Here is a 274,260-nt window from a genome sequence, read left to right as displayed (position 1 = left end):
GAACAGGGGAGGGGCAGAGAGAGAGGGAGACACAGAATCTGAAACAGGTTCCAGGCTCTGAGCGGTCAGCACAGAGCCCGATGCAGGGCTTGAACTCACGGACCGTGAGATCATGACCTGAGCCGAAGTCGGACGCTTAACCCACCGAGCCACCCAGGCGCCCCAAGATTTTTATTTTAAATACAATCTATACCCCAATGTGGGGTGCGAACTCATGACCCCAAGATCAAGAGTCAGTCACATGCTCTACTGACTGAGCCAGCCAGGCACCCCTGTTTTTAAAAGAAATGTTTTGGGGCGCCTGGGTGGCTCAGTCGGTTACGTGTCCGACTTCGGCTCAGGTCACGATCTCACAGTTCGTGGATTCAAGCCCTGCGTTGGGCTCTGTGCTGACAGTTCAGAGCCTGGCACCTGCTTCGAATTCTGTGTCTCTCTCCTCCTCCTCCTCCAGCTCCTCCTCCTCCTCCTCCTCCTCCTCCTCCTCCTCCTCCTCCTCTTCCTCCTCTTCTCCCTCTCTCTCTCTCTCTCTCACACACACACACACACACAAATAAATTCTAAAAAAAGTTTTTTTAAAGATATGTTTTAATAAGTATGATATTCTGGGTTGTCACATTTTTTCTTTTACTCACTCCCTGTTGCATTGTTTCCAACAAGAAATCTGACGTCCTTATTTTTGCATAACGTGTCTTCCTTTCCCTCCCCTGTCCCGGCTGCTTTTAAGATTCTGTAGTAGTTCTGGGCAGTTTAATTATGATGTCCCTTGGTATAGCTTTCCTCATGTTTCTTGTGCTCAGGGTTTATTGAGATTCTTGGATTTGTAGGTTTATAGTTTTCGTTGTTAATTTTTAGCCATTATTTATTCATATATTTTTTCTGTCCACTCCCATCTCCTTTCTCTGAGGGACTCCAGTTACCTGTATATTAGACTGCTTAAAGTTGTCCCCTAGTCCCCTGATACTCTTCTTTTTCATTCTTTTTTCTGTCTTTTTTTTTTTTAAGTTTTTTTAAGTTTGTTTATTTTTTGAGAGAGAGAGAGAGAGAGAATGAGCAGGGGAGGGGCAGTGAGAAAGGGAGACAGGGGATCTGAAGCAGGCTCTGTGCTGACAGCAGAGAGCCTGATGTGGGACTCGAATTCATGAACCATGAGATCATGACCTGGGCCGAAGTGGGACGCTTAACTGAATGAGGCACCCAGAAGCCCCTTATTCTTTATCTGTCTTTGATTTGGGGTGATTTTTATTACTAGGTCTTCTAGTTGATTAAATCTTTTTTCTCTAGTAACTAATCTATTAATATCATCCATTGTGTTTTTTAACATCTTTATTGAGGTACATTTTACCTGCCACAAAATTCACCTATTTCGAGTGTACAATTTAATGGTTTTAGTATATTCAGAGTTGTGCAGCTATCCCCACAGTCTAAGATTAGAACATTTCATCACTCCCAAAAGAAACCCTTGACCCATAAGGAGACATTCCCCATTTTGACCCTCTCTTCAGCTCTAGGCAGCCACTAGTCTTTCAATTTGCATAGATTTGCCTAGCCTGGATTTTTCATGTAAATGGAATCATACAATATATGGCCTTTTGTGACTGACTTCCTTCACTTAGGTAATGTTTTCAAGGTTCATGTATGTTGTAATTCTTCTTTTCTTTTCTTTTTTTTTTTTTTTTTAATGTTTATTTTTGAGGGAGAGAGAAAGCAGAGTGTAAGCAGGGGCGGGGAGGGGCAGAGAGAAAGAGGGAGACACAGAATCCGAAGCAGGCTCCAGGCTCTGAGCTGTCAGCACAGAGCCCGATGCGGGGCTCGAACTCACGGACCGTGAGATCATGACCTGAGCCAAAGTCGGACGCTCAACTGACTGAGCCACCCAGGCGCCCCGTAATTCTTCCTTTTCTTTTTCAACTTTATTTATTTATTTTGAGAGAGCAAGCACTAGTGGGGGAGGGGCAGAAAAAGAGAGGCAGAGACAGTGAATCCCAAGCAGGCTCCATCCACACTGTTAGCATAGAGCCTGATGTGGGGTTCAGACTCACAAATTGTGAGATCATGACCTGAGCCAAAGTCCGTCAGATGCTTAACTGACTGAGCCTCCCAGGTGCCCCTTTATGTTATAATTCTTTTTTTTTTTTTTAAATGTTTATTTATTTTTGAGACAGAGCATGAACGGGGGAGGGTCAGAGAGAGGGAGACACAGACTCTGAAACAGGCTCCAGGCTCTGAGCCGTCAGCACAGAGCCCGACGCGGGGCTCGAACTCACAGACCGCGAGATCGTGACCTGAGCCGAAGTCGGCCGCTTAACCGACTGAGCCACCCAGGCGCCCCTTATAATTCTTACCAGTACTTCATTCCTTTTTGTGGCTGTGTAATATTCCATCGTACAGATCTACCATATTTTGTCACTGGGTGGGCATTTGGGTTGTTTCCATTTTTCAGCTATTATGAATAATGCTGCTGTGAACATTGATGCACAGATTTTTGCGTGGAAATAATGTTTTCAGTCCTCTTGGGTGTATACCTAGCAGTGGAATTTGTGGGTCATTGGTAACTGTACATTTAACTTTAGGAGGAACTGCCAAGTTCTTTGCCAAAGTGATTGTGCTGTTTCACATTCCCACCAACAGTGTGTGAAGATCCCACTTTCTCTATGTGTTCCCAGCACTTACTTTTTTGTGACAGCCATCTTTCTGCAGCTTCACCTCTGTGGTCCTCTGCCCTTCTTGCAATCTAGCTGCCTTTGTCTCACTGCACCTGCGTCTCCATTACTTCAGCTTACAAGATGCCTCGCTCTGCCTCAGGTCCCCCTGCCTGTACCATGTGCTTGAAACTCTCAAGACAAGAAATGAGGGCAGTTGGCGAGCTCACCTCATTTGCTTCTGGCTCCTGTGGGATCCTGCCTTTGTTGCCTGATGTCCAGTGTCTTGAAAACCCTCATTTTGTGTATTTTGCTGGGGGGGTGCGGGGTGGTGGGATTTGTTATTTCAGGTGGGAAGTTAAATCTAGCCAGCCGTGTTAACGCCATCTTGGCCAGACGTGGGCTTGGCATCATTAAATATCAGCATATTGATGCCTAATTGTTGAACTGGAGAATGGGTCACTAATCTTTATATTTTTCTTGTGGTGTTCCACAGCAGTTAAATAAACTAGAGCTTCGTGCATTCACTTGGATAAATTTTAAATATTAAAAAAAACTGAATATTGAATAGCAAATGAAAAAGATATGTACAAGCACTACTTTTTTTTAAGTTTATTTTGAGGGAGAGAGTGAAAGTGAGGGAGGGGCAGAGAGAGAGAGAGAGAGAGAGAGAGAGAGGATCCCAAGCAAGCTCCACACCATCAGCACAGAGCCCAGCATGGGGCTCAAACCCACGAACCGCGAGATCATAACCTGAGCCGAAGTCAGGAGTCCAGCCCTTAACCGACTGAGCCACCCAGGTGGCTTAACCGACCGAGCCACCCAGGTGCCCCTACAAGAGCTACTTTTTAAACTATAAAAACTCACAAACTATACTGTATATTATTTAAGGATATATATAGCAATAATCTTATAAAAATGTTCATAGAAATGATAAATCCATCATAATGCCCCTGGGGAGAGAAGGAGAAGAGAGGGTAGAGAATGGTTTGGACATGAAGTTACACAAAGTGCTTCGACTGTATCTGTAGTGTTGAATTTCTCTCTTTGCCCTCCCCTGCTCTTGCTCTCGCTCTCTCTCTCAAAATAAATAAATAAATTTTAACAAAAAATGGGGAAAAGACAAGAACAGAGAGTTTTCACAAAGGAGGATTTACATATGGCAGATAAACACATAAAGAGATAATCAACATCATTAGCCATTAGAGAAATGCATGTGAAAACTGTAGTGAGATACCACTCCAGAACTCTCAGAGTGGCTGAAATAAAGAATGAGGGTAGCATCAAATGCTGGTGAGGATGTGGAGAAACTCAACTTCTCAACCACTGCTTACGGGGACATGTGACGATGTAACTACACTGGAAAACGCATTAGTGGTTTCTTCTGAAACTAAACATTGGGGCAGGTTAGGCATTCAAGTCTTGATTTCGGCTCAGGTCATGATCTCGTAGTTCATGAGTTCAAGCCCCGCATTGGGCTCAGGCCTGCTTGGGATTTTCTCTCGTTCTCTCTCCCTCTCTCTCTGCCCTTTCCCTACTCATTCTCTCTAAATAAATAAACTTTAAAAATTTTTTAATTAAACAGTAATCTGCCATATTACTGAGTAGCCACTCTCTTAAGCATTTACCCCAGAAAAATGAAAGCTTACGTTTCTGCAAAAACTTGTGTATGAATGTCCATCACAGCTTTATTTGTTATAGCAAAAAAAACAAAAACAAAAACAAACTAGAAACAACTCTGTTGTCCTTAAGCAGGTGAATAAATAATGGTACATTCATATATCATGGACTACTAGTCAGCAATAAAAAGAAACAAACTGTTGGTATGTGCAACAACTTGGATGAATCTCAAGAGAATTATACTAAAAGCCATTTTTAAAAAGCCAACCTCAGGGGCACCTGGGTGCCTCAGTCAGTTAAGCATCCAAGTCCCGATCTCTGCTTAGGTCTTGATCTCAGGGTCGTGAGTTCAAGCCCCATGTTGGTTTCCATACTGGGCATGGAGCCTACTTAATTAATTAAAAAAACAAAACCAAAAACAAAACCAACCTCCGAGTTGTATACTGTGTGGTTCCCATTATATCTGTGAAAAGATGAAATTTTCGGTATGGAAAACAGATTGGTGGTCATCAGGGTTTGGGATGTGGTTTGGAGGTGGTAAAAGGGTGGATATGGTTATCAAGTGGCAGCAGGAGGGGCCCTTGAGATGATGGAAGTGTTGACTCTAATGGATAAATGCACCTACAAATGTTGGTAACATTGTGTAGAATGAAATAAGCACAAGTGAATCCAAGTAAACCTGGAGAAGATGTATAGATTAAATGGGACTCCTGGGTGACTCAGTCGGTTAAGCGTCCGACTTCAGCTCAGGTCACGATCTCACAGTTCGTGAGTTCGAGCCCCACATTGGGCTCTGTGCTGACAGCTCAGAGCCTGGAGCCTGCTTTAGATTCTTCTCTCCCTCTCTCTCTCTGCCCTTCCCCCACTCATGCTCTGTCTCTCTCTCAAAAATAAACATTAGAAAAAAATTTTTTTAGGGGTGCCTGGGTGGCTCAGTCAGTTGAGCATCAGGCTTCGGCTCAGGTCATGATCTCACAGTTTGTGGGTTCGAGCCCTGCATCAGGCTCTGTGCTGACAACTTAGAGCCTGGAGCCTGCTTCTGATTCTGTGTCTCCCTCTCTCTCTCTGCTCCTTCCCCACTCATGCTCTGTCTCTCTCTTTCTCCTTCAAAAATAAACAAAAACATTAAAAAAAATTACAAAAAAAATTTTTTTTAAATAAAAAGTCTTTAGATTTGGGGGTACCTGGCATATGACTCTTGATCTCAGGGTTGTGAATTCAAGCCCTGTGTTGGGTGTGGAGATTACTAAAAAAAATTAAGTTAAAGTCTTCAGATTAAGGCAAGTATTAGAATTCATGAGAAGGGTATATTTATTTTATATACAGTAAAACCCCGGATTGCGAGTAACTTGTTCTGTGAGTGTTCCGCAAGACGAGCCAACATTTCTAATAAATTTTAACTTGATAAATGAGCGATGTCTTGCCCTATGAGTAGTATGTCACACCAAATGTCACATGATCACAACTAATGGCCCCCTTGCAGAAAAGCTTTGAAAAGAAAGGCAGTGAGAAGGAGATGATTATGGTGGAAGTTAAGGAAATCATCAAGAAGTCCAAACAAGGTATACAAGTGACCAAAATTGCAAGATTTTATAAGAAGTCGATGTCAACCATTTGGACAGTATTAAAGAAGAAATAGGGAGCCAAGTGCAGCAAAAGGAGTCACGAGATTATCAAAGCAACGGCCAGGTGTTCTGGAAGATGTAGAAAAGTTGCTTCTGATTTTGATAAATGAGAAGCAACTAGCAGGTGACACTGTGACCGAGAACTTTTATCTGTGAGAAGGCAAAGGCCTTGTACACCGACCTCATAAAGTAAACTGCCAGGTACGTCAACAGTAAACAAAGAAGCCTTCAAAGCAAGCAGGCGATGGTTTGATAACTTTAAGTGGCATCTCTAGTGTTGTGAGGCACACAGAGACTTGAGTTTGGACACTAAGGCAGCTGAGGTGTTCGCTACCGAGTTCCAGAAGCTCACAGCTTCTGAGTGTTACCTGCCAGAGCAAGTTTTTAACTGTGATGAGATGGGGCTTTTTTGGAAAGAGATGCCAAAGAGGACGTACATTACAGAAGAAGAGAATGTAATGTCCGTCACAAGCCCGTGAAAGACCGTCTCGCTCTCTTGTTTTGTCCTAATGCAAGTGGGGATTTCAAAGTCCCATCCCAAGAATCCACAAGCTTTCAAGAAATGCAAGGTGCAGAAGAACCAGTTAAATGTTCTGTGTGGGTCCAACAGCAAGGCTTGGGTCACTCGTATGTTGTTCGTTGAGTGGATCGATGAGGGCTTCGGTCCTGCAGTGAAGAAATACCTTTTAGAAAAGAATCTGCCACCCAAAGCCTTGCTGGTTATGGGCAGTACTCATACTCAGCCTCCAGGCTTTGAGGACGACTTACTGGAGGAATTCGAGTTCATTAAGGTCAAGTTCCTTCCTCCCAACACCATTCCAGTCCTCCAGCCCATGGATCAGCAAGTCATTTCAAACTTTAAAAAGCTTTACACCACAGCACTACTTCAGGGATGCTTCAAGGTGACTGAAGGAACAAACCTTACCCTCCGAGAGTTTGGGAAAAATCGTTTCCACATGGTGAACTGCCTGAAGATCATGGATAAAGCCTGGGATGGGGTCACCAAGAGAACCCTCAGTTCTGCTTGGAGAAAATTGTGGCCTGGTTGTGTTCTTGGACTTGACTTAGAGGGGTTTGCTCGTGAACAGCAGCCGCCAGTTGTCGATGAAACTGTGTCCTTGGGGAAGACCAGGGGACTGGAGGTGAATGAGGACGACGGTCGGGAGCTGGTGGAAGAGCATGGCCAGGAGCCGACACCGACAAACTGATGGGTCTGCATCGCGAGCAGCAGCAAGAGGTTATGGGGGAGATCTCGTCTGCAGGGGAGGAGGAGAAAAAGGCCGAGGAATCCCTCACTTCAGATGAGATTAGGGAGATGTGTAAAATGTGGGGAACAGTGAAACATTCTGTAGAAAAGCACCACCCAAATAAGGCTGCAGCCGTGCGAGCGATGAATCTGTTTAATGACAACGCAATGTCCCATTTCCGTGAAATCCTCAAAAGGATGCAAAAGTAAGTGTCATTGGATAGGTTCCTTGTTAAAGGTGCACGAAAAGAAAAGGATTCTGTTCAGCCAACAGATAGGAATTCCACTAGTGATAGTGAAAGTCTTCCTACCCAATAACCCTCCTCTCTCTCTTGTCTCCTTCACACCAGCCATGAAGGTTTTCAAAGGTAAGTGTAGGTTAATTTGTTCATTTTTCTTTATATTTTGTATTTTCTTTATTATTTTGTATTACAGTATTGTAATCATTTTTATATGAATATTTTTTGGTTGTGGAACAAATCATCTGAGTTTCCATTATTTCTAATGTGGAAATTTGCTTTGATATACAAATGCTTTGGATTACAGGCATGTTTCTAGAATGAGTTATGCTCGCAAACCAAGGTTTCACTGTATATCTTACACATACGTGTGTATTATATATAATATATAAAATATATATTATGTATAAATATATAAAATATATAAGAATGAGTATATATATGGGTGTATAATATTTTAAGTGAAATATTTTCATTTCTACTTAGAATTTTTCAACCAAAGTATTTTATTTATATTAATTTTTTTATGTTTACTTACATTTGCGAGAGAGAGCACATGCATGCATGGGCCAGGGACAGAGAGAGAGGGAAAGAGAGAATGCCAAGTAGACTCTGCACTTTCAGCGCAGAGCCCAACATGGAACTCAAACTACCGAACCGTGAGATCATGACCTGAGCCAAAATCAAGGGCTGGTCGCTTAACTGACAGCCACCCAGATGCCCTCAAAATATTTTTAACTTTTTTTTTTAAGGGATACCTGGTTGCCCCAGTTGGATAACCATGTGACTCATGATCCTCTGGGTCGTGAGTTCAAGCCCCATGTTGGGTGTAGAGGTTTTTTGTTTTGTTTGTTTTTTTTTTTTTTTTAAATAAGTTCTGCATCCAACATGGGGCTTGAACTCATGGCCCTGAGATTAAGAGTTGCATGCTTCACTGACTGAGCTAGCCAGATGCCCCAGAACAACTTATTTTTATGTGTTAAAGAAATACTGTTTTACTTTTATATAACTACAGGCTTAAGTTTTATCAGTTTTGAAAATTGGGGTTTTTCTAACTTAACTGACAAAAGTTTTCTGTTATCCTGTGATGTGATTTAGTGCGAGAGCAAATAGAAAGGGCTTATGCATTGCCTAGTGCGCAGCAGGCATTCGGTAGATGTTAATTCGGTTTGCTCATCCCTCCAGCCTCTTTTCTCTCAGGCTCCTCTGAGTCTTTGCTGCAGACCTGGATTCTGGTTTGGCGTTAACAGTAAGATGGAAGCGTGACAAGCGTGGGTCTAGAGCTGTGTTACCATCTGGCCATTCTTGTTTTCTATAACAGCAGCAGATTTAAAGCTGGGCATTTTTGAGGGCACCTGGGTGGCTCAGTCAGTTAAAGTGTCAGACTCTTGATTTCAGCTCAGGTCAGGATCTCACGGTCATGCAGTCGACCCCCACATTGGACTCCAAGCTGGGTGTGGATCCTGTTTAAGATTCTCTCTCTCTCCCTTTGCACCCCCTACCCTGCCCCTTGCACGCGTTCTCTCTTGCACTCTCTCTCTCTCTCTCTCTCAAAAGATAAATAAAATAAAGCTGGGCATTTTTGTGCTATAATTGTTGGACATAATTAACTACTGTCTTCCTGGAACTCTCCTTTAGTTTGTTGATATGTCTGGTTTTCCTGGTTTTCCCCCAGCCCTCTGGCTATTTCTTAGTTTCCTCTGACCAACCAACCCTTAAATGTAGGTATTGCCTAAGGTTCTATCCTTGGCCCTCTTTTCGAGTGATTATATATTAATTTTTTTTCTGGGCAGTTTCACTTACTGCCCATACATTACTTCCATTACCTCCTCTACCTGTCCAAATATTTATCTCCGCTCTGGCCCAAGCGCTGGCTCTTCTGTTTGTTTGCCATGTATCCACCTGTTTTTTGGGTGTGTCCACCTTGATTTCACATGGCACTTCTGACAGTTTTCCATTACGATATTTTCAGTTTAGGTAACAGAACAGAAAACCTAGCTTATACTGGCTTAAACATTAAGGGAGTTTATTGGTCTGTGTAACTGGAATCCAGAAAGTAGCTTCAGGGCAGTGTGATGTGGCTCAGCTGTGTGATCAGCTCCCATCTCGGTGTCTGCTGTGCGCAGTGTCTGCTTTATCTGCAGGCTGCCTGCCTTCCCTCATGGTCACAAGATGGCTGCCAGCAGCAACATGCCAGGACTGCATATGTTCACACTCACATTCTGGAGAAGAGACTATAGGAGCTGGGGACTGAGATTTAAAAGTCAGGGACGATTCCCAGACTTCTGACTTTTGCATCTAGAGGAACTCAGTCCTCTTCATTGAAACATAAAGGCAGAGAAGATGGATTTCTGAGAACATCCAAATCCTTACTTCAGTTACATGCACATCTGTCTCCTGTTGGGATGAAATTGTTAAAAGACAGTGACCTAATCCTTTTTCACTTCAATTCCTAACAGCTTAACAGCTAACCCTATACCTGGCACATAGTATATATACATAGTATTTGTGGGGGATGATAGACGGATATGCACGTTCACGAATACCCAACCTTGCTTCTCAAAATTATCCAGCTCTGATACATCCCTCTGTATAATGGATTCTTGAAGTGAGCTACACCTGCATTGGGATTCCACATTCACTCTGTCTAAAGCTTTGCAGTCTTGGGATACTTGATTTAACATTTTCCCAGCTGTAAAGTAAGGCTAATACCACTTGCTCAGTAACTTGTTAAGGAAATTTAAATAACACATGGTAAGTGCCTAGTAGTGTGTTTGGCTTTTAAGTAGGTACTTAAGAAAGATTAGCTGTTATCATTAGCAGCCCAGAAGAAACAAACAAAAAAACTGGGTACACATTAAACGGCAAAATACAACATTTATTTTACAGGAAATTACTTTTTACTTTATTTTAAGTGGGCTCCATGCTAAATGTGGGGCTTGAGCTCACAACCCTGAGATTAAGCATTGCACTCTCCACTGACTGAGCCAGCCAGGCGCCCCTATTTTATAGAATTTTTGTTTGGCTTTTTGGATAGGAATTTTTGTGTGACAAGTTTACATTGAATATTATTTTCACAGCTTTATGGAGTAGAATTTAAGTTTATGGTTTAGTGATTCTTTTTTTTTTTTTTTAGTAAGTATACAGAGTTGTAAAGCTATTACCACAATCCAGGTTTAGAACATTTCCATAACCCAAAAGGATCTCTTGTGCCATTTTTTTTTTTTTTAATTTTTTTTTTTTTCAACGTTTTTTTTTTTTTTATTTATTTTTGGGACAGAGAGAGACAGAGCATGAATGGGGGAGGGGCAGAGAGAGAGGGAGACACAGAATCGGAAACAGGCTCCAGGCTCCGAGCCATCAGCCCAGAGCCTGACGCGGGGCTCGAACTCACGGACCGCGAGATCGTGACCTGGCTGAAGTCGGACGCTCAACCGACTGCGCCACCCAGGCGCCCCTCTTGTGCCATTTTTAATTTGTCTGTTACATTGGATTTTTTTTCATTGTGGCAAAATATACGTAACAAAATTTACCATTTCCCCCCTTTTTTCCCTTTTTGTTTTCCTTTTCCTTTTTAATTTTTTCCCAAAATTTAACATTTTAACCATTTTTAACTATATAATTCAGTGGCTTTAAGTACATTCACATTGTTGTGAAATCGTCACCACTGTCCATTTTAAGAACTTTTTCTTCACCCCGGAGACTCTGTTCCTGTTAAATCTTAGCTCCTCATTGCCCTTTTGCCACCCCCAGTCATGGGTAGTCTCTGATCTACTTTCTGTCTCTCTGAATTTGCCTATTCTAGGTACCTTATATAAGTGGAACCATAAAATATCTGTCCTTCTGTATTTGGCTTACTTCACTTTGCATGATGTTTTCAAGATTCATCCATGTTTCATTGGATTTTGAGACAGGCCCAGCTATGAACACATAAAGTTGGAGCTTACAATAAGATCAGTAAAGTCAAGAATGGGCAAGGAAAATTTGATCAGAGTTCTCAAACCATCTCTTGGGAAAGATTAATTACCTTAGACAATCAAATATCTGGTTCTGGTTTCTTCCAACTTTCAGTATATCCATTTATTTCATTAGAGTATGATAAAAGGGAATTATCTGAGCAGTATTCAACTGTTTGTATAACCGTTCGAGAAGCCAGGATAATGATGCCTTCCCAAACTTCATTCAACTCTAGGTTATTGAGTTTTGTTGCTTTGTCTTCTGATTTCAGTGCTCACAAATATAATTTGTCTCAAAACTTAGAACACAGTACCATATTAATTTGCATTTGTATATCTTGCTGTGTGCTTTTCTGGGGTATTTTTTGCATCTAGGTGTATGATCAGTTGAGTAACAGACTTTTCCCACCTACAACTCCCCATGAGATTCTTAGTGGTGCTCTCAGTATGAGGTGTCAATCAAGTTACCTGGAACACTGTTACTGTGGAGTTAGAGCCTAACTCTTGCTGTTCTGTAGTACTGAGCTTTCCAGTTTCCACCTGGGGGTATTTTTCAGAGGTATACCACTTTAGAAATAACACATACCATGGGGCGCCTGGGTGGCTCATTCGGTTAAGCACCAGACTCTTGATTTCAGTTCAGGTCATGATCTCACCGTTCCTGGGATCAAGCCCCAAGTCGGGCTCTGCAGTGACAGCGTGGAGCCTGCTTGGGATTCTTTCTCTCCCCCTCTCTCTGCCCCTCCCCCGCTTGTGAGCACACACATGCACTCACTAAATAAACATCTGTCTCTTTCTCTAAATAATAAACATTAAACAAAGAAATAACACAGATCTTTAGGGGGACCTGTAGCTACAGAATGTATGTTCTATAACATGTCTGTCTGAAGCTGTTAGAACAAAGAGGATATGGAGAAGTTGGAACCCTCCCCCCCACGCTGCTGGCAGTGACACAGAATGGTGCTGCTGCTTTGGAAAGCAGCCTAACGCTTCTTAATGTTGAACAAAGAGCTGCCACAGGGCCCAACAGTTCGCTCCTAAGTGTACACCCAAGAGAACTGAAAACATGTTCACACGAAAACGTGTACACAAAAGTTCATAACAGCTTTGTTCATAATAGCAAAAAGGGGGGAAAATCAAATGTCCACCAACTGATAAGTGGATAAACAAGTAGATTATCATTTGGCCATGAAAAGATACCAAGTACAAACACAGGCTTCAAACATGAATGAACCTTAAAAACATGATGCTCAATGAAGGAAGCCAGTCACAAAAGATCATATATATATTGTATGACTTCATTTAAATGAAAAGTCCAAAACAGGCAAATTAGGAACAAAAAGTAAATTAGTTGGGGGCAGAGAGACTGCTAATGGATATGGGTTTTCTAGGGGGGAGATGATAAAAATGTTCTAATATTGATTGTGGCAGTGGTTACACAACTCTGAATCAAAACCACTGAAGTATGCACTTTAAAAAGGTGGATTATGTGATGTGTGAATTATGTCTCAATAAGCCTGAGCTTTTAAAAAGAATTAGGGGCGCCTGGGTGGCTCAGTCGGTTAAGTGTCCTACTTTTGACTCAGGCCATGATCTCACGGTTCATGGGTTTGAGCCCCACGTTGGGCTCCGTGCTGACAGCTCGGAGCCTGGAGCCTGCTTCGGATTCTGTGTCTCCCTCTCTCTCTGCCCTTCCCCTGCTTGCGCTCTGTCGCTGTCCCAAAAATAAATAAACATCAAAAAACGACTTTTTTAAGAGAGAATTAAGAAACATTACCGAAAAACTCAGAGATATCTAGCTTCTGATTTTTTTTTTTCTGATCTCCAAAATGTCTGTTTCCTTTTGTTGAATATTCTTTTATTGGCTACTCTTCTTTTTTTTTTTTTTTTTTTTGTCATACCCAGAAAAGGATCAAATAGCTCTTATTTTACTCCTCACTGCAAGAAGGAAGACGCTTCAGAGGGCGCATGGGTGGCTCAGTCGGTTAGGCATCTGACCTCGGCTCAGGTTGTGATCTCACGGTTTGTGGGTTCGGGCCCCACGTCCAGCTTTGTGCAGGCGGCTCAGAGCCTGGAGCCTGCTTCAGATTCTGTGTCTCCCCCTCTCTCTGCCCCTCCCATGCTCATGCTCTGTCTCTCAATAATAAATAAATGTTAAAAAAATTTTAAAAAAAGGAAGATGCCTCAAGCACATACATATTTTTCTTTTCAAGAGCACCAGTTAACATTTATAGTGTTCTCTGTCCTGCTACTTAAGTCTGTGAATCATTGGGCCTCATGTCGTATCTTCAAGTATAGAGGAGGTCATAACCCTAGGGCATAGAAATTAAATTTTGTTGAGCATCTTCATGGGGTATCTTCAAGCCCCACGTCAGGCTCTGCTGGCAGTTCAGAGCCTGCTTGGGATTCTGTCTCTCTCTCTGTCCCTCCCCTGCTTGCTGTTTGTCTCTCTCTCAAATAAAAATAAAACTTAAAAAAAAAACAAAACAGTTAAATTTTGTTGAGCACCTTCTAAGTACCCACTTTTACAGATAAGATTGAGATTTAGGGAGGTAAAGTAACTTATTAAATATTTGATCTTATAAATGTAATTAGCAGTTTGAGCCTATGTTTCTAGACTCAAAAAATTTTCTTTCCAGTGCCTCGTTGCTATTTCCTACCAGGAAAACAGCCCTGGATTTTAAAGTGTGGAAGAAGTTCTGTATTTAGATTTTGTTAGTGTAAAAAAATCAAAGTGAGAAGGGAAAATGATAATTTTCTTGCCTTTAAGCTGCATAAATAGAGAAAGTATTCCCTCCTATCAGCCTAAACACCTGAGTCTTTCATTAAAGCCAGGTATCTTAAGATACGGAATCTATCTGTATAGCCTTGAGGCGGGTAACCGTGGGCCCTTCTGATTCTTGCTGCTTGCAGACGGTCGAGGCTGCCCATTAAACGCTCTTTGTTTCGTTCAGCTTTCTCTTTTGTCTCCAATGAGATAAGCCAATGAAAGATATGCCTGAGTGGCCCGAGGAACTTCCCTGTCCACGAAAGAGGTCTTTTCCAGGAGAAGAATTTGGTGTGAGAGGTAAAACCAGTGCGGGTGGTTTGAGCATACAGGCACCGAAAAGCAGTCACAAAAGAATGTTTATTTTCTGAGAGATGTAGGCTCTTAATGGACCATCCAGGTGAGTAGCGCGGTGATATAGTCAGGACCTCAACAACTAGAAAACACTTGAGGCTTACTTTCCACTGCTGAAGTTGAGTGGAGAAATCTCCTTTAATACAGGTGTTCTGGGAAGATGGAGTGTTGATATTTACCTCAGTGATTTTTGTTGTTATTGTTTTTAATTTTTTTTAATGGTTTTATTTAATCTTTAGAGAGGTAGAGTGTGAGCAGGGAAGGAGCAGACAGAGAGGGAGACAGAATCCGAAGCAGGCTCCGGGCTCTGAGCCGTCAGCACAGAGCCCGACGCGGGGCTCAAACTCGTGACCTGTTGAGATCGTAACCCGAGCCGAGGTCGGACGCTCAACCGACTGAGCCACCCAGGTGCCCCTGGCTCAGTGATCTTTGAACTTCCATGTAACGATGATTCTTTTTTGGTAAGATCGACACCACGTGGGGCTCACGCTCACGGCCCTAGATCCAGAGTCACATGCTCTACCGACTCGGCCAGCCAGGCGCTCTTGTGATTCTTCCGAATCCTCTTTGCCTCCCATCCTCTTTCTTCACGGACCGTTGAAGGGATTGTGTTCCGGTCTCACTTGTATTCTCCTTCCCACAGGATGGATAGGATGACAGAAGATGCTCTTCGCCTGAACCTGTTGAAGCGGAGCTTGGACCCGGCAGATGAGCGAGACGATGTCCTGGCTAAGCGACTCAAGATGGAGGGGCACGAGGCCATGGAACGCCTGAAGATGCTGGCGCTGCTCAAACGGAAGGATCTGGCGAATCTCGACGTGCCACACGAGCTGCCCACCAAACAGGACGGCAGTGGTGTCAAGGGCTATGAGGAGAAACTCAATGGGAATCTCAGGCCTCATGGCGACACCAGGACTGCTGGAAGGCCAGGCAAAGAAAACATCAGCGATGAGCCTGTGGATATGAGTGCCAGGCGGAGGTATGGCTCAGGTCGGCTGCCTCCGGCAATAGGGTCTTCTCATAAACGATGGAAATGGAGTGGAAAAGGAAAGAATTCCAATGAGAGGAGGTGTTTTTCATCCTAAACCTTCTTGAGAGAAAATGTATGTGTGCCATCTGGCCTGACCGTAAATTCCTCTCATTTCCAGATGAGACTCGGTGCCTCGTGTATCTGCTTAGCATGCAGAGAATCCTATAGCTTGTGCCCTTAAGATAAAGTGGTCGTCTCTGGATGAAGGAGGCACCACAAAGCTGGGAATGGCAGTGGGAAGTGAGAGAACGCGCGCTCCACTCTGACCTTACGGCCATTTTAGGAGGGCCTCAGTCTTTTCTTCAGGCCATGCTGAGAGGTTTAGAATGTTTGTTAGGGAGTCCCAGCTTCTAGTACGTCCAGAAGCATGGGGCTGGCTTTTCTCGTGTGAACAGGGCAGTCGTCTTCCTGTGGCAGTCCTCTCCGTTCTTGCTTTGCGTGCGTACCGCCCTCCGCGGGCTCCACGCACGCATAAGCGTTCGTCGCGGTTCACACGCTCAACTCCCGTGCGCCCGCTCTCACACGCACACACCTGCACGGGGCCTCTCTCGGGCATCTGTCAAGGTTGAGTACTTGAAACGGTGGAGCACGTGCTGGGAAGAGGTGCCGGCCGAGCCAGTCATACGTCGTGAGAAGACTCACGACTTCGAGCCAGTGAGTCACAGTGAGACCACGTTCGCTCTCAGAACGTCCGGTTCGTTAACTGTTCGGATACAGCTGACAGGGCGTGGGAAGTCATCTTTAGTGTCCACTTGCCCTCCCGCTGACCCTGCTGAATCTGTCTTAGGACTGAAGGAGGAGGGAACAGTTACAGCCTCGCCTGCGTTTCTTTTCTCCAGATTGTTTGTTTGTTTGTTTTTTCCTTTTTTTTGTGTAAGCAGGCTTCATGCCCAATGCAGAGCCCAACACGGGGCTTGAACTCACGACCCTGAGATCAAGACCTGAGCTGAGGGGCGCCGGGGTGGCTCGGTCAGTTAAGCGTCCGACTTTGGCTTACGTCATAATCTCACAGTTCATGTGTTCGAGCCCCACATCAGGCTCTGTGCTGACAGCTCAGAGCTTGCTTGGGATTCTCTCTCTTCCTCTTTCTCTCTGCCCCTCCCTGACTCGTGCTTTCTGTCTCCCTCAAAAATAAACATTAAGACCTGAGCTGAGATCAAGAGTCCGACGCTTAACTGACTGAACCACCCAGGCGCCCCCACTTTCTCTAGCTTCTAATGTATACTTTTAAGTACTATCCCAGGATTATTTTTTTAAGCCACACCCAGTGAGGGGACATTATTCTTGGTAATAGCATTTAAAACCCTTAGGAAACTTTAGATAAATTCCCTATTGGCCATAAAATAGGAGAAAAATCCTCAGATAGCTTGGAAGCTATATGTAGTGTGAGCTGAATATTATGAAAGTAGATTAATCCTTAGATCCTTTGGGGGGAAAAAAAGAAAGTAGATGAATGAGATCATGCCCCTGAGCAACCCACTTGCCCCATAACTACCCTCCCCGCTCTGGAGCAAGTAACTGATCCTACTTGAATGGGGAGGAGGAAGAGGAGAAATGTCGGACGGATTCCTCACATCCCAAATTGGCCCTGAAAGTGCATTTTTCATAGAAGCACTGTCACACATTTTCGTGAGATCTCACTAGTGCTATTATTGGTATTGTACTAAATAAATAAAGTCTGTATTAAAAAGTCAGACTACCTTGAAAACCCTACCATTGCATTTAATTTTATTTTAGAGGAATGAGCTTTTGAAACTTGAGCCTCTGGAAACTGGGAGCTGTTTTTAATGGTCTCCAGGAGGGGCTCCTGGGTGGCTCAGTTGGTTGAGTGTCCGACTTCGGCTCAGGTCATGATCTCGCGGTCTGTAGGTTCGAGCCCCGCGTCGGGCTCTGTGCTGACAGCTCGGAGCCCGGAGCCTGCTTCGGATCTGTCTGTCTGTCTGTCTGTCTGTCTCTCTCTCTCTCTCTCTCTGCCCCTCCCCCACTCATGCTCTGTCTCTCTCTGTCAAAAATAAATAAGCATTAAAAAAATAATAATTAAAAAAAATAATAATAATGGTCTCCAGGAAAAGGGGGTTGATGTAAACAATCTAGATCCCCATTCTACATGGAAAACTAGGCCCTACTGGCCTCTGTCACTCTTCTCCCCTTTCCTCAGATACACTGACAGTTATTTCTACTTAGCCCCAAGCTTTTTCTAAGAATGAATGGGATTGATAGATTGTTCAGCAAGGAGAGCAACAGTTTCTTTGATATGGACAAAAGGAGAGAATTTAAAAGCAGAAATAATGAAGAGCCCGTGGTATCAGTGATAGCCATATCATAATTGTCATCAGTTGGACAGGTTACAAACTATATGAAATCAGGTGTATGTGAAACCAGCGTTTGCTTATGTTTTGGAATGCTAGAAAAACACAGCAGTTTTCTTTCTATTTAGTTGTTTTTACTACCAGAAGGAGGATCAGGAGGTACACAGCTTTTGGGAACCTGCCAGTCTGAGTCGTGAGTGACGTCAGCAACAAGTCAGGCTTTTAGTAATCTCTCTCCGATGGCTAGAGTTTCATACTTAAGAACGTCAAATGATGTAAATCACATACATGTTTGGGAAAGTGGAAAAATCATTTCTGTTCCTGGAAAGTTTAATAAATGAGACCAGAATCCCAGGTCACAAGTAAAAAAACAAACAAACAAAAAACTTGAAGAATGGGACAAAACCTGGGCCTCACCTGGCCTGTGCTGCACCTGATGTGGGTCTGATCACATCCAGGAGTACAATCTCAGGGTTGTTCTCAGAGACAGCTTCCCAGCAAATGCCGCTCATTTCCACAGCCTCCATCCAGGAATGGCTCTGCCTGTCTTGTTGCTGAGCCACCCCGAAGCGGCAGGAGGCACTCATTTGAGCAAGGAGGAGTCCCTTAGCTTCGAGATAGTCTTGATGTGTGTATCCAGCCCTGAACAGAGTAGAAGGAGATTGGGACTGTTGGTGTGAATAAACATTGGAGAACCAAGTGAAAGTAGAAATCTACCAGATCTCAAAATCATTCACCCATGTTGGTGTCAGGGATGGGGGGGGGGGGGGGGGGCAAGGATGAAGGAATGTAGAAATGAGAAAATCACCAGAAAATGAATTCAGGTCAGCTTGACCGTTACTCCAGCATTGTGGGGTTAGGGAAAGAAAGGCTCTTCTCCCTCTAGTGGCTTCTTTTTCTGTGAACCCCACACGCTCAGCTGCCTGGGACCAGTGCTTGTAGAGCAATTCAGACAAACCTAATGGTTTCCAAGACAGTCGTGTGTGTCATTCTGTGCCTCTGTTTTATGTTCTCAGCTAAATTTGGTTTATTTTATTTTACTTTTTTTTTTTTTTTTTTAATTTTAGAGAGCGTATGAGCGGGGGAGAAGGGCAGAGGGGGAGAGAGAGAATCCCAAGCAGGCTCCGTGCTTAGTTTGGAGCAGAACCCAACAAGGAGCTTGGTCCCATGACCCCGGGATCATGACCCGATCTGAGATCAAGTCAGATGCTCAACCAACTGAGCCTTCCAGATGCCCCAAATTTGGTTGATTTTAGTAATTCAGCCCAGTTGAGAAATTGAATGCCTAACCCAACTATCCAGGGTATTTTGTTCAAAGCCCCTGGGCATCCATGTCCCAACAGCAGCTGAGACAAGAGACCCAGAGAAATGGTAGAAAGGCTCTCAGGACTAAAGGTCTGTGGGTGTTAAGGATTTGGGTTTCATGTTTAAGTAAGAACTAAAACACATTGCTTTTAAGTCTGTGTATTCCTAACTGTACTGAAGAACTCAAGGAAGTGGGGTCTGGGAAGATATCTTTGAGTTAAGAAATCAGAGTTAGGGGGTACCTGGGTGACTCAGTCGGTTAATCCAGCACAGGTCATGATCTCACGGTTCGTGAGTTCAAGACCCATGTCAGGCTGTGTGCTGACAGCCCAGAGCCTGGAGCCTGCTTCACATTCTGTGTTTCTCTCTCTGCCCCTCCCCAGCTTGCACTCTGTCTCTGTCTCTCTGAAAAATAAATAGACATTAATTTTTGTTTTGTTTTTTGTTTTTAAGAAATCAGAGAGCTAAAAGATGTGGTCATTGGTTTGGGAAGCTGAGGCATTCGGAATTTCCAGAATTCTGGTCATCCAGCTCTTAGGGAGTGCCATTTTTATCATCTTAGAGAAATAAGTATGATGCTTTTAACTAGCCCCAAAAGACCAAAACCACAATTGTCTAATAAGCGAGAATTGAAATACGGGGGAGCCAATGAGGAGGATTTAAGATTTCAAAGTCGTTTCTGGAGAGTTTATTTTTGAGGGAAGATGCTGAGTACAAATCTGGTCAGTAGATACAGGTTCCAGAGATGCGGTTTAGGAGTTTCGGTCTGCCAGAAGCTGTAGACTTGGCCCGGTCCTTCCCCTCAGGCAGCTGGCACAGTACCTTCTGGTGTCTTAACTTGGGACTGCCGCTGGGGTTGTCCTGTAAGCTCCTCTCTGTCAACCCTCAGGCAGCCAGGGCCGCGCGGTGCAGGGCCGACCGAGCTGCCTCCACGGCAGCGGGCGTTCCGTACCTAAGCTCTGCCCTTGCCCTTCTTCCTCCGCCAGGCTGGCTGTTCCCTGCTTGAGCCTCTGCGTGACTAATGAGACAACCCAAAGGGAAGTGAGATACAGGGGAAGCGTTTAGAGTTTTGATTCAAATGGATGTGATCAGAACACTCACCTCTCACTCCCATTTCTGAAGCCAGTCACCGTGTGTCTGGTCCGTGCACAAGGAATTCAGATGGAGTGCACACTTGCTGAGGATTTGTCACCACTCACATCTTGGTGTCGTCTGTGTCCTAAGATTTGAATCTCCTGAGTGAACTGAGACAGACTTAAGTTCCCTTGGATTTCTTTGTTCAGCGTGCAAAAGAAGTTTTCTTAATTGTTGAAATACCTTAATTTTTTCCTTTCTTATCTAGTGAGCCAGACCGTGGGAGGCTGACTCCCTCCCCAGACATCATTGTTTTATCTGATAATGAGGCTTCCAGTCCCCGCTCCAGCTCCCGAATGGAAGAAAGACTCAAAGCAGCCAACCTAGAGATGTTTAAGGTAAAAAAACAGAGAAGAAAGATAAAATGATTTCTTTCCTCATTTTTGCTCCTGTTTAGTTCCCTAAGAGGCCCAGTAATGTTTTTTTTATAATTTACTTTTTTTTAATTTACCATCTTAATAATTTATGTATTTTTGAGAGCGAGAGAGTGTGAGCAAGCAGGGGAGTTGCAGAGAGAGAAGGAGAGAGAAAAAATCCCAAGCAAACTCCATGCTGCCAGGGTACAGCCCGACACGGGGCTCGAACCCATGAACCATGAGATCATGACCCAAGCTGAAATCAAGAGTCAGATACTTGATCGACTGAGCCACCCAGGTGCCCCTGTAGTTTACTTTTTGAATCTAAATAACTACCCACAGGGGTGCCTGGGTGGCTCAGTCAGTTAAGCGTCCGACTTCGGCTCAGGTCATGATCTCGCAGTCTGTGAGTTCGAGCCCCATGTCAGGCTCTGTGCTTACAACTTGGAGCCTGGAGCCTGCTTCAGATTCTGTGTCTCCCTCTCTCTCTGCCCCTCCCCTGCTCACATTTTGTCTCTCTTTCTTTCTCTCAAAAATAAATTTTTTCTTAAATAAATAAATAACCTGTTGATGAAACTTTTTATAAATAATTCTTAACTTCAAGGGCATTTTATTTATTTACTTTTTACTGTTTTTTTGTTTGTTTTTTTGAAAGAGAGCACGTGCACAGGGGAGGGACAGAGGGAGAGAGAGAGTCTTAAGCAGGCTGCACAACCAGTGCAGAGCCTGATGTGGGGTTTCATCTCAGAACCCTGGGGTCACGATTGGAGCCTAAATCAAGAGTCAGGTGCTCAACTCACTGAGCCACTTAGGTGCTACTATTTTTTTTTTCAAGATTATATTTTTGGGGTGCCTGAGTAGCTCAATCGGTTAAGCATCCGACTTCAACTCAGGTCATGATCTTACAGTTCATGGGTTTGAGCCCGTGTCAGGCTCTGCACTGGTGGTGCGGAGCCTGCTTGGGATTCTCTTTCTCTCTGCCCCTCCCCCACGAATGCTCGCGCGCGCTCTCTCTCTCTCTCTCTCTCAAAAATGAATACATAAACGTTAAAAAATATATATATATATTTTATTTTTAAGTAATCTCTACATCCAACATGGGGCTCAAACCCACAACCCTAAGATTAAAAGTCTTGGGTTCCACTGACTGAGCCACCAGCCAGGTGCCCTGAGGGCATGCCCTTTTAGAGGGCACTATGAGAATCAAGTGAAGAAGATAGTGTGACAAAGCATATTCAGTATAATTTATCTTTGGAAAGTCAAAACTCAGTAAGTCACAGAAATAAACTCTTGGCTGGAACCACTGTACCCTGGTTCTCATGATGTGGAGAAACTCCTAAGTTTTTATGTGTATCTAGAAGAAACTTGGCTTTTAATAAGTTCCAGAAACAGTGTTTAAAAATTTTTTATGTTTTATTTATTTTTGAGAGAGACAGACAGAGCGCGAGCAGGGGAGGGGCAAAGAGAGAGGGAGACACAGAATCCGAAGCAGGCTCCAGGCTCCGAGCTGCCAGCACAGAGCCCAACGGGGGGCTTGAACTCACAGACCATGAGGTCATGACCAGAACTGAAGTCAGTGCTTAACCGCCTTAGCCCCCCAGGCACCCCTGGAAACAGTGTTTTCAAGAACAGTTCCCTTTGCATCTCCCTTTGCCCCGTCTTCTATTTTGCCAGGAATCTGGTTGATTAGCATTTATGTTCTGTAAGCATCTTCTGAGCACCTGCTGAATCCCTAGCCCTGAGCTAGATCCAGGGACACAGAGACAGTAATCCCCATTACTACTTCTGCTTCGTGTGCAAGATCCAGAGCTCAGCCCTGGAAGAAGAGACCATCTCGCAGGAAGGGGGACTCTGGGTGCCTGCTCCCATAGCTGAGGGACCTCGTGTTTCCTTAGGGGAAAGGCATTGAGGAGCGGCAGCAGCTCATCAAGCAGCTGAGGGACGAGCTGCGACTGGAAGAAGCCCGGCTGGTGCTGCTAAAGAAGCTGAGGCAGAGCCAGCTCCAGAAGGAGAACGTAGTCCAGAAGGTACTGACTGTGCCCTGGAAGTAAGGGGCTGGGTCTGACAGTGGCCTCACCCAGGTAGGTTCAACTGGGTGACCCATTCTTGTCCAGTTCCGTGCTTTTTAGTTTCTAAGAAGAGTGATTTCTTTTTTTTTTTTTTTTTTAATTGTAGGCCCTAATCAAGAAAACCTTGATTCCATTTTTCTCGGTTTTCCTTCTGGTCAACAGAAGCTTCACACTGACTGGGGATTTTTAAAGTCCAGGAGTGTACCAGACTTCTGCCTCTGTTTCTTCATTCTGTCTTCTCTCCCCCAGACCCCGGTTGTGCAGAACGCGGCATCCATCGTGCAGCCATCTCCTGCCCATGGGGGACAGCAGGGCCTGTCCAAGCTTCCCTCCCGGCCTGGGGCCCAAGGGGTGGAACCACAGAGTCTGAGAACATTACAGGTGCGTAACCTGCCTTGGGGCCCCGTGTATCCCAGCTCTGGTTTGGGACTTCTGTGACGATCGTAGAAGAACCTGGCCGTGGTAGAGGTGCTGGTGCTGCACACAGTCCCGTTGGTCCCTCCTCGCTGCCTGGCTGTGTGTTACTGGGTGGCACAGTGGGACAAGTAATCCTCCTCTTCCCGCTGTGGTTTTTCTTCTCTGGAGGTTTCTAGCTTAGCCCTTTTTCGTCTAGGAGTAGACAGAATTCCTGACTCTCGCTGTGTTTCTGTTTTTCCACTCAGCTGTGTGTTATAGGCAGTGTTCTCTCTCCAGCATGTTGGTGGAGCGTTTTACCACCTATGACTGCTTCTTTTCCTCTTCTTCCCCCTCAGGGTCACAGTGTCATCCGCTCCGCGACCAGTACCACCCTCCCACATATGTTGATGTCCCAACGTGTTATTGCACCAAACCCAGCCCAGCTACAGGGTCAACGGGGCCCACCTAAGCCTGGCCTTGTACGCACCACAACACCCAACATGAATCCTGCCATCAATTACCAACCGGTGAGAAAGTCCTAATATGGAAACAGAGAAGTCTTTTCTTTGCTTTCCCTGTTGAAAGGACCACAGACCGTACGGTTTGGGACATAGAGAAGCTCTAGGACAGCCAGGGTAATTGTGGTAGAGCTTGTATCGATCGTAGTGCCCAGGGTGGAAGCTGGAGGGACTCCCTGGGAGTAGGAGCGGAGAAGGGAGGCTGTACACGGCAGAGCGGCAGCAGGCTCATACCCGCCTGGAGGAAAGCAGCGGGGGTCAGGGGAAGAAGAGGCCTGAGGATGTGGGCCAGAGAGCATCCCCCGTGCTTGTGTTCCTCCGCCTCCTAGCCTCTGTCGTTCTCTTTTCCCGTGTGCTGGAGTTCTTCTTCATTGAGGTTGGACACCTCGTCCTTTTTTCTGAGTTTCGGGAAAGCTAAGTTGTCCCAACTCGGCTCAGGTAGTGTTTTCTGCCACTGAAGCAAGAATTCGTCCTTCCCCCGCACCCCGCCACTGACCCTGTGCCCCCTCCATTCCAGCAGTCGAGTTCTTCCGTTCCCTGCCAGCGCACAACATCCTCTGCCATCTATATGAACCTCGCCTCCCACATGCAGCCGGGGACTGTGAACAGGGTGTCCTCCCCCCTGCCGAGCCCCAGCGCCATGACCGATGCCGCCAACTCCCAGGCTGCCGCCAAACTGGCTCTTCGCAAACAGCTGGAAAAGACCCTCCTGGAGATTCCGCCGCCTAAACCTCCTGCTCCCCTGCTTCACTTCCTGCCTAGCGCGGCCAATAGCGAGTTCATCTACATGGTGGGCTTGGAAGAAGTAGTACAGAGTGTCATCGACAGCCAAGGTGAGGCTGTTTTATGTGGTCAGTCTTTTATCTACGCAGGAGGTTGCCAAGCCTGATTGACCTGGGCCGCGTATCCCAGGGCGCTGTGTGACGTCAAGTAACCTGTTCTTAACTGTTGTCAGACCACCTCCCGTTCGTTACTCGGAAATGCCTCTTGTATGTCTGTATATCTTAGGCTTAACGTTTGTATTGTATTTTGTAGACCGTGTATATTTTTGGCAGGATATTGTTTGGTCCTTTTCAGTGGTGCCCAGCACGATGTATACGCAGTTTGGTGACTAGAACACTTACGTGTAACGTCAGCGCTTGTGTGGCATTGCGCTGCGTTGTTACGTTCAGTCCCTGCCACTTGAGGACTTACAGGTGGGAAAGTAGGTGTACTGACTGAGTAGGTGACCGTGACCACGTGGAAGCTGTGAACCAGAGCTGACCCAGACTGTGAAGCATTGGCACTAACGGAAGTTATTAAGCCTGAGTTTCCAGACACGTGGACTTAGGGGAACAGCTGACGGTGGAGGAAAGTGCCTGAAGGGCTCAGCATTGACTCTAAACAGGTCTGATTTGGACACTGGCAACTAAACGGTGGAAATGTGACAGTGCGGTCTGAGGTAAAAACGTGCTAAGGAGCACGTGTCGCGGACCCAGGTGGAGTCTGCCGCCCTGTGAGTTAGCACGCTTCCTTCTTGCTGTACTAAAAGTCCGCAAAGCCGGGTTCTTGTCTCAGCTTTGCCCTCGGGAGCTCTGTTTCTTCGTGTCCTCCTCTGTAAGTGGGGACGGTACCGTCTGAATTCCCTAAAGTGACGTTGTTACAGTCGAATGAAATAAAAGTTATTTTCTAAACTGCAGAGTACTCTTCTCGTAGAGTCTCTTTCTGAATTCAGCGGAGTAACCTCCTGAAAAATTCATTTGGTGAAGAGAATCGGGAGATGGGGAGATGCGAAGGCCCTGATTGCTCTCTCTGTTGGCATCTAGGCAAAAGCTGTGCCTCACTCCTGCGGGTCGAACCCTTTGTTTGCGCCCAGTGCCGCACAGATTTCACCCCTCACTGGAAGCAAGAGAAGAATGGTAAGATTCTGTGCGAGCAGTGTATGACCTCCAACCAGAAGAAGGCTCTAAAGGCCGAACACACCAACCGGCTGAAAAATGCTTTTGTTAAAGCCCTACAGCAGGAACAGGTAAGAACCCTGATGTCTCCCCAACCACCTGCTCAGGTTGGGTTTTCCCAAAAGGTAGCTCCTTCTGGTTTTTAGAGGATTTGTCTGTGCGATCCCCACAGTCCTGACGGCCTGGAGGCCCGGGTTCCCTGTCCCTCCCCGTACCGATCTGTCTGCTGATCTCCACGTGACTGTCTCTGGCGGGGCAAGCGCGTGAATGACAGTGTGGTCCGGGGTGGGGACAGACAGGAGGCACACATGTGGCCTTCCCCGGTGGCGGCCGAAGAAATCCCTCAACTTCTTGTCCTCCTCAAACAGATGGATTTTGGTGGGAGGGATTATATTTGTACTGGAAATCTCTCAGAGAGACCGAATTCTCTGCGGTCCGTATCTGACAAGGGAATGACCCAGGAGAGAGTGGGCTGTAATGTGGCCCGGCCAAGAGGAACGGCAAGGAGGGAGCGGGCGTGCCCTGCGGACTGGGCGAGGGGAAGATGTGTTGGGAAGCTTGGACCCTTCCCCTCAATCCTGCTTCCACCCCACCACCCATCAGACCCCTTTGGGTGGCGTCCAGGGACCTTCTGGAAAGCAGGTAGACGGGAGTCAAAAATAAAACCTCCGTAAACTCCTCACCATCACGTCCGTCAGCTGGTTGCCACCACCCAGGCGTCTCCTGCCAGCATCTGAGCGCCGGCTTTTCCTGGACAGACGGACCCCTTAATCAGCAAAGCAGGGCTAGCTCCTTGTGCCCAGAGCCCCAGCTTGCCTTCTCCACATGCCTCCTACTTGTCGTGTTGGCAGCAGTAGAAATAGGAGGAGCCCTGGGTTTCCCGGGTAGGAAATCGGGTGCTGTCCTGCCAAGTTGACCTGCTGACTCCCGACAGGAAATCGAACAGCGACTACAGCAGCAGGCAGCCCTTTCCCCCACTGCGGCTCCGGCCGTGTCCAGTGTCAGTAAACAAGAGACCATCATGAGACATCACACGCTTCGGCAGGTGAGGCCGTCTGGGGTGGTTTGCCAGCCGTGGATCCCAGCGTGTCCGCCTTTGCTGGGAAGTCCTTCTTCCCGGACCCCTACCCCCCCCCCCCCCACCCCTTCCATCACGGCCACCTAGCGACCCACCGTCTGCTCCCTGTCACAGGCTCCACAGCCCCAGAGCGGCCTCCAGCGCGGCATACCCACATCTGCCCGTTCCATGCTCTCCAACTTCGCGCAGGCGCCGCAGCTGTCTGTGCCTGGTGGCCTCCTTGGGATGCCAGGTAAGAAGCAGCGATGGGGGGGCCTTCAGGCTAGCAGGCCGCTCTTCCGCTTCTGCGCTTTCTTCAGGCCTTCCTCCCTTCACTCTGGGCACTTAGCGTGTTTGCTAGCTTCGTGGTCCGTGCCGAGCACAGCGCGATAGGGTTCTGGTGGTGAAAACAGCACGGTCCCTGCCCTCGTCTGTTCACTGTCTGGTGGCCCCGTTGGTGGGTGTGTGGTCACTGACCTCGATGGCAAGAGCAGGGTCAGCTGTCCCCACCCTGTTTGAATGGTGGAGGGCTGCTGCTTCACAGAAATCCGAAACGTATTCCATGAGTGCATCCCTGTGTCTTCAATGCTCTCCTCTGTTTCTCTGACTCGCCCATCCGGTCAAGACCGTGTTTGTTCTGTTCCTGGTAGGACTGAAGTTTCGAGAGGACCCCTTTCCCTAAACGTGGGGTGCAGAGGGGCAGTTGGCTGCTGACATAACACTTACCTAAGTCTGGACAGATGCACGCAACCTCTGGTGCCCCCGCCCCACCTCCAAGTCCACGCCCCCGGGTCCTCCCAGGTCATACCTGGGACGGTCGCCGGGTCGTGCAGTCAAGAAGATGCTGCTTCCTCTTCTAACGCCTGCCCCTCCACCCCTCCCCCCCACCCCCGCTTTTGTCTCCTGGGTCCAGGTGTCAACATTGCATACTTGAACACCGGCATCGGAGGACACAAAGCTCCCAGTTTGGCAGACAGACAGCGGGAGTACCTTTTAGACATGATCCCTCCCCGGTCTATAGCGCAGTCCATCAGCGGGCAGAAATAACGCCTGTCCACGTGCACTGCCCCAGCCTTGAACCCTTTACCCCTCCTCTCCCATTGCCCCCAACTTCCGTCGCATGCAGTGCCTGTACTGGTGCCTACCATACACGGAAAACAAAACAGAAAACAGAAGACAAACCTAGAAATCAACAGGAAAACGCGCCTGCCCTGCCCGCCACCCCTCTCTCACTGCTGCGATTCTGCCGCTCTTGTCTTCTCTCCGGTTTTCTTTCACAGTGAGGTGCTCTTCACCTCGGATGAGGTCAGAGTGAGGTCCTGGGGAGAGAGAAATCTAAGCCCTCTGACGTGTGTTTCTAAAGTTTTTATGCTCTAATTATTATCATTTTTAATGATGTTGTGTGTCCTCCCCTTTGTTCAGTGGACGGTTAAACCTTTTTATTTTCTCAATATTTTCCTTTTTCTCTTTTTTTTTTTTCTTTTTTGTAAACACAGATGACATTCAGATAAATGACAGGAGCATTGCAGGGGGTCCCCAAGCAGATATGACTGGCAACGTTGGGGGCAGAAGTTTTTAATGCACTTAACCTGGGGGTGGGGCAAGGTGATGGCATCAGATAGGGAGGACATCAGCCCTTGGTGTCTCTGGGCTGGACAGTCTGGGAGGTGGTGTTTTGTACTGAAGTTGGGCTCTAAGAATGAGGGGAATGAGCCTGGAGGGAGAAGCTTTAAAATGTAACCACCACGGAATTGACCCACAGAGAAAGGGGAGAGGGACATGGGGACAAGTATAGTGCTGAGCCAAGGAGGACGGAGGCTGGTGTTGGCCTCTTGGATGCTCTCCTGGTCCCAGTGGAGATAGAAGTCTATTCCAGGTCAACTAGCCCAAAATTATTTCACCTTACTTTCTTTGTAAAATACCCCCCCCCCCCACCTTTTTAATCCTGATCTGCTCCTGGTAAACTCAGTCCCCCAAGTCCCGTCTATAATCCAGCCTGACTTAGCCAGTGTCCTGGGAGCTGGGCGGGACATGCTGAGTGAGACAGAGAAGGGAAGAGAGAAGGGCTTTCTCTCCCAGCAGGTGAGACCCCATCTGTCTGTCCCACCCTCCAGCCAGGAGGAGGGAACAGGGATGCCTCACCAGCTTGGAGTCCTGCCCTGGTCTGCTGTCCTGAGTGCAGAACCCACTGCTCAGAGCCACACAACTCTGGTCAAAGCCAGCTCTGAGTCTCGGCTGCAAAAGTAGTTGTGGTGCCCCCTCCCCAACCCATCTCCAGAAATCTATTAATTTTCCTTTTTTGTTGTTTTCAGCTTTTTCTTAAGCGCTACTAATGTAGGGAATGAACTGAATTGTGCAATGTTGCTGTTCTGGGGATAAGAGAGGTTGGCACCCCATCTGCCCACACCGTGGGGGAAGCAAGAGGGGGACCAGGCTGTCTCTGAGGTAAAGGAAGCCCCTAAAAGGCAGGGGTTTCTGCTCTCCCGTAACACTCACCTGCCTCTCCAGCTCTAGAAGCTGCCAGAGTACAGGAAAGGGATACACTGAGCAGAGACGTGTGAAGAGGAGTTCAGAATTTTGTCCTTGAAAGCCACCTGGGAAAGTTCCCCCACTTTTATTTTAAAAAATTAAATAATGTTTTTAAAGTAAGAAGGCACTTTTAAAATTAACACACACACAAACTGCACATCTTGCCCATAAAGTTTGTGAGTCAGTGGGGAGAAGGAGCTGGAATCAGGCTCAGTCCCCCCCTCCCCATACCCCAGAGCCACTGTGGGTTACTCTACTGGCCCTACGGGCCTTCCTGGATTTTTTCTTTCCTCCCTTCCCCCAAATTCTTGAGCACTTAATAAAGGAGCAGAGATACAGCCTGTGTCTGGGCTCCCCCAGTGGTGAAGTGATCTGAAGCTAGATGCTAGTAACAGATAGTGATGGGGCTGTTTGGAGTTTGTTTTCTGGGGCCTGTGGTGCCCCTGACTGTAAGTGGGGGAGAAGGGGGATTATGAAACTGGGTCTGGGGTTATTTTAAAATTATATATATATACATATATATATATAAAAAGATATATTCTTACATCTTTGCTTTGCCCTCTGTGCTTTGAAAGCACTGGATAAATCGTTTGGTTTTGCTTTTCTCTCTTCCACGAAATTGGAAGCTTTTTTATTATTTTTTTTTCTTTTTGTTTTTTGTTGTTTTTTAAATTTTCCCTGCAAATCACCTTGCCTTGTGGCATGTCTGTCTAGCCTCTTCCGCCCGGCCCGCCATGACAAAGTGCCATTTCTGTCATGTCTCCCCTCCCCCAGCTCGGAGGTACCAGGTGCCCAAGTTTGTCAGTTGAGATTAAAAGTAAGGAACAGAGAATGTGCAATACCGTCTGGTTGGGGGCCATCCCTGCCCTGAGCTGAGTCTCCTCCCTGGGAGCCAGGCCACCTGTGATGGGGTTTGGAAGTAGGAAGTGTAGACGAGGTGGGGAGCTGGGAGCCATGGGGAACGCCCAGCCTAGTGCCTGGCGGGGTGCTGAGGCGGTGGGGGGGACGGTGGGGGTGGGCTGGGGGTGGGCAGAGCGGGAGCCTTCCCAGAGTTTCTCCCCTCAGGCTCAGTCACGTAGAGGCTGCTCAACGACTAGTTTAGCTCCATGACCCTTTGCTCCATCGCTGGTGTTTGATTTCTCACTTCTCCCCATTTCCATACCCTTCCCTGGGATTAGCGATGGGGGTGAGTTTTCCTTAATCATGGTGTAGTACCAGCCTTTCACCTCCTCTTGCTCCCGCCCTGTCCTGTCTTCCTTACTTCTTGAGTTTTTCATCACTGATCACCTTGTGTCCCTCCCAGTCTCTTGTCGCTGTCCATCCCCAGGCCGAGCCCATACACACTAACCCTCGTGCCTAAAGATAGGAAGAAAGGCGACCTCCTGTTCAGAGCGGTCCTCCACCCCAGTGCTCTGAAGCTCAGGGGGATGGCTAGAGCGAGGGCCCCCGCTGGCTCTGCCTGCCCCCCCCCCCCCCCCCCCCCCGCATCCAGAGGCTCTGAAAGTAGTCGCTTGTGGCCGGTGGCTTCCTCCCTAGACGCCTGAAACGGGTAGATGAGCGGTGGGGGGCGGGGGGGGGGCGGTAAGGCTGAGGGACAGGGGTCCTCCTCATTTGTAGATTATTTTTTTTTTTTAATTTTTATTTGCTATTTTTGTCATTCGACCACAGCATCTGGACTTTCTCCATCCCTGGAATAAGTATTTTTTCCACATTTTTGGATGTATGTATGGTAGACAATTTTTTTTAAGACACAAAGATAAATGTTTTCCTGCTTTGGTTACCTTTCCTTTCCCCCTTTAAAAGGAATTAGCTATAGAACTGCTTTGTAAAGATGCTTCTTGGTATTTTACTTTTGTTCCTTTCCCCAACCACTCCTTCCCCCAGACCCCTGCAGAAGGCATAACCCTTCTCTCCACACCCCACCCACCCAGCCCTAGGCTCCCCTGCCCTCCAACAAGACTTTCATTAGCTTATGATACTTGCTGCCGAGATGTTATAACAAGGACTCATTCGTGTATATAAGCTATTTCTTGATCCATTTAAAAGGAATTGTACATTGTGTAGAAAAAAAAAAAAAAACTGAAAAAGAGAAAAAAAAGCCCTCGCCATGGATATTGTGAAACTGTGTTACGTCGTTTTGTAATGTGCCCGTTTGTGTATGATCCGTGTGCAAAAGGGTTTCTGGGGAAGGGGCGGGGGTAGGGAGGCAGGGCTGTGGAGGCCGGGGCGGGGAGCGGGCCGGGCCCAGCACGCGGAGACTGGCAGCTGCCCCCACCCCATCCCTCCCGAGAGACGCCACCTCCCCCACCACCCACCCCGATTTGTGCCTTGCCCCCCGCCCTGGAGTAGCCCCTCCGGGTCACCAGCACTGCCTTGGCAGAGCCCACCCCCGACCCTAAGCCGCCCGCCCCCCCGCCCCCAGCATTCGGCGGATACTGCGGGGAGGTGCTGGGGGCTGGGGGGCAGCCGGGGAGCGGGGCAGCTCCCGGGGGCATTGAAACCAAGTATTCTTATGAATTGTAATTGTATTTGCACTGTTTTTTTCCTCTGACTGCATCAGCATATATACAATATACCTATATAACAAAATTCAGTGTCAAGCTTTCTTATGCAAGGGATTTCCCCCACCCCACCTTGAGCGTAGATGACCAGGGGTGATAGGGTCTCAGCAAAGTCACCCCAAGAAAGCCTCACGTATCACGTGCGTCTACACGTGGTTTTAGGCTTCGTCACGGGGGTGAGGCTGGGCCACTGTGAAAGCTGGGGTTCCCGGCCCGTGCTGTCGAGAGTGGAGAGCCACAGCACACAGGGTGGGGTGGCAGTGACCTGGGGTCCTGCCCCAGGCTTTCCCACTAACTTGCTACGTGCCCTTCGGGAGGGTTCATTTTCTGGGTCTCTGTTTTCTTGTCTGTGAAGCGACAGGGGAGATCACCTGGCCACGAAGTGTAAGGTTCCGTTCCATGCTTCTTTCCTCACCTGCAAGACAACAGCTGGAGGTGGGGAGTGTGGTGGGGCCCCAGATGCAGGGAGGGCACCTAAGTGCTGCGGTGGCTGCGTGCGTGGCCCGGCCCGGCCCCGCCATTACTTGGGTTTCGGGAAGGGCAGCAGAGTGAGGTCGAGGTGTCGGCAGAGCTGTGGCCGCTTTGCCCTCGGGCCCCCGGGGTGCTGGGGGCAGTGGTGCCCAGGCTTCTGGTCTGGCGGCCTGCGTTCTTGGTGAGCCGCAGGGTGACGGCGGCGTGGCGGAGCTCAGATGTACCCACTTCTCGTCTCCCTCCCTCAGACCTCATCTGAGCCCTTGCAGGCGGCTCCCCACAGCCCGGTCCTGGGCTCCCACATTCGAGGCCCCCCTTTCTCCCTCCCACCCGCCCCCCCCCCACCCCAGGAAGCCTGGAGAGGGTCTGGGACGGTGAGTGAGGCCTGAAGGTTGGGCAGCGTGGGGGTGGGGTGGGGGGCGGGGCTGGGGCGGGACCGGCCTCTCTGAATGGGGGTTGGGGGGCAGGACCCTTTTGCACAGGCTCTAAGTTTCCTTTTTTTTTTTTTTTAAACCTCATTCTGATTTTCTGCATTGTGTTTGGAAATTAAAATGAAAAAACTAAGACCAACAGAAACTGGTTTTCAAAAAGGCAAATACACTCCCATCCGTTTCAGATGCTGCTGAGTACTTCAGCAACAGATTCAAATAATAAGCTAATTTTTGGAGAAAGGATTAAAAGAAAAAAAAACTTTGTAATATTTATCACTTGCAAGCTATGTTTAATAAAGAAAGGAATGGTTTCTAAACTTTCCTGTGCCTCGTGCTTTGGTCCATTTAGGGGCGATCGGAAGACGAGCTGTCGCCTGTGCTCCCTGCGGCTACGGGGCAGCTTCGGGTCATGCCCCTTCTGTCCACCACGATGGTTCTTGAGAGCCTGTGCCCACTGTGTGTTCTTGTACCTCCACCCTTATGTGGCGCCCGAGCTCTGGAGGCCACCGACCTCCCATTTCGGGTCAAGAGCGCAGGGGAGGAGGCAGCACTGAGCAGAGGCTGGGCCCCCAGCCGTCCTGGCCTCCCCTCCCATCATAACCGCTCTGGTCTCCAGTGACACGAGGCTTCTAGAGACGGCAGCCTTGGAGCCACAGCTCGCTCTGCCCTGCTGGCCCTCAGTCTGCGTGCGGCACCCGGAGACACCGGAACCCTCCTGCCACCTCACCCTGCTCCCCCAAGTGTTCCTTACGACCCAGAACATGAACCGGGTCCTAATTTATTATGTCCATTTTCATTATTTCCAACAACGCACTTAGATCGGGTCCACCCAGGGGACAGGATGTTGTTTCCTCAAGGACCGGAAGTTTGGGGCTGTTTTTAACCCTTCGGTCCCGGCCACATTTCATGCTGTAGGGGCAGGGCCCGGCCTCACCGGGGTCTTGTCATTGGCACCAGCGTCATTCCAGGAGCACAGAGAAGACCCTGTTGGGGGTCCCCCTCCAAACCTGGGGTTTTTCGGGGTGCCTGGGTGGCTCATTGGTTGACCATCTGACTTCGGCTCAGGTCATGATCTCACTGTTCGTGAGTTCAAGCCCCACGTTGGGCTCTCTGCTGTCAGTGCAGAGCCTCTTGTCTCCCTCACTCTCTGTCCCTCCCCCGCTCACACTCTCAATAAATAAATAAGATAAATAAACCCTGGGTTTTTCTTCCTCCAAAGTCTTCCCTCCTTTGGTACAATACAGGACAGCCCTTGGAGGGACAGTGGGGCCCTGGGTGCCATGGGCTGGCAGAGGGAGGAGGAATCGAGGGCACGGACGGGGTGCCCCATGCCTCTGCAAAGGATTCACAGCCACCAAACCCCAACTCTGTCTCCTTTCAAAAAGAGCAGTCAGATGGGGAGGGATGCCCCTGAAGAGGGGCCAGTGCTTTGGGTCTGAAAAGGGGGGAGATGGCCATATGGCGGCTCAGAGAAGCAGCTCGTATCAGTTCAGCTGTTCAGGACTCATGTTAGGACCAAGGGGCAGGGAGGGGCTCCTTTGCCCACCTGCCTCCCTGCCTCAGGACCCCACTCACCAGGGGTGGCCAGGGGCACCTCACGCAGGGAGACAAAGCGGGAGCTGCTGTTAACCATCCCCAAGGTCCTTGGACGCCTGCAGTTTGATCTGGTACAGGGCGGCCGGCTCTGCGGGGAGCACTGAAGGCTCAGTGCCTGGGGAGAGACCCTGAGAAGAGGGCAGGGGAGCCATAAGGAGGGTCAGGGCCTCGCCCAGATCTGTGTAGAGGAAGGAGCTGACGCTTCCGGGCAGGAGCAGAGGCCCCTCAAAACGAGCAGCCGGCAGCTTGCGGTGAGAGTTGGAAGCCATGGACTGGCCCCAGGAGGCCTGCACGGAGGTGGTGTTGAGCACTTTGGTGGAGAAGCCAACCCCAGGGTGGCTGGAGTTGCAGAGGAGATGGTGTGAGGCTGACTGCCCTGCCCCCCGTGGTGGAGGCGGCAATGGAGGCAGAGTCCCGGCCGGCACCCCCTGCCGCAGATGGAGTGGGCCTTGGCCGTGGCCGGAGCCAGGTGGGAGAAGGCATGCTCAAAGCAGCCCTCTACCCTCGGCCTCTTGGAGCTCGGGGCCAGCTGCCTCTGAGGAGCAAAGCAGTCTGGCAGCCTCGCACCCATCTTGACCCCCTTCACCCCACAAAGGGGGCACCCGGTGCTCGGCTGTGCGTGCCAGGCCCCCACACAGCAGGGAGGGGGCTACAGAAGTTGGAGCCAGGAAGGGAAAGGGCAGGAGGCCGTGGGGAGACACCAGAGGGCCACAGACCCCGAGGCCCAGCAAGAGTCCGGACAGGGCTGGGGGGCACGAGGAGTGGGGGGAACTGGCCCGGGGCCCCACCCATCAGGTACAGGGGTGTCGGTCCACACCCACCCTCCCAAGGAGGCTCGGCACGTAGCCAATGCGGTCCCCGCTGGAGGCAGGTGGTTCCCAGGACATTCGAATGGCAGAGGTGGAGAGAGGGCCATGGTCCACAGGCCTCCTGGGGCAGGGGGTCGCTCTGGGTCGCCTGTCACAGCCAGGCGGGCACTGGCCTCCTGCATCCGGCGTTGTTCTCTGCCACACATTGGTAGGTGGCCTCGTCCTCCCCTGAGAGCTGCACCGGGGTCAACGTGCTGGGGAGACACACAGCTGCTGGGGGCTCCTTCCTACCAAGCTCCAAGGTGGCTCTAAAGGAGGGGGCTGTCTCCAAGACCACAGACCCAGTGTACCCACCCCCTGTGTGGGGGCGTGACCTACAGTGAGGCAGGTGGAGCGGAGCCGCGGGGGGGCTGGGGGGGCAGTTGCCATGTGGACTTTAGATACAGGCGGTGTGTTCTGTGTAGGTGGGCACGAGTGCCTGGGGTGGCAGGAGGGAGAGGTTGGGACCCAGGAACTGGGGGTACCTGTTGCTGTGGGTCAGCTGAACGTTATCCCCAGGACTCGGCACCTTCCCATTCTTCAGCCAGACCAGACGGGGCTCACGGACACATTGGGCCATGCTGGTGAAGGTGGCACTGCCGCCTGGAGGCCGGGACAAGGACTGTGGCCACTGGACAGACTCCGGGGGAGCCGGGCCGACGTGGAAGGGTCCTGAGGCCCGTACGTCCTGTCCCCTCCTGCCCCTCCGTCTCCCCACACAGTCTCCCGTGGGGGAAGAGGGAGCCCCAGGGCACCCCCACCCGGCTCACCCTGCACCAGCAGGACACCTTGCGCCATGTGCCAGACCCAGTGCCCCACTGAAAGCACGGACACCAGAACTTGGATGCCCTCCACACCGATGAGCGGCCGTCGGCGGGGAGGCCAGGGGTCGGGGCTGGGAGGGAGCCACGGGGTGGGGCTGGGGCTCCAGCAGGCAGGGCTGGGCAGCCGTGTCCCCAGGTGGCTCCAGGAGACCAGCGGCCACAGGTGGCCGCTGTCTGGTGCGCTGTGAGCGTCAGGCTCTGGGGCCCTGCAGCCTCCGCGGGGATCCCGCTGTGGGATGGAAACAGGGAGGCGAACCGTGCCCCTCCTGCCGCACACCGCTCCTCTCCCAGGGCACAGGTGAACAGGCCCCGGGGCGCGCTGGGCAGCTGCTAGTTCATTCCCGGTTTACGGACGGATACGGCAGATGGCTCCCCCAAGGGCTGTGCCAGTAAACCTCAGGGCTAAGGCACCGAGCGGCCCCGGGTTACACCGGTGGGGAGGGGAGACGAAAGCCGCAGTCAGAACAGGTGCGTGCCAGCCCCACCCCCACCCCGGCCTGGAAGCAAGGAAGGGGCAGGGGCCAACACTTAAGTCCCGGCAAACCAGGCGGGAGATCCTCCCCCAGAAAAGAAGCCAGCCCGGCTGAGAACTCAGGGCATCTCAGCTGCTCAGGAAGGATGTAAATGTGTTTTGAAATTCACTACTATTTGGGTTTAAACCAAATCTGCATTTATGCCACCTTCTCCCATCTTATTAGGTGACTCAACAAATCATCAGTGGGGGCTGGCCAGTGCCAGGCACCGACCTCATCCGGGGGTACAACTGTGAACTTGGGGAAAAACGTACCTTTGTTGCCCCTTATCTGGCTACTTTGTATTTTATGCAACTTTGTAACAGATCTTAAATCCTTTCAAAAATGTTCTTTATTAAGAATCTCTGGGGCAGCCTGGGTGGCTGAGTCGGTTAAGCGTCCAGCTTGGGCTCAGGTCATGATCTCACGGTTTGTGAGTTCAAGCCCCGCGTCCGGCTCTGTGCTGACAGCTCAGAGCCTGGAGCCTGTTTCAGATTCCGTGTCTCCCTCTCTCTCTGCCCCTCCCCCGTTCATGCTCTGTCTCTCTCTGTCTCAAAAATAAATAAACGTTAAAAAAAATTTGTTAAAAAAATAAATAAAAAGCTAAGAAAGAAAAAAGAAACTGGGGTACTTGGGTGGCCCAGTGGGTTGAGCTCAGAGCCTGGAGCCTGCTTCGGATTCTGCGTCTCCCTCTCTCTCTCTGCCCCTCCCCTACTTGTGCTCTCTCTCTCTCAAAAATAAACACAAATTTAAAAAAAAACAAAACAAAACCTCTCATACAAAATTTTGTCTCAAGACCCTAGAATAGTTTCCCTTTTTTCCTTTTTCCCTCCCTCCCTCTCTGTCCTTCCTTTTTTTAAAAAACATTTTTTAAAGACTTTTTTTTGTTGTTGTTAAGTTTATTTATTCTGAGAGAGAGACAGAGAGCTGGGGAGCGGCAGAGGGAGAGAATCCCAAGCAGCCTCCACAGTGTCAGCTCAGAGCCCAAAGTGGGCTCGATCCCACAGCTGAGCCGTGACATCCCGACCTGAGCCAAGATCAGGAGTCGGACCCTCAACTGACGTCAACTACTGGGCGCCCCTTACAGACCCCAAGCAATGTCCGCGCCCTGCGAGGGCCTTAAACCAACCCTGGGCCGAGTCACCCGCTCCATCAACTGGGCCAGCCAGGTGGCTGCCTGCCTGTTCCTTCATCCACCAACCTCACAAACATATACGGGGGACTGACTTCGGCCGGGCGCCCGTCAAATTGCAAGCGCTTCGACTTCTCCGAGCTTACACAGGAGAGGCCGAGCATCGGAGAGGGAAGGCAGCTAGTCCAGGTCGGAGGAGCGAGCAGGAAGGGGAGGAGGCTGGGCCCGGACGCGCACGCCGCCGGCAGCTCAGTCCCCCGCCACCCCGAGCTCCCGGGGGGGGGGGGGGGGGGGGTTCGGAAGTCCGCGTCCCTGGTGCCTCTCCGAGGGGAAAGGCCTGCCCCAGGGGCGAGCGCACGGCCGGGGCCTCGGCCCCCCGGCCCCCCGGCCCCCCAGCCCCCGCCCCCGGCGCAGTCCACACCGGCCGCGGCTCCTTTCCCGCGTTTCCCCGCAGGTGCCTCCTCCTCCTGGAAGCGCTCGGCTTCCGCCCCCAAATCTGGAAGCGCGGCGACGGCTCTGCCCTCCCGCCCCAGACGCTCGGCCAGCAGGAAACGGGAACCCCACCCGGGCCTCCTTCTGGCCCCGGGGGAGCTCCTGACCCCCGCCCTTTGCTCGCCGCTCCCCAGTGGGCTCCGGACCAGGGACCCAGCTCCCCCCGCCCTCTCCTCGGCGCCTCCCTCGGCGAAGGGTCGGGACGCGGACACAAAGGCGCCACGCGCCGCCCCGGGCCCCTGCTGGCTGCACTCGGGGGCCCCCTAGTGGACCCCGCGCGCCCCGGCCTCCGGCTCCTCGCGGGCTCTGCGGCCCCCCGGCCCCCGCACAGGCACCGAGCCGCGCCCTTCTGCGCCCCGGGGACGAGGAGGCGTGCGCACCCCGCACGCACACGCACCGACCGAGTCCCGCCGAGGCCCACGCGGACTCTGCCCCCCAGACCCGCCAGGGGTCCCACGGTCCCCCGCGTCGGGCCCCAACCGCTCGTCACGCGGGCCCCTCCTCCATCACGTCGCCTGCGGCCGGCAGGTGGGACCCGCCTCCGCGCACCGCGTGCTCGCCCCTGTGCTGCGGGGGCCGCCGCGCCCGGACCCGGGCTCCCTCTGCCGCGCTCTCGCTGCCGAAGCCCCGCGCACCCCTGCCCCAGCTCCCACACCCCTCGGCGCCCGCGCTGGCCGCCCGGTGTCAGCTGCGCACCCCGGCGGTGGGGGCGGGTGCCCGCGCCGGTCACGTGGAGGCCGCCGCCGGCAGCGGTGTGACCCTGAGGGTGGCCGAGGGCAGGGCCGCCCCGGGAGCTGTGCCCCCAGGAGGGCTCTGGGACCCCCTGCATCGGGCGCACACCACCACCCCCCGCGCTCCGCCTCCGGGATTCTGGGTGCTCGTGGGAGCGGGACAGACCTGGGGCACCGGGCCGCCTCAGCCCCCAGCCCGGCGACCCTCCGGAGGCCGTGTCCTGCCTGTGCGTGAGCCGGCGCTTTGCCGTCCCGCATAAAAATCGTTTAAGATTGGATTTTGTAGGGGACACCGGCCGGCTCAGGAGGTGCCGCTCGCGACTCTCGCATTCGGTCGTGAGTTCAAGCCCCACATTGGGCAGAAAATTACTTAAAGTATACATACAGGGGCGTCTGTCTGGGTGGCTGAGCCGGTTGAGCGTCTGACTTTGGCTCGGGTCATGATCTCAAGGTTCGTGGACTCAAGCCCCGTGTCAGGCTCTGTGCTGACAGCTCAGAGCCTGGAGCTGCATTGCATTCTGGCTCTTCCTCGGTCTCCGCCCCTCCCCTGCTCGCTTTCTGTCTCCCAAAAATAAACATTAAAAAATACTATATATATAATGTTTTATTTATTTTGAGAGAGAGTGAGCACAAGCAGGGGAGGGACAGAGAGAGAGAGAGAAAGAGAGAGAGAGAGAGTCCCAAGCAGGCTCCACACTGTCAGTGCAGAGCCTGACTCCGGGCTCGGGGCTCAAACTCATGAAATCCTGAGATCGTTTCCTCATCAAGAGTCAGATGCTTAACTGACTGAGTCCCCCAGGCGCCCCCGTAAATTGTAAATTGTATTTGATAATTGCATTGGTATAAAGACAAATACAATCCATTTTCATATATTCAGTATTATATTCATTGTTGTCTTCTGGCTTTAAGGAAATTTAGAAGAGAACATCTCTGTGGCCCCTGAAAGGCACTGTGCACGCTGTGTGACAGCTACGTTAGCCCCGTGGGTGCCCCCGTGCCCTCTCATCCCCTGCCCCCAGCAGGAGCCCAGTCACCTCCTTGCCAGCCGTATGGGGCCTGCCGGCTCACCGGCACCCAGAGCGGTTCCCGGCCCCGAGGTGGTGCTGGTGGACTTGGGAAGGGGGGGGGGGGGAGGGAGGGGCCCACGTGAGGGCAGGGCGACCAGATGCAGGGAGCCGTCCTGGCATCAGGGAGGCACTACCGTCACTGGCCGGGACCGGCCGGTCCCACTGCCCCGACATGGGCACGGGTGGCTCCCCCTCCACCCGGCAGGGCAGCGGCGGTGCTCCCACACGGCCACCACGTCCCCCGGCTCCGAGCCTGCCGAGTGGCCTGTGGGGACAGTGGGAGAGGCCTGGACATGGTGGCCTCCCGGGGCCCACCGCCTCTGGCCTGGGGGAAGGGAGAGGAGGCAGGACTTTATGTTGGGGGCCTTGGGGCAGCAAAGGGGGGGTGGGGAGCAGGGCCGGGCCAGCTGCTGTGCAGCTGTCAGCGAGGCCCCGGCCTGGCGGGCCACCGTGATTGATGGTCCCGGCAACGGAGAGGGGCTGGGGCGGGCGCCGTGCTGAGGTCAGGGGCCCCGGCGGGGATATTGTGCTCCCCCTGCCCCCGCCTCCCCTTCTCCCCTTCTCCCCTTCTGCCCACAGAGTCAGCTTCCCAGGACTCCCGGCTCCCTGCCCCCTTCCCCTCCCACTGCCCCGACCCTGGCCCCCAAACAGGGAGAAACACGCACTCACACACACTCACAGACACACACACTTGGACTAAAGACCCCAACCTCACAGACCACTCCGTGCTCTAGACACAGGTTCCGTCCCAGACGCATACTCCCACAGAGGGCACGAACGCAGGTCACGTTGATAGATGTCCCTACAGACGGTCACAAACACACAAGCACAGAGCAACAGTCAGGGGCTCAGAACATGAGCAGAGCCGTGAACCCACATGCATAGACCCCCTGACCCCACACGCCTGCGAATGTGACTCGGCCCACGAGGCCGGGTGAAGACCTGCCAAGCACATGGGGGTGGAGAGGCAGGCAGACCCAGGGTTCAGCCAGCCTCGTGCCCTCAGAGACCTGTGCAGTGGGGAATCTCTTGGTCCCTGACTCTCCAAGCCCCTCTGCCTAGGAGCTGCTCCTAACCACTGGCCTGCACGACCCCAGCTCCCCTTCCTCCAGTAGCCCCAGGACTGGAGCTGAAGTCCCTGTTCCCCGGAGGCCCTGCCTGCACACAGCTGTCCATACAGCCGCCCCCCGCACTGACCCCTGCTGTCCTCTGCCCCTCAGTCCTCTTGCATCGCCCTCACCCCCTTTCCCAGCCTTGGAGCAGCAGGAGCAGTTGAAGGACCCGAGTCCTCGATGGCCCGGACCCTCAGCCTCTGGTACTCCCCAGGCAGCCCTGGTCTTCCGTCTTCAGCCTGGGGGCCCCCCTGGCTTGTGGGCATCCCCTACCCCATCCTGGAGGGCATGCTGGGGCGGGGGGGGGGGGCTCTGGCCTTGCTTTGGAAGCCTGGGATCTGGGGGGATCTAGGGAGCCGGGGGTCGGGGAAACAGGCCGGAGGCTGCTGCCCTCGCTAGATCTGCCCCGGAGCTGGGTCTCTGTTCTTCCAGCCTGAGCCCCCTCCCCTCTCCCATCCGCAACGTCCCCTCCTCCCAGGGCCAGGACCTAGACACCGAGACGACTGGGGCAGGGAAAGGAGAGGGGAGGGGGCCAGTGACAGAAGGGCAAAGTTGGGGGGTCAAGTCTGCCCCTTTCCCTGGCCTCCAGAATCCTCTCCCCGTCTGTTAGGCCCACTCCCTTTCTCCCTCCCCAGCTTCAGTGAATGATCCTCAAGTTCCAGGAAGTTGGGGCCTCTGCCCCACTAAGCCATCTCTGGGGACCCAGTGCCCAAACAGGGGTGTTTAGGAGTCTGATTTGGGGTTCTGGGGAGGGGTTCAAGGTTCCACCCTCCCAGCAGAGTGCTGTCCCAGGTTGAGCCAGGGTCCAGCATGGGGGGGGCTCATCCCATTAGTGTGGTCACACCCCCTGTCCTCTCTGGTCACCGTGTCACTTTCCAAAGCTGTTCTCTCTGTTCTTGTTGGAACAATGGATTGAGGCCAGGCTCCACTGCCCCGCTCTAAAGAGAAAAGAGAGGTCAGACCCTCTCTTTGCCCAGCTGACCATCTACACCATGCAAAAACTGGGGCCACCCTTCTGCCAAAGGACCCAGAAAGGGGCTGTTTCTGCAGCACGTCCCTCCCCTAAAATGCAGCCTCCCCAAAAAAAGCAGAGCTTCTGGGAGGGTGGCAGAAGGAGGGGGGAGTCTCTGTGAGAGAGGTTGAGGAGAAGAAGTGGGGGCGGGGAAACCAGGTTGGGGCAGAACTCAGCCCCAGAAGCTCCAGCCGATCCTGGGCCCCTTCCCCTCACCGTGTCCCTCCTCCTCTGGCGCCTGGCGCGCCAGAGGCTGGTCCCCTGTCCTGCACAAGCCTCCTCTGGCGCCTGGCCGGCCGTAGGCTGGTCCCCTGTCCTGCACAAGCCCCCCATCCACAGACTTCAAAAGCCGAGCAGCCATTTCTTCCTCTCCTCCTTCCCCTTCTCCTGTCAAGTAATCTCCACGCCCAACGTGGGGCTGGAACTCACAACCCTGAGATCGAGAGTCACAGCTCCACTGACTGAGCCGCCCGGGCGCCCCTCCCCTTCTGCCTTTTAAGATTCGGCGACTGAGAGACGGCCCCCGCCGCCCGCGCGCGGCTCACCTGTCCCAGCCGTGCGGCTCAGTGGCCTTGCCGTTGTTAGAGCACCACCGCCATCTGCGTGGAGTATTCTCATCACCCGCCAGAGAATCATACCCATTAACAGTCACTCCCCATCGGCACCGCTGGCCCCAGGCAGCCGCTCGTCTACCTTCTGGTTTCGCTTATTCTGGAACCTTCTCTCAAGCAGTCATGCAGCCCGGTCCTGTGCGTCGGGCTGCTTTTGCTCAGCTCGGCGTTTTCAAGGTCCGTGCGCGGAGCACTGCGCACCAGTGCTGTATTCCTTTTTCTGGCCGCGTCCTGCCAAGGACGGGCCACGCCAGCCTGCTCGTCCAGCCGCGGGGGCCCGGCGGGGGCGGGGGGCGGTCACCGGCTGGCTCCACGGTTTGGCTGCTGGTAATAATGCTGCTGGGAACATTCGCGTGTGAGTTTTTGCGTGGAGACACGTTTTCGGTTCTCCTGGGTGTAAACCTGGGGATGGAATAAAGTGAAGTGACCTCCCCGGTGGCCTGAGGCTTCGAGAGCTCATCTATGGGTCCCACGCCCCTTTGAGAGTCTGAGGAGCCTTCCTCCGAGCCCTCCGGGGAGGTAGGCACACGTTCCTGCCAACTCGGGCGACTTTTGCACCAGCCCCCGGGTGGGAAGCGCTGTCCCAGGGTGGGCTTCCCACAAGCCGCCCCTCCTGTCTTCCCTCCCCAACAAGTAACAGGGCCCGGCCCTGAAGCCTGGGCTTCTCTGAGCCGAGTTCCCTGGAGCGGGTCCCTCGCAGGTGCCCCTGCAGGGCACCGGGACGTCCCTCCTCCCCCTTCCCTCGGGTCTCTCCCCTCAGCCGGACCTCTGTCCCTCCCGGGGCCCTGTGCCTGCCCTGCTTTCTCGGCCTCCCCATCTGTGGCCGCAGCGGTACTAGACCCTGAAGAGATCGGTGTCCTAATCCCGGGAAGCTCCGAATCCGTTAGGTGACGCGGCGAGGGCGAATTCAGGTTGTCGAAGAAACGACGGTGACGAATCCCTGACCTGAAAGTGACACGACTATCCCGGATGATGCCGGCGGGCCCCATGTGAGCGCCGGCGTCCTGAGGCGTGGACGAGGCTGGCAGAGGGCGGAGGGAAACGGAGGCCAGAGTGAGGTGAAGCCGGAAGGACCTCACCTGATGTGGCCTCGAAGAAGGGCTCAGAGAGCCCCAGACCCCCGGGGACTTCTGGAAACCGGAAAAGACCAGGGACAGATCCTCCTCTGGAGCCTCCCGAAGGGACGCAGCCCTGTCAGCACCTTGAGTTTGGCCCAGGGGACCTGCGTGTGACGTCCGTCCTACACAATCAGTTGTGATGTTCACACCGCTACCTTTGTGGGAATTTGTTACAGCAGCCCCGAGGACTCTGCAGGATTTCTGCCTGTTGTGTTCTGACATTGCCACGCATGGCCTTTCATTTCACGTCCGCCTGCTTTGCTTTTGTGTCTCCGCCACCGAGGGAGAGTTCCACGAGGCCTGGGACCTTGCCCACAGCCCGGAGCGCAGGGCCAGCTCTCCGTCCGCATTTGTTCAGGGGAACGCGGAAGCTGAGCCCGGCAGCCTTGAAAACCCAAGCCCAGAACTTCCTCAGGCCGGACCGCCTCCCTTCTCAGGGCCTCGGGGCCGCTGCCCCAGCCGGGCCTCCTTCCTACAGGCCCCGGAAGGTGCCAGGCTCCCGGTGCCCTCGGGGTGATGTCCCAACGCTGGGCGTTCCTTCCGAGGGTCTGCAGGTCCCGGTCCTGGCCATTCCCGTGGCTCCCTGGGGGGGCTCCCGTCGCCCTGGGCCTCACCACTTACTGGGGCTTCGCAGGCTCTGTCCCCCTGCTCAGCACACCTCACCTCTGCCTTTTTGCTTTGCTGAAGCATTTTCAAATTAAAAAAAAAATTTTTTAATGTTTATCTATTTTTTGAGAGAGAGAGAGAGAGAGAGAGAGCGAGCGCATGAGTAGGGGAGGGGCAGAGAGAGAAGGAGACACAGAATCTGAAGCAGGCTCCCGGCTTCAGGCTGTCAGCACAGAGCCCGACGCGGGGCTCGAACTCACGAACCGTGAGATCATGACCTGAGCCGAAGTCAGATGCTTAACAGACTGAGTCATGCAGGCACCCTACTGTCATATCTAATAAAGGTAATAATTTCTTTTTATTTTGTTTTGTTTTATTTTATTTTATTTTATCTTACTTTATTTTAAGTAAACTCTACCCCAATGTGGAGCTGAACTCACAACCCTGAGATCAAGAGTCCCATGCTCTACCAACTGAGCCAGTCAGGCGCCCCAGTTATTAAGTCTGTAAGGATCTAATCGAAAGCACACCATGTCCCCAAGCCCCCTGCCGTATATCACTGAGTTGTTTGTTTTCCAATAGAATTAGCTATAGTCTGGCTCAGTTTGATGTCTTTGGTGTCATTGGCTATATTCTTCTACAAATGTTGACTCTGGAAGCTCAGTTAGATTCGGTCTCCACTTTTAGGGAAGAAAAGTGAGCAGGCGGTGCTGTATGTGACATGTTGCAGCTCTTCCGAGGTTTGCATGCCTGGTGGTCCCACGTCTAGTGATTCTATCAGTGACTAGGGGCTTCAGAAGGTAACAAGGTAACAACCTGATCCCCCCCATGGTAAATTCCCAGCAACAGCCCTGTTACTTTGTTGAGAGTTGCAAAATGGTGATTTTCCAGTTCTATCATTCCTTCCTCATTGATTTATTTTTATTTTAGAGAGAGAGTGGGAGTGTGTGCATGAGTGGGGGAGGGCAGGGAGGGAGAGATAGGTTCTTAAGCAGACTCTTTGCTTATGGAAGAGGAGGAGGAGGAGGAGGAGGAAGAGGAGGAAGGAGGAAGGAGGAAGAGAGGGAAGGAGGAGGAGGAGGAGTAAGAGGAGGAAGGAGGAGGAAGGGGGAAGAGGAGGAGGAGGAGGAAGGAGGAAGGAGGAAGAGAGGGAAGGAGGAGGAGGAGGAGGAAGAGGAGGAAGGAGGAGGAAGGGGGAAGAGGAAGGAGGAGGAGGAAGAGGAAGGAGGAGGAAGGAGGAAGAGAGGGAAGGAGGAGGAGGAGGAGGAAGAGGAGGAAGGAGGAGGAAGGGGGAAGAGGAAGGAGGAGGAGGAAGGGCGGGGAGGGGTTCTATCCCAAGACCCTGGTGTCATGACCTGAGCTGAATTCAAGAGTGCGATGCTCAATCCACTGAGCCACCCCGGTGCCCCCCTTTCTCGTTTATTAACTGGAAGTTCTTTGAAAGAAGACCTTTCCCTCACCAACTATGACAATTTGGTAACCCTGTGATACAATTCACACAGGGAAGATTTACGCAGGAAACAGAACTGACACAGGGACAGATGCGTAGTTAGTCGCCGATTTTCAGAGTAAGGAGTTGTATCCAGTGTGTTTCTCTCCCTTTATCCTCGCACCCAGTTGCCTGTCACTGAATATTTTGTATGTTCAAGGTTTCACGTGCATTCGTGCGTCTCTGTGACATCCAGATTGCCCTGTTTTAGGCAGTGGGAGCTCTGTGTTCTTTTGCTGTTGTCCTATGCTCCGACATCTTTGCTTTCCAGAACAAGATGCCCCAGAGCCTGTTCTGGGTATTTCCTGCTCCAGCCTGGAATCAACCTTTTCTCCAGGGAGCTGGGCACCAGATCTCATAGCTGTCAGATCGTCCATTGCTTCTAGGCTCTTTCAGTAATGTTACAAGATTTTTTCTTCACTTATTTTATACTCGCACGTTTCCTCTCTTGCTCTGGAAGCAGGGACTCCTAGTGTGTGTGTTATTATACAATACGCCATAAAATAGTTCTAGAGAGTAACACCAAAGCTACTATGAACGAGTACACTACCACGTGAAACGTAACCTAACTTTATTTGTCCTTAGGGAAAAATGAACTCTTGCAATATTATTTCTGTACAAAAAATAGATAAATTGTACTTCATCAAAGTTTAAAACCTTTGTGTTTTAAAGGACAGTATCAAGGAAGTGAAAAAACAATCCACAGAATGAGAGAAAATATTTGCAAACTATATATCTGACAGGGAACTTGAGTCCAAAACATATACCAAAACATATCACAACTTAACAATAAAAAGATAAATAGCTCAATTATAAAATAAGGAAAGATTTTGAATAGGCATTTCTTGAAAGAAAATACACAAATCGTACGTGTGTGAAAAGATGCTCGACGACATTGGCCATCGGGAAAGCGCGACCAAAGCCACAATAAGATACCACATCACACCTATTAGGATTGTTACAGTCAAAAGACAAGCAATAAGTGTTATTGAGAAGGCAGAAAAATTGGAACGCTCGTACACTGCTGGTGGGAATGTAAAATGGTTCAGCTACTGTGGAAAAGTTTGGGGGTTCCTCACAAAGTTAAACATAGAGTTTCTATGAGACCCAGAAATACCATTCAAAATCCACACAGAAGAATTGAAAATGTAAGTGCGCTCAAAAACTTGTACACAAATGCTTATCGTAGTATCATTCAAATAGCTTAAAAGTGGAAGCTGTCTAATTCCATCGACTGATGAATGGATACACAAATTGTGTGTGTGTGTGTGTGTGTGTGTGTGTATTTTTTAAGTTTATTTATTTTGAGAGACAGAGAGAGCGAGAGAGCATGAGTGGGAGTGGGGGTGGGGGCAGAGAGAGAGAGAGAGAGAGAGAGAGAGAGAGAGAGAATCCCAAGTAGGTTCCACGCTGTCAGTGAGCATAGAGCCTGACTCGGGGCTCGATCTCATGAACCAACAGATCATAACCTGAGCTGAAATCAAGAGTCACTTAACTGAGCCACCCAGGTGCTCCTTTTTAAACTGGGAGGTTTTTTTTTTTTTCTTTCCAAGTTTTTATTGAAATTTCAGTTAGTTAACTGTACACTGTAATATTAGTTTCAGCTGTAGAATTTTTTTTCAGTCTATCAATCTATCTGCGACCTCTGCCCCTAACTCGGGGCTCAAGCTCACAATCCCAAGAACAAGAGTAGCATGCTTTATTGAGTGAGCCAGTCAGGTGCCCCCCACCCAGGTGTAGGATTTAGTGATGCATCACACATACAACACCTGGTGCTCATGAAAGTGCCCTTCTTAATACGCATCACCTATTATACATCCAATTGAATGTTAATTGGCCATAAAAAAGGATTAAGTACTGGTACCTACCACAATGGCCACGAACCACAAAAACCTTATGCCATCAAAGTCACCGTACACAACAGGTCAAATATTGTATGATTCCATTTCAATGAACTATCCAGACTAGATAAATCTATAGGGACAGAATGCAGATTGGTGGTTGCGGACGGTTGAGGGGCAGGTAGCAATAGAAACCGCTGAATAGGTGAAGGCTTTCCCTTTGGGATGATGGAAGTGTTTTGGAAGCAGGGATAGTGGTGCACGACCCTGTGACTGTACTCAAGGCCACTGAATTGTTTACTTCAAAACGGTTCATTGTATGTTATATGAGTTTTACCACAATAAATTATTAAATTATTTAAAAAGTAGTCATGAGGGACGCCTGCGTGGCTCAGGCGGTTAAGCGTCTGGCTTTGGCTCAGGTCATCGTTCCTCGGTTCTTGGGTTCGAGCCCCGTGTGGGGCTCACTGCGTCAGCGCGGACCCCCTTCGGATCCTCTGCCTCTCTCTGCCCCTCCCCGCTCCAGCTCTCTCTCTCTCTCTCTTAAAAATAAACATTTTTTTAACAAAGCAATAAAGTATCAATACATGTTACAGCATGGATGAAGCTTGAAAACTTGATGCTAAGGGAAAGAAGCCACATGAAAAAGCCGCATACTGTGTGAGTGCATTAATGTGAGTGTCCAGAAGAGGCCGATCCAGAGACACAGAAAGCAGTTTAGTGGCTGCCAGGGACTGGGGTGAGGGGAATGGAGAGAGGTTGCTAATGGGATTTCTTTTGGGGGTGATGAAAATTTTCTAAATTATCTAAATTATCAGCTATGGCTGCTCAAATTTATGAATAGAGTAACCCCCCCTGAACTTTACACTTGAAAAAGGTGAATTTAATGGCATATCCTAACTAAGCTTTTTATATCTTAACGAACTTAACTAAAATTTTTCCCTCATAGAGTGTTAACTGCTCGTTACCAGAGGGGAGAGGAGTCGGGGGATGGGGCAAACAGGTGATGGGGAGGAGGGAGTGCCTGTCTTGAGCACCGGCTGATGCCCGCAAGTGGTGAATCACTGTATTGTACACCTGAAACTAATATTACACTCACTGTATGTTAACTGGAATTAAAGCCAAAATTTTTTTTAAATGCGGCAGATAATAAAGACAATTTATATCTAAAACAAATCTCTCCCCGCTTCTGCCCCCTAGAGGCCGAAAATACAAACCGCAGGCACACTTTCAGCTTCACCGGGAGAGCAGGCATCCCCTGGTGCGCAGGCGCCTCTCAGCGTCTAAAGGCGCCGAGCGACTCGCCCCGCCCACTCAGAAGCTTCCTCCCACGTGCCGGGCAAGCTCCGTTCGCGCATGCGCCGCGAGGCCGGAGGCTCCCGGGGAACCTGCGGGCCGGCGCCCGGAAATGGTCGCGTCGGCGGAGCTTCCGGCCACGGGGTGGTGGGAGGCGTCCGCGGGCGGGGAGCTCGGCGCCGACCTTCGCGGGAGCGGCGCCCCGAAGCCAGCGCCGCTTGGTGGGCCTCCTGCCAGGTGGGCCCGGCGGCGGACGCTGGTGCCGGGGCCCAAGGAGTAGGTACCTTAGGCCGTGCGGGCCTCGCGGTCTGTCACGACGGCTCGCCTCGCCTCCGTGGACCCCGGGATCCCACGTAGTCTTCACACGTCATGAAATATTTAATCTCTTCAATCACATAAATGCAAAATCCACGCTGAGCCCGCTGGTTGTACAACCCCAGGGACCACGGTTTGCGGCCGCCTGGCCAGTGCTGGGCCTGCCTTCGTGGGGCCGCGCGGCCGGAACCCCGAGCGCCTGGGCGCACAGCGCAAGTAAAAACCATTTACTTTAATTTTTTTTTTTTTTTAAAGGAAAACCAAATTCTTTTAAGATTTATTTTTAATTGTGCTAAGTGGGAAACAACTCTTTTGGATCTAAAGCGTGGCTTTTTGCAGCTGTCAATTTCTGCTGTCAGTGATCACCTTTGTACTGAGGCTGCGGCTTGAAGACGAAGACCAGCCCCGTTCACCTGCTCTGAGCCTGGGAACAGAACTCCCTCCTCTTGCTGTCTTTGCCAAAGTGCCTTGGCTCAAGGGCATGCACCTCCCAGATCCCACTGACATGTTACACTTGGTATTTGTGGGATTGCAGAATGAGGCGTGGGGACAGGACTTAGGCCAGGCAGCTACTGTTCGTTGGCAACGCGTGGCTCATACGTAATTTAAAATTTGCTAGTAGCCACATTTACAAAAGTAAAACAAGTGGATTTTTATATAGTTCCTTTAACCCAATACATCAAAAAAATACTATTTCAACGTATAAGTAATATAAAATATAATAAAAATGCGGTTTTTTTAGTGCTAAGTCTTTGAAACCTGGTGTGTATTTTACACCTACGGCACATCTCAGACTCGGGGCATTCAAGCACTCAGTAGACACCTGTGGCTAGTGGCCACCATATTGGACAATGCAGATTTAGGCCAAATGAAACGGATCGTGGGGGGCGGGAAATGTGTGGGGTTCGTGGTGGAGGAGACAGCTGCTCAGCTCATCGTCCTGGAAGCGGGCTGGGTTAAGGATCTTTTTTTTTTTTTTTTTTTTTTTTTTTTAATTTATTTTTGGCACAGAGAGAGACAGAGCATGAACGGGGGAGGGGCAGAGAGAGAGGGAGACACAGAATCGGAAACAGGCTCCAGGCTCCGAGCCATCAGCCCAGAGCCTGACTCGGGGCTCGAACTCACGGGCCGTGAGATCGTGACCTGAGCTGAAGTCAGACGCTTAGCCGACTGCGCCACCCAGGCGCCCCTGGGTTAAGGATCTTAAAGGGAGCAGCTGCAGGACATGGCCCCTGTCAGCCAAGAGACACCTGCCGACTCCCCCCCGCCCCCGCCCCAACTTGCACTCTTTCTGGGTTGAATTACAGGTGAGCTGAATGAGCTAAATCCCTCACTTATTGGTCAGTTTGAGAAGTCACCTACACCTGAGTGTGCACCTCAAGTCTGTTAGTGATGCTGAACTGGGTTTGCTGGTGGAGGGTGGGGGCCAGGTGTATACTTTGGAACAGGAATTAGCTGAGGTTATTGGTGAGGCCCATCCCCTGAACTCTCATGTTGGGGAGAGGAGTGGGAACAGGAAAGATAATCCAAGGGAAAGTAGCAGAAACCTCGAGGACCACAGCTCAAAACAGGGGGCCTTATTTATTTTCTATTTTTTTTTTTAAAGTAAACTCTACACACAGTGTGGGGCTTGAACTCACAGCCCCAAGATCAAGAGTTGTACGCTCTACCGACTGAGTGAGCCAGCCGGGGCCCTGACGGGTGGGACTTTAGTTCTAGGAGAAGCGTGAGTTCCATCATTGCAAGCTTTTAGATGATGAGCTTTTCTGATGCTTCATTTGGGGGCCTCTCTCCTTTCGTTTCCCCAATTGCTCTTGCTGCCACAGGCGCACGAGCGCTCTGAGCCCTGCTCCAAGGAAAGGCTTCCAAGGCTCCTCAGAACCCAGGGGGCCCCAACCCTGGGCTGCTTCTTCTGGGAGCGTTCGATTAGGATTTAATAAAGTTAGAATCGTCCGAACTAGGGGGCCGAGTGGCCCCACCCTTTCCCCTCACTAAGAGAAGTGTCTAGGGCATCCTTGTCCGCAAAATCAAACCTGTTTTCCCTGGTTGGCTCTGTTCAGCCCAGCCACACCCGTGCCTGTGGAGACGCGGGGGGGGGGGGGGGGGCAGCGTTTCTATCTCTGCCCACCCCTGCTGCGCCACAGCCCCCAGGGAGTGAAGCTGGGAGGGGACACACAGCACAGGGAGACATCATCTGCCAGGGACTCCCCGAGGACAAGGATCACATGGGGTCACCTGAGAGGAAAAGGCCCAGGTCCAGACATGGAGCTCGGGCCTGTGTGAAGTCAGGGCAGAGACGTACGTGGCTCTGTGCCAGGGGAAAACGTGGAGCGAAAAGCGGTTCCACCGACAGGGAAGACGGACGCCACAGATCAGAGATTGGCCCTGGCCCCATTTATTACAAAATAATGATTACAAATCTGGTATAAAAAAGACCCCGGGGGAACCCTGGCGCACCTGCCACACCCCCACCCCACAAAGCCGCTCCCTGACACCTTGGCGGGGAGGGCTCTCAGATGCGAAGGTCCCCAGCCAGGAGGGCACTGTACCGGGCAGGTGTGAGGGGCAGGTAGGCACCCCCAGCCCGGTCCAGAACGTAGAGGGGGTCAGACAGTGCGCTCGGGTTAAAACCCTCCTTTGTCATCCGAACCTTCTGCTGCTTGAAGGTTTCTGTGGTGGCCAGAGACTCCTGGAAGGGGTGTCAAAAGGGGTTGAAGGAAGGAAGGAAGGGGTACTTTGCCTGAATTCTGTCAAGGGGCAGGTCCCGGGAAAGGAGGCACGAGGTCAGGGTTTGGGATAGGGGGTCACAGAGAAGGAGCCAAGCCCGGGGGGGGGGGCGTGAATGACGGACAGAGTGCACATCCAGGAAGGAGCTGTTCTTTCCCGCCAGGGACGGAGCTGCACAAGGACCCCCGCGTGGGGTTTGGAAGCCGTTGGCCGCCGCGGGTGCAGGAGCTGAGAGGTGGGAGCAGGGGGACTCGATTACCTGGAGCCTTAGGAATCGAGGCCAGGCGTAAGGCGGCAGGTTCTCAGAAACGTGGCTGTAGAGCTGCTCAAGGTCCAGGGAGTGGGGGGGACGCAGAACCAGGGCCGCCATGCCAGCCCTACCTTCGTGCCCTGGTGGTGTCGGGGGAAAGGGCAGCTGTTGTGGTGAGCCGCTCTGAGGCCTCGTGTTCCCTGTGCCCTGTGCCACCAGTCCAGGGTGGCAGGCCGGCTGCCCTCCACCTCCCGTGTCTTGGCACCTGGCACGGTAACTCCGTAGACGTTCACCTCCTGAACAAAATCCAGGGACTCCAAGGCCTCCGCCACTTCGGTCGTGGCCACGTTCTCCCCTTTCCACCTGCAAGAGGGCAGAGAGTCGGGGCCTTATGGGGGTGTGGGGAGGACGCAGTCGGGGCGCCAGACGGTCACAGGGAACAAGGTCTGAGAGGAGAGCTCGGGTGAGTGGCTGGGTTTGGGTGGGAGTTAGGGAGTTAGGTTTAGGGGGTTTGGGTCACAGAGGTCAAATGTCCAGGATAGGAATCAGGGTGTCCTGGACAGATACCTGAAGGTGTCTCCAGTACGATCATGGAAGCGAAGAAAGCCTTGGTCATCGCAGACCAGCAGGTCCCCAGTGTTGAAGAAAACATCTCCAGGCCGGAAGACGTCCTTCAGCAGCTTCCCGCGGTCCAGCTCTGGTCCCCCAGCATAGCCGAGGAAGGGGGACTGTTGGCTCACCGGGGCCACCAGCAGCCCAGGCTCACCTGCAGAGCCGCTGGGGTCAGGGGGAGCTGTCCACCTCGCCCAGAGCTTCCTGGCCCCTCACCCCACTCTCCTCCCAACCCTCTGCCGGCTGCACCCCCCCCCCCCACCAACCTGAGCACCAACCTGGAGATGTGGCCACACAGTGCCCCTGGGTGTCCCGAACCGGCTCCCCTGTGGTGACATCATAGCGAATCAAAGAGAAGGGGAAGACATGCTGGGGGAAGGGAGACCCCGGCACTGGGTCATTTCAGTTGCACGAGCCCCTCCCTGCCAGCCCCACCTTCCACGGGGTCTCCAGCTCCTCCCCCACCCCTTACCTTGTAAAGCCAGGAAGCACGCCCCACAGCACCTGGCTGGCCCGTGTAGTTGAAAGTGGCAACATTGCCCTCCGTTAGGCCATACGTCTCCAGCACCTGCAGCGGCCCGAAGCGCCGCACAAAACGCTCCCAGGTGTCCGGGCGCAGCCCGCTGCCCACCACCAGTCGGACCTTATGCCCCCGTTCCGCCTGGCTCTGAGATGAGGGGAGATGGGCAGAAGGTTCAACAGCAAGATGCCAGCTCCCAAAAGGGAAGCCCCGGCATCCCAGGCCCCTCACCCCACCCTGCCTGCCGTTCTCGTCCAGCCCCCAGGCAGGCGTCCCAATGTCTCCTGCCAGCTGCCCATCTCCCTGCCCGGTGGCGGCAGCTCTGCCCAGGATGTGCCCACGCACCGGGGGCTGGTTGACAAGGTATCGGCACAGCTCCCCGATGTACTGGAACACCGTCACCCCGTGCTGCTGGCAGTCGTCCCAGAACTGGCCAGCTGAGAACTTGGACTTGAGCACCACTGTGGCCCCTGCCAGAGGTGGGGAGAGAAGGGAGGAAGGAAGGTGAGACTGAGGGCTGTGGGGGGACACCAGCCTTCACTGCAGTGTCCTTCCGGGAAGGCCCTGCTGGGACGGTCAACAGCAGCCCAAGGTGGCCCTCCTGCTTTCCCTCCGGTGCCCCAGAGAGGTTAATGCCCTTTCCCTGCTTCCTGTCCCCAAACAGTGCATCCTGTATGCCTAGGTCCCCAAGTCCCAACCTTCTTCTCCATTTGCTTCTCCCTGGGCTGACATGCTCGGCCCTTAACCCCCCTTCCCCCACGTGGAGTCTGGAGGCCTCCCTAGTTCCTCAGTGTCTAGGTTGTGCGGGTGATGCTTCTCCATTGTAGCAGGAGCTCTTGGAGAGGAGACCTCTGCCTCCTCCCTCGTCTGGAAGTGTCCCCAGGTGAGCGTACCACAACAGGTACTTAAATAAACGTTTGCTAGGAAAAAAAAAAGTTTGCTGGACGACTGAAGTTTGGGGAGGGTCGAGGTGGGAGTGGGAGAGACTGACCAATGCCCAGGCAGCCCACGATGCCCAACAGGGAGCCAGACATGTGGTAGAGCGGGAGGGCAAGGTAGATCACATCCTCCTGGTGGGCACCGCACAGCTGGTAGAAACCCTGGCACTGCAAGATCTTCAGGTGGCTGATCCGTGCAGCCTTGGGGAGGCCTGTGGGTGATGGGGGAGGTGGGTGGAACGGTCTGAGCTCCAGGCCCCGCCTCCCTCAGCCCCTGCTGGGTAAAGAGGCAAGGCTGAAGCTGATGCCAAGCTGTCCTGGAAATGGCGGGAAGTTCAGGGAGGTGGAGAAATGAGGAAGCGCGGCAGAAGCGAACGCAGTCGTGGTTGGGATCTTGGGATGGGCCCGGGGAGGGGGGTGGAGGAGTGGCCTGGGAGTTGAGGCCACGGTTCCTGTTCCCAGTGTCTTGCCTTTCTCTGCCTTAGTTTCTGGCAGGGGAGTCTGGTGTCCCGTGCTCACCCGTGGTGCCGGAGGTGAAGATGTACAGGCACGTGTCCATTACGCTCTGGGGGGCAGATAGGTACCCGGGCACCGGCTCATCCGCTTCGGCTGAGGCCTCCGCCAGCACATCGCTGATTCCGGCCAGACGGGTTTCGGGGCCTGCAGCCCAAAGATGGAGCCCCATGGCTCTCAGGGCCGGCAGGTCAGGCTCCAGGGACTCCAGGAGCTCTGGATGGGGTGGGAAGGCAAAGCTCGGCGGCCCAGAATGCCTCCCCACCCCACAGCCCACTTGCGCCGCCCTCGCCCCTCCCCACCACCTCACTCCTCCGGGCGAAGGGTGCGCATCCTCCGTCACCGTTCTGGGAACCGAAGACGCAGCCCCGTCGCTTCGCAAAGCCGAAGCCTCATATCCCCAAGCACCCTTTCCAAGCCCCTGCGAGCCAGCTGGGCCCCTTCTGCAGTCCCGGCCTCACCTGGCGCCAGCACCAGCGCGCGCGCGCCGCAGCTGCGGAGGCAGTGCAGGAGGGGACCCCGGCGCAGGGCGGCGGGCACAAAGGCCGCGCGCAGGCCGGCCTTGGCCAGCCCGAACCAGAGCCACAGGAACTCCGGGCAGGCGGGGAGCAGCAGCGCCACGGTGGCCCCGGGGGCCAGAGGGGCCGCGGCGCCGGCCCGCTCGTTCCCCGCGCCGCCGCCCGGCCCCGCGTCCCAGCCCCGCGCGCGCAAGAAAGCGCGCGCAGCCCGGTTGCTCTGACGCTCGGCCTCCGCGTAGCTAAAGCGTCGCGCGCCGTGAATGAGGAAGACGTGCGCGGGGCGCTGCCGGGCCAGCTGCGCGAGGCGCCAGGCCAGGCTGCAGCCCCCCTCGGGGCCCCTCGGGTCGGCGGCGGCCGCGGCCAGGGCGCGCGCCCGGAGAGCCCGATTGCAGCGCAGGACGCGCACCGCGAAGGCCAAGTCCGCCGCTAGCCAGCGCAGCCGCGGCCAGATGTGCAGCGTCCGCAGCAGCAGCAGCAGCAGCGGCGGCAGCAGCAGCAGCGGCGGCAGCAGCAGGAGCCCGGCCATGACGCCCTCGTCCTCCGCTCGGCGCCGCCGCTCCCTCCCGAAAACTGGGGCCGCTCGCTTTTGCGCGGAGACCTCGCCTTCCCGGGAGCGCGCGTGCGCAGGCACACGCCCCTTTCCCACCCGCTCCCGCCCCCCCACCCCCACCACGGGCGCGGAGCCGAGGCCGGGAGGTGCGTGGGGGGCGGCCCCGCGCTCGCTCCCCGACGGCCGGGAACCCACACCCTCCCGGGGCCGGGTTTTCTCCCACAGAGCGTCCCGGCCCGAGGCCGCCCCAGCGTCTCCCCAGACACACCGAGGAACTCGGGCCTCCGGGCCTGACCCGAGCCCTCCCCCGGCGCCTGCAGCGGCGTCAGGGGATGGCTGGGGGCCCGGACGGCCCGCGCTCTGGAGGGGCGACGGCGGAGGCCCCTCCCTTCGGGCAAGGGCGCCAGTAACTGGGGCCAGTGAATGCTTTCCATCCAGGTTTTAATTGGGGAGGAGGAAACGGGAAGGATGGGGGGCGGGGGTGGAGAGGCCGGAGTAGTTAGCTTTGAGGGAGGGGAGACTGGATTGGTAACAGACCAGTTTGAAGGCGGGATCTGTCCTCCACCCAGACGTCACTCCTCCCTCCTCAGTCTGCCTCCCGGCCAGCCAAGGGGCTCTCTTCTGCGGGGACACACGGATGGGCAAGTGGCCAGACCGTGGAACAAAGAGGGTCCTTTCTCTCTGGGATGTGAGTGCTGTCACTAGGCACACTTCGGTCCTTCATTATCCGAGTTGGGGCACCCCTCACCCCCCAGCCGTCCTCCGGTACTTGGTGACCACATAGACCTACTCAACCGGACAAATACTTGTGCCGAGGAGAGAGGCGCAGGGAGGGGCGGAGTTCAGCAGGTAGGGAGATGGTACCCCGACAGGTCAGGGCCCGGCTCACAGCCCACGTCAGCAGGGAGAATGGGCAGGTGGGCAGTGTAGAAGCCAGAACTCCTCTTGCTCCAGACAAAGGGGTGGGCAGGAAGGCAAGAGGGGACCTTGCGGGGCCACAAAGGAGAGGGACGCCCTGTAGGTGCGCAGGGTAAGTGGGGGCAGCTACTCCAGCACAAATGAGGTTCTGGCTTGTTTTATTGTCATTTAAAAACTTTTAAAACGCGATTATCTCTGCCAACAAAACAAAACAAAACAGACAGAGCCAAGGAAATAGGACCATTTGACAGTTCTGTGGACATGGCTCCCTCTAGGGAGTCCCAGGGCTCTGGCCCCGCCTGGGGTGCCAACATCAGGTCAACACAAGCTTCTAGGCCGGTAGGGCCGCGGCCTCCCTCTCTGGTCCCCGCCTGAACTCTTGCGGCACCTGCCCCATGTTAAGAACAGGCAGGTGGACCATGTCACTGACGAAATGCCCACTGCACACAGGAGGACAGAGGGCAACTATGAAATGCGTGTTCAGGGCAAACCAGGGCCTGATGGGTAGCGTGGGAAGGGGCACCCACACACCTTTCTTCATTCCCATACCTGGCCTCTCTGGCCAGCAGCCCCATCTGCCATTTCTCTTCTCTTTGGGAGGCTGGGGAGGGGCAGGGGTGGAAGACCCGCACGGGCCAGGTTTCCCGCAGCCTCTGGCTTCAGCGGGATGTGAGTGGATAGGAGCAGCAGTGTGATGGGACCGGAGGCCCCTGGAGAGGAAGGGGGCAGGGGCTGGGGCTGCACGGCGGCTTCTCAAGGCTGAGCCAGAGGAGGCAGCGCGTCCTTCCCACCAGGTGAACTTTGGGCTGGGGGACAGAGCGTCTCCCCACCATCTCCCCAGCCCTTATTAACCTCTGAATCACCAAGGGGAGGAGGGCAGTCTGACCAGGGGTGGGATGGGGGACACAGGGCCTCAGTCACTGTCAGACCCCACTGCAGAGGACCCTTTCCGTTTCCGCTTGGTGGGCTTCGGTTTTGCGTCTTCTTCCTCCTGAAAGAGATTTCAGGGGTGGGGGGTGTCGTTAGCCTGGGCAGCTGCTGGCCCCAACCGCACCTGCTCCCACTGTGGCTGCTGTGCACGGTGGCGGGGGTGCTCACGGAGGCACTGCTGGAGCCGGACTCTTCCTCGGCGTTGGGCGGCTGGGTGGCGTTCTTGCGGCTGCGGGGGCTGGACAGAGCTGCTTTCCTCCGGCTCTTGGGTGGCTTGGTGGACGAGTCCTCGTATTCCTCAGCCAGGGAGAAGAGATCGCTGAACCTGAGGGAAAGAAGAAGGCGCCCTCAAGCACACTCCTCCCAGCCTCTTTTCCTGCCCCCTGCCCGGGCCTGTTGCCCTCGCTGGTCACTGAATCTTCATCCCCAGCAGGCTTCCTCCCCTGGGCCTCCCACCGCCTCCCGAGGCCAGAAGTGCCAGGAGCCTTACTTCATCTTGTGGGCCTCATCACAGCTTGCCTGCACGTGCTGCAGGGCCTGCAGAATCGGGGTCTGGCTAAAAACTGGAGGGAAGAGGGAGAGCAGGGACGGAGGGGCAGTGAGAGGGCCGGAGCTCATTCGGCTCTCCGGCCCCCACCCCCACCCGTTCGAGGGCCTTCGAGGGCCGGCCCGAGCCAGGGCAGTGCCATGCACGATAGGCTCGGGGGTCTGTGGTGCATACAGTTCTGCTTGGTGTTGGTCAGGTTGAGACGAAGGTTGTCTAAGTGCTCCAGGATCTGCTCCAGGGTCAGCTGGGCCAGCTTGCTGCTGGAGCTCCTCAGGCTGCAGGAAGTGGCGCGGCCAGAGTCTGAGCTCGAGGGGAGTGGGACACCCTCTCCACCCCGCCACCCCGAGGCAGCCCCTAAGGGGCAGGCCGGAGCAGAACAGGGGCCAAGCGGGGAAGGGGCCGTCCTGGACCATGCAGCTCCAGGCCGCCAGGTGTCACCCCTAGCCAGGCGGACGGCAGGCCCGGGCCCTACCTCTGCCTCTTGCGTGGGAGGCTGTTGTTCTTGATGAGCAGGGACTTGATGTGCTCAGCCAGCAGCTCATCATGCTTCATGCACCAGTGCCGCAGGATGCTGGTGGTGAACTGGTCGTCCGGGTGGCACGGCCTACTCAGCACCATCTTCACCATCTCCTCGCTGGGCCTGGGTGCGCAAGAGGGGTGGGTGGGGGGTGCTCAGGAACCCCTGCTCTCTCCTGCCTACTTATTCCCCAAGCCTCAGCCCTCAAACCCCACCCGAGTCTGCAGCTTCCTGCTCCCACGCCCTCTCCCTCTTCTCTCTGGGCCCAGGAATGCTGGTTCCGTGCTTTGCCGAGCCAGGACACAGACGTGATTCTGCGGTTTCTGTGGTGGTAGCTGGCACGTGCTGGGGAAGCGGCTCACCGAGTCCCCCCCACCTTGCCCAGAACAGTCGGGAAACGGGCCAGGGAAGCCAAAGGACAGAACGGTATTCAGCCCGACAAGGCGCTGGGGAGAGGCTGGCGAGCCACAGCCCCCAACCTGCCCACTTCCCGAAGGACATTCCGTACCACCTCTAATCTCTCAGGACAGAGCAGAGAAGGTGGAAGGTGGGCAAGAGATAGGAGGGAACGGACCCACAGCTGCTGGGAAAGCGCCAGCACTGGAGGGTGGAGGGGCCTCCTCCACGGGGCCTCAGGAGAGGGGGGGATGGGGAGCAGGAAACAGGGATGTCCGGTCCCCACCCCACCCCCTCCTCCCAGGGCAGCTCCTGGTGGGCAGGGGTGCAAAGTCGAGAGGAAGCCCGGATCCCAGGGGAGCTGCTTGGTTGTAAATCATTGTGGGGGAAGGGCAGAACAGCAGATGTCCACAACAGGAAGAAGTGTGGCCGGCTTCCTGAAGGAGCAGGACAGGAGCCCGTTGCAGGGGGGCTATCTTTTGGGACACTGTGACTGGGAGCTAGAGTCCCCGCGAGTAGAACTCACTTCTCTCTTCGGAGCTGAAGCAACAGGCAAGACAGGGCCTCTGGGTGCTCTGTGGGGTGGGGTGGGGGGCAGAGGCTGTTGAGAGGGCGGCAGAATTCCAGGGAGAGTCCTAGCACGTCTCCCATCCCCCAATCCACAGCCACTCAAAGAAGCAAGGATGGTCTTCCAGGGTAGAACAACCCGTCCCTGCTCCCGAGCCCCTGGCTCCTGCCTGGCACGGCGTGGGCCGGCTTGCAGGACACCCCTGAAGAGCGGAGGTGACCGACAGGGAGCCTGGCCTTCAGCACTTCGCCTTCTGGAGGGGCAGCGGTGGGGCCCCAGCCTTGCCCCGTCCCTCCCCCAGTTCTCCCTGCCCGCGACCCTACTCACCTTTGTATTTGAGGTGCTGCAGGATGGGGATTATGGTCTCCAGGGGGATGTTGTGGGCCAGGAAGAGCTGCCAGGCACAGTACTGCTCAAAGGTCTCCCAGTCCAGGCTCTGGACTGCAGGGGACAGAGAAAGGGGTGCGTTCTCTCTCTCATTAGCACACACACACAGGGCTAATCCACAGACTACCAGCATCCCAAGGAGGGCTGGTACGCAGGTGAGGACAGTGACCCTGACGCTGCAGTTAGTCTCCCTTTCCACACAAAGTGTTATTTTCAAAGACTTCATATCGCTTCTGTATTCCCACAGCCTAAGCAAGAAACAGATCCAGAGACACTGCCCAAGACCACACAGCAGGGCACAGTGATGGTCCACCCCATCCACAGCCCCAGAGTCAGCTCCGCTGTTACTAGGAAATACCCAGGGCTGCCACGCCTCTCTCCCCCAGGTGTCTGAAGGGGTCTGCTCACTTACTGAGAATATTGAGGACTGAGTCCTTTCGAAACATAACCAGGTTCCCCATCATCACATGGCAGACCAGCTCCTGGAGCTAAGGACGGGGAGGAAGAAGGCAAAACCCATTGGTTCTAAAAGAGGCCAGGAAGCTAGTACGGAGGGAGAAGCAAGAGGCCTCACACAGGGAAAAACCAGGGGAAATGAAAACCTAGTTTAAAGGGCTGGGGATGAATGATGGATGCTGGGGTATCTGAAGGATAAAGGGGCTGGTAAAGAGCAATAGGCCTGTTTGGAGGCAAAACATTAAAAAACAAACAAACAAACACACAAACAAACAAACCATTAAAGTGGTTTCCACGCCCAGATAACAGAGGGAGAAGGGCAACTTGTCTCCCTGGCTCCTGGGCCCCTGGGCCCCGACCCATCCCAGCCTGTGCCTGGGGAGGAGGGAAGGGCTGGGAGGCAGAACTGTGGGACAGAGTGTAGCTAGGAGAAAGGCAAAGAAAGAAGGGCTCTTCTCTCCTGAATGGGGCAAGTGAGTGGCGACGAGGGGCAGAAATGGACCCGAGCTCAGTATGAGAACGCATTAGCAAAGCTGCAATCTCCCGGGGTCTGTGCACAGTGGAAGGCCAACGGCCTGATTATTTGCACCCTGCGCCAAGGGGAAGGCCAGCTGAGAGCGAAGGAAGAAACAAACAAACAAACAAACAAACAAAAAACACCACCTTCTCACTTTCCTTGTGGAACTGGAGTGTCCAGATAATACAGAGAATGAGCCCAGCCTGCCTCCCAGGGGGGTCCCCTTCCCTGCTAGCCGCCCCCCCCCCCCCACCCGGCCTGAAGTGCACACAGGTGCAAGCCAAGGCCTTGGCTCCCGTCAGCTGGCTTCCCACGATGAGAGCTTCTTGTGCACCTGCGCAGAGTCAATAACAGCCACGATCATGTTCAGCAGCTCGCCGCTCCGCAAGGTCTCATCTGGAAACTGGACAGAAAAAGACAGAAGCTGGGGCAGGAGTCCAGGGTGCCCCCGTTGGCTTGTACCTCATAATCCACCCCCTTTCTTCCCGCATGCTCAGGGGATGGCAGGGTTAAGCAGGATGGTGGGGTCCTAACACGAGTCCCTAAACAAAGATCCAACAGCTGTGAAGCCAGGACTCTAACCCTTTAAGAACTGAAATTTGTTCTCTTTGTGTCTGTGTGTGTGTCAGGAAAGGAATGGGGAACCGTCTAGAGATGAAACCAGAACCTGAAAGGAGTGGACGTGACGGTGAGTGCCAAGCTGCAGCGGTGACAAAATAAACGTTCCTGTCTGGCAATAAACACAAACCCGCTCTATGCTAGCCCTCAGGCACAGAAGGGAAGGTGCGGAGTGTGTTTGGGGTGTACGAGGGGCAAGAGGCTTCCCTTCTTGAGAGGGAGCAGAGGAGGAAACTGCCACGTGCTGGTCATGCCCCCTTCTTCCGCCCCTGCAACTTCTGGGGAGATCACAGTTCCTCCTGTTGCGCCCACACCCTGTTTCCTGATGTCCCTGCGCCTGGGAACTTCACCCAGAGGAGGAAGAGAGGGTGTCCCTCTCTTCCGATGTCCCAGTTCCTAGAGAAGACAGTGAGTGAACAAGGAAACGCAAGTCTCCACCACAAAGGCTGTGGTCCTTGGGAGCCACTAGAGAGAAACTGAGGGTGAGCCATCAGATGGCAGGAGGGCCTGTAGTGTGTGTGTGTGGTTGCGGCTGGGGGACCTGTGCTGGGTCCAGAGGGTGTGGCCGGAGCTGGGAAGCCAAGTGTACAGGCCCAGACCACATCTCACACCACAAGGCACAGAAGAGGAGACATTTTGTAACTTTTAACAGCGGGAGGCCCATCGAGCCAGCAGGGGTGGGTGAAGTAGGGTCAGGGTCGTATGCAATGAGGCACATGGTGTCGTGAGCCTGCCCTGCGCAGCCGCGCCCAGAGCCCAGCAGACACTGACCTCTGTGTAGATGGAGGGTGTGAGGTGGCACAGCAGCCGCACGTCGTCCTCCTGACAGGCCTTCATGTCCATCATCAGGCAGGTGTGCAGGTCGCCCAGCTGGGTGGCCTGGGCAAAGGACTCATACAGGTTCATCTTCCCAGCAGCGGCTTTGCTGCAAGACCAGTTGGGCCTGAGCCAGCAGCCCGTCCCCTCAGTCGCACCCCCCACCCCGCCCCGGAACCCCTCTGCTGCCCCTGATGCTCTGGGCAAGTCTGTCTCGTGGCCCTCTCCTGCCTTCCTCAGTGCTCCCGACAGGGCGCTGACCACACACAGTGAAGCTGCCAACTGGTGACCGTCGAACACAGGACAGGGCTCAGATGAGGCCAGAAAGCCGAGCAATGAAGGCAGGAACACAGGCAGGCCCCCACCTCACATCACATACGAGCAATTGAGAAGAGGTTATAGGCCTGAACATAAGAACTGAAAACCACAGTCTTGGAAGAAAACACAGGAGTAAATCTGCAAGATACCACAAGCCCAAGTGACAGAAAAAAAAATAAACATGACTCAACAACACGTAAAACTTCTGTGTCTCAAAGGGTGCCATCAAGGGAGTGAAAAAGACAACCTGCAGAATGAGAACATATTTGCAAACCAGATGTTTCATGAGGGACTCGTATCCATAGTATTAAAAAACAAAAACAAAAAAACCCCCCAAAAAACAAAAACTCTTTAAAAAATCAACAATAAACAGATGAATAACTCAATTAAAAAAATAGGAAAGGAAGCGACACCTGGGTGGCTCACTCAGTTAAGCATCCTACTTGGCTCAGGCTCACAGTTTGTGAGTTCAGGCCCCATATCGAGCTCTCTGCTCTCCACACACAGTCTGCTTAGGATCCTGTCTCTCTTCCTCTCTCTCTGCCCCTCCCCCACTCATGCTCGCTCTCTCTCTCTCTCTCTCTCTCTCTCAAAAATAAACATTAAAAAAAAATGGGAGAGGATCTGAAGAGACATTTCTCCGAAGAAAATATGCAAATGGCTAATAACAAGCACACAAAAAGATGCTCAGCATCATCAACCATCAGGAAAATGCAAATCAGAACCACAACAAGACATCACTTCACACCCATCAGGACGGCTGTGACCGAAAAGCCAGATAACAACAAGTATTGGGGTGCACGTGAAACACTGGAACTCGGTTGCTGTCAGGCAATTCCTCACAAATTTAAAATTAGGGGTGGCGTTTGACCCACAGTTCCACTCTTACACTCCGGGAAACTGAAAACACATGTCTAGGTAAAAACGTGTCCGTGAATGCTCAGAGCGTCTCTATTCACAACAGACAAAAAGGCAGAAACCAACCAACGTCCGCTGACAGGTGAATGGATAGACCGTGGTGTGTCTATGCAGAGGAACAGTATTTGGTCACAAACAGAAATGAAGTACCGATCCGTGCTACGAAGGGGATAACCCTCTAAAACGTTACACTAAGTGAAAAAAGCCAGTCACGAAAAATCACACGTTGTAGGATTCCATTTATAAGAAATACACAGAAAAAGTAAATCTATAAAGACAAAAAGCAGAGCAGTGATAAACAGGGGTGAGGCGAAAGGGACAATGGAAAGGTAACTGCTAAGTGGGACACACATTTGTCTTGGGGGTGACGAAAGTGTTCTAAAGTAACCAATAGCAATAGTAGGACTTTGCAAATATACTTAAACCCACGGAATGATGTACTTTAAAGCTGTTATCAGAGAACACCCAAACACACAGAAGGCCCCGGTGATGACGGCTGCGGCGGGGGAGTCAGCGCACCCAGGGGAGGCCCCTACCCACCTGGCCCTCAGGTAGTACAGCAGGTGGTAGCCAATCTTGGGCTGTTTCTGATACAGCTCGGAGAGGAGGTCCAGAAGCAGAGAGAAGCTGCTGTTGTCCTCCTGCATCTGGCACAGGTTCCTGGATGTGACAGACGGGAGGGAAGGACAGAACTTGACGTGGGCAGACTCTCCTGTGGAACTTCTGGAGAGGCGTGTCTGTGCCCCCTGCAAACCCCTTCCTTCTGGAAAGGGAGACCCATTACCCCAGGACAGAGGCATATGCCTGGTGAAGAGGGATGGCAGCACGGCAGTGCCCCCGACGGCTGGGTCCTTACCTAAATATTAGGTAGAGAGGCTTTCCCACAGACTCCTCCAGGGACCTGCAGGAGGGGGGTGACATCTAAGGGTCCACGCGAGTGGAGAAGGTGGGCTGCAGGCAGATGTTATGGAGGCTAGATGCCAGCCCGCTCCTGTCCTGACCAAAGGTTAACTTCCTACTGCTACAGAGAAAACAGGTTCCTAACAAGCACCACAGTCTGCGTTGTGGCTGTCATTGAAAATGTGATTTCTGGGGCACCTGAGTGGCTCAGGCGATTAAACGTCCAACTCTGGCTCAGGTCGTGATCTCACAGTTTGTGGGTTCAAGCCCTGCATTGGGCTCACTGCTGTCCCCCTCTCTCTGCCCCTCCCTGGTTTGTGCTCTCTCTCAGATATAAATGAACATAAGAAAGAAAAAAAAAAAAAAAAGAGATTCCTGCCCTTCAGGGAAGACCCAGGCAAGGGTCCAATCCCACCTAAAGCAGCAAGGGCTGGGGCCCCTGGGCTCAGTAGCAGCAGCAGGGCACCCAGGAAAAGGCGCTAGAGGCCACTGTCCCGTGCTCTGCATTCAGCAGGCAAAAAGAAATCCTTAAGTGAACGGGCACACGTTGAGACTAAAAATAAGTGAAGAGAGGGACGTCTGGCTGACTTGGTCGGCAGAGCACATGATTCTTGGGCTTGGGGTTTTAAGTTTGAGCCCCACACAGGGGTGTAGAGATTACTTGAAAATAAAATTTAAAAACGAACAAACAAAACAAGTGAAGAGATGGTTTCTCTCAAGTCCACAGCAAGATGCCTCCTGGACTGGGGCTCCAAGAGCACACTTCTGGCTCCCAGAAGCCTGTGGGTGGTGGAGGGGTCAGGAGAGAGATGCCTTACTCCTCAGTGATCTCCTCAGGCAACACCTCCCCTCGGAAGTGGGCTTTGAAGAGTTCCTGCAGGCAGGAAGCAAGGACGGACAGCTGCTCCGAGTCAAAGTCTTCCTGGGTGGGGACAGAGGGGGAAGGTTCTCACCACCTGACCCAAGCCTTACTGCCCCACCACCCAGAGCCACTGCACTCATCTGCTGCTACCTCCAGGACCAACAGGCCCTTGCCCACCAGAGGGGACCCGTGTGGGAGACGGGAAGGAAAGAGTCAGATGCTCGGGTGGGGAGTTCTACTCTGGGCGGGCTGGGCTGCTTCCTCCTTGGCCGGGGCGGGGGGGGGGGATCGGTTCTCCTCACCTCCAGAACCTGGTCCACGATTTCCTGCATGACCTCACACTGGGCCTCGGTGTCACTGCAGTGCGGGATGGAGAGGAAATCGCAGGGACGTACATGACAGCAGAGGGCAGGACACACACCCAGCAAAGCACACTCACGCACAGACAAAACAAAGGAGGCCTGTGTGAATCCAGGCGTGGGTGGGGGCAGGCTTTAGGGCAAAATTTACTGCTGTCCAGGCAGAGGCCCTAAGAGAAGGGAAATGCCCACCATCCTGCTTTGGTGCTCAGAGGCTCTTGTCCCTGGAACCTGTGGAGTTGGGGTGCCTGGGGGGGTTCCCCAGAACCTGTGGTGTTGGGGCACCTGGGGGGGCTCCCTAGAACCTGTGGAGTTGGGGCACCAGCGGGGGCTCCCCAGAACCTGTGGAGTTGGGGTGCCTGGGGGGCTCAGTTGGTTAAGGATCCAACTTCGACTCAGGTCATGATCTCACAGTTTGTGGGTTCGAGCCCCGTGTCAGGCTCTGTGCTGACCGCTCGGAGCCTGGAGCCTGCTTCGGATTCTGTCTCCCTCTCCCTCTGCCCCTCCCCCACTTGCACTCTCTCTCCCAAAAATAAACATTAAAAAAATTAAAAAAAAACAAAAACAAAACCATGGAGCGAGAAACAGGTGCTGGGGAACGAGGAACCTCACAACCTAACAGCAGAAGGCACACCCCCGGAGCCCCCACTGCCCCCCACCCCACGCCCGGGCACCCCACTCAGTACCAGGGAGGAGGCTGGGGCTCGGCCTCCCGAGCCTGAGGACAGGACCTGCACCCACCTCCCCTTCTGGAGCTGGAGCACTTTGTCCCTTAAGGACTCATCCAGTTGGTCAAGATACGGGGTGATATCCACTGGCTCCTCCACGACAGTCTCCTTGATAGGATGGAAGCGGAACTCCCTCTTCTTTCCTGGAGGGAGGAATTCACGAAAGCAGTCATTTGCCCAGACACCAGCCACATGGACAGCCCCACACGCCGGGCGTGCAGGGGCCCCGCAGCGTCGTTCCCTGCATGTGGGCACACCCAGGCTCAGGAGCAAACAAGGGCAGGGCTCCGTGCCCTGGAGTCCCGTCTAGTAACCCTGCTGACACAACTAACTTGGGGGCCGAGTCCACAGAGGCCAGGCCGCTCCTGCCACCTGGTCCCCTCGGGGCCGACACCACCCAAGCCCCTTCGCTGCCGCACGCACCTCTGCTGCTGAGGTCCTCCTCGTCGTCACTGAAGGCTGCCTCCGCGTTGTCGTAGCAACCCTCATCCTTGTCTGACATGTGGTTGTCCATCTCCACGGAAACCGGCTCCTCAAGTTTGACTTGGGAGGAAAGAAACAAGGCATCCTGTGACCTAACATGGCTGACACCCTGGAAAGGGGAGGCTGGGGAGCAGGTGGGCTTACAGGGAGTTCATGACCTGAGGGCATGACAGACCCTGGAAGGACACCCTCTTGTCCCCACGACCTTCCACGATGTGCAGGGGTTTCTGCCAGGAGCAAGAATGGCAAGGGAAGAGACTGCTGTGCTTTGCTCGTGTCGGCAAATAGGTGAGACCAGGGACAGTCCCAAGGGCTCTTCGCTTCAAAACCGAGTTGAGAAGCTCTGCTTGGCTTCAGCCTCACCCCCAAACACAAAAGGGTGTGTGCGTGTGTAACTGGGAGCAAGACCTGAGACCCAACATGACCCCTGTCCTCAGGGGCCGGGGCGCAGAGAGAGGGGAGGCAGACACACATCCCACCAAAGCCTTCCCTGTGGAGGGGGAGGGGAGGCTATTTAGTAAGAGAAGAAACAGGCGCTGAGGAGCAAGAGAGGTCGGCAAGAGTCAGGGAGGATGAGACAGACGGAGAGCCAGAGAAGACAACACATAAACACATCAAAAGAGAAAGTGGGGAAGGAGAACCTGAACCGGACAGTCACAGAGGTGGAGACCCGCACTGGGGAGACACCCTAGACGGCTGAGAGCCCTGGGCGTCTCTAACAGGTGACGGAAGGGAGGGTTCCATACCTTCCACAGGAGGGCTGGGTGAGCTGCAGAACTCAGGGAACTTCTCCCTCAGCATTGCCCGCAGCTCCTTATCCAACTTGGGGTTGTCGAACAGGGGAGCCAGATGCCTGGTGGGGGGGGTGGGGGACACGAATGAAGGTCCACATTGCAGCTCCTCACTTCTAATGCGGCGTGCACTTAGAGAGAGAGGTCTACGACCAACCAGTAAAGCTGGGCCATACTCAGAGCCTTGGGATATGATGGGAAGACAGAAATTTCTCTAAGAGTCAAGAGGACATATTCCTAGCAGTCTGAGGCGGAGTCGGTACGCTCTATAACGGTCAAGAGAAAAGGCTCAGCAGTGGTCTGACACTTTCTGAATGTGCCTGGCTTAGGGACACAAGAGAAAACAACCCTTCCTCCCACCTGCCTATGGGCACATGAAGTTCTTACGCCAAGACCCGTTTCTCCACAATGTGGTTGAGGGAGGAGAAGACACCCTGTCGCACGTGGCCCTCCAAAGGTGGATAGAAGTTGGGAATGATCTGGAAGGGAAGGGAGGGGAGAATGAGCACATGACTTGCCATCCAGAGTGTTCTGCTGAACCAGACCTAAAAAGCTGCTTCAGTTTTGATCAGAAGACACTGGGGAGTATGACTACAGAAAGGTCTGGAATGGTCCTGACCATTCCAAGCTGCTACAATGGTTAATTCTTACTAGACCTGGCCTCAGAGAGACCAGATTCTACCTTAAGTCATTATCCTTGAAGTCGAGAAAGCCCATGGAGACATGGAAAGATCCCACCGGAGATGGCGGGAATAGGGAAGGGGAGTGTTCACTGACTTGGGGGCAGGACCTATGATTACAGCTGCTCCCACAATGAAGGGCACTAGGAAAACCTGTAAGGTGAAGGGGACACACACTTACACGGCACATGAAGTCCAGGAGTGTGGCAGTAATGGCTGGGTGTGGCTTCATGGAGTGGTGCATGACCAGGATGGCTGGTTCTGGAGAAGGGAGAATTAAAGGGTCCCCACTTCAGGTAGTCTATCCTCAATTCCATGAAACAAGGCATCAAAATACAGGAATAGTTCCAGAGAGCTGTATCCCTACCCCCTATTCCCATTGAGCAGACCCAAAAGCAGACAACCCCAAACAGCTCCTAGCCCTCATCTCCCTTGTCCAGCATCCGGCTTAGAAGAGGGAGGTGGTGGGAGAGGAAAAGCAGGGTGCGGCACAGCTCTCTGCCTAGGCCACTCCACCGGAGCCCCAAGCATAAGGCTCTAGGGCAAAAGAGAGGGAGTGAGTGCTTGGCCTCACAAAAGCAATCTTCCTTCTACATCAAGGGCGCACTGGTGAGGAACAATCGAACTGCTCCCAGATAAGCTGTCTCCCCCGACGCTGCCCTGAGGTTTATGACCACCGTCACCGAGACTAGGCAGTGGCCTGGGAGATGGGGGTGGTGTTGCCTGCTCCCAGTCACATACCTATGTTCATAATGCTATCCTTGTCTGGGCTAAAGAACAGCCAGTCGTAAAACAAAGCCAGCTTGGCATTGGAGGCAGCGACATTTGACTGGAAGAGAGAGGTGAGAAAGAAGGGCTGGTTTCATCAAACAGCTCCCTTTCCTGCACAAGCGCAAGGCAGCCTCCAGGGTTCACATGGCTGTGCATCTAAGAAATAAATTCAGTTCCTAGTGAGACAGACAGAAGCCTCCAGGGGTGAGGGGCACCCAAGTCTGCATACGAATGAGACTGGCCATGGTCTCACCGACCAAGGGGCCAGGGATTGGCCTGGGTTCCCGTTCGTTTGTCCAGAAGAACACATCCCTGCTCCTAGAAAAGGAGGACGGGGCCTAGCTGACACAGCACTCAGACCAGGGCCTAGGCTCCCCCTCCTGGGCTCCTGGGGCACATTCCCGGCTGAAGGACCCCTAGGAACAGCCTGTGATTGTGTCTGAATCAGCACATTCCGAGGACCCAGTCAACAGGGGGAGGAGAACTCTGTTGGAAGAGGTCAGAAGGTAGAAGCCAGAGAGCAGACAGTTTGGAGCTTCCCTAGCTAAGGAACAGATAGGAACATGCTGAGAAAGAAATGGCTCCCCTGGTTTGCACAAGTATCCAAAGCTGATGCCAAAAGCCTAGGAAGTGAAGGTCTGAGACAAGCCTTGAATCTGAGGAAGGAGCCATTCAGAGGAGTAACCACACATGGTTCTTGGAGCTAAAAGTAAAGATAGGGAGGCCTCAGAAATCTGGGCTTGGGGACCAGCAGTAAAGACAGAGAACCTATCCAACCACAAACCCAGATGGGAAATACTGAGTGTAGTCAACTTCCAGAGGGACAAACCTAAGCAGGACAAAGGCTGACACTCAGCGGGAAGAAGTGAAGGAAGGGGTACTGCTGGGTAAGGGTCAGGAGGCCAAGAGTCAGGAAGAAGCAAGGAAATATGGGAAACTCAAGGGACGAGGACCCTTCACCACCCCAGAGCCTCCACCCTACAGCCCAGCCCCTCACCGTGCACGTTGTCAGGAGCCAGCCGATGATGGCCCATCGGGGCAAGATATCTGAACTCAGCACTTCGTTAGAAGGGTGGACAACCCCACAGATGTAGCGGATGAGGTCACAGCGCAGAGACTGACTGTCTGGGGTTGACAGGTACTGGCGCTGGAACCAATCCTGGTAGCGCTTCTGTTGCCCGAACCGCACCTGGAGGAAGGGGGCGCTGGAGGAACTTGGAAGGAAGGGCGGGGTCTCGGGCGGAGGAACGGGAGGACCGCTCAACACTAGGCGTGACCTACACCTCCATCTTGTGCTTCAACTCATTCGCTAACTCACATTTTCTTCTCAGGAGAGACCTTCCTTCCCAAAGGAAGACTTGCTGATTTAAATCTGCCTCGACTGAAAAAAGTTGCCAAGAACCTTCCTCACTCACGTCTTGTGCCAGGGTTGCCTTCGTTCCTGCCACCAACCTAATGTCCCAATTGCCCCCAACTGTGACTGCAGCTGGGTTTCGGTTCCTTCCTCCTGTTCCAGTCACTGAGGCTCCAGTTGTAAGCACTTTTCTTATCTTTTCTTATTTTCGCGAGCCCCTTGTGGCCAGCAAGGAGTGTTCCTCGAGAACAAGGACTGAGCCTGACAGAAAGCTGACCAAAAGCTTTCTGATGTCGAGTGACTAAAGGGTCACTATCCCAGGTACACAGACCCTCCAAAGCTTCTTGCAGCAATTCCTTCCCCCAGTCAGACTCTAACGTGGTTACAAATAGCAACACTGAGTAAGAGCCGAAATCTGGTTTTCCTCTTCTATTCCCCAAATTCAACCAAAGCAGAGAGCAGAAAGGCTAAAAAGAAAGATACGTCTAGACCAACACTGTCCAATAGAATTTTCTGCAATGATGATGGCTACTGAACCACAACTGAGGTACGGAATCTTTTATTTTACCTAGCTTTAACTAATTTACTTATTAAATTATTTTTGGCATTTATTTTTAGTAATCCCTACGCTCAACGCTCAACGTGGGGCTTGAATTCAAGACCCTACCTTGAGATCAAGAGTCACATGCTCTACCAACTAAGCCAGCCAGGTGGCCCTAGCTTTAACTAATTTAAACCGCAACCCGAAGGTGGCTACTACATGGGATAGCACAGATCTGCGCGGTTCTCCTGGATGACTCAGGAAACCAAAAGTAGACTAGGCCAGAAGGCTCCCCAACTCCAGACTGGCTGTAGAGGAGCTGCTGCCTGGAAACTCTGTTAAACAAACATAGATTCCTCAATCAGATTATGTGGGAGACTGGGATCCTGGGACATGTATATTTAACATGCTGCTCACCCGATCCTGCTAGAACTCAGCCATGTTTGGAAACCACCAGGCCAAAGCTCTTCCTGAGAATTCACATGTGGCCATAGGAATGGTGGGTTTTCCAGAATGAACACCTCTCTATACGCTTTTACACACATTTCACATTTGTGAATTACATAATTTGGGTGCAATTTTTGGTTTAGCGATGGTTTTAGATAGACTGAAAGCTTCACAAGAGCTCCAACTATACCTATTTTACTGAACACTGTATCCCCAGCTCATAGCACCTGCCCAATGCCAGGTAGATCGGGTACCCACTTGGCCACCACTCTGCCAGCCAGCACTCAACGGTAATGCATCTGCAGGCTGGAGGAAGAAGCCCAGCTAACCTGCAGCTTCTGCTCCTGCTGCAAAAGATTAGCTTACCCGGGAGGTCATGAAGAGGAGCTTAGTCTCCATATCTGGGGTTAGACGACATGCCAGGAATTTTCGGGATGTTCTGGACTGAAGAAGCTGCAGGATACCTGGACCAAGTATGTAAGGGAAGAGAAAAGAGAGAAGCCTGAGGACCTTCCAGAAGGAGTAGAAGGCAGGTGGGGAACCTGGGCCAGGTACTTAAGGCCAGTGGTCTTGCTCATGGGGAAACTCTAAGACCAGACCAAGAGAGGTCAAGCACAGATACAAGCGGGGGCTCTAATCAGCATCTGAATGTTCTGCTCCAACCAACCACCATCCCCAGGACCCAGATATATTACTTCTTTTCTGTTCCTGGCCGTTCAGAGCCCCCTACTCACAATATCCAGTTGGCAACACGTGGGAAAGTTAGGGGAAAACATGGGAAACCCTAGCCTCTCTTTCTGCTCCTTATGGTCCCATCCCTGGGTCCTGGGATTAATGTGGTTGTGGTATAGGCACGGGCTCTGGAGTCAGACAGACCTGGATCCAAATCCTGCCTCTGACACTCACTAGCTGTGTGGCCTTGGGCAAATTACTTAATCTCCTTGAGCCTCATTTTCTTTATCTGTAAATATGGAAAGTAAAATATCCATCTTACAGGGTTGTCCTGAGGATTAAATGAATCAACACACGTGTCTAGCACACGTAAGCACTCAAAACAACTCAACACATGTCCGATATAAGAGCAATACAATATAAAGGAGGACCAGGACCTTCCCCTTCTTTCCTGACTCTCCAGGGCTCAGACAACTGTTTCCATGTGCACATGCGTGCGTGTTGGAGGTGGGGAGGGACCCTGAAAAGGGAAAACAGCTTTCAAAAGGACCTTGTCAGGGAGAGGCACACAAGACTCCCTCTCATGAACAGAATTTTGGCTAGGCTGGATCCTTGGAATTCAGAGGCAAGACTGATCCCAGGGAGAAGCACTCTCTTACAGGGCTAATCCCAGCCCCTCTGCTGACTCAGTCTCACGAGCTGACCTCTGACTCCCCTGCTGGACCCAGTGAGCCTGGAAACTGGCCATCAGCTCACCTCCCAAGCCAAAGAGCTGTAGGGGGAGGGGGAGGAGGAGGAGGAGGATCACGGCTCTGCCTCAGTTTTTTCTTGGGACCAATGGCAGCAGCAGTCTGCTAGGCAGGGGCTGTCTGGGAACCCTAAGAATTGCTCTGGACCTCTGCCACCCCCACATCCAGCTGTACTTGGCAAAGCCTGCCCTGTCCCAAGCTCCCTATTTCTGGCTGCCAAAGCCTCTCCTACCCTCCAGCCTCTGCCCTCTTGATTCACTCAGCACATACTCCGAACTCCCACCTCTCAAGGGCAGGATGCCCTGGCCCTTCCTTACCTGTGAACTGAGGACTTAAGGCCTGAGGGTTATGGATAATATCTTTCCAAAGCAGTTCAAATTCTGGTATCCTGGCAACATTCTGAAGTAGTCGTACGAGGTCCCGGCCAATCATCAAACATTCCATGAACTTGATGAGGGGAGGGGGGACAGGAGAGAGAATGAAAACACGGATAATTTACCTGCTGCAGGGAGGACCAAGGACCAGCTCGTTCTAGGGAAGGAAGGAAAGAGGGCCGAAGGGACCAGAGGATTTCTTCTGGCACCAAAGGACTGGCTCCCAGCTGCTTGGGGGAGAGAGCTGGAAGCCGAGGATGGACATAAGGAGGATAGGTTACTGGTAACTACTGAAGCCCTGCTGACTTCCACATGAATCTACTCCTCTCTCCTCCCAGGATGGTTTTGACCCAGATCGAGAGACTACAATTCCAAAAGGACAGGACAGGCAAGCTAAGCCCCAAACACCTTTCCCCAAACTCCCCTTGTCCAACAGAACAATCTATGGTAATGGAAATGATCTCCATCTCTGTGCTGTCCAAAAGGGTCACCATCAGCCACAGGTGGCTAATGAGCACTTGAAATGTGTGTAGATAATTCAACTAAGGAACTCAATTTTAAATTTAATTTTGATTAACTTTAAGTTGCCACATATGGGGAGTGGCTACTGCATTCGAGATCAGAGCTCTGGGACCTCTCTTGGGAGATCTCGGAGTGGACAGTTCATAATCCCGCTTGACCACGGCCATCACCCAGGTGTGGGGGGGTTGCATAATAATGGGCAGCCAGGGTCTGTGGTATACAACAGTGTCCATGAAGAGGGCCTGGAAATCCCTCCTCCAGGGACAGCAGTTCCTGGAGCAAGAGCTGCTCCACGCAGATTCCCACCTTCTCCCTTGCTCTGTTTCGGGATGATGGAAAAACACCAGGCCTTGAACCATCCCCATCTCCCCAAAATGACATCTCTAGCCTAGGTCAGCTCACAAAACTTACACAGGTGTCCCATCCTAGGGTTCACCTGCCCACAGTCTTAGCCCTCACCCGTTCGCGAAGCAGCGACATGCAAAAGTCCACCTCCTTCTGCCGCAGGGCCTGGAGCTGGGCAGTTCCGTGGTGGTCGACGATGAGGCGGAGGTACGTGTAAACAGCCATGGCGATGAGGATGCTGCTCTTCAACACCCATTCCCTGCAGAAGGGGGGTGGGGGGGGTGGGGGAGGAAACACCTGGCATCTGCGCTCTGTCCAGACTTGTTCCTCCTCCCAGTTCACGCCCACACTTGGTTCTGGGGCCTCAGAAATGTCCAATGATTGACACTGGGAGGAGGATCTTTGATTTCTTGACTATTTGCTCGTGACCCATCTTGGACTACCAACTGGCTCAGGTAGGGACGAGCTCCTACCACTCTACCAGGCGCCCGATGGAGATAAGCGCTGACTGAAAGCAATCTCTCTTTTTCACATAACTATCGAGCTTCCAATCAAATACTTGCTCACTGATGCACTCGTTCAAACATTTACTGAGCACCTGTCATGTATGTGCCGAGCACCACGCGAGGTACTGGGGAGAGAGATTAAACTACAGCTTCTATCCAGCCCAGAGAATGGGGAAAGAGGTTCTAGAGGTGTCCCAAAGCCAGCAGTTCTTACAGAGTGAAACGAGGACCTCCAGAAGCTAAGACACCTTGAGAACGCTGGCGGTTTTAGGGGGCACTGTGTCAGCCCTGCCACTGTGCCTGCCATGAGCGGCCCTCCATGCCATACAGGGTTCCCTGGCTCTCTGGCCATTGCTCCCACTCCCAATGAGGTACCTGCCCTAAATCATAATCTGAAAAGAAGAACATGATTTTGGATGGCAAAGCCTATTTCCTCAGGAGTTTTTAAATTTCCCTGGGGGAAGGGGGTAACGTGCTCCCTGCTGCTTTCAAAAGGGTAGAAAGACAGCGGGGAGAGGACAAAAACTCCAATGCTGTCTCAAAGTGCCAAAACTGGGAGCTATCTCTCTCAAGCAAGTACTTATAAGGCCTTTGGCACCCCTGCTGGAAGCCAGGGAACCAGAGAAACAAGTTTAATTAAGCCAACCAGGCAACATCCTGATTCCGGAAAAGTGCTCAAGACACCTAATTAAAAGACTCTGGTCTTTTCCTTTCAGAGAGTGAACGCAGAATCCAAGGACAATGGGGAGGCCCTCCCCCATGTGCTACCTGTTAATTCCATGGCCCTAGAAACACTTGGGGAGGAGGGAGAAGGGGAGATGTGGAAGAAGACTTTGTTTTGTTTTGTTTTGTTTCTGAGAGAGCAAGTGAGCCAGTGCGCATGTGAGTGGGGGAGGGGCAGAGGGAGGAGAGAATCCCAAGCAGGCTCTGCGCTCTCAGCACAGAGCCTGACACTGGGCTCGATCTCAGGACCGTGAGATCATGACTGAGCTGAAATCAAGAGTTGGACACTTGAAACCGACTGGGCCACCCAGGCATCCCAAGAAGGTGGTTTTAAACATCTAGGGACTCACTTGCACCGAAAGATTTGAGTTTTTGTGGGGTAGGAGCAAAGGTAGGGCAGTTACGTGACACCTGTACACGGAGACTGCTCCCAACTGCCCAAATGAGGAAAATGCAGCTTTACAGTACCAGAACAGAAACAAAATGAGAACGATCATTTAGGAAGACTGTCAGCAAAGGTGATGAATGTAACTGAGTCCTGGGATGGGTAATAAAGAGAAAAAGAAAGTGAGACCACTGGACCCAGGACACCAGATAGGCACAGACACCCTGCAAGAAAGTGCTAGGATCTCCCAGGCTGTGCATCGGCACCAATGGAAGTGCCCGAGCCGGAGCCGCAGAGGAGAGCCCAGCCCAGGGCACTAGGTGGCGCTGCACGGCACCTGACCCAGCTCTCCGCTGGGGCAGTGCCCAGAACAAGTGTGAATAAGGGAGGAAGTCTGTTCTTCTGAACCACAGGAAATATGGACATTTGACTACTGTGGTGGCCTCACACAAAACAGACTCAGAAGTCAAGCAACAGAAGACCAAGAGGAGGCCTTGCCCCCAACAAGTTCAAATACGGAACAGCCCTTATAAAATTTCTGGTCCTTTGATGGGAAAAAGAAAGAACTGGCCAGAAGCCCAGCGTGTCCCCCTTACGTCCTCTACCACCGCAGCCCCCCAGCCCTGTGTGCAAACTTGAGCAGAATTCCTGGGCCCGTTACCTCCTCACTCCCATCTCAAGACAGCAGGGGTTGTTGGGTGGAGAGCCTCAGAAGGGAGAAAAGGGTACCTGCCAGGCCCGAGTGGTTGGCTGGCCCCACTCTGCTGAGCTCATTCTCCCATGTCTCCCCCCAAAGATAAACATTCCAAGGAGGTCTGGATCAAAAATAAACCCTTATCAGATGAAGCTAGTTTTTCCTGGGCTCTGAGATGTTTTGGCAAAGACCTCTTCCCCACCCCTTAATCCCCTGGGCCATACCATACCCTTGATTCCTCCATTTGCCCTCCCTCCCCCTCTCTAACCCTAGGTGTTCTCAGGCCGCCCACACCTGTACCCATCATGGCAGACTCTACCTCTGCTCTGTCAGGATATCCAGGACACTCTCTGCCAACCAGATATTTTTTGCAGTAACATCTCCACCTGATTTCAAAGGGGGAGAAAACAACGAGAATGGCTTTCATTAGCAAGTCCACTAATCCAACACAGTTCTTCACCCATCCTGTTTCTCCATCCCTAACTGCTATCCCATCATGGAGGTTCTGAGTGTTGGAACACCTGCTTTCTGTTCAGTCATGCTTTGAAGTTTCCCCTTTGCTTCCACAGAGAAAGGAAGGGAAGGTTCTAGAATTTTCCAGAAACCAGAGCTGCTATTTTTCTATAACCTGGGGGTTGGAGTGGGACTACTCTGACCCTGGAAAAGGAATGTCTAGGACAGAGACATGAAGAGCCCCTGGTTGGAAGAAAGGGTGACATCTCAAACAGGGCCTGAGATACAGGCAGCCAGTGACAGTGGCCATCCAGCATCAGGGTGTCCCAAACCAAGTCAGGCACATCACAGGCCAAGGGTTTCTTGTTTCAGGCACAAGACAGGCCACGGTCTTCTGTGCTTGCTATGGAACTTTCTGGGGCAAAATTACACGTGGCGATGCCAGACCAAAGTCCGAGGATGAGAAGCGGAGACTTAGGAAGACCAAACCAGGAAAGGAAACACCAGGAGGTAAAGGAGCCAGCACACCATCATGCTTGCTCCTTCCTAATTTAAAAAGTCAGTGTTGGGCCCCGACTTCGGCTCGGGTCGTGATCTCATGGCTCATGGGTTCAAACCCTGCGTCGGGTTCTGTGCTGACAGCTTGGAGCCTGGAGCCTGTTTCGGATTGTGTCTCCCTCTCTCTCTGCTCCTCCTCTATTTGTGCGCATGTGTGCGCGCTCTCTCTCGAAATCAGTAAATAAGCTTTTAAAAAAATTTACAGAAAATTTGCAAGAAAAGTACTTTTTTTCTTGAACTATTTAGAAGTAAATTACAGACATAATTTTCCATACTTTAAATTTTTTTTTTTTGTAATTAAGTACAATTCACATACTGTAAAATTCACCCATTTAAAAGTATACAAGGGGTGCCTGGGTGGCTCAGTCAGTTGAGTGTCTGACTTCAGCTCGGGTCGTGATCTCTCAGTTTGTGGGTTCGAGTCCTGCGTCAGGCTCTGTGCTGAGAGCTCAGAGCCTGGAGCCTGCTTCAGATTCTGCGTCTCCCTCTGTCTCTGCCCTTCCCTGGCTCATGCTCTCTCTCTGGACCCTCCCTTGCTTGTGCTCTGTCTCTCTCAAAAATAAACATTAAAAAAAAAAAGAAAAAAAAAGTCAGTGTCCACATAGTCACATATCACACAGGGTAAGGTTTATGCACATCAAAACAGGAGCACCAGGGTTACAGACAATCTTAAAGAGGAAGCAAGGAACCAATGGGAATGAGGAGATAGCAAAGCAGGGTCCTTTTTAAACAAACACATGTGATTTGGGGAGAAGAGGCAGCATGGACAAGCCTCTTGGATATTCAGTGACTCGGACTGATGTCACTGCTGCCAATGAGATAATAAAACCTAAATGTCAGGGTCTCTCCAGTGACATACTTCTTTCCCCAAACCGGCCCCATCAGATGTCATAAATATTTGGAAGCAAGAGTTTGGAATGTGGAGGTGGAACCAAGGAAGATACCTGGGTTTCTGAAAGCATACAATGTCACGGGAACAAATCATCTGCCCTCCCCTCTCTTCCCATTCCTTCCAGATCCTTCCTGATCCAACATGCCATGAAACCCCAGAGTAAGGACTGGCCAAATCAGGCCAACTATTCTACATCATGCCCTGAGTTTGGCAGGAAGGAAAACAAGGCAAGGCAAGACGTATTGCTTCAAGAGACCCCCCCGCCCTGTGATTTTTCCATTGCTTTCTGCATCATTGTGTGGCCGGAAGAGGCCTGTCTCAGGAGAAAACAGTCCAGGCAACCTAGGAACTGAAACCCCAAGGCCCTTCACTGTCCTCTACAGCCTGCACCTAGCCTCTGGGCTCCTCTCTCTCCTTTCCACCCTTGCCATCAACTCACCAGCAATCTGCTTCATGAACGTCATGCACACACCGTCAGCTCCCAGAACCGCACTCTTCACTAGTTCCCGCACCAACCACACCAACTAAAAGGGAGAGGAGAAGACGGATGAAGAGAAGGGCCTGCAAATTTGAGGAAAGGGTGAATCCAACCACGTTACAGTTTAGGTGTACGAAGGCAGGGCATGTTATCCCCGATTCCTCTGTCCCTTCTCTTTAAGAGGGGATCCAAACTCTAGCATGTCTCTGAGCTGGATCTCTCTTTCCTTCCCGGCCTTACCTGAGTACGGCAGGTATCCTGCAGCTTCAGGTACTTCTCCATAAGTATCTGGTTGATCTTGTTCAGGACAATATTCATGCCGTCGCGACTCACCAGAGCCAAGTCCCGGTAACACTGTGAGAAGCAAGGTCGTGAGCAGCCGGCAGGCTGAGGACAGGCTCCCCCCCCCACCTTAAATACCACTCATGGGATTCAAGTGGCCCCTGTGGATGCTGCCCTTCCACAGGGCTCCTCCACCCCAACCCCACCCTGGCCCTGTCACACACGGTGGGAAAAGGAATGCAACTACTCTCCGAGAAGGCAGAAAAGCCTCCTAGGAAAGGCTCCTTGACCCCCCGTGTCTCTTCTTAGAAACTGTCACCCTGTTCCATGCCACAAGCTGAGCAAAACCAGGTGGAGGCCGTCTGCTTTTCATCTGCCAGTGAAAGGTCACTGCAGGATGGGTTTGGTTGAACAGACCAGAAAGGATCTCAAAGAGGTTTTTAGACCTGTATTGACTCAGCCAGATGAAGCAAAGGGCTAGGAGCATTAGGGTAAAGGATCCAGGGACCAAGGCCCCAGAAAGAAAGGGCAGGACCAAACTGAACTTCTTTAATTAAACATCATTCTTCTTTTCTCTGGACTGCCCTTTGCTCTGCCAAGACTGAAAAAGGAGGGGTCCTTAGGTGCACCCAGCCCTGGGAGAGGTGAGGCACAGTACGCCAATCTTTGAATGCTCCTGCTCCCCTTCCTGAGAGCGTTCTCACCTCTCTCTAGAGAGAGCAGACTCCCAGAGGAAGGCCTCAGGAGGCCTCACTACCCACTGAGCTCCAGGCTGTCAGGGTCTCAGCACAAAGGGCACCTTGGAAACATACCTCCTACCTCGGAAAGCCAGTGGCATCAACAACGATAGCAAATATGCTAAGCTAACGTGCACTGACACTGTGCTCCGTATTACACATATGGTTGCATTTGAATCCCGTAACAACCCTCTGAAATAGGTGCTACCAGCTCTGTTCTTACAGATGAAGAAAGAAACAGGTACAAGGGAGTAAAGTAACTTGCCCCAGGTCACTGAAGAGACAGAAGAAGAGCCAGAATCCAAGTCCAGGCAGTCCCGTTCTAGATTCCATGCTTGTCACACCTCTCTGCCAGTGCTAGAAATAGCTGCGAGAAGAGGCTACTGGGGAGGGAGGTGAGGACCTAAGGTGGCTGTGAGACAACCACATCCCTAAGCTCTTTCACCCTCAGTGTCCGGAAGGGAAGTGCTCCTCCTGCGCTCCGGCCTTGATATAGGAGGGACTCCTGAGCCCTTAGCTACTGTTACTTCCTCCGGCCTCTACGGCCCGTAAGTCAAACGACTGATCTGATAAAAACACCAACGCTTCAAGATCCCTCCTGTGCCACAACTTTTCATACCCTTTTCGTTCCCAAAGGAGAATTTAATTATCCTCTGACTCCATCTGAGATCAAAAAGTACAAGCAAAAGGGAGGGCGCCAGGGTGGCTCAGCCGGTTAAGCGTCCGACTCTTGATTTTGGTTCAGGTCATGAGCTCGTGGTTCTTGGGATGGAGCCCCATTTTGGGCTCTGCATCTCCCTCAGTCTCTGCCCCTGCCCCATGCACATGCGTGTGCATGCACGTACGTACTCTCTCTCAAAAATAAACGCTAGCAGTAAAAAAACAAGAAGTACAAGCAAGCAAGGGAATAATTAATCAATGGATAAGGGAACCCAGTGAGCTACTGTCAATGTGGTGGTTGGTAAACGGTGCTTCTGCCCTGGAGCCTCCCTGCCCTGGAGGTGTGACTTACAGGCTGGGCACAGAGGAGGAGGGAGACAAAGGCAGAGGAAGATCCATGTCAGGACAGACAGAGACCAGAGTCACCAGAGAGGAGCCCTGTCTGTTCCATAAAGAGCAGAAGTGCAGAAGAGACCCGGGACAGGGAAGGAGGACAAGTTTCTCAGGAGACACAGGGACAGATGAAGACAGAAGATCCTGTCTGCCTGATCCCATGTGCCACGTGGGGCCTTACCAACCACACTGTTGCTAACACATGCAGCTGAGCAGCAGGGCACCCCTTCCGGATGCTGTCAGTTGCCTCACCAACCCCTGTGCCAGTTTTCTGACTGGCTTGGAAGAGAAGTAGATGGGGGAAAAAAACCCAAAACAAAACTCAGTGGGGACCAGAGAAGAGAAGCAGAGAGTCTCAGAAGAAAGGAAAGGTGACAGGATGGCACGGAGGCAGCACTTGTGCCCCAGACCCTCCAGGCTGGGCCCAGGCAGCCTCCAACCCACCTTCTTAACCGAGAACTACCAAGGCCTGGGTCCTTGACTCTGAGGAAGAGAAACTGCCACACCCTCCCCTATCACCTTCACCTCCTAACTGCTAGTGCCTGCCTACTCAGCCTCCTACACCCCCCAACCCCTGAGCCAGGCCTGCTCCCAGCTGTTCCGTTCAGACATCAAATAGGAAACAGATACACTCAAAAACTGTAAACATAAGGGCTGCCGAGAGGGCAGATGAAAGCTAAGGTACAAGTGGAACAAAACCCACCCCATACATACTCCACTCTGCGCCCAAAGCCAGCCTGCTCTGTCCTTAACCGAGAGTTCTTGTTTACCTGCTCAACCCGCCCTTGCTGCGCCCACTAAGAAGTCCCAGAGGGCTGGCCCTGACGTCTGCACCGGCCTGCCACCTGCCAGCAATGACTGAGGCTCTTCATTCAGCTCCTGCTTTCCCAGAGCAGATTTCTAATGTGCTCAAGACTCAGTGTCTACTACCAACCTCTCCACCACCCCTGCCTCCCATCTCTCGGCCTGTGAAGATCCAGGAGCCAAATCTCCACCCTATCCTGAGGTTTCTGGTCCAGAGACAGAATTAACCGCAAGCAAACCCTTAGAAAACACACCCCTTCTTTTACGCTGATGCCTAAAACAATGCATCAGAGTCCGTTCTCACCAGTAACTCCGACTTGAAACTTCCTCAGGACAGAAGGATTTCACAAGATAATCACCCTTTTAGGGAAGAGGACCAAAGCACCTCAGAAACATGCCACACATTCTTCCCATGCTCTGACCTGGTTCAGGGTCTCTCAATGAGTCACTACCTGCTAGCTCCTCATTTCCCTAAAACCATGTCTTCTGACCCCCCTGATTCCACCTACTCTGTCTCAAGAGCCTTGACCCAGTGGCCTGTCAGCCTAGGATGTTCCAAAGAGGGGATTTACTTGGAAACGGCTAGCACGTGAACACCATCCTGGTGCAGCTGTCAAACAGCTTGAGACCCAAGGCAGGAAGGATCTGGGCCACCCTCATGAGGCTGTCCCAGGGCAGAAAGAAGACAAAGTGCTCTAGCCCTTTGCCATGTCTAGACAGCCAAATTCATGACATAATGAGCATTTATGATGCAGAGGCCTATGGCCTTTCACTGTCAGGCTAGGCAAAGAGCTGAAAATACCACGCACACCCTGCCCCCTTCACTGAGGTTTACTCATTTACCCTAGCTGATTCCAATCCCACCTGAAACCAACAAAAAAACCCAGCAGACTGGACAAATTTGCACTGAGGTGACTGCACAAGGCTTTAACTGTATTTATAAAAGCCCACATAAGAGAAAACAAAACCTTAACCCCAACCGCTTCACCCCCGTCTCTGCCAACAATTTCTTTAAAATTGAGCAGCTAGACCAGGTCACGTTACTGTTTATAACCACTAAATTGGAGACATTCATTTGTCTTCAAGGGTCTGGATGATAAATCCAGTATGAAAATGAAATGCCAATTTAATTCAACAAGGTTCCAGCTCAGAAGTGGCCTGGGACGCCAAGGACCTGTGAGTACACACTGTTCTTCCACGTTACACACACCCTGGATGTGACTCCAGGTGGCATCGGTGGAGTACGAACACATCAGGGTGCCGGGCTCACAGGTCCTTCCCCTGAGGTTAATTCAAGCCGCTACGCCAGAGGGCTGTGGGCACCCTGTCCTTGTCCCTGATGAGGATTTTCTTTGGTACTCCTTGAACAAGTGACAATGTCTCTGTCCTCTAATTACCTTATAGGTAACCTGGGAGTGGTTTGGGAAGAAGGGACAGAGCCACCAACCTCATATGGCTTTTGAGAAGATTAAATGAGATCCTGTCTGGATAGAGCCCAACAGAGCGCCGGGCACAGAGCATGTGTTTCCCCATGTTCAAGGAAAGGCCAGTAAGAACACTGAGTGTCCCCACTCCAAGCTCCTCTTCTCTTAGTATCATAGAGTCACTGCTAGACACCAGACATACCCTTCTAAACCACGGTCCCAAGACTCAAAGGACACAGAACTGCTGCAAAGGGGAATTCTGTAGAGGCAAAAGACAGAATTTTGTCGCTTTTTTAATTAAAAAAAAAAATTGTTTTTAACATTTATTCACTTTTCAGAGTGAGAGAGACAGAGCGCAAGCAAGGGAGGGGCAGAGAGAGAGGGAGACACAGAATCCGAAGCAGGCTCTAGGCTCCGAGCTGTCAGCACAAAACCTGACACGGGGCTTGAACCCACGGACTGTGAGATCATGACCTGAGCCGAAGTTGGACGCCCAACCAACCGAGCCACCCAGGCGCCCCTTGCTACTTTTTTAAATGAAAGAATGGAATCCGAAGAGATCACCCTGCCTAATCCCTGACCCCAAAGAAGGATCCCACTTAATCCATTTCACCTAAAGGAGACTCTTCTGTGAAGACCCCAGACTAGTTTTCACACAGTACTCGTAAGGAAGTCTGGCCCCAGTGGGCTCCAGGGTTCTCTTGGCCACTATGCTATTGTTGCACCAATTGTCAGCATCAAGCTGTTAGATCCTACTGATGGCAGTGTTAAGCCTTTCTGTTCACTTTCCAGTGACAGACCCTGCAAAGTACTGGGTAAAAACTCTCAATGGACCTGACTGCACTTGCTCGCTTCTCTTCTCTGGACTAAGTCCCGACTCTCATAACCTTGACCATCACTCTACAACATACAACTCTTCAAATGCTTTTCCACTGTCACAAATGCCTTTTCTTGCCCTTTAGCTTGAAAATCAAGACATAGAGAAAGGATCGGAGTCAGAGAATGACTAATTCACTGAGAGTAAAACAGGAGCTGTATGCATATCTGGAGAACAAGGTGATCCAGCTCTGGCCAAGAGGACTGGCACTATGTCAGCTAACCATAAGTTCCACCATATCCCCAGATTCTACCTGAGGAGAGTTTGTGAGTTCAGAGCAGGGAGTCTTACCTTCTGAGCTTGGGCGGGTTCGGTGAGGACAAGGGTGAAGAGGCCCAGGCAGATTTCCTCATGCTGGGGGGGGCCTTTGCACACCTGGGACATGAGGAAGGAAAATAACTAGTTGTCACTCACAGGAGAAAAGTTCTTGAATACAGTTTCTCCCAGAAAACTTGGATAATCTGCAAAGGAGAATCATCAACTCTTCTACCTGATGATTTCCTTCTCCTAAAAGTGATAAAGCATGTGTTTCAGGAGAGAGGTGGAAGGAAAGGACAGACCCTTATTGCCTTCTCCGAGGCTTAATACAGGCCAGCATTTAAAATGGGAAAAAGGGGGGCGCCTGGGTGGCTCAGTCGGTTGAGCGTCCGACTTCGGCTCAGGTCACGATCTCGCGGTCTGTGAGTTCGAGCCCCGCGTCGGGCTCTGGGCTGATGGCTCAGAGCCTGGAGCCTGCTTCCGATTCTGTGTCTCCCTCTCTCTCTGACCCTCCCCCGTTCATGCTCTGTCTCTCTCTGTCTCAAAAATAAATAAACTTAAAAAAAAAAAAAATAAATAAAATAAAATAAAATGGGAAAAAGGGGCACCTGGCTGGCTCAGTCAATGGAGTATACAGCTCTTGATCTTGGAATTGTGGGTTCAAGCTCCACACTGGGTGCAGAGATTACTTAAAAATAAAATCTTGCAGGGGCGCCTGGGTGGCTCAGTCAGTTGAGCGTCCAACTTGGGCTCGGGTCATGGTCTCGTGGTCTGTTGAGTTTGAGCCCCGCATCAGGCTGTGCTGACAGCTCAGAGCCTGGAGCGTGCTTTAGAGTCTGTGTCTCCCTCTCTCTCTGCCCCTCTCCTGCTCATGCTCTGTCTCTCTCTGTCTCAAAAATAAATATAACCATTAAAAAAAATTAAAATAAATAAATAAATAATAAAATAAAAATTTTCAGGGTGCCTGGGTGGCTCAGTTGGCTGAGCATCCAGTTTCAGCTTAGGTCATGATTTCACGGTTCATAAGTTTGAGCCCCACGTCAGGCTCTGTGCTGACAGCTCAAAGTCTGGAGCCAGCTTTGAATCCTATGTCTCCTTCTCTCTTTGCCCCTCCCCTGCTCACATTTTGTCTCTCTCTCTCTCTCTCAAAAATAAACAAACATTAAAAAATTTTTTTTTAATAAAGTAAAATAAAAATTTTCAAAAAATAATAAATAAAATGGGAAAAAAAATCCTACTGTACCACCTTTACCAGACCTTAACAGCCTTCAGTAGGAAAGGAGGAAGCTGCAAAGTCATTCATGGAGTAATAGGCCTTGGGCAGGTCACTGAACCTCTGGTATTTTTAAGGAGAAGCCATAACAAAAATATTTTGCTATAAATAAAAAGGAAATACTAAGCATTCACTATGTGCCAGGAATTACTCTAAGACCTTTATATGTACTATTTAAAATCCTTTCAACCTCACAGATTAGGAAATGTAAAGGATCAAATATGAGAGAATAATTTGCAAAGACAAAAAAGTCACTACAGAACTAGGAGTTATTTTTAAAAGCTATTTAAAGACACCTAAGTTCCAAGAGACAGATTCCCACAGTAAGACAGAGAAGAGAGAGGAGCTGGGAAGCCTGGTTCAGGGAGCTGGGACATTCAGTTCTGTCCCTCATGCCCAGCCACAAAGTGCTGTATCTTCTGGATCACGTCTCACAGCTCCCGGAGCAATGGAAGTGGGGCGGGGGGCATATACTTACGTGGGCGTTGAGGGCATCGTTGGCCTCCCTCTCTGAGACACCAGCAGTCATCGATGTCACAATGCTCATACATCTTTCTAACCTCTGCGAAGGGGTGAGAAAAAGTTCAGAGTGTGTCATACCACCACCTGCAAAGTATTTCTGGCCCCAAAAAGTTTTCAAGAAACTTAAACCTCATCATACCTCTAGCTCTAACTACCAGTTTACAAGTAAAGTCACACGGGGGTATAATCAGCAAACCAGAGTGTGGAAACCATGACCGGCAATCTGGTTCTTTAACATAGAAACTGCAAGGAAAAAAAAGCAGGGAGGGAGAAACCCATGTACTAAAAGAGATTTAAGACCATAGCCCATTGAAAGGCACCTGGCTGGCTCAGTCAGCTCAGCATGTGACTCTTGATTCTCAGGGTCATGAGTTCAAGCTCCACCTTGGGTATAGAGCTTACTTAAAAAACAGGGGCGCCTGGGTGGCTCAGTTGAGCATCCAACTTCAACTCAGGTCATAATCTTGCAGTTCGTGGGTTCAAGCCCTGCATCGGGTTCTGCGCTGACACCAGGGAGCCTGCTGGGATCTTCTGTCTCCCTCTCCCTCTGCCCCTCTCCTGCTCTCTCTCTCTCTCAAAAATAAATATTAAGAAAAAATTATAGGGATGCCTGAGTGGCTCAGTCAGTGGAGGGTCCGACTCTTGATTTCAGCTTAGGTATTGATCTTGCAGTCTTAAGATGGGGTCCCACATCAGGCTCCACACAGAGCATGGAGCCTGCTTGAGAGCTTTCTCCCTCCCTCCCTCCCTCCCTCCCTCCTTCTCTCTCTCTCTCCCTCCCTCCCTCTGCCCCTCTCCCCTGCTTACACTCCCGCTCTCTTAAAAAAAAAAAAAAATCCTAGCCCATTGAATAAAAGAAGAATCCACTGATATGCACATAACAACTAGATGAAAAGGGAAAGCTCTTTGACAGTGCAATGCTAGCTGATAAATGCATTAGGAATGACTGAGTCAGGCAAATATCATCAAGGGGTGCTAAAACCAGAGGTGAAATTATGCAAGACACTATTTACTTGGGTTCAAAAATACTTAATTACAAAGGGAAAAGAGTAACTACAGGAAATTCTAGAGGATATACCACCTTAACAAAGTGATCAAAGTCAACATCCCCAGTAAGGAGACAAACTGACGACACCACATGCCTCAACAGGGTGCACTGAAAAGGCTAGAACAGCACTTGTACAGTTTTCTGTCCCAAAATGCATTATCTCAATCTAATCATGAAGAAATTTCAGACAACCCAATTTGAGAGATATTCTACAAAATAACTGATCTGTCAAAAGCGTTTAAGGTCGTGAAAGACAAAGACAGACTAAGAATCTGCCTCAGATTAAAGAATTAAAGACAGAGTGCACCTAAATGCCACTTGTGGTCCTGGACTGCTATAATGGACATTGTTGGGACAACTGGGAATACCGCAGTATGTTCTATGACAGTAACAGATCTATGCTAAATGTTCCGATCTTGACGACAGAGCAGTGGTTATGTAGCTGAAGATCTTTGTTCTTAGGAAATACAGAATGAAGTGTTTAAACCCTGAGTGGTGTCGTGGCTGCAACTTACCGTCAAAAGGTTAAACAATAATATGTATACAGACAAATGTTAATAATCGTTGAATAATTTGGATGAAAAGTATATGGGAATTCTATGTATTATAACATTTCTCTAAACTTTAAATTTTAAAATAAAAAAACTTAAAAAATTAAAGAAATGGGCACCTGAGTGGTTCAGTTGGTTAAGTGACCAACTCTTGATTTCAGCTCAGGTCAAGCTCACGGTTCATGGGTTTGAGTCCCACGTCAGGCTCTGCGCTGACAGTGTGGAGCCTGCTTGGGATTCTCTCTCTCTTTCTCTCTCTCTCTCTGCCCCTCCCCTACTCATGCTGTCTCTGTTTCTCTCAAAATAAATAAACTTAAAAAAATTTAAAATAAATACCCTTAAAAATTAAAATAATTTAAAAAATAAAGCGTATCAATCAAATGCAACATGTGGTCCTTGTCTGAGTACTGACTTGAACATACCAATTATAAAAAGGAGTTATGAGACAACCAATTTGAACAATTAATATTTTATTGTTAAAAAAATTACTATTAATATTTTTAGGTATGACACTGAGGCTATACTTAAAAAAAACAAAAACCCAAAACTTTCCCTCACAGACATACATATGAAGTATCTACAGATGAAATTATTTATCTTGGATTTGTGTCAAAATAGTCCAGAGATTGGGGGGGGAGATAAAACAAGATTACCAGGGACTGATAAGTATGGAAGCAGTGATGGCTCCAGGGGAATTCTACTGTTCTACTTTTTAAGGTTTGAAATGTCCCCCCAAAAAGTTAAAAACAAATTTTATTTTCACTATTATTATTTTTAATCTTTTTAACATTTATTTAATTTTGAGAGAGAGACAGACGACCATGAGCCGGAGAGAGGCAGAGAGACAGAGGGAGACACAGAATCCAAAGCAGGCTCCAGGCTCTGAGCTGTCAGCACAGAGCTTGATGTGGGGCTCAGACTCACGGACCACGAGATCATGACCTGAGCCGAAGTCGGACATTTAACCGACTGAGCCACCCGGGCGCCCCAAAACAAATTTTAAAAAATGAGTATGAGGAAAGAAAAGGACTAATGGAGAAAAGGCCAAGCTCGTGCCTGAGGCTCTGGTCAAACAAAGGTGGGGACAGCTGCATCAAAGTCCACCCAAGAGCTACTCTAGTTTCAGAGGCCAACTCTAACATGGCACGCGCTCAACATTCTAAGACCTTAGTCACTACTTCCTGTTCTGAAGAAGCATTTAATACTAAATACTGAGAAGATATTGATAAACGTATCTCATATTAAATCAGTGAGCCTCTCCATTATCACCACCTAACTTACTTCCCGAGTCTTTTAAAACTGTATCTTGGGGCACCTGGGTGGCTCAGTCGGTTAAGCGTCCGACTTCAGCTCTGGTCATGATCTCAGGGTTCATGAGTTTGAGCCCCGCATCCAGCCCTGTGCTGACAGCTCAGAGCCTGGATCCTGCTTCAGATTCTGTCTCTGGCTCTCTCAGCCCCTCCCCTACACACGCCGTGTTGTCTCTCTCAAATTTAAATAAACATTTAAAAAATAAAAAATAAATAAAAAAAAAAACAACAAAAACCTTTATCTTGAGGACTAACCCAAAAACTATTTAAGGAAAACCAATTCCCAATGATGGTGATGCTGGCAAAATGGACAAGGGCAGGCAATTTACTTCCCCTGATCCCAGAAGTCATTACAAAGTGTCTTGCTGACAAGTGGCTGCGTGGCAAGCACTGTGAGGAACCGTGAATAAGGACAACGGAAAGGGGTGTAGGAACGAAAGGTAATCGTGTGTCTCCCTCGACCACCATCCTAAGTTTGCCTACATGCATCCCTGACTAAGAGCACACAGGTTGGCACAGAGAACTGTGTTAAGGCAAGGAGCTCCCACGGCCACAACACTTCAACCTAAATCAGGCCTAAAGTCCTTCATATCTGAAGGTAGGACAACTTCACTGCCCATCAGGTCTGACCGGCCTCCAAATTAGGTCAGATCAGCAGGCTCAGCCTTAGCAGACAGCACCTGTGTACTTGTGAAAAGGAGCCGTGAGATCACATGAAAACTGAGCTGTGAGATCCATTATTTCTCAGTCCAGCTCCCGCATGATAAGGAGAAGGAAGGAGAAACAGGTGGATTTTCCCTTTTTAAATTATATCCCTCTGTAAGATAGTTACCAATGGCTGGAGAATCCGTTCCGCCAGCTGCTAAACCCTGCTTACCCAGCCCAGGTGAACGGGCAGCACAGCACCCTAAGGCTCCAGATATTACTTCCTACTCAAAGGAAGAAGATTCTGCTGAATCATCAGCGATGCAAGAGAAGTCAAACGACAGCTAACTAACAGGTAAACTAACAAGCACGGTATAGAAGAAGCCACTCACTACCCGCCTGCCTTAAGCCAATCTTGGGTGAGTTCCTTAGCCTCTCTAAACCCTGGTTTTCGATCTGAAAAACAGAAAAAGCCCTGTATCACAAGGTTGTTCTGAGGATCACACAAGACAAGCATGCAGCCTCAGTTAAATTATCACCTGTTCCATTTGTGAAAAAGCTCAGCAACTACACAACCCCATCTATGAAGACCAGACCACGCCCCGATCTCCTGCTACTTCTTCTAATGGCATGTGTTTAAAGACTCCTGAAAACTGAGCCCTCCTACTACAGGACACGGATAAGTCCCTAACAAGGCTGTACAGGTTCCTCTCCTAACCACTCTCTGTAAACTTGTGCCTTCCAGTAAAGGGTAGGGGAGGTGGGAGGAGGCCTGACTGACGGGCCCAGCACCAAGACCCTCACGCAAAGCTGGATACACAGCCCTAGGGGCTTGGCTATGTTTCTGGCTATGATGTAACCACAGAGACCTTGGACAGAACCAGGTTTCTCTAGGCCCCTCCTTGATGTTCTAAGCTCCACTCAGAGGCTTGAGTCAGTTCTATGGGTCACTGCCCAGTCAAAAACAAAAGTGGCCTCTTGGAACACGGAGGCCCAGTTAAGGATGTAGGAAGTGGGAGAGTCCAGAATTTGGATGCATGGATAAAAGCAATGAGGAAAGAAATGCGGGCCCCAGTCCTTTCCAGGCACAGAAATATAAAAGATCCTGCTCTTCCCAAACTACAGAAATTACTTTTTGCAACAGAGATGGGAGAATGAACTACAAATCATTGGGAGTGACAGAAGGACCACACCCCCTCAAAGAGGGCCACAGAAGTCAACTGCCTACTGCCAAGTAGCAATACCCTGTCCTCTACAATCCCCCAGAGGCCCCTGGTAAAGACGGAATCATACATGCAGTTTCCAACAATTGCTGGCAGAGTGGCTCTGTTCAGAGTAAGCCCTCCGTGACAGCACCTCAGACTGCTGAGTAAGTAGTTACCATCTCTAGGAGCATCTGAAATGATTTTTCTAGTACTAAGACGACCTGACCATGTTCTCCATGACAGCAGCAATAGATGGAGTGGGGGCGGAGTGGGGGGAGGCCTTCCAAGCTGCCAGTACACCTGAAGCTTGAGACTGGAGTCAGAGAGATCCCTCTAACCTCCCAGTTTCCCTTCCCTCAGAAAGGTGAACATATAGTCTGGTCAAAACGTATATATTAAATACTGCTCTCTTACGGGAAGTCTGTGGCCCTGAAAGACGAGATTCCACTGCCTTTAGGAAAAGAAGATATGGTCCAACCTACCAAATCCCCGAGGGCCCACATTAGGAAAGTTACTGAGTAAGCTGCGTTCCAAGTATTCTACAGCCAAGAGTCACTTGTGAGTGACATGAGGGTCTTAGGAGAAAACACGAGAGATGACTCAAAGCCAGTTCCCTGGAGAGTTTTCACAGACAGGGTCATGAACTGTTCCTCGGAGCCCACCTGGCGGGGATGCACCTCCACCTACCCCTAACCCTAAGGCCTGTCTGTGGCTAGGAGGGGGTGCTGGCTTGTGACCTATAGCCCTGCTCCCAGCCTGACCTCAAAGCAGACAAGGTCCTTCCTGGTGAGGGATGCCCAGGAACCTCATGTTCTACACGCCTCCCATTTTTGGCACTATCTTTATCTCATTCCCCAAACTGAAATGGGATGGGCAAGAATTTCCCCTTCAAAGAGAGGGACAGAGCCGAAGAGAAGAAAGGAGCCAACAGTGTCCCCGGGGAGGAGTCGCGGCTCTTGCCTGGGATGCGCTTCGGCAGTGTCTCATACTCCAGGACACTGGAGGCCGTTCCTCATCACATCCAGCTGTAAGGACCCCAGCCTCTTCCCTGCCTTCACCAGGTTTTTGCGGGGATCTGTCATTTTTGTTTTTCACCTATGGGTGCGCTATCTCCACCTTTAGAGGATAAGCTCTTCCAGGCAGATTTGGGCCTCCCTCATCCTGTCTTATTCCTATCTGACTCGGCACACGGGAGGCATGCATAGGTAGGAAACTACCTCTGTGTTCCTGGGCGACAGGTGGGCCTGTGATGGAAAACAACCACACCGAACAGAGACCTGTCAATCAACACCAGGTCTTGATAACTTCTGTGTGCAGAAGAGACCCATGGGGAGACCCAGAGGAAAAAGCCAGGAAGTCTTGTCCTCAGAGACACTCTTGTCCAGTGAGAACCACACACGTGGGTTAAAAACAGTGGCAAGGCTTGCTGGAAAATTCAAATGCAAAGGGCAAAGGCCAAGAAGGAAAGGGGGGAGCCAAGGCGTGCTGGGAAACATCTACAGCACAAAGGATAGGAGGAAAAGAAGAAAGACCCTCCCTCCCCCTTCTCTCTGGAAACAGCTGAAAGTTCACTCTGTCCAAAACAGCACAAATAAATGAATAAATACTTCCTCTCTTTTATGGTCCCCTCCTGCCACATCACTGAGTCTAGCAGCAAACACACCACTGTTCAGAACAGGATGCCATACTACCCTGTAGTACAAACTAGCAGAGGCAGGATGAGCCCTCTCGCAATCAGGGTGGGGAATAAACAGATTTTCATCCAGCCCTTGAGGTCTTTTCCCCTCCACCCAAACTGGTGGAGGGATCAAAGGCAGTCAACTATTTTCCTTCTACAATTCTAGAGCCGCAGTGCCACAACAGACATCTCAAAAAATACTTTGACAATGACAGTGGCTCCTTCTAAAGAAGTGGATAATTCAAAGCGCCAGACAATCCTGAAGTCATTTTGGTTTTGAGGATACATTATTTTTAGAAGCATTGTTCACGTTCCTAATTATATCTACCTTAGCTCAGAAGAGCAACAGCAGAAAAGCTGGATTTATCTAAAAGCACTCAGAATTATGGGGGAGAAGCATGATGGGAAACCAGCCTGCGTGCGGACACTGGCTAGGTGGGTAACCCCCAGAGTTCTACCCAGCCACCTTCTGTGTGTATGTTCTCCCATTTTGTACCTAAACCAACATGTTTTTCAAATCGAAACTATGAATTCCACGTAACTGCCTGCCCACCCTCTAGTATCTGATAAAGGGCAGTGAGGCAATGACAAACTTAGAAGCAGGGAAATGGCCAGGGAAGAGCCAGACCCTGCTCATGCACTCATCCTATCCCAGGACAACCACTGGGTTCAATGTATTAGGTCTTACAAACAAAACAGTTCGGCAATCATGTCTCAGTTCTGGGTCTCACACTCCTAAGCAGGTCTCTACCCAAGTAGCAGTGCAAAGGGATACACGATTAACCCTGGGTTGTCAGGACAAGGCAAGAGGAACAAGGGAGATGGGGGGAGTAGCTGGTAGTCTAGAATCCCCATTCAGGTCCACAGCATCACCTCAGCGTACCCCCTTTCTCAGCACCCTTGTGTGGTTCCTATCTAGTCCTGTTCTGTATGTATGTATGTATGTATGTTTTTTAAGATTTTATTTTTAAGTCCTCTCTACACCCAATGTGGGGCTCCAACTCACAACCCTGAGATCGAGAGTCTCATCCTCCACTGTCTGAGCCAGCCAGGCGCCCCAATCTGGTTCTGAAGGACAGTCCCCTAAGTCCCATTCACCCCCTCACTGCCCTGCTGCAGTTGACGGTATCCAACTAAACGTTACTCACTAGTCCCCAGGTCTTCGCTCATTCTAAATGCCCAGTTAACATCGCCGTCAACCGACTGTGTCTACCGGAAGCATTACCTAACAGGCTCCAAAGCCTGCTGCAAACTCCTATCAGCCCCCCAGACACCTACACACACACACACACACACACACACACACTTCTCAACCCAATATATGACCTAAATCCAAAGCAGGGTAAACATTAAGACTAGCTGTGGTCTGTGCGTGGAAAGGAATGTCAAAAATAAACTCGGTAGATCAGGACGGTGTTTCCCTCCCTCATCAACACCCCCCCCCCATTTTCATCCTAGTGACTGCTGTTGCTATGACTACCTGTTCAGGAAGTTGGCCCACGCTCCTTCCTTCAGGAGCAGGAAGTCTGGAGCAGTGTTTGTGCTGCCTCAGAAAAGCCCTGAAGGCCTCCTCCCCGACCCCCCGACCCGCATCCGCTCCAGAACCCCTCCTCAACCCAATTTCTTAACTCCCTTCCCCACCCCCACACCTACCTCCTCTAACTCATCCTTGGCATCCAAACTGGTTGAAAGTAGCAGCCTCCCCCCTCCTGGGGCTCCTGCTCCCGCTCCTCCTCCACCTCCCGCTGCTCCCGAAGCAGCAGCTGCTGCTGCCCCCTTTCCCTTCGGTATGTCCATGGCTGCTGCCAGGAGACGGGAGGAGGCCAGGGGGTGGACGGGTGGGAAGTCCTAGAGACGAGGAACTCTGGGTTGCCAGGACCTGGGGGCAAGAGGGGGGAGTGGGGCAGGGGAGGGAAGGGTCCCTGTCCCGTCCACCCCGCCCTCCTCTGCCAAAGGCCGCTCCCGTGGAGGAGGCGAAGGCGGACGGCCCTCTAGATCCTGTCTCTGCGGTGGCAGTGCTGGGGAAAGGCCGCCAGCTCCTGAGTATGCCGGGGTAGGGGTCTGCACCTACGGAAAGGGAGGGGAGGCTTCCGCCCCTGAAGTGGAAGGGGAGCCCTTTCTGACTTCCGACCCTAAGAGAAACAGGGCAGACCCTCAGTTCCTGCCTCAGGAGGTGGGGGAAAGCGGACTCCTGCCCCTGAAGTAGGGGTAGGAAACCTTCCTGGCTGGTGCCCCAAGGGTTGGGGAGCGAGGCTTCTTGGGATCCGGCCCCCAGGGGTGAGGGTGAGGCAGTGCGCGCTATAGGTGGACACGGAGGACCAGCTTCACCCCACACCACACAGAGGCGGCCATGGTGGAAGGGCGGGGGGCGGGGAGGCTGAGGGCGGCGGCGGCGGCGGCGGCGGCGGCGGCGCGGCGGCGGGGAGGGATCGCGGAGGCCGGAAGTGAGGGGCAGCGGTCCAGGCCTCGGCCAATCGCGGCTTCCGCGGTGGCGCAGGGTCTCACAGGAGCTGGTCGACGACGGCCGGTCCGGCTGCCAATGGCAACGAGACCGGCATGATGGACAGCCAGGGCGGCCAATCGCATTCCACGTTTCGCTCGTGGAGGGGGCGGGGGGCGGACGAGACGACTTCCCGGAGGTGGGTGGGCGAGCGAGGCGAGGCGAGCAGGGAGGGAAGCTGCGCCTGCGCGCGCTGGCGGGCGTGCCCTGACGCGCTTGCGCGGAGCCAGCCTCCTTCTGGAGCGTAGGTGGGTGCGGGGGCCTGGCCGCCGTTCCCGCGGAGTCTGCGAAACCCGAGGTCTGGGCGCGAGCAGGCGGAGCGGGGCGCTCACCCCGTAAGCAGTGTCAGAGCAAACGTTGTCAGCGGGCGCGGGGCCAGCTCCCACGGCTGAGTTGGCATCGCACAAGCCGCAGGCGTCTGCGCTCACGAGTGCCGTCGTCCCCCAGAGACTGCAGGAAAAGCGCGGGTTCGGCATTGGTCGTCCAGCACTGGCTCCGCAAACGTGGCTGACGGACGGGATCGGCTTCGTGTCCGTCCTGAAGTCGTGCGTGGTCTGGATCCCCGGGGGCGCACCTGTGCTTCCTGGTTCCGTCCTGCGTCCCAGCAGCCTTTCCCGTTTCCCCAAGAGCGCTTTAGGGGTGCCTTCCCGATCCACACGGGAAAACCCATACTCTGCTGGTCATGCTCTCTGTGCAGTGTACACAGGGTTATCTTTGAGAGGAGATTACTTTTTAAAAAGTCTTTATTTTGAGAGCATCGTTCTGGGGCTCGGCATCATGACCCTGAGGTGATGACCTGTGATGAGATCAAGAGTCTAAGGCTTAACTGAGTGAGCCACCCAGGTGCCCCAACTTTTTAAACTGAAAAGCATTGGGCACAAGGTACCGATGTGGGAGATAGGCAGAAGGAAATGGCAGAATTAAATTTCCTCATAGCCTGAGGCTCAGTGACCACTACTTGAGGCAGGCGAAGTAAAGTTTCTCCAGGAACTCCCTACGGTCTTAATTTTAATGCTTTGCTAGAGGGAAAACAACCGTAGCTTGACAATAGCTAGGCCTCCAGTGTCCTGGGAGTCTTTAGCGTGTGGAAGTCTCTTTGGAAACTTCCCATTTGACTTCACCTCCCCCAAATCAGCAGTATATAAGCAGTCACTCCTTACAACCCCAGTGCAGCTCTTCCTGCCCACGTGTCCTGTTCCTGTGTGCTTTAATAAAATTACCTTTTCGCACCAAAGATGTCTTTAATTCTTTCTTGGCATTTGACTCCGTACCCCACCATCACCCCAAAACTTCATCAGTTATCACTGCAGGGGATCCTATTTATTTCCATACTTGTTAGGGCTTAACATTTTAACTCTAAATACACTTGGCATTGAAATGATGTGGGTCATCCCTTCAGTTGGCTCTCGTGGATTCCTTTACTGTATTCATTAACTGTAAGACCTCGGGCAAGTTATTTTGACTTTCTGTAAATTATCCTACCTGTAAAATATAGAAGAAGCAGACTGGCTTGTCTCTGAATACTCTTCCAGCTCAGGAAATCTAGTTCTATTTGCCTATGCTTTGGATTCCTTCTAGGTGCAAAGCACTGCATTAGCCACTGAAGAAGTCATTATAATAATGTTACTATGGGCCACTGTGTTACGGAACCAGGCTGGAACTCTGGTGGAAAAACCAGGCAGCACTCGGAGATCTTGGTGGATTGGAGATTTAGTTAACACCGGTGGGCTCAGAGGAGACCGTTTTCTCGAAAGATCTGAGCCCTGAATGAAGGGGGAAGGGTAATTTACAGTTGTCACCTTCCACATCTGTGGTGGGTTTTCGCACTCAGCAAACAGGGCAAGAAGAACCGGGAAGAGGGGTCTCTAAGCCAGAGACCAGAGCCTGTTTTAGTTGGCCATCTTATGGTGTAAAACTTTATTCATTTTCCCAACAACTGAAAACGTGGAGATTTATTAGGCGAAGAAAGAAAAGTTAGTTTTAAAACACTACGTTCATGGGGTGCCTGGGTGACTCGGTTAAGTGACCGACTTTGGCTCAGGACATGATCTCACCAAGTAAATGTAGTGCTTCTTTAAAAGCACCTTACCAAATAAATAAATAAATAAATAAATAAACATAAAAGCACCTTACATAGGGATGCCTGGCTGGCTTGGTCAGAAGAGTGTGAGACTCTTGATCTCTGGGTTTTGAGTTCCAGCCATATATGTTGGGTGTAGAGATTACTTAAAATCAGAATCTTTAAAAAATAAAAAAAATTAAAATACCTTCCTTAAAAAGTATTTTGGAATCTTTGAGCTCACCGAGTAGTCACCATGAGCAAAGCTCACCCTCTGGAGTTGAAAACATTTATAGGCCATAAATTATTGAAATTAGTTGGTGGCAGCATGTCCAAGGAATATTGTAGGGGTTTGATCTCTTTGTGAATCTTGTGAGAGATGAATGTGTGGACATGCCAACTAGGGGGCAACAGAACAATACTGGAATGGTGGTAATTTGAGGACATAGTATCATCGTGTTAGAAGCCTTGGAACAAGTATAAACAGTGGGTGTTCACCAGAAGAAATGAACTGCTTCCACAAGTCCCCTCTCTCCATAGAACCTGTTTCACTACAATATAAAAATCAGTCATGTGCATTTTCATATTGAACTTTTTTGTTAAATAAACTTTTGTAATAGTCAAAAATACATATTTTGGGGCGCCTGGCTGGCTCAGTTGGTGGAATATACAATTCTTGATCTCAGGGTCCTAAACTCAAGCCCACGTTGGATGGAGAGATGACTTAAAATCTAGGGCGCCTGGGTGGCTCAGTTGGTTGAGTGTCTGACTCTTCATTTTGGCTCAGGTCATGGTTGATGAGGGACCGTAGGCAAGCTGAGGGCCAAGCACAGCTAGCACACCTACCCCCTCCCCTCCCCACTCCCCCACGGTGGGATATGTGTGATGTTCCTCAGGCACTCCCAGCTGCCCCAGAACAAAGGAAAGGAAAGGGAACAAGTGGCTAACTGATAGAGATCACAGTCACACAGACGTGTCTCCATCAGTTTACAAATGTCTTAGTAAATTACAGGAAAAAGGCAATCCCATCAATGGCCTAAAGTCCAGGAACTCCCTACTGTCTTCATGTTAATGCTTTCCTAGAGGGAAAAACAACCTTAGTTTGACAATAGCAAGGCCTCCAGTATTCTGTGAGCCTTTAGCACATGAACATCCCTTTGGAAACCTCCCTTTTGACTTTATCCCTCCCTCTCCCCCAACTCCATAAAATGGTCACCCCACACACTTAGAGTGCCGTTCTTTCTGCCCACGGGTCCTGTTCCCGTGCTTTAATAAAATCACTTTTTTGCATCAGAGACGTCTTCAACAATTCTTTCTTGGCCGTCAGATCCAAACCCTACAAACCATTCCACATCACCCCCAAACCTTATCAATGATCTTTACGGCTCCTGAGTTCAGTTTGTGAGTTCGAGCCCCACAACAGGCTCTGTGCTGCTGGAGTTTTAAAGTTTTTTTTTTTTTTAACTTAAACAAAAAGTCACATGCTCTACTGACCGAGCCAGCCAGGGCCCCTTTGCTTTTTTTTTTTTTTTTTTTTTTAGTGTTTTATTTTATATTTGAGAGAGAGCAGGGGAGGAGCCGAGAGCAGGAGACAGAATCCCAAGCAGGCTCCAGGCTCTGAGCTGTCAGCACAGAGCCCAACATGGTGCTCAAACCCCAGAAACGTGAGATCATGACCTGAGCCTAGGCCGGTGGCTTAATTGACTGAGCCACCCAGGTGTCCCTGCTTTTTGCTTTTAAAAATTAATATATTAATTTTTATTAATATAATAAAAAAAAACCCTGACTGGGTAGCTCAGTTGGTTAAGCGTCCGACTTCGTCTCAGGTCATGATCTCATGGTTTGTGAGTTTGAGCCTCTCATCAGGCTCTGTGCTGACAGCTCAGAGACTGGAGCCTGCTTCAGATTCTGTCTCCCTCTCTCTCTCTGCCCCTTCCCCACTCGCACTCTATCTCTCTCTCAAAAATAAACATTAAAAAAAGTTTTTTAAAAAATTAATATATTCTGGACAATTTTTCCAAATAAAAACATGGAGATCGACTTCATTCTATTTAATGGCATCATAAAGATCTTCTCATCTGTAAAGAACTCTTAGTTCTTCCCTGATCTTGTCCCCACCTAGTTGATTTCCAGAACAAAGGACTTTCCACCTGTCAAAATCCACTCTGCCTAGAAGGCAATTGATGCTACAAATACTCTATTTTTTTTTTTGGTTTTTGTTTTTTGGTGGGGGGGGGGAGCGGGTTGAGGGGGGCTAAACTTACCATTAGTAAGAATCAAATAATTAAGCCTTAGATCCATAAAAACAATAAAAGACTCATAAGGCTGCAGAAAGTTCCTCCTTCGGTGAAGAAACAACCCCCTGTCCCGTGATCCTGAGCATGTTTGGGGTTGTGTCAATGGAGGAATTTCCCTACCTCAGGCAGGATGAAGACTTAAAGAAAGGACTAGAGTGAGGGTGCCTGGCTGGCTAAGTCAGAGGAGCATGAGACTCTTGATCTGTGGGTTGTGAGTTTGAGCCCTATGTTGGGTGTAGGGATTACTTAAAAAAAGGGAGGAGGGACTAGGGTGAAGACAGGAAGGCATGCTTGTGAAATCACAGAAATCATAAAACTGAGACTACTGACTAATGGACTAGATTAACAACAGGTTGCATTGAAAAAGTTCTTGCTGAGATAAAGGGATAAACTAAATATGATGAGGTTTTGGAATGGTGGTGGGGTTCCGAGCCCACGGCCAAGAAAGATTTCATTAACGCGGCGGGGGTGGGCGGTGCGGTAGGCAGGAAGAGCAGCTCTGGGGGTATAAAGAATGGCTGGTTATATACCATGGACTTGGAGGAGGTAAAGTCAAAAGGGAGGTTTCCAAAGGGATGTTCGTGTGCTAAAGGCTCACAGAATACTAGAGGTCTTGCTATTGTCAAACTAAGGTTGCTTTTCCCCCTAGCAAAGCATTAACATGAAGACAGCAGGGGGTTCCTGGAGAAACACTCTGCTTGCCTCAAGTATCTGTCAATGCACTGCAGGTTATAAGGAAATTCAATTTCACCTGCCATTTCCTTCTGCCTTTGTTCTCCCCATCACTATGGAGGGAGGGTGATGTTGGGGCTCCTGGAAACTGAGTCTGTAGGTTTCTGGAGATTAGGTTATTGATAAGATTACCATTTTCTTGTAATTTACTAAGATATTTGTAAACTGGTGGAGACTATCAGTTTAACCATTTGTTTTCTGTTCTTTCCTTTGTCCTCAGGCAGCCAGGAGAGCCTGAGGAATGTCACACATGTCCCACAGAGGGTGTTGAGGGGGAGGGGTGGTAATGCTAGCTTGTGCTTGGCCCTCAGCTTGCCTTATGGTCCCTCACCATATATAACAATAAGATATTTAATAATGATAAATGTGCTTATTTTTATGTCTAGGCATTATCTAGAAAGTATTTAAAGCAAACAGGGATGGGGTGCCTGGCTGGCTCAGCCCTTAGAATATGCAACTCTTGATCTTGGGTCCTTGAGTTTGAACCCCACATTGGGGAAAGAGTTTACTTAAAAAAAAAAAAAGCTGGGGTGCCAGGGGGGGCTCAGTTGGTTGAGTGTTGGACTCTTGATTTCCATTCAGGTCATGATCCCAGGGCTTAGAATTCAGCCCTGTGTTGACTCTGTGCTGAGCATGGAGCCTGCTTAAGATTCTCTCTCTTGGGGCGCCTGGGTGGCTCAGTCGGTTAAGCGTCCGACTTCGGCTCAGGTCACGATCTCACTGTCCGTGGGTTCGAGCCCCGCGTCGGGCTCTGTGCTGACTGCTCAGAACCTGGAACCTGTTTCAGATTCTGTGTCTCCCTCTCTCTCTGACCCTCCCCCGTTCATGCTCTGTCTCTCTCTCAAAAATAAATAAATGTTAAAAAAAAAAAAAAAAGATTCTCTCTCTCTCCCCCTCTGCTCCTCTTCCTCACTGTTTCTCTAAAATAATAATAATAATAATAATAATAATAATAAGCAAACAGGGATAAATATGAATTCCTGAAATTAAATTTTTAAAAACTTTAAATTTTATTTACTTATTTTGAGAGAGAGAGAGTGAGGGAGGGACAGAGAAGAAGAGAGAGAATCCCAAGCAGGCTCCGCACTGTCAGTGCAGAGCCCAATTCAGTTCTCGATCTCACAAACCATGAGACCATGACCCAAGCCAAAACCAAGAGTCGGACGCTTAACCAACTGAGCCACCCAGGCACCCCCTGAAATTAATTTTTAAAAATTTGTGAAGTTGATGGGCAATGATTTCTTTTTTTTTAAACATTTATTCATTTTTGAGAGACAGAGACAGACCATGAGTAGGGGAGGGGCAGAGAGAGAGGGAGACACAGAATCCAAAGCAGGCTCTAGGCTCTGTGCTGTCAGCAGAGCCCTACGCGGGGCTCGAAGTCACGAACCGGGAGATCATGACCTGAGCCAAAATCGGACGCTTAACCGACTGAGCCACCCAGGTGCCCCTATGGGCAGTGATTTCTTAAATAGACACAAAATCATAATGGAATGATAGAATTGACTTCATTAAAATTAAGAAGTATCCATTAAAAGACCATTGAGAGTAAAAAACAAGCCACGGACTAGGAGAAAATATTCGTAATGCGTATATCTGACAAAGGACAATGCATATGTCAGAAAATAAATGTGTATCTAGGTTAGATATAGATACGTAAAAGAACTCATTTGAAAAAATGGACAAAGGACTCGAAGTGGCATTTCACAGAAGATGACATCCACATAGTTAATAAATATGAAAAGGTTGCCAACATTATCAATTATTAGGGTAATTAAAACTACAATGAGATAGTGGAAATTCTAGAGCAATTAGAAAAGAAAGTGAAATAAAAGGCATCCAAATTCGAAAAGAAGTAACATTAACTTTATTCATAGGTGACATGATCCTATATACAGAAAACCCCAAAGAATCTATAAGAAAACTCCTAGAGCTAGTAAGCTAATTCAACAAAGTTGTAGGGTACAAGATCAACACAAAACCCTGCTATGTTTCTGTACACCAGCAATGAACAATATGAAAAGGAGACTAGGAAGGCAATTCTGGAATTTCTGGGTTGGTGCACATGTGGAGATTTGGGAGAGTGGCCGGTCTGAAAAGCTGCATGCCCTTTCCCCATGCCTAGCCCTATGTAACTCTTCCATCTGGCTGTTCCTAAGTTACACCCTTTTAGAATCAACCAGTGCTCTCAGTTTGTGGGTTCGAGTCCTGTGTCAGGCTCTGTGCTGACAGCTCAGAGCCTAGAGCCTGCTTCGGATTCTGTGTCTCCCTCTCTCTCTACTCTTCCCCCACTCATGCTCTGTTTCTCTCTCTTTCAAAAATGAATAAACATTAAAAAAAAAAAGTAGCTGTGGAATTAGAATGAGAAAAAAAGACGATTCCATTTATAATATCATCTAAAAGAATAAAACATCTAGGAATAAATGTAAATGAGGTGAAAGACCTATACACTGAAAACTACAACTTACTGCTGAATGAAATTAAAGAGGATCTGAACAAAGGAAAGACATCCATGTTCATGGACAGGAAGACTTACTATAGTTAAGATTCCAGTAAAATGAAAAGTGAGCAGTCCACAGATTTAATGCAGTCCCAGTCGAAATTCCAACACCCTTGGGCACCTGGCTGGCTCAGTGGGAAGAGCCTGGGAGCCTTGATCCCAGGGTGATGAGTTCTAGCCCCATGTTGGGGGTAGATGTTACTAAAAATAAACAAATAGTCCCAGGCTTCCCCCCAGCAGACAACAGCACCTCTGTCTCACTTTTTCTTATTTTCCCCCTTCCTTTGTTTCCTTCCCCGCCCCCCCCCCCACTACTTCCCCTTGGAGGTGATTCCCTGGGAAGGGGCAGTGCCTCTCACCCCCACCTCCCAGTCACCCCCGGAAGCCTCATATCAGGGGCCTCATGGAACTAATTTGCTGACTCACCCATCCAGCATACCCCTGCATCCAGCTGGATTGCCGGGCACACACCCTCCCAGCCTGGATCCCCCTCTGCTCCCTCTTCAGTCAGTCCAGTCCCCTTCCTGCACACACCCCCACCATGTGCTGAAGACAGTGGGGTGCTAAAGGCCCTGGACTACCCCAGGTCACCACTGTGAGGCCAACAGCTGGGCAGCGGGGGTGGGGAGCGGAGGGAGGAAGAGGGAGGAGGGGAAGGCAGAGGAGGTAACCCCATCAAACTGGGAGGTAGGCAGATCCAAAGGATATCGGGAAGTTTGCAGGGCCTTTAGAAAGCCAGAAATTGTCAAAAGAAAGAAAGAAAGAAAACCGGAAATTGTCACTCCTGCTGGAAAAGGCAACATCTAGGGAAGTCCAGGTGTAGAAAGTGAGTGTGCCAAAGAAAATGCCTGCAATTCAGAAAGATTCTTTTCTTTATTTTTTAAAGTTTTTTAAATTTATTTTGAGAGAGAGAGAGAGAGCAGGGGAGGGCAGAGAGAGAGGGAGAGAGAGAGAAAATCCCAAGCAGGCTCCAAGCCACCAGTGCAGAGCCTGACGCAGAGCTGGAACCCACAAACCGGTGAGATCATGACCTGAGTGGAAATCGAGAGTCAGAAGCTCACCCGACTGAGCCCCCAGGTGCCCGGACGCTTGGCCGTCCTTAACACCAAGTCCTTCACTATATGACCCGCGACCAGCTTCCACAATTGTGCTTGCTCTGGCCATGGTTACTTTGCAAATGGGAAAGCTTTTTCCTGACTGACTTCCTCTTACAGCTGAACTGCTTCGGAAAGCACAGATGGGTGGCTCCCAGCTGACCCACTGATTTAAGTCTAGCATGCCCTGGAGCACACCCTGGTGACCTGGGTCAAAGGAGTGTTTGGGGTACATCCCCCTCTGTCCCAGGCTCGGGTTTAGGTTTCCCCAAGGACAACAGCAAACCGGAAGTGCCAGCCAGAGGACCAGCAGCCTCTACCATCAGCTCCCAGCTGTCAGGGGCACAAGCATACCTCTGCTAAATGTACAGTAGAGGAAATGGAAGGGGGTGACTTTTTTTTTTTGAGAGTGCAGGAGAGCAGGGCACCTGGGTGGCTCAGTCAGTTGAGTGTCCAGCTTCGGCTCAGTTCATGATCTCACAGTTGAGTTCAAGCCCCACATCGGGCTTGCTGTTGTCAGCCCAGAGCCCACTTTGGCTCCTCTGTCCGCCCTGCCCTTCCCCCACTTGCATGCGAGCTCTCTCTCTTTCTCAAAAATAAATAAACATTTAAAAAAAAGATGAAGTCAGGGGCGCCTGGGTGGCTCAGTTGGTTAAGCGACCGACTTCAGCTCAGGTCATGATCTCAGTTGGTGAGTTCGAGTCCCACGTCGGGCTCTGTGCTGACAGCTCAGAGCCTGGAGCCTGCTTCGGATTCTGTGTTTCCCACTCTCTCTACCCCTCCCCTGCTCACGCCCTGTGTCTCTCTATCTCTCAATAATAAATAAACGTTAAAAAAATTTTTTAAAAAAGACGAAGTCAGACGCTCAACTGACCGAGCCACCCAGGCGCCCCAATAAATTAACATTTCAAAAAAATTTTTTTTAAAAAGGAAGACTTTCAGGAAACTTAAATGCACATACTAAGTGAAAGAAGCCATCTGAAAAGGCTACATAGTGTGTGATTCCAACTTTATGACACTCTGGAAAAGGCAAACATGGAGAGAATATCAGTGATCGCTAGGGGCTGGGAAACAGGGTGGAGGTAGGAACAGGCAGAACACAGGATTTTTAGAGCAGTAACGACTGTATGATGTCATAATGATAGAGACATGTCGTTTTATGTTTGTCCAAGCCCACGGAAGGTACAACGGCAAGAGGGAACCACCATGTGAACGACGGACCCTGTGTGGTTGCGGTGTGTCACTTCAGGTTTGTCAGCTGTAATGAATGTACCGCTCTGGGGAGGCCGTTCCTAATGGGGGAGGCCGTGCAAGTGTGGGGGCAGAGGGCGTGTGGGAATCTCTGCGCCTTCCCCTTCCTCTCAATTTTGCTGGGAACCTTCAATTGCTCTAAAAAAAAAAGTTGTCTTTTTTTTTAAAGTTTATTTATTTATTCTGGGAGAGAGAGAAAGAGAGAGAGCATGAGTAGGAGAGGGGCAGAGAGAGACGGAGAGAGAGAATCGTAAGCAGGCCCGATGCTGACAGCACAGAGCTGGACGTGGGGCTTGATCTCACAATCGTGAGATCATGATCTGAGCTCAAATCAAGAGTTGGACACTCAACTGACTGAACCACCCAGGCGCCCTATTCTTTAAACAATGTTTTAAGACTTTTTTTTTTAAATGTTTATTTATTTTTGAGACCGAGAGAGACAGAGCACGAATGGGGGAGGGGCAGAGAGAAAGGGAGACACAGAATCGGAAGCAGGCTCCAGGCTCTGAGCCGTCAGCACAGAGCCCACGCGGGGCTCGAACCCACGGACCGCGAGATCATGACCTGAGCCGAAGTCGGACGCTTAACCGACGGAGCCACCCAGGCACCCCATGACTTTTTTTTTTTTTTAGGGGCACCTGGGTGGTCCAGTCAGTTAAGCATCCGACTCTTGATTTTGACTCAGATCACAATCCTAGAGTTGAGAGATTGAGGCCCAGGTTGGGTTGAGCTTGGAGCTTCCTTGGAATTCTCTCTCTCCCTCTCCTTCTGTCCGCCCCCTGAAAGTGAACATGTGCTGTCTCTCTTGCTCTCAAAATAAATAAATAAACTTCAAATAAATAAATTTTAAAAGGACAAATGAAACTGAACTGTGACACTTTTCATCTGTCAAGTTGGCAAAAATCCCGAAGTTTGAAGAGACTTGTCAAAGTTCTAGGGAGTTAGTGACACTCATGCATTCCTGGTGGGTGTGCACGATGGTCGGCCTCATGTGGGGGCAAGTGGGCGACACACAGAAACGACAAACACGTGTACCCTTTGACTCAGCAACCCCACTTGCAGGAGTCTATCATTAGGTATACCACACAGGACGTGACATAGATCTGAAATTACACATCAGGTAGGAGATTAAACACCATAGCATTGCATGTAATAGCAAAAGGTTGAAAACACGTAAGTGTCCATCAAGTCAGTTAACAGATTATGATATACCCATACAATTAATACTGTACGGTTACAAAAAGAATACAGAGGCTCTTTCCAAACTAATCTATTAGGAAGTGAGCTAAAAGGTGCTACCTTTTGTGTAAGAAAGGGGAAGATGTAGGGGTGCCTGAATGCCCAGTCAGTAGAGCATACGACTCTTGATCTCAGGGCTGTGGGTTTGAGCCACATATTGGGTATAGAGATTACTTAAAAATAAAACCTTATTTTTTTTAAAGTAGGCTCTGCGTGGAGCCCTATGTGGGGTTGAACTCATGACCCTCAGATCAAGATCTGAGCCGAGATCAAGAGTCTCATGCTTAAGTGACAGCCACCTAGGTGCCCCTACTTTATTTTTATTATTATTTTCGCTACCCTAGAGAAAGAGACATTTATTCTGCTCTGTAAGCACCTAAACTGGTTTATTTTAGGGGAGGAGGCAGAGAGGGAGAGAGGAAGAGAGAGAATCCCAAACAGGCTCTGCACTATGAGTGCAGAGCCCAACGTGGGGCTTCATCTCAGTAACCACGAGATCATGACCTGAGCTGAAATCAGGAGTCAGGCGCTTAGCTGACTGAGCCACCCAGATGCCTCTAACTTAAAAAGTTTTTAAGTCATCTCTACACCCGATGTGGGACTCAAACTTAAAACTCTGAGATCAAGAGTCACATGCTTTACCGACCGAGCCAGCCAGGCGCCCCAAGACCGCCCTTTTTCCACTCTGACCCCTCTGCAAACTTCCCTTTCTGTCGTCTAGTACTGGAGTGGCCACAGGAATTTTGGTGATCTAGCTAGGGTGAGGTTTAGTTGCAAGTACATTTCATTTGAGGTCAGTGGGATATATTTATGCAGCTCATGGCTGCTTTCCTATGCAGTGACTGGTAACCATCCCCGTGCAGGAATAGCTTACAGGAATACTCTCATATCGGCTATGCAGACACACCCAGCATTATGACAGGCACTGGGTCAGAGACTGTGGGAACATATCTGAAATTCTGAGCCCTAGAAGCATGTAGTTGGTAGAGGAGAAATGAGGTTTGAAACATACAGAGCCTGAAACTAGTCTATGGAAAATCCTTCCAATCATCAGGTTTGTGGTGTTGCAAACGGAGGGCTTGACTTTCAGTGATGCCTCGTCAACACAGAAGTCCTCTCCCGTCAGGATATACTCAGTTATGTGACACATGGAATCATGGAAGTCTTTTTGATGAAAATTGTGCAAAATATAATTTGCCAATCAGAATTCCTAGTGTAGGGCATAGACCTGTGGCAGTGCTACGAAGAGCACGTTTGTGTTTGAACTTCCATGCATCCCACTTATTGGTAACAAAAAGAATAAATTTCCCTTGTTTGCTACAGGAAAGACAATTATTTTTCTATTCCTTCCAAAGAAAACATTACAAAATCATTGTCATATGAAAAAGTAATCAAAGAATATGCGGTAAGTAGAAAGTAATACAGACAGTTAATTCATAAAGATATTGTTACTCTTCTAGGCTTTGATATATTTGGGTCTTTGTCAGCTTTTTGACTGACATTTGTAATTTGTTGTCATTTATTTTCACATTCTAATTATTTATTTCATACTTAATTTTGTATCTTTTTAAGTAATCTCTGCCCCCAATGTGGGATAACGCACATCAAACTCATGACCCCCAGATCAAGAATTGCACACTCCTGACTGAGCCAGCCAGATGCCCCCATGTTCTTTTCCTTAAGGCCAGCCCATCAAACTAGAAGCCTCAGGCCCCTCAAGACCTGGGTCCACCCTAGCTGGAAGCCAGCTGAAGAGGGATGTTGAGGAGATAGTAACTCTGTCCAGTGGTGTTTTTATTTCTTATTTTTATTTTTAGAGAGAATGTGAGTAATGGGGGGGGCAGAGGGAGTGCACGTGTGTGTGTGTGTGTGTGTGTGTGTGTGTGTGAGAGAGAGAGACAGAGAGAGAGAGAGAGAGAGAGAGAGAGAGAGATTCCAAAGCAGGCTCCACACTCATCTCGAAGCATGACTTGGGACTCGATCCCATGACCCTGGGATCATGACCTGAGCCAAAATCAAGAGTTGGACATTCATAGGCACCTGGATGGCCCAGTTGGTTACACGTCTGACTTTAGCTCAGGTCATAATCTCACAGTTCTTGGGTTTGAGCCCTGCATTGGGCTCTGTGCTGACCGCTTGGAGCCTGGGGCCTGCTTCTGATTCTGTGTCTCCCTCTCTCTCTCTGCCCCTCCCCTGCTCGCACTCTGTCTCTGTCTCTGTCTCTCTCTCCGAAAATAAAGAAACATTAAAAAAAAAAAAAAAAAGTTGGACATTCAACCGACTGAGCCACCCAGGCACCCCTATTCAGTGGTGTTAAGCAGAAATGCTGTGCTCTGTGTGACAGAACCCTCTTCCCCATGTCCTATATGAAACTTTTAGTAAAATGCGTATTTTTCACTTTAAAATTTGACACAAAACAGGGTGAGAGCGATTTGGGCTAACAGCAGCAATGTGTGAAAGACTGCGGGTGGGGTTGGGGAGGGGCTGTGTGTATGGCCACAGCTTCCAGGACAGCCCACGTAGTGGCCGATGCAGGGTGGTGACAGTTGCCTGCTTTCTGCCCTCCTCAGACTGCACCTGAATGATTCTGCTCCAGATGGGGACACAGGTTGTCAGAGGGATGTTGACAAACTAGAGTAAACCCACAGAAGCTCATCCAGAATACTAGAGTCTGGAGTCAGATCGTGGAGAAATCTCTAAAGACAATGAGTGGTTATGCTGCTGAGACTCCAGTGTGGGGGTGGGGGGTGGCGGCCACCCTATTGGTGGAAGACGTAGGTTGGAGGGGCAGTGCTAGGACCAGCGGAAGAGGCGAGAGGCAGACAGCCTTTTCTATAAATGTAAGAAAGTTTATATTAAATACCTCTATCAAACAACCTAATATGCACATTGGAATGATATTCATCAAAACAATGACTATTTCAGTGGCAGAATGTTAGGTGATTTTTTCAATTTATTTTGAGAGAGAGAGTGCGCACGCACGAGTGACTGAAGGAGGGGCTGAAGAGGGAGAGAATCTGAAGCAGGCTCTACGCCACCAATGCAGAGCCCAAGGCAGGGCTCAAACTCACAAACCTTGAGATCATGATCTGAGCCGAGATCAAGAGACTAACATTTAACCAACTGAGCCTCCCAGGTGCCTCTTAAGTGATTTTAATTTCTTCTCTGTACTTCTTTGTGTAAGTGTGTCCCATTTCTAGTAAATAATACAATCATTAGTCTTTTCTTTACTTAAGTCTCTATTAGATATATGTGGTCTCCAAAGTCCCAGTTCAGCTACTGGAATACTGCCGCCCTTGCTTCTTCTCTGTACTGCCACACAGGTGGATTTTGTTCATCCTGAGCCTCACAATTTATATAAAAACTCAGCTCCAAGCTTAGTAAAACAAAGGATTTCCCAATCCAACAAGATGTATCCTCCTGAGATGGCAGTTGAAGGGGCAAGCCCCTTTATCCATTAAAAAAAAAAAAAAAAAAAAAAGATTCCTTCAAAAGAAATTTTGATAATTGAAATATCCATCTTCTTATATCAGTAAGATTATTCGTACAGTTGTGCAAAAATAGAATGGTCTTAGTTCCAAGTCCTTGAAAGTTTTCTGATAGAACATCAAAGAAAACCCAGATATTTTAAGAAGGATGTTGGCCCAGGATAGGCAGTTGGACTACATGACCTCTACTTTTTCTTCTAACTCTCACATTTGTAGATCTCACTAGTACCTCTCATCGAGGGGTCTAATCATGTCCTGCATCTCACTTCCAAATGTTCTCTGGACATCAAGAACTCCTTACATCCTAGCAGTATGGTTCGCATAATGGAGACTCTTCATAACACTCGCAAACACTTAACTAGTTTCTATCACCAGCCAGTAGGTGTTCTAAGCATGTAATGGGAGGAATTAACTCGTAATCCTCAAAGCAACCCCCATGAGGCAGGTCTTATGATCATTCCCATTTTGAGGGTTTTGCCTGAGGTTCCATGGATTACGAGGGGCAGAGCTGGGATTTGAACCCAGGCCAGCTGTCTCTAGAGGGAGCCTCTTAACTAACATCACACTGCCTCTCACTTGATAGAGGTTTGAAGTTGTTCCAGTTCTGAATCCTGAGATCTTTGTGGTCTTTTGGCTTGGTTCTGGCCTCTGGGACTTTGGCTGACTGAGACAAGAAAGCTGACCTGATCATAGGACATAGCAGCCAAGGAGTGCTGGTATACAGTCCACATTTTAAAGTCAAAGGCAGGTGGGGCACCTGGGTAGTTCAATGGAGTAAGCAGCGGACTTCAGCTCAGGTCATGATCTCTAGGTTCCTGAGTTCCAGCCCCGCGTGGGGCTCTGTGCTGACAGCCTGGAGCCTGGTTTGGATTCTGTGTCTCCTCTCTCTGCCCCTCCCCCACTTGTGCGCGCGCGCGTGCGCGCGCGCTCTCTCTCTCTCTCTCTCTCTCAAAAATAAACATTAAAAATTTTTTTTACAAAAAAAAGCCAAAGGCAGGGGCGCCTGGGTGGCTCAATGGAGTAGTGGCCTACTTCAGCTCAGGTGGTGATCTCAGGGTTCATGAGATCAAACCCTGAGTTGGGCTCTGTGCTGACAGCGCAGAGTCTGCTTGGGAGCCTCTGTCCCTCTCTTTCTGCCCCTCCCCCCTCTCATAAATAAATAAATGAACATTAAAAAAACCCCACAAAACCTTAAAAAAAAAGTCAAAGGCAGAGAGTAATAGTGGGATAGTTGGATAGTTGCATCAAATCCAGAAGGGGTGCCACAGTGATTGACAGGTGTACATAACTCTGGAATCTGCTGTGGGAAGGTTTTGTTTTGCTTTGTTTTGTTTTGAGTGAGAGCGAGAGCACGCATGCGCTTGCGTGTGCACGAGTGCTTGCACGAGCAGGGGGCAGGGGAGAGAGAGGGAGAGAGAGAGAGACAGACAGAGACAGAGACAGAGACAGACACAGAGAGACAGCCTCCACGCTCAGCACAGAGCTTGACCCAGGGCTCGATCTCAAGAACCAGGGATCTTGACCTGAGCGAAAATCAGGAGTCCCACGATCAACCGATTGAACCACCCAGGCGCCCTGGAAAGGTCCTTAAAGGGCAACCAGCCCACCGATAATCGGTGCAATGTGTGTGATAGGGAACTGGATAGTGGGGCTTCTTCCTATCTGGACCATCTCACTAAACCTTGGGTTTGTACTACAAGTCAAGCAGGTTTCTGCCTCCCATCTCCCCTCTTCCTGTAGCCTCATTCTCCTCGCAAGCATCCTGGCTTCTGCCTTGTGCAACACCAAATTCATCAGTATCCCAACCCTTCATCTTGGTGGCAAACACCTCGCCTGGAATCTTAATTTGGTTCCAACTCAAATAAGATTAAACCTCCGTGCAAGGAATTAGGTACTTTTTTTTTTATCTTTATTTATTGTTATAATCTTACAACTCTTGAAATTTAATTAAGAAATGACTTAAAAATAAAAAAAACTTTCAGGTTGCAAACTGACCTCCGCTGCTAATTAGATTCCACAAATCGTCCTGAAAGGTATAAATCATTAAACATAATTATATTATTACCGGAAGTACTGCTATGACAAATGCATTACCCAAGCTCTCTGACACAGAAGAGAGGGAGTGCAGAGGAGAAGTGTCTTCTGCGGTACTGCTCGGGCTGGGGTTCCCTCCAGCCCCACAGCTGGACCTCGGCCGGGGCCCTCCTACCCCACCCCTTCCCAGGAGTCACGTGGCCGGTGAGCTCATGCCTGTGCGAGCCCTTGTCATCCGCCAGGCGCCGCTGAGCGCCAACGATGACTGTTGTTTTCTCCCTTATCGTACTCCAGGGAAAGCCTGCAGCCCCGCACCCCTCCAGACGGCTCCGCAGGACAGCCCGGGAAACCGCCCCTCCTGTGGGCGGAGGTCCCCGATCCCCGAGGACCCCTCCCCTCAGCAATGGCTTTCCCAGGTCTTCCGGAGGCAGGGCCTTCCCCCAGAAGGAAGTCTCCTCGGTCGCAGGGAAAGTTCTCGAGTTGCAGGAGTCCCCGGCGGCCTGGGCCTGTCCCCGCGTCCCTCCCACCCCACCCTCCCGCTCTCCCGCCGCAGCCCCCTCCCCTCGAGCTCCCGCGCGGTGGAGCCAGGCTGCCCCGGAAGGATCTGACCGGCCACTTCCTGCAATTGTGTCTCTGGACGGAGTCCTCGGGCGTCCAGCGCTCCCAGTCTCCCCCCCGGAGCCCGGGTCTCTCACGTCCCCGCCCCCGTTCGCCGCCCGCGGCCGTCCCTCCGCTCCCCTCCCGGCAGCCAGCAGCTCGGCCGGGCGTGCGTGGTTACCGGGGCAACCGGCCCGGCCGGGCGTGCGTAGTTACCGGGGCAACGGGGCGCGGGGGCGGGGGGGGGGCGCCTGGGGCTGAGCTCGCGCTCGCGGAGAACCCGATCGGCTGCGCCTCAAGCGGCGGGCCGGGGGCGCAGAACCGCGAGGGGAGTCACCGCACCAGGCGAGGTGGGGGGACGGCGCTGGTTCCTTCCTCACCCCGGACCGCCGCTGCCCTGAACACAGCCTGCCCGCCCTCCAGGTCCCGCGGGGCGTGGACTCCGGGAAGAGGCTCTGGGAGCTCGGAGGAGGGGCCTGTCTGCGCCTGATGGATGGCACTGAAGCAATGTCTGGCACTTTCCTTCCTCGCGGGGGAGGCGAAGCTTCGGCCACCTCTCCCCCGCGTTCGTTCGCATTCCTGCCCGCCTGCTCAGGAAGGGCTTGGGGTGGGCGGCTGGAGCAGGGCCAGCTGAGGCTCGCTTTGCACACTACCATTCACATTTGTCCACACTGGCATGGGAGTGGAGGGGCAGGTGGACAGTCCCCAAATCTCAACTGAGGTAAGAGAGGATGCATCCTTCCTTCCTGGCTCCCAAGCCTCTCCTTGGAGTCCCCGCACTCACTGTGTTTCTACTGTATGCCCAACACTGGGTCATATAGCCGTTCCCAATCTGCTGTGGTCCACAGGACCCTTTCAGGGGATGGATGAGTTCCAAACAATCTGCATAATCAGGCTAATACACGATTTGCCTCCGTGACTTGACAGGTATATTGATAGTAGGAAGGCCACGAGGGTTAACTTGCTGGTGTCTTTGCACAAACCAAGGCGGTGGCTCTGAGTCACTGTTCTTCATCACCATACATTGGCAGTAAAAAAATAAAAATTAAAAACCCAGTTTCTCTTAAGAATGTCCTCGATAAGACACTAAAATATATAAACATATGATTGGTTTATTATTTAAATGAGTTAATAAGGACTTGTTTCAATTTCTAATATGCTATATATGGATAGATTTAATCCACATAAACAAAAGCTCTTTGGGGCCCTCAATAATTCTTAAGGGTGTAAACAGGTCCTTAGACCAAGAGCGTCAGCACTGCTGGGGTAATTCACAGGCTGTCACGTAGATCCTGGCTGAGGAAACTGAAGCTGATTTCAGACACTGCACTCCCCAGCTCAGGAAGCATCTTATGTGGAACAGAGGGCAGGGAGCACGGCTGTGTTTTCTGTTCACCCGCTGTCCTTCCAGAGACATTCACTGGAATAAAGATGTTCATGGTCTCTGCTCACAGGAGAAACAAGACATACAGGGCTGCCCCTCCCCTGTGCACTGTATTCAGTGCTGGGGGGAGTATGGGGGGGTGTTTGTGGCCCATGTGGGTTGGGCCTAGATGTGGACTCCCCTCACCCCCTAGATTCACCTGTAGTCCCCTTTCCTGTTACCTCTAAAGTGGCTCTTCCCCCTCCCCATAGAAGTCACAGTGTCTCAAAGTGGAGTCCACACCCTAGCCTGGCTTGGGTCCGGGTGGAGAGTGGGTACACTTGTCTGCGTGTGCCACTGGATATGACTGTGTGCTTTGGTCCAGTCCCATGAACTCCGAGTCCTCCCCAACACCAGTCCTCCACCAGAGGTCACATCTGGTGTCTCCACTGGGGTTAGCACGTTTGGGTTGTTCAAACTACTTCTCCGATCCCTTTGGCAGTGGTGGGGCTGCTGTGAGTGAGGCCAGGACCTGGAACCTCTCTGTTGCCTCTGGTGCAGGGAAGGGGGTGTAGAAGGCCAAGGTGGGGGGGGGGGGGCAGGTCAGCCTCGAGTGCTACCGCCCCGCTCCCCTAGGAGCCAGTAGGTCCGCACTTTGCCTTTGCCCTGGAGGGAGAGAGAAGAGGAGGCTGGTGTAGGGAGCAGCGCACTGACCCACTTCCCCAAATCAGAGGAAAGGCTTCGGGATGGGAGTGGGCTCGGCTGCTTGAGAAGGGGTCTGGGGAGGCACCCTCTGGTCCACAAGGGATGGTGAGGGTAGGGGCTTTCCTCTCTACCTTCATTTCTACGTCCCCTCGAAGCTCCAGCTCGAAACCACCAAACTCTTCCAGGACGGCCTTGGTCTCAGAAGACAAGTGGATCTTCAGGGCTGGGAAGGACAAGGGAGGGCGGGGGGTGGAAGCAATGGGAGCGGGGAGACTGGGAACTGCAGGACTCCTTTCTTTCTCAGGAAGCCTCCTCCTTCAGAGTCCCACCCCTCCACGTGGAGTCTGGCCATTCTGGCCTCTCCCTCAGAATTTGACGGCTGCGTTGTCCAACACCGCAGCCACTAGTCACCGGTGGCTATTCACATTTAAGTTAATTAAAACTAAATACAGTTAAAAATCCAGGGCTTCATTTGCACGAGCACATTTCAAGCGATCAATAGCATCCTGTGGCAGAGACTACTGTGATGGACAACCCGGATTATAGAAAGAAAGTTCCAGTAGATAGCATTCTAGCGTGTTACCAGGCTCCAGACAGACAGTGTAGCATGGTGGTTAGGGGCTCAGACTTTGGGTCCTGCTCTGTCTAGTGAATCCCAGCTGGGACAGCTGCTTGGAGAAGTAATGTAAACTCTCTGTGCCTCATTTTCCTAGTCCAACAAATGCTGATGGTGACAGTATCCATGTCAAGGCCTTGTTACGAGGGCTACACGAACCGCTAACCAACTATCTCAGCAGAGTCTGGCACGCAGGAAGCACTCCTGGCAGCGGTTGTTGTCGCTCTGGTTTACTTCAACGCTCATCTTGTGGCAGAGGGAATTGAGGCCCAAACTGTGGGCGTCAGACCCAGGCTCTGACTCCCGACCTGGTACCCCCCACGCCTCTGTCCATAGTTGCTCCCACCACTCCTGGGGGATACATCGGAGCGGCCTCGTTTTGCTGTTGAAACATTTCTGAGAGGGGCACCTGGGTGGCGCAGTCGGTTGAGCGGCCGACTTCGGCTCAGGTCACGATCTCACGGTCCGTGAGTTCGAGCCTCGCGTCGGGCTCTGTGCTGACTGCTCAGAGCCCGGAGCCTGTTTCAGATTCTGTGTCTCCCTCTCTCTGACCCTCCCCCGTTCATGCTCTGTCTCTCCCTGTCTCAACAATAAATAAAGCTTAAAAAAAAATCATTTAAAAAAAAAAAGAAACATTTCTGAGAATGTGCTCCTTGAAGACAGGACCTCAGTGAGAGCCTTCCTCCGGCTCTGACCGCCCCAGACACAGTGACCAGGGAGTATCTGCTGAGCCAGAGACCCTCTGGGCTGCAAAGCAGCCCATCTCCTGCCATGAGGCTTGGATGGGGTCTGCAGGGACTTCCCCCCGGCCCCGCCAGCTGACACGGGGTCTGAGTGGTCTTTGTACCCCAGGGCCTGGCACTTAGTAGGCATTCAGTGCATGTTTACTGAATTGAATTGTATTGCACACAGCAGGAGGGTAGAAGAGGAGCCTGACGCAAGACTCAGGGCAGGAGGAGAGGGCAGCAAGCTTTTCCTAGGTACCTACTGTGCTCCGCGGCCCGCGCTAGGTTTCTCACGAGCCGGAGACGGGTATTGTTTTAGAGATAAACAGCTGAAGCTCAGAAAAGTTGAATGACTCGCGTCCTCGTCATGGCATATGGTTTTCATACATAACTCCTCTAAGGTGCGCGTCTTATTCTCTCACAGGTGAGGAAAACTGAGGCTCCAGGAAGTGTGGCAAATCGACCCACAGTTGTGTGGATGGTGGAGCAGAGACTTACACCTAGTCCTCTGCCACATGCAAGAGGGAGCAGAGGGGCCCTGAGTGGGGGGGACCAGGGCGACAGTCCAACATCTGCCTGGAAACACTTTTGGATGGGGGGGCGGGGGGGGGGCGCTGATCTCTGATGGATTGGAGGTGATGTACCCTGGCTGGGGGTGAGCCGCCGGTGGGGCCGTCCTCGCTGAAGCCTGTCTGTCCCTCCAGCCACTGCGAGCAGCCCAGCCACTTTACCTTCCCCGTTAGACTCCATCCTGGAGGCGGTGTTGACTGTGTCTCCGAAGAGGCAGTAGCGAGGCATCTTCAGCCCTACCACGCCGGCGCACACGGGTCCTGGAGGGGGTGGGGAGGGGTGTTCCACGAGAGTCAAGTGGTGGACCCGAGGCCCCTGGGAATCCAGGTGTGTGTGTGTGTGTGTGTGTGTGTGTCTGTCTGTCTGTCTGTCTGTCTGTCTCCCTCACCTGTGTGGACACCGATTCGCAAGCGCAGCTCCTCCTGGGGCCGGTGGCGGATGCGGAAGGAGCGCACAGCATCCAGAAGCGCCAGGGCCATGCGGGCCACCTCGCGGGCGTGCAGCAGCCCGTTCCGCACGGGAAGCCCCGACACGACCATGTAGGCATCGCCAATGGTCTCCACCTGCCGGGCCCACCAGAGGATGCAGGGCATAAACACCGGAAATTTCTCCTCCCTGTGCCGCCCCACATGCGTTTGGTAACCTCATCTGCGCCGTCCTTTCCCTGCCTGTCCCTGGGTCTCCGGGTAACAGTCTCTGCCCATGTCCCATGGTCTCCTCTCCTGAGGCTCTATGTCATTCTGCCCATCACCCTTCTCTGACCCTGCCCGTCACCATCTTTCTGTCCCCCTCCGTCCCTGCTCCCACCCTCACCTTGTACACATCAAAGTTGTCTATGACGGCATCAAAGCAGGTGTACAGATCATTGAGCAGGGTCACCACCTGGAAGGGAAGAGAGGCCAAGACGGGTATGGAGTCAGGGAGCCCATCTGGGCTCAAGTGGGGAAAATGGGACCAGAAGGCAGTCCTGATGGGACAGAAAGGCTGGCCAAGCACAGCCTGCCTGGCCCTCACCTGTGGCCGTGCCGCACTGACCTGCATAGGCGTGCTCTCTGCCGACAGGGCCGTGAAGCCCACAATGTCGCTGAAGTAGATGGTAACGCTGTCGAAGGCTTCAGCCTGGACCGTCTCCCCACGCTTGAGCTGCTCAGCCACTGAGCTGTGGGGTCAGGGGCAGGTATAGGATAAGCGCGGGAGGCGGGGCTGGAACAGGGTGGCAGAGGGTCACCACACGTGGGCACTCACTGGGGCAGAATCTGGTAGAGCAGGGCCTCGGCCTTGCGCTTCTCCTCCAGGTAGGCCTGGGTCCTGTCCTCCACCAGCTCCTCTAGGTTGTTGGCATACTGCTCCATGCGGGACAGCAAGTTGTCCAGGATGTTGCTGCTGTGCTCCCTGAGGCCCCGGGAGCAGGGCAGAGGCGGTGAGAGAGCTGCCCAGAGCGCCCTCCCCAGCTCACCAGACCCAGGCTGCCATGTCAGCCCCTGTGCAGGGCAGCGGAGAAGGCCAGGCCTGGGGAGCATGGCAGGGTGGGCGTGGCAGGGGAAAGGGTAGGAAGAAAGTTCCATTCATCTCTGAGACCCCAGAGTCCGGAAGCTTCAGAGATACTGGCTACTTCGTTCATCTTTGTTGAACAGAAGCGAGTTAGAAGCAGGTGAACGGGGATCAATTAAGGACAGAGTGTGGGCACCCGGGATGGCAGAGGGGTGTGGGGGGGGGTCTGTGGGGCACAGTGCGACAGATGGCCCCCAGGGCTGGGTTGGAGGACAAGAGTATGTGCTCCCCTCTGCTCTGTACCACTGAGGAGGGGCCGGCGGGCCGCAGTGGGGTCCCTTGCCACTGCTGGGAGAAAAGACTTAAGTGTGGGGCACAGGGTAGCTGTTGGGCACGGGGGACACACGAACACCAGCAACCTGTTGAACTTGCGCAGCATCAGGCGAATCTGCTGGAAGGGGGGCCGTTCCTGCGGCTCCTCAGCCCAGCACCTCTGCATCAGCTGCCCCAGCTCCTCCAGGTGACTCTGCAGGGCCAGGGAGGGCCGGAAGGGGGGCTGCTCACCCCGAGTCACACGCTCCACGATCTCTGTGGTGAGGCAGGAGGGGCTGAGGGCTGGGGCCAGCCCAGGGCTAGTGAGAGACACAGGGGGGAGGTCCAGGAGCGGGCCGGGACCCCGGGGTAGGCAGGCAGGCAGACAGCGGAGTCACTGGCAGCAACAGAACCTTCCAGGAGGCGGGTGTGGTGGTGTTTGCAGGGGTCCCTCACCCTGGGGCTGGGCTCAGGTGCAGCTGTGGCAGGGCTAGGGGACTCCAGGGTCCTCTCACCTTTGGGGCTAAGGTCCAAACCCTCCACATGGAAGACGCCACTCCTCAGGGCAATCTCCTGAAGGATGATTCCAAAGCTGTACACGTCACCCGCCTGGGAGCCCCGGGCAGGGGGTGAGGCCATTCGCAGGAGCTCAGGGGCTGTCCACAACTTTTCTGCAGGTTGGAGGTCAGGAGTGACCGGGCGAAGGGCCCTAAAGCTGAGGGGTGGGGGTGTGTCGGGGGGGGGGGAACAAGGCCCTAGAAGACGTGGCTGGAGCAGCGTGCGGCCATCACGCTGAGTGCTACAAAGACACAGCCTCCAGGGGAAAGGCTCCCCTTTCCACTGGCGAATGAGCCAAACCAGGAATCCAGAATGGCACGCCAAGCCCTTCAGAGGCCTGGCATCAGTTGCCCCCGCCAGGCTGTGTTTGGAGGGGGGCGGGTCTTAGGGGGCAGAGTGTGGGCTCACTGGCATAGAGGGTGTGGCCTTGCTCTGGTTCCGGGTCCCTGAAGCTCTCCAGCCCGAAGTCAGTGATCTTGAGCACGAAGCGCCCGTCCACCACACAGTTGGAAGACTTGAGGTTGCCATGAGAGCAAATGGCCCCATTGTGCAGGAACAGCATACCCTGGAAATTTGCGGAGGCCGAGGTCTTCGGTGTAAGTGAGACCTACAACCAGGGCCAGGGGAGACGCCTGCCTGGCCCCTCCCCCACACATCGCATGGGGGATTCCGGGCTTACCTTGACGATGTCATTGGTAAGAGAGTATCGGAACATCCAGTCCAAGGTGATGCTCTCATTCTCCAGAATGTCCTGCTGGGCAATAAGAGTGAGGCACGCACCCGGCAGACCCCAGGAGGGGTGCAGGGGCCCAGTCACACAAAGACTGGGCCCAGGCACAAAAAGACAGAAACTTGGATTTACTCTAGTGCCCCCCTCCCCGTTTACAGATGGGGCAGATAAAGGGCAGAAAGGAGGAGGTTTGCCTGGGGGTCATACGGCCGTGGGGAACAGAACCAGGGCTAGGCCCACATCTCCTGACCCCCCTCCTCTTGTCCCCTCACCTGCAAACTCCCACGGGGACAGTACTCCGTGAGGATACAGATGTTGGGGGGGTCAGTGCAGGCACCCACAAACCTGGTCAGGTGTTCGTTCTGTACATCCCGCATCTGCAGGGGGAAGCCAGCATCAGGAGCCTGGCAGAGACGTCCCTCCTCACCAAGTGGCCCTCCACCCTCAGGGGCCTCTCAGTGTTCTCAGTGCCCGTTCACTCTCTGCAGACACTCTAGGAGTCCGGTGACTCCCCCTGCGGTACCTCCTCCGGCTCACTCTGCCTCCTGATCCCTCCACCCACCAGGGGCATCGAGCACAGCCCCTCAAGGAACCTCCTCTAGGCTTCCTCTACTAGTCTCTTCTCCCCTCTGGGGCCCTCTCTCTTAGCACAATATGCAGGGCCCATCCCTTTCTTAAGACACCCTGGGGTCCCCCCACCTCCTGTGTCCCTGGGACCTCTCCTAGGCCACTGCCTCGCAGCCCCACTTACATGCTTCAGTTCGAACAGCACTTTACGAGTCAGCTCGATGCGTTTACGGTTCACACGCTTCACAGCCACGAGGTTGCCCTGGGCAAGGAATGGAGGTTGCATCGTGAGATGGCCCAGTGGTGGTGACGGCAACTGCTGACAGTGGCCCTGGGGCCCGTCCTGAGCCGTTGGAGGGCAGCCCTGCCCACCCCAAGGACCCGCAGTCTTTCCCCTGGCCCACCTTATAATATGCCGTTTTGGCAAACACTTGGAACTGGCCCTCTGTGGTCAGCAGGGAGCCGTAATTGGAGCCTCTCTGGAGGGACAGAGAGCAGGAGGGACCGGTCAGCCTGGGAGCCCTGCCATGGGCTCAGCTCTCCATTCTGGCTGCCTGAGCTCTGGCCTTCACTGCCCCGCCTGATCTCGCGGCTGTCCTGCTTCTCGTTCCACATCATGAGATCCTCTCCTCATTTGTTATTATTTTTTTTAAATGTTTACTTTTGAGAGAGGGAGAGAGAGCGCGGGAGAGAGAGAATCCCAAGCAGGCTCCACATTCTCAGCACAGAGCCTGACGCAGGGCAAGAACCGTGCGTTCGTGACCTGAACCGAAATCAAGAGTCAGAGGCTTTGACTGCGCCACCCAGGCGCCCCTGTTTATTTTTTTAAAAATGTATTTTCACGTCTACCGTGTTTGGTCTTTGAAAGCCTCCTGCGAAGGAGGCTCTGTGCACGTGACCGTCATCTGAGGTAGTCTCTGAGGGGAACAGCACTTGTCCAAGGTCACACAGCGAGAAAGGGCAGGGCTGGGATCGGAAGCGCGCCGTCTGCACTGCCCAGCAGGCGCTGCCCGGACCCCTGCCCGGCCCCCGCTGCCCACCCCCACGGGGGCTCCTCACCGCGCTGAGCGTCAGCCGGCTGCCTGCACTCCGGAGGTGCCGGTCGAGGCTGCTGGGCTGCACGTCCTCCCAGCGCACCCGCCACAGCTCTGAGGCCAGGTCCCTCTCGAGCTGCATCTTCCTGGGGCATGAACAGGGGAGCCATGTCTGAACCCCTGACCCCGGGCCTCAGAGCCCGGGGCCGCCGCGTGTGCTAAGAGACGGGCGGACGGGGGCTGAGGGCCGGGAGGTGTGGGCCAGGCTTTGCCTGCCTCCCAGGGACCTTGGGCAGCCACTTCGTGTCTCTGAGTCTCACGTCCTCACGTCCTGATTTGGGAATGGGCGACCTCGACATTTATTTCAAAGCATTGTTACGTGAACAAAAAGAAACATCGTGTGAGGAAGTGCCCTCCTTGCAGGCCTGTGTCCTTAATGTCTGCGCGGCAGGCCAGCCTCCCACCAGAAGGCAGGGGGGGGGGGTCCTGCACCTCCCCTCTCCGCTCCGTGCACATCAGCCTTGCTCAACTGACTGGGCCCAGTCCCACAGGGTTGGAGCCTCTGCTCCCCAGCAGGTGTGCCCGAGGCGAGGGTGGACCAGCCCACTCGCCTGCTCTGCTCTTCTCACAGCCTCATCCCTCCCGGCCCCTCCCCGCCGGCCCCTCTTCTCTCCTCCCTGTGCCCTGCGGCTTTTTAGCCCTTTTTAGCCCCGTCTCCTCCCCCACCTCCCTCGGCCTTGTCTCCTCCCCCACCTCCCTCGGCCTTCCACCTCTCCCGCTTCCCTGCAGGTCCCTGCCACCTCGGCAGCTAGTTCTCCAGGCCCCCCAGCCTCACTCCCCACCCGCCTCCAAAGCTCACCTGTATATGAAGAAGGAGACGGTCAGAATGCTGAGCAGGGAGAGGCTGCCCACCACGGCCAGAACTTCCAGCGTGGAAAAGTGGTCTGCACAAGAGTCCAAGTTGCAGCAGGAGAGATTTGGGTTAGAGAGCAGGAAGAGGAACCTTCTAATAGTCCCTCAGTGAACTAGGAAGGTGAGTGAAGGGAAGAAAAAGGCAGATGTCCCTCCAGAAAGCCCTGAGTGTGGGAGAGGAGCACCCATCTGACTCCTGAAGCAGGAGCCTCTCCAGAACGGAGGCCTGGAAGGCAAGAGGCAGTCACCTTGGTTGCAAGCCGGGTCCTCGTTGTCAAAGCCACATTTGGGGATGTCAGGAGGTGGGTGGCCCAGGGGCCAGCTTAGTTCGTGCCCTGGCACGGCCACCAGCTCTCGGGAGGTCCCATTGTAGTTCAGAACCACCTACGGGAGGGCAGGAGTGGCAGGAGGGCAAGGCCTGGGGCGACGCTTCCCGTCCAGTGGAGCTGCGCGGCCTCCCCCGTCTCTGCTTCCCCGGCCTGTGTCTGGGCTGTCCACTGTTTACCAAGCCCCTCATACCCCGGTCACCAGAGTGGAAAAACCTGAAAACTACTCAAGGGCTTTATGGAGAAAACTCCACGTAGAACCCCGACTCGACATCAGGGAGTTTACGATCTTGGACTGAAGCACATAGGAAACAGGAAAAGGCAGTGTTCTCAGTCCACATTCGCAGGCCTAAGCCACGTACCCCTCCTCCAGGAAGTCTTCCCCGAGTGATCTGCTCCTCAGCACTTGTGGCCTCGATTCCTTCCTGTTCCTGACTGAATTTAATGAGCTGTGTGGCCACCACGTGAGCCTGTCTCTGCTGGGAGAGGGGCCTGCCTGTCTTAGGAGATGTGGGACTTCCTGAAGTTAGGGCTGTGCCCCCTCCTCAGAGCTGCGGTTCCCCAAGGGTAATGCTTGTGAGTCCCTATCATTCCGGCTGCTCCCCCAGACCCGAGCTGGGTCTCTTCTACCCAAGGCTCTCCAAAAGCGAGCAAGCATGGTGGAGTGACTACAGAGCCGACAGATGCCCTGGGGGAAGGAGGGAGGGCAAGACGTCCTTCCTGCCTATATGGCACTGTCTTCTGGGGGCACACCCTTACCCTGAAAGTGCCAGTCTCAGGATGCATATCCCAGAGGGAGAAGTCGGTCTCCCGATCTCCATTGCTGTCCATTTTCCAGTATCCTGTCACCCCTGGGGCATGGAGGAAGATGGCTGTGTTTTGAGGACGTGGAAGTTCAGGAGGGTACCCACCCTACCTGATCTCCACCCTCCGATCTTCTTTGCCTTGCCCTCCAAACGTGTATGTAATATGTCACATATAATAATAACAAGAAGGACGTGTCAGCAGCAGGAATGACTGAGGTTGGGCACTTGGGAGGACTTCCTGATGGAGCAAGGCAGATGGGGCGGTCGTGGAGCTCCCTTACAGAAGACAGGAAAGGACGGGCATGGGTGAGTGACCCCCGCAGCGGCAGGCTGGAGGCTTCTCATGGCCTCCTGCTCGGGGTGCCCCAAGGTGGATTGTCCCTGCCACCTCCAGCCGCTGACCTTGGAAGCTCCGGTTCCACATCCGCTGAGTGACGGCCTCCCCATCAGTGAAGGTTCCCCCATGCGCCAGAGTCTCTGTCACTGCCTGGATGTAGAGCAGGAGCCCATCGTGGAAGGACGCTGGGATGGTGTTCATCTGCAGGAACAAGGGGGCTTGGCCGGGGTGGGATCCACGAAGGGCGCTCAGTGGGGACACCCTGGGTGGGAAGATCTGGGCGGCGCTGGGACCTTGGGAGGGGACGGGAGAAACCCCCCCCCCTTCCGTGGACAGAGACTTGACTACTCATAAGACACCTCCTCGTCAACCTCCACTTCTGAATCCCTCTAGGCAGACAGAGTAGGACACATCATCCTCATTTTACTGATGAGGACCTGAGTTCCGGAGGCTGACCGACCCTTCAGTGTCCCCTTAGTTATCAGAAGGTGAGAACGGTGTGGCGGGGGGGGGGGGGGGGGGGGGGGGGAAGGGGAAGAAGGGGAGGCCTGGGAATATGGAGGTGGCTGAGAGAACAGGCTGGGCACCGGCAGGGCAGTGTGGAGTCCATGCTGCAGGGTCCCAGGATCCCCCTTACCAGGCCGTCCTCAAGGGTGAAGTTGAACTTCTCCTGGGCCAAGTGTTTTAGCTGCTGCAGGAATTGGAAGTACTCAGGGTTGTCCGGCTCTTTATATGTGATGATTTTGGCGGCCTGAGGAAGGGGTCAGTGGAGAGGGGAGAGCTGGGCAATGACCCAGTCCTCCCAGTACCCTGGGCCACCTCCCCAGTGCATCTCCGCTTAGCCCAAGGTCGGAGTGGATGGACTCCATGTCACCTGTGAGGCACTGCCTGCTCCAAAGCAGGGGAGCCAATGGGATGACTCCTCAAGTCCTGTCAGTCTGTGGGACGGGAACACCCTCCCACCTCAAGCCCATTTGTTCATCTTTTCAGCCTCCTAGCTCTGAAGTTTCCTAGACCTTTTTACACCCCGCGCTCTTCCTGGCCTCCCTCACCAAAGTCCCTGAGCAGTCAAGAACCTTTTTTCTAGAGCCCTTCAGACCCCGAGGAACCCAGTGCCCAGAAACTATGTGCCACCAGCACAGAGTCCCACAGCCTGGGCTTGCAGCCTGGACCCTCACCCGAAAGGCCTGCTGGGCACTGGCATCCTGCCCATCGCCTCTCTCCCAGGGCCTGTGGGAAGCAAGACCGTGTGCACCTTGCAGGCTTTGTCCAAAGAGGTCCAGGTGGAAAAACACATAGTCCTCCCCACTCAGGCCGGCTTCCAGGGCTAAAAGCATCAGAGTTCTGAAGGCATCTGGGGAGCTGCATATGTAGATAACTGGGGAGGAAGGGGGCGGTCAGAGAGAGACAGAGAGACAGGAGCCTAGATCCCGACAGAGTGCAGAGGGGGAACTCAGGCCAGGGAATTTGTGGACTCCGGACTGCTAGGGCCTCAGCGGCTGGCTGCCGAGAGAAAGGTGAAGAGGGCTGGGAGGAGTCAGTGGGCAGGGTTGGAGGAAGGAGCAAAGATAGGGAGAGCCGCAACAGTGGAGCCAAAGGTGGGGAAGGTGGGGTCAGCAAGGGAGGGAGAGGGGGAGGCTGGCCAGCAGAGAGGGGACTGGGGGTGGAGAGGGCGTGTGGGACGAGGAGAGGCTGCTGGAGGAAACCAGAAGTGGAGGAGGGGAGCGGGGATGGGCACCAAGCCGGGGGACCTACTGGGTGTTCTCCCCCCAACCCCATCCCTCCCAGGGATGGGCACCAAGCCAGGGTACCTACTGGGCGTCCTCCGCCCGCCCCTCCCGCGACTCCGGAGGCAGCGGTGGGAAGCAGGTGGGGGGGGGGGGGGGAGTCGGGGAGCGCAGAACCGCGGAGAGAGCCGGGCCGTGCAGCCTCGGGAGGAAGAGCCGCCCCCTCACCTCGGCCTTGGCGCCTCACGGTCCGCAGCAGCAGGGAGTAGTGCTGGGGGTCGCCTTCGGCGAACTCCAGGTGGTCCACCGTGACGTTGAGGCGGTGGCGCAGGCGCACGTACAGGCCTTCCACCACGAAGAAGCAGGGCTGGTCGTCGCCGGGCCGGTACGCGTAGAGCACGAGCGCCTGGCGCTCCCAGCCCAGCCGTCGGTGCAGCGCCGCCACCAGGTCCCCCAGCTTGGCGTGGCTGGGCCCCGCGCGGGTGGTCAGCGCGTACTCGTCCTTGGCCCCGAAGCCCAGCGCCGGCGCGCCGGCCGTCAGCAGCGGCACCCGCCAGTGCGCCGTGAAGCGCCCCACGGGGGCTGCGGCGTACACGCAGCCGGGGCCCAGGAACACGGCGGGGCTGTGCTCCCACTTGAGGTCCACGGCGGCCAGCGGCGCGGCCGTGTCGGAGCAGACGCCGCGCGCGTTCTCGCTGCTGCCCAGCACCGTGCGCACCGTCCAGCCGGGCAGCCAGTCGGGCCGCGCCCTCACCCGGGCCAGCGCCAGCTCCACCGCCGGCCCCACGCGCGCCCACGACCACGGGTACGAGGTGTTGGCCAGCGGCAGCACCACGGCCACCGTCAGGTTCCCCGCGTGGCCTCCGGGCAGCAGCAGCGGCAGCAGCAGCAGCAGCGGCGGGAGCGGGAGCAGGCGGGCGCCGGCGGGGCGCCCGGGGCGCCGGGGGCGCAGCATGGCCTCAGCGGGCAGCTCGGCGGGCGAGCGCTCGCGCCATGGCCCCCCGGGCACCCTCCGGCCCAGCCGCGCGTCGCGGGCCCGGGGCGCGCCCACCCCGGGGCACGCTGCCCGTCCGGCCGCCGCGCGAGGGGCGGGTGGAGGGCGCCGCGGGGCAGGTGGGCGCGAACGGAGGGGCGCCGTGGCCCGGGGCGCGGGCGAGCGCGCCGGTGAGTGAGTGTTGGAAGGAGCGAGAGCGCCCAAGGGAGGGGGGTGGGCGAGGGCGCGAGCCGGGGAAGGGGAGCGGCGGGCTTTCGTGCGCGCCTGGGCGCCCGCCCCGGGAGGGTGCCAGCGGGGGCGTCCGGCCGGCTCAAGTCCCCGGCTGTCGGGGGGGAGGGGGGGGGGACAGGGGAGGACCGGAGCCAGGCTCCGGGCCCTTCCTCCCGCCGCTTCCCCTCCCAGACTCGGCGACGGGAGCGCCAGCCCCGGACCTTTAACCCCTTCGTCCCCGCCCCGAAGTTGCGGACCTGCCCGCGCGCTCTGCTCCGAGACCCTCCGCGCCTTCCTCCTGCGGGGAGCCGCGCCGCGAAGGGGCTCGCTCGCTGGGGTCGGGAGGAGGACCGAAGGGCGACTCGAGTGGGGGCAGCCGGGACGCTTTCGCGCCCCGCCTCCTCCCTCCCTACCTGGTTCCGTTTGGGGAAGAGAGCTGCGTTGGTTCGGGATCTTGGCAAGAAAAGGTGTGAGCCTACGGATGTGTGTGCGTCTGGGGGTGGACGGGAGGGTGGCAGGTTTCTGGAAAGGGCGTTAAACTAGGGAGCCCAGGGTCCCCGTGACCCAGTCCACCCAGGACCGCCCCCGTGTCCCAGCTTCCAGATTGAGAGGGTTAGTGCGGAAAAGGGGCCCAGGGGGAGGGCGGAGTTAACCTTTTAGTTCCCAAAAGGCTGCAGGAAGGGGGAGAAGAGCGTTTGGTGGCTGGGGTGGGGGGAAGGGAGGGCAGTGACCCCGGGGCCGCTCCTGGAACGTGGGTTCGCGGCGGCGGTGGGAGACGGTGTTGGAAGTGACCCGGTGGTGGGGGCGTCGGCTGGGGCGAGGGTTTGGGGGGCACTGGACCGCGCGGGCCGCCTTCCCCGCGCCGTGGGGTCGGTGTGCCCTCTCGCGGCCAGCAGGGGTCACTGACGCTGCCGCGCCGCTACCCTCTCCAGTCCCCGACCCGCCAGCTGTCCCGGTGCGCCCGCCACGCGCTGGGTGTGCACAGGCCGTGCCCTGGGGGAGCCGTGCTTGGGACCAACAGCTACCACGTAACATGACTGAGCACCGCAACAGAAGCTGGGGAGATTGCTAGAGCCCCAGATGAGGACGTAAGCTTGCTTTGGGGCCAGGAAAATCTCCAAAGAGAAATAATGCAGCTAGGGTGGAATGATGAGCAAGGGATTCTGCGCAGAGAGCAGTATATTCCCTATACCTGGCATTTTTGGAGAATTTTAGGACCAGTTTTTCTGATGGTCTTAGAGCAAAGACCAACTTCAGATGGCAGGGATGTTTTGTTCCGCGTGCGTGCTCTCTATATTTGCCTTCATTGCCGACACTTAAATAGCTGCGCCCGACTGGCTCACTCGGCAGAGCGGTACTCTTGATCTCCGTGTCCTGAGTTTAAGTCCCATGTTGGACAAACAGCTTTCTTTAAAAAAAAAAAAAAAAAAAAAAAAATCGAAAAAAAAAATCGGCAGATGGCACACGAATATTTGGATTTCTCACTATGTTGAAATATCATAGTTAGCAATAGATGACTCCTGCCTGCGGCCCTTCTTTGAGATGACTCTAGTCCATGATAGTTCCTACCTACTCTGCATTACCAGCCTGGCTGCTGTAGGAGTTCATGTTTTCGATCCTGGCCCATAATGTAAAGAGTGTGCATTTAGGAATGACTGGGGAGAGGCCAGAAAGGGGAGCAGAGGGCAGGTCATGAACGCTTTTGCATAATAGGCATAATATGTTTGTCCTTTACAGGGGAGCTCCAGAGGCTACAGAGGTAGATGGGAGAGTGGGAAACTTTTTTTTTTGGGGGGGGGGGGGGGGTGGGTGGAGCAGGAACTTTTTTTTTCCTTTTTTTTTTTAAAGTAGGCTTCAGGGGCGCCTGGGTGGCTCAGTCGGTTAAGCGTCCGACTTCAGCTCAGGTCGCGATCTCGCGATCTCGCGGTCCGTGAGTTCGAGCCCCCGTCGGGCTCTGGGCTGATGGCTCAGAGCCTGGAGCCTGCTTCCGATTCTGTGTCTCCCTCTCTCTCTCCGCTCCTCCCCCGTTCATGCTCTGTCCGTTCATGCTCTGTCCGTTCATGCTCTGTCTGTCTCTCTCTCTGTCTTAAAAATAAATAAACGTTAAAAAAAATTTAAAAAAAAAAGTAGGCTTCATACCCAGTGCAGAGCCCAACGCCGGCTTGAAGACATAACACTGAGATCAAGACCTGAGCCGAGATCAAGAGTCAGGTGCTTAGATCCTCTCTCGCATCCCTGAGATGTAGGGGGAGGGTTGGAGGGTTGGAAGGAACTTTTAAAAAGACGGTTTTATTGAGGTATAATTGATATGGCATAAACTGTACATATTTAATGTATATGATTGACGAGTGTGAACATGTATATACCTGTGAAACCATCACCACAATATCAAGGTAATATCCATCACCTCCAAACATTTCATTGTGTTCTTGTGTGTGTGTGTGTGTGTGTGTGCGCGCGTGTGTGTGTGTGTGTAGAACACATGAGACCTACCCTCTTAAAAACCTAAAAAAAAAGCCCCCTTTATTTTTTTAGGTAAACTACTCACTCCCAACATGGGGCTCAAACTCACCTCCCCAAGAGGAAAAGTCACATGTGCTACCATGAGCCAGCCAGGCGTCCCACTTACAACTTTTTTACGTGGATAACACAGTGTTGTTGACTATAGAGAGCTATTTTATAAGTAGAATCAATTGGACTTCGAGAAGACAGTATACAAATAACTGAGGTTTAGGTAACACTGACCCATTTGCTGAGGAGCTATAGAAGCAGGCTTTTGAGGGGTGATGACAGTTTTATAATATGTGCTGCCTAAGCAAGCGCAAGGGAATGATAACCATTTTAGTTTATTGGGTGTGAGGCGCCTATAGATCCCCAAGTGGAGGTGTCCAGTGGGCCGTTGGGTTGGTGGAGTGAAACTCAGGAGAAATGACTATGCTCAAAATCGAATTCAGTAATTGAGCCCCTGTTTCCAGTGGTGGACTAAACAGCTGCCCGACCCCTGAGCTGAAGACAACTCAAAATTTTGGATGAAGTGCTTTAAAAACTCAAAACACTGAAAGACAGTGAAGAATTATTGGTGTTGAGGGTGTGAAAGACAGGAAGTCTGAGAGGTGAGACAATGGTAAGACTGCTTGTGCCCTGGAGTCATTTGCTGATTGGAATTGGTGGCAGAAAATGCGTTGTGTGGGGCAAGTGAGCCAAAAATTGTAGTCCAAATGTCCCTGAAGGTGAGAAACCTGGCAAGCCACCTTCCTGTTTTGGGTTAGGGTCCCGAAAGCTGCACTCTTGGGGGAAACCTTGGACTTGGGTAAACCAGAAATAAATAGAAAATTCACACCCAAGATATTCAAAAAACAAAATTAAGAATCAATCGGTGAGTTTAACAGTTAGACTCAACTGAGGAGCAAGGAATGCACTGGAAGAAAGAATGGGGAAACTACCAACAGTGAAGCACAGGTTAAACAGAAATGGGAAACATAAGAGAGTGTTAGAGGCAGAAAGGATACTGTGAAAAAATCTAACACCTTTATCTGGAGCCCCGAAAGGAGGGGAAAAAACAGGGTAGAAGCAATATTTGAAGTGATTATGGCTGAGAAACTTTAAAAAATAGATGGAATACATTAAGCCACAGATTCAAGAAGTTCAACAAACTTCAAGTGAGGTTAAAAACATCCATATTGGGACCCATCGGGGTGAAATAGTGGGAAATTAAATCAAAGGCTAAATCTTTAAAATAGGAAAGGGTGTCTCGGTAGCTCAGTCGGTTAAGCAGCCAGCTCTTGGCTTCAGCTCAGGTCATGATCTCTCAGTTTGTGAATTCAAGTCCCTCATCAGGCTCTATAGGGGCAGCGTGGAGTCTGCTTGGTCTCCCTCCCCCTACTTTTGCCCTTCCCCCACTCATCTGGTCTGTTTCTCTCTCTCCAAATAAATAAATAAACTTTAAAAATTTTTAAAAATAAAATAGGAAAAAAGGAGGATTGATTACTTTGAAAAGAGCAACCATTAGGTTGGCAATTCTTTTTCCACAGCAAAAGTGGAAGCCAAAGATAGCAAAATAATACCATAAATGTGCTGAAAGAAGATAACCTCCAAGCTAGAGTTCCCTATGCAGAGAAAATGTCCTTCAGAAACAAAGGTGAAAGGGGCACCGGGCTGGCTCAGTCGGTGGAGCCATGGGACGCTTTATCAGGGGGTGGGGGGAGGTGTCCTGAATTTGAGACCCAGGTGTGGCATACAGCTTACTTAAAAAATAATAATACAGAATTTAAATTCTGTACACATGTACACCTACCAAGAGAAACGAATGTATCTGGCCACACAAATCTTCCACAAAAAAGGTTCATAGCAGCTTTATTCATAATGGCTCCAAAGTTCGAACAACCAAAATGTGTTCCTGTATGTCTCAGCCAGTGGGAATAATGGCTCTACAAGAGAATGGATATACTCAAGCAATGGAATGCTACTCGTAAATAAAAATAAATACATTGCTGATAAATGCAAAAACGTGGAGAATCTTGAAACGTGTCAAGCAAGAGAAACTGGGGGCGGGGGGGTGGAGTACATACAGTATGAGTCCACTGATGTGAAGTTCAAGAACAGACAAAACTAATCCATGCTCACAGAAATAGGAAATCGTGATTCCCTCCAGGGGCAGGGTAAAGGGGTATGAGCGAACTTTAAGTGACGAAAATGTTCTTTACCTTAACCTGCGTGATGGTTACATGAATACATTACGTGATGGTTACAGAATACATTACTCAAAATTAATCTGGAGGAAAGCTTAAGATCTGTGCTTTTTGCTGTAGTAAATTATACATCAGTAAAGTAACAGAATTACACAACAGCAACAGCAACTAATTCTGGGGGGAGTGATGGTGGTAAATGCAGTTACATTGTCTCTGCATTTTTTACGAGGAGGATATAAGTACTGCATAAAACCAGACTTTGCAAACTCAAGGATGTATGGTGTAATTTTTAGAGTAACCGCTAAAAGAATGCGTAACTTCCAATTAACAGAGGCGGGGAAGGAAATAAACGTTCATCAGTACAAGAGCAGACAAGAAGCGGGAGAACGAGGACTCGCGGAGGCGCAGGAGCAGCGGGGCGCGCCGTCGGATCGCAAGGACAGCGCGTGCGCGTGCTCGCCGGGCGGGAGCGCGCTGACCCGGCGGAGACGCGGCCGCCCGGGAGCGGCGGCGGATGTGCGGTCGAGGGCTGCTCCCTCTCACTTCCCCTGCTCGCTTTTTCTGAGCCCTCTTTCAAAGGCTGCCTCAGTTTCACTTCTAGTCCCTTACCATCAGTGCTCTTCCCTCTGGTTCCGTCAGTATATGCCCTTTTCTCAAATCCGCTTCTCCTGCCGTAAGTTTCCAGCCTTCGGTGAACTCCACCCAGGCGTGGTGTTGCTTAAAGTCCTTCCCGTTCCCGTTTCACTTGCTGATGGCAAAAACAGGTTTTAAAGGCTGCATTTTTGAGGAAGGAGAAAGTAACAGAAAGGTGATTTTAAGTACTGAAGAAAATTGAACTCCAAATAGTGTCCTGGAGGAAAAAAAACCAAAAAACACTGAAGAAAATTGAACTCTAAATAGTGTCCTGAAGGAGGAAAACGCAGAAAGAAAGAAAAAGAAGGCTGCTGTAGCAGAGGATGGTTTCGATCCATCGACCTCTGGGTTATGGGCCCAGCACGCTTCCGCTGCGCCACTCTGCTACGATGCGTGAGCGGGCTCTGGAATCATATAGAAAGGTCTCTTCTGGCTTCTTTACTCCGCGCCACCTAGGGTCTGGTTACAAAAATAGTCACTGCTGGCAAATCTGTTCTTATTGGCTAATTTCTGACACAGCGGGCGTTCTTTATTGGTCTGTAGGCCGGTCTGCCAAAGTAAGCCAATGGGCATTAGCGGCGGGGTGCGGCGCGGCCCAATCGCGGCAGAGCTTGTTGGGACGCGCCGGCGAGCCGCGTCTCCGGTCGTCTGCTCCTCCGAGGAGAGGGGCGGTTGGCGTGGACTCCATTGTTCGGGATTTCGGGCGCCATGAGGTGAGGGCACTGGGCTGCTCTGCGAAGGCTCAGGGTGCTCCCCCGAAAACTTCGGGAAGGTGGGCCGACAGGAGCCGGGGCTCCCGACGGGGCCGCGCGTCCGGGGTCTGCGCGAAGCCCGAGAGCTCTCGGCCGGGGCGACGGCGGCGGTCGGGGGCTGTGGAGGCGCGGAGACCCAGCGCGCCACGTCCGGGGGAGAGAGGGTGTGCGGGTAAAGGCTCCACCGCGTCGGTGGATAAAGGGGCAGCCGCTTTCGTCCCTCGAGCGCTGGGGGCCGTGGCCCGGGGGTCATGGGGCATTTCTCGCGGGGACCCGGTGGTGCAGCCCGGCGTTGTTCGCTGTGGGTTGTGATCGAGTCGTCCAGGGAGGAGGCGCGGTGTGGTGACGCTGGGCACCGGGAGCGAGAAGCGCGAGCGGGAGGCCGAGCGGCCGGTGTGCTGCGGGCTCCTTCGGCGGGGTCGCCAGTTAAATCTCTGCCGTTGTAGGGGTGACCGAGGCCGTGGTCGTGGCGGGCGCTTTGGTTCCAGAGGAGGCCCCGGAGGAGGGTGAGTGCCGGTTCCTGCACCTGTGCACGGCCCGGTCCGCGCTTCAGTCCCCCCGGCTGCAGTCGGGGGGCGCTGGGTGCCCCGCCTCGGTGAGGTCCAGCTCCCGGGCTCCCCGCTGAGGAGTGTGGCCCCACTTTGTCTGATGAATGATCTGCCTTGTTGTTCTTGTTTTAGGTTCAGGCCCTTCGTGCCACATATTCCATTTGATTTCTATTTGGTGAGTGCTTGGCCCCTGTTGGCAGTAACAGGATTGCAATCTTTGTTCTGAAAGGTTAACTGGGTCTCTGGCTTGTCTGTTGGTGTAAAAGCGCCGAGAGCTTACATTATGGCCAGTCCTTGTGGCGGGTATACTTGTTTGAATATCTTAAGGAGTAAGAAGAAGCGTAGATTTTTCTCTTTCCAGTTTTTTTCTGTTGTGGCAACAGAGCAAAGGATCCATCCTATGCATTATTTTCGGTAAACAGTGTATCCGTGTTTCTTTCTGCTGTAGTGTGAAATGGCCTTCCCCCGGGTCAAGCCAGCACCTGATGAAACTTCCTTCAGTGAGGCCTTGCTGAAGAGGAATCAGGACCTTGCTCCTAATTCTGCCGAACAGGTATATTCTTTTGGCTTTCCTCCTCGGATTTCTCTAAGAAAGCCAGAGAAGTGAATAGCCGTGGTGAGGTTCCTGTTACCAGAGCCTAAACTTGACAGAGGGTTTAATTGTTCGCCTGGTTTCTCCTTGTGGGTAGAGGGAGAGTGCCAGGTGGATTGTATAAGCATTACATGTGCTTTCATATTGTCACTGGGGACTCTGTCTTTGGGCCAAAAAGTTATTACTCTCCTGGCATATTCAAGGCCAGAAGGGTCAGAGTGTTTTCAAAACCCTGTGTAGGTATTGATTCAGCTTGTCTAGAAGGGATTAGGGGAAAATACTCAAACTCTGAAAAGTTGCCTGTAATTTTTCACTTCAGGGCATTTTTTATTTTATGCTGTTTTTTAGGCCTCTATCCTTTCCCTGGTGACAAAAATAAACAATGTGATTGACAATTTGATTGTGGCTCCAGGGACGTTTGAAGTGGTGAGTCTTTAATGATTTAGTCATAGAAAAGGGCAGCCTTGGTTGTGCGGAAGTTTCCTTAATCTCCAAAGCCAAGTTTGAAATGGAAAGGAAAGCATAGTGGGATTCCTTTCTACTAGTGGTGATCTCAGGGATAAAACTTGTATTACTGCTATCAGGTAGCCATAATGTATCAGGCTTTTCATGTGGTTGTTTTGGGATATCATTTGACCTCTGCTACTTCCAATTCTGGGTAATAATTGTGTCGTCATTGATTTCTGAGAGGAATTAGGCCATCTTTCACTTCTACATCCCCCCCCCCCCCCCCCCGAAATCCCTTTTCCAACAGCAAATTGAAGAAGTCCGACAGGTGGGATCATATAAAAAGGGAACAATGACAACCGGACACAACGTGGCCGACCTGGTGGTAATCCTAAAGATTCTGCCAACATGTGAGTGCACCTCTTTCTGGCCACAGGAGCGGAAAGTTGCATTTGAGGCATAGGGATCTTTAAAGCCCAAATCTCTTGCAGGAAAGGTTGTTTGGAAAACGAATGGGGAATTCATTTTTTTAAATGTATATTGGGGTAATAAAGGACAAAGTCTGGGCTGTGTGTCTGAAAGAATGTATGGCCAGTTACTACAGGGCAGCGTTTCTCAGCAGGGGGTGGTTTTGTCCCTCATGGGACATCTGGCAGTGTCTGGAGACATTTGGGGCTACTGGCGTCAAAGGAGTGGAGGTCGGGGATGCTGCTGAGTACCCTGCAGTGCACAGGGTGTACCTTACCTCCAGCCCCACATGGCATTAGTGCCACTGACAAGAAACTCTCCTATAAAAGGATGTGGGTATAGGAGGTGGCCTATTCCCTGAGACTTCCTGTTTCTCTGTTCGAGTGTTAGCTTTCCCTTGTACAAGCGTTTATTCTGTTGCTTGCCCTTGCTCCAGCCTTGTACATGGGCACAAATCGGCGTGGAGTACCATAGAGATGTACAGAAAGTATGTGAATAATTACAATGCTCATGGTCTCCTTTTCTCTCAATCTAGTGGAAGCTGTTGCTGCCCTAGGGAACAAAGTTGTGGAAAGCCTAAGAGCACAAGATCCTTCTGAAGGTTGGTTTGAGTTTGTCGTTGGACATGTATTCAGTAGGAGCCAGGCCTATAATGACAACTACACTTTTAACAAAGGTCAGGCTAGAAAGAAGAGTGAATGCAGAGATTTTTTTTTGTTACTGTTTATTTTTGAGGGGCGGGGCAGAGAGAGGGAGACAGAGGATCCAAAGCAGGCTGTGTGTGCACTGACAGCAGAGAGCCCGATGTGGAGCTTGAACTCACCAACAGCGAAATCATGACCTGAGCTGAAGTTGGTGCTTAACTGACTGAGGCACGCATTCTGAGCCAGCCGCCTCTTGAATGCAGAGTTCTGTGTTGCGGGTTTTTGCAGTGATCTCCAGTGTTTGATACCCAGTTCATCTCCGTTACTTTTATTTATTTTTTTATTTTTCTGAAGTTTATATATTTAAGTAATCTCTGCACCCAGTGTGGGGCTCGAACTCGTGCCCCAGAGGTCAAGTGTCCCATGCCAGGCGCCCCATCTCTTTCTTATAAAAGTATCTTGAATCCTCATTCTGGACTCTTGCTGTTTTTAGAAACCTATCTGCTCTCCTACTTCAACCCTATATTTACCTCTGGTCATCTAAGGGAGATGGGGGCGTTACAGGTTTTGATTTTCTTTCAGTTTTGACCATGCTGACCAATGAAACTGGTTTCGAGATCAGTTCCTCTGATGCTACAGTGAAGATTCTCATTACAACAGTGCCACCCAATCTCCGAAAACTGGACCCAGAACTCCACTGTTAGTCCTTTTTTTCCATTTCTGGGATACTTGGGGGAAATTCAAAACATGGTATAAGACAAGGTTGCTGTTGAGTGTTTAGCTAGTTGCTATTCCACGTGAAACCTTCTGGACCTAAGTTGACCCCCAGACTTCACTATCTCCCTCTGTAATTTGGAGACAGTTTTACTAGCTTGCTAGTGAAACTGCCAGACAGGATGGCCAAGAAAGCAAGTGGATTGGAGGACAGTATTTATGGAGGGAATGGGCTCTTGGAGAAAGTTGTGGATCTTGCGTGCTTACAGATTTGGTTTAGGGGAGGAATAGTGATTTCTAGACAAGTGATTTGCTGGTCTGAGGAACCTGGGGTGGTTTAAGAAATTACAAGGAGGCTGAATTGCTTGCTTAGTGACAGGAGTGTTTCATCGTGGCCTGTTCTGCTGGTCTTACAGTGGACATCAAGGTGTTGCAGAGCGCCTTAGCAGCCATCAGACATGCCCGCTGGTTTGAGGAAAATGCTTCTCAGTCCACGTGAGTTCCTTGCTATTTGAGTTTAAATAACCTAATTATTCTAATTATACTGAATAGCAGGATACCTCCATACTTCCTCTGTTAAAACTCTTTGGCTATAATTGGCCAGGTTTCTTTTTTTTTTTTTTTAATGCACCTTATGTTAGCAAATTAAAAGGTTTTTTTGTTTAACATTCATTTGAGAGAGAGCATGCCAGTGAGTGGGGAAGGGGCAGAGAGAGAGGGAGACACAGAATCCAAAGCTGGCTTCAGGCTCCAGGCTGTCAGCACAGAGCCTGATGTGGGGTTTGAACCCATGAACTGTAGGATCATGACCTGAGCTGAAGTCAGACACTTAACTGACTAAGCCACCCGGGTGCCCCTAAGTAAGCAAATTTAGATGGAGAGAAACAGAATGTATAGTTTTAGAAATAACAACAGCTCTGTACCTCAGGGATGGAAGTACATGATGTTATTTTAATCCCTGGGTTCCTCTTACCTTCAGAGTTAAAGTTCTCATCAGACTGTTGAAGGACCTGAGAATTCGTTTTCCTGGCTTTGAGCCCCTCACACCCTGGATCCTTGACTTACTTGTAAGTAACGGGCAGTTGGAGTTCCTGGTCACCCCCATTTAACAGCAGTTATTCTGAAACCGGCCAGGATCGGAAATTTGGTGAAGCTGAAAATCAGTCTCATGGTGGGCAATAATTCAGTAAATACATGGTGTTTATTACTGCGTTGGGTTTTTAGAGTTTCAGTTGAATGAGTAATTTTACTGTCCCTATTCCTCTTTGTTACTGATGTAATTTTAGTAATGAGATAATGAGAAATCCGTGAATGAGCAACTAGTTTCAGAACTGCTTCTGAATATGAACATTTTACTTAGACTTCAGTAATCTGTTTTGTGAATGTTTGAGGTTTCAGTTTGTCTGGCTAGAATTGTCAAGTTTATGGCACACCTACCAGGTTGATTATTTTCCAGGGGCACTATGCTGTGATGAACAATCCCACCAGACAGCCTTTGGCCCTAAACGTGGCATACAGGTACAGCATGCTTCTTTGGGTTTGGGGCTGGGTGTAAGAGGTCTTGTGTGTGTGTTTTTTTTTTAAACGTTCTTGTGTGCTTCAGACGTTGCTTACAGATCCTGGCTGCAGGACTGTTCCTGCCAGGGTCAGTGGGTATCACTGACCCCTGTGAGAGTGGCAACTTCAGAGTACACACAGTCATGACTCTGGAACAACAGGTATGGGGTCGGCTCTGCAATTGCGTGTTGTGTCCTACTCCTGAATACTCCAGATCAGAAGGCAAAGGCAATGTGGTCTTTAGGGGTCAGGGATTTGGGGGTTCTCACAAACTTTGGTCTTGAAATTAAAGTTGTCCTCATCTGTTTTCATGAGAATATTCATCAGATACGGTACTTTAACTCCCCTTTCTAGTTTACTCTCACTCTGCTCCCCTTTAGGACATGGTGTGCTACACAGCTCAGACTCTGGTCCGAATCCTCTCACATGGTGGCTTTCGGAAGATTCTCGGCCAGGAGGGTGATGCCAGCTGTGAGTGATCGTTGTGGGTCAGGGGATCTTTATGGTACTCTGCTCTACAAAGCTCTACGCTACTCAGATGTGTTACTATTTCCACTGTGTAGGTTATGACTTGTATGCTGGGCTAGTTGCCTGAAATCGCATTTTTTTTCCAGATCTTGCTTCTGAAATCTCTACCTGGGATGGAGTGATAGTGACACCTTCAGAAAAGGCTTATGAGAAGCCACCAGAGAAGAAGGAAGGAGAAGAAGAGGAGGAGAATACGGAAGAACCACCTCAAGGAGAGGAAGAGGAAAGCATGGAGACTCAGGAGTGACCTTCCTTCCTATCTTCATCCCCTTTGCTGTCCAAGGTGAAGACTGGAGCCCAAGCTAACTGCTACTGGACTTTATGTGGTGGCATTTCTGAGGGAAAAGGGAGACGGGAAGGAAAAGAAACTATAGAAGGAAGTGTCATTCCACTGGGTTCCACTTGGCTCAACAGCCAGAAGTCTCCCATTTACGACCTATGCCATCCATCTATAGTGAAGCAGGAGACCAGCCTTTCTTCCTAAGACTTCAGAGTCCCCAGGTCCCGGAAACCTCCCTCAAACAGTACTTTGTTGTTGAAATGTTGTGAACTGTTAGTGCCTGGAATTTTTTTTTTCCTAAGAAAAGTGATTAAAGTACTTCCTCGTAGGGCTCTTGCTCGTTTTTCCTTGGCATCTGGCAACCTTTTTTGCTTTCTGTACTTCTCAATGAAAGTGGTATTTGAGTCTTCTCATTGTAAACACTAGATCACAATTTGAAGCAGTATCTGAATTAAAGTTTCTACAAAGATTCTTGGAACCTTTCCATATACCAAAGTCAACTAGAACACTGTTTAAGCATTTATTGAATGAAATGGTTCTACCAATACTGCCACTGTATTCAAGCCCAGTGCCATCCACAAAAGAGGGTAGACATAGGTCATTACCTTGACTTTGCCTGCCCTTCAGATCCTCAGTGTAAACAAAGGAAAACAAGTCACAGGTAGAGGACATGCAATGGAGGAAGCCCCTCACTAACTAGGCTTGAAGGTAGAGGAGCTGGGCCTTGAGAATGTAGGTTTTAAAAAGGTAGAGTCCTCGGCCCATTCTTGGAAGCAAGAGCCATAATAAATCCTTTGGGATCATTAGTCCTGCTGTACACCGGTTTCTTTGGGCCCCGTAGAAGTGGGTAAGACTTAAGTGCTTCAGACAGAAACAACTGGGCTGCCTGTTTGATGTCCCAAGGTCTACAGGGAGTTCCCGGAGGAAGCAAGGCAGCCGGGGAAGAGTACTTGTGCTATTACGGGGCCAGGCACGAGCCCCATCTTCTGGCCTGTTTACTTGCTCGGGGAACCAGAAGGGTAAACTCCTGAATCCAGCATTGCCCTCCTGCGGGCTGTTTCCTTGGCAACACTGTGGTTTAGTCGCCTCAGCCGTTCCTACAAGACAAGATTTGGAATCCTAACTACTCCAGGTAAAGCTTTAGAACGCCCCGTCCGCTAGATGCGGGAAAACACCCTGGCCTCGCTCCCTCTGGATGTAAGTCCTCTAAGGTGCGAAGAACATTAAATGAGGGCAGCTGGGTATGGAGAATGGAGATGATAAGATCTATTATGGCTGACACTGGTTGACAACTCTCTTTCCCCAAAGACTAAAAATCACAGTGACTTTTATGGTCATCCCTTGAAAATGAGAATACCCCGAGGACTTCTAAAGGATCACTGTTCGCAGGGAATTCCTTTACCTGCGCATTCTGCAGAATGTTGTTGACCAAGACAACTCGTCGCCGGGCATTAAGCAGCTTCTTGACATAGGGGTCGAGATCCAGGGCCACTTTCTGATCCTCGTTGATTCGGCACAGCTCTGGGGGATGGAAGTAAGCTGCAAACTAACACCTAATGGCTCCTCGTTCTTGGGGAAGGCAGGCTGGTAAGTGGGATGAAGACACGCCTGCACCCACATGGGCCGGTCACTAGAAACTTAGGGAAGCAGGAATCACTGGAGCCCTGATGTCCTGGAAGCACACGACACAAACCCACCCGGAGGTGGGCTAGACACGAGGTCCTAAAAGCGAGCTGCAGGATCGCGGGAATGCAGGGATGCTTACTCACCAGTAGCCAAGTTGTCAATTTGCTCCCGGAGCTCTACCTGGCTCTCTCTGCAAAGAGTTTCGAGGCCTACACGGTCAGTTAATGGGACTCAAAGAGCCGGCTCCCCTGGAGGCTTCCCAAGACCTGAGCCAAGCCAGCCCCGCCCCTTCCGGACCTGGCCCCGCCCCTTCCCGGCGCCCCCTGCCCCCCACAGCCAAACCGAGAAGAGGCCCCACCCCGCCCTTCCCTCTCGGACCTGACAGCGTGGACGTGAGAGTCCAGCTGCTGCACAGCCGGTCGTAGGAACTCTAGGAGCCCCTCGGCGAAGAGATCGCGGCCTGCGAGACCCGCCACGGGGGTCCCTGCCCCGGACACAGCGGCAGAACCAGCCCCAGCCATCGCGAGCAGCCCTTCCGCCGAGAACGTGCCGCGCGGGCCGCCGGGAACTGGAGCCGAGCTGAAGCGCGCCGCCAGGGGGCGCCCGGCAGAGCTGTGGGCGGGACCCAGCCGGGGGGCTTCTGGGAAACCGAGTCCCCGCCACTGCCGGCGGTTAGGCGGAGCTGTAGGTCCTGGGAGGCCCCAGAGGGTGCTGTTGGCGGGCGGGCTGGGAGGAACCGTTTTGGGGGCGCCTATCTTCGGTTTTCTGCAAAGGTGGAAAATAAATGCTCGTCTCGTCAGTTGTGTATAGCCCTCTCCTGTTAATTTGATGAGAAAACCAGATTGTATTCCTAGTGTAGGTTCCTGTTTCTAAATTTGAGAGTATTTTTTTAAGGGCGCTACGGTATGTATAAAACTGTAAGAATGGGGCGCCTGGCTGGCTCGATCAGGCTCTGTGCCGACAGCACGGAACCTGCTTGGGATTCTCGCTCTCTGCCCCTTCCCTGCTCACTCTCTGTCTCAAAATAAACATTAAAAAACAAAACAACCTGCACAGAACACTATCAAGTCTCAAAGGGAATGAATTTTTTTTTTTTTTAAGGTTATGTATTTATTTTGAGAATGAATCCTAAGCAGGCCTCACACTGTCGGCACAGAGCTTGACACCGGGCTTGAACTCGACAAACCATGAGGTTGTGACTTGAGTCTGTGACTTGAGTCGAGATCGAGAGTCTGATGTTTAACCAACCAACTGAGCCACCCCGGTGCCTGGTAAAAGGAATGGAGTTCTGGCACATGCTCCCAGAGGGTGAACCTTGGAGACATCACGCTGGGAAAAATAAGCCAGAAACGAAGACACATACTGTCTGGTTATTACAGAAAGTACCCAGAGCAGTCCCACTCATGGACATAAAATGTGGTTTCTTCTCTATCAGCACAGTGTTGCAGGGGCCGGAAGGAAAGGTGAATGAGGAGTTACTGTTTCATGGGTAGAGTCTCAGTATGGGATGATAAAAAAGTTCTAAAGAGGAGTAATGATGATGAACTTACTTAATGCCACTGACAAGTACACTTAAAAATGGTGAGAGTGGGTGCTCCTGGGTGCCTCAGTTGGTTAAGCACCTTGAGTTCAGCTCAGGTTATGATTTCATGGTTCATGAGACTGAACCCCACATTGGGCTCTGCATGGACAGCGAGGAGCCTGCTTGGGATTCTCACCTCTCTCTCTCTCTCTCTCTCTCTCTCTCTCTCTCTCTCCCTGCCCCTCCCCCACTTGCTCTCTCTCAAAAAACAATGACAGTGGTAAATTTTATGTGCATTTTGCCACAGTAAAGCAAAATTTAAAGCCTACATGTGTTTTCATATTAAGAAAAAATTTTTTTTAATGTTTTTATTTATTTTCGAGAGAGAGCAAGCAGGGGAGGGGCAGAGAGAGAGGGAGACACAGAATCCGAAGCAGGCTCCAGGCTGTCAGCACAGAGCCTGATGCAGGGCTCGAACCCATGAACCGTGAGATCATGACCTGAGCTGAAGTCAGATGCTTAACCCACTGAGCCACCCAGGCAGCACCCCCCCCCCCCAAATTTTTTTTAGTATTTTTGGCAGAGAGACAGAGTGTGAGGGGGGGAGGGGCAGAGAGAGGGAGACAAAGAATCCCAAGCAGGCTCCAGACTTGGAGCTGTCAGCACAGAGCCTGATGCGGGGCTTGAACTCACAAGCTGTGAGATCATGCCCCGAGCTGAAGTCGGACGCTTAACTGACTGAGCCCCCCGGAAGCCACCCCCACCCCCCCGAATTTTGTTTAATGTTTCTTTATTTTTGAGAGAGAGAGAGAAACAGAATGCCAGTGGAGGCAGGGCAGAGAGACAGAGGGAAACACGGAATCTGACGCAGGCTCCAGGCTCTGAGCTGTCAGCACAGAGCCCGACGTAGGGCTTGAACCCATGAGCCATGGGATCATGACCTGAGCTGAAGTCAGACACGTAACCAACTGAGCCACCCAGGCACCTGTTTTTTCCTTCCCTCAAAAAGCTTCCTTAGTTTTGTTGCATTTTTCATGCCTTTCCAGAGAGTTTACATACATGTCTTGAATTCTCAACATGAGGCCCAGTCTCTTAAGCTCCAGTGCGTTCCAGCGGCTCGCAGTCCTGTGGGCCGTGGGGTGCAGTGAGTGCAGAAGTGCTCTTGGACGGCAAAGGGGTCCCCGGACATAGATGGCACCAGAACGTTCAGCCTCGAGCTTCCTCCTCAGGAACAAAAGAGGAGGTGTTTAAATCGCTGTGGAGGAGTGGTGGTCCACAGCTGAAAACCCGAGGCCCCAAGTGTGATCCCTTTTAAAGCCTTGTACACTTTTTGTTGTGCTGTCTTTGTCCTCCTGTATCTTTCCCTCTAGTGATCAGAGCTGAAAGTCTCAGGAGAGGCTGCAGGCTTATTATGGGAGTAAGCGACGGGAAGGGGTAACTCTGGTACCTGCCGCCTGCCCCAGAGTCAGGCCTTGTGAGGAGGAGCCCAGGGGATGGAGGGAGTGAGGACAGGGTTGAGGAGGAAAGGGAGAAAGGCCCCATCCTTGAGGCCTGTGCTGTAGAGAGAGAGAAAAGGGCTGGCCGGCGCTGGGAAAGGAGGTTGGTGGCTCAATGTCTCTACAAGAAGCCCCCAAGTTAGGTCACAGTCCTTGCAGGTACATTTTTGAAGTAGGGTTGTGAAATTTGGAAAACAACAATCAAAAAGCCCCGGGACACTAGGTAAATGTGAATTTCAGATAAAAAATAATTTTTCAATAGAAGCATTTTATCTGGTAATCCTACTTCAAAGGCTGGTTCTCTGAGAAAAATCACTGTGTTTTGCTTTTATGCTTTCCTTCCCACTCTTATCACCTCCAGTTAGCACTTATCTCTCCTGAAGGCCCTGCCACAGCCTCCTGACTGATCTTGCCTGTTGTCTCCCTCCCCTCCAGGTCAATCTGCACTCTAGAATACCAGATTACATAATAACCCTGCTCAGAGAATACAAATGCTGAAAGGGACTTTGTTGTATTCATTCATTCATTTTCAAAGTAATCTCTGCCCCCAATGTGGGGCTTGAACTCACCGCCCAGAGATCAAGAGTCACAGGCTCTACTGACTGAGCCAGCCAGGCACCCCTGAAAGGGACTTTAGAATCCATGTTTCCACAGTTTCTTGGACACATCTGATGAGGTTTTTGGGGTGATAGTGGGGTTCATGGGGTTGGAGCCAACAGCCAAGAAAGAATTCTTGAAGACATCTTTGGTGCAAAAAAGGTGATTTGATTAAAGCACGGGGACAGAACCGGTGGGCAGGAAGAGCTGCCCTGGGACCATGAAGAGACACTGGTTATATATACTATGGAGCTGGGGGAGGTAAAGTCCAGGGGAAGTTTCCAGTGAGACTTTCATATGCTAAAGAAGGCTCACAGGATATTGGCGGTCTTGCCTGTGGAGAGAAGGTTGTTTTCATTCTAGCAAAGCCATCAGCCTTGAGACTGTGGGGAGTTCCCGGAGAAACGTTTTACTCTGCCAGCCTCAAGTATTTGTCATTGGGCTGCAGGTTATTAGGAAACTTAATTCTATCCGCCATTTTCTTCTGCTTTTGTTTCCCACATCGACGTCTGTAAGGGAGACCAGGCAAGGGACTTTTTGAAAGGAAAACCAAGGCCCAAGATGGGATCACTTATGTCAGGCCAAGTCACAAACCTGGGCTTCATACCTAACCTAATTGCAGTTTCAACCTCTCCCAGAAATGCAGTCTTAACTGGTCCGTCGGGAGTGTCTGGTCAGCACCAACAAGGCAGTTTGTCACAAGGGCCCTCTCCAGCCTACAAAGGAGGGTGAGGCAATCTGCATGATAAGACCCCTCCCGCCTCCCCCTGGGGGAATTTCTTCGGGTTAGCCAACAGAGGAGAGAGAGGAGTTGGGGGGAAACTAGAAAGGTAAATGCCTGCCTCCACGGCCTTCTCACGCTCCTCAGTGCCTCCATTTCCATGGAGGACGCCTCCATGGAAGTCGGAACTCCATTTTCAGCGTCCGACCCCTTGTAACAAGCAGGAGTCCTGGAGTCTACCCAGATCCTGGTCTGGCCGGGGGACCCACTCATGGGGCATGTGGGGACGGCAGCCCTCCAGAAGCACCAGTTGGGGAAAAAAGCTGGAAGCTCAGACCTCATTGCCCGCTCCACCCCTTCCCACACCCATCCTGCTGCTTCCCCTTGGGCTCTGCTACTGAAGCACTATAGGGCTCCCTAGACCATGTTCTGGGGGCTCCCAGAAAGGGGAATGGATGAGGAAATCCCTTAACTGGACCTCTCAGGCCCCCTTCCCGGTTAAAGTCCTCCTCCCCCAAGCAGGACCCTCTGAAAGCCCTGTCCCCCCTCCCCCCGCAGCTCCATACTGGGTGTGGGGGCGCAATTGGCCTGCTGGACCAAGGGCATGGTGGTCGTACCACCTGAGCCACTGCACCTTCTCCCTACAGAGCTTCCTCAGGACCTATCCCGGGACCCAGAGCCAGCAAGGAGGGGACAGTCAACCTAAGTACCGCTCAGGTGGTAGGGACATCAGGGGAGATCAGAGATTGGGAGGGGGAGTTCTTATGACCTACATCTCCTACAGCCTCTGTGGAAAAGCCAAGAACTGAAGGGCCACTGCTCCCGCTCTCTCTCTTTTAAAATAATAAGCATTAAAAAATAAAATAAAATAAAATAAAATAAAATAAAATAAAATAAAATAAAATAAAATAAAATAAAATAAAATAAAAATAAAAGAGATGCTGAGGGTGAAGTGTGTGTGGGAAGGGGCACAGGACTTCCGTGCCCTCCAGGAGCACCATTCTCCCCAAATCCCTACGAGTTCACCAACCCTGAGGCTCCCTGAACCCCGTCCTTTGGGGTTTTGTAGAGGCTTCATTACACACGCTGGGTTGCTTAACTCATTGGCCCCTGGGGATGGATGGACCCTCTCCCCTCCCTGGAGGAACTTCCAGTCCCACCCTCCAGTCACTGAGTTCTTACCGGCCTGCATCCTTGTCACCTAGAGGCTTTCAGCAAGTCAATATTAACACAGCAAAAGACCCTTTATTGTCCTTCGTAATAGGAAACTTCCAGGTTTTAGCAGCTCTGTGCCAGGAACAGGACGAAGACCAAATATACATTTCTTGTTATAAACTACAAATACCACACCACGGATCTGTTTAAATCTTAGGCAGATAGTCACCTTATACTAAAGGGTAAAGAAACTCAAGAAATCAAACCTCAATAGAGAATCTAGTGAATCCTTTAAAGAGGCTTCGTGAGGCCTGCCCTGCACCAGACCTGCTGGCCTGACCTGCCCTGCCCTGCACAGGAAGAGGACCATGACTGAGTATTGCTAGCATCACAGGTCCCAGAGTCATCCTGGCCTGTCTCCACCCTCAGGGATCCCCCTATCTTGCCCTCCTTTGCCCCTGAGCATGTAGTCAAAGGCCCTCACAGGCCAGGGAACACTGCAGGCTGGAGAGCACACCCAAGCAGGAGTATAGGGTAGCCAGATGGCTCCTGGAACATCTCCCACAACCAGGTAAAAATGGGGAGATGGTGTCTGGGGAAGGTCAGAAATCAGACCATATACCCCCATTGTGGCCACTGTGTCTGTGTATAGGGAGGGAGTGGACCCTTAAGAGGTCCCTGGAGCCCAGGGAAACGGAGGCTTGGGTACCTTGCTCTTCCCTCGTTGCCTGGAGAACCAGTGGGATAGCTACTGGGGCTTCACAGGGGACGGATGGGATAGCCCATGGGAAGAGGAACAGGGACGCAGAGGCCAGGCCCTCATCCCAGGTCCCAGCCTCTCCGGGCCCCACTTACCATGCTGGTCTGGGCTGTGTGCTGGCTGGAGCTACCTGATGAGGCTCCAGGAAGCCTGTAAGAGGGGAGGTAGGTGCTGCTGTTTGGGCCTACGGAGGCCGGGGTCCTATGCTCAGCCAGAGCCTCTTGCCTGGAGGCCTGGCTCCTTCTAGGGCATAGGGCCACGGGGAGTGGGCAGCAATGTTGCCACCGGTTCCAGACCAGGTGTCGTGGGATTGCTGCAGGGGAGGGGGACAGGGAGCTGCCGATGCCCTGCTTTCCCTCAGGTCCTTGCTCAGGCCAACAGACACCCAGACGTTAGAGGAAAGTGTCGAGGGTGTGGGCTTCTCCCCAGGTTCAGACCCAGACCGCTCCAGGTACTGCACGAACCCAACAGCCCTGATGGCCTCCCAGCCCCCACCCTTGCTCCCTCTAACCCATTTGCATCTCCCACCAGCATCGTGTAAACCACCCCAAGCTCTTTGGCGACAGACCGTGGGCTACCTGATCAGCGGCGTCTCCCAACCCACCTCGGAGGTCCGCTGTACTCATTCCCCAGCATGCACAACACTTTGAGGCCTCTGTGTTTGTATTTGTTGTTCCCTACACTTGGCAGCTTCTTCCCCCTCCTGTCCCAAGGCCCTTCTAACAAATCACGCTTTTTTGGTGTCCGCTTGGTGAGCCCTTGGTAGACGGGTGGCTTGAGGAGGAGCTGGGCGGTACCTCCTTGTCCCTCTCTACCCTGGACACTCACCTGGGACTGAGGGTTGCAGAAGTGGGAACAGGGCTGAGGAGATGCTGGGAAGCAGGGTGAGCAGCAAGGGGGCCTAGAGGGCCCAAGCCCAGTAGAGGAGTTCCTTTTGCCCACTGCTGGGAATGAACTCCTTCATGAGGTGGGAGGACAGCTACAGAGGGTCCGCGAAGACCCTCAAAGTGGCCTCCAGCACCAGGACGCCTCAGGGTTCCCTGACCACCAGGTCGGGCTGTGACATTTTCACAGTAAAGGTTCGCACAGATGCTGGTCTTAGCTCACTGCACTGCAGGCTGGGCAAGTGCAGGAGTTGGGTGTAGAGGACATGGGGCAGGTCCTGACAGCCACCTGTGGGCAAGAGGAGCAGAGTCAGCAGGGTGGTGGGGTTGAAAGGACCCTGGGAAGGGGGCAGAAGAGGCTGACCTAGACCATCTCAGTGGGTTATGGGAGGGTGGGGGGGGTACACGGGGAGTGGTCCAGAAACACCAGAATGCTTTCCTCAGGGCAAGTGGTAGGTCAACAAAAAAGGCTGGGGAAAAAAATCCCAGAGAGAAGGGTCAACCGAGGTTGTGTGAAGAGGGTAAGGAACCTACTCACCCTGTAGTTCCCTTTCCTTCTTCACAAAGCTGTCCTGGAGGCCTTGAGAGGTGCCTGTTGTGCCCAGTGGAAACGTTTGCAAAAAGTTGCTGCCCACTGCCAATCAGCACCTCCCTCACGGAAGTCTTGGGAGTCTGGGCTCCACCTACTGGGTTACAACTGGCCTTGTGCACATAAAAGCGGTTTCCACCTCTTCCAATGACAGGTTAGGAATACCTGTCCAAGCTAAAGACTTCCAGTCTCACAGTTCCTTCTTTAACATAAAGGGATTATAATTACAGTACGCTCCGGTACCGTACCAGTTGGATTTTGCAAGCGCGGTTGTGTCCTCCAACGCCACGTGGTCTTCTCACGCTCACACTTCTACAGGACTAACTAAAACCCCTTGCTTTACAACCCAGAGGCTAAGAAGCCCAGGACTCAAGTCCAGGCCGTCTTAACCAAAATTTCCTTCCCAGCTTGCCACATGCACAACCTCCCATTTTGGGAGCCAGGCACCTCAATGGCAGCTGGTTTGGTAGGACGTCGTTAGTTCTTCTTTCCCAAGAGGACGGTCCAGAATATTGCCAAAGAAATTGTGCCGGAGCTTCCTCTGGGACAAACAGGCTAGTACCCTGGTTAATCATTTTACCATAGGCTTACTCAGGGGGCAAATTCTTCACTTTCTGCCCCAAAGCCCTATCAGTACCTGCCGCCCCACCCTGATTTCAAGACAACTATGAAGAAAAGGACTCAACTCCACAAAGGGGCAGGGCAGAATATTGTTATACTGGCCACAGCATTTCAAAGAGTCCAATAATAGTAGTAGGCCTGGCTAGATTTGAGAACAATTTCTTGTTATGACGAACCAGAAATACAAGATTCCACGGAGAACTGGAACAGTTGATAGAATATAGTTGAACTTAATTAAACCTTCAAGGGAAATAAAAAAGAGGGTCAAACAAAGCCACTGAACGGAGAAGCCCAAGATTGGTTTGGGATAAACATAAGGATAACAGCCTTTCAGCGTGGGTACCTTCTGAGCCCTCCCAGAAGGGATCTGCCAGCATCCCATCTCCTTTTCTGAAGCATGTGCCAAATCAAATGGCTATTTCCTCTCCATTGCAGGTGTAAGCGAACCCAAAAGTATCTCTTTGGACAGGATACAAAGAGGAAAGTTTATACATCTAATTCCACGGTAGAAAGTGCACACACCCAACCCAGCACACTCCTTATATGGTGTCAATGCCCACAGAAGTAACTTCAATCAAATCAGAGGCACTACCATGTGTAACCTATGTGGCCCTGCGGCTATGTCGGTGTTCCTAATTACGCTAAAAATATCAATGTAGCAGAATGCATTTTTGAGCTCCAAATTTTCTCAACACTTTTAAGAGGCTATTAAATGTAGAACAGAATTGTTTCACAGAAACCTAGGCATTAAGAAGGAACACTGATGGGCTCTTACTAGGCCTTTTTCATGGGAACACAGAGATGAAATGTTAGAACGTCACAGCGTAGGGACAGGTGAAGGGAGGCAGAGGAGGAAGAGAGTGTTCTAGCCACAAGGCCACCACATTCATGTTCAAAGAGAAGTCAGAGTGATGGGGGTGGAGGAACAACCCAAACACAACCAAACAAAATCCAAGTCAGAGGAAAAAAGGGTTTCATACAACACAGTATCAAAAAAGTAAAAGGAACACACTAAAATGCACAAACTGGTGGCAAGTTAAGTCCATAGCCTATTGTGATAGGTCCTTCCAGCATCAATCAGGTGTCTTCTCCATCTGTTATTTCAAGGTTATTTACAGATGTGGTGACTTCTGAACAAGAGTCTCTCACAGGAGGGCGGGCAGGTTTCAATCATTGGTTTCTGGATCTGTTTGTGCCATATAAGCATCCAACTCGGCATCCAGGTGTCCTTTTGTTTTTGACATGTACGCATCCAACTGGTTGTCCAGCTGCTCCTTGGTCAGCACAGGGCGAGTGAGGGCACCTCTCCCTCGTCCACGGCCTCGGCCTCGGCCTCCAAAGCCCCCTCTTCCCCGACCTATCATACCCCGACCTGGCCCAAGGGGAAAAAAAGAAAACAGTTACAAGTAGGTTTAATGGGTGCTATGGCAAATGCCCCTTAGAGCAGTGGGGCCTAGCTGAGAAAGGCTGAAAGGGCAGGGCAAAGAGGAGAAATCTGGAAAAACAGGAAACACATTGGGTAGAAAGCAACACATGGAAAGCACACATAATGAATCCCTGTTTACATGCTCATCTCTAAATGCTATTTAAAGACTTTTTATTCTATTGACAAAGGTAAAATAACTGACAAAAGAATCTTAATCTCTCCCAAAACAAAGCAATTATCTAAAGTGTGAGGCCCACTAGAAGTTTACTAATTAAAATACATTATAGATAATCCCATTTAGTAAGACAGAGAAGAAGTAACAAGGGCACAGAGAAACGGAGGTGTAAGGCTAGACAATTTTTAAGGTAAGCCTTATTAGAGAGCTTTCTGGAAAATCAGCTCAACTCTCCTCAAACTTACTGAAACTAATGAGCTGACCCCACATCAGGAGACTGAGGAGTTACGATGACATAGGAACAATGTGAGAAGATGGGGAAAAATATTTATAGTAGTCCCAGCCACTTCTATCTCAGATTCTAATTGCCTTCTAACAGTTATGGTTATCTGAGAGGTGGTTTCAATCCACTTAACAAAACATACACAGCTTTCTGAAAAGCTACTTTAGACCCCCCACCCACCCCTGTGATGTCAGAAACCAGGTCAAGATAATTTGGAAACATGCTATTTCATCCTGAAACCCAAACGAGCTTGTACTTCACTCAGTGAGCCAAACGTATAATGGGCGAGAAGAAACTAAGCCCTTGGCTATCAAATTTCCTTTGCTAACAGTTATTGTCCTTTGGCAACTTCAAGGTCATCAATTACGGAAGACCCACCACACACTATAAAAGGACCAAAGCAGATATACACAGGGGCTACAGGAATAGATTTGCTCCCACCCTAGACAGGTGTTGTTGAGAGTTTTCCACTAAGCTCTGTATCAGAAAACTCCCATGAGGTCTGGATTAACAACAGCAACACCATTAAATGCCTTTCCAATCTGGGTCATGATGAGGTCACAAGACAAGTAGCACTAAGTCTCAAAGGTAAGATTATCAACAAGAGTCAGTTAACTGACATGGTACCTTCTTGCTTTCTACCTTGATCAAAAAAGTCATCTGATTTCCCACAGACACAAACTTTACCTTGAATTTACTTGGCTTCAACATCAATACCCAGCTCCAATCTCACCATCCTTTTCCACTCTTTCATTTTTGTACATCTCCCTCTTCTTTATTCTTAGACTCAAAGTGGGGTTTTGAGCTATGGGATGGGGTGTGTGGTGGTGGGGGAAGGACAGAGAAAGGCAACACCTCAAACTGACCATCTTGTCATTTTAACGATACAATTTAAATTTGCAAGAACCTGGAAAAGACTGCATATGATCTGGCTCTGACGTGTACCTGACTGGTTCTTAGACAACCCATGACAGACTTTTGCACTACCGCATGTGAGTTTAGAAAGTAAGCCAGTTTCAAAAAACAAAACAAGACAAACAAATAAGCCTGCCTATGACTTGAAGCTGTGCAGAAAGGTGGCTCTGAGTTTTGAAGGGAGAGAAGTAAAAGGGAGCTATTCTCTGAAGTTGGTAGCTGACTAACCTCTACCACCGATTCCGCCACGACCCATAGCTCCACGCCCTAGGCCCCCTCTCCCAGGACCTCCACGACCTCGAACACCACCTCTTCTTAAGCCCATTCGGGGAGCTACGGCTCGTCCACCTCGGAGCAGGTTTTGACCTTGGAGAGGAGGCATACAATGTATATGCAGGTAAATCCAAGAGAGACAAAGTAGACTCTAACCAAAGGAAGGCGGTGAAGGTTAAATGAGAGTTAATTCAGTTAATTTTTAGGTTGGGGGGGGGTGGCAAGCTGCACACCAAGTGTGAATAGATCAAGCTGCTCTTTATTCAATCAATTCAAAGTCTGACCACAAACCCATTTTGGGAAGAAGCTGGGAGTTAAGTTAATTAGTAAGTACATACAATAAATATCTACTGAATAATCAGACATGTGCCTAGCATTAAGGTAGATTTAAAAATCAATAATATGGTTCCTGCTCTCAATACATTCTCACAAGGGACAAGAACAACATGGGGAACAGTGTTAACAGTGCCCAAAATGTAACATGTAGCTAAGTGCTATGGACCAACTTATCCTCTCTTTTTTTATCAAATAGAACAGCGTGTTTCACTGGGAACAAAGATAGTTAAGATACAGGCCAACAGACCAAAAATGTCTTAGATTTGACTTATTTCTAGAACTTGAATGTGCTTTCGATTTAAGCAGCAGCAGGGTGTTTCAAAATGGAATGGAGATGACATGAATTACCTGTTGTTACGCAGGTCATAGCCTCTCACCATTGCACATTATCAGAAAAGGAATGGTATCGATAAAAGACATGCAGCACTATTAAAAATACGTGACTTCAAAGGTTATTAATTATATTAATACAAATTCAGGCTTAAAGATGTTAAACAAATGTGTCCATAAGCAGCCCAAGAGAAAAGGGAAGGGGTAGGGCCCGACAATGTTCAAGTACACAGCACTGACCTCGGAGCGACATCCCGCCCCTAAGCAGGGTTCTGGTGGCACGTCCCCCTCGTAGTCCTCCTCTGGGCAAGCCTCTCTGCATTATGGGCAGGCCTCGTCCTCCGATTGCTCCCCTGGCCAGGGTCCCTATGGGTCGGCCTAACCGTGCCTGGATGTTACTCTTACCCAGGCGCTGCTTTAAGCTCTTCTGGAAGAAAAGGTGTTGGGGGATTGAGATCAAAAAAGCATTCCAGTGGCATCTAGCAACTCAAAGTGCAGAGAAAAAGAAGCAGTGAGATGGCTGTGTGCAGGGAGATAAACTTGCCGTAGGTGTCCTATAAAGAACCTAATCCAGAAACTAGCCTCTGCCTCAGAACATGGTAGAAAAGAAGAATTCTGATCCAGAGCTTTTATGAAAGCTTGAGTATGGTCCCATGAAATTGGCATCAACACAAATTACCTCACTCGTTTGGCTACAGAAGCCATACACCACTACATGAAACGTAAGTTTTAGTAAGAACTCTGTATTTCAAATCCTGGATTCTGTTTTTGAACCACAGGTCGACAATGATATGACTGGATTCATACTTGCCCAAGGACTACCACTGTCTTCAAAGGCTTACTCAAACACCAAATGAAGTTCATCACACTCTGGGAAAAATTTAAATTACAAGTTCATCTGAATTCTTGTCACTTAAAAACAAGATTTGATTTTTCAGTCAAAGAGGCCAGTGTGTTCCATTTTTCCTCTGAGTATCTATCTCCAGACGATCCACTTTTTACCTTAAGATGTAAATAAACACAAAAAAGTCAAACCTTTCCTTACATTTCTTAAATAGCCATTAATTCCACGTCTACCCTTGCAAACAGCTCCATTAAGCCAATACGGTAACTTTTAATTCAAAATAAACATGTAACTCAACTGTATCTCCAGAGAGATAGCCAAATTTGTGTTGGAATTAAGACAGGTGAGCAATAATCACGAAACTAAAGGACATATGTGAGGACAAGGACATACTGCACATGGAGATATTCAATAATCTGTCCCTCAAAGAAAAACTATTAAGACCACATCTTAATAAGTTAAAAATCCTTCAAAAGAAAAGGTAACTGTGTAGCCTTGAACACAACCAAGGCCCCAGCAAACCTGTTTTCCCACAAAACCATTAGCCAATAGGAATGAAAATAAATTCTGTATGTCCTCCTGCTTCACCCATAAATGACTACCAATGGTTTTTTTTATTAGCTTTCTAGCACAAGATAATAAGCTAAACAAAGGGGCAGTTTCCGAACATTATGCATTTAGGCATAACTGACCTTAAGAGCCTGTCGTGTCACCCTGACAGCACACAATTAGGAAGTCAGGACCTCATTCATTTTCCAAATCTCTTATGTTCAGTGATTCTGAGCATATTCCCCCCAAAATCTGTGCTTTAGTGGGGAATGCACAGTGCTTACAAGTCCTCCCTTCTTAATCCTTAGCTGCCAGCCAATACTGGACTCTAACAGACAGGAAGCTTAAGGATGTCAACTATACCACCTAGTTTTCACTCTACAGCTGTGCTCTACGCTAAGGTGGCCACTAGCCACACGTGGCTATTTCAGTTACAAGGAAATAAAATTTTGAAAGCTCCTCAGTCACACCAGCCACATTTTGAGTACTCAATAGTCACACATGGCTAGAGGCTATCATACTGGACAGCAGATAAAGAATATTTCTATCACTGTGTAAGGTTCTATTGGTCAGCTCTACTCCAGAGGCTGCTTTCTGCACAGCTACATTTAAAGCTTCTTCTTGGGGCATTCAGTCAGTTGAGCGCCCAGCTCTTGATTTCATTTCGGCTCAGGTCATGAGCTCAGAATCTGGCAGTTCGAGCCCAGCATCTGGCTCCGCGCTGAACGTGAAGTCTGCTTAAGATTCTCTCTCCCTCTGCAGCCTTTCTCCCCTGCTCACATACACTCTCTTAACCAAAAAAAAAAAAGAACAGAAAAAAGAAGAAAGAAAAGAAAAAAAGAAAAAAGCTTCTTGAAAGGTCTCCTGGAATGATCTGTCAGGGCCTTATCTTCAGCAATTTATAATACCTACTCTTGGAAAATGGTGGTGCCTTTTTTTATGGCTTTCCTAAGTCAGGGACAAAATAGAAGAACTCCCAAGGCTTAAGGCAGCTAAAGCAGAAGGCCTTGTTTATTTTTGGTCAGTGAGCCCAACAGTTCAGGGTGGGGGTGGGAGGGTGTTATATTTAACTGCTGAATTTATGCACAGCCATGCAGTGCTACCAGTTAAAGTCCTTACAGTTGCATGGCATCGCCCTCCAGACGCCCAGCCACAGCTTGGACATATCCTTCCACAGCCACTCTCCGGACTCGCATATAAAGTCTATGAATAATAAAGAGCAGGTTTTATTTCAGGTCTGAACAGAATTCTCTCTTACTGGTAACTTGAAAGAGAACCCACTTATTCTTTAAGTACTCAGTGCTCTCACTCTATTTTACTGACAAAACTTTAGGTGCTGTGGAGATGAAGGCCACCCTATTCTTTCTATATTTTAGCACTGAAAACGTTTGATTAAGGCTGTTCAGACTTCCTGTGCTAGGAGAAAAAAAAAAAGTTATTTCCATAATTTGTAACTCATTTAACAGGGAATAAAGGATTTTCTGAGATCATCTAAAACAAATCAAATTTTTTTTTCTATTTTTTGGCTTCAAACAAAAGATGTTTATTCTCTCACAGTTCTGGAGGCTACAAAACCCAAAATTTCTTTGTGGTAAAATCCAGCAAATCTACTTTAAGGCCAAAGGATCAGGAAAAAAGAGATCAATACTCATTGATAACATAGAAACAGGTCATACTGATGGCAAACTACCTAAAAGAGAAAGACAAGAAGTTACTTATTGGTACCTGCTAAAATGGGAATTCTCTGAACTTCTCTTTCCTCCAGAGAAGTTTCTGCTTTTGCCCTGAGCCACCTTGCAATCATCCATCATGTCCTGACAGCCTCAGTGGACTGCCTGACAGAGATCACCAGCTGCTTCTGGAGCATTAAGACTCATCCTCTCACCTGCTTAAGTTTTAATGCTGCCTGGACAGAGGGTCTATTCTCCATCTGCTGGGCCAGTCTTCTGTTTCTGGCACTGGCTAGCTGCTGTTGTTGCTGCATCGAAGCCCGAATATTCACTGGCATCGGCTGTTTGTTCTTCAGCATATTAGTAAAGCTTCAAGGTCGAACAAAATGGATGTTTAAATAAAAGCTTTATTACAAAACATTTATTGGCATTTTCATGGCTTGCTAGACCAGGAGCTCCAGATCCCACGAACTTTTAAGTAAAGTGGTACACTTAGATCAAGGCTGATGTGGGTTAAAGACTCCTCTGCTTCCACAAACTTGCAAGAATCAGAAACTTAGAAATGCAGCTAAGTGCAGCACATTCAATCAAAAAAGATAACAAGGGCTCAGGCTTTTAGAGAGGTGGAAGATATGAAAAACACGCAATAAGCAGATATGATGACAACAAAAGACAGAAAATGTGGTTTCAAAGACAAACAAAGCCAAAATGTTGGGGGAACCTGAGGGTGCACTGTAAGAACAAATGTTAAGGAAGGACTAGAGCACCTCACAGACCACAGAATTAGCACCCCCATATAAATCACAGGAGTGTAACATATTTTCTTAATAACATGTAATATGTAAATATGGAGAATAACATGTAAATATGTAACTTAATAACATGTAAATATGGAGAATCAGTGTGTATCACACCCTAAGATATAAGAAGCACATATGCTTCGGAAAAGGCAAAAATAAACATCAATTAAATCTTTTAGTGATCTAACATCAACTTAATAAAATCATTGGTCTGACTTTAGCTCAGGTCACCATCTCACAGTTCGCGGGCTCGAGCCCCATGTTGGGCTCTGTGCTGACAACTCAGAGCCTGGAACCTGCTTCAGACTCTAGGTCTCCCTTTCTCTCTGGCCCTCCTCCCACTTGCTCTGTCTCTCTCCATTTCGAAAATAACAAACATTAAAAAATAAAAAATAAAGTCATTGCTCAAAGGCAGTCAATAAAGAGCTCTCAGAGACAGAAACTGCTTTAAGTACCTTCACTTCTCTTAGGCTTAAATGATTACTTTTCCTGATTCCAAGCGATTGCTTCTGAGAAAATCAAGATTAACTTAGTCACCGAACAGCTTGTGAAGACACTCTTCTATTATTCCTGTCAAAGTAAGTTTAATGGAACGAAAAAGAACAACACTTAACTGTAAAGGAATCTAACACAAAAACAAACTAAAAGCAGTATCGAAAGAAAGAGAAATGGAGCAAAGCAAGTGCCTCTTACAAGGCCCAAGAATGGCATTCGAGGGCCTTTGGACATTCCACAGCTTGCTACCTGCCTCTTACAGACCAGACACAACACTGCCGGCCTCGGACTGGGCAGCAAGCCTAGTGCAGCCACGGTACCATGCTACCGAGCTGCACCACCCCTGTATCAACGTAAAAAATGTGAAGAGAGAGAGGGCGTGAGGAGTCTTCTTAAAATACAGCCCACCAGAGAAATATTTCAGACAGCTTAACATAAAAATCTACTGACAAGGGGTTTTGAAACAACCGCCCAATTTGTTTTGTGTACCACGTAAGATGCAACTAAACACAGAGGTCTGTAGCCTTCTGTTGGTATTTAGTTTAAAATTGGTTTTTGTGCCTTGGACCCCAGGGCCAATTTAAGTAATGTTTTCTTATGAACGAGCTGAAGTTGCTGTTGGCTGCCTCACCGCTCATTTAGAGACATCTTGGTGGTGCTTTTTAGCACAACTTTCGGCGCTGACTGTGCAGCCATCTTCAAATCCCGAGAATCTACAAAGGACAATAGGCAGAATGAGCAAGTCAGGAAAAGGACCTCCTCATTTCTACAGGCATCAAGGGCTTCGCCCAACAGCGAATGAAAAGAAAAGGCCTGCATCAACGGCTATGCAAGAGCCCACCAAAACGCAGAGCGGGTGCTTAAGCCTACGCCGTGGTTACCGCCAACCGCTACACCTCGAGGCCACAGGAAAGGGTCTTCCCAAACCCCCAAGATGGCAGGCGCACGCCAAGCTGGGCAAGCGGAGGGGGGACCAAGTGCATCCAGGACAGTCCTCCTCAACCTGGGCTGCAGGGAGCTGCTCACCCTCCCCGAGCCGACCCCGATCGCCGGCGGCCAGGTCCGCGGCCAGCGGCGGGGAGGGAGGGCTGGCCAGGCGCTCCTCACGGGCAGCCAACGCGGAGAACCGTGACGCAGGCAAAGCCGTCTGGAAACCGGCTTCCGACTCCACACCCCGGCGGGAGCCCTCGCGAGAGCCGGGCGGCGGGAGCAGGGAAGGGCTCCCGAACCCGCGGCCGCCTCGACGCTCCGACGCCCCCTCACCGCCCAGTCAGGGCCGCCGGCCCAGGCCCCGCCCCCCGGGGCCTCCCGGGCCGCCCCGCCGCGGAAACGCACCGAAGGAAACGGACGCCAGTGCGCCTCCCGGGGCTGCCACCACGCCTGCGGCGCGCGGGCCGGGGTCCGGCCGAACCTGAGCTGACTGGGTGGGCGGTTGGTCAGAGGTGTAAGCGGTAGGTCGCTAGGTTAGCTCGTTGTAGCCGGGCGGCTGTCTGGTCGGCCGGTCCGCCTGCTCGCCCGGCCAGCCCTTTCCTGCCTTGAGTCTGTGCCACCACAGCCGCCGCCGCCGCCGCCTCCCGCTCGCTGCCCAAAACAAAATGGCCGCCACGCCCAGAGCCGAGTGGGACCGGCTAAAATGGCGTCGACGCAATTACGTATGACGCCGGATCCGCGCACAGCTAGGGGGCCAGAAGATTTGCGCTACGCCTGCGCGGGGATTGGGGCGGAGCCCTAGGGAGAAGACAGGTCCTTAGCCAAGCGGTGGCCGAGGTGCTCTCTGCTCCGCCCACGGAGGGGCGTGGCCAGTGGTTGCTGTCGGGGATCGTCAGGGCCTTACGACCGCGGCCGCGCGGTTGTGTTCTGGTCCGCTGGCGGAGGTTCGGCCTCGCGGGCGAAGGTGGTTGTGTTTCCTTGCGGCGCCCCAACCCTGGCCGAGGCAGACCCTGTAAAACTGTTTAGTGGGATTTGCCATCTCCCTCCCTGTTGGGGGGGGGGGGGGCTGCCGCGAGCCGGGAGAGCGGGGTGGGGGTGGGGGGAGGCACCAGTACCCTGCGCTCTTGTCTCTTCCGGAACGTCGTTAGTTCTCACGGCGGTGTCTGCGTCCAGCTCCCCCTCCCACGCCCTCTCCACCTGTCAGTCATCCGCATTTCGATGCAGACCTACCTGCGTTGGATTTTTCTTATGCCCAGGGATGCAATGTAAATACTCGCACGTTTGGGACGCCTGGGTAACTCAGCCAGTTGAGTTGGCACTCTTGATATCAGCTCAGGTCATGATCCCAGTGCTGTGGGATCCAGCCGGCTTCCGGCTCTGGGCTGAGCGTGGAGCCTGCTTGGGATTCTCTCCTTCTCTCTGCCCCTCTCCCCAGCTCGCCCCCCCCCCCCAATAAAAATAAATGTTTTAAGAACGAGCGAATGAACACATCTTCAACCTTTCTCCATATACGTGCTTCAGGATGCTTTCGTTTTCATTCCTAGCATTTACGTGCATGTGTTTAATGGCGTGGCATCCTGGACTTTACTTATGAGAGGGTAAGGGTCGTGTTTGTTTTGTTCACTACTACGTCCCCAGTTCCTACAGGATGCCTAGCATATGGTAGGTCCGCAGTAGATATTCTTTGGAGATTGAAGGGAAATTCTTCTGGCTTTCTGGCTGAGAAGCTGAAGTCTCCTACATCTGCAGCTGGAACCTTGAATGCCCGCCTTCCTACGCCTTGAGCAATCCTCAGCTAGGAAGATGTAATGTTTCCTTGACCTCTCTCCGAATAAGATCCCTTCCCAAATAAGGTGAATTGGGAGTGAGGTACCTTGACTTTCTCACTCACTTCCAGTCTGCAAAGGAGACACACGGCAGCTGGCGAGAGAAGAGCCTTTAATTAAAGATGAGTTGCAGGCCGGGCCCACTACTCTTGCGCCCTCGGTGGAGGGTGGACAAGGGTAGGAGAGTAGGAAGGGAAAAATGGGGTAAGGGGGAAGCAGGAGGGAGGGGAAGGGCGCTGCCCCCTGGGGCTGTCTGCTCAACTGTTCTCCCAGAAAAAGTTGTTACAGGCCACTGTGAGGGCAGCCACCAGCACCACATACTCTTGGAAGTCCACCTCCCCATCTCCATTCTCGTCTAGCTCTTTCATCACCTTGTCCACAGCGTCTGCATCCTTCTGGGCCTGTGGAGGGGGGAGATGGAGAGGTAGGTATATAGAGTGGGGAATAGTACTGAATCAGGGGCAAGAGGGGTGGTTGATTGGGAAGAGGGAGGCAGAGATGAACAAGAGGGAGAACTACATCTCATTATGGGATTCTTCTGAGTCACCCTTCAAAACACACTTGTGGCCTCCTGTTGGCTACAGAATAAGCTTCTTAATGAGGCAGAGTAATAACAACATCAGTTACCATAGGTTTGGTGCCTAGGATGCAACAAGTTTTACCAGCATTGTCTAATTGTAACGCAAATAGTATGAGGCAGGTTTCATTATTCCCCCACTAGAGAAGAAACAAATTAACACTTGGTAGTTAAAGAATGTTCCCAAGTCACACAGCTAGAAGCTGCCAGAGTCAGAATTGGAACCCAGGCCTGATAAAATCTCAAAGCTGGTTGACTTTCTACTGGCTTCTTTACCATATAAGCCCCTGTTAGCATTTGCAGCCTTCTCTTCTGCACCCTTCACTCAGGTCAAAACCACTGAGCATGCTCCATATTCTTTTTTCTTCCATGCTTTTGTTCATGCAGATACCTCCTAAAATGGCTACATTCGCCCTGATAATATTCCAGTGGAAATCTGTGGCTCAAGTACCACCTCTTTGGAGGAGCCCACTTCAGTCAGGTTACTATTTCCCATAATCCTTTCTGGCAATTCTGTTAAAGCTCTGAGTACTTCCTGAATGGTTGGCCCAAGACTTCACGGGGACGGGGATCTCGTTGCCTCCTGTCAGCGGACGGGGGCCTCTTTTGGTCCTCCAACTCTGCTCTCTCCTGAACATTTCACTTCCTGGTGTTCATAGTTTACTTTCATGTGTCAGTGTTTCCCTTCTAGACTGTGAGCCTTGTTATTGATGCATCTGCATAGGTCCTAGCACTTAACAGGTGATTAATAAGTTAGGGGATTTTTGCCTTGAGCCTGGAGGGGTAGGGAAGCCTGGAAAAACCCAGGAGAGAAGTCTGGGAGAGGAAGGAGACAATTGGGCTGTGTTGGGAAGATGGAAGGGAGGTGTCCCTCCACCCCTCAGCCACTCCACCCTGTACCCCACTCTGCTTACGTCCAGGAAGCCAGAGAGCTCGGTCTGCAGCAGCTCTTTTAGCTCCTTCTTGCTCAGCTTGTACTTGTCTCCCTCCTTGCCCGAGTGGGCGTGGAACACGTTGATGAGAGTCTCCATCGCCGTCTCCAGCTCTGAGCCCATTGTGCAGCTCACCTACCCACCCCCACCACAGAAGGAAGTTAGGGACCATGCTTCAGGCTATCTGGAGTCAGGGTGAGGGGAGCCCTCAGCCTAGCCCTGGTCCCACACCTGAAATAGCCACGAGCTCAGAGCCACACCACAGTTTATCTTTCACTGAGATTTTATGACATGGCAACCTAACAGACCTGAATCTAGACTTGCTCTCTGTGTCCCTCAGTCCATATCCCAGCCAGAGGTAGTCAGTGTTTGGGGCACGAAGACAGAGCAGCCGTGGCTGGCTCTAGAGGCCTGCGGTGGACTCTGGTGGTTCCTGGCTGCCTGGGCAGACACTGAGAAGGGTGGGGCAGGCAGGCAGGGATGGTCACAGGACTCTGCCAAGCTGCCTCTGGCTCTATTTTTACCCTGCTATGCCTGAAGCTCTGCTGTTGAGGGTGGTGGGCTGCACCCCCCTCTACGGCCTTGACTGCTGCCTACCCCTAACAAGGAGGAGTCCGTCTGGTGCCCTCAGTCAGCCTGACGGGAGAGAGTGGTGGCCCGCGTGGCTGGCCCAAGGCTTCATGGGGAGGGGGGATCTCACTGCCTCTGAGTTTCCTATCAGCAGACTGGGACCTCTTTCGGTCCTTCGACTCTGCTCTCTCCTGAACATGTCACTTCAGCTTCCCTGGGGTGCATCTCCATGACCTCTAGTTTGGTTTCTCTTCCTTCTCTGCAGAATCAGGCCTCCCATCGGGTGATGGTGGGAAGGGAGAAGGAATGTGGACACGTTTCCCCAGAGCCAGGGCTCCCAGGGAGCGGGGAGGAGACATCTGGGGCTTCATCCCTGCTCCTGCCTATTTACTCCCACCCCTAGGCCCAGCCTGGATGAGGTGAGGACAGTGACAGCTGGCAGAATAGGGCTGGTAAATGTTGGGGGCTGGGAGTAAACGGCTGAGTGCATCCTCTGAATTCAAGGGGCTGGAGAGAAGGAAGAAAAAAATGGAGGGGTTTGTCGAGGAGAGGGGGCCAACCCAGGAGGCCTCTTTCTTTTGGCCTTAGGATGGTCAGCCCCTCCACAGCCTCAGGGGGCAGCTCAGGTGTCTCAGATCAGGTGTCCTTGTCCTTCCTCAGGCCTAAGGGGCTAAACAATGGGCCCTGATCGAATGACACTCCAGCTTTACAATGGGGACCTTGTGAGTGTCACCTGAACTCTGGGCATGAGAAGCAGTTGTCACAGAGACATGGGGGAGATGGAACCCAAGCTGGGGCTGATGGAGGGGATAAGGGGCGCGTGTGTGGGAGGGCTGTTCGTGGCTCAGTTATTGGCGCATCCAGGAGGGGCACTTAGAGGTTGCCTGGAGCCCTTGAGGAGCCTGGGATGTTATGCAGGGGCCATTTGGAGAGGACTTTGGCAGGGAGTGGGCAGACGGGAAGACAAAGGGAAAGACTTGAAGGAAAGAGGAGTCTGGAAGTCTGGGCCAAGGAAGGAGGAGGAGACAGAGGGGGTCATGTGAAAGGAGAGTTGGGAATGGGTAGAGTACCCTAATGCCCTCTCCTCCTGATACGTCACGGCCCATGCTCTCCTACCCCGCGGCTTCTCTGGGACCCGGGCTCTTGGCAAGGCTGGGTGCCGGTGGGGGTGGGGGCAGAAACAGCAGTCCCATTTGCTTTCTGAGCCTCCTGGAAGCAAAGTGGGAGCTGGGTCCCCTCCACAGGTCCTGGGAGATCCGGGGAAACTCTGAGGGCGCTAGTAGGAGAACTTGATCTCCTGGAAGCTTCCTCCTTCCCTGAGGACCACCACAGACCTCCCTCTGAACTTGACTGGCTTCCCTGTGCTACTGTCCAAACCCTGTCTCCCCCAAATCCCAAACTGCTGTCCAGGAGCCCCTCCCGCACCCTCAGTGCACCCCAATGCTGTTGCCCCTACAATGCTGTTGCCCCAATACTGTTGCTGTTCAGGACCTCTGCTGAAGTCCCCTTTTCCCCCCAAGCTGGCCACAGCAGGGACCCAGTGCAGAGGGAGCAGATACTCACTGTCAGCCTTGACCTGAGGTGGGAGCAGGTTCTGGACAGACAGACCAGTCTGCAAATGTGGCTACCAGAGCTGTGTGGGGAGACCTGTGTTCGGTCCCTCCCCCGAGGCCCCCCTCCCCGCCAGCTCCACCCCTTCACAGACAGACACCCCGCTGGGGCGAGGGGCCAGGAGTGGACAGAGGCGCCCTCTGTCTCCAGGGCTGGAACAGGCCGCCCTGTGTCCTCTTTTCCAGCCGCGGGCGCCTCCCCCGGCTCCTGGGCCCCAGGGAGGTGGGAAAGGTCCTGGGAGGGTCACGGAGAGGCCTCTCACCACCACTGCGTGCAGCACGGGCAGCACAGGGGAGGATCCCGCCGAGGGGGTCTCAGCGAGGGGCCCTAACCCTCCGTGAATCATTTAATCCTGGGACTTTTAGTCTGACTCCCCGCTGACAGATTTCAGTCCGGGGCCTCCTGCACGGAGGTCTCCGCCCGACCCCCGCCCCACCCCGCCCCGCCTCCGTGGGAGCCTCTTGGGGGTCTGGGGCTGTAGGGTCCTGTTCAGGATCCTCCCCTCCGGAGGGGCTCTCTGTGGGGTCTCTCAGCTCCAGAGTGGACGTGGTGGTGGTGGGGGGGGGGGGGGGTGGTGGTGGGACGGTAGGGGTCCCGGGGCGCGCGCGTGGGCCGGGTGGGCTGGGGGACCCCGGGACCCCGCCCGAGTTCAGGGGGTGGGGGTGGGGGCGGCGGCGGGAGGCGGGCCTGGGCGGTCTCCTCCCTCCGGGATCCGGGCAGAAGCGGACACCTCCGGGCTGGGCTGGGGCGCTGCCGCCTCCCCCCGCCGCGGTGAGTCCCGGGTCCCCACCCTGGGGGGTCGGGCGCCTCTCTGTCGTGGGGCTCGCGGGCCCCTCCCCGAGCCAGCTCGGACCGGGGTGCGGGAGGGTTTGGGGGCGCCCGGCCGCCGTCCTCGCTAGGGGGAGCGGCGGGCTCGGCCCTGCGCCGCCTGCCCCTGCCCGGCGGGGTCCCCGCGGCCCGACCGCAGGCCTGACCCCGGCCACCCCGCCCGCGACACAGCCCGGGGCATGTGGGCGGGCCGGGTCCCTGCATAAACAAGCTTTGGAGACAGGCGGTCTCATGACCCCTGGGGGCCGGCTGAACCTCCGAGACAGGACCCTAGGGACCAAAGTGCCTCCTCTCAGACAGAGGAGTCTGGAGACTTTGAGACCAGCACGGAGGGGGCTCTAGGACACAGACACTTGGAAAGGACCACCCAGCTCAGACCTGGAGAGGATGGGGTTTCTGGAAGCACACACCTCTTCCTCTGCCTGCACTGAGCTGTTTCCTGGTCCCCTGCCCCAGGCCCCATCCCTGTCCCCTCCCACCTGCCCGGGAAGGTTCCCTGTGGGCTGGGACAGGCTGGCCTAGTCTGACTCTCCCTTTCTCTCTTCCCTGTCCTCCAGGGTCCCGATGGCAGCTGAGCCGCTGACTGAGCTGGAGGCGGCCATCGAGACAGTGGTCACCACCTTCTTCACCTTTGCAGGGCAGGAGGGCCGCAAGGGCAGCCTCAGCATCAATGAGTTTAAGGAACTGGTCACTCAGCAGCTGCCTCACTTGCTCAAGGTAGGTGGGGGTCTCTGGGCCTGAGACTTTGGGGGACAGTGGCTGCCAGGCGCCGGGTATATGAGGCAGGGTGATATTCTGGGCCTGATCGTGTGACCCCAGGTATTTGGTGGACAAGGGTGTGGGTGACCACATGTGTAAAGGATTCTGGGGTGTGTGTGTGTGTGTGTGTGCGCGTGTGTGTGTGTGTGTGTGTAACTAGGTAACACTGTGTCAGTGTGAGTGCAAGTGTGTCATTGGGCTTTGTGTTCCCATCAGACAATGCTGTTGGGTTCTCGAGTATGCTCTGTGCCTTTCTGGTCTCATTTCCCCAACACAGGGGTGGACCCAGAGGTGGCTTCCAGGAGAGTTACAGACCATCAGAGCTGGAAGGAGGCCAAGACAAAACAGTCCAAATTCCTCACTTCACGTATTTGGAAATTGAGACTCAGCTGTATGTAGAAAGGGGTTTGTGAACAATAAAAACACAGTCAAATTCATGCAGAGATAGATCTCAGAGTAGGAGAGACCTGTAAGTAATCCATGATTGCTTCTCACCCCCTCTGGGAATCCCCTCAATAATGTGCCTGGTAAGGTCATTCCTTCTCTCCTACTCACTGGACAGAGTAGGGATTTAAATTTCATCCACTCTGAGTTGCCTCATCATCCCAGTCTGTTAACAGTTTCTGTTTCGTCCCTGCTGAGAATTCACAGGCACGTAGGAGGGTGTGAATATGGATAAAAAAGCAAAATCACAAGCAAGTTTTGGAGACTCAGTCCATCATCTGCAAAATCCCCTACATTCTTAGACTTCTGGGCTCCTTCCCTTTCTCTTCTCTCAGGAAATGAGACACCACTCAAGGTGCAGTGTTCCCCAGAGCCGTGTCAAATACTGACTGGTTTTTCCTCCAAACCCAACTCCCCTTGGGCCTGGAAATGCAGGAAGTGACCTCTTTGCTTTTGGTGACTGCTTCCAGATCTCAGTTTCTTCCTCTTCCTAAGACGTGCAGCTTCTGGGAAGCTCCTGTGCCACCTGCCCCACTCCTTCCTGAATCCCTTATAACTCTGCAGCTCCTGCCTTGATGTTTTTCTTCCCATCGCTGCTTTTGCAGTGTGCACACAGACCATTCATGCAACACCTGGGCCTTTCAGGGACTTCAACTCCTTGCTTCCAAAGACTCCATCCTGCTTCTGAGCAGCCCTCTCTGTTGTTGCTTCAGATCTTGTCATTACCAGAATAATGCCCCACCTCCCAAATCTCGGTCTCCTTTCTCAGAGCATCACCTCCTGCTGTTCCAGTTCTGTTCCTCCACTCCAGCCCTTCCTGGACTCCACCAGGACCTTCAGTCTTCGGGCCATGTCACCTGTCCTTCCACATGTCCCTCATGTCCGCAGTCCCTCCTCACTCAGCTGGGCTGTAAGGCTTAGCATGGAAACCAGTCCCCCGGTCACGGCCCACCCTTGATTCTGTTCCTCTCTGTCCTGGTTTTTGGCAGAATCCCAACCCAGGTTAAGTCCAGTATTTCATGTTCATTAGCTTGATGGTCAAATCTACCATTTCTCAGATCCAAAATAAAGCAAAGTTTCCACTCTCAGAGGAAAGAAAAAAAAAAAAAAATCAATCAATCCACCAGTCTGCCTACCATTCTGTGTCTGCACTTTTGTGTAGCTGAATCTGGCTGGATAAGAAGATGTTGCCATGCTACTTGTCAGACTCTATCATTTTTACTAATATTATTTAAAAAATTAAAAAGAATTTTAATGTTTATTTTTGAGAGAGACAGAGACAGAGCATGAGCGGGTCAGGGGCAGAGAGAGAGCGAGACACAGAATCAGAAGCAGGCTCCAGGCTCCAGGCTCCAAGCTGTCAGCATAGAGCCTGACGTGGGGCTCGAACTCTCCAACGGCGAGATTGTGACCTGAGCCCAAATCAGATGCTCAACAGATTGAGCCACCCAGGTGCCCCTATTAGTATTATTTTTTAAATTGAAGCATAGTTGACACACAATGTTGACTTGTCTGTCTTTAAATCTGTGACCGCAAACTCCAAGGGAACCCTTGGCACAGCCTGCCAATTCTGCTACATTTCCCCAGTTGGTTCATTGAGCAGCTCTTTCAGATGGTAATTTCACAACTTTTCCTCCCTCCTCAAACTCCAGTCCCTCTTTCCACAGTCTCCCTCTCACTGAGAAATGTTCTCAGACAAATAACAGCCATCAGGAAACTTCTATGTACTGCCTCCCAAGTCTACCAAAGGTCAGCATGTACCCTGCCTTCCTTCCTGCTCCCTGAAGCATCTGTCTCTGCCCCTGAGGCCAAGCCCTCCTATGCTGCTGGACTCCATTCCTCCTCACCAGCTAAAATCTCTACTTTTTCGGTTCCTCCTCTCTCTCGCATCCTCAATTCTCCCTCTCTACCAGATTGTTCTGATCAGTTTTCCAATATATTGTAATATCTCCCATCTTAAAAAAAGAAAAAACACCCTTTCTTGACTCTGTAACCCCCTCCAGCTATGCCTTCCATCTCTGCAAAAATCAAAAGCAGCAAAGGTTATTTATACTCTGGGCTCTCCTGGCCCCAAATGCTCATTCCTCAGGCATTTGCCAGGCTTATTCTTCGCTGAACCCAGATTTCTGCTCAAATGGCAAATCCCCATCATGGCCTCCCCTCACTTCTGGGGGCAAAGACCACCTCCCTTGTGCTTTATTCCTTTACCCTCTTTTATTTTCTTCCAGAACACACCTATCACAACCTGACTTCCATCACATACTTACATTTACCAAGGGTGTGCGTCCCATGAAGGAAAGGAATCTGCTCACTGTTTTATCTCCAGCACTTAGAGCAGTGTCTGACTTCTGGTAGGTGCTCGGCAAAATATCGAGTGAGTGAAATTGTAAAAAAGTAAGAATTTTTGTTGAGTGAGTAAATGAATAAATAACATCTTACCTACTGTTCTACAAATGCCTTTTTATTTTTTTTTTTCAACGTTTTTTTTTTTTTTTTTTTTTTTAATTTTTGGGACAGAGAGAGACAGAACATGAACGGGGGAGGGGCAGAGAGAGAGGGAGACACAGAATCGGAAACAGGCTCCAGGCTCCGAGCCATCAGCCCAGAGCCCGACGCGGGGCTCGAACTCACGGACCGCGAGATCGTGACCTGGCTGAAGTCGGACGCTTAACCGACTGCGCCACCCAGGCGCCCCTACAAATGCCTTTTTAAAATGTAACAGTGCATAAAGGATATTTCCCATTTGAAGAAAATGATGCACTGTACGTAATGGTATGTAGACTAACACAAATTTATGTGGCGAATTTTCTGTTGATGGACATTTCTTGTGTCCATTTTTTCTCTTTTGCAAACATCCTTGTTTATATATCTTTACGTACTTGAGGGAAAATATCTATAGGGTAAATGTCCGCCAGTAGAAATATTAGGTCAAAAGGCATGTTTGTTTTTCTTTTTTATAGTTATTTCCAGTTTGCCTCCCAGCAAGGTTGTCATCAGGCTTCAAGGCCACCAGTGCATGCGAATGCCTGTTTACTCACGTCCTTGCCTAAATTGGGTCTTATCAGACTTTTAATTTTTGCTAATCTGTGAAAATGATATCTCGTTCTGATTTATACTTTTAAAATTCTGAGTGAGATGGAATATTAAAGAATATTTTTGACAGATACGCATAATCCTTATTCTGTGAACCGCTTGTTTATTTCTTTCATTAAAGAGATTTTCTTTTTCTAAATTTTATATGTTTATTTAGTTTTTAGAGAGAGATAGAGTACAAACAGGGGAGGTGCAAAGGGGGAGGGAGACAGAGGATCCAAAGCGGGGTTTGTGCTGACAGCAGAGAGCCCGACGCGGGGCTCGAACTCATAAACCGCAAGATCATGACCTGAGCTGAAGTCAGACATTCAACCGACTGATCCACCCAGGCACCCCTCTAATAGTTTTTTAAAAAGGGGAAAGAAATAGAGAGTAGTGAATAAGAGCATAAGCTTTAAGTCAGACAATCTAGGTTCAAATGCAGATTCTAGCTTGTCATCCTTGGTTATTTAATCTTTCTGAGCCTTAATTTATTTTTCTTAATTAAAAATTTTATTTTAATGTTTATTTATTTTTGAGAGAGAGAGACAGACAGAGCATCAGCAGGGGAGGGGCAGAGAGAGAGAGAGGGAAACACAGAATCAAGAGCAGGCTCCTGGCTCTGAACTGTTAGCACGGAGCCAGACATAGGGCTCGAACCCACAAACTGTGAGATCATGACCCGAGCCGAAGTCGACACTTAACTGACTGAGCCAGTCAGATGCCCCATGAGCCTTAATTTCTTATCTGTGAAATGGACTCATAATAATACCTTCCTCATTGCATTGGTCTTGCATTTATTCGGTCAATATTTATTGAGCACCTATTATGTCCTGTCCTGATGCTGTCGTAGGCTTTGGGTTACAATGGTGAACAAGATGGACAAGGTCCCTTTCATTTTAGCAGATCATGAAGATTAAATGGAGTAAGGCATTGTGCTTGCTTCGGCACAACATATACTAAAATTGGAACAATACAGAGAAGATTAGCATGGCCCCTGTGCAAGGATAATACGCAAATTTGTGAAGCATTCCATATTTAAAAAATAAAAATAAAAAAAAATAAATGGAATAAGGCATGTAAAATGTTTAGCATAAGGCTTGGAACAGTCGGCACTATTAAGTGCTTACAACTGTTGAAATGCTAGCTGTTATCACTCTTTTGGTTTTTCCTTTTATAATTAGCAATTATATAATTGCTAATATAACAAGAGGTGAATTTTCCTTTTCTTTCCTAGTACTTATACCTTTCATTTCTTTCTCTTGATTAATTGTATGTTTTTTCCCCTCCCAATATAATGTGACACTGGGCATCTTGCCTTCCACTGGTAATGCTTGTAAGTATTTTACGATTAAGCATGAATGTGGCTTTTTGAAAGGTCTTTCTTAGCTTTTCTATGAATGAGCTTTAGCTTCGTGCCTTCTGTAGATTTGGTAAGACTTCTCTGCCTTCATTCACACATTGATTAAAATACTGAGTATTGGGCTCTGCCCGTGGTGCCCTTCTCCAGTTTGACATTGATCCATTGTTCAACAGCTTATGTTTTGGTTGTGATCGTTCATCTAGCAACAGACCCTTTGATCATGGGCTCAGTTTACAGTATCCTTTGATGTCACAGGCCTGTCATGAGAGGCTTTGTCAAAGACCCTGCAGAAAACCAGATACCCCATGTCTTTGCCATTCGCCTGATCCACCAGGCTAATAACCAACCTGGAAAGAATGAGACTACATTAGCGTTATACAAATGAGTGGCTTAGGACTGTGAATTTCCCTAGCTTTCTGTGAAGGAAGAAGGTGGCCTGAGAAGGCTCTGAGGATGGCCTGCATGGGTTCCCTGAGCATCCTTGAGCAAATCCCAAGTGCCGTGGTGTGCCGGAGCCCATCTTACCTGTAGGCAACAGTTCATTGTGTGCACCTCTTCCCAGCTCTGTGTTCGGTGACTTCATGGTTGTGGTTCACAATCGGCCACGGTGGGAGTATTTGCATGCTGGCAAACACTACAAGTCAGGTCCTCTACCTCCCTCTGCTGCTGCCCTTGGAGCCTAACCAGTTTGGAGAGGTTAGTGACTGCCAGACACCCTGGCGGCACCGTTCCGGGGCTGCAGCCTCGTCCTGACGCCTGGGGCAGGTCCTAGATGAAGAGAATGGACATTAGCCGTTCTTTCCTCTCTCCCTATCTCAGGAACTCTCTTTTCTAACCCCACGTTTCCTGTTGACGTCTCCTCAGGATGTGGACTCCTTAGATGAGAAGATGGAGAGCTTGGATGTGAATCAGGACTCCGAGCTCAAGTTCCATGAGTACTGGAGACTGATAGGGGAGCTGGCCAAGGAGATCCGGAAGGAGAAGGCCCTGGAGGTCCGGAAGAAGTGAAGCCCCCGGCCAGGATAGGGCCAGGCTGGCCAGGCAAAACCCCACTCCCCCCAGTATAGCTTCCTCCTTGAAACACAAATGTTTCTTGTTCCCACCCTACCCTGCTTTCTTCTCTTGAGAGGAGGTGGTCTGAGAGTGGGTCCAAAAATTTTGAGCTCTTTGTAGACCAGGGATGTTACTCATCTCTGAATATCATTCTGCAGCATCGAGCACCAGGTCTTGTACCGGGGAGGTGCTCAATAAATTAACGGTTGAGGAGGGGCTCCTGGGTGGCTCTGTCAGTCGAGCGTCTGACTCTTGACTTCGGCTCAGGTCATGATCCCATGGTTTGCGTATTTGAGCCCTGCATCAGGGTCTGTGCTGACAGTGTGGTCTGCTTGGGGTTCTCTCTCTCTCTCTCTCTCTCTCTCTCTCTCTCTCTCTCTCAAAATAAATAAATAAATAAAATAAACAAATGGTTGATGAATGGGTATATGACAGGAAGAGAACAGACATCTGGGGCAGGCAAAGTGACTCTTACTCCACCAGGTGCCTCCTGGGGCCCAGGGGCATGGTCTCAGTTCACACTTTTCTTTTACCCGGGGTTTGTGTCATTGGACGATAATGGTAGCAGTGAACTTGTGTTGAGGACTTGCTGTGTGCCAGGCACAGTACTAAACACTTTTCCTGCGGTATCTTTGTGAGTTGATTCTCACAGCCCTTTGAGGAAAGGTACTGTTTTTAAGTTCTGTATTGAAGATGAGGAAACAGATTTTAGAGAAGTTCGCAGACAAGAAGAGGTGGAACTGGGTTGAAATTCCAGAGCCTCTGTGATGAACTGGGATCCTCTCCGGATGGGTGGTGTGGGACCCCTGGGCCCTCTTCTCCTCCCTCCCTCCATAGCAGGGGTGAAGCACAAGAATGGACACAAGGTTCTGGTACGAAGACTGGGGGATGGGCGCCCCTCTCCCCACCCTTCTTGGCTCGAGGGGCTTGTGGTTTGCACTGCCCGCCACCAGAGGGGGCAGGGGTGGGGCAGCCCAGCAGGCACCGCCGCCCCGCAGCTGTCACTGCCGCTGCCTGGTGTCCCTCTGGGACAGCCATTCCTCCTGAGGAACCTTCAGGCTGAGACAACCTCCCCACCGCACACCAAGGAGGGTTCCCAGGTTGAGACCTTCCATCTAAGTGCCCTCAGACTGAGAGACCTCAGAAGGACCCCTAGGCTGGCACTGAGGGGCCATTTGGCTGAGACATTCCAGAGTGGGCCTCACAGGGGGCTTCCCCCAAACCAGAGACCCTAGGAGAGACTCTTGACGAGAAACTCTTCAGAGGGACCCCTGGTTGAGGCACTCCTGGAGAAGCCCTCAGATTGAGAGACCCTCAGAGAGGTCCCCAGACTGAGAGCTCTCAGAGGAACACAGAGTGGGGTACCCTAGGGAGGGCTCTTTCATGGAGAGACACTTTTAGATGCACTCGACTGAGGCCAGAAGTACAGGGGAGGCCTAGGAGGAGACCCAGGGAGGGGCACTGGGAGACACACTTCAGCTCTGGGTCCCGCCTCATCCTTGCCTCGGCCCACACTAACTCCCCTGCTGCTGCTCTCCCTTCCCTCTCCCCGTCATCTCCCCGTCAGGTGAGGAGGTCCCTTGGGGTGTGCCGAGGCTTCCTGGGATGTCATCCCCCGCACTGGATTGGGGGAGTTGGGTTCAGGAAGGCATGGGGTTCTGGGGGAGGGAGGAGTAGGCAGCCCAACCAGTTTGGAGAGGTCGTCAACAGCCAGGTCATTCACCTGGGCCTCACACATGCTGGCTCACACATGCTGTGCCTGCTGGCTGAGGGGGGCCCCAAGGGGGCCAGGACAACACTCAGTGTGGCCCCTCTGCCAGGCTGCCCTTCTCTGGCTCCTTCCTCACCCGTTGGCCATGGGGACTGCAGACTTGGTGTCACTGCCCAAATTGGCCCTGGTGGGAGGAATGTGAGTGAGTGAGTGTGTGTGTGTGTGTGTGTGTGTGAGAGAGAGAGAGAGAGAGAGACATCAAAGGACAGAGAGGTCTCTGGGGACCTCTCTCAACTCACATGTCTCCGGACCACAAGCCCTGCCTTGATCAGTCTCTGCTTTTCCTTCTTTCCTGATGTTGACTCAAAGTCCCTCCACTTCCCTGCCCTGCAATTCCTCTAGGCCTTTCTTCCCAGGCTCGACCCCACAGTCTTGCCAAGGCCCCCTTCTGCCTTCCCCAACTTCCCCTTCCCTTTCTCTTGCCTTGGCTCTGCTTGCTGGTCTGGGGCCAGAGGCCACGCAGCCCCAGCCTTCAAGGGTTCCCTCCAATGGCAGAGTGGGCAGGCTCTCGGGGCTCTGGCCAATGGGGGGTGGGGCCGACAGGGCTGGCTCACAGCCCAGGCTGCTGCAATAGCAGGGGTGGCTTAGGGATGAGGCCCAGCCCTCTGCCTTCCCTCCCTGCCCCCAAGTATAAGAGCTGAGCTCAGGTGAGCTGACTCCTAGTGTCCGGTCCCAGCAGCCGCCAGCAGGTAAGGAGACATAGGCCTTTTCACCCAAAGGGCTGCCCCTGTCCAGAGGACACAAGTAGCCTATTCTACCCTGGACTGCCAGGAGAAGGGCAGGGGGCCAGGTCCTGGACAATGATGATGATGATGATGATGATGTGTGTGTGTGTGTGTGTGTGTGTATGTGTGTGTGTAGCAGAGGAGAATGGTGGGAAGAACTGGGAAGATTGATCTAAGGTGAGGCCCAAGGGATTCCCTCTGAATAGGGGGTCTGGGGGCTGTGATCTCAGCTCCTGGATCCTTCACAGGAGCCAGGCCTTGTGTGGAGTTGGCTCCGACCCCCTGAGCAAGGAACAGAATATTGAGGGTACAGCCAGAGGGGACAGTTGAGAAAGATATGCTGAGCCATCCCCTGCCCTCAGTCTTCCTCCTTCCAGGCAGATCATGAGCCAGCGGCTCCTCTGAGGCCTGCTGTGGGACAACAGCGCTCTCACCGGGACGAGCACACCGGTCACCATGGGGCAGTGTCGGTCAGCCAATGCTGAGGTGGGCCCATTCGTGCCTGGACTTTCTGTTCCCATGCTCCACTCCCCGACCCTGAGGGTCTGTGTCCCCTCGCCTTGTCCTTGCCCCGCACTCTAGACCTTGCTCGGGAGACCCAGACTCTTCTCTCATACCCACAGGGGTGATACACAAGGAACCCTCCTGGGAAGAGAGAGTCTGCCGCATGCTGGGACCTGCCCTGGGTGGGGGCTAGGGGGTGACGGGGAGGAAGCCTTGCCCAACTTGTGGCTCAGGCAGGGCAGGGGCCAGTGGGGGGAAGGGGGTTGGATGCCGGGGTCTGGAGTGGGTGGGAGCCTCTGTGCCTCCCAGCTTTCTTCTGCCCTATTGGCCTTGAGAGCCTTGGGGCAGTAGGGTGTCCTAGGGTGGACGGAGCCTCCCTGACATGGGTGATGTCCCCTGCCCTCAGGATGCCCAGGAATTCAGTGACGTGGAGAGGGCCATTGAGACCCTCATCAAGAACTTCCACCAGTACTCTGTGGAGGGTGGCAAGGAGACGCTGACCCCCGCCGAGCTACGGGACCTGGTCAGCCAGCAGCTGCCCCACCTCATGCCGGTACTGAGGGAGCTGAGGGAGCGGCCCGGCCCCAGGCAGCGCCCTGACTTCCCCTCCGGGTCTCCAAGGCCCCACCCACACGGCCCCTGGCACTAGCAACCCCAGCCCTTCCCAACTGCCAGTGCCAGGTAGGCACAGGGCCCGCCTCCTGCCCCTGGGCAGGGGTGCGGCAGGAGGATCAAAGGGTGCTGCCTCCCTGAGCTGTGGTGTCTTCCCTCCCCTCAGAGCAATTGCGGCCTCGAAGAGAAAATCGCCAACTTGGGCAGCTGTAACGACTCCAAACTGGAGTTTGGGAGTTTCTGGGAGCTGATTGGAGAAGCAGCCAGGAGCGTGAAGCTGGAGAGCCCTGTCCGGGGGAGTTGAAAACCTTCTTCTGGAATTCTCGGGGGGATGTTGGGGAAAGGGGACCTTAGAGACCGTGGGCCTAGAAACGCCTCTCCACCACCACCACCACCACCACACTATTCCCCAGTCTGCACCTGCCTCGCCTCTGCAAGGTTCAAGTCCTTAGTGAGCCTTCCCAGGGGTCTCTGTGTACTTCATCCTTGGGAGCTCCATGGAACTCCATGAGTCCCCACCAGAGGGAGGCTCGGGATGGGTTGGGCCCAGGGATGGATGTGGCGAGATGCTGGAGGGATAAGGATGGGCTAAGGGCCAAGTAATTTGGTTGCGGGGAAGGTCAAAGAGGAACTGGGCTACTGGATATGATTTGAAGAAGAGGGCGGGGAATGGGGCCGGATATTTGGTACTAAAAAGAGTCTCTGAGAACCTAGCCTTCCTTATGTCTTCCCCAACCCAAATGATAACTTCTGTCCAGTGCTACACCTTCCTTCTTCCAGCTCTGCCCCAGCCTCTTTCCAGCACTCTGTCCCTGGGCTAGGGCAGGGGAAGAGAGAGAGCAGGCTGGAGAGGGGAGGCTGAGGAGGGGGTGATTTTGGGAGAGGACCAGCTGGGTGCTTGGGCATTTAAAGAATGATGGTTGTTTTGTAACATGTGATTAATAAAAAAAAACGGAAAAAGTGAAAGATGCTGTCTTGACTGGATGCCTGCCCTACCTCAGTCCACGGGCAAGGGTGGTTGGGTGAGTGGCAGAGCCCTTGGTGGCACAGGGCATGTAGGGCTGCAGTGGCTGTGGCAGAAGTGAATGGATTTGGGTCGAGGATGGGTACCAGGCCCCAGAGCTTGGAGAGCTGGTCCTCTCTGAAGGACAGGCTCTTCTTTGCCAAGGCGCCGGTCCTCTGCCAGGAGGAGAGGGTATGTGTGCTCACCTGGGGAGACAGTTAAGACCTCAGACAGTTATGACCCCAGGTGTTCCCTGGGCGACCGGCAGCAAGGGAAACGTGGGGCTGAGAAACAGGCTGACCCGCCTGGGTTTGAAGCCAGCCCTGCCACTCACCATCTCTGGAGTGTTGGGCATGCTCTCAGAGTATCAGTTTGCTCATCTGTCAAATGGGGTATTAATATCTCTGAAATAAATCAGATTTGTTAGGAGGATAATGGACACATCACGTGAAGTACTTAGCAGAGAACTTGACACAGAGTGAGTGCCCCGAGCTGGAGTCTCCCTTGTCGGAGTGGACGGGTGGGTCCCCTCCACTTTCAGCTGCCGCCTCCACATGTTGACTAGCCAGTTTCCTTGGGTGTACTGGGGAAGGGCTGGAAGGGTGCAGAAGAATCCTCTGCTGCACATGACAGGTCCTAGGAATGGGTGTCTGCTCCTGGTGGTCTGAACGGGGAGACGGAGACCAGGGGCCAGGTTTTGCTGCTGCCTTCTGACTGGGGCCCACAGAAATCAGGCATTACTCCTGAAACCCTAGCAGCAAGGAGGAGTCTGTGGTCAGCCAGGCTGGCCTGGAATGCTAACTGAAATCGTCTGTTGGGGGCCCTGAAACTGGGCTCTCAGTGACCCAGGTGAGCAGGGCAGGTGACACCCCTTTCTTTCTCCATTGACTGGGTTCTGCTCAGGCCCTGCAGGGCCAGCAGGGTGCGGTTGTGGGGTTGCCAGCTTCCACCACTCCCTCTGGGGTGGGGGTGGAGGGGTGTTAAAAAAGGTGTGTATCCCTTTAACAAGGGCCCAACCCCAGGGCCAAGTCAGAGGGAGCTCAGTCACTACCTCCCCACCGAGCCAGCTCCGCCAGGCACGGCCAGAGTGGGACAGATTCTGGGAGCGAAGCGGGGAGGAGTCCTGGGCCGGCTGAGTGGGGAGCCGCTTGGCGGTGCCTGAGTCCAGGCCCCAGAGCCCTGCTGGAGAGGAGGCAGTCCTGGGAGGCAGGTGAGCACCCCAGGCCTGTCCTGGGAGGTCTGGGGCTGCCAGAGAGGTCCTGCAGGCGTGGGGGGCCCTGGGGAAGGGGGCGGTGAGGAGGGCCTGGGGAGGGGGCCCTGCTAGAGACTGGGCAGGAAGGGTCTGTTAATTTTTAACCTTCCCGCAGGCTGGTTTGGGAATGGAGACTTCGGTGGGGTTGGGAGGTGGGGAGGCCTTGAGAGGGGTGGACGGGGGTGGCGAGACCCCCCCCTTCCCCAACCCAGCCGATGACTGGGCTCTTCTCCAGGGCCTGGGCCACGGGGCAGAGAGCTCAGGAGCTCTGTCGCAGCTGCTCCGACCCTCCCTTAACAGAAAAAGGGCAAATGCGTGTTTGGGGGCGGTTGGGGGTGGTCAGACCTGGATGCGGGCCTCACGGGCCGGCTCTGGGATCTGTGTCTTGGGAGGTGACGGGGTCCAGGAGGAACCGGGAAGGGCCCTGTGAGAGGAGGCAGGCGCCGGAGGCTTGTTTCCACTTCAGGACCCAGGCAGGCTGTGGCTTGATTGGCTTTGCCTGGCAGGGCCACCTGCACCGTTTGCCTGTGCCCAGCCCGATAGGGCAGGGGTGCTTCGGAAGGGAGCTCAGGAGGCACAGGCCAGTGGGGCTCAGCCTTTCTTGCAGCTGGTAAAGAGCGGGGTGGCTGTCGGTGAGGCCAGGGCCCGCAGTGTGTGTGAGTGTCCACACCTCAGTCCGACCCCACTTGTCTGGAGAATGTTCCAGAGGAGCACACCCTGTCCTGTCCAGCAGGAGCGGGTGGGCGGATGTGTGAATTCCAGGCAGTGAGTCCTGTGAGGCAGGGGCACTTGGGTGAGACTTCAGTTTGAAACAGCCTTGCAAATAGAGTCACAAGTTACCGGCCCAGTTCGGATGCCACCTTCCCTGCATGTTGAAGGCAATTGGGGCCAATGAGTGAATCAAGGGAGTGGGTGAGCAAGAAAACCAGTTCAGTGAATGAATGAATTAGTGAATGAATCAGGAAATGAATGATGAGGAGTGAGGGAACGAGTTTGAGGTCGATGGAAGGGACACAGAGAAGGCCGAATGTAGGCTTGGGGGCAGGCCAGACTCCAGAGAGGACGGTGACCAGGAGGCACAGAAGTTCAGGGAGGTCTCACAACACCTGGAAACAGTTCGGGATTCCAGCGGAGAGAGTGTGGTGGGAAGAGAAGGTGGACTGGGGGGGACTGTGCTGGGTGTTCAGGGCTCCAGACTGAAGGGGCTTGGGGTGGGGCGGTGGGGTTGCAGGGGCGAAGATCCAGGGGCAAGGCTCAGGGCCCTGGAGGTTTTGGGAGAAGTCGGCAAGCTGGGCTGAGGTGGGCGGGGATGGGGGCGGGGCCTCTCGGTTGCCCCAGGATGAGTCAGCCAAGGAAGAGACCAGGAAAACACTAGGGGAGGGCTGGGGGCTCCTGGTGGGAGGGCCCTTTGGAGGACAAGTGGTCCCCCAACCCCCACTTTTGGGGAAGGCTCTAATATACATGTCCACCCCGCCAGCTCTCAGGCCAGGACCTACCTCCTGCCAACCCTTCCTAGGAGAGGCTCACGGGACAGCTTGACCCTCCTGCCTGGTTGGGCCTGGTGCCTGGTTGGCCTGGTTGGAGGGAGGAGCAGGTGCCTGTGGGTGGGTGTGGTGGCAGAGCCTGTCTCCTGGCCCCCAGGGGAAGGAGGGAGGAGGAGGCTAATGACACCTGACTGGCCCCCTCTGACATCCTTCCTTCAGAAAAAGCTTTGGAAAAGCGCTTATCCAGATGGTTATCTCCAAGAAGGTGGGGGGTGGATTACTGGGGACTGAGAACCTGGGCTGTTGAGGCAGGCAGCCAGAGGCCAGGTGGGGGCTGGGACCTGGATCGAGGAGGGCCGGAGGAGGCTCCCCTGGTCAGAGAGACAAGACTCTAAGAAGACACGTGGTGAGGAGGGTGGGTGGGCCAGGGGGAGGGGCAGAGGCACAGCACCCCAGCCCCATTTCTTTCTCTTTCCTCTCGGGGACTATTTCCCCGCAGGGTTCCTCACTTAGGGAACAGGTCTGGGATGGCTAAGGGTTGGGGTGGGGGGGCGGTGGTTCTCTGAACCCTTTTCCCACTCCCAAAGTTGGTGGGGAGTAGGCTTGGCTGAGTCCTTGCTGAAGTGGGTGCAGCTTTCGGGATCCAGGGTTCTGGCCCTGGGTCTGGAGCATTCTCCAGTCAAGGGCAGCAGAGAACAGTTTCATGGATTGGAACTTTTTTCCTTCCTCACTTCTCACTTGTGAGTATTAGGGTGTTTGCAGGAACATTGAGCCTCACAGTCACACACTTAATAAACGAAGAGCACAGGGGAAAGAACGTGGTTTCCTGTAGCCCTGGTTCATACTTTGTCCTTCTGTGTGAAGAGCAGAGTGGCCAGGCAGGTGAGGCAGGGAGGGAAGGGCAGGTTTCCCGTCGGAGACGCCCCAGCCTGCTCCTCTCTCTCTATCCTCCTTCCTTCCTACATTAGGGCCTAGTCCCTCCGGGTCACACCCTTCCTTCAGAAAGAGTCTCGTAAAAGAAATAACTTGGAAGGGTGGTCAGGGTCACTGGATACCTGGTAGCAGGGCTGGAAGGAGGTAGAATGTTATAGAACATCTGTCTTAAGGAAGCCGTTGGACCAGACAGTGCAGGTGAGGGAGGTGCAGAAATTAAAAGCTGGGAGCTTGCGTTTACCTAGGGTTTTAAAAAATGGTCCTCAAGTCAATGAGTCGTGCCCTTTGGTTCAGTAAACGCAATGGTTGCATGTAAGAAACACTGTCCTTGCCTCAAGGAAGGAGAGGGTTGGGGGAGAGCAGACCCACAGCAGTTATGAGCCCTGTTTCTGTCGGCTGGCATCTGTGGGACCCGGGGAGCAGAGTGCTGGGGGCAGGGGCCGGGGCTGTGGCAAGGCCCGGCCAAGCCGACCTGTCTTCCGAGTTTGGCCACAGGATGTTCAGGCCCGCATGTAGGCTGTGTCCACCTTCCCTTGCCGGGACCGGACGGGCAGGGTGGCTGTAGCTCATTCCTGGGCTTGGGGGCGGGAGGGGAGGCTCATTTGCCCGGGGTTCACTTGGGGGGGCTCTGGGCATGGGCGGCGACTGGCAGAATAGACCCGCCTGCTCCCCTCATATCCTGTTATTCAGAAGGCTGTATCCGCTTGGACTGTGAGTGCCTTTTGTCCTGGGTGAGGGGGGTGACGCGTGTGGCCTTTGGCTGGCTGCAGCTGTGTCTCCAGCTGGGGCAAAAGCAGGCTTGGCTCCTCTTTAGGTAATGGGGTGGGGGGGTCCTCGAGTCCTGCTGTGCGTTTCCAGGTGGGTATGAGGGAGGGCAGGCTAGCAGGGTGTGGCGGGGGCCTGCAGAAAGTCTGGCTCCATGGGGGAGTGCATTGTCCTTTCCCAAAGAGGGACAACCATGGCCTGGGCTCCTGCAGAACCTGCCCTGGTGCCTGGCCGGAGGGACTCGGGACGGCCTAGGTTCCTGCTTTGTGGCCTGGGGCGGGGGTCTCAGGCAATGCTGGGGCTGGGGGATGTAGCTGTCGGCCTCCCAGCCCCTTTGGCTCACCCGAGCAGTTTCTAGCTGTGCGCGCTCCCTGGGCAGGGGCCCTGGGTGGGTCAGCTGTGGAGACAGCAGAGGGGTGGGCCCCTCTTCTGCCCCCTTCCCATGGGAGCCTCCTGCTCTCACTGGGGCTCTGACAGGCCCAGTGCCTGGGGCTGGGGCAGGGCCTGGAGAACCTGCCTGGGCGGTTGGGCTGGTGAGCACCTGTATCAGAGCAGCCACACCGTTCTGACTCCAGGCTTACCCCGGTGCCGCCTTTTCCCTGAGGACCCGCCAGCCCAGGGGCCCAGGAGGAGGAGGAGGGCAGGGGGCCCCGAGTTTGGCCTGTGGGGTCTCCTCACCCGCCCTCTTCTCGTCGCCCAGGCCCCGCGAGGAGTGAGGCAGTGAAATGGCAGACTGCTACACAGAGCTGGAGAAGGCCGTCGTGGTCCTGGTGGAAAACTTCTACAAATACGTGTCTAAACACAGTCTGGTCAAGAACAAGATCAGCAAAAGCAGCTTCCGGAAGATGCTTCAGAAAGAGCTTAACCATATGCTGACGGTGAGGTCCCCTCGCCTAAGGGCCCTGCCTACCCACCAGCCCCCCAGTCTCGATCCTCGTGTGGTGTCCTTCCCCACTGCGGCCTCTGTCTTTTCAGAGTGACCCCCTGAACCAGCGTCTCACCACCGCCCAGGCCCCGGTCCTCTTGGGGTGCCCAGGCCTGACCAGGGAGGTCCTGGGACTGTGTGTGGCTGCCGCCCTCCGCACCTCTGACCCCCCCCCCCCCCCCGCCCACTTCCTCTCCAGGATACAGGTAACCGGAAGGCTGCTGACAAGCTCATCCAGAACCTGGACGCCAACCACGATGGGCGCATCAGCTTTGACGAGTACTGGACCTTGATAGGCGGCATCACGGGCCCCATCGCCAACCTTATCCGCCAGCAGGAGCAGCAGAGCGGCAGCTAGAGGACCCCTCCCACCGCCCCTCCACGCCCAGCCCCTGGTGCTCTTCCCGGGCTCCCCGCAGCCTCCTCCACCCACCCAGGCCCCCATCCTCGCTCCTCCCTGCGCGCCTCCTGCTGAACAGGGGAATGGGCCCCTCCAGAGTGTCGTGGTCTGGGGGTGCCTCCCAAAGGGTCTTAGTCCCTGGAGCCAGCAGGCCCCGGGGGCCCCTCTGTGAGGCTTCAGGGCTGCTTGGGGTCCCCGCGAGTTTCCTGCTCAGTCCACCAACCCCTCCAGCGTCTGATGCTCTGCCTGATGCTGGGTGTCTCCTGACCTCTGCTTGGGGTCTCCCTGCCCCCCGGAAGCAGGAGCAGAGGCCTCTCCTCTTTCTCTCAGCCTGTGTGCTGGGGACAGAAGATTTCCAGGGACTGTGGGTCAGGGAACAGTCGAGCAGGGCTGCCCCCACCCCCGCTCCTGCTCACCACCGATGCGGTGGCAATAAAGGCTGGATTTGGAGTTTGTACCCCCTCACCCAGTCCCTTTGTGACACTCATTGAAACCTTCCCATTCCGTGGAACCTCCTCATTCCTTGGTGGTCTTTGCCCTGGGACCCTGAGGTAAGGGGGAATCTCACCTCAAGAGACCCCAAGGGCAGAGAGAAAGAAAGAAACCCCAGTGCCTGGATTTCCGCCCCCCCCCCCCCCCCCCAGCCGCGGCCGGCAGCCCTGGGCCAGCAGCAGCAGCCTCCCTCTCCCTCCGTGAGGGGCCAGAGGCCATGCATGCGTCACCGTCTCTGGGCCCTCACCCCCACGACCCAGACTCAGACACACAGTGGGTCCCGTTAGGCCTCTTTGCATTTCCACGAGAGAGAGGCCGTGAGCCTTCGGCCTGGCGTCGTGAGCAGTGCCGGGGTCCTGAGCCGCCGTCAGCAGGTTACCTAACACCCGAAGTCTGCGGGATGGGGAAGCAGGCGTGGAGGAAAGAGGGCTGGGTGAGGCCGGAGCTGGACTGCGAGGGCGAAGGGAAGCGGCGGCCTGTTGCTGCTGGAGGGGACAGTGCTGGCTTCTCCCTGTTCTTGCCCTGAGGGAGCCCCTGCTGTGGAGACACAGCAGCTGTCCCCTGGGAAGGCCGGAGGCAAGCAGGAGCCCCGTCTGTGGGCTCCATTCCAGCCTCGGACGGGGCACTCCACAGTTTCAGATTTGTTTTCAAAAGAGGCACAGGCAGTTTCATTGAACTGCATTTATAGATCCTCAGGTTTGTAAGGTAATCCGCTTCAGGACAGGCCTGTGGTCAAGGCGGTGAGCAGTCTGTGTCCTCACCTCCCTTCGCAGTGACCCCCCCCCCCCCAGTTAAAAGCGGAAGGCGTCCCCTGTCCTGAGGGTCGCTGTGCCGCCCAGAGTCCCCTCCTGAGGGTCGCTGTGCCGCCCAGACTAAACAGGGGACAACTTGCTCACACTTCTTTGGGGTGCCTTTTAATACACACTTTATTGTGGTGAAATCACGTGGTGTAATTTTACCCTCAACAACCGGGTGTACCTCACGGTGTTGCCACCTGCACGTTGTTGCACAGCGTGTCTCGAGACCTCGTTCATCTCGCAGGACTGGAACTCGCTACCCCCCCAACAACAAACCCCTCAGCCCCTGGCAACCACCCTTCCGCTTTCTGTTTCTCTGCGTTTGGGTACTTCAGGTGCCTCGGCTACGTGGAATCGTGCCATATTTGCCCTTGTATGATCAGCTTGTGTCACTTATTGTAATGTCCTCATGGTTTATCTCTGTCGTTGCGCAAGACAGCATCTCCTTTTTAACGGCTGGACGATGTTCTGTTCTAATCTGCCACATTTTCTTCATCATTCCTCTGGTGATGGACATTTGGTTTGCTTCTACATCTTGGGAGCACTAACAGCTCTTCAAGATTCTATTTCCGATTCTTTTGGGTGTGTACCTAGAAGTGGACTGCAGGTAGCTCCATTTTTACATTTTTGAGGAGCCTGTTTTCTGTAGTGGCTGCATCATTTTACATTCCCATAAACAGTGCCTAAGGGTTTTGATTTTAAACTGGGTCATTTGTGTTTTGTTGTTGTTAATATTGAGCGGTAGCAGTTCTTTTTTTTTTTATTTTTTATTTTATTTTTCTTAACGTTTATTTATTTTTGAGACAGAGAGAGACAGAGCATGAACAGGGGAGGGGCAGAGAGAGAGGGAGACACAGAATCAGAAGCAGGCTCCAGGCTCCGAGCCGTCAGCCCAGAGCCCGATGCGGGGCTCGAACTCACGGACCGTGAGATCGTGACCTGAGCTGAAGTCGGACGCTTAACCGACTGAGCCACCCAGGCGCCCCTGTGCATTCTTTTTAAAAAATATTTTATTTTCTTATTTTATTGTCTAAATAAAAAAAAAAAAATAAGTAATTTCTGCACCCAGCGTGGGGCTTGAACTCACAACCCCAAGATCAAGTGTCGTGGCACACTCTACCGACTGAGCCAGCCGGGCGCCCCCTTGTGTATTCTTGCTACTAACCCTTGTCCAATGTATGGTTTACAAATATTTCTCACCTCTCGTAGGCTACCTTTTCACCCTGTGGTTTCCTCTGACCTGCAGGAGTTTTAACGTTTGATGCAATCCCATTTGTCTATTTTTGCTTTTGTTACCTGCTTTTGGTGTCATATCCAAGAAGTCATTGCCCCTTACAATATCATGAGAATTTCCCCTTGTGTCCTCTTCTAGGAGTTTTATGGTTTCAGGTCTTATGTTTAGGTTTTGAATCCATTTTGAATTAATTTTTGTGCGTGGTGTGAGGTCTGGGTCCCACTTCATTCTTTTTGTGTGTGGGTGTCCAGTTTTCCCAGCACCGTTTGATAAAGACACTGCCCTTCCCCCTTGTGTGCTCTTGGCGCCCTTGTTGAAAATCATTCAACCAAATAAGCGAGGCTTTATTTCTGGGCTCTTCATTCTGCTCCATTGGTCTGTATGTCTGTCTTTATGCCAGTTCCACATTATTTTGATTACTGTAGCTTTGTAACGTATTTTGAAATCAGGGTGTGTGAGGCCTCCAGCCTTGTTCTTCTTTCTCAAGATTTTTTATGCTACCTGGGTCCTTTGAGATTCCATATAAATTTTAGGATAGTTTTTTTCTATTTGTGCAAAAAACCCCACACCTTTAGGATTTCGATAGGGATTGTATTGAATCTGTAGATCACTTTGGGTGAGGTAGATATTTTAATGACATTAAGTCTTCCAATCCATGAGCACAGGGCTTCTTTTCACTTATTTGTCTCTTCTGTGTTTCAGTACTGTTTTGTAGTTTTCAGTGTACAAGTCTTTTGCCTGCTTGGTTAATTTCCAAGTTTATTATTCTTTTTGATGATGCTGTAAATGAGATTATTTTCTTAATTTCCTTTTCTGGACTTTTCACTGCTGGTGTATAGAAACACAACTGATTTTTGAGTGTTGATTCTGTCCCTGCAACTTTGTTGAATGTGTTAGTTCTAACAGTGTCTTTAGGGTTTTGCACATATAAGATCATGTCTGGAAACAGAGGTAACTCTACTTCTTCCTTTCCCATTTGGATGTCTTTTATTTCCTTTCATTGCCTAATTGCTGTAGCCAGGACTTCCGGTGCTTTGTTGAAACAAAGTGGTGAGGGATGTGTCCTTGAACTGTTCCTGATCTTAGAGGAAAAGCTCTCAGTTTTTTCACTGTTGAGTGTGATGTTAGCTGTGTGTTTTCATGTATGGCCTTTACTATGTTGAGGTACGTTCCTTCTTTTCCTAGTTTATTGGGTATTTATCATGAAAAAGTGTTGAATTTTGTCCAATTTTTTTTTCTGTGATTGTGATGATCATGTGTTTCTTTCATTCTGTTAATGTGGTGTATTATATTCATTGATTTTTGTATGTTGAACTATCCTTGAGTCCCAGGGATAAATCCCAATTGGTCATGGTGTACGAGTCTTTTAATGTGCTGTTGAATTTAATTTGCTAGTATTTTGTTGAGGATTTTTGTGTTAATATTCATCAGGGATATCGATATGTACTTTTCTTGTAGTGTCTTTGTCTTAGTTTGGTATCAGGGTAATTCTAGCCTTATAAAATGAGTTTGGAAGTGTTTTTTCCTCTTCAATTTTTTGGAGGAGTTTGGAAAGGATTGGCATTAATTTTCTTTATTTATTTTTTTTAATGTTTTATTTATTTTTGAGACAATGAGAGACAGAGCGTGAACAGGGGAGGGTCAGGGAGAGGGAGACACAGAATCTGAAACAAGCTCCAGGCCCTGAGCTGTCAGCACAGAGCCCGACGTGGGGCTTGAACTCACGGGCCGAGAGATCATGACCTGAGCCGAAGTTGGCCGCTTAACCGACTGAGCCACCCAGGCGCCCCGGCATTAATTTTCTTTAAATGTTTGGTAGAGGGGCACCTGGTTGTCTCACTTGGTTAAGCGTCCAACTTCGGCTCAGGTCATGATCTCACGGTCCGTGAGTTCGAGCCCCGTGTCGGGCTCTGTGCTGACAGCTCAGAGCCTGGAGCTTGTTTCAGATTCTGTGTCTCCCTCTCTCTGGTCCTTCCATGCTCATGCTCTGTCTTTCTTTGTCGCTCAAAAATGAGTAAACGTTAAAAAATAAATAAAAAAAATAAAAATAAATGTTTGGTAGAATTCTCCAGTGAAGCTATCTGGTCCCGGGTCTTTCTTCGTTGGGAGGTTTTTGATTACCAATTCCTTACAAGTTATAGGTCTGTTTAGATTTTCTATTTCTTCATGATTCAGTCTTGGTAGGTTTCTAGGTAGGTGTTTCTAGGAATTTATCCATTTCTTCTGGGTTGTCCAATTCGTTGGTGTGTAACTGTTCATGGTAGTATCTTACGATCCCTTATGTTCTGTTTGGCATTAGTTGTCATGTCTCCTGTCTCATTTCTGATTTTAGCAATTTGAGCCTTCTTTTTTCTCTTAGTTAATATAGATAAGGATTTGCCAATTTTGTTGATCTTTAAAAAAAATTTCTTTTTTTACATTTATTTATTTTTGAGAGACAGAGAGAGACAGAGCGTGAGCGGGGGAGGGGCAGAGAGAGAGGGAGACACAGAATCTGAAACAGGCTCCAGGCTCTGCGCTGTCAGCACGGAGCCCGACGCGGGGCTTGAACTCACAAACTGTGAGACCATGACCTGAGCCAAAGTTGGACTCTCAACTGACTGAGCCACCCAGGCGCCCCTCTCTGTGTTTTCATTTTTATTCGTCTTGAGGTATTTTCTAAGTCCCTTTGTGATTTCTTCTTTGGATCATTGGTCATTCAATTTCTATACATTTGTGAATTGTCTGGTTTTCCTACTGCTATTGATTTCTCGTTTTACTCCTTTGTCATTGGAAAAGACATTTGGTATGATTCCGATCTCCTTAATTGTTTTGTGGCCTGACATGTGTGATCTGCCCTGAAGAACGTTCTACGTGTGCTTGAGAACAATGTTTGTCCTGCTGCTGTGTGTGGGGTGTTCTGTGTGAGTCTGGTGGGCCCAGTGGTAGATGGCGCTGTCCAAGTGTGTGTGTCTCCTTACCGATCTTCTGTCTAGTTCTACTATGTGTGTATAGAGAGCCAATGGAGGGTATCTAACCAGTATGCTGTTTAGATTTCATTGAACACACATTTAACAGTCTTAGCGGTTTTATTTTAAAATGTCACAACATCTAAAACTTTTCAGAAAATATACCCTCTGTAATGATTGAAACTGATGACGAAACATCTCAGCTGTCCGCCTAAAATACACACAAGACAGCACACAGCTGTTTTCCAAGTTCCCTCAGGGAGCACAGAAAAGAAGCCTGTGACCACAGACCGCTGCTTCAGGGAGCGGCCACGGCACTTAAGGTCGGGTGTGGGGTGCTCGGGAGGAGACCCGAGCGAGCTGGGATGGAGGCAAGAGAGGGGCAGACCCTGTGGGGGGAAAGGGGGCAAAGAGACTCTGGGTAGGGCAGGAATGAGGTTGGTGGAAGTCCCAGGTGTGGGGTGTCATGAAAGTCCCAAGGCAGCTTAGAATGCAATGGCCCTTCCTGCCTCGCTTTCTACCTGTGCCCATCCCCTCCCACCCACTCGACATTTCCATCCTTCCTTCCAGAGGGAGGAATGCAAGTGTCACCTCCAGGTCAGACGCCAGAGAGAGCTGGGGGCTGGGGGCCAATCCCAGCCCTGTTCCTCAGGACCCACTCTCGCTTCTTTGAGAGAAGGGGCTATGCTCCCTTCACTGCCCCTGACCAGTTTCTGGAGACCACTCCCTGAGACTTTAGGACACATGGTGGAAAACAAGCACCACGTGTGTGACCCCAGGTCTAGGGGTCTGAGCCCGAGTCCTGACTCTGCGGTGGGTGCTGAGGTTCGGTGGGGGCCAGAGAGGCCCCAGAGGGCAGGAGCAGCCTCTGCAGGGCCAGACAGCCCAGCTGGAGGCCCCCTCAGCCCCAGGGAGTGTGGGGACAGAAGCAGGTTTCTTTGGGAGTCCCAGAGTTGGGCTGAGATGGGTCCCTCTGTCTGGGGTCTCCCAGTGGCCGGGTCTTGCGTCTAAACCACTTGACACTGAGGTGGTGGGTGCCCAATAAATTGTGCCCCTCAAATCCACCTGTAGGTGAGATCCTGGATTATCTTGTCACATTAGGGCGAGGAGCTGACCGATGTCAACTTTTGTACCTCCTTGTGCATTTGGTTTTTCTTTTCATTCATATTCCTGGTAAAGTTCCTTTGAAAAATGAAACAATTTTTCATCTTGTTTAATGTTAAAAGTTTTATTTTATTTTATTTTTTTAATTTTACTTATTTTGAGAGTTGGGGGGGGGCAGAGAGACAGGAAGAATCAGGGCTCAATCCCACAAACCATGAGATGGTGACCTGAGCTGAAATCAAGGGTCAGATGTTTAACCGCCTGAGGCACCCAGGCGCCCCAATGTTAAGAGTTTTAAAAAACACTTTCTTATCCGAGGCTCATTGGGTCCTCCTGACAACCCTGTGATATGGGAATCTGGATCCACGTTTTACAGGTGAAGACATGAAGGCTCAACTAAGGGACACGACTTAGGCAGGACACGCTTCTGGTTACTGGCAGACTTGTGACTGCATCCACCCTGCCCTTCTCTCTTAACCTCTTCCGTACTGCAGACTGAGATTGTCCAAAATGCAGCTCTGATCACGTGCACAGGTGCACACACACGCATACTCACACCGCTGGTCACCAGAGACCCCATCTTTTACTAACTTCTGTGGGGACCACCCAAAGGGCAGACACTCTTGTCGGCGTCTTGGCCCCAGTAATTATGAAGGGCCAAGAGTGCCCCTGTATGTTGGCTGTGGTCGCTTCTGCTGCAGACCCATTCATTCATTCATTCATTCATTCATTCATTCAGAATCCAGTATCTTGTATGAGGCGGACATTGTAGACATGCAACAGAGACGGTAGGAACAGAGGTGTTTCCTGATTTTACAGGCTTTCAGTTTAGAGGGGAGGACAGCAAATAACCACATGATCACACAAAACAAATGGATAATTACAAGTGTGGGTGACTTCGGGAGGGTCACACTTGTGGTAATTTTTAACAAAGAAACATGACAGCCTGGGAGTGGGGAGCACCCTGTGGAAGCCATGCTTGAGCTGAGATGTGCCAGATGAGCAGGACAGACAGAGGGCAGAACTGAGGGGAGACGGGCTTCCCAGAGGGACTGTCACATGCAAAGGCCCTGTGGCAGGAAGGAGCGTGATGAGCCTGAGTTTCTGAGGGAAAGTGTGCAAAATGGACAGAGATGCAAGGCGAGGCTGGAGATGTGCACAGGACTTAGGGAGCGTGTTAACGATCGGTAGCCACCGAATGGTTTTTTCAGTGATGTGAGTATGCGTGTCTGTGCACTTGAGCATGTGATGTGATCAGAGCTGCATTTTCAATAATCTCAGTCTGCAATATGGAAGAGATTAAGAGAGAAGGGCAGGGTGGATGCAGGGACACCAGTGAGGCGGTAATTTTTGACAAATGATAGCTAATTTTTACCAACTACTTATTCTATACCAGGTGCTCTCCGAGTATTTTGCACGTATCAACTCCCTAATCCCACACCCCAATGCAGCGAGTGCTTCTGCTTTCTCTATTTTGTAGATGAGGAAACCGAGGCTCAGAGGAACTGCACGGCTTGCCAGAGACCCTAGAGCAGTAAGTGGTGGCACCCAGGCATTCTGATTCCACGCTGTTGCTCCCAACTACACTTGTCCCCGGGACGAGGGTGGTGACAGTGGAGACTCATTCGCGAGGTCAACGCGGACTTACTGGGTGCTCCCTGCACGCCAGGCACTCCTCTGTCTCTGCCCAGGTGGAGCCTGTAGTCTCCCTGGAGAGACAGCACCAGCAAGCAAGCAGGAAGCCATCCGGTGTATAAAGAAGCCTAAACACAGAGGGCTAGTGAGTCCTGTAAGGTGCTGGGTGCCCCATGAGCTTGTCAAGGGTTAGAGCCGGAGCGAGAAGAGAACGGGTCCCGTCTGAAGGGCAGCTCAAGCTTCAGATGTCCGAGCGCGCACGCCTGCGGGCCTCCCTGCGCCCTGCCCTGCCCCTCCCACTTCTCGGGACAGAAGTGCGGAGTGTCCTGGGTTCTCTTCTACACGTCACATCCCGCATCTAGTCCGTCTTGGTATCCTGCTAGTTCTACCTTCAAAAATGCATCCAGCACCATTCACGTCTCTCCCCCTCCACTGCAGCCACATCCGTCGTAGATCCTCCGTCCCCCACTCGGATTTTTGAAATAGTTTTCTAATTATTTCCCAGCCTCTCCCCTGTCCCTTTATTTCATTTTTCAAAAAAGTGTTTATTTATTTATTTATTTATTTTTCAGAGAGAGAGACAGAGAGAGAGAGAATGAGCGCGCACGAGCGGGGGAGGTGCAGAGAGAGAGGCAGAAGATCTGAAGCAGCGAGCCCCACGCGGGGCTGGAACCCGCGACCTGTGAGGTCATGACTTGAGCCAAAGTTGGACACTTAACCTACTGAGCCCCCGGGGTCCCCACCCCCTGCGCCTGTAGAGGGACGAATACAGCAGTTCTTCTCTGTGGCTTTGCTCTCCCCGCTGTCAGTTACCTGCCAGCAACCAGTGCTCAGAAGGTGTGAGGTCAGAGGTCAGGGCAGCCTCACGGCGGGTCCCGAGTCCACACGCCATCCACCTCCTCAGGTCACTCCGTTCATCTCTCACGAACCTGATCTGTGACTTAGACTTTATCACGGGTTGTGCACATGTAGGAACAAACAGCGTGTAGTGTTGGTGCTACCAGCAGTTTCGGGTTCCGGCCTTGCCACGGGGATCTTGAAACACTCCCCACAGACGGGGGCGACGACTGTCTTACATACTCATATACTCATACAGCAGCCAGAGTGATGCTTTCCTCTTTTTTTTATGCTTATTTTTGAGAGAGAGAGAGAGAGAGAGAGAGAGAGAGAGAGAGAGAGAGAGAGAGGCAGAGGAGACAGAGGGAGACACAGAATGCAAACAGGCTCCAGGCTCTGAGCTGTCAGCACAGAGCCCCATGCGGGGCTGGAGCCTATGCGAGATCCTGACCTGAGCTGAAGTCTGAGCCACCCAGGTGTATATCAGATCGTGTCCTTCCTCTGCCAGTGGCTCCCCGTTCCCCTCACTCTTCCCCACATTCTCCCCTGAGACCCGTCTCTTCTACTTGAGGCCTTTGCTTAATGTGGCTGTTCCTGTGGAGCCTTCCGTGGCCACTGTCCTTAAAACTGAACCTCTGTGCAGGCGCTTCCTCCTTCCGGCTTTATTTGTCCACATTGCACTTTAACTTCTGGAGTACTGTGTGCTTCACTCATTGTTCGTGGCCTCTCACCCCCGCAAGGTGAGCTCCAGGAGGGAGGGCACCTTGCCGGTCATGTCTCCTGGGGTGTCCTCCGTGCCTCGCACAGAAAGGGTGCAGTCCCTGCTGAGGTGATGAGTGTCCACGTGGACGATCACACGCCAGTCCCAAACCGGCCTCCTGGTTTTCCCTCCAAATCCTCCCCCCACCAGCCACTCGGTCTCAGAGTCCAGTCGATGTCTCCCCACGCTCCTCCTTCCCCTCCCTCCCCACATCCAATTCATCCATGAGTTCTAGTGTTCTGCCTCAAAACTCAGTCTCATATGTCCCACTTCTTTCCCTCTCTAATGCTCTTCCCATCAGTTGAGGCCCTCTGTCCCCCACCCTGCATGGGCAGTCTCCTTTCTGCTTGTCCTGCTTCAACTTCTTCTTTTTTTTAATTAAAAAAATTTTTAAATGTTGATTTATTTTTGAGAGACAGAGACAGAGACAGAGCGTGAGCAGGGGAGGGGCAGAGGGAGAGGGAGACACAGAATCCGAAGCAGGTGCCAGGCTCCCGGCTGTCAGCACAGAACCCTCAACCTCTCCTTAGAAACAACTGCTCAGCTCATCTTTTCTGCTTCTTTTTTTTAAGTTTATGTATTTATTTCGAGAGAGGGAGGGAGGGAGGGAGAGAGAAAGAGAGAGAGAGAGGAAGGATCCCAAGCAGGCCTCACTTCGGGCTCCATCTCCGGGTGGTGAGATCGTGACCTGAGCCGAAATCGGAGTCAGATGCTTGACTGCCCGCCTCCCCCCCCCCCCCCAAGTGCCCCTCTGCTTCTTTTTTAGAATGTCCCCTACCCACTTCCCTTGCAGGAGGTGGGAGAGACGCTTGTCCTTGGTGAAGAACGGATCTCCCCGACAGCAGAGAGTGAGCAAAATGAGTTTATTGAGGGAAAGTATGAAGCTCTCAAGAGTGACAGGGGCCCCAACTGGGTAGCCGCTGAGGATTTCTGTCCCTGACTTTCTATTGGGACCTTATCGGAAAGTTTGTGAGACTCGAGGCATGCACCTGGTTCAGGCGGGTCTGGAATACGTTTATCCTTTTTTTCCCCAACCCCCCACCACTTCTTCAGCTTCCCTCTTGCCCCTGCACCCCTGCCCCCTTATCTCCCGGCCTAGCGTTAACCCTTTCCCCACTCAGCAGTAGCAGCAATAACACAAAATTAAGCAAAGTGTTGAAATACTTGATGCAACAAAGTAATCGCTATCCCAACCACCCAGAAATAAGCACTAACGTTGGATGAACACCACGTGTATCTCTTGCGGTATAGACAGCTAGAAAGACTGAGAGATAGACTTGCAAGAAAAAGTCACAAAAATGGACCATAATACATGTTATTTATAATAAAAAGTATAATTTAAGTTTTACTTGCAGATAACAAAAGAGGAAAATGTCAGACCGAGAAGGAACAAAATACTGAACTTCAGATAAATGTTTTTCATCATGAGAAACATTAATTTGTAAAAGAGTCTAGAGATTACAACACAACTCCTGAGGCACCTGGGTGGCTCAGTCGTCTAAGCATCTGACTTTGGCTCAGGTCATGATCTTGCGGTTTGTAGGTTCAAGCCCCATGTTGGGCTCTGTGCTGACAGCTCAGAGCCTGGAGCCTGTTTCGGATTCTGTGTCTCCCTCTCTCTCTCTGCCCCTCCCCTGCTCACGCTCTGTCTCTCTCTCTCTCTCTCTCAAAAATAAACATTAAAAAATTTTTTAAAATTAAAAACATAACAACTCCTAATCACATTTTCATTTTAGACGACATCTTTGGACTCTGCTGCAAAGATGAGGAAAATAGTACATTTACGCTTCCCTTCTCCCTGCCCCAATCTACCAATTTCTGATAGTTCTATCAGTTAATTTTAAAATGTCGACGTTTCTGGTATTTATATTCTGTTTTGTAACCATGATCTCCAAGGCAACGTTAGTCTTGGTTCTAAGAATCCAGTGCTCACAGACGGATCTTTCAGCCCGGCTTATTCATTCCTGCGGCCTTTATCTGATTCATTTGTTTGTGGGATTTCAAAGGGCTCTTGGCTTCTGGATTCCCTGAGTCCTTTCAGCCTGCAAGGACGCCTGGGGCCACACATTCTCTCTGAGCTCCACCTTCTGCTGCCCTTAGGATGGTCTAACAAACACGGTTTTCATACCTTATCTGCGGCGGCTTGCTTTTTCTTAATGGATGCTCTCTCTTCTCTTCTTTTCTTTTCCTTTTCCTACTATTTTAATGATGAAATATTTCAAGTGTATGGAAAAGTAGAAAATAGCACAATATCTAACTATAAGCTTTACTGAATTTGACCATTTAAAAAATATTTGCGTTACTGCTTTGGATTCCGTGTCTCCCTCTCTCTGTCCCTCCCCTGCTCACTCTTTCTCTTAAAAACAAATAAACATTAAAAAAATTAAAAAATATTTGCTTTAGATCACTTAAAATAAAACAAAACTTACAGATCTAATTAAAGCTTCCATGTGAGGCCTTATATTGCCTGGCCCCTCGATGGCCATAGCCACCATCTTGAATTGTGGGTTTATGATTCCCTCAATTTGCAAAAAAATAATTTTGATCATATAACGTACATATTTCTAAGCAATATATTATTTAGTATTGTATGTTTTTGCACTTTACATGATATTATAATGTACAACTTCTGTAAATTCTTTTTTCTTTTCTTTTTTGTTTTTTCTTATGTAGGCTCCACACCCAATGAGGGGTTCAAACTGACAAGCCCAAGTTCAAGAGTTGCATGCTCTGCTGACTGAGCCAGCCAGACGCCCCTGAAAATTATTTTTTGCTGAAATTAAGAGATTTATCCATATTGATGGAATTCACTCATTTTCACTATCGCATTATATTTCAGTGTTTGAATGTGCTGTAATTTATTTATATATACGCCTGTTGATAGACATTAGGACTGTTTCAGTTTTTTCCCTTTCTTTTAAATTATTTATTATCTATTAATTAGAAATTTTTATAAGAGCAAGAAAGCATAATTATAATCCATATAATAATGATTCTTTGGAATTTATTGAGGTTTCTTTTGTGTTCTAGAACATATTCAATATTATATGAGCTACATGTGTCAGAAAAGAATGTGTATTTTCTCTTTGTCAGGTGAAGAAGTCTATATTTTCCAATAACTTGAATTTATCAATAAGATTATTCAGCTATTTTATATCTCTGCTTATTTTTATCTCCTTGATCAATCAGTTTCTGAGAAGAGTAAGTTAAAATCTCTAACCATAATTTATCTATTTATTTTTTCCAAAAGGTTTGTTCATTGTTGCTTTTTATATTTTGAGGCTATATTATTGGTGCTTTTATATTTATGATATTTGTATTTTACTATATTATGTTTCTCTTTGTCTCATTTTTTCCAACTTTTTTTTCTTTTTTGAAGACACATTTATTCAGCGTCATGATCAGACTATTACATTTAGCAATCAGCAGCATGGGTACACAAAAAAATCTGTATTAAAACCCTTTGTTGGAGTGCTTTCCGCTTTCTAGAACAGAGACTAAAATAACCTGTTTTACAATTAGTCCCCAGTACAGTCCTGGAGTTTTTTGCCCATACACACGAGTATTGTCTAAAACGTCTTCTCCGTAGCAGCCGGGTCCTGCCACCACTGTGCTCGGCTGAGTCCACAGATCTGTTGTAACCTGCAGCTCCCCTGTCACATCTCTGGTCTCCTCTCCTGCTAAGCTCTGTTTCCTGCCAGTAATTAAAACCTTCTGCCCCTGCCACAGCTACTGCCGCTGCTGGAACTGCCACAGCCACCTTGGTTTCGTGGTTTGGCAAAGTATTGGCCTCCACCGTGACGGGGGCCAGAGCTTCTGCCTCCAAAATTTCTTTTATGGGTCCAAAATTTGAAGATTGATTTTGTAACTGTCAAAATCATTATAGCTTCCACCACCTCCAAAGTTGCTTCTGTCATTACCAAATCTGCTATAGCCATCCCCACTGCCACCATATCCACCACCACCTCGACTGCCACCAAAGCCACCTCACCTACAGAAATTTCCAGAACCACTTGGCCCTCCTTGGTTGGAGGAAGCACCAGCCATCTTCTGCTTAGATGGGGCTCTCCTCACTTCACAGCTGTGGCCACTCACAGCATGGTGTTTCTGAATGACAATCTTGTCTACAGAGTCATGGTCATCAAACATTAAAGAAGCGAAGCCTCTCTCTCTCTCTCTCTCTCTCTCTCTCTTTTTTGCCGCTGCCTCAGTCAGTCATGATTTCAATCACTTTAATTTTCCCATACTGTTCAAAATAACCTCGAAGAGGGGCGCCCGGGACGCTCAGTCGGTTGAGCGTCTGACTCTTGATTTTGGCTCAGGTCATGATTTCACCCTTTGTGAGTTCAAGCCCCAAATCGGGCGTGAGGAGCCTGCTTTGGATTCTCTCTCTGCCCCTCCCCTGCTTGCTCTCTCTCTCTCTCTCTCTCAAAAATAAATACGTTAAGGGGCGCCTGGGTGGCTCAGTCGGTTAAGCAGCCGACTTCGGCTCAGGTCATGATCTCTCAGTCCGTGAGTTTGAGCCCCGCGTCGGGCTCTGTGCTGACAGCTCAGAGCCTGGAGCCTGTTTCGGATTCTGTGTCTCCCTCTCTCTCTGCCCCTCCCCTGTTCATGCTCTCTCTCTCTCTCTCTCTCTCTGTCTCAAAAATAAATAAACGTTAAAAAAAAATAAATACGTTAAAAAAATACATACATACATAAACTTAAAACAATAATAATCTCTCGGATGATGTTCTTTAGTGTCTTCTTTAACGCCTCTGATAAAAATCTTTCTCACCGTCACGTGGGCTCGGTCTTTGAGAATCTTCTCTCGAGACAGCTCTCCTCGCTCCCACCACCGTTCCGTCCACCTTGCGTGGCCTTGCGCTCGTGGCTGCGCCCACCTCCTCCACAGGGACGTGAGGAGCCCAAAGCCTCGGGAGCGCTCGGGGTTGGGCTCTCTCGCCCCACGCGGTCCGTGGGTGCTCCCCGCGGCTCCTCACACGCTCGGCCGCTGTTCCGCGGCTCAGACCTCCGATTGCGGGGCCGCCGCAGCGGCTCCGGCTCTCTCTTTCGCGGACTCCGGCTTAGACGGGGCGGCGGGAGGGGAGGCCGTGGTGTGCTTGCTTGGCGGCACCCACGGCCGGAACGTCATTTTTTCCATCTTGGAATCCCCACTGACAAATATCAAGGTCGCTTCCTGGTATTTCTTATGCTTCGTATTTGCCTGGTATATTTTCTCCTATTCTTTTACTTTAAATATTTTGTATTTTGTAATTTTTAGTTTAATTTTACTTTTATGTTTGTTTATTTTTGAGAGACAGAGACAGAGCATGAGCAGGGAGGGGCAGACACACGGAATCTGAAAGAGGCTCCAGGCCCTGAGCTGTCTGCACAGACCCGATGTGGGGCTCGAACCCACGAACTATGGGATCGTGACCTGAACTGAAGTGGGACGCTTAACCGACTGAGCCACCCAGGCGCCTACCTTATCTTTTGATTTTTAAGTAGGCTCCATGCTGAGCATGGGGCCTAAGGTGGGGGTTGAACTCACAATCCTGAGATCTAGACCTGAGCCGACATCGAGAGCCGGACATTTAACTGACTGAGCCACCCACGTGCCCCTTATTTTAAACATTAAACAAATATATATTTATTTATTTTGGGGAGAGCTCAAGTGGGGGAGGGGCAGAAAGAGGGGGACAGAGGATCCCAAGTGGGCTTTGTGTTGACAGGCTGGCTGCAGCGAGCCCAGTGCGGGACTCGAACTGCGGATCCGCTATATCATGACCTGAGCCAAAGTCGGGCACTCAACTGACTGAGTCACCCCTGTGCCCCACATTCTGTATTTTAAAAATGTTGCAGTTGTTTTAATTTAACTCTCTGTTACTCTGAATAATTTCCAAGTGTGTCTTTCCTTTGAGGATACTTCCCTTAGCAGGAAAATTACTTCCATACCCTTAGTCTCACTCTTTCCTCCCTCCTGTCTCGTTGTCTTGACAGCTCCTAATACTCAGTTAATTCTGCTTTTGTGTAAGTCCCCAAGCCAAAGGCCAGCTCTCTTATCCTTCAAGTGCTGTTCCTCAGGCTAATGATGACATCGTGTGCCAAGGCCCCTTTGCTCTAGCTCATCTATTGCCAGAGTCCAGATGCAAATGCCATCCGCCCCCAGGAGACTCTGTTCTCCAACCAATCACTCTTCTCGCTCCCTTTCCCTCCCCGTTTGGCCTTTCAGATAATCAGTTTAGCCAATCTGACTCCACGTATCTCAGGCATCATCCTGATTTGTTTCTCTTGGGTTTATTTCTCTTCTCATTTGAGTGCTTTCTCTCAGACTGTTTTTTTTTTTTTTTAAATGTTTATTTATTTTTGAGACAGAGTGAGACAGAGTGCGAGTGGGGGAGGGGCAGAGAGAAGGAAGACACAGAATCTGAAGCAGGCTCCAGGCTCTGAGCCATCAGCACAGAGCCTGACTTGGCCTCAAACTCATGAACCTCGAGATCATGCCCTGAGCCGAAGTCGGACGCTCAACCAGCTGAGCCACCCGGGCGCTCCAATATGTTTTCTAATGTTAAAACCATCCCCGCATTCGTGACATAAACTTAGTCACCACGTATTTTTTTTTTAAGTTTATTTATTTATTTTGAGAGACAGAGAGCAGGGGAGGGGCAGAGAGAGAGAGAGGGAGGCAGAGAATCTCAAGCAGGCTCCGTGCTGTCAGCACAGAGCCCGATGCGGGGTTCAAACCCACAAACCGTGAGATCATGACCTAAGCTGAAATCAAGAGTTGGATGCTCAACCGACTGAGCCACCCAGGAACCCCATGATGTTTAATGCCAGATTCCATTTGCTGACATTCGATTTTTCATCTTTAAGCATAATTGAGATGGCCTTTCAATCTTCCTTTCTTATACGGGACATTTCTGGTGTCTGGTATCTAGTACGTAGATTTGGCTGTATAACAGACACCAAAAGTGTCAGTGGCTTGGAGGAGGGGGAAGTTTACTTCTTTGCCATGTGCTCTCTGGGGCTTGGTGGTCTAGGGCTGGTTTCGTGGTTCTGCTCAGCTGTCCCCAGTTTGTATGGTCAAAGTTGCTCATCTCTTTTCTAAGCAGCAGCATGAGTCAGAGGTTGCATACGCCTCCTGTCTTCTCTTGGCCAGAGCTCAGTCAGGGGCTACAGGAGAGCACTTATTTGAACTTCAAAGTAAGGGGTCTCTTGCTGTGGGAAGCAAGGGGAGAACAGGTAGTAGGACAACTAGCAGTTGTCTTCACACCTGCCACATAAAGTTGGGCAGTATCTCCTCTTTTTTGTTCTGGAAATGTAAGTTTGTGTAAGTTTTTTTCCTCTTGATTATTTGATAAACTTGCCCATAAAAATCATCTCTGTTTTATTTTTTTTATCTTTGTTCTGTAGATTTATACTACTGACCGATTTCTTTATGGTTATAGGTCTTCAGAGTTTTTTCTTAGTGTTGATAAACCTATGTGTATACACACACACACACACACACACTCACACATACATATATTTTCCTGCAGAACTGCACATTTTATGTAATTTTTGAAATTTCTATCTCAGCTTTATCTGGGGGAATCTGGTTAATCTGGTTCAAAGATGTGGGCCTTCAAGTCCAGTTTGCTTCCTTTTCCTAAGTGCCCCAAGGCCATTACCAGTTTAACACCACCTTTTTTTTTTTTATGTTTATTTATTTTTGAGAGAGAGACAGAGTGTGAACAGGGGAGCCCCAGAGAGAGAGGGAGACACAGAATCCAAAGCAGGCTCCAGGCTCTAAGCTGTCACCACAGAGCCCAACGTGGGGCTCCAACTCACCAACCAACTCACCAACCGAGAGATCATGACCTGAGCCCAAGTCTGACACTTAACCGACTGAGCCACCCCGGTGCCCCATTAACACCACTTTTTATGTTAATTTCTTGCTTTGGGATTTTCTGGACCACTCCAGCCCTGTAAACTAAAATCCCAAATCTGCATGAAAGCAGGCCCATGGTTAACATTTCTCTAGGAAAACCATTTTTCCCCATGTAAACCCGGATCAAGAAATACAAGCTTCCTTGTAATCTCATTTTACTGGTGGGAGATTTTTCCTTCAGGCCATTTTTTCGCTAAAGGGGAGTAGTCTTCTGAGGGTCTTTGCTTCACGTAGGGGACTTTCCAATTCCCAGTTACTTGCAGATAAAAAGACTTATCTCTTCTCAGTTGATCCTTAAGAACTGGAGTTCTTTGTTTCCTGAGACCAGAAACCATGCCTTCCCAAGGACGGCTGTGGTATGGGTTCGTGCGTACTTGGTTTTTCATTCTTCCTTTGCGTTGGGCCTCTGAGGATTGCCTTCACTTTCTTGTGAGCTTAGCTATGAACTTAAAAAGTATGACTGTCATATTTTAGCCAGATAGAAATGGAAGTCTAAGTGTTTTTTCTTAACACAATAACTTTAGTATATGTCTTGGTTTTGATAATTCAGGGTCATTTTTTCTCTTGGAATATGGTGTGCTCATTAGATCTAGAGTCAAATGTTTATTTTAGATTATCTTTTTCGATTTGTTTTGTTTAGGAATACCAGTTCCATGTTGGTTGGACTTTGAGTTTGCCACATCTCACCTTCTATCCAAAAATGACGTTTTCATTCTTGTGTTTTTCCAGTCCCCTTTCCTGATTTTTCTTAAACCTATTCATTATGCTGATTTTGTTTTCCATTGTGTTTACTTTAAAATATGGTCTTTATCTATGTAATGTTCTGATCTTTCCCTTTTATCTCACTCTGGAATTCTTCTAATTCTCCCTTCTCCACCTACTTTTGCTATATAATCTTTTCTTTGAAGCTTTGTATCTCTTTTTAAAACTTATTTTTAGAAAGGATGTTGCGTTACATGAATTTTTTAAGAAGATGATCCTTTCGGGGGCGCCTGGCTGGCTCAGTAGGTGGAGCACGTGACTCGATCTCAGTTTAAGCCCCGTGTTAGGTGTAGAGATTACTTAAAAATAAAATGTTATAAAAAAAAAAAAAAGATCCTTGGGGAGCCTGGGTGGCTCAGTCTATTGAGTATTCGACTTTGGCTCAGGTCATAATCTCATGGTTCGTGGGTTCGAGCCCCATATGGGCCTCTGTGGAGCTTGGAACCTGTTTCAGATTCTGTGTCTCCCTCTGCCCCTCCCTGACTTGCGCGCTCTCTCTCTCTCTCTCTCTCAAAAATAAATAAACATTAAAAGATAGAAAGATCCTTTTGGGTAATTATTTACTTTGAGTGGAGCCAGTTACTGCCTGAAGGGTGGTGTGCTGTAGGGTGGGTGGGAGTGCAGTGGCTCTGCTGTAGCTGAGGATGTGTGGAGGGAGATGTGTCCTCTCAGTGTTTGGAGAGAGGGAGATTTGGGAGATAGGGTCGCGTCCCAGTAGCACTTGGTGGCACGCGATCTGACATTCTCTGCCTCTTGTTCTGCTCTGCCCACCCCGGTTCATCCTTGACCAGGAGGCCATGTGACAAAGCAGTAGGACTGTCATGCCAGCATGGTTTCTTCTTAAGCTACCCCTTCCCTGCTATCCTGTCAAACGAGGTCTCCAGGGAAGCCTCTCCTCAGCCTGTTCTCAGTGTTACTGCTTCCGTCAAAGGGACATTGGCTATGTTCTATCCAAGGGCTCAGGGAGCATGTTTATGCTGTCACGGAATGCCCTTGCTTAGACTCACACGTAACAACGCTTGGCAGGTGCCTTCAGGATGTGTGGCTTACAGCTATACAAGTTTCATTAAACACGGTCTTTTCTTCCCTTTACATGTTGTTTCGTTTGTTGATTTCTTCCCTTTCTTTGTTGTTTCTTCCCTTTACATGTTGTTTCGTTTCGTTTGTTGATTCTTAGTGAGGTTCTGAAGTGGACAAATAAAAAATACCTCCACTTTGCCACCCTTCTCTGAGGGTTTCCAGAATCATCTTTTTTATTTTAATTAAATAATTAAGTAATTAATTTTTAAATGTTTATTTATTTTTTAGAGAGAGAGTGTATGGGGACAGAGGATCTAAAGTAGGCTCTGCGCTGACAGCCCGATGCAGGGCTCGAACCCACAAGCTGTGAGATCATGACCTGAGTGAAAGTCGGAAGCTCAACCAACTGAACCACCCAGATGCCTGAGAATCATCTTTTTTTTTTTTTTAATCTTTATTTATTTTTGAGAGAGGAAGAGAGACAAAGCATGAGTGGGGAAGAGGCAGAGAGAGAGAGGGAGAAACAATCCGAAGCAGGCTCCAGACTCTGCACTGACAGCAGAGAGCCTGATGCAGGGCTCGAACTCATGAGCTATGAGATCATGACCTGAGCTGCAGTTGGACGCTTAACTGACTGAGCCATTCAGGTGCCTCATCTTTCTTTCTTTCTTTTTTTTTAATTGTTGTTATTATTATTTTTTAAGTAGGCTCTGTGCCCAATGTAGGGCTTGAACTCACAAACCTGAGATCAAGAGTCACACGCTCTACCGATAGCCAGCCAGGTGCCCTGCTCCCCCAGAATCATCTTTCAGACCTAAAGTAGATTATGCCATTCTTTTTAAAAAATGTTTTTAATGTTTATTATTTTTCAGAGAGAGAGACACACAGAGTGTGAGCAGGGGAGGGACAAAGAGAGGGAGACACAGAATCCGAGATCATGGCCTGAGCTGAAGTCAGATGCTCAACTGACCGGGCCATCCAGGTGCCCCTATGCCATTCTTTTACTTAAAGTGCTCCAATGGCTTCCTGTTGTACCCAGAGTAAAACCCAAAGTCCTTATGCTGGCCTACAAGGCTCTGCATGATTTGGCCCCTCCTAACCTCAGTTCCATATCATGCCCTTCTCCCTTTCACTATCCATGGCCCCCCCACACCGCTCTTTTCTTTCACACCCCAAACTCCTTCCCATCCCTGGGCCATGCCTGGAGTGCACGCCCTCCCCTCCCCGTGTGGGTGACTCCTCATCCGTCAGGCCTCCTCCTTCACAAGTCCTTTCCTGGCTTCCCCGCCCAGGCGACGATTCTGTCTTGTGCCCCTTGTTTGCGTTCATAGCCCTTGCTACAACTTGCGCTTTATATTTGTGTCCCATCTTCCCTGTTTGATTACAGGCTCCACTGGGGCCAGGGATATGTCTGTTTTACTTACTGATGTGTCCCTCGGGCCTAGTGCAATGTCACTACCAAATAAATATTTGCTGAGTGCATGCATAAGGAACGAGCTGAAGAGTTGGATCCTTGAGAGCCACACTGAAGAGTTTAAGTGATGTGTTGGTCAGTAGAGAGGCGTAGAAGGTTTTTGAACAAGTGACTGACAGAATGGATACGTGGATACATGGTGACTCCCCGAAGAAGGGAGTCCAGGCAGAGACTGGCCAGGAGGCAGCTGCTGCAGGCACAGAGAGGAAGGATCAGCGAGGTGGGTTCCCAGGAAAGTCCAGCCGCACTGTGGCTGGCAAGGCTGCCCGGCCGGGTCTGAGGCTCTATAGTGCAAGGCAGAGATGATGCCCATGTTGGGGCCGGGATGTCTGGGGAAGTAGCAGGACCTGGGGCTGGGCTGTTGGGCTGTCTGAGCGCAGATTCAAACCCTTTCATTTTAGGAGTTGTCTACACTGAAGGATGATGATGCTCTGAGAAACAGGGAGAGAGAGAGAGGAAGGAGACAACTAGAAGCAAGCAAGAGAGAGAAGTGTAGAGACTAATGACAGCCCCACCAGCAGGCATAGGAACAGGAAGAGGAGCCAGGAAGCAGCCAGGGAAGGGGCTTGAGGTGGAGAGGTGGCCGTGAAGGTGACTGAGGAGCGGGGCTCCTGAGTTCAGATCCTGGCTCTATACTTAATCCCCTGAGCTTCTGTTTTCTGATCTATTAATCACAGACATTGCCCACAGTATAGGGTGGTTGGGAGGATTAAGTTAGGTAATGTATGCATTGTACTTAAAACAATGGCTACACAGAGCAAGCACTCAGTAAACTTTGGTTTCTTCCCTCCTACCTGCCAGCAGCCCTCTTTCTTTCTTAAGAGCAGATGTTTAGCTCAAAGCTGTGCAGGTTCAGAAAGTCATTTTTTTTTTTTTTTATCACTTCACTTAGTGGTGATCTTGTTCTGAGAGATTAATTCTTCTTCATTCTTACAACTGCATGGGAAACCCAAACATTCCAGAAATCAGCTCAATTTCTTCCCAGGAGGAAAGTCCCTTTGAGAATCCAAATACAAGCCAGAGGCTAGTTGGTGAACAGAGAGCCAGGGTAACTGGAGGTGGATGGTCTTAATGGGTTACCTGAGTAAGCTGGCAGGGTGGTGTGAGTGTCTACCCCTATGCACGGAATCGGTTTGCTTGTCTATGAGATGGAGTGTAGGGAGGCATTGAACTAGATCAGCAAAACTCCGCTGTTTTTGCAGCTGGACCTGGGTGTTTTGCCAATTATAGTGGGAAAAGTATGATAATTTCAAAGCTAGGAGAAACAATCAAGCGTATGAACAGATTTTTCTCAATTTTAAGATTGACTTTACTATTATTATTATTTTAAAGTTTATTTACTTATTTTGAGAGAGAGTGGGAGAGTGAGTGGGGAGCAGCAGAGAGAGAGGGTGAGAGAGAATCCCAAGCAGAGGTTGGGTCAGTGTGGATCCTGACATGGGGCTGGATCCCATGACCCTGGGATCATGACCGGAGCCAAAATCAAGAGCCGGGTGCTTAACTGAGTCACCCAGGTGCCCCTGATTTACTTTATTATTTTTTCCTAAACTGTTAATATCTGATATTAGCAGATGACCAAATGAAGTTTCAAAGGACAAATAAATATTAACAAGGAAAACGGGGATAAATTATTGTTCTTTTTATTTTAGTTTTTAAATGTTTATTCATTTTTGAGAGCCAGAGAGACAGTATAGAACAGGAGAGGGGCAGAGAGAGGGAGACACAGAATCCAAAGCAGGATCCAGGCTCCGAGCTATCAGCACAGAGCCCAGTGTGGGGCTCGAATGCACGAACCCTGAGATCAGGACCTGAAGCAAAGTTGGATGCTTAACCAACTGAGCCACCCAGGCGCCCCAAAGTATTGTCCTTATGTTTTAGGGGCTGTATGGGGTTTGATTGTACTTTCATGTTGCTGAGATGTCAGACAACCCCATCTCGGCAGTGATGTTGGTTCTAACTGTATGTCATGATTTCTTCTGCTGTATCTAAAACACTCATTGGTGCTCACTCTGTGCTTTATATGTGTCATCTTATTTGATCTGTGAGGGGTGTGATAGCATCCTCACAATACAGGAGAGGAAACTGATGTTTTGAGGGAGATTAAGGACCGTCTGTAATGTCAATGGCTAGTGTAGTGACTGTGGTAACTTTCATCCTTCTTCTGGTGAGAGTCCCTTGACCACAGAGCTGGGAACCTGACCCACCCTGGCCAGTCATATCACCCTGACTCCCTAGACACTGGGATTGGTTCATGGCTAAGTGTGTGAACCAAGCAGGGCCCATGAGGGCTCTTCCTGGGAAGAGCACTGGGTTTATAAAGCTGGGACAGACTGTGGCTACATTCCTTGTTCTGCTGTGGTAAGAGTAAAGCCAATGTGCAAAGAGATGAACAGTGATGAGAGAAGGATGGGTGGATGGCTGGCTGGCTGGATGGTGCTGAGTCCCCTGTTCTAGCCCCAAGGCTATGGTTCATGGATCCTTTGAATTATCTCGGTGATATTACCAGCTATGTAACACAGTACATTCCCTTTTTTGCCTCATTGAGCTTCTGTCTCTTACAGCTGGAAGACCCTGACTGATAGAGTGAGAACATGGTGAGGTCAAGGTGAAAACCCAGAATTCAGCGTCTTCTCTGTTGCCACCGTTTCCTGGCATTGCACATCGATCTCTTAAAACGTCTCTCTTTAAACCACCTCCTCATGAGCAACACTGTAATTTTTAAAATCACTGTTCACCTTCCTGAGTCAACTTTCTTCTTTTTGAAACTGCCCTGTTCCCTTTCTGAGATTCGAGAAGCTCCTGGGTTCATCAGAATGCATCTCTCATGTTGGGTGTTTCTGGGAATAGCGTTAGTCTTTCTGCTTTATGTTGATTCCTGTTGGCACCAGTCTTACCAAGTAACGTCTTCCACCCTTGGAACCTCCATTCTGGCAAACAGTAGAGCTTTGCCAACCCAGGCCTGCTGCTTGCTGGGATAGCAGCTGGCCCCCAGGCTGCGAGGCGGTGAGGGAGCTGCAGGCAGGGGTGGGGGCAGGGTGAAGAGTCTCAGGCTTCTGAGTCAGACAGACACCAGACCTCAGGAGCTACAGGCCTCTGTACACTGACTCTGTAAAGAGTTGTGGGGAGGGGAAGCCAGTCCCCAAACCCGAGGTCCAGCAGTACAGGGGACTGTCTGCTTTCTTCACGAGGACAGGGATGCTGGTGGGCATGGCTGGAGGTTGGGGCACAAGAAGTGGTTTGTTCCTGACCAGATCCCCTGAGGAATGAGCCTTGTTAATGGTGTGTTCCTCTCCTGCTGCTTCCTGAACTGACCTTCCCCACCTCGGCACAGAGGGCAGCTGCCCAGCGGGGCTGGCCTCACCAGGGAGGTGAGGAAGGTGCTGATTGAGAAAGCAGAGCCACAGCTAGACTCTCACCTCTTTCTTGTTGACAGGAGGAAGAGCAGAAGGGCTCCTCCCCGCTAGAAGCCCTTCTGGGTGGTGGGGAGCTAAACTGCCTCTTTCCCAAAGCACTGGCATGGGCAAGGAGGCATCTGGTGACACTGGAGAGAGTTGGGTGGGTACAATGGTAGCAAGTTGCCATCTAGAAGGTTTAGGGGGGCAGATACAGCCTGGTCTGGAAATATGGTGTTGAAGGAAGGGGGGAGGACAGTGGCAATGAGGGACAGCACTGGCCATTCGCTAGACATCTGCTCTGCATCAGACACTGGGGACACTGGGAATGAGCGATACTCATTCTATTTGTCAGCAGCCCAGGCTAGTGGGGGAGACACATAAAGAAACAGTCTCATAAAAGTTGCTGTTGTGGGGAAGGGGGCCAGAAGAACCCCTAAAAACTACGTGCATGTGCGCTCTAGCATTTGGGGAGGCTGGAGAGCAGATTCATTCGGGTGGTGCACAGAGGAGGTGATCTTTGAGCGACAGGGGACAAACCGAGATAATGAATGGCTTAGGAAGGGCCCTCAGGCATGGGAACCTGTGGCCTGTGCGTCAGCGAGATTGGTCCCCGGGGAAGGCGTGTCATGCTTGGTGGCCTTCTCCTCAAAATTATAAGACATCATTATGTTTTCACCTGAGGGGTTACATGCTCAGATTTGAATTTAGGAAGATCAGCCTGGCAGAGCTGAGAAGGGGTTGGAGCAGGGGCAGGGGCAGGGGCAGGGTGGGAGGGGAGTCCAGCTGTGCGCACAGCGGCTCAGGAACGGTGATGTGACAGCAGCTCAGGCAGTGACAGAGATGAGTGGTATTGAGTAGGCAGGTGGCCTGACCGCCATCTGGAGGGCAGTGAGGGGGAAGCAGGAGGCTAGGAGGACAGCCAGCTTTCATCAGGTGGATGGTGGTGTTATTTGTGGCCAAGAGGGGTCCTAAGGGAGGTGGGAGGTCCAGTGAAGGCTTCTTTTAAGCTTGCTTAAAATAGAGGCCGAGTGCAATTGGAGGCAAGAGAAAAGGGGTGGTTGGAGATGCCAGACCAGAGCAGGTGCAGGATATGGGCCCCTGGGCACTGGTGAAGTTGAGAAGTGAGTCCAAGAGGCTAGGGGTGGGTGTGGGGAGAGGATGGCAGAGAGACCGAGGGTGGTCGGCGTGGAAATTGGAAGGTTAGCGCTCTCGGGGTTCTTAATGATTGGGGCTTATAGAGGGAGTTTACCATTTGGCCACCTATGTGCAAGCCGCATCTTGTTAATTGTGTGAACTTGGGCAAACTTCCCTGAGCCTCAGTTTCCTCCGTTGTCAAGTGGGTGAGATTGTACCAGCTTCCCGGGATGGTGGTGTAAGTTAAATGGAATAATACACCGAGATCGCCTTGGCACCTGTGCCCGGTAACCTCAGCCCCGCATCCCTCCAGCACGAGCTCATTGCGTGGTGGGATCATCAGGCTTTCTGGTGTCGACTATGCGAACAGGGGTAGTTAGACAAATTATTCAATGCAGTTTGTTATGAGAAAATGTTTCAAAGCATATTTTGGGGGGTAGAAGGATAATAGATGTTTGTGGTGAAAGGGTGGAGGCTCGGAGGTGTGGTGGCCCTGGCGGGGGTCTCACGGTGGGCCCACGGCCCCAACCCTGCAGCCATTTTCCTTTCTGCCAAACGGCCCTGGGGAAAGGGGTGTGTGGGCAGAGCTGGTCAGTGCCCAGCCCCTCACCCCAGGCTCTTCATCCAGCTTCCGTCAGAAGTCCGCCTGTGCTGCTCAGCAGGCGGTCCAGGGAACACCTTGCAAGTCAGGCAGGTGTGAGGGTGTGGGTGTGGGAAGGCCCCTTGGAGGTGAGTCAGCACTGCCTCCTCCTGGGTGAGTCAGGAGCAGGGCAGGTAAGGGCTGGGGAACAGGTCAGGTGGGAGGCAGGACGTGGAGCAGGGAGGGACCAGCCCGCAATGACAGGTCTCAACCACCAGGGGGCAGGAGCCAAGCGGGGAAAGCCAGCCACCCGGCGGGCCGGTCGCCTGCGGCTGCAGAGCTGGGAGGAGGGGAAGCCTGGACCCAGCATCTCAGGCTGGGACGGGCAGAGTCACTGCCAGGGACGTGCCCAAGGCCCGGCGGTGCCCGCTGCCCGGTTGTGACCGGCTTCTCTGCCTTCAGGGCTACGGGGAGGATGTGGACCGGGGTTGGCCCCTGGGGCCGTTCTATTCAACCCTCCTGTTCTGCTGACTGGGAGGGAGTTGCTCAGGTCACACTGTGCGTTAGTGCAAATTAATGTCCCGGCTCAGGAATACAGCCACTTGCTGGGCCCCATCCCGGCCTGGTCTCCTGCTTAGGGACAGGTGTCCGGGTGCTGACCCTGGCTGTGAGCTGCTCTCTGCTCTAACATCCCCTCACAGTCCCTCTGTTTCTGTGGCTCTCTGACCTTCTCTCCCAGCTTCCAGGTCCCTGTCCCTGCCGCTGGGGGAGCGTGCTCAGCTGCCTCCCCAGGGGTTTGTGGCTGTTTTCTAGCCCAGTGTCTCTGTGCCACTCCTGGGATCTGGAGAAGTTTTGATTTGGTAGCAGAACCAATGGTGTGATGTTGGGAGGTGAGGACGCCCCTTGGCTCCTAAATACTATCCCAGTGGGGGGCTCCCCAGTGCCCCCCATGGCTTTGAGTAACCACAAGCACTGGTTGGGTGTGGGTGAGACCCTTTGTTCCTGCAGGAACGGGTAAGACCCAGTCCCTGCCCAGTGAGCTCACCATGTGGGGGTGAGGGCAAGAGAAGACAAGCCCTCAAGTGATTCAACCGGGGGAGATTGTCTAGTGCACAAGGACAAAAAGAGCCCGTGTGTGGGACAGCAGGTAGATGTGAAGTCTGGCTGGGCCTGGGAACCCTCCATAGAGTAGGTGGCATCTAACCAGACTTTGAGAGAGTGTTGGGGTTTTGGCAGGAGGACAGGTGGGGAGCAGGGGTGAGCAGGAGCGATGGGTCTCAGCACACCGGGGGACGATGGGCAGGCAGTTAGGGTGTGTGCAGAGGAGGCTGGAAAGCAGGGTGGGGGGCAGAGTCCACGCACCTACTGCCAGGCTTGGCGGAGAAGGCGTGGGCACCACTGCCACGTCTGAGCCCCATGTGAGCGGGTCCGGAGTGAAAACGGACCGAGTGCTTTGAAAGACAGTGGCCCTTACCCTTGGGGTGAGAGACTTTATTTCAGGCTTTATGTGACATAAGGTTTGACAGGGAGGAGCTGTAGCATGAGGGGTCCAAGTGCCTTGGACAGGAGGGGACACTGGGTGGCTGTGCAAATATGTGGGTTCCAAGGCCTGGCTTCACCTGCACGGTTCAGGCTGCCCCAAGTCCCATGGTGACCCCGGGAAGAAAGCAGCCTGGTTTCCCTCTGATCCTGTCAGCCCTTGGTCCCAGCTCCTCTGTGCTGTCTACCTCAAAGCTCCCAGGGTGGGTCCCGCGCAGGGTCTCCTCCCAGGCTGGGTAGGGGTTTCCGCCGCTGCCCTGGCCTCCAGGGAGTAGGCTGGTGTCGCTGAGTCACTGCCTGGGCATCTGGGCCTGGAAGGGTGGGTGAGTCACCTAGGACCGGGGGCGCTGGGGGAGGGGAAGAGGCTTCGGGACATCTGGAGGAGGGAGGGGAGATGGGCCGGCAGGAAGGGCGGTGCCCACACGGGTGGGGGGAGAGGGGGAGCTTGGGAGGGGACAGCAAGAAGCCAGCTCTTCCCGGAGAGCCCCTCCCCTGGGCTGGGTCCCGAACGCCCCCGCGGCGTGTTTGCCTCCCTCTGGGCAAGGGGAGGAGTCTGCAGGGATGGGGTGTGGGAGGGCGGAGGCCCGCCCGCGGCCCCTCCTCACTCACCCACCCTCGGAGAAGGGCGCCAAGATTTCCCTTCTCCCTTCCAAACCTGCAGGGGCTTCCTTACTGTGCACACGGGCTACTGGTGTCTCTCCCTGCCTTCCTGCCTCCTTCCGGGCGCCTCCCTACCCAAAGGGGGCCTGTCAAGGTGTTTTCAGGCACATGCTTCCCTCATTACCTCACCAAGGAGAATTGTGCCGACAGCTCTGAAGCTTCCCTGCCCCGCCCCAGTCAGCTCGAACACACGCGCGTGTGCACACATGCGTGCCCGCACACTCAACACACACACACACACACACACACACACACACACACACACGAGGTCTGGGAAGTCCCTGGGTGCCTGTAGCCTGACTCACACATGAGCTGTGACTCCAAGGCATGTGTCCTAAGAGCAAGGCTGGCATGAGTCTCTAGGCCCACAAACAGGGGCTATCTCCCCTCACCCTGGGTCCTGGCTGCCCCTTCCCCATGGTGCCTCCCAGCCCCCTCTGTGGCCTAGAAGGGGCCTTCTCTTCTGGGTGGCAGGCTGGGTTGGAGCTAGCAGTCTCTGGGAGGGAGGGGGCCAGTAGGGAGTGGGTGGGGGTGGCAGGAGGCCAGGCTTTGGCGGGATCAGGTTAGGGCACGTTGGGGGCCAGTGGGGCGGGATATAAACCCCACTGTACGCACCTGGCCCTTGGCTTTCCTTCCAGAACCTCTCTGCCATCTGGTCTGGTGAGTGTGTCTGTCCTGCTGAGGGCTGGTTAGGAGGCCCCCTGGGTCTCCACCTTGTTCCTTTGTCTTAATCTTTGTCTCCATAGTTGCTTTTCTCATTCAGGGCCTCTCCCTTTGGGTGACCTTCTGTGAAGTGTCTGATTGAGGGCTTTTTCCAGGTTCCTCTGTGAGGTCTCATTTAGGGGTTACTCTGTGGCCTTCTCTTAGGTCTCACGGTCTGGGCATCTCAGTCCAGAGACCCTTCTTGGGGGCCTTGGCCCAGGAATATGACATGTGTGTGGGTGCTTTAATGAGAGTCCTGAGTTTGTTTGGTTTTGTTTTTTGTTTTTGCAAAGTCCAGGATTCTAGCAAGACTAAGGGACAAGGGCCAGGGATGTCAAGTGTGTGGGCTGCCTGGGTCCCTGTCCTGTGTAGTTCCATAGCTCTGCCTTCCGCCCCTTCCCATTTCCTCTGCCTTGAGAGCTAGCAGGATGGGCCCAGGGCTGTCCTTGCCCCTGACACCAGCTACTGTGGCCTCACCCCAGGACACCCTCTAAGCCTCCCGGGGCTGCTCAGAGCATTCTCAGAGGCAGAGCCTTGGAAAAGATGACCTCTCAGTTCTGTCCTTGTGATCCTGGTGCACAGGACACGCAATTTCTTTAATTCCAATCCCAATAGGACGCTCCCTGGTTCCACATCCAATAGAGACAGCACCCCCTGGCTCAGAGGTCTCCAGTGTGGTGGGAAATACATCCCTCTGAGAGTCCCGTGTCCAGTGGAGGAAACATACTTGCCCAAGGGCGTTTCCAGTCTCACTCCCCCAGCCTTAGGAGTCCCTTGTCTTGAGGGGTGGGGGTGGGGGGCGGAAGTGTTTCCTCAGGGAAGCTCATACCCTGGGTTGCAGCCATGGCTGCTGCTAGAGCCCCGTGAGCCCCCACTCACTGGCTCATGGAGAGGCCACCTCCCCAGGGCTGGCCTGTGGAAGGGGCTCCATAGAGAGGACCCAAGTGGGACTCCAGCCACCTTGCCATTTCCCTTCCCACAGACAGAGTGGGGAGCCCTGCCCTCAGGGGTGTGCCACAAGTGTGACCAGAGTAGACATGAGGCCCCTCCCTTGGTGACTTCCAAACACAGGGGAAGGTTTAGCATCTGTCCATAGTGGGCCCTGCCTAGGAAGGCCCTGTCTCAGGGGCGATGTGGAGAGGGGTTTGGAGATGGAGTTTAGGACACAAGGGCAGGTGGGTCCCCCTGGCTGGGCTGAAGTTGTCTCCATCACTTGCAATCCTATGGCCCCAGATCCAAGATGTCCAGTCCCCTGGAGCAGGCACTGGCTGTGATGGTCACCACCTTCCACAAGTACTCAGGCCAAGAGGGTGACAAGTTCAAGCTGAGTAAGGCGGAGATGAAGGCACTTCTGCACCAGGAGCTGCCCAGCTTTGTTGGGGTGAGTGGGGCCAGCTGGTGGGAGGGTCTTGCTGACCAAACATAGGGTACAGCATCACCAAGAGGGTGAGGCCCAAGTGTGAGTGTCCTATCGCTGCTGTCCCTGCAGCTTGCCACAGGATGGGTGTGTGTGCTGTCAGGGCCCTCGGCATCCATCTGTCCAACCCCCTCCCTGAATTGAACAAACCAGAGCCCACAGAGGGGGAAATGACTGGCCCAAGAGCCCACAGTTCTGTCAATCTTAGTTTCCATATTATGTGCCAAACTAAGAAGGTGTATAGGGACAGAAAAGCCCAGCTAACACATGTACCCTGGGACATTGGTACCTGGCAGGTATTAAAAAGTTTTCCTTTTCTGAATTCAGAAATTTTTAGTTTCTTCATGAGCAAAATGGGGGTAGTGATAATGCCTACCTCGCTGGGCCCAGGGAATCCTGGCATGTTCCTCACTCCCAGCAGTGAGCACTGGAGACCTTCCCCGATGAACATCCAGCTACCTGTCCTCATTCACAGGGCCCCTTTGTAGCTTCCAGGGGCTCCCTGCCCACCACTGGCCTGCTGCCCAGTGCAGACAGAGGGCTGGGCTCTGACCAGTAAGTGTGTGTTTGGCGCAGGGGTGTGTGGAAAGCAACCTGCTGAGTCATTCCCTCTTGCTTTCAGGAGAAGGTGGATGAGGAGGGCTTGAAGAAGCTGATGGGAGACCTGGATGAGAACAGTGACCAGCAGGTAGACTTCCAGGAGTATGCTGTTTTTCTGGCGCTGGTCACTATCATGTGCAATGACTTCTTCCAGGACTCCCCAGACCGGCCCTGAAGCAAAGCTCTCACTCTACCAGGGGCCTGATGGGCCCATGAGGACTCTCCTTACCCTTTTGTACTCAATAAACTTTTCTGTTGATCATCTTTTACTTGCTCATTGATGCCCTATACCCTGGCTGGCTCAGTTGGGGTGCTGGAAAATGAGGTCTTCCTTAGTTCCCACCCCCTCTGGGCCCTGACTTTTCTGGAAATCTCACCAAGGCCAGAGCTGTGCCTTAGGTCCCAGACTTTGGGATTCCAAATACTGGTAAAAATTTGAGATAGTTTGCTAAAGTTCCCCACCCCCCCCCCCCATGACGATATTAAAAGGGGCAAAACCATCTACCATTGCTGTCATTTCATGAAAAGAAAGTCCCAACAAAGAAGGATATAACTTCAGAACAAAGGACAGACCTTGACATTCAATACTATGAGCAATCAGTTGTACTGGAATCAGCTCAAGAGGCATCAGTTAGTCTCATCCACCTGGCAGACCTTTGCATTGAGGACTTCTGTCAGGTTGCAGGCCACAGGCAGTGGCCCTATTTCAGCAAAGCTGTATTTCTTTTGATATTTGCTCTTAGATTGGCTCTAGTTTGAGTTCATTCTTCTTCTGTGTGTCTCTACTGAAAACTACCAGGTGCTACTTCATATCAACATCCTGATTTTTTTCTACCGTTTTCCCTAAACTTGTAGCAAGGTTGCCATCTGTTCTGCACACTGTGGTGCATCAGGTGACAGCCAAATGCTTTGCCACCTGCTAACAAAGTCACTGACTTTCCAGCGAGCAAAGGTGAGGTCCTCATATTTATTCTTTCTCTCTTCAATTAATTACACATATTAGGCTCTCTCTCTCTCTCTCTCTCTCTCTTTTAGTGGATCCCATTTCTAGTTACCAAATTCTTTACCAGTTACGACTGTATTCAGTTGTAAGGCCCAAGAAGCCTGACTAACAATGGCATAAAGAAATTTGCATTTAAGTGCCTTATAAAATCAGTCTGAGATTCAGAATTCAGACTCAGAGATGCTGTTCTGGCCCCCTATTGCTGCATTACATACCACCCAACACTTGGTAAATTAAAAAAAATTTATTGTCTCTCAAGGTTCTATAAGTAGACTGTAATCAGTCAATGGGGTTCTCATTTGGGACCTCTCATGCAGTTGAAGACAGATGTTGGGGCTGGAGTCATCAGAAAGTTCAAATTAATTCAGTTTCCAAGGTAGCTCACTCAATTATCCTGGCATTTGGCACCAGTTGTTAGCTGGGAGTCAGCTGGAATGCCTACCTGTGACCTCTCTATGTAGCTTGGGCTTCTCAGAACATGGCATCTAGGTTCTGAGAGGAAGTGTACCCAAAGTGAGCAGCCCAAGAGGCCCCAAAGGGGGCTATGAGGCTTTTTAAGATTTATCTCAGAAATCCAAGAGCGTCATTTCTGCTGCATTCTGTTGATCAGGTAAGTCATTATGCTGGCCCAGATTCAAGGAGAAGAGAATTAGGCCCCATCTTTTCATGTGAGGAGCAGTAGCATGAAGTTAACAGTGGCCATCTTTGGAGACTGTATACCATGGTCTGACTTCTAGCAACCATGTACAAAATGCAGTCACCTCCTTCCCCAAATCCACCTCATTAAGGCATCAACGTGAGGCCAAGGGTCTTGTCATCCATGTCAGGTCTGAATCTGGATGTCATCTCTGCATGTACCTCATCAAGAGTGGTTCTCCTTGACATGAAGATCTATGAACAACAGATTCAATACACAAAGGTGAGACAGGTAATAAATACTCCTAGTCAAAAAGAGTGGTGGTAGATTGAAGGCACAAAAGTGCCATTGGTCCATAGCAATTCTGAAATTGAGTCAGACACATGCCACCAGATTCTTGACTAGTGTCCAGTTCTGCTTCCTATAAGTGGTTCTTGGATCCACTCTCTTGGCTCTCGGTTTCATTTTCTTTAACTCTTTATTTTCTGTACACAATGTCTGTGTTTGTAGCTAAGCGGCTTTCTCAGCCTTGGGCCTTCTGCCCAAGGAAGTCGATCACCCAAAGCTTCTTTTGTTTGAATTGTCTCTATCCCTTTCAGTCAAAGTTTATGTAATTCCTTTAAAAATGTTGTAGACTTGGGGTGCCTGGGTGGCTCAGTTGGTTAAGCCTCCGACTTCAGTTCAGGTCATGATCTCACAGTTTGTGGGTTCTGGCCCCATGTTGGGCTCTGTGCTGACAGATCAGAGCCTGGAGCCTGCTTCAGATTTTGTGTCTCCCACTCTCTTTTCCCCTCCCCCACTCATGCTTTGTCTTTCTCTCTCTCTCAAAAATAAATTTAAAAAACATTTAAAAATTTTTTTAAAAAAGAAAAAAGGTTGTGGACTTCCTGTGTATCAACTTACAATTCACTTAATTAGACAAAAGCCACACTTAACAAATCTCTCTGAGACTGGTGCCTCCCTACCTTACACTGAGGGACAGGGAGCTGGGAGAAAGGCCCTCCTGTCTGAAAGGGTCTAAGAGGCACACTTCTTTCTTTCCTTTCCTTTCCTCTTCTTTTCTTTTCTATCTTATCTTATTATCTTAAATACAATTTATTGTCAAGTTAGCTAAAGTACAGTGTATACAGTGTGCTCTTAGCTTCAGCAGTAGATTCCCATGATTCATCACTTATGTACAATACCCAGTGCTCATCCCAACAAGTACTCCCCTAATGCCCATCCCCCACTTTCCCCTCTCCCCTGCATCCCCCACCTGCAACCTCAGTTTGTTCTCTGTATTTAAGAGTCTTTTATGGTTTGCCTCCCTCTCTGTTTGAAACAATTTTTCCCCCTTCCCTTCCTCCATGGTCTTCTGTTAAGTTTCTCAAGTTCCACATATGAGTGAAAACACATGGTATTTGTCTTTCTCTGGCTGACTTATTTCACTTAGCATAATACCCTCCAGTTCCATCCACATTGTTGCAAATGGCAAGATTTAATTCTTTCTTGTTGCCAAGTAGATTCCATTGTATATATAAACCACATCTTCTTTATCCATTCATCAGTAGATGGACATTTAGAATCTTTCCATAATTTGGCTATTATTGATAGTACTGCTATAAACATTGGGGTGCATGTGCCCCTATGCATCAGCACTTCTGTATCCTTTGGATAAATTCCTAGTATTGCAATTGCTGGGTCATAGTGTAGTTCTATTTTTAATTTTTTTGGGGAACCTCCACACTGTTTTCCAGACTGGCTGCACCAGGTTGCATTCCCACCAACGATGCAAGAGGGTTCCCGTTTCTCCACATCCTCTGAAATTCCACATGTATTTTCCTGAATTGTTATTTTTAGCCATTCTGACTGGTGGGAGGTGGTATTTCAGTGTGGTTTTGATTTGTATTTCCTTGATGGTGAGCCATGTTGAACATCTTTTCATGTGTCTGTTGGCCATTTGGAGGTCTTCTTTGGAAAAGTGTCTGTTTGTGTCTTCTACCCATTTCTTCACTGGATTATTTGTTTTTTGGGTGTTGTGTTTGGTAAGTTCTTCATAGATTTTGGATACCAACCCTTTATCTGATATGTCATTTGCAAATACCTTCTCCCATTTTGTCGGTTGCCTTTTAATTTTGTTGATTGTTTCCTTTCCTGTGCAGAAGTTTTTTATCTTGATCAAATCCCAATAGTTCGTTTTTGCTTTTACTTCCCTTGCCTTTGGAGATGTGTCAAGTAAGAAGTTGCTGCTGTCAAAGAGGTTGTTGCCTGTTTTCTCCTGTAGGGTTTTGATGGTTTCCTGTCTCACATTTAGGTCTTCATCCATTTTGAGTTTATTTTTGTATATGGTGTAAGAAAGTGGTCCAGTTTCATTCTTCTGCATGTTGCTGTCCAGTTCTCCAGCACCATTTGCTAAAGAGACATTTTTCCATTGGATACTCTTTCCTGCTGTGTCAAAGATTAGTTGGCCATACATTTGTGGACCTAATTCTGGGTTCTCTATTCTATTCCAGTGTTCTATGTGTCTGTTTTTGTGCCAATACCATACTGTCTTGATGATTACAACTTTGTAGTAGAGACTAAAGTCCGGTATTGTGATGCCTCCTGCTTTGGTTTTCCTTTTCAACATTACTTTGGCTATTTGGGGTCTTTTGTGGTTCCATACAAGTTTTAGGATTGTTCTAGCTCTGAGGGAAATGCCAGTGCAATTTTGATTGGGATTGCATTGAATGTGTAGATTGCTTTGGACAGTATTGGCATTTTAACAATATTTGTTCTTCCAATCCATGAGCATGGAATGTTTTTGCATTTCTTTGTGTCTTCTTCAATTTCTTTTGTAAATTTTCTATAGTTTTCAGCATATAAATCTTTTACATCTTTGGTCAGGTTTATTCCTAGGTATTTTATCGTTCTCAGTGCAGTAGTAAATGGGACTGATTTCTTGATTTCTCTTTCTGTTGCTTCATTATTGGTGTATAGACATGCAACCGATTTCTGTACATTGACTTTGTATCCTGCGACTTTGCTGAATTCATGTATCAGTTCTAGCAGCTTTTTGGTGGAGTTTTTCGGGTTTTCCATGTAGAGTATCATGTCATCTGTGAAAAGTGAAAGTTTGACTTCTTTGCTAATTTAGATGGCTTTTATTTCATTTTGTTGTCTGATTGCTGAGGCTAGGACTTCCAACACTATGTGAAACAACAGTGGTGAGAGTGAACATCCCTGTCATGTTCCTGATCTCAGGGGGAAAGCTCTTAGTGTTTCCCCACTGAGGATGATATTAGCTGTGGACTCTTCATATATGGCTTTTATGATGTTATGTTCCTTCTATCCTCACTTTCTTGAGGGTTTTTATTAATAAAGGATGCTGTATTTTGTCAAATGCTTTTTCTGCATCTATTGACAGGATCATATGGTTCTTATCCTTTCTCTTATTAATGTGATGTATCACACTGATTGGTTTGTGAATATTGAAACAGCCCTGCAGCCCAGGAATGAATTCCGCTTGATCATGGTGAATAATTCTCTTAACATGCTGTTGAATTTGATTTGCTAGTATCTTGTTGAGAATTTTCGCATCCATGTTCATCAGGGATATTGGCCTGTAATTCTCCTTTTTAGTGAGGTCTCTGTCTGGTTTGGGAATCCAGGTAATGCTGGCTTCAAAGAATGAGTCCACAAGTTTTCCTTTCATTTCTATTTTTTGGAACAGCTTGAGAAGAATAGGTATTAACTCTGCTTTAAATGTCACAGAATTTCCCTGGGAAGCCATTTGGTCCAGGACTCTTATTTGTTGGGAGATTTTTGATAACCGATTCAATTTCTTTGCTGATTATAGTCTGGTCACATTTTCTATTTCTTCCCATTTGAGTTTTGGTATTGTGTGGGTGTCTAAGGATTTGCCCATTTCTTCCAGGTTGTCCAGTTTGTTGGCGTATAATTTTTCATAGTATTTTATATTTCCCTGATAATTGTTTGTATTTCTGAGGGATTGGTTGTAATAATTCCATTTTTGTGATTTTATCTATTTGGGTCCTCTCTCTTTTCTTTTTGAGAAGTCTGGCTTCTTTTATTTCTTCTTTCAAAAAACCGGCTCTTAGATTCATTGATCTGTTCTACTGTTTAAAAAATTCTATATTGTTTATTTCTGCTTCAATCTTTATTATTTCTCTTTTTCTGCTGGCTTTGGGGTTTCTTTGCTGCTTCTAGTTCTTTTAGGTGTGCAGTTAGGTTTTATATTAGGGATTTTCCTCGTTTCTTGAGATAGGCCCGGATTGCAATGTATTTTCCTCTTAGGACTGCCTTTTCTGCATCCCAAAGGGTTTGGGCTGTCGTGTTTTCATTTTCATTTGCTTCCACATATGTTTAAATTTCTTCTCTAATTTCCTGGTTGACCCATTCATTCTTTAGTAGGGTGTTCCTTAACCTCCATGCATTTTGGAGGTTTTCCAAACTTTTTCCTGTGGTTGATTTCAAGTTTCATAGCATTGTGATGTGAAAGTGTGCATGGTATGATCTCAATTCTTTTATATTTATTGAGGGCTGTTTTGTGAGCCAGTATGTGGTCTATCTTGGAGAATGTTCCATGTGCACTGGAGAAGAATGTGTATTCTGCTGCTTTTGCGTGAAAAGAGGCACACTTCTAAAATTATTAGAAGCCAACTTGTTTATCTAGATCTATGAGACTTGTCCTTAAATCTTTTTAAGTCTCTACTTTGACTTCAGTTTTTCCCTGATCTCTTTTTATTGGCAAGACCCTGGATTTGATCTTTGTCCTGAAGCCATTTATTACTTCGAGAGCCATTTGCTGGCTGTAAAGATTGTTTGGGGCCCTCTATATTTCCTTTAAAAAGACTGAGTCTTTTAGTTCATCTCTTTCTTCTCATATCATATTTTATCATAGGCATCCAGAAGAAGCAGGCACTTGCAACATTCCGCCTAAACCTCTCCTTAGCTAAACCCATGAGTTCATTAGGTGCTCTTTCTGTTTTCCATATTACCATAGACAGTAATGTTCCCAGACATTCCACTGCTACATAACAGGGGTCACTTTTCTTTAGCTTCAGTAACAATTTCCTCACTGTCCTTCCAGTTATTACTACTAACCTCCTGGAGGTCCGTGTAGCTTTCAGTCATTGCCTGGTCCCAAAGCCAATGACACGTGCTTCAGGTTTTTGTAATAGCAGCATCCCACTTTTGCAGGTCTTTGATGAAAGATTCAAGGAACCACCTCATGCTAACTTTCAACACTTTTTGTACCAATTCCTTTATCACTACATTTAGGTTTCTATTTGGTCTGCATCCCAAGGTACATCAATGGGCAATTAGACCAAATATTTTGTCATTTCATAACAAGGGTCCCGGCTTTCCACCCTGCACATATTGGGTTCTCCTGTCTCTCTGTCTTCCCTCCTCTGCTTAGCCAATTCCACATTTTAGATTCTTTTACTTTAGAACTCCACTTTCAGATGTAAAATTGTCTATCCATTTGGAATTTATTCACCTATGAATTGCAGATAACCTGACCAATAATAGCGGCTTTAATTGTCTTATATAACAAGAAGTCTGGGGTGGGTAGTTCAGGGTTGGTTTAGGGGCACTAAGTGTCTTTTCATTTTTTTTCTTTTTTCTTTGTAACCTATAGTATATGTGCTTTTCCCCTCTTGCATGCTGCTTCATGATCACAAGATGGCTGCTATACCTCCAGGTTTCACTGTCCATGTGCCAGTCTGGAAGATAGAGGAAGGGTAAGATGCAGAAATCTTCCACTGAGATTTATTTTTGAGAAGAGAGAGACAGAGCATGAGTGGGTGAGGAGAGAGAAAGAGGGAGACACAGAATCTGAAACAGGCTCCAGGCTCTGAGCTGTCAGCATAGAGCCCGACATGGGGCTCAAACTCACGGACCCCGGATCATGACCTGAGCCGAAGTCAGACGCTTAACCGACTGAGCCACCCAGGTGCCCCGAGACTTTGCTTTTTTATTATGCAGGAAGAACTCTCTCCAGGTATTTCCATTTGCAACTCTTTGGTCATAACAATGAAATATGATGTAATATGGCTTAGCTGCAACCAAGTAGCTTTAGCTGGGTATGTTGACACTTTGAAAGAAAAAAAAGTTAAAAAAATTAAAAAAAAAAATTTTAAAGTAGGCTTCATGCCCAGCATGGAGCCCAATGCAGGGTTGAACTCATGACCCTGAGGTCAAGACCTGACCTGAGGTCCAAAGTTGGATGCTTAACCAACTGAGCCACCCAGGCACCCCTAGGTTTTAATAATAAGGAAAGAGAGGCTGGGCAGTTGCTTTCTTACTTTTCTTACTTCCGTGGGAAAGTGTGATGCTTGCCGGACACTCAGGAGGAGCTCAGACTAGAGCCCTGAAGACGGAAGGAAGCTGAGGGAGAAGGTACAGGGACAACCTGCTGGTTCTCATGCTTCTGCGTAACCATGTGTCTGGGCCAGCGAGGCAGGCTGGTCAGGCCCAGCGACAAGAAGACAGAAGCCTGCCTGCTACCATCTTGTAGGAGAGGGCCCGAGATGGAGAGAAACACTCCCACAGCTGCTCTCTCAGCCCCGTCACTAGACTCTCTCCACAGAGGAGGAAACAGGGAGAGAGCAGCGTCTGCAGTTCCTGGAGGTGTCCCTCCACCCAGGCTCTCTGCTGGGCCTGTCGAGCACTGTCTCCTTGAGTCCTCACAACGGTTGGAAGAGGGCTGTGCTGGTAGTAACTGCACTTCCAAGAGGAGGGAATCGGGGCTGGGAGAGTCGAATAAGGAGCAGTGCTGGGACTTGACCCCGGTCTGTAAGAAAGGCCTCACGTCTACAGGACACAGGATACTGGAGTCAAAGGTCTTCCTCCCCTTCTTCTGGCTACGTCCAATGCCTTGGGGTTTGTGTGAAGGCAAGGGGACTTGGGTGATGTGAGAGTAAGTGAGATGATTCATTTTCAGAAATACCAAATAAAGCTGTGCTGTCTAGTTACCAATAGGTTTGCAACCTATTGGAAATATGTATGAACCCCCTCCCCCCAAACAATAGAGTCCCAAACCCTTAGACATATCACTTTCTGGTTCTTCTTCCCCTCTCCATTTTGCCGGCTTTGCAATGAGCATGAGCCAAAGAACTGGAGTCTCTGCCTCACCTCAAGGAATGTACATTTGTTCCAATCAGACTACTTGTTGTCTTATGTGGGCACAGGTGACTTCTGGGTAAGGCTGTAACCTCTGTAGTGCTCAGCCAATGAGGAACCAGGGGAAGGACTTCACACTAGGAGGTGCCCCGAGCTTGCCTGTCCATCAGACACCTGCTCTTGCAAGAATGTTGGTTAAAGCCTTGCTTCACTGTGTTGTAAGTCTCCATGGTCCCTCCTTTGATTGGGTCAGTGGGTTTATTTCTCACAGGGGAGCAGAGTCCAGACCTTCTTGGTCTCTTGATTCTGAATCAAGGGGAAATCCGACTCACTTGGTGGTGGTCTGATTGCTCACGATGGATCCTGGCTTCTGCTGGGACTCAGTTCCCCATTCTTGGACTGTTTTGGCTGGTGGAGACTGGCCTCAGATGGCTGGGCATTAAATGGGGCTAATTTCTTTTGCTTCTGAGCATTTGACACACTAACAAACGCCAGACTTACCTAGCTGGTTGCAAGAATCCTCTCACAAAATCTCTGCTGAGGCAGAGCAGGAGGGTCCAGAAAATGGCACTGTTCAGAGGACTGTTGGCCAAGTTACTTCCCACCTGCTCCTGGAGCTGCAGCTGGAAGGAGAGCCCCAGGAGAGCCTCACCTCCTATTGGGGATTGCTGCCGCTTCAGCCTTTGCTCTTTTGGGTCTACCCTTGACAGCCTATTGACCCTCCAAGAAAGAGGTACTGGAGTCAAAGGTGGCTTCTGAGACCGGGGAATGACTGAAATGGGGCTCCCCATGCTCCTAGCTTCAGGTCACATGATCTCTCCACCAACTCACTGCTCCCATCTGGGAAGTGGGCACAACTGGCATTGACTTGGCCATCAAAAGCGGTAGCAGGTCTAAGCCCCACAGGCTCTCCTTGGTCTCAGTTCAGACATCCCCAGCAAAGGTTTCTCTGGCTGCAGCCCCAGTAATCAAACATTCCCTCCTCACCTCCCCACAGGTGGCTTAGATGATGAGAAATAACTCGCATCAGAGGGACAACAGCTCATGGCTCCGTGGGGCTCGGGGACTGGGAGTGCTTACCCTGTCCCTTGGGCCCAGGTCCTTCTGGAACAAGCACTTGAATATCCAGGTGCTCTTTATTTCTCCTTGAGGTGAAGAACCAGACACTGACCTTCAGAGGGCAATGCAATTTCCCAAGAGCCTTTCAAAGGCTGTGGTGATAATAGTGGGGTCAGTGGAGGGGGAGGAGGAGAAGGAGAGAGAAGGGGAGAGGAAGGAGAAGGGGGAGGGCATGGGGAGAGGGGGAGGGGGAGGGAGAAAAGAAGAGGGGGGAGGGGAGGAAAGGAGAGGGGGAGGGAAGGGAGCGAGGGGAAGGGAGGGAGAAGGGAGGAGAGATGGAGGGGGAGGGGGAGGGAGAGGGAGGGGGAGGAGAGAGGGGGAGGGAGAGGGAGGGGGAGGAGAGAGGGGGAGGGAAAGGGAGGGGGAGGGGAAGGAGGGGAGGGGGAGGGGGACAGGGAAAGGGGAGGCAGGGAAAGGGAGGGGAGGGGAGGGTGAGGAGGGCAGGGAGGGGGGGCAGGGAGAGGGAGGGGAAGGGGAGGGAGAGGAAGGGGAGGGTCAGTGCTGTAGGAAGTCCTTCCAGGTCAGAGGGCATCTCTCCCACCCTCCCACCCACAGGTGGGGCAGAGACTCACCTTCTAGATGTGCTGCCCTCCTCAGCAGCAGGCTCCACGCCTGCATCGGGGAGCTGTGGTGAGGGCTCCAAGGCACAGAATCAAGTGGACCGTGGAGGGTGGGGAAGGAGGAGCATCCAGGGAGCTGTGCCCGCCTCCCGGGTGAGCGCCCGCCCCTCCCCCGCAGCGGGCAAACAGGCGCAGCCTCACTCGGGGAAAGGGGCTGCGGGCTGAGGACCCCGCACTCGGTGCCAGCCCGCCCCCCCCCCCCTTTCCCTTGGCACGGATACCACCAGCCTGGCCTACGTTTGTTTGTTGTCACCTGTGTCCCCCATTTGGTTGTCATCGCCACAGAGCCAGGACGAATCTGTCTTGTTTCTGAGCACACCCACGGTGCGTCAGACAGGTGACTTAAATAGTTACATGAATAATGAGTGGCTCTTAGGCCTGCCACTTGTTAGGTATGTGACCTCAGGCAAGTTACCTACCTCTCAGTTAACATCTGTGCCCTTACTGTGAGCAGGCACTGTGTGTGCGTTTTGTACACGCTGATTCACGTAAGCCCCGAAGGAATCCCATGAAGTAGCCACCATTATTACCCTTGATCCTCAACAGATAGGGACGTGAGGCCCAGAGGGGTGGGGTGACCCTGCTTCAGCTCTGCCGGCAAGGCTGGGGTATCACAGGCTGGAGTCAGTGAGTGGCCTGGAATTGGATTAGCTGCTGGTCCCCACTTCTGTCCCCCCTGCTCCTCATAACCTTGCCTATAAAACAGGGCTAATCACAGCTCTCCCTTCCCTCCCCTGCTTGTTCCCTTCACCTGCAGGGGCTGAGTCCTCAAGGAGATGATGCCCAGGCTGGGCCTGGATGCTGGGCGCCCTGGCTGCGGTCAAGGTGTCGTGAGATCTGGGGCTGCCTCCACAGACAATAGGGCTTCTTTGGAGGCCTGGGTGCTGCTCTCGTCTCCCCCTTCCCACCCTCCTCTGGGTGTTGGGCTCTCGTGCTGTGAAACAGGGAGGGGTCTCTCAGGCTGGGGCATGCATGAGGGCACAGAGAAGTGATATGGAGGGATTTCCACGTCTGATAATATGGTGCTTTGTGCCTGCTCCAGCTAAAAATAACAAAAAATGCTGGATAGAATTAAAAAATAACATGTTTCAAAGCAATGAAGAGCTCACAGGGCAGTAAGAGAACGCTGAGTCCCAGAGGTGAGCAGGACACCAGGGCCCCTCATGCCCTGAGAGCACTGGCCCCACTAAGCCAAAAGGACCTTTGGTTTCACAGTCTGTGGAGTGAGGAAGACAGAGCCTGAAGCCCAGCGTTCGTTGAGGAGAGGAGACACAGGGGCAGCCCCCATGATGCTGGGACCCCAAAGGGCTCCACACTCCAGCTAGAGCCAGAGGAAACCCAGCCCCACCCCATCGGACCCTCACGGAACGGAGGGCAGGACACAGACCTCAGGCTGTACGCACAGGGGGCCGTGCAGGGTCTGAGGTCACTCGCAGCACTTGGGGGCCGTGGGGGCCGCAGAGGAGTCAGCATGACCGTGGAAGGGCTCTGGCGGCAACTTGCCTTCCTCTTCCTCCGGGCCCGCTGAAGAAGGTCTCACACGGGGGAGAGCCGTTCACAGCTGAAAGCGACCAAGGACACTGATCCAGAGGCCAGGCAGGGAGGGTGTCTCATACCTCAGTGTCCTCACTTGTAAATAGGGGGGCTAAGCAGATGTCTCCAAGATCCCCTTTGGCACAGGGGTTCCCTAGGGGTGAGGCTAAGTGTGCCCCCACTTTGCATGCTTCTAGGGTGCTTGTTCAGAGTGAAGAGGTGGGGACAGATGTGAGGGGTTAGCCTATCTCCTCCAACGGGCGCTGGAAGATCAGGGGTGGGGTGTTGCGCCCGGTCCCCAACTCTGGGGGCAGGCAATGAGGGGAGGGGGTAAGTGTCTGTGGCCCAGACTTGGCCTTTGATGTGTGCATGGATGGGGGGGTAGTGGGGCTGGTAATAAGGGCCGCCAGGGAAGGAGGCAGGGGAGCCCCTGGGGGCATCCTCAGCTTGACCTACTTGGGCCCCCATAATTGCTTCCTTCCTTCCATGGGAGAGTACAAATAGGGATGTCTTGTCTCTTGCCTCCTACAGCTGAAACGCCGACACCAGTGGTGAGTGCCAGCTGCTTGGGTCCTGCCCTGGATTGGGTGTTGGGCAGTTCGGGGTCTGTCTCCTGGCCCAGGGTCTGGGTCTGGGGGCAGAGTGGTGAGCACAGCAGGGACCAGAGAGGTGCGGGCAGTCAGATATGGAGGGCTCAAGGGTTCTTTGTACACTCAGGGGTGTGCAGAGCTGAGGTCTGCAGGAGTGGGGGCCGCGGGCTAAAAGCACTGGTGTTGGCTCCCTTTCCATGTTGTCCCCCCCCCCCCCCCCCTTCCTGCTGAAGCCTGAGACAGGCCAGGGCTATGCCGGGAGGAGGAATCCCTCCAGTCTCCAGGCACCCAGCTTCTGAAAGATCAAGCGCGGTGTCATCAGCCTGGCTGGCAGGAGCCCCGAAGGGCCGCTGAGCACCTCTGGGGTTGCTATTCCCTGGGTTTGTGGCCCTTTCCTCTACTGAGAACCCAGACACCCTGCGCCACAGGGCTGTCACAAAGGGACCGCAGCCCCCAGCCATGCGCGCCTCTCACTCCACAGGGCCCAGCAGAGGGGAATCAGGGAGAGAACCCTGGCACTGGCAGCCGTGCTGCAGACTCCTGTCCCCTGGGGGACTGAGCAGGGAGGCCCTGGGCTCCCCTGGGAACAGCCCCGCCTCCGCTCCGGCTGTTTCCTACAGAAGGAGCTGGGATCCTTTAGGCCAGGGGGCTGTGTATCTCATGGGGTGGTTGGGGCCGAGCCCTTCCTGGGTGTCAGGGATGCCCAAAGGCAGAGAACTGGGGAGTCCTCAGGGATCCCCAGTATGGGGGTGCAGTCAGGGGACAGGGCACTCTCCCTGAGAAGTGTGCGGTGATGTTAGGGAAAGGAGACCTCTGCCCGGAGAATAACAGTGGGGGCAGTAGGGGGAAAATTAGAAGGAGCCGGAGAGCTTAAGGGAGAGGGCTGCTCAGAGGAGGCGGAGCTTGTGGGGCTGGAAGCCGAGTGGAGATTAAGACAGGACTGGGAGCAGACCCTGGGAAGCACAGAGGGCAGAGGTGCCCTGGGCCTCTGGTGTGAGTCAGCCCTTGTTCTCCCACAGTGAGTATGGCCACACCTCTGGAGCAGGCGTTGGCTACAGTCGTGAGCACCTTCCGGAAATACGCAGAGCTCTCCGGGGGCAAGCACGGGCTCTGCCAGGCAGGGCTCAAGGAGCTGCTACAGAAGGAGCTGCCCACCTGGACCCCGGTGAGCCCCCTGGGGGCCCAGGCTGCAGGGCAGCACTGCCTGGACTCTGCAGAGGCAGAGCTGGGGACAAGCCCCCGGCAGGTGGGGTACAGGCGAGGCTGTGGGCCCCTGAGTTCTCATCCGTGTTTCGGGAAGACAGTCACTGGACCTGCTGCTTTGCAGGGCTGCCGGGAGGACTGATTCACAGCACTGTGGAGAGTTCCTGACACATAGTAGGCACTCAGCAGCCAGCAGGGGGGTCTGAGAAGGAGGGTTCAGGGGGCACTGAGGTTCAGGGGAGGTGTGGGACCACCCAGGAGGGGAGGGTGGGGTGGCGGCACGCTCTGTCCTCAACCTTGCCCCCCCCGCACAGATGGGGCTCCGAGAGTGTGACTACGGTGCATTCATGAGCGTCCTGGACACCGACGAGGACCGCAAGGTGGACTTGTGGAGTACGTGCGCTCCCTGGCCTGCCTCTGCACTTTCCGCCACGACTACTTCAAGGACGTGACCCCCGTGACCCCCGTGACCCCCTGCTCCCAGTAGGCTCTGCTCCTGAGGACAGGGGTCTGCTCAGGCAGGACCTGTCCCCCCACCCCCGTCCTGCACCTCCAGCATCCCAGCTAGAGGGTCACAAAGCTGCTGCCCCCTCCCACGGCCGTGACTGTGGTGGGGAAGGGCACATTCAACCCCTAATAAAGTGCTGGTGTCACTTGGTCTGGTCTGCTTCTTCTGGGAGGACAGCCGGGGCCTGGGGCAGAGTCTTCCCTTCTCTCTGGTCTCAGGGCAGGTGTCAGCTTGGCAGCAGCCTGGTCTCCAGCTCTGGCAAGAGCGGTGGGGTCAATACAAGGACAGCGTCCAGGGGCTTTGGGGGGTTCTCTTTCTCCGTCTCTCTGGGGTCTTTGGAAGGCAGCTGTGCTCACCGCTGTACCACCAAGGCTCTCTGGGGTCTTTGAAGAAGAAGCTCCCTTGGGCTGCCAAGGAGGACGCCAGGGCGTCCGTTCCCTGGGGACAGAGCTCAGTCCTCTGTGAGGCCGCTCTGAGGAGGAGGGTAGGGGTGGGGCGTAGGGGTGCGGCGGGCTTGTCCCTGCCTGGCTGTGGGAGCCCAGAGAGCAGAACTAATAGGATTAGGGTGTCTGAGGTCTGACCGGGGTACTGCTCCTGGCCAGGGAGGCGTGCCGTGCCCTGCATTGGAGGGGGAAGGGGACACCTGGAGACAGACCCCGCCCCTGAGGCTGTAGCCACGTGAAGGTCAATTCGGGTTCATACCGCACTCTGAGAGGCTGACCCCGTTCCCTGCCTTCCTTGTTTTGTGGGATTGCTCCTCTAACTTTGCACCCCACCGTGCGTGCTTCACCTTAACACCGTCCCGACTCCAGATGCCCCCCCCCCCCCCGGCCACTCTGGGTAGCTGCAGTCCATCCCTGAGCCCTGCACCTGGCTCCCACTCCATCACCGCCTCAGCCAGGACCTTCGTCCACTGACATGCCTGGGATGGTCCCAGCAGTGACTTTGGGTGTTGGCCTGTTCCTCCTCCAGACTCCCAGCTCCTGCCCTGGGCCTCACTCAGCATGTCAGAGAACCCTCTAGAGAGGGGAAAGGCAGCAAGAGCACTGAGCCCGGGTGCCCCCCCCCCCCCCCATAGTTCCCGGGCAGCCACATTTCTAGGGCAAATCTTGTTTAAGGCTTTATTTAATTTATTCTTTTAAGCAGGCTCCACGCCCAGTGTGGGGTCACACAACCCCGAGATCGAGAGCGGCACACTCTACCATCTGAGCCAGCCGGGTGCATTTCCAGGGCAATGTCTCACTCACCACCCCGTACCCCCTTTTCTAGGTGCCCAGTGGGACCACTTCCTCCCTGGCCCCCACACCCACGGCACAGACTTCTTCTGGCTCCTGAAAACTCAGGTTGTGCTGGGCCACTGGGGGGGTGCCCACCCTCCTGAGAGCCCTGCCTGTGTGGGCTCCCCGTTGCCCAGTGTGCCAACCCAGGGCAGGGAGCTGGGTTTCCAGCAGGGCTGGTGGAGGGGCCGCAGGAGGACTGTCTCTCCCTCTTCCCCAACCCCTGCCATGGGCAGGGCCTGGCCAGGGTATAAATAGCACAGACCGCTGGGCTCTCCCCACTCTTCCCCTCTTCTCACCCTCTCTTCTCGTCTCTTCCTCTTGGCCTGGTGAGTCGTGGCCTCCCAACTAGCACACAAGGGTGTCGGGCCGAGGCTGGGGCAGGACACAAGGGTGTCAGGCCGAGGCTGGGGCAGGGTGGGCAGAAGGAGCGGCTGGTGGGGGCCAGATGTGCTAAATGGGTCCAGTGTGAGATTCCGATGTGGAGGCCCTGGGGTGTGTGTGTGTGTATGTGCATGCACCTGTGTGCATGCATGTGCAAGAGGGAAAAAAACACACACACACAAAAGAAGTGCAGGTGGCTGGATCTGACCTAGCTGAGCGGTACTGAGATGCTGGCTTTTGCACATGCTGTTGCTGTGGTATGTGATGGTGTGTGTGTGGCATGTGGGTGTGCACATCGGCTTGTGTTTGCTGGTTGCACAAGCCTGTGTGTGCACACTCGAGTGTGGGGAGCCAAGTGAAGGCAACTGTGGCCGTTTGTCTGGTCGTGTCCTCTGAGCTTCTGCCCTGCACCGGGCAGCACAGCCAGAGGCAGCTCGCCTCCCCTCCCCTGCATCCCTGCCCCCGCCACTTCACCCTGCCCCTCCCTACTCTAGGGCTCGGTCGCTGGTTTTTTCCGCTGCAGGCCCCTGGGCAGGCCTCCAGCAGCACCAGGGTGCGGCTGCTGTGGTCACGGGAGGCCTGAGTGAGGGGTGGAGCCGTCTGGTCTGTTCGAGAGGCCCAGCCTGAGGGAGGCTGGGGAGTTTGCTGCCTGAAGCATCCGCTTCCCACTGTGCACCTTCCCCACCAGGAGCTGAGCCCCGCCGTTCTGGGGTCCTCCTCTGGTGGCAGCAGAGTGTCATCAAGTGCTCCCTGAGGGATGGGAGTGGGATGAGACATTCTGACATTCTGAACACAAAGTTGAGGGTGGGGATGGGGAAGCTAAGGGTGTCTCTGGGACCCTGTCCTCAGATCCTGACTGCCACCATGGCGTACCCCCTGGAGAAGGCTCTGGATGTGATGGTGTCCACCTTCCACAAATACTCTGGCAAGGAGGGTGACAAGTTCAAGCTCAACAAGTCAGAGCTAAAGGAGCTGCTGACCCGGGAGCTGCCCAGCTTCTTAGGGGTGAGTGGCCACTGCCTGGGAGTAGGCCCCATGTGCCCCCTTCCCCACAGAGGAGGGGCAAGGCCTGGGTGGGGGCTGTAGCCACAGCAGGCGTCTGTCACCGAGATGGGGAAGTTGGGGCAGAGAGCTTGCCCTGACGGCTTGGTTGGAAACACACTGAGCACCTACCGCTCTCTTCCTAGAGCCCAGCAGGAAGAGGGCTGGGAATGAACAGGTAGGTTGCGGACCAGACTCTGCCAGGTGCTTTGCACAGCTTAACTGAAGGGAAACAAAAGCTCAGGGAGGCTAAATAACTTCCTAAGGTAGGCAGAGTGCAAAGCCGAGACCCGCGAGTCAGGACTGTCCTGTTGCCATCAGTCCAGCAATGAACAATTTTTGAGTCTGGCTTGTGAATGTGAAGACACAGTTATGGAGACACATGCTTACTGCGCCCCCCTCCCTCCGCCCCCAGCAATCACAGCTCCCATCTATATCAAACTTTATGCAGTTTATGCGTTACTTTCCAGGTGCCTGAGTAGCTCAGTAGGTTAAGCATCTGACTCTTGATTTCAGCTCGGTCATGATCTCATGGTTTGAGGGTTCAAACTCCGCATTGGGCTCCGTGCTGAGCATGGAGTCTGGTTGTTATTCTCTCTCTCCCTCGGCCCCTCCCCCCAGTCCCCCCTCTCTCAATAAACAAATAAACATTGTACATTTACTTTCGTGACTATTGTCTGACTGGATTCTTGAAACAACCTTGCGGAAGACACTGTGGTCCCCCTCTCCAGCTGCACCCAGGTACTCAGACGTCCTCACCCCTCAGGCTGACCTTCTGTGGCCCCAGCTTAGCCCCTGAGAGCCCAGAGCAGAGTGCCCAGGGCAGGCCTCCTGGGAGTGGCTGCACTCCTGTGCCCCCATCTGGAGATGGAACCCTGGTCTAGACTCGGCTCCATCCAGGCTTTGTGGTTCTACCTGTCGCCTCTTCCTTGCAGAAAAGGACGGATGATGCGGCCTTTCAGAGACTGATGAGCAACTTGGACAGCAACAAGGACAATGAAGTGGACTTCCAGGAGTACTGTGTCTTCCTGTCCTGTGTCGCCATGATGTGCAACGAGTTCTTCGAAGGCTTCCCGGATAAGCAGCCCCGGAAGAAGTGAATGCCCGTCATGCGGGTGGGGGGCCTGCCAGCTGGGGTCTCACCTGTTGGCAGTGGCCACAGGGCCTCACCCTGGCTCCAGCAGGTGTGTGCACGATGTGGATAAGTTCAATAAAGATTCTTGGAAGCTTTGAGGCTGACGGTCTGAGACTCTGAGTGTGGGTGGGAGTTGAGGGGCATGTGGGGGTAGGGAGCCCTGGCTGTTGGCAGCTGTTTTGTGCGGAGCCAACTAGTGAAGGAAGGAAGGGGTGAGTGGAAGGGCGTCCATGTGCGTGTGTGCGTGATGGAATTGACTAAGGGGCCGAGGGCAAGGAGAAAACCCTCTAAGACTTGGAACACCCCAGCTGGGGGGTCTTGGCCAGCGCACTGTCTCCTCCCACCCCAGCCTCACCTCTGGAGGGACTGAAGGTCACATCTGCTCCTGGCTGGGGTCTGGAATGGAGTTTGGGCATGCCTGGGGCGGGGGGCGGGGGGAGGGCCGAATCAGGAGGGCCCTGCCCTGCCAGGCCCTGCCACCCTTGGGAGGCCACACCATTGCAGCAGGCTGAGGATACCACCCTCTCAACCTTTGTTCCTGCCCCCAAAACCGTGGGCTGAGGGCTGTTATCACTTAGGATCCTGGCCCTTCAGAAAAGGACAAAGGGCCTCAAAGGGGCGACAGGAGGGTGGAAGTGAGGGGGTTGGGGGGTGACCATAATTTTTGAGATGAAATTCCAGACACATGATCTGATAAATGAAATAGGAATTTTCCTTCCCCCAGAAAATATCAGTCATGATGTTCCTTCCCTTCGGATTAAAGGCTGGTGGGTAACTGACCCCACACTGCTGGCCACCTGGGTGGTCTGGGGGCCTTTCAGAAGGAGGCAGGTAAAGGTTGTGTCCAGCAACAGGGGATTTTGGTTTTCTTGACCTTTCAAGCTTTCCCTTTTCTTCTCATTACATTCTGTTTTTCTCTCAAGTGTCAGAGGAGTGGGGCAGGTGACTCAGATGTTCCCTGAGTGTGACTGCAGAGGCCCGGGTAGGATTTTGGTCCAGGAAGAAGCCTGCCTCCTCCCCTTCTGTCTCCCCCTGGCTGCCCTCCGGGGAGCCTTCTCCTGCATCATCTCTCTGCTTCGGAAACTCCTGTTGCTCAGCGACCAGTCCCTGTGGCCTCTCCAGACCTGCCAGCTGGGGCGGGGGTGGGGGGGGGGTGGGGGCAGCGAGGAACACCCAGGCAGGCCAGGGGGAGGCTGTGGCACCCACAGGCGCGAGCCCCTAATAGGCCAGCTCTGCTCTCAGAGAGAGAGAGGGAGAACAGAGGGGGGAACGATGTCCCTCCTGTGATTCAGGCAGCTCCCCCTGACTCTTGCCCCATTCATTCCTGCACCCTGAACCTGTTTCCTCAATCCGCAGCCTCTACCCATCACTGGGCCCTAACTCTTCCTGGGTCCCTTCCCAGTCCCTGATTCTAAGTCTCTAACAATTCTTTCCCACGAACAGGAGTGAGGTTTAGAAGAAATCATTCATTTAAAAGCCCTTTAAAAACCTTAGGCTCCATACTTGCTAATGACCTTGACCACGCCCTTGGCAGGAAACATCTCCCCTTCTGACCCATCTCAAGGTGTATCTGCTCTGCTCCTGGTGTGGGTGGGAGGGCCCCAATGTGGAGAGTGACTAGGGCATGAGGAGATACGCTGTTTTTGGCCCATGCTTCCTGGGTCTTTTTTCCAGGGATTTTGGTTTCTCTTCCATCCTGTTGTCCCATCAGATTGTGAGTGTTGATCTGTGGTTGGGAAAACAAAGTTTCTGGGACTGAAGATGTGTGTGCCATGATGAACCCTACATGCTCCCTTCCCCTCTGTTTGGAAACCAGGAAGGTACTGGCAGAGGGGTTTCTCCCCAGCCCCATCCCAAGAGGCTCTGACTCCGGCCTTCTTAGGTCCCTGCCCTTCTCATTGGCTCTTTCCTTCCCCTGGTTTCCTGGGGACCAGAGCAAGGGAATAAAGGCAGGGAGTAGTGGGAGGGGGACTGTTTCTGCTGTTGTCTGCCCTCTCCTTCCCTGGTGAGTCCTTCCTTCTCACCTCCTTGCTCATCTGTACGGTGGGGCAAGCTGGGCATTGAGGCCAGTGGGTGACAGGCTGTGGTGACCACCAGCAAGGAAGACCTGGCCTGATGAGTGGGCATGTGCTCAGGAGGGAAGGCGGAGCCTGGAACCGTGGCTGTCAGAGTTTCTGGAGAAGTGGCTCTGGGCACCGAGGTGTGATCGGAACCGCCAGGATGCTGTTGCAGATGCCCAGAGGCCCTTCCCTCCGCTGTGGTCCTGGCTGAGTCTCCGGAGCTGGGGAGAGGCTGAGGTTTTGGGGTGGTAAGAGGCGAATGACAGATCCAGTTCAAGAATCAAAAGGTGGGCTTTGGGCTGAAGGCAAGAGCCAGCTGCCTCCTCCTTCTTGCTCTGGACTCCACACAGATTTACCTGGCGCCCCCAGGTTCCTTGGGTGTTGTCCCTTTCTTCAAGTCTGGTGGGGAGTGGTTTTCAAGTCTGAGTCATGGGAGCTCCAGCTGCCACTTCCCCTGGTGGGCATGACAGTGCTGAGGGACACAGGGGACCCATTCAAACCCAACCTCTGGATCCAGCTTTCAGAGTGATCCTGGAGATTTCAACAGTGCCCGCCCGCCCCTGCCCCGCTGTTGGTCTGTGTGTGCAGTTCTCAGGGCCAGAGACTGGAGACCAGCTGGACAAGTCCGATGACCTCTCCCCAGTGTCCTGCTGAGATATTATCTCCCAGTTCCAGCCCCAGCCCCCTCCAAACTCTGGACTCTCTCTTTGCCCTGTCCTCCACTTCTATAATGGGACACTCCCCACTAACAGGTGATTCAGGCACCCAGGGCAAGGAGGGTGATTAGGGTGAGGGCTGCCTCTGACAAACAAGTGCCCAAGCTAGATGGGCCAGGGACCCTTCTCAACTCATCATCTGCCTCCAGTTCATCTTCTGGGGAAGTCCTCTTGTCACCTGCCCCTAGAGCCCTCTTCCAGCATCTCCTAAGCAGGAGAGTGTGTAGGCTCCTTTGGGCGATGGTTAGTCTCATCGTCCCGGCTCTTCCAAGTTTGCCTTGGGTCTTATTACAACCTTCCCTGGCACATTTGGGTCCATTTGTTGGTAGATTTCTGTCTCCTCCAGGGTTCCAGTTTCTGGTCCTTTAGAGAAAGCCTTGGGGCTGGGCTGGTGATGGGGAAGCAGAAAGTCCGGTTTCCGGAGGATGGTGATCCTCTCCTCCCGCTTCACCCTCCAGAGCCACACACTGATGGAGACACCTCTTGAGAAGGCCCTGACCACTATGGTCACCACTTTCCACAAATATTCGGGGAGAGAAGGCAGCAAACTGACCCTGAGCAGGAAGGAACTCAAGGAGCTGATCAAGAAGGAGCTGTGTCTTGGAGAGGTAGGTGACCTCACCCCCACCCCAAAGCCCGAGTGCTCCCTGTGTACATCATGGGGGAGGAGGAAAGAAGGGGAAGCACCATATTACTGTCAAGGGCTCACCTCCTGTGATGTTGGAAGCCCAAGCTACAGGGACACACATCTGCCCTCCAAGTGCTCTAGTGTCAGCCAGGAGCAGGATAGCTCAAGGGAACCATCAGAGACCTAAAGCAGAGTGTGGACATCTTGGGCCAACAGATGCAAGAGCTCTATGCTGGGAGATGAGTTGTGTTTCACTGGGAAGGAGGAAGGGTGGTGTCCAGAGGGTGCATTACATTCCGTGTGAAAGTTTAGAAGTCAGAGAGCCTTCTGTGTTGAGGCCAGGCCCAGGCAGCCATGGAAGAGCCTTTGAGAGGGATCATGGGGGATGAGGGGCGAGGGTGTCCAGCTTGAGCTGGGTTCAGCTCAAGGCCAGGGCCTGCACCTGACTCTCCATGTCTCCAGGACTCCCAGCTGGCACTGACACAGGGACAAAAGGGGTCATTCTGCTAGTTGTGACACAAGGTTGGAAGGAGACAGATTGCTTCTTGCCAGATGGTGAAGGTGGGAGGTAGCTGACCAGGGTAGGTGGGAGTGAAGGCCTATGAGGAAATTACTATATTATTTTTACAGTTAAAAAAAATAGAGGCTCAGAAACATGATCCAACTTGTCCGAGGACACTAGTGAGAGGCGAGTACTCCCCTTTTTCTTTGAAAATCCAGGGTGGGGTCCTTTCTGGTCGCATCCTGAACCTTGGTGGGCCTCCCCAGAGAGACTCTCTCTGAGTTTGGCCCTTTGGGCAGCGACTGGAGCAGGTGTGAGTATCACTGAGCCTGCCCTCTGCTTTCCCGCCAGGTTGTCTGCATCCTGGAGTTAATGAGGGCAAAGGAAGGGGCACGGGTCCCTTAGGGGTTAATTACAGGGGGACAGAAGCCCTGGGGGAAGGCCTAACTTTAACAGGAGCCCAGACCGGGGACAAGGATCTCGTCACAGAGAGGCTGTTTCCATCTCCATTTGTCCTGACGTCTGTCTCCCGTGGGAAAGCGGGAGCTGGGGGCAGTGAAGAGGGGAGGGCAGAGTGTGTCTGTATTTTCTTCCCGTCCCACCTGAGGGCCCTGTCTCCACCCTCTTGGCGGAACAGGACTGGGAGAGCAAGGGACCAGGCAGGGTGTAGCTGAGTCAGGGACTCCAGTCCACACGGCTGGGCTGCAGGCTCTCCCCCGCAAGGGAAGGCTGGGGCGGCTGCTCACATCCAGCACGTTGATCTCAGGACGTGCCGTCCGGGTCGGTCCTCAACTATCCTCTATGGGGTAAGCCTGAGACTTGGATCATGCTCAGTACCACGTGGTCACCAGGACATTTCTGCTAGACATTGTATAAAATGTAGAGACTGTTTCTCTGGATGGTGGAAAGTGTTGTGGAAAAGGGAGGCTGGATGGGCTTTCCTACTGACATTTGCTTAGATTCAGGAGTCAGACCACTGAACCCTTGCATGGTTCCAGGCCTGTGCTGGGTGTGGGCTGGGGGAGTCTGGGGGTTGAGATGTTCAGAGTGCTGCTGACCCCGCTGAGGGTCACCTTGAGGCTGCCCCGAGGGGGTGGGTGGCACAGTGCAGTGGTGAGGCAAGGCTGGGCAGGGTGGCTCCGGACCCTCTCTCTGGGCTCTCTAAGAAGATGAAGGAGAGCAGCATTGATGACCTGATGAAGAGCTTGGACAAGAACTGTGACCAGGAGATCGACTTCAAGGAGTACTCAGTGTTCCTGACCACTCTGTGCATGGCCTACAATGACTTCTTCCTGGAGGACAGCAAGTGACCAGAGCTCAGCCCCTTGCCCATGGCCTCTGTAGCTCCTCTCGCAGACCCTCTGTGGACCCTTGCCCTCCTCTCCCTTTCGGACAGACCCTGCTTCGGCCTTCCCTTCTGGCAGGGGAAATAAAAATGTTTGATTCCAGGCTGGTTTTGAAGATATCTTGTCCACCTGGGTTGGGGGTGTGTGGCACAAGGCAGAGCTTCTCTTCCAGGGGGTTGAGAGCCTCTGGGGTTAGGGTCCTGGGCTCCGCCCCTACTTCCTGCCCTCCTTCAGTGTGGATGTCACTGAGTTTACTGGGCTTCCAGAAAATGGGGAAGTTGGGCCAGGTTTTCACTCACTTCCAAGAGAAAGCTAAGGGAAGAGCTTGGGGAGGGGCGGAGGAGGCTGGGGTGTGGCTCCTGAGTGCAGCTGTGGGCAAGCCAGTCCGAGGCCACAGGAGGCCACCCTGACAACACCCTTGCCAGCCCCCTTTCCGTCTCCCCCAATTCCCCCTCAGCAGCAAGCTCCTCCCCCCCCCCCCCCCCAATCTGTGGGGTCCAGTGCTTTCTGCTGTCCCCACTTCCCTTTATGAAAGTCCTTTCTCAGGAGAAGATCTGGAAACCTTTTCACTGGAGCGTAAATAACTAAGGCCAGGGCCAGTGTGCACACAAAGGCGGGTGGGGGGTGGGTACTACAGGTGGGATTCCAGGTGGGGGGGCGCGGAGGTGCGGAGGGCGCGGGGGCGCGGGGCTGCGGGGCTGAGGGGGTGCGGGCTGAGGGCTGGGGAGGAAGAAGGGTTGTGAGAGTGGTGCTGGGAGTTTTGCCGAGGCGTGGGCGCTGTAGATACCTTTAAATCGGATACCTTTAAATCGAATCCCGCAGACCCCTGGCTGCCCCCCTCCTTCATCTAGGGCTGATCCTGAACACCGTCTGGGGACCCCAGCCCCCTGCCCCGGGGGCTCGATGTCCCTGGATGCAGCGACCTCCCGTAGGATTCCCGTTCTTCCACCGGCTCTTCCAGCCCCGGAACCCGGAACAGCCCCGGGCAGGAGGGGGGCCCCCGGGGGTGTGTGGTGTAGACGGATGGCGCCCGGCGAGCCTCGGCGGAAGGGTGGGGTGGGGGCGGGGCTGGCCTGGGGAGGGGGGCGTGACCGGGGGGGTGCCCGGGGCCCCTGGGGGTGGGCTCTGGCCCGCCCGGCCTCCGCTCCCCGGCCGCTAAAAGGCGCTCTGGACACCGCCCCGCTGGTCGCTCGACGCTCTCCGGCCGCGCGGTGAGTGCCCTGGGGTGAGTCCGGCCCGGAGCCGGCGGGCGGCTTCCCCGAGTGCGCCCCAGGCTGCAGGCGGGTGCGCCCCGGGAGCGTCGGCACCGCGTGTGTGCTGCCCCCCAGCCCCCTTCTCCCCAACTTGCGGGACCCCTGGAGGCCGGGTCTCAGCTGGTGCCCCGTTTGCGCCCCGACCACCTCTCCTCCAGGACTGAGGTCCGCCTTTCCCAGCCTCCCCCCAACCGCTCTCCAACCCCCCCCCCCCCCCCCCCCCCCCCGCCCTGGGCTGGCTCCTGACTCCTGGGCGGCTGGGCAAGGCAGTCCCAGGCGGGATGGTGGGGGCCGAGCTCTGGGGTATGTGGGAGGGTGGGAAGGCCCTGACCAGCCTCTCCACCCCAGCTCCCAGCCCAGCACCCAGCCATGGCATGCCCTCTGGATCAGGCCATCGGCCTCCTCGTGGCCATCTTCCACAAGTACTCGGGCAGGGAAGGCGACAAGAACACCCTGAGCAAGAAGGAGCTGAAGGAGCTTATCCAGAAAGAGCTCACCATTGGCCCGGTGAGTGTCCCCCCCCCCCCCCCCCCCCCCCCCCCGGGCCCCAGAAGCAGGATCAGGAGAAGGGGAGGTGCCGTGCCATGGGACTCACAGGTATCCACGTCCTGGGGCCCAAGTCGCATACCTGACCGGGACGGTTGGTCAGTCCCCCTACGCAGCCCCGTGCTGCTGTCCCTGAGTAACTGCTCTGCAGGAGCGAGCAGTACGAGCAGTACAGCCAAGTGACCCCGAGGTGGACAAGCCAGCACAGGGCCACTTGTGTGAGGGAGGGGGAAAGGGAAAGAACCCAGGGCTCTCACCATTGTTGAGTCTGGATTTCCCATTCTAACGTGTTAGAAGCTGCAGGATGCTGAAATCGCAAAGCTGATGGACGACCTTGACCGGAACAAGGACCAGGAGGTGAACTTCCAGGAATATGTCACCTTCCTGGGGGCCTTGGCTTTGATCTACAATGATGCCCTCAAGGGCTGAAAATAAATCAGGAAGGTGGAGACACCCTCTGTCGTCCTAAGTCAAATCCAGTGGTGGGTAATTGTTCAATAAATACCTTTTTTGGTCAAGTTTTCCTCTGTCCTGGCTTCCCAGTGATTTGTTCCCCTCGGTGCTGCACCAGCCATCATAGGGTTTGCTCATGGTCACCTCTATGAGTGACTCAGCGATGTCCCCTGCCTGGGGCCACCCTAACAAGGCCACTACTAACTCATAAGGTGCCTTTACATCAATTAGAAAAGGGTCTCACTCGGGGCGAAGACATCTTAAGCAAGTCCCCAGTTAGAGGGTCCCCAGCAGAGGGGGTTCTGGGATGGGAGTGCCGAAGGAGATGGTTCCTGAGCCAGGCTGTGCTAGGTCCAAAGTGGGGCAGACATAGTCTGGCCGGGGTCCCTGAACACAAAGCTCTGTTTTGTTCTGAGTGTGCTGAGGGGAGAAGGGCCGTGGGGTTGGACCCATCCACTTTCTCACCACGGTGAGACGGAGCACAGGGCACATCTGGCCCAAAGCTTGGCTGGAGAGTGTTCTGAGGCCCTGGAGGACACTGTATGGCTGAGTCCACAGCAGCTGCCCGTGGCCCAGTCAGAGCTGGGGGGCCTACTTTAGGAGTCTGTCCCTGTATTTAGGTACAGGGTCCTTTGTGTTGGGGGTGGTGATCTGAGGAGCAGGTACCTGCACAGACAAATCAAGGGGTGCTCAAGAAGGGAGCAGGGTGGGGGTGCTCACGAAGGAGGCAGGGTGGCGTGCTCACTAAGGGGGCAGAGTGAGGGGTGCTCACCAAGGGAGCAGGGTGGGGTGCTCACGAAGGGGGCAGGGCGGGGTGCTCACCAAGGGGGCACGGTGGGGTGCTCACGAAGGGGGCAGGGCAGGGTGTTCACGAAGGGGGCAGGGTGAGGGGTGCTCACCAAGGGGGCACGGTGGGGTGCTCACCAAGGGGGCACAGTGGGGTGCTCACGAAGGGGGCAGGGTGAGGTGCTCACCAAGGAGGCAGAGTGAGGGGTGCTCACCAAGGGGGCAGAGTGAGGGGTGCTCACCAAGGGGGCACGGTGGGGTGCTCACCAAGGGGGCAGGGTGAGGGGTGCTCACCAAGGGGGCAGAGTGAGGGGTGGTCACCAAGGGGGCAGGGTGAGGGGTGCTCACCAAGGAGGCAGAGTGAGGGGTGCTCACGAAGGGGGCAGGGCAGGGTGCTCACGAAGGGGGCAGGGTGAGGTGCTCACCAAGGGGGCAGGGCGGGGTGCTCACCAAGGGGGCAGGGCGGGGGTCCCTGGGGGTGGGCCAACTGCAGGTTCAAGTCTTTCAGTCAATACTGAGCTGGCCCATCCCTGCAGCCTCAGCATTATGACTCACCCTTGGAAGGCAGCCTGGCTCTCAGCCCCGTCAGGGAGGGTGACTAACTGAATGATCGAGTCCATTGTTTGCATTTGTGTTTTCAGGGTTGGGGTTCGGGGTGAACTGTGTCTCAGTCACTGTGCTCAGCCCTCCAGGCCTAGTCTGAGCCAGGCCAGCCCCTCTGTTTTGGGCACCTCAGAGGGGGGCCATGTTCTCCTTCCTCTGTCTCTTCCCCACTTCCCTGGGGGCCCAACTTAGTGGAGTTGTCTTCCTTCTCTGTGGGGAAGCGAAGAGGGCAACTAGCCCCTCCTCTCATCGTCTCTCCTGCCTCCAGGGAGTAGGAAGTGACACTGGTGGGAGCAGGAGAGACCCAGGGTCCCCGAGCTCCCTGAGCTCTGGGTCTGCAGGGCGTCGTCCAAGCCTTGCTTGGCTCTATTCAACTCCCTCTGGAGAAGCACCTTCCCCACCCGCAGTGGCTGCCAAGTGGTGGAGCCCGCGCCCTCGTGTGGGCAGAGAGCAGGGTGCTGGGCGAAGGTGGGATCGGTCTTCTTGAGCCCCGGGGAGGGCGCGGGGGGATGGACCCCACAGCTCTGGCCCTCATGGAGCCCTTCTTATGAGGAGGGAGATGGGACTTGGCTGCCCAGGGAATGTCAGCAGGGGATCTTTTGGCCCCAGCAACTGATTCCCACATAAAGCCCCTCGACTTTGTCTAAGACGAGCCTGCGCGAGTCAAGGAAAGAAAGGCGACAAATAGAATTTGAACCCCGCACCTCCTCTTCCCTCTTTCAGGGGAAGACTTGGTGCAAAGAGGGAGGAGGAGCTGCTCAGGCCAGGCTCAGCCCCGCGTTTCCGGAGAGCCCTAGTGGCTGGAGGGCCAAGAGGGGGAACACAGCCCACCTGCTAGATCAACAGCATATGGCCCCCAGCTTCTGCTTCTCCACGGTAGTGGAGGGAATGGGCACGTGGATTTAAAAAATAAAACAAACCCCAAGTAAATCGCAAAACTTTTTGTTAGCTTTAAGGGTGATTAAAAAAAAATTTTTTTTAAATGTTTAATTATTTTTGAGAGAGAGAGAGAGAGAGAGAGAGAGCACAAGCAGAGAAGGGGCAGAGAGAGAGGCAGACACAGAATCCGAAGCAGGCTCCAGGCTCCAGGCTGTCAGCACAGAGCCCCATGCGGGGCTCCGGCCTCGAACTCACAAGCTGTGAGATCAGACGTCCTGCCGACTGAGCCACCCAGGCACCCCAATTTTTTTTTAAGATTTCATTTTTAAGTAATCTTTACCCCCAACTTGGGGCTCAAACTCAACCCTAAGATGAACAGTCTCACACTCTACCGTCTGAACCAGCCATGCACCTGAGGGTATGATTTTAAAGGTTTTTAGGGGCCCCTGGGTGGCTCAGTCAAGCATCCGACTTCGGCTCAGGTCATGATCTCACAGTTCCGTTCGTGGATTAGAGCCCGACGTGGGGCTCTGTGTTGACAGCTCACAGCCTGGAGCCTGCTTCAGATTCTGTGTCTCCCTCTCTCCCTGCTCATGCTCTGTCTGTCTCTGTCTCAAAAATAAGTAAACATTAAAAAAATTTTTAAAGGTTTTTTTCGGGGGGGGGGGGATGGTGGTGGGAGGAAGCAGTATTTCTAAAGGAATCTGGTAGGTGAAGACATTAAACGTGGATTCGGGGGTGGAAATGAGCACGGACTGCTCATTTTTATCTTGTTTGCCTTTAATTGGACGTAAAATTGAAGCAAGCCCTGTGTGCTCACTCGGTGGTGTGGGCGTCTGGGCTTAGAGGAGAGGGAGACGTTCAGAAGTGAGCCGGGGGCTTCATTCATACTCTGTCCCTTTGCTGAGGCTGATCTGGGAAGTCCAGTTCACCTGCAGGTGGGACGGTGGGAGTGGCTGTGACCCCATTCCCCCATTCCCGTAGCTGAGGCTCTTTCCCCCGTGGATGACCCCCTTCGTCCTAGTCCTCCTGACACCCTGAAGCTGAAACCACAGGGCAGCCCATTTTGTAAGCTGGGACGGGGCCAGGAAGAGGGTGCAGAACTGAGTCACAGGACGTAGCTCTGTTCCCTGTCCAACAAATCTGAAATTGTTAAAGATAATGCCACTTTACATTTGTGTAGCACTTTTACTTTTATAAGACACTTTTGTATCCGTTGTCTTTTGTGAGCCTCAGGTTTGTGTGTAGTATGTATTGTTAGCCCCATTTAATGAGTGAAAAGACTAAGTTACAGGTAACTAAGAGCCTCTACCTGGGGGTGCGGTCAGAGCTTGGCCGTCCCCCTCCCCTCAGTTCACTAGTGTGCATTTTATCATGACGTAGTTTGGCCATTTTTGCTTCATCTTTTTCTTTTACATGTTTTAATTGTGTACAAAATGATCTATGGAACACATCTAAGAAATAAGAATCGTGCACAAAACCCTTGAGTTTAAGAAATGAATGTTACTTTTACTTTGCAATCCCCTGGATAGCCTTCCCCATCTCATCTCCCTCCCTTCCAGTGGAACCACCGTCTCGTCATTGTGTTTATCATTTCTTCTTTCTTCAATAATAATTTTTGCTCCTGGGGCACCTGGGTGGCTCAGTCAGTTAAGCATCCAACTCTTGATTTCTGCTCAGGTCATGATCTTGCAGTGCACGGGATTGAGTCCCAAGTTGGGCTCTGTGCAGACAGTGAAGAGCCTGCTTGGGGTTCTCTCTCTCCCTCTCTCTCTGTCCCTCCCCTGCTCACGTTCCTGTGTGTGAGAGTGCACTTGCAGTCTCTCTCAAAGCAAATAAACATTAAACAAGAGAAGTGTTTAAAAAATATTTTTGCTACTAATATTTTAGTATTAAATACTAAATATTTAATCTTCTGTTCCAGAAAAATGTATTAAAAATTCCATCTGTTCATCACTCTGTAATGTCCGTTGTGTAGTAAATGTAGGAGAGTCTGTTTTCAAGCTCTCTTTTCTGTTCCATTGATTGCCCTACTTCTATGCCAATGCCACTCCATCTTTAAAAAATTTTTATATTTCTGTAATAATCCTTGACACGTGGTGAGGCAAATCTTTCACCGTGCTCTTCATTTTCAGGGATATCTCTGCTATTCTCTAATTAATTAATTAATTAATTAATTTTTGGATTCTACTCCTTCTGTCTTTATTTTCCAGAAGGAAACTGTCCTCAATCTTCTAGTCCATTAAAAACCTGCCATGTGTGATTGTGTCATCCTTGATGATCTTCCCTGCAGATGACACAAATGGCCGCACATTGCTTCAGTCCACTGGACAGTGTTCAGGAGCATGTGATGCCATGGGCCACTCTCTTTTGCACATCACACATTACTGGCTTGGTTTGCAACACACTGCAGGCTCTGGTGTTTCTTGGTCCTCTACTTTAAAATATACACGTCAGTGTGATCTTGTTAAGTCCCACAGAACAACTTGTTGGGGTTCTGTTTGACATTGCATAGATTCTGTGGATCAGCCTGTGGAGAATGTTGAATCTTCCAATCCATGAACATGGTTTACCTCTCTATTTATTTAGATCTTTAATGTCTTTGAATAGCATGTGATCATTCTCACCAATGCACACTTAATTGTACAATTTATTGACATTGTTGCAAATGGCATGTTTTAAAAAAATGTTTGTTTTTGTTATTGCTATAGAAATGTAATTGAGTTTCTACATGCTTAAATATAAAACAAAACAAAACTTACCATTTTAACCATTTTCAAGTGTTCAGTTTTGTAGTGTTAGGTGTGTTCACGTTGTTGGGCAACAGATCTCCAGATCTCTTTCATCTTGCAGAACTGAAATTCCACATCCATTAAACAACAACTCCCCATTTTCTACCCCTCACCTGGTCTCTGGCTCCAGCATGCTGCTTTCTCTTTCAATGAATTTGACTGCTTTAGATAATTCATGTAAGTGGAGTTATACAGTATTATCTTTTTTGGTGACTGCCTTATTTCACTTAACATAATGTCTCCAAGGTTCATTCATATATAACATGTGACAAGATTTCTTTCCTTTTTGTTATTGAGTTTTGTATTGATTTTATATTCAGAAACTTTGCTAAAGTTGTATTATTTCTAATAATTTAGAATCTTTTGGGTTTTCTTTAGAGCCAATTATTTCAATCTGCAAATCAAAATTTCCCTTTTTCTTTTATAATACATATGACTTTTATTTATTTTTCTTTCCTATTGCTTTGGCAAGGACCTCTTGTATTTTGTTAGTACCTTGTTAAATAGCAGTGTTGGTGGATACACCTTTTTGTTTCTAATCCTAAAAGAAATACTTTTAAATGCTTCACCATTAAATGTGATATTTACTGTAGTTTTTTTTTTTTTAAAGAAACTTTAATCAGAAATTAAAGTTCTCTTTATTCTGTTTTCTGAGTTTTCATTTAAAATCATGAATTTATATTTTTAAAATGCTTTTTCTGCATATATTAAGACGATTGCTTAATTTTCTCTTTTAGCTGTTAATGAATTATATAACTTTATTTTCTTTTTAAAAATACTATATTTTTAAATGTTTATTTATTTTTTGGGGGGAGGGGAAGAGAGAGACAAGAGGCAGAATCCAAAGCTGGCTCCATGCTGTCAGTGCAGAGCTGGCCTCAGAGCTTGCTGTCACAAACTGTTAAGATCATGACTTGAGCCGAAATCAAGAGTCAGGCACTTAACTGACAAAGTCATCCAGGTGTCCCTATAACTACTTTCTATCATTAAACCATTTTTATATTTCTGGGATAAACCCATCTTAGTCATGACGGGTCAGTTTTTATATGTTGCTGAATTTGGTTTGCTAGCATTGTAGTTCAGATTTTTACTCTTGAGTAAGACTGGTTTATAATTTTCCTTTCTTGTATTATCCTTGCACGTTTGGATATAAAGGTTATACTGGCATCATAAAATGAATGGGAGAAAGTTTTCTATCCTCATTTCTTTCTTTCTTTCTTTTTTTAAACTTTTATTTATTTAAGTAATCTCTACACCCAACATGGGGCTCCAACTCATGACTCTGAGACGAAGAGTTGTGCACTCCTCCAACGAAGCCAGCCAGGCGCCCCTTTCTTCCTCCATTTCTAAACTTAAGCATATTGTGTAGAAACCTGAAATTTGTTCCTTGAATGGTTTTCATGAATCTCATTGGTAAAATCTGGCAGGAATTTTCTTTGTCATAGACTTTGAACTACTGGTGCCATTTCACATGGTCATTGAGCCATTCAGTCTCTCTACTCCCTCCTTGTGCCAGATTGGTGAGATTTTTCTCTAGGAATTTACCCATTTCATCTACATTTTAAAATTTATTGATATAGGGGCACCTGAGTGGCTCAGTTGGTTGAGCGTCTGACTTCAGCTCAGGTCATGAACTTGCGGTTCGTGAGTTCAAGCCCCACATCGGGCTCACTGCTGTCAGCCTGTCAGCACAGAGCCTGCTTCAGATCCTCATTCTCCACAGCTCCCTAAATAAATAAATAAATAAATAAATAAATAAATAAATATTTATCGATATAAAATTATTCATTATATACTCTTATTATTTATATACTGGAAACATGAAAACTCCTCTTTTGGTTACTATTGTTAATTTGTGCCTTCCCTTTCTTTTCATTTTCTTTGAATAATATTGTTAGAGGGATGTCTTTTTTTTTCTTCCAGTGTTTTTAATAAACTAAGTTTGGCTTTATCAATTCTATTGTATTTTTGTTTTATATTTTATTAAATTATGCTCTTTTATTTTCTTCCTTCAGCATAGCTTGGATTTATTTTGAGATGACTCATTTATTTGTAAAATTTTGTCTTTTCTAATATGTGACTTTAGGCTGTACACTTTCCTCTAAGAACTGTTTTCGCCACACCCCAAAATATGTATATTGTTGTATTGTTGTATATAAATATGTAATTGAATTGTTAAGCTCTAAGCATTTTCTAATTTAATTATGATTTTCCATCTTTTAATGAATACTTTTTAAAAGCCTATATTTGTATTAAAATATTTAAAAGTCTATAATTTTCAAACATATGCCGTTCTTATAGGTATCCATTTGTTATTAATTTTTAGCTTATTTAAATTGTAGTCCCATAACAGGTATGACATCAATCTTATGAAATGTGTTCAGATGTCCATTCTCCTTCTAGCATGTAGGCAATTACATAAAAGTGTGGAGCTTCAGAAGAGCATGTATTCTATAGTTTTCTATTTCCTTTTTTCTTATGGAGATTTTTGTCTGCTTGTTCTCTGAATTACTGAAAAAAGTATGTTGAAATATCTCTCCACGGCTGTGAATTTATGAATTTCTTGTTGTAATTCTGTTAATATCGGCTTTATATATTTTGAGGCTATGTTATTAAATGCAGAAAGTTCAGAGTTGTTATGTCTTTGGGGGATTTTTGTATTAATATGTGACTATTTTATCTTTAATAATGCTCTTTATTTTTTTTTAAGTTTATTTATTTAGAGACTCAGAGAGTACTAGTGGGAGAGGGGTAGAGAGAGAGGGAGAGTGAGAATCACAAGCAGGCTCTGTGCTGTCAGTCCCATGTGGGGCTCAAACTTAAGAACTGTGAGATCATGACCTGAGCTGAAAGCACTGGTTATGGATAGTAAGAAACCCTCTTTATGGCTCCGAAGCATTTTTCAGGAATTGAAGACAAGAGATGAAATATTAAAACAAAAGATGCTTCCATTGCTCTTCTTACTCAAGAAATTCCAAGGTTTTTGGGAGTTCTGAGCCAGAAACTGGACAAAGTCTAAGTATAAATGAGAAATATACATTGGTCATTTGAATGACCAAAAATACATATTTCTTATATCACAACATCATACTCCTCTTCTTTTCTCTTTCAGTCTTGGGTTTTTAATATTTATCTTTATTGATTTTGTCCTGAATGTATACATGAGGCATTGCAGACAGAGACAAGATTTCTTATTTTTTTTTTTTTTTAATTTAAAAAAAAAATTTTTTTTTTTTAACATTTATTCATTTTTGAAAGGCAGAGAGAGACAGAGCGTGAATGGGGGAGGGGCAGAGAGAGAGGGAGACACAGAAACAGAAGCAGGCTCCAGGCTCTGAGATGTCAGCACAGAGCCCGACACGGGGCTCGAACTCACGGACCATGAGATCATGACCTGAGCTGAAGTCGGCCGCTTAACCGACTGAGCCACCCAGGCGCCCCCAAGATTTCTTATTAACGACCTTAAATTAAGTACATAACCAAGGTGTCAGGGCTGCCTTGGCTCAGATGTCACCCTGGGCCAGGCCACATTCGGGGAGCAGCATCCAAGGCTAGAACAAGGAAAAATGATTTTTCTTTACTTATAAACGGGGTTTAAAAAGAGAGAACAGGCCACAAATGGAGTCAATAAACCAAGACTTAACACCTGACCCAACTGCAGCCTCAACCTTTCCCGGGAAGGTGAACTTTAGCTAGTCAATCTGGAATTATCTGGCCAGCATTAGTGAGGTGATCACTGATAGACCCTGTCTGTCCCCTATACGAAGATGAACTTGCCTCAAACAATCCCCCCCCCCCCTTTTTGGTAGAAATGTCTTTTTCTTCTGCCTTCTTCTGTCTATAAAAGCCTTCGACTTTGTACAGCTCTTTGGAGCTCCTGTTGGATGGGATGCTGCCTGATTTGTGAATTGTTGAATAAAGCCAACAAGATCTTTAAGTTTTACTTTGTTGAATTTTGTTTTTTAACAAGGGGAAGAGGGCAGTTGTCCTCTTTTTTTCTGAAAGAGTCTCCTTGGAAGTATCACAGGCCTGAATCTTAACACCACCCTTTGAAATGTGAATAAAATTTATCCAGGAAGCAAACAGCCCTGGTTTAGGTCCCAGAGATGTCTCTAAATTCTGCCTCTTCATCTCTTTTGAAGTATAAATACCTAGCACCATAGCCTGCCAGTCTCTCAGGCACCTTAGGCATAGGGACCTACTCCAGGTGGTAAGCACCTTCCCTTGGGAGATAAGAGAAGTTTTATTATTCTTTTGGATCAGAGCACTTAACTACACAAATGGCTACAAATATAATCCTCAAGGTATGTGACGAGTCTCAGGAGGCTAGGGCTTGTACTGCACCACAGAGCACTGCCCTGAGGTTTTATTTCCCCAGACTCAGCCAACCACTGTTAATGAACTGAAATGCATTCTTCTGTAGATGTCTTTATGTGCTTTATACTTTACACGTATAGCTGCACTAAGATGCAACATAGGTGTTTTTGTGCAATGTAATTACATTATAAAAATGGGATCATGAAAGATACCACTCTCATTTTATTTTTTCTCATTTAGCCATATATCACGGAAATCCCTTCAAGTCAAGCCGGCAGAGCTCTAAATCTTAGTTTTAATGGCTAAATCTTTGTTTTAATGCTACGTGGCAGGTGGGCAGGGACAAGCGAAAGAGAAACTTTAGTGAGCCGGGGGTCACTCCCAGTGCGACGTCCAAGGAGCTCTTTACCCCCGCGCCCCGTCCTCCGAGAGCCCAACTTCCTTGCCCTGTCCTCCCAGAGCCCAGGGGGAGGAGGGCAGGTGAGAGGGCCCCTTCCTCTCCTCAGGAAGGCCAGAGTCACAGCTGTTGGACGGCTTTCTCCTGCCTTCAGGCTCAGTTCACGGCTTTGGGACAGAGAGGGTTCCAAAGGGCTGCCCCGCCCCACTTCCCTCTTCAGGAAGTCCGACCTCCGGAAGCTCCCGCGCTGCCCTGCGCCTGTCTGCGGCGCCGCCACCTTGCTCTTCTCGGGCTTCCCCTATGCTCCGGGGTGCTAACGGAGCTTCCCTAAGCCAGGCTTTGACGGCTGGTGGAGAAGGGGGGTATCCGGAGGGCGGGGGGCGAGTTCCATGCCCAGGAATGGCGGCTCTGGCGGCTCTGGCGGCTGTGACTGATTTCCTTCCGGGTTATTCGGAAGCAGGGCCACTGATGACCCAGCCGCCCTTGGCGCTTCTGCTTCCAAGACTCTTTTCTCCACAGAAACTATTAAACATTATATTTTGTGACGGTGTTAGTATAAAGACAAATGTAAACCAAGATGGATTCATTATTATATAATCATTACTATTGTATTCACATTTCTTGTGTTTTTAAAAGAAATGAAGATGAACACATTTCCAGCACCCTTGGCATGGTGCTTCCTGGGCCTGATGGGTGCCCCCCATCTAGAGACCAGCACTTCACTTAGGGAATATTTTCTTCTCAAGAAAAAAACAGCTTAGTCTTTCTTTTTTAAAAACACAACTGTATTTAAGAATTGAAATTAAGATCTCGTAGAGACACCTGCACACTCATGTTCACTGAAGCATTACAATAGCCAAGGTATGAAAACAGTCCAAGTGACCATAAGTGGATGAATGGATAAAGAAGGTGTGGTGCATACAAACACAATGGAATATTATTCAGTTGTGAGAAAGAAGGAAATCCTTCCATTCGCAAAACTTGGATGGACCTTGAGGGCATTATGCTAAGTGAAATGTTGGAAAGAGAAAGACAAATACTCTATGATAGCACTTATATGCAGAATCTAAAAAAGTCAAAGTCCGAAAAACAGGGTAGAGTGGTGTTTACCAGAAGTTTGGGAGTGGGAGAAATGGAGAGATGTTGGTCAAAGGGTACAAACGTGTGGTTATGATGAACAGGTTCTGGGGATCTAATGTGCAGCATGGTGATGATAGCTAATACTGTATCATGTACTTGAATGTTGCTGAGAGAGTAGATCTTAAAGGTGCTCACCTTAAAAAAAGAAAAATAGTAACTATGTGCCAAGATGAAGGTGTTAGCTAATGTTATGGTGGTAATCATTCTGCAACATATAAATGTATCAAATCAACATGTTGTACATGTTAAACTTACATAATGTTACGTGTCAATTATATCCTAATAAAGCTGGGAAAAAGCAAAATAAAATGAAAAAACCAAAACCAAACCAAACAGAAGCTTTGAGATATAATTCACATACCATAAAGCTGACCTTTTTTAAGTGTATAATCCATGGTATTTTGGGTGGGGGTTTAGGACAACAGACATTTATTCTGAAGGCCAGAAGTCTTAAATCAGGTGTTGGCAGGGCCACATTCCTTCCAGAGGCTGGAGAGGAGAATTGGTTCTTTGTCTCTTTCAGACTCTGGTGGCTCATTGCTTGGCTTGAGGCTGCCTGCTCCAGACTCCGCCTTGGGTCACACTGCCTCCTCTCTGTCTGTGTCAAATTCCTCCCTGCCTCACCCTTTCCACCCCCTCCCCCCTTAAAAAATTATAGTAAAATGCATGTAACATAAAATCAACAATCTCAACCATTTTAAATGTTCAGTTAAGTGATATTAAGCACATTCACATTGTCATGCAGCAAATCACCATCCACCTCCACAATTATTTTCATCTCTCTTTTTAAATTACTACTTTTTGAAAATGCTTATTTATTTATTTTGAGAGGGAGAGCACAAGTGTGGGAGGGACAGAGAAAGAGGGAGAGAGAATCCCAAGCAGGCTTCACACTGTCAGCACACAGTGCAATGTGGGGCTCGATCTCACAAACTGTGAGATCATGACCTGAGCTGAAATCAAGAGTCGGGACACTTAACTGGCTGAGCCGCCCAGGAACCCCAACAGTTCTTTTTATCTTACAAAACTGAAGCTCTGTCCCCATTAAACACTAACTTCCCACCCCCCTCTCCCCTAGCTCCTGGCAGCCACCATCTACTTTCTGTCTCTGAATTTGCCTCTTCTAAGCACTTCATATAAGTGTATGAATATCTCTTTGAGACTCTGCTTTCAATTCTTTATTCTCTCAGGTGCAGGAGTAGGAGTTCCTCTCCATTGCCCCACTAGGTGTCCAGGGGTGCCCTTTGGGCGTACAGTTGTCCCAGGGGTGCTATGGAAAGCTGTGCTCCTGGTGTGTGTGTGTGTGTGTGTGTGTGTGTGTGAGGGTGATGACTCTCACTGGCCAGGTCTTGCTCACTGGGTGGTCAGCTGGTGGGGTGCTTGGGGCAGAGAAAGAAGTTTCTACTCACATGAAGACTTGAGCAGGGATCAATTGGGACCTTGGGTGCCAATGGGGTGAAGACTGAAGGGCCAGATGCTCAGGGGCTGCCTTCCACCCCATCTTCTGGGCACTGGCCAAGGTCTTATGCTTGGTTCCTTCTCTCAGCCCTGTCACCCAGCGCCACCTGGACAATGCACGCTGACTCTCTGACAGTCCTTCCAGTTGTGCTCCTCCGTGTGGCCCACACTGCAGACTGCTTTCCTTCTCTGTCATGTCCTGGTGTCCCAGGCTTCCTTCTGTCACCTTTATTCATGCCAGAGGCTCAGTTCTAACTGTACCTTAAGTTCACAGCAACACAAAACCCCGTTGAGTCAGAAGGGCTCATTCTTAGTGATTGATGGGACCAAAATGTCAATACCTGTATTTTGGTATTTCTTTCACACATTATTAAATATGGAAATGAATACCTGTATTCTCTGTGAAAATTTTCAGGATCTATAACATTAAGAACCTGGAGCTATGTAACATATTAAATATATTAAAAAAATTAGAAACATGCTACAAAACGTCAAATGAAACAGAAAAACTTCAAATATAAACATTAAACATGCATTATTATTCTAATCTAAATAAGTTGTTAACTTAATAAAACACCAGACAAAAAGTAAATTAAATGTTATGCAAAAATAAAGAAAATTTAACTTTGAAAATGAAGGTAAAATGATATCTTCATCAATGGTGCTGTCCTTGGGCTGTGAATGTAGGTTTTTTGGACAGTTTTCCAGCTGCTGAAAACCCTGATTTTACACTGAGATCGACGTGGGGGCGACTGACTTCATCTTCAAATGATACCAATTCTTGTTTGATAAATGAGATGCTTTTGAATTTTTTTGAGGGCATGCAGTCTTTATCCCTAATTGTATGTAGTTTCTGTATTAAAGAATATCAATTTGCTTCATCTTCCTTAATTACTTCATTTATGGATAGAGATTACAATAAGGAGAAACCAGTACCAGTTTCAGTGCTGAAACGTCTGCCCACCACTTGCTCAGAGATAAGAAGAATTCTTGCGTAGGGACTTCGCTTTGTTGATTGGCATTTTCTTTCTTCTTTTGCAGATTATGAAGGTGTAGAAGAGTGGTTCCCAATAGAGTAAGTCTTTGATTTGAAATTTTGATATCACCTATAATTCTTAGGTACATCTCAATATATAAATGATTAAAATTTCAGATTTAAAAAATACTGAAGTAATATTGCTATACCAACAAAAATGTTAATATTTTGGTACCTAAAAATTACACAGTATACCAGAATACTGAAATATGGAAAACAGGCATCGTAATCACTTACCCTTTAAAACAAGCAAACAACCACATTCCTCCCCGTGGCTCTGTCTCTCAGCAGAAGAAAGATGAGGCTTCCTGCTCAGTTTGCCCTGGGGAAACCAATTCCAGAAATGGTCAAAATTCATTAATGCAATGCCCCTAAACAAAATATTTCTGTTTTCTTATCAAATCTTCCTACAAATGTATAATTACCATTTTCATGACAACACACAGCTCTTCCCTGTTGATGTCCCTTAACTTTAGACATTTACATCTTTTCTGGGTGCCCTTTCCTCCAACCAGTTACAGATTATGTGGGGTAAATATATTCATAAATGTAGTGTTTACTTGGGAGTTAGTCTCAAGAGTGTGAATCATTACCAGAAAAAGTCAGTTCTGTGGCTCATGTCCAGCTCCAGCTTGTTATTTTATATTCTGAGAAGTGTCCTTCACAGCTCAGAGCCATGGCGTTAGTTTAGGAACACACAAATGTATGATCCAAAACTTGATGGGGAAATTAAGTTCGGTAAGTAGAACTTCTCCAAGAAACTGGGAAAAGCCTTTAAAAAAATCTGGGTATGTGTGTGCATATGCATATGTGCCTGTGTGTTTCCCCATTCCTTGCCTCCGGTTTTAGGGAAAAACGTCCCTCCCTTTTAGTGCTCCCATCTGAGGTCAGAACACAGGGTTGGGAATGATGGAACCCAAGGGATCAGGCTGCACCAGGGCCTGGAACCTGGATCCCTTTCCCCCCACGGGGGAGGAGGCGCTGACAAGCCTTCTGTCCTATCGCTGGTCCTTTGGCTCCCCCTGCTGACCATTCATTGACCACTCAGCGCGGTCTGCCTGTGGGAGTGGCCTGAGAGGTCTGAGGTGGCCGGATTGCCCTGGGATTGCCTGGGGAACCTGATGGCCAGATGTTGGACACTGGCTGGCTGGAGCAGAAGCCAGACCCTTCCGCTTGTCTTTAGGGCCAGACCACACAGCCCTAGTGACAGGCAGTCCACAGTGTAAGGAAAAAGTTGGATTAGACTTCCTGGCCCTAGTTCATCTTCCACATTGCTGTCACATTTATCTTTCTGCCAATACAGCTGGTTCCATAGCTTAAAATCTTATACTGGCTTCTGCTATGGACTGAATGCTGGCCCCTCCCCCCGATTCATATATTGAAGCCCTAATCCCCAGTGTGATATTTCGAGGTGGGGGCCTTTGGGAGGTGATCAGGTTTGGATGAGCTCATGAGACTGGAGTCCCTGTGACGGGGCTGGTGTCCTTCCAGGACACGCTCCGCTGGGACAACAGACTGCTGCTCACTTGCCAGACACTTGCCCTGGTCTTCTGATCTTGCCATGTGTGTTCCACAAGTTGTTCATGGGATTCCTCCTGTTTCCTGAAGCCCACCCCAGGTTCAAACGTCACCTCCTCTGTGATATCTCAGATCCCAGGCACAGGTGAGAGCTCCCATACCTCTCCATGCTGGTCTTTATCACACGGCAGTGTAACATTCTGCCCCCCTTTCTTCCCTCCCCTCTCCTGATACCCACTGTGAGTTAATGGATAGAGCAAGGGACCATGCCATTTCATGTTCAGTTAGTACAGGGCTTAGCACATAGTAGGTGTTTGACAAGCCTGTGTCGAAGGGGTGAACACACTTCCACTTTGTAGAGTGTTGTAGGATAAAGGGCGGGGCCAGTACCTGTGGGAGGGGTTTTATGTAGGACTCTGACCCCATCGGGCATCATCTTAGGAATACAGTCAGGGCTCATTCTTGCTGCTGAGTGGTTGGTGGGGCGACCCAGCTCCCGGTGGGCACAGACCTAGAATCTCACTCTTGTGTGAGCTCCAGCAGGGCACGAGGAACCCTGGAGGCCGTGTGCCTCGTGCCCAGCACCGTGCTTGCCCTAAAGCAGCCTCTTGCTAATCATAACCAGCTTACTGAGTGCACGGACTTGGTGGGGTGCAAATGGACATAACCCTGTTCTCTCCAAATGTTCTCTGATAACTCCTTTTGGCCACCATCCTTCTCTACCCTAGAATGAAATCCTGCCAGTCCCACAGCCTTTCTAGTCACCCAGGTTTCTTCAGATGGGAAGAGCCCCAGTCAGGCTCCCACCCCCCACCTGCCTTGGGGAAGCTGTGTTGGGAGGGGCCTGAGGGAAGCCCCTTCACCCTCCCTCCTTCCCAGTGTGTTTACAGTCTGGGGAGTCCTCGTTGGGTGGTGGGGCTTTGTCTGGATTCCCCTTGCCTCCTTTGGTGGATCCCTGACAACTCCCCATCCTTTCAGCACTGCCCCTGACCTCCAGCAGAAGTTTCCACACTGACTCCTGGCCCGGGCCAGCCTGTGTGGGGTCCACATGTGGCTGCAGGACCTGGGAGCCTGCTGTGCAGACCCATGGGGGGCAGGCAGCCTTCCTCTTGCAGAATTTCAGTGCAAGTCAGGAGTCATGCCCCAGTTCCCTGGACACAGCCCATGCTCTCAGTGGTTCTCACTGGCATCAGGATAGAGGGGAAGCACCTTGTCCCCCCACCCCCCCCAACACCCCAGTTTACTCTTCTCTCTGAGCCTTTCCTACCTTTGAGGTGAGGGATGCATCAAGTCACCGGACTTTGTGTTTGGTTCACCTTTTCTGGAGAAGGTGGTCAAGAGCCTCTCTTCAGAATGTGTAGAAACATAACACCCTTTGTGCTTGCTTTGGGGTAACAGTGCAGAGCGAGCCTGTGAACCGGTTCTCTCTTTGCACCCAGTCATTTTAGGTTGTGGGAGAACACACACACAGCTGGGTTGAGCTCACTGAAGGACAGGCCTGCCGCCAGGGGGTTGAGGCTGTGTGGGTGGAGACCAGCGGAGGGCGCCCAGCTGGGGATCCACAGGACAGACCTGGACGTGAACCCCAACTCTCTCATTGTCTTTCACAATTGTCTCATCTCTCAAATGAGGGTCACTCTGGAGCCTACCATGCAGAGGTGAGGTAGATCAGGGTTGCCTCCCGGGAGATTGGAAGGAACCCTGGTAGAGTCATTGGTGTGGTGTCTTGATTCCTCAGAGGTGGGGCAGCTGTGGGAGTGGGTGGGAGTGAGGTCAAGAGCTCAGGCTTCTTGGCTTGGCTGGAAGCATCAGGAGGAGGATAGGTGGGAGGTGGGATTCACGGTGAAAGATTCAGTGTAGGGGAAACCAGTTTCTGCCCCTGGGTGGGTGGCTGTTGAAGGTGAAAGCCAGAGACAAGTCCCTGCTGAGTGTGCACCCCCCCCGACCTGTCCTTGAGGATGCACACTCAGTCTGAGGGGACAATTGGCACTGTTGGTTTTTACGAGAGAGAGAGAGAGAGAGAGAGAGAGAGAGAGAGAGAGAGAGAGAAACTCAGCCCTGAGCCCCGGCCTCTGGAGAGTGGCCCTGGTGGGCAGGGAAGGGGGTCCTGTGCCCTCTGAGCCCTAGTCCCAGTTCTTCCCTCCCCCACTCCTCCCCATGGGCTCAGCCTCTCCTCTCTGGCTGACCTGCACAGGGACCTGGGCCTTGGCCTGGGCAGCTGGCTCGTGTTCTTTCAGTTTTCTTGCGAAAGTTTCCACCCCACCCCCCACCCCTAGCGAGTCTTGGAAATGGAAACTCTTACTTCATGGAGCTGGTGAAGGAAGCCAGCTACACAGAGCTGGCGAGACTCACTGGACCAGATGGCTGGTATGAAAGGACTCGGCAAGTTCAGGGGGCCCTGCGAAGGGCCATGGAGGCCAGCCGGGCCCCAGTGTCACTGCTGTATTCGTTTCCATCCACATGGGTCTGACCACTGTCTCTTCCTCTCCTGATGGTCTTGCTCCTCACCCCTTGGGGGAACTTCCCTTCCCCATCTCCACCCCATTCTGGCGGTGCTCCCAAATATACTGCCTCACTCTTACTTGCCCCGGCATGGGCAGGCATGTGACTACAGGCCTGGCTGACCATCAGCACGGTTCCCTGGTGCCGATGGCCCTGGCCAGCCTGCTGTTCTCCGTCTCTTCTGGCCCTGTGACAGAGGAGCACTGATAGATGGTGGCCAACTGGCCATCCTGACCCGACCGCAGTGTGGCTCTGTGTAAGTGAGTGATGCAGCAAGAAAGGGCTCATAGCCGAGAAGAAGTTGTATCTGGGCACTGGAGGTTTAGCTCCAGGTGATGTGGCTTTCTAAAGGCAGGTTTTGAAACCATGTCAGGTAACTGTGCTGGAGTTTCAGCATGACAGGTTTGAGAACATGAGGGAGAATTGGAAAAACTATTTGGAGGACGTCCTCCAAATTGACATCCTTTGGAATGTTGTGTGGAAGTGGAATTCTCTGGGTCTTTTGCTATAACTATAAACTTTGCATAAGGGAAGTGTCAGAACACTCTTTTCTCCAAACTTCAAATCCAGTTCTTGTGGATGAGGTCACTCTGGCCACCAAGACTGTTTGAAGGTGGTCATGTGACCTAAACTGGGCCAATCAGGATTCTTCCCTGGGGGAGGGCTGCTAGGGAAACAAGTTCTTTTTCCCCTGGGACTTCCACATGTGGATAATATAAAAGCCAGGAGCCATGTGCCTTCTCATGGGGTGGGGGTGGGGGGGTGGGGGGGCGCCCTCCTGAGGTAAGAGACAACCAGTTCTTCCAAAAAAGAGGCAGGACATCGTGGGATCCATCCATCCATCTAGAAAACAGGTGGTATTATTTGAGTCTTGGAATTTTCCTGTGTTCTCCAGTGATGTGAGCTCTTTTTTAACTGAAGGTACTGTTTGGTGAGTTTTGTTCTTTCCAGCCCAGAGTCCTGACTAAGACATCCCCTCAGAAGGCAGGCCCTGTATTCACATTTTATCATAGCAACTCAAATCCTCAGTGACTCTTCTCCCCTCTCCCCACACTCTTGGGTCACTGTCTCCCTCCACCCTGACCATATAACTGGGAATAACTATGAGATTGTTCTTGTATGAATGTCCTTTTCACCTATTTGGCTTTCTAAGTAACTCTGTGAGGGAGGTGGGCTGGGCAGGACAGGTGAACCCTACTCTACAGGTGAGGAGACAGGAACTCAGAGAGGTGCCATGTGTCCATGGCTCAGGGCTGGGGGCAGTGTCAAGACACCAACCCCAGTGTGCAGGTGCTGGCCCTGGGCTGGGACGGTATGGTAGGAGGGAGGGATATAGACCTGAAAAAGCAAGGGGAAAAAAAAGCAAGGGGACCTGACGTCCACTTTGGAACCCCAGAGAGACTTCAGATGAATGGCTCCAAGGATGGGATGAAAAGTGGGGCTGGTGATGCTTAGGGCAACTGAAAGTCTGCCTGCAGACCAGTGAGCCGGCCACACCTGTCTCCTCTTTTCCGTTTCCTGCCTGCAGAGCAGTAGTTCCCCGGGCCCAGCTCTTGTCTAAAGAAAATGAACAAGCACCCTGGAACTTCTTTCTTGGCATCCCAGGATAAAGCCTTCCTAGTTGTGGCATGAGCAGCTGGTTCCCTGTCCGTTCAGTGAAGTGCAGCTCTCATGCTGCATAAACAGCACTTCTGAGCGACCTTCCCACTCAGGGAAAACAGATGTGTGCATAGGAAAGAAAGCCTCAGCTAGAAGAGCTACCTAGGAAAACTAATTTAGTCTTTCATTCGTAAGGAAATAAAATCACCAGCCCGTGAAGAGTACTGGCAGCACAAAAGAGAACGGAGAAAACAACACACAGAATAACCTACAGTCAAAGAAGAAAATGCAGAGAAAATGTAGGAGAGAACTGTGTCTTCAAAAAGATTTCAAAAAGTGGGTTTCCAGAAAAATGACTTCAGTGGGAAAATTTCTTGCAATGGAATTAGGAGCTAGAAGATATATAGTGATATAATGTAAAAAACATAGATGTCTGTTCTTAACCAGAAACAAAAAACCCAAACCCCAAGCAGTTAGAGACTTCAACTAAAACAGAAAACAATAAGGTGATGGAATGAGGGTAGGGGTGAGGCACGGGCCACTGGGGTAATAAAGGTCCTTGGCCCTGGGAAGGGTGAAGTCATTGCCTGCTCTCATGGCAGCTGGTGGGGAAGCCATGACAGCGTCTGGAGGAGCTTATGTGTTCCACACTTTAATACTGGGATTATTCTCTGGGTAAAATTCAACACACCTTGGGAGTGGATCCGCTTTGTCTCTGTAAAGTTCAGAGCAGGTATGACCCCAGCCTGTCCTCATCAGCTGGGAGTTTACCAACCGTGCTCACGGTTGCTAACCGTTGCTGGAGGGTTGGCTGCAAACACTTTGCCCCATTAGCTTCCCCTCAGCTACCGGAGGAACCCAGCAGAAGGAGGGGCTGTGGCCTTAACCACAGAGTGTCCCCTAGGAAGTTCCCAGTCTAAGAGGGGAGGCCCAAGTCCTGCTCTGAGAGGGCTGTCTCCTGAGTTGCTGGTCTAATGGTAGGGATAGGGCTTCTCTCTGGGTGGGTCAGAGCAAGCCTAACGTCAATCCCTTTCCTGCTCTCCAGTGTAATGCCATGAAGGTAATGATGTACCCTTGGCCTCCTGGGAGCAGTATTGGGAGACAGGGTATGTATGAAGGGAGGGGACATCAGGCCTGTCAATTCAGAAGAGCAGGCAGGACCTGGGAAGCCAACTGTACAGCAGCCTGGGGCCACTGCTGAGGCAGGCCAGGAGGGGGCAGCAGTATTACTTCAGCAGGAGAATGGACAGGTGGAGGAGGAAGCTGGTGGGATCCTGGGGGCTCTCAGAGAGAGGGTGGGGAACAGTTTGGTGGCAGTTGGTGGGCACAAGGTAAAGGAAGCTAGGGAGGTGCCCATCCTGTGTCTTAGGTTTGAGTGGTCTTCTTGGGCTGCCTGCCATAGGGCTCTGTTCACCAGAAGTTGAGAAGCTCTGTCTTACTGGATTCTGGGTGGGGGAGGTTGACTTTTCCTCCACCTCCACCCACTTCCGGTAATACCTGGTTTTGATGAAGAATACCCTCTTCTCTCTTCCAGTGAGTTCTGCATTTTCTCTAATCTCAGGAAAGTCTGTTGGCGTTTCTTTACTAACTGATAAGACCCTCCCCTGAGATTTTCCCTTCCAAATATTTAGCAACATCATTTACATTCATGAGTACTTCATATGTTTTTCATTTATTGTGTTTTGATTTGGGCAGAAATGAGGAAAAGGTTGAATTTTGCATGTGACTCATGATATAGTGATGTGGAAATGTTGGGGTACAGAGTCAATGGCCAAGAAAGAATTCTTGAGACATCTTTAGTGCAAAAAAAGGGGTTTCATTAAAACATGGGGACAGGACCTGTGGGCAGAAAGAGGTGTACTGGGGTTGTGAAGAGTGACTCATTATATACCTTCAGGTTGGAAGGGTGTTAAGGATAGTGTAAATCTCTAAGGAATTTTGGAAGCAAGGTTTCTAGGACCCTGAGGAGCCTGTTGTTAGGAAAATGTTCTTTATTACTGTTTAGTAAAAGCTCAGTCGTGAGGACCTTCAGATGTACATTAGGGGGACATATGCTTGGAGTATAATTGCTAACATATGTTTGGGGAGATAAAGGAAGTTTCCAAAGGAAATTTTTAAAAGTTTATTTATTTTGATGGGGCAGTGGGTAGGACAGAGAGAGAATCCCAAGCAGGCTCTGTGCTGTCAGTGTGAAACCCATTTCAGGACTCGAATCCATGAACCATGAGATCATGACCTGAGCTGAAATCAAGAGTCAGATGTTCAAGCAACTGAGCCACCCAGGTGTCGCCCAAAGAATTTTTGTATGTTAAAGTAGACTTACAGGATCCTGGGGGTTGGGATGTTAAGCTAAGATTGCCTTTTGCCCTGAGCAAAGTGCCATTCATCATCAAGGCAGCTGAATTCCTAAAGGAAGGTCATTGCCTCTTTCAAGGACTTGTCAATGGGGTGTCTGCAACAAGAGAATGTAATTTTTTTTTGCCTTTGTTTCCCACATCATTTTCTTCTGCAACTTTTTTTCTTACAAAGGCAGAATATCTTTCTTGTAAATTCTTTGGAAGACTTCTCTTTCATACCACTGGCCAAAACCAGGTTCTGGTTCCAGAAGCAAAGAAAGCCTTGAAACGTCTTGGCATTTTCAGCCTTCCTCATGGAAGGTGATCTGCCAACAAGAAGGGTCTGGTGGGTGCTGCAGATGGTGAAGGGGCAGGAGAATTGTTGCAGAGAAGCCAGAAGACCAAGTCCTCTGACTTGCAGGAGGAAGAGGTGGGGAGCTCAACAGAACACACAGGTCCAACGTGTAACAGAGGGTTGTGCATTGTGTGAGGAGTGTCCCCCATGATGGGGTTTTTGTAAATATGAGATCGAAGCCAACTCAGTCTTTGTTTTAATTCCTGCCAGTTTCAACCACAAGGACTCACCTTGAACTCAAGGGGCAGAGGCTTGAATTGTATCTTTGGCAATATACTCCCCTCCTCTATGGGGAATTCCCTGGGGCATAGGTGGGAATGAAGAACTAGGAGCAGAACGTGTTTCTTTCTTGGATTTCCAAATCTGAATGTCTTGTCCTGAGCAGTAGGAGGACAGTGGTGCAGATATAGCACATGGCAGCTGCCCATCTGATGCGGAGGAAACAGCCCTGCCCTGGGGGAGTCTCCATCTTTGTAAGGGGCAGTGGGACCTGGTACTCCAATAAGGCCTTGGCTGGAAGTCAGGGGCCCTCATTGGGGGACTTTTGGGGGTGTGATGAAAATCTGGATAGGTTGCTAGATGGAGAGTGGGATCAGGTGCGCTCAGCGAGGGAAAGGCCTGGGAGGGGTTAGAAAAACAGATCTGGAAGTTTAGGGTGAGAGCTTAGAAAGCAAAATGGCAACTCATTTGGCCACCTTGGGAGTTGCCAGAACCCTTGTGGGGCCAGCGAGTGTGAGTAGGAACCTTACCTCACTCTGCACTGTCCTGGTGTGGCTGAGCACAGAGCTGCACAGAAGAGGGGGTGACTCCAGGTCTGAGACATGGCTCTCTAAACATGCTTGGGGGTGAGCATGGGCTTTCCTCCTGAGCCCAAACTCCAGACCCTGGGAACGGCCACCCTAACAGAAGTGAGGAGGCTTCTCATCTTGTGTGTCAGCAAACTTCTTGGGTTGCCAACTAAGTGGTTAGCAAATTGCATAGGTGTTGTCTCTCTCAGGAGTAAAAACCCCATGCCTCCAAGGAAAGCATGAGTGTCTGGGTTAGGGTTTAGGAGCTCTGAGCTAGGACTTGGTTCTGTCCCTCACCAGCAGTGTGGCCTTGGGCAAGCCACTTGTTTCTCCAGCCTCAGTTTCACCATCTGTAAACCAGAGGCGCTGTCCTTGGCTGTTGTGGGGGGTGGGGGGGACAGACCACAGTTGGAACCACAGCTCAGCCTCTGTTAGCTGGGTGACTTCAGACAGATTAACCTCTTTCTGTGCTTGGTTTTCTCACCCAGAGATGGGCATTGGGTTATCTAGAGGGTTAAGGCCGTGCCTGGCACCTGGCTGACGCTCAGTGAATGTTAACTTCCCCTCTCCCTTTTTAAATTTATTTATTTATTTTACAAGAGAGAGTGAGAGACTGGAGGGGGGGGGAGAGAGAGAGAGAGAGAGAGAGAGAGAGAGAGAGAGAGAGAAAGAGAGAGCATGGGGAAGGGGCAGAGAGGGAGAGAGGGAGAGAGAGTGCAGGGAAGGGAAAGAGAGAGGGAGAGAGAGAATCCCAAGCAGGCTCTGTGATGTTAGCACAGAGCCCTACAGCGTGAACCCGGGATCATGACCCCAGCTGAACTCAAGAGCTGGGATGCTTAACTGACTGAGCCACCCAGGCGCCCCTCCCATTTTCTTGCTGAGCTGTCAGTTCAGAGATTTTAGCCATTCACCTCCACCTACGTATTTGCTAATTTTTGCCAGGTGCAGGACTGATGGCAGCAGCAGCTACAGTGCAAAGCCAAAACAGGATGGGTCACGTCTCAGCCATTGACAGGGATTAACATTAGACTGAGGGCCTGGCTGAGACCCAGAAGGAGCCACCACCCTGACTTGTCTTGAGAACTAACTGGGGCAGAGATGGTCTTGTAGTCTGTGAAGTCCAGGGGACAGGGAGAGACACAAGGCGTTAATCCCCAGGAAGGAGGGCATTTCCTGCAGGGGGAAGGAACCTGCATTTCTCCAGAGTTCCTGCAAGTGGCCAGGAAAGGCTTGATGTCTGCTGGCCTCTCTTCCTGGCTGAGACGCAGCAGGGGTATCCGTGGGGGAGGAGATGGTGGGGGGAGGGCGCTGTCAGCTCCTCTTTCAGCATTTCAAGGTTCGATTTTAGAGTCTTTAAGTCTTGTGGTTCCACTTTATGGTTGTGACTGAATGTCCCCTTCATACTCTTGAACTCTCTGATTATGATTTATACTAACCCCCCTGCCACTGCTGCTCTGCTACTGTAGAGTCATGGCTGACAAAATTGCTAGCATAAGACATAAAAATAAGCGTATTTAAAATAGAAGAGTCCAGCAATTCAGGGCATGGACCCTAGGGCTGGCGACCTAAATTCAAATTTAGCCTCTGCCATTTACTACCTGTGTGATCCTGGGCAAATTACTTAAGCCCACTGTGCCTCAGTTCCCACGTCTGTGAAGTGGGAGTGAAAATAGTGTTTCCTACCTCTTAAATTTGTTGTGAGGATCACATGAGTCCATGTGTAAAGCCTTAGAAAAGTGCCTCGCACAAAGTAAACTGAAGGATAAGCATTAACTATTCATATCTTTGCAAACTCTCCAGGGCGCTGTTCCCCCGGAGACTACAACACTGTGTCTCAACCCTGCTAACACAGCCAGGCTCTTCAGTTGTTGGGAAGGGTGGCTGTTTCCTCAGAGAAGCGCCAGATAAGGCACTCGGTTTGGGTTGAGGTGCCATGTTGTATGACAGACATTTCGTTATCACTAATGTCATCCTCCGTACCTTGAGATGACCCACCATACGAGCCCAATGGCCTGAAGAGCTGTGATTTCCACCTCCTATTTCATACCTGGACCGAGTCGGTAGGACTGTTTCAATTCTCTCTCTCTCTCTGTCTCTCCTGATTAAATGTGGATGGAGTCGAATGCAGGTCTGGTGGCATCACACCCTCCACCGTTGCTGCTACTACCACCTCCAGTGGACACCAGACCCCTCGCGGAGGACTCTCTCTGTGCCAGGCACCATGCTAACCATTGTGTCTTAACGTTTATTCATTTTTGAGAGAGAAAGAGAGAGGGGCAGAGCGTGAATGGGCAAGGGGCAGAATGAGAGGGAGACACAGAATCGGAAGCGGGTTCCAGGCTCCGAGCTGTCAGCACAGAGCTAGATGCAGATGCAGGGCTCGAACTCACGAACCGTGAGATCACGACCTGAGCTGAAGTCACATGCTTAACTGACTGAGCCACCCAGGCGCCCCCCCCACTTCTTTTTTCATGCTAACCACTTTGTAATGTTGTCTTATTTAATCCTTAACAACTCTGCGAAGTTTATTTTATTTTTTATATTTAAAAATATTTTATTTTTAAGCAATCTCTATACCCAATGTAGGACTTAAACCCACAACCCTGAGATCAAGAGTCACGTAGTCCACTGACTGAGCCAGACAGGCACTTGGTGTGAAGTCCATTTTATTATCTGCATTTTACAGGTGAGGGTGCAAGACTCAGAGAGGTAACTTGGCCACATGGCTTGGAGGCAAAGGAACCAGAATTCAAGCCTGTGTTTGTTTGGCTCCCAAGGCTGGTGTCATTCACTGTGGGATCCCACACACCAGCCTCTTCACCTGTGTTGTTTCTTCAGCACAGAGACAGTCTCCCATGTCTTTCCAGCACACAAAGACCTTGCATCGTAAGCCTGGCATTTGGGACATGTGATTCATTTTTTATTTTTTGTTTTTTATTTTAGAGAGAGCGAGAGGCATGAGCAGGAGAGAGAGGCAGAGGGAGAGAGAGAGAATCTCAAGCAGGTTCTATGCTCAGCATGACGCTTGTTCCCATGACCCAGGGGTCATGACCTGAGTTGAAATCAAGAGCCGGATGCTCTACTGACTGAGCCACCCAGGAGCCCAGGACATGTGATTTTAATACAGTAAAGAAACTGGCACATCTGGGCTTCCCTCCAGGGTGCATGAGCTTTCCAGAACTTTCTTATAATTTCCATACTATATTCAAGCTGTTGCATGAGGAGGCCCAATTGTGTCTGGATTTATTCTTTCCTTGTGAGTCTAGGGCAAGGAGTAGTGCAGGAGATTCAATAGAGGCGGGGAATGTCAGTTTACCATACACATGTCTGTTGTCTCTTTTACTCCTCGTAATTTGGGAGTGCTTCCAGCTCAGTGCTGTTGGTGTTCTGGGTGGTTAGCACTTGGATGGGGGAAAAGCCCTCATTCTTTAGATGATTTTTGCTTGTTATTTGCTCTTATCTCAGAGACAGAGAAGATGAATATAAGCTTTAATAAGATATACAGAAGGTGATCCCTAGGTAGCAGAGCAGAGACCGTGGCAAGGAAAGCTTGATCAGATCTCATCTCATATGATCTTAGAAATGCAAGTGGAGTAGAAGAGGGACAGCATATGTTCACATGTTCACTGTAACAATATAAAAAATAACACAAGGAATAGCCAATTACCCACCAGCTTAAGATGTAAACCATTATCAAAGACCTAAATGTAAGAGCTAAAACTTTAAAACTCTTGTAATACAACATAGGGGAAAAGCTTTGTGACATTGGATTAGGCAATGATTTCTTGGATATGACACTCAAAGCTCAGGTAACAAAAGAAAAAATAGATAAATTGGACTCCATCAAAATAAAACTTCTGTGCATCAAAGGACACAATCAAGAGAGTGAAAAAGGCAACCCATGAAACGGGAGAAAACAACCTTTGCAAATCACATCTCTTAAGGGGTCAATGTCCAGAATACATAAAGAACTCTGACAACTCAGCAATAACAAAAAGCGAACAATCTGATTAAAAAATGGGCAAAGGACTAGAATAGACATTTCTCCAAGGAAAATATACAAATTGTCAAGGAGCACATGAAAAGATGTTCCGTGTTACTAATTTTTAGGGAAATGCAAATAAAAAATGACATATCACCTCATACCCTTTAGGGCTGCAGTATATAATTGTATATAATGTATAACCAGAAAAAATCAAATGTTGATGAGGAAAAGGAGAAATTGGAACCCTCATGCACTGTTGGTGGGAACATAAAATGGTGCAGGTGCTGTGGAAAATAGTGTGGTGGTTTCTCAACAAATTAAATGTAGAATTATCATATGATCCAGCAATCCATTTCTGGGTATATATTGAAAATAATTAAGGGGCGCCTGGGTGGCGCAGTTGGTTAAGCGTCCGACTTCAGCCAGGTCACGATCTCGCGGTCCGTGAGTTCGAGCCCCGCGTCGGGCTCTGGGCTGATGGCTCAGAGCCTGGAGCCTGTTTCCGATTCTGTGTCTCCCTCTCTCTGCCCCTCCCCCGTTCATGCTCTGTCTGTCTCTCTCTGTCCCAAAAATAAATAAAAAACGTTGAAAAAAAAATTAAAAAAAAAAAAAAAAGAAAATAATTAAAAGCAGAGTCTCAAAGAGATATTCGTACATCTATGTTCAGAGCAGCATTATTTGTAAAGGACAAAAAGTGGAAGCAACTCAAGTGTTCATCAACAGAAGAATGAATAAACAGAATGTGATACATACATACAATGGAATATTATTCAACCTTAAGAAGGAAGGAAATCTTGTCATCCATGCTATGACACTGATGAACCTTCAGGACATCATGTTAAGTGACATAAGCCAGTCACAAAAAGACAGACACTGTGTGATTCCATTTATATGAGGTCCTTAGAGTTGTCAAACTCACAGAGACAGAAAGTAGATGGCAGACATCAGGGACTGGAGGTTGGTCGGGGGTGGGGGGGGTTGGAGCAGAGAGTGTTTAATGGGGACAGAGTTTCAGTGTTGCAAGATGAAAAAAGTTCTGGAGATGAATGGCGGTGATGGTTGCACAACAGTATAAATGCACTTACTACCACTGAATTGTACCCTTAAAAATGGCAAATTTTATATGTGTTTTACCACGATTAAAATAACTGTATAAACCATTACAAATAGAGTTGAATCCTCTTGACTCCCACTGCCCTCTACTACATTCAGAGAAACTGACATCTTGAATTTGATGTGTATTGTTCCCTTTGTGTATTTCATTTAGTTTTGTTTGTTTCAAATTTTATACTTCTGAAACTTGATTTATCTCTGCTTAGCATTATCTTTGTGAGAGTCATGTTGATATGCATCATGCTAGTTCACTAATTTTCACTTTATTGTGTTTTATTTCACCTTGTGAATTCTGTGCAATTCATCTGTCTATTCTCATGGAATTCTCCTGTTTATTCCTATCTCCTACCAGATAGACCACTTTCTTTTTTTGCTGTTACAAACAGCAATCCCATAAATATCAATAGGGAATGTGTATTTCTGACTACATGTGGTATTGCTGAATTTTCCTCCACAGAGGTTATGTGAATTTATATTCCCACCAGCAGCTTATGAGTTTCTGTTGCTCAAAGTCCTAATCGTCAGATTAATATTTTTCCTGACCCTGTATCCAAGTGATTACTCAACACTTGCTTTTCCATCATTCCTCTTTTGTCAACTGCTTGTTCTTACCCTTTAGACATTTTCTCTCACATTGTTGTCTCTTTGTGTTAATTTATCAGAGTTCTTTCTATATTTTGGATACTATACCTTTGTCAATTATATGTGTAACAAATATTTTCTCCTAGTCTATGGTTTGTATGTTTTTAAATGGTGTCTTTTGATGAAAATAAATTTTAAATTTAAATGTAGTCAAGTCTTTTCTGGCTTATGTTCTCTTTCTCTTTGCTTAAGAAAATCTTCACTACCCTGAGGTCATAAAGATCTTTCTCTATATTTTCTTTTAAAAGATTTAAAGTTTTCTTTTATACATTCAAGTTGTTAACCCAGCTGGAATTTATTTTATTTTATTTAATTTTCATCCACACAATGTTTTTATTTATATTCAGCTAAAAGCAAACAGCAGAATTAACATAAGATTCTGCAGCTACAGGTGGGCTTTTCTTACACAAATTCGGAGTGACCAGTTAAACAGCCACAGACAGGGGATTTCCGACAACCTCTCATCAGCCCTACTGCCCATCTAGACAGCCATGCCTTAACTGCAAAGTGACTTTCCCCATTGCTTTTTCCAGTACTGCTTTTTAAAGGAGCCAGAGTGGGACACTGACCCCCAGTAACCACTCTCAGATGTACCATGTTAGGGGTTAGTGGACACATCAGCCTTTGGCTGTCTTGGTGAGAGACACGGCCATGAAAACACAACCCGGAAGTGCCATCTTGCACGATTCTGGAGCCGGGCTCACAGAGGCAGATGCAATGAATCTCTCTCTCTCTGTCTCTTTTTTTTTGGTAAACCTCCTTAAGAAACTCTTTGATGCTCTGCTCTAATACTGTAGACCTGGTCTTTTTACCTGAATTTTTTCTTTTAAATTCTGGGTTGTGATTCTTATGTTAACAATTTGAGGACCCCATCCTAGCACCAAAATATTCCCCAAAATGAAGTTCAAATTTGATCAAAACATAAACTGGGTGTGACTTTCTAGAATTATAAAGGTCAGGCAGAAGAAGTCACCTGAAACCACTGTCTGATTGCTCAGTCCCCCCTGGGAGACTGGGAATGGGGAAGCAGAGAAATCTACATGCATCCCAGAACCTGGGAGCACTGCTCCAGACCTCAGGGTCGGTTTCTGTCTCTTAGCATTCCCCTACTTCCCAGACAGCTGCTTATAGAGTTTGGACATATAGTCCTCCCACTCAGTCTGGTAACACATGTGGGCCACTGGGGACCTGAGCATACTTTTTGTGGAAAGATGCCACTTTGACTGTGGCACAGTGGTCTCCAGATCAGTTGCTGAGAATGGGCTTATCACACTTCAGTGGCCCATTCTGCTTGTAAACCAGCCAGACGTAGCTGTGAAGGCCTGTGCTCTTGGGAGGCCCAGAGTGGATGTAATGGGAGAAGACTGTGCCACAGCTGATGTCATTGCCCTTCATGTTGACCATCAGAAAATGGTGCCATTCCCTGTATTTGAGGTCCTTCCTGCTGGGAGCACCCTGATCTGTCATGACCAAGGTGTAGAGTCTGGATCGATGCCACTGCCATGCAGTACTGGTGGGCCGTTTCTTAACCTGGGCGGGTGTCAGCACTTTGTCCAGCTTGTTGACCTTTGCCCTGGTGTATTTGGCCTGCATTGGATACTGTGGCTGTCCCTCCACCTCCTGCAGGTTAAGAGGCCTGGGCCACTTGCTGAGGTCCACCAGCATTGTGGAGCCGAGTTGGGCAGAATTGTGGGAGGCAGGCACAGGCTGGCAGCACTGAGTCTGAGTGATCCACACACTGCTGGAACTCACTTTTTGTGTATTATGTAATGTAGAGTGGAATCCAGTTCTACTTTTTTTCTCCACATGGACAATTAATTATCCCAGGGCCACATACTGACCATGCTGCCACTTCCCACTGATTTTCTGTGTCCTGACCAATGTCCTGCTCTCCTGCAGATCACATGTCCATTTATGTGTGGCTCCGTTTCTGGGATCTCCGTTTTGTTCTGTTTCTCGATCTCTGAGCCATTACTTCAGGATCTTAATGATCACTGCCTTATAATGAGTCTTTTGTCTGGTAGGGATGTCCATGATCTTGTTCATCTTCTTCAAACACATTTTAGAATTGATGCATTTTTATTAGGTTGACTCCTAGGTATTAAAAGTTTTTGTTCATAGCAAATGCCATTATTAACTTTGCCAACTGTTGCTAGTATTTAGGAATACAACTGACTTTTATGTAGACCCAAACCTTGCAGAGTGCTGCCCTGGTATCTGCAGAGTGAGGGAGGCAGGTTTATAGGTGTCTCTGCTCTCCAGTGCAGTTTGGCTGTGGCTGGAGGGATGGAAGTCTGAGTGGCCACTTTTGGCCAGGAAGGATGATGTGGTGAAAGACAAAGGGACAGGGAGGGAACTGAGAGATGGTGGGGGAGCTGAAAGATTTATACATGGTGCTTTGGTTAAATCCCTAGGTTGAGCCCTTTGAGAAAACCTGTAGCTGCTACTGTGGTCAGATTTGTGCTTCCTTTGACTGTAGGTACCTGCAAATCCAGCCAAGTTGGTGAGGTGGGGAGGTGGGAAGGGTCAGTATTAATCGGATTAGACCTGGCACCGAGTAGCTTGCCAGTATCTGCTGATTGGGTGATCACACCCACATCAGTTCTTGGCTGGGTGACAGAGACAAAGCCCCAAAGGGAGTGGACGGAGTTTGAGGGACCTTAGTGTGGAAGATCAGGAGGTGTCTTGTCTCTTTCTGTCCAGAATATATTTCCTAATATTCGGAACACTTAGTAAGCCTGAGTAAATAATGCCCTTCCTCTTCCTTGTGCTACCTTGAGAGGCACTGTGGATAAAACCAGGTGGATGACCTTGGATGAGATCTGCTGTGATAGGCACCAAGTTCTGGACACCCTCAACAGATCTCACAAAGGTCATGGCCACTGTCGCTCCCACTAGAGTCTGGGCGTTGGAGCTCAAACCCCTGATCAGAAGGCAGATGTAAACTTCTCTGGTATGCTAGCTTGGCAGCACTTGAAGCTGGCCCTGCTCATCTCCTTTCTTTCCTGGGGTATATGGAGGAGCAGCACTGTTGCTCCTTGAACGCCCAGCTCCCCCTCCAACTCCTTTCTAGATCTGGTGTCATGGGCAGGGTCTTGATCTCAGCTGGCTGCTGGTTAGTCACCAGCAAGAGTCAGCAGATAATGAAGGACTGTTTACTTTGAATGACTTGGTTGGTTAAGCAGAGAGCCACTTTGATCTTACTGTGGGGCAGGCCCTGTGCTGACTGCTGGGGACGCAGCCATGAATAAACAAGAGAGATGCTTTTCTTGTGGACACGTTCTCCTGAAGAGTCCTTGCTACAGGGCAAGTGACCCAATCTGAGGGTTCAGGAAAGGTCTTCCTGACAGATACCTAAAGCACAATATAGTCAGATAGGACAAAGGGTAGAAGAGTTCTGGGCAGGTGGAAGAGCACGGGGGAAGCTCTGTACTGGTCTGCCGTGGAGGAGCCGGAAGGAGCCCAGAGCAGACAGCCTGGAGGGCAGGGGCCAGAGCACCCAGGGCTTTGAACAGCAGGGAGTTTGTACTTTACTCAAAGAGGAGTGGGAAGCCTGCACATCTTCTGACATAGGGGAGTGACTTGGGTGACCAACTTGTCCTGGCTTTCCAGGGATATTCAGGCTTTAGCAGTTAATAAGTCCTGTGCCCCAGAAACCCCTCAGTTCCAAATAAGCCAGGATGGACTTGACTGGTTAGATTTATGTTTTAAAAAGTTCACTCTGACTGAAGAATGGAAAATAGGATTGGAAAGGGAAAGTGAGGATGGGGGTGAGCATTTAAGAGGCTGGGGAATACAGAAGCTTTTTATCTTGATGAGGTCCCAATACTTCATTTTTGCTTTTAATTCTCTTGCCTTTGGAGACATGTCAAGTAAGAAATTGCTGCAGTTGAGGTCAGAGAGGTTTTTTCCTGCTTTCTCCTCTAGGGTTTTGATGGTTTCCTGTCTCACATTCAGGTCCTTCATCCATTTTGAGCTTATTTTTGTGAATGGTGTAAGAAATTGGTCTAGTTTCATTCTGCATGTTGCTGTCCAGTTCTCCGAGTACCATTTGTTAAAGAGACTGTCTTTTTTCCGTTGGATATTCTCTCCTGCTTTGTCGAAGATTAGTTGGCCATACTTTTGTGGGTCCAATTCTGGAGTCTCTGTTCTATTCCATTGGTCTATGTGTCTGTTTTTGTGCCAATACCATGCTGTCTTGATGATTACAGCTTTGTAGTAGAGGCTAAAGTCTGGGATTGTGATGCCTCCTGCTTTGGTTTTCTTCTTCAATATTACTTTGGCTATTCGGGGTCTTTTGTGGTTCCATACAAATTTTAGGATTGCTTGTTCTAGCTTCAAGAAGAATGCTGGTGCAATTTTGGTTGGGATTGCATTGACTGTGTAGATAGTTTTGGGTAGTATTGACATTTTAACAATATTTATTCTTCCAATCCATGAGCACGGAATGTTTTTCCATTTCTTTATATCTTCTTCAATTTCTTCCATAAGCTTTCTATAGTTTTCAGCATACAGATATTTTACATCTTTGGTTAGGTTTATTCCTAGGTATTTTATGCTTCTTGGTGCAATTGTGAATGGGATCAGTTTCTTTATTTGTCTTTCTGTTGCTTCATTACTAGTGTATAAGAATGCAACTTATTTCTGTACATTAATTTTGTATCCTGCGACTTTGCTGAATTCATGTATCAGTTTTAGCAGACTTTTGGTGCAGTCTATCTGGTTTTCCATGTATAATATCATGTCATCTGCAAAAAATGAAAGCTTGACTTCATCTTTGCCAATTTTGATGCCTTTGATTTCATTTTGTTGTCTGATTGCTGAGGCTAGGACTTCTGACAGTATGTTAAACAACAGTGGTAAGAAGTGGACATTCCTGTTGTGTTCCTGATCTCAGGGGGAAAGCCCTCAGTTTTTCCCCATTGAGGATGATATTAGCTGTGGGCTTTTCATAAATGGCTTTTATGATGTTTAAGTATGTTCCTTCTATCCCGACTTTCTCGAGGGTTTTTATTAAGAAAGAATGTTGAATTTTGTCAAATGCTTTTTCTGCATCGATTGACAGGATCATATGGTTCTTATCTTTTATTAATGTGATGTATCACATTGATTGATTTGCGAATGTTGAACCAGCCCTGCAGCCCAGGAATGAATCCCACTTGATCATGGTGAGTAATTCTTTTTATATGCTGTTGAATTTGATTTGCTAGTATCTTATTGAGAATTTTTGTGTCCATATTCATCAGGGATATTGGCCTGTAGTTCTCTTTTTTTGCTGGGTCTCTGTCTGGTTTAGGAATCAAAGTAATGCTGGCCTCATAGAATGAGTCTGGAAGTTTTTCTTCCCTATTTTTTGGAACAGCTTGAGAAGGATAGGTATTATCTCTGCTTTAAATTTCTGGTAGGATTCCCCAGGGAAGCCATCTGGTCCCACTCTTATTTGTTGGGAGATTTTTGATAACTGATTCAATTTCTTCACTGGTTATGGGTCTGTTCAAATTTTCTATTCCTTTCTGTTTGAGTTTTGGAAGCGTGTGGGTGCTTAGGAATTTGTCCATTTCTTCCAGGTTGCCCAGTTTGTTGGCATATAATTTTTCATAGTATTCCCTGATAATTGCTTGTATTTCTGAGGAATTGGTTGTAATAATTCCACTTTCATTCATGATTTTATCTATTTGGGTCCTCTCCCTTTTCTTTTTGAGAAGCCTGGCTAGAGGTTTATCAATTTTGTTTATTTTTTCAAAAAACCAACTCTTGGTTTCATGGATCTGCTCTACTGTTTTTTAAGATTCTATATTGTTTATTTCTGCTCTGATATTTATTATTTATCTTCTTCTGCTGGGTTTGGGGTGTCTCTGCTGTTCTGCTTCTTTTTCCTTTAGGTGTGCTGTTAGATTTTGTATTTGGGATTTTTCTTGTTTCTTGAGATAGGCCTGGATTGCAATGTATTTTTCTTTCAGACTGCTTTCGCTGTATCCCAAAGCATTTGGATTGCTGTGTTTTCATTTTCATTTGTTTCCATATATTTGAAAATTTCTTCTCTAATTGCCTGGTTGACCCATTCATTCTTTAGTAGGATGTTCTTTAACTTCCATGCTTTTGGAGGTTTTCCAGACTTTTTCCTGTGGTTGATTTCAAGTTTCATAGCATTGTGGTCTGAAAGTGTGCATGGTATGATCTCAATTCTTTTATACTTATGAAGGGCTATTTTGTGACCCAGTATGTGATCTGTCTTGGGGAAAGTTCCATGTGCACTCGAGAAGAAACTATATTCTGTTGCTCTGGGATGCAGAGTTCTAAATGTATCTGTCAAGTCCATCTGATCCAATATATCATTCAAGACCCTTGCTTCTTTATTGATTCTCTGTCTAGATGATCTATCCATTGTTGTAAGTGGAGTATTAAAGTTTCGTTCAACTACCAAATTCTTACCAATAAGGTTGCTTTATGTTTGTGATTAATTGTTTTATATATTTGGGGGCTTCTGAATTTGGCGCATAGACATTTATAATTGTTACCTCTTCCTGATGGATAGACCCTGTGATTATTATATAACGCCCTTCTTCAACTCTTATTACAGCCTTTAATTTAAAGTCTAGTTTGTCTGATATAAGTATGGCTACTCCAGCTTTCTTTTGACTTCCAGTAGCATGATAGATAGTTCTCCATCCCCTCACTCTCAATCTGAGGGTGTCCTCAGGTCTAAAATGAATTTCTTGTAGACAGCAAATAGATGGGTCTTGTCTTTTTTTTTTTTATCCATTCTGATACCCTATGTGTTTTGGTTGGAGCATTTAGTCCATTTACATTCAGTGTTACTATTGAAAGATATGGATTTAGAGTCATTGTGATATCTGTAGGTTTCATGCTTGTAGTGGTGTTTCTGGTACTTTGTGGTCCTTGCAACATTTCACTCATAGAGTCCCCCTTAGGATCTCTTGTAGGGCTGGTTTAGTGGTGATGAATTCCTTCAGTTTTTGTTTGTTTGGGAAAACCTTTATCTCTCCTATTCCGAATGACAGACTTGCTGGATAAAGGATTCTTGGCTGCATATTTTTTCTGTTCATCACATTGAAGATTTCCTACCATTCCTTTCTGGACTGCCAAGTTTCAGTAGATAGGTCTGCTACTACCCTTATGTGTCTACCTTTGTATGATAAGGCCCATTTATTCTTACCTGCTTTCAGAATTCTCTCTTTATCCTTGTATTTTGCCAGTTTCACTATGATATGTCGTGCAGAAGATCGATTCAAGTTACGTCTGAAGGGAGTTCTCTGTGCTTCCTGGATTTCAATGCCTATTTCCTTCCCCAGATCAGGGACGTTCTCAGCTATGATTTGTTCAAGCACACCTTCAGCCCCTTTCTCTCTCTTCTTCTTCTTCTGGAATTCCTATGATATGGATATTGCTCTGTTTGATTGCATCACTTAGTTCTCTAATTCTCCTCTTGTACTCCTGGATTTTTTTTTTATCTCTCTTTTTCTCAGCTTCCTCTTTTTCCATAATTTTATCTTCTAATTCACCTATTCTCTCCTCTGTCTCTTCAATCCGTGCTGTGGCCACCTCCATTTTATTTTGCACCTCATTTATAATATTTTTTAATTCATCATGACTATTTTTAGTCCCTTGATCTCTGTAACAATAGATTCTCTGCTGTCCTCTATGCTTTTTTCAAGCCTAGCGATTATTTTATGACTATTATTCTAAATTCTTGTTTTGTTATATTGCTTAAATTGGTTTTGATCAATTCATTAGCTGTCACTACTTCCTGGAATTTCTTTTGAGGAGAATTCTTCCGTTTCATCATTTTGGCTAGTTTTCTGTCCCTTCTGTGTTTTAAAAGCTTGTTGTGTGCTCTGCACCTGTGAGCACTGCTATATTAAAGGAGGATCATACACTGTCCTGAGGGCCTGGCCCTTCAGGAGGTGTTTTTTCGGAGATTGTTACTTGATCCCTGTTGTGACTTTGGTTATTTTATTATCCTACTGGTAGTGATGTTTTGGACCCTCCACCAGGTGTGCTTCGATTTGTTCCTTGGAATAGCCATGTAAAGGAAAACAGATAGACAAACAGGAGGCAAAAACACACAAACACACAAATAAACAAACAAACAAATAAACAAAAACAAAAACAAAAACCTAAAGACTAAAAACAAAAAACCCAAACCACTGACTACAAGTAAAGAAGAGGGTGGAGGTGGTGCTGATTGAAGAGCTTATACAAAGAGAGAAATGACAGGAGCCGGGGTGGGGGAGAAAAAATAAACATTGATTAGGCAGAGAGACTAAAAAACCTAATCCAGAGAGAGAGAGAAGGGAAAATAAAGAAGGAGGCAGGGAAAATGAAACAAAGATAAAGTTACCCAGACAGAGAAGCTATATGGCTGATCATTCCAGAAAGAGAGAAAGTAGTGTAAAGAAGGAGGTGTAGAACATGTGTCAAGACAATAGATTAAATATGTCTGTTTAGACAAACCAATAACCAGAATAACCAGCCTAGGGGAGGGAAGAGATAAGGAGGAGATAAGGGGAAGAATATATCTCTATGTCCGGAATTGACCTAGAGTTAATCCAGGCAATGCTGCATCGCGTGTCAGGAGGAGCTGTCCGCAGGGCCTGTGCTGCTCTGGTGGATACGCAGTTACCCAGTGTGAAGGGGTGTGGTTTGGAGTAATCTGGACCCACCTCCACTATGGGCCCCG

At 50.9% G+C, this 274,260-nt stretch overlaps 16 protein-coding genes, 2 long non-coding RNA genes, 2 other non-coding genes and 2 pseudogenes across 43 annotated transcripts in view; 13 read left to right on the top strand and 9 right to left on the bottom strand.

Moving 5' to 3' along the window:
* The window catches only part of GATAD2B (GATA zinc finger domain containing 2B), an 87,297-nt gene extending 54,431 nt beyond the window's left edge, over positions 1–32,866 (top strand). For all 4 annotated transcript variants that reach the window (XM_053908672.1, XM_053908670.1, XM_053908671.1 and 1 more), the window contains exons 2-11: positions 15,090–15,425; positions 20,433–20,562; positions 22,476–22,607; positions 22,899–23,030; positions 23,402–23,572; positions 24,081–24,396; positions 25,369–25,571; positions 26,435–26,545; positions 26,693–26,810; positions 27,471–32,866. In XM_053908672.1, coding sequence (XP_053764647.1) covers positions 15,091–15,425; positions 20,433–20,562; positions 22,476–22,607; positions 22,899–23,030; positions 23,402–23,572; positions 24,081–24,396; positions 25,369–25,571; positions 26,435–26,545; positions 26,693–26,810; positions 27,471–27,604 — 1,782 coding nt within the window. In that variant the 5' untranslated portion in view covers position 15,090 and the 3' untranslated portion in view covers positions 27,605–32,866. The remainder of the gene's footprint in view (positions 1–15,089; positions 15,426–20,432; positions 20,563–22,475; positions 22,608–22,898; positions 23,031–23,401; positions 23,573–24,080; positions 24,397–25,368; positions 25,572–26,434; positions 26,546–26,692; positions 26,811–27,470) is intronic.
* An 18,657-nt stretch (positions 32,867–51,523) lies between these two features.
* On the bottom strand, positions 51,524–55,858 carry SLC27A3 (solute carrier family 27 member 3). 2 transcript variants are annotated; one of them, XM_019431481.2, is made up of 10 exons: positions 55,173–55,858; positions 54,718–54,927; positions 54,252–54,410; positions 53,606–53,730; positions 53,213–53,407; positions 53,019–53,109; positions 52,696–52,894; positions 52,394–52,491; positions 52,138–52,268; positions 51,524–51,840 (listed from the first exon to the last, which is right to left on the bottom strand). In XM_019431481.2, the coding sequence occupies exons 1-10, from the start codon at positions 55,753–55,755 to the stop codon at positions 51,664–51,666; spliced, it is 1,968 nt and encodes a 655-aa protein (XP_019287026.2). In that variant the 5' UTR covers positions 55,756–55,858; the 3' UTR covers positions 51,524–51,663. The 2 variants fall into 2 exon arrangements, with proteins under 2 accessions (XP_019287026.2, XP_053764643.1); XM_053908668.1 differs by having other exon boundaries at positions 51,729–51,840; positions 52,422–52,491; positions 55,173–55,856.
* A 980-nt stretch (positions 55,859–56,838) lies between these two features.
* INTS3 (integrator complex subunit 3) lies at positions 56,839–94,422 on the bottom strand. The gene is made up of 30 exons (XM_019431480.2): positions 94,273–94,422; positions 86,139–86,222; positions 84,421–84,504; positions 79,193–79,306; positions 78,914–78,998; positions 76,891–76,957; positions 74,378–74,522; positions 73,340–73,469; positions 71,968–72,065; positions 70,257–70,448; positions 69,230–69,317; positions 68,670–68,749; positions 68,196–68,287; positions 67,764–67,870; positions 66,958–67,077; positions 66,548–66,677; positions 65,750–65,804; positions 65,404–65,507; positions 64,542–64,586; positions 64,226–64,345; positions 62,405–62,558; positions 61,350–61,418; positions 60,455–60,530; positions 59,983–60,096; positions 59,614–59,662; positions 58,647–58,814; positions 58,349–58,449; positions 58,118–58,190; positions 57,796–57,952; positions 56,839–57,688 (listed from the first exon to the last, which is right to left on the bottom strand). The coding sequence occupies exons 1-30, from the start codon at positions 94,414–94,416 to the stop codon at positions 57,611–57,613; spliced, it is 3,123 nt and encodes a 1,040-aa protein (XP_019287025.2). The 5' UTR covers positions 94,417–94,422; the 3' UTR covers positions 56,839–57,610.
* Positions 94,423–97,434: 3,012 nt separating this feature from the next.
* On the top strand, positions 97,435–97,661 carry LOC109256267 (small nuclear ribonucleoprotein G-like; annotated as a pseudogene).
* Positions 97,662–113,502: 15,841 nt separating this feature from the next.
* Positions 113,503–127,198, bottom strand: NPR1 (natriuretic peptide receptor 1). Of its 5 annotated transcripts, XR_008424498.1 has the most exons (23): positions 125,418–126,915; positions 124,641–124,840; positions 124,100–124,213; positions 123,528–123,663; positions 123,079–123,170; positions 122,242–122,377; positions 121,941–122,025; positions 121,107–121,227; positions 120,452–120,526; positions 120,232–120,309; positions 119,753–119,857; positions 119,430–119,504; positions 119,159–119,315; positions 118,708–118,863; positions 118,300–118,468; positions 117,635–117,898; positions 117,425–117,548; positions 117,203–117,271; positions 116,778–116,952; positions 116,551–116,649; positions 114,610–114,701; positions 114,016–114,439; positions 113,503–113,830 (listed from the first exon to the last, which is right to left on the bottom strand). XR_008424498.1 is itself a non-coding variant. In XM_053908667.1 (22 exons), exons 1-22 carry the CDS (start codon positions 126,142–126,144, stop codon positions 114,377–114,379), a joined length of 3,312 nt encoding a protein of 1,103 aa, XP_053764642.1. In that variant the 5' UTR covers positions 126,145–127,198; the 3' UTR covers positions 113,503–114,376. The 5 variants fall into 5 exon arrangements, 4 of the variants coding, with proteins under 4 accessions (XP_053764642.1, XP_019286895.2, XP_053764641.1 ...); XM_053908667.1 differs by having other exon boundaries at positions 113,503–114,439; positions 125,418–127,198; XM_019431350.2 differs by having other exon boundaries at positions 113,503–114,439; positions 117,635–117,781.
* Positions 127,199–132,028: 4,830 nt separating this feature from the next.
* Positions 132,029–132,100, bottom strand: TRNAM-CAU (transfer RNA methionine (anticodon CAU)). The gene has a single exon. It is a non-coding gene; the product is annotated as a tRNA-Met (tRNA).
* A 227-nt stretch (positions 132,101–132,327) lies between these two features.
* Positions 132,328–138,572, top strand: ILF2 (interleukin enhancer binding factor 2). Of its 2 annotated transcripts, XM_019431352.2 has the most exons (14): positions 132,328–132,427; positions 132,913–132,972; positions 133,147–133,189; positions 133,463–133,567; positions 133,955–134,032; positions 134,361–134,463; positions 135,057–135,122; positions 135,748–135,864; positions 136,296–136,374; positions 136,859–136,946; positions 137,336–137,397; positions 137,483–137,597; positions 137,817–137,907; positions 138,051–138,572. In XM_019431352.2, exons 1-14 carry the CDS (start codon positions 132,423–132,425, stop codon positions 138,209–138,211), a joined length of 1,173 nt encoding a protein of 390 aa, XP_019286897.1. In that variant the 5' UTR covers positions 132,328–132,422; the 3' UTR covers positions 138,212–138,572. The 2 variants fall into 2 exon arrangements, with proteins under 2 accessions (XP_019286897.1, XP_053764640.1); XM_053908665.1 differs by lacking the exon at positions 133,955–134,032.
* Positions 138,573–138,750: 178 nt separating this feature from the next.
* SNAPIN (SNAP associated protein) lies at positions 138,751–140,552 on the bottom strand. Its single transcript, XM_019431355.2, has 4 exons — positions 140,249–140,552; positions 140,014–140,060; positions 139,647–139,765; positions 138,751–139,341 (listed from the first exon to the last, which is right to left on the bottom strand). The coding sequence occupies exons 1-4, from the start codon at positions 140,389–140,391 to the stop codon at positions 139,240–139,242; spliced, it is 411 nt and encodes a 136-aa protein (XP_019286900.1). The 5' UTR covers positions 140,392–140,552; the 3' UTR covers positions 138,751–139,239.
* Positions 140,553–148,291: 7,739 nt separating this feature from the next.
* Positions 148,292–157,933, bottom strand: CHTOP (chromatin target of PRMT1). 9 transcript variants are annotated; one of them, XM_019431356.2, is made up of 7 exons: positions 157,647–157,927; positions 156,943–157,024; positions 155,232–155,385; positions 154,466–154,549; positions 152,194–152,380; positions 151,243–151,380; positions 148,292–149,587 (listed from the first exon to the last, which is right to left on the bottom strand). In XM_019431356.2, exons 2-7 carry the CDS (start codon positions 157,005–157,007, stop codon positions 149,382–149,384), a joined length of 834 nt encoding a protein of 277 aa, XP_019286901.1. In that variant the 5' UTR covers positions 157,008–157,024; positions 157,647–157,927; the 3' UTR covers positions 148,292–149,381. The 9 variants fall into 9 exon arrangements, with proteins under 9 accessions (XP_019286901.1, XP_019286904.1, XP_019286903.1 ...); XM_019431359.2 differs by having other exon boundaries at positions 152,194–152,377; XM_019431358.2 differs by lacking the exon at positions 157,647–157,927 and adding an exon at positions 157,338–157,535.
* Positions 157,934–159,162: 1,229 nt separating this feature from the next.
* Positions 159,163–162,838, bottom strand: S100A1 (S100 calcium binding protein A1). Its single transcript, XM_019431368.2, has 3 exons — positions 162,710–162,838; positions 160,559–160,711; positions 159,163–159,468 (listed from the first exon to the last, which is right to left on the bottom strand). The coding sequence occupies exons 2-3, from the start codon at positions 160,697–160,699 to the stop codon at positions 159,325–159,327; spliced, it is 285 nt and encodes a 94-aa protein (XP_019286913.1). The 5' UTR covers positions 160,700–160,711; positions 162,710–162,838; the 3' UTR covers positions 159,163–159,324.
* Positions 162,839–163,444: 606 nt separating this feature from the next.
* On the top strand, positions 163,445–170,492 carry S100A13 (S100 calcium binding protein A13). The gene is made up of 3 exons (XM_019431367.2): positions 163,445–163,528; positions 164,143–164,302; positions 170,088–170,492. The coding sequence occupies exons 2-3, from the start codon at positions 164,150–164,152 to the stop codon at positions 170,229–170,231; spliced, it is 297 nt and encodes a 98-aa protein (XP_019286912.1). The 5' UTR covers positions 163,445–163,528; positions 164,143–164,149; the 3' UTR covers positions 170,232–170,492.
* On the top strand, positions 168,798–168,902 carry LOC128778958 (U6 spliceosomal RNA). The gene has a single exon (XR_008424811.1). It is a non-coding gene; the product is annotated as a U6 spliceosomal RNA (small nuclear RNA).
* Positions 170,493–172,717: 2,225 nt separating the features above from the next.
* On the top strand, positions 172,718–174,854 carry S100A14 (S100 calcium binding protein A14). 2 transcript variants are annotated; one of them, XM_019431600.2, is made up of 4 exons: positions 172,718–172,736; positions 173,150–173,258; positions 173,683–173,829; positions 174,055–174,854. In XM_019431600.2, exons 2-4 carry the CDS (start codon positions 173,229–173,231, stop codon positions 174,190–174,192), a joined length of 315 nt encoding a protein of 104 aa, XP_019287145.1. In that variant the 5' UTR covers positions 172,718–172,736; positions 173,150–173,228; the 3' UTR covers positions 174,193–174,854. The 2 variants fall into 2 exon arrangements, with proteins under 2 accessions (XP_019287145.1, XP_019287144.1); XM_019431599.2 differs by lacking the exon at positions 172,718–172,736 and having other exon boundaries at positions 172,991–173,258.
* Positions 174,855–175,933: 1,079 nt separating this feature from the next.
* S100A16 (S100 calcium binding protein A16) lies at positions 175,934–181,115 on the top strand. Of its 3 annotated transcripts, none has more exons than XM_019431580.2 (3): positions 175,934–176,101; positions 180,026–180,203; positions 180,450–181,115. In XM_019431580.2, the coding sequence occupies exons 2-3, from the start codon at positions 180,051–180,053 to the stop codon at positions 180,606–180,608; spliced, it is 312 nt and encodes a 103-aa protein (XP_019287125.1). In that variant the 5' UTR covers positions 175,934–176,101; positions 180,026–180,050; the 3' UTR covers positions 180,609–181,115. The 3 variants fall into 3 exon arrangements, with proteins under 3 accessions (XP_019287125.1, XP_019287126.1, XP_019287127.1); XM_019431581.2 differs by lacking the exon at positions 175,934–176,101 and adding an exon at positions 179,259–179,374; XM_019431582.2 differs by lacking the exon at positions 175,934–176,101 and adding an exon at positions 179,302–179,418.
* Positions 181,116–208,190: 27,075 nt separating this feature from the next.
* Positions 208,191–211,914, top strand: S100A2 (S100 calcium binding protein A2). Of its 3 annotated transcripts, none has more exons than XM_019431605.2 (3): positions 208,191–208,215; positions 210,869–211,016; positions 211,675–211,914. In XM_019431605.2, the coding sequence occupies exons 2-3, from the start codon at positions 210,876–210,878 to the stop codon at positions 211,825–211,827; spliced, it is 294 nt and encodes a 97-aa protein (XP_019287150.1). In that variant the 5' UTR covers positions 208,191–208,215; positions 210,869–210,875; the 3' UTR covers positions 211,828–211,914. The 3 variants fall into 3 exon arrangements, with proteins under 3 accessions (XP_019287150.1, XP_019287151.1, XP_019287149.1); XM_019431606.2 differs by lacking the exon at positions 208,191–208,215 and adding an exon at positions 209,467–209,593 and having other exon boundaries at positions 211,678–211,914; XM_019431604.2 differs by lacking the exon at positions 208,191–208,215 and adding an exon at positions 209,468–209,593.
* A 1,001-nt stretch (positions 211,915–212,915) lies between these two features.
* On the bottom strand, positions 212,916–222,721 carry LOC109256379 (uncharacterized). Its single transcript, XR_008424497.1, has 3 exons — positions 222,091–222,721; positions 221,480–221,610; positions 212,916–213,546 (listed from the first exon to the last, which is right to left on the bottom strand). It is a non-coding gene; the product is annotated as an uncharacterized LOC109256379 (long non-coding RNA).
* Positions 222,722–224,169: 1,448 nt separating this feature from the next.
* Positions 224,170–226,117, top strand: S100A3 (S100 calcium binding protein A3). The gene is given in 4 exon segments (XM_019431220.2): positions 224,170–224,222; positions 225,281–225,426; positions 225,779–225,848; positions 225,851–226,117. Coding segments are annotated over 3 exon segments (312 nt in total). The 5' UTR covers positions 224,170–224,222; positions 225,281–225,285; the 3' UTR covers positions 225,952–226,117.
* A 1,336-nt stretch (positions 226,118–227,453) lies between these two features.
* Positions 227,454–229,907, top strand: S100A4 (S100 calcium binding protein A4). 2 transcript variants are annotated; one of them, XM_019431589.2, is made up of 3 exons: positions 227,454–227,578; positions 228,483–228,638; positions 229,610–229,907. In XM_019431589.2, the coding sequence occupies exons 2-3, from the start codon at positions 228,498–228,500 to the stop codon at positions 229,772–229,774; spliced, it is 306 nt and encodes a 101-aa protein (XP_019287134.1). In that variant the 5' UTR covers positions 227,454–227,578; positions 228,483–228,497; the 3' UTR covers positions 229,775–229,907. The 2 variants fall into 2 exon arrangements, with proteins under 2 accessions (XP_019287134.1, XP_019287133.1); XM_019431588.2 differs by lacking the exon at positions 227,454–227,578 and having other exon boundaries at positions 228,263–228,638.
* A 3,040-nt stretch (positions 229,908–232,947) lies between these two features.
* On the top strand, positions 232,948–235,163 carry S100A5 (S100 calcium binding protein A5). The gene is made up of 2 exons (XM_019431256.2): positions 232,948–233,193; positions 234,882–235,163. The coding sequence occupies exons 1-2, from the start codon at positions 233,011–233,013 to the stop codon at positions 235,023–235,025; spliced, it is 327 nt and encodes a 108-aa protein (XP_019286801.2). The 5' UTR covers positions 232,948–233,010; the 3' UTR covers positions 235,026–235,163.
* Positions 235,164–236,151: 988 nt separating this feature from the next.
* Positions 236,152–237,378, top strand: S100A6 (S100 calcium binding protein A6). The gene is made up of 3 exons (XM_019431597.2): positions 236,152–236,272; positions 236,663–236,821; positions 237,155–237,378. The coding sequence occupies exons 2-3, from the start codon at positions 236,684–236,686 to the stop codon at positions 237,287–237,289; spliced, it is 273 nt and encodes a 90-aa protein (XP_019287142.1). The 5' UTR covers positions 236,152–236,272; positions 236,663–236,683; the 3' UTR covers positions 237,290–237,378.
* Positions 237,379–238,636: 1,258 nt separating this feature from the next.
* Positions 238,637–244,328, top strand: LOC109256378 (uncharacterized). The gene is made up of 2 exons (XR_002075628.2): positions 238,637–239,627; positions 242,435–244,328. It is a non-coding gene; the product is annotated as an uncharacterized LOC109256378 (long non-coding RNA).
* A 22,337-nt stretch (positions 244,329–266,665) lies between these two features.
* On the bottom strand, positions 266,666–267,239 carry LOC109256235 (phosphatidylethanolamine-binding protein 1-like; annotated as a pseudogene).
* Positions 267,240–274,260: the final 7,021 nt, after the last annotated feature.

This window comes from Panthera pardus, unplaced genomic scaffold (genome assembly GCF_024362965.1).
Source record: "Panthera pardus isolate Hobbes unplaced genomic scaffold, ASM2436296v1 HiC_scaffold_21, whole genome shotgun sequence".
NCBI lineage: Eukaryota > Metazoa > Chordata > Mammalia > Carnivora > Felidae > Panthera > Panthera pardus.
Note: the sequence above shows the minus strand (reverse complement) of the source record. Positions and strands in the feature narration are given on the sequence as shown.

Bases quoted from the DNA above. Each gene is read 5' to 3' on its own strand.
- ILF2 (XM_019431352.2), top strand. The intron at 134,033-134,360 runs GTGAGTCTTTAA...CTTTTCCAACAG, and splicing joins CTCCAGGGACGTTTGAAGTG to CAAATTGAAGAAGTCCGACA. The intron at 137,398-137,482 runs GTACAGCATGCT...TGTGTGCTTCAG, and splicing joins GCCCTAAACGTGGCATACAG to ACGTTGCTTACAGATCCTGG.
- S100A6 (XM_019431597.2), top strand. From the start codon at position 236,684: ATGGCATGCCCTCTGGATCAGGCCATCGGCCTCCTCGTGGCCATCTTC. The intron at 236,822-237,154 runs GTGAGTGTCCCC...CTAACGTGTTAG, and splicing joins AAGAGCTCACCATTGGCCCG to AAGCTGCAGGATGCTGAAAT.
- S100A13 (XM_019431367.2), top strand. From the start codon at position 164,150: ATGGCAGCTGAGCCGCTGACTGAGCTGGAGGCGGCCATCGAGACAGTG. The intron at 164,303-170,087 runs GTAGGTGGGGGT...ACGTCTCCTCAG, and splicing joins AGCTGCCTCACTTGCTCAAG to GATGTGGACTCCTTAGATGA.
- S100A4 (XM_019431588.2), top strand. From the start codon at position 228,402: ATGAGACATTCTGACATTCTGAACACAAAGTTGAGGGTGGGGATGGGG. The intron at 228,639-229,609 runs GTGAGTGGCCAC...TCTTCCTTGCAG, and splicing joins AGCTGCCCAGCTTCTTAGGG to AAAAGGACGGATGATGCGGC.
- SLC27A3 (XM_019431481.2), bottom strand. From the start codon at position 55,755: ATGGCCGGGCTCCTGCTGCTGCCGCCGCTGCTGCTGCTGCCGCCGCTG. The intron at 53,110-53,212 runs GTAAGGGGTGGG...CCCTTCCCCCAG, and splicing joins GTGCTTCCTGGCTTTACAAG to CATGTCTTCCCCTTCTCTTT. The intron at 52,895-53,018 runs GTTGGTGCTCAG...GCGGCTCTGCAG, and splicing joins CTGTGTGGCCACATCTCCAG to GTGAGCCTGGGCTGCTGGTG.
- CHTOP (XM_019431356.2), bottom strand. From the start codon at position 157,007: ATGGCTGCACAGTCAGCGCCGAAAGTTGTGCTAAAAAGCACCACCAAG. The intron at 155,386-156,942 runs GTGAGGCAGCCA...TCGACCTTGAAG, and splicing joins AAGATGTCTCTAAATGAGCG to CTTTACTAATATGCTGAAGA. The intron at 149,588-151,242 runs GTTAGTCAGCTA...CCCTTGGGCCAG, and splicing joins TGGCGGAATCGGTGGTAGAG to GTCGGGGTATGATAGGTCGG.
- INTS3 (XM_019431480.2), bottom strand. From the start codon at position 94,416: ATGGACATACCGAAGGGAAAGGGGGCAGCAGCAGCTGCTGCTTCGGGA. The intron at 67,078-67,763 runs GTATGGAACCCT...TTTCCTCCCAAG, and splicing joins ACCCAGCCCTCCTGTGGAAG to TCAAACTTGAGGAGCCGGTT. The intron at 60,531-61,349 runs GTGCACAAGAAG...CCCCGTCCTTAG, and splicing joins CTGTTATTGACTCTGCGCAG to CTCCAGGAGCTGGTCTGCCA.
- S100A1 (XM_019431368.2), bottom strand. From the start codon at position 160,699: ATGGGCTCAGAGCTGGAGACGGCGATGGAGACTCTCATCAACGTGTTC. The intron at 159,469-160,558 runs GTAAGCAGAGTG...CCCCCTCCACAG, and splicing joins AGCTCTCTGGCTTCCTGGAC to GCCCAGAAGGATGCAGACGC.
- SNAPIN (XM_019431355.2), bottom strand. From the start codon at position 140,391: ATGGCTGGGGCTGGTTCTGCCGCTGTGTCCGGGGCAGGGACCCCCGTG. The intron at 139,766-140,013 runs GTGAGTAAGCAT...TCCATCCCCCAG, and splicing joins AATTGACAACTTGGCTACTG to AGCTGTGCCGAATCAACGAG. The intron at 139,342-139,646 runs GTAAAGGAATTC...CTTGTCTTGTAG, and splicing joins ACATTCTGCAGAATGCGCAG to GAACGGCTGAGGCGACTAAA.
- S100A5 (XM_019431256.2), top strand. From the start codon at position 233,011: ATGGTGATCCTCTCCTCCCGCTTCACCCTCCAGAGCCACACACTGATG. The intron at 233,194-234,881 runs GTAGGTGACCTC...GGGCTCTCTAAG, and splicing joins AGGAGCTGTGTCTTGGAGAG to AAGATGAAGGAGAGCAGCAT.
- S100A2 (XM_019431605.2), top strand. From the start codon at position 210,876: ATGTCCAGTCCCCTGGAGCAGGCACTGGCTGTGATGGTCACCACCTTC. The intron at 211,017-211,674 runs GTGAGTGGGGCC...TCTTGCTTTCAG, and splicing joins AGCTGCCCAGCTTTGTTGGG to GAGAAGGTGGATGAGGAGGG.
- S100A14 (XM_019431600.2), top strand. From the start codon at position 173,229: ATGGGGCAGTGTCGGTCAGCCAATGCTGAG. The intron at 173,259-173,682 runs GTGGGCCCATTC...CCCTGCCCTCAG, and splicing joins GTCGGTCAGCCAATGCTGAG to GATGCCCAGGAATTCAGTGA. The intron at 173,830-174,054 runs GTACTGAGGGAG...CCCTCCCCTCAG, and splicing joins AGCTGCCCCACCTCATGCCG to AGCAATTGCGGCCTCGAAGA.
- S100A16 (XM_019431580.2), top strand. From the start codon at position 180,051: ATGGCAGACTGCTACACAGAGCTGGAGAAGGCCGTCGTGGTCCTGGTG. The intron at 180,204-180,449 runs GTGAGGTCCCCT...CTTCCTCTCCAG, and splicing joins AGCTTAACCATATGCTGACG to GATACAGGTAACCGGAAGGC.
- NPR1 (XM_053908667.1), bottom strand. From the start codon at position 126,144: ATGCTGCGCCCCCGGCGCCCCGGGCGCCCCGCCGGCGCCCGCCTGCTC. The intron at 122,378-123,078 runs GTAAGGGTGTGC...GCCCTCCCGTAG, and splicing joins CTGAGACTGGCACTTTCAGG to GTGGTTCTGAACTACAATGG. The intron at 119,505-119,752 runs GTGAGGGGACAA...CTTATTGCCCAG, and splicing joins GTCCCCGTGGGAGTTTGCAG to CAGGACATTCTGGAGAATGA.